Here is a 288358-nt window from a genome sequence, read left to right as displayed (position 1 = left end):
ATCGTGCTTTAATTTACTTTCTGTGTTAATGAGCGATTTGGATATAATCGCGTGTATTGGCTTTTGGTTTGAAATGTATTTTTGTGAAACCATGTGGAAGACCATTTAATTGTGAGTCCGAGCCTTGTTCTAGTTGTACATCGTATAAAATATTGTGCAATTTTATAATGGAATTATTCTAAAGTACTTTAAACTGTCATTAGTTTATTTGAGCTTTAATTATGTGTGATAAGGTGGGAATTAAAGTACCTTTAGGCCGACATTCGTTATTAGAAAATAAGATTGTAGTTTTTGTTTTAAAACGTACATATATATATATAATATCTGTAGTAAAATTAAATTACGATTGATCTAACCCCATATCTATATATTTAGATTGTAACTCGGATAAATTACACCTATTTGCCTTATTTCCTGTGGTACATGCATTTTGAAGGGAACTGCTTTTTCTATGTTACACTATCTGTCCATTTCTGGCCCTGCAACTGTTTTAATGGTCAGAAGTATTAATATAAATGAACTATATTGATATATTAAACCTCCACGAGAATTGTACACCATTATGGTGAAATATGTGTTTGGCATTACAGTTGTTTCCCGACACAATAATTTATGTTTTCCAGTCGCTGTGGACATGTTTAATGGCCTAAAAATATGCTGAATATTTTTCTATAATGGGCTTTTATATTGTTACTATCGTCAACAATATTACCAAAACAAATCTAGTAAGAGCTGGTCAACTTGTAACAGTACTGGAAGTAAAATAATGTGGAGCATTTCTACCATTGCAAAAATTATTGTCCACTGTAAACGGTTGAAGAGAGAGGGAAAGAAGTCCCAGTTAAAAGTTAGCCTTTTTCACTAAAGAAGACCATTATGCACAAATTAAATTACATAAGTATCCTTATTATGTTGTAGTTTGTTCCCTGATACATGAACCAGGTATGAAACAAATAGCAAAAATGTATCAAACTATTACATTCTGATGCGCAAAATAACTAATCTGAAGAATACATTTCCCATTGATCTTAATTTATATTTGAAGAAATGGGGTTTTTTTTGTAGCAGTATAATTTATTAATAAGCCTGAAAATGCTTAACTTTTGGTTTTCTACTATTAAAACATTTATTCATGCATTTTGTTCCCTGCTGTTGAAGTTTCACTGATTTCAGATCCATTCTCAGATCAAAATTCCAGAATTAATTTTATTGATGCCAGGGATATTTTTGCCACAGACATGGGTTCATAATAGTAGTTGTGCAGAATTTTTGAATATGTCTGGATTCACAAGGGACACCTTAAGCAGAGCTGAGGGATTGTTTTTGTAAAACTCATGGACTACTAAGGAACACTGCTTTTTGTACCAAGTGCATTTTTAAAAATAAATTCTTGTTAGAGACTTGTAAAAGACAATATTACTGTTTTGTCTTTCTGGACCAGTATCATGCAATCTAGGCTAAACTCGGCTTGGTTCTTTTATATTATACATCTGAGTCATGTCAGCACCATTACTTTTTCTTCCGAGGAAGGAAATAATCAGGGCCATGACCTTTCAGATAACGGCCTCTGTCAACTCTTGAAATGTAAGGAAGAGTCATAGAATGTGGAAACATGTCATTTAGCCCAACTTGTCCACACCGACCAACATGTCCCATCTACATTATTCCCACTTGCCTGCTTTTGACCCATACCCCTCTAAATCTATCCTATCCATGTACTTTCTAATTGATTCTTAATCGTTGTGATCGTCCTCGCCTCCACTTCCTCCTTCGTCAGCTTGCTCCATACACTATGTTGAAACAGTTACCTCTCAGATTCCTATATAATCTTTTCTCCTTCACCTTAAACCTATGCCCTCTGGTTCTCGATTCCCCTACTCTGAGCAAGAGACTCGGTAAGTCCTGTGCCTCTTGTATGTAGCTGCCAGTCAACCACTGAAATTTCAGGCCCAACTCACAAAATCAAGGTAAGGATATTTGTTACAGCATAAACTGAAGGTTGAACTCCTGTTTGTAAAATGAGGTAATTCATTGACCAATGTAGTTGAAGCAGTCACATAGATTACATTTTCATTGGATAATGTTGCATCTGATATCTTGTCAGAGTGGCTATTCATGATAATACTATATTTTAAAGCTGGCCCTGATTCTGTCTTCATTGGCATCCAGAAGTGTTTCTAGAAAATGCATTCAGGAGTAGGAAGCTTGGCCGGGTTTTGCATATTTTATTGCTTAATTCACCCATGGAAACCAGCTGATTGTTGTGCTTTGTTATTGTCTTTGCTGAGCTCGACATAAGCTAGCAAAATGGACCAGATGTAACTATTTCCTTACATTAGGTGAGATGTCAAAGATATCAGTGACTGAAGCAATGGATTCTGCCCATGGTGTAGGAAAGAACTGCAGATGCAGGTTTAAATCAAATATAGACACAAAATGCTGGAGTAACTCAGCGGGACAGGCAGCATCTCTGGAGAGAAGATGCTCTCTTCTCTGGAGTGACTGAGTCTGAAGAGGGTCTCAAAGTCACCCATTCCTTCCCTCCACTGATTCCGCCCAGGGTGTTCTGCTCCCTAGTCCATTGGGAGGGTTCTAACATAAGCAGTTGTGTTCTTATTTTGTAGTACATTAAATCAACCTTCAATCTAGTTCACCGAGCCCCTGCTTAGCTGGCTTTGCATTCCAACTAACGGCAAGCTGAATAGTCTCTTTCGTTTTTGGTTCTGTTATTTTCTGTATGATGTAGTCACAGGATTGAAACTGATGGTGGCATTCAGACTACCCAGTAATTTGAGAAAGCTACAACCAGCAGCGGAGTGAGAAAGGAAATTAAAAATAAACTTTTACATTGGATTACTGAAAAGTTACTTTTGCCACACAGTGACCTCCTGCATTTGAAAGAGAACACCGTTTATGCGGTAAGGATCACTGGGAAATCAGTTATTTTTATGTCGCCATTATTAAGTGTTGGTGAAGTGCACATAAGGTGGTGTGATTACTGTCTAGGTACTGAATAGTTCCTACAGAGCACTACATGGTTCAGACTATACTTGATTCAATCATTGGGGTTTATTTTTCTTAGACCACTATTTATGGAAGACTATTAAAGTTTTTCTATGCGTTAGGTTTTGTAATAAAGGTAACAAGACTTGAGAATAAATTGGGGGAAGGAGGGAAAACATTACCAACTGCAATTCCATGCATCTCTAAATTTAGATCTAACAAATATAAATTTGTTCTGCATTATTCAAATCAAAAATAAATAATCGGATGAAAAATTAGCTGCTGATAGCAGAGGGATGTCAGATTATAAAATCCAGGTAAAGAGCTGTATATATTTAAGAAGGAACTGCAGATGCTGATTTAAACCGAAGATAGACACAAAAAGCTGAAGTAATTCTACGGGTCAGGCAGATTCTCTGGGGGAAAAAGGGAATATTGTGTATTGTCCATTGAATAGGTGACGTTTCGGGTCGAGAAGAGTCATATGACTATGACTTGGATCATGTTTTCCCTTTCAAGGCAACCACTTTGTTACAAATTACTCAGAAGAGTAAACTAAAGAGTCAAAAGGAAACATTTCCCGGTTTACATGGTTGGCCTTTGTACAATGTAGCCATAAAAAAGTCAACGTAAATTAAAATACAGTGATAGTTGTTGTCTTCAGCAAACATAGATACATAGAAACATAGAAAATAGGTGCAGGAGTAGGCCATTTGGCCCTTCGAGCCTGCACCGCCATTCAATATGATCATGGCTGATCATCCAACTCAGTATCCCGTACCTGCCTTCTCTCCATACCCCCTGATCCCTTTAGCCCTTTAGCCACAAGGGCAATAATGTCCGTCCTCGGATTGAACTTACTCGGGTAGATCAATGACACCATAATTTTAGTAGTGATGATGGGGATCGGAGGCGGGGGACATAAATGTCTTTAACATGGACTGGAAAAATAACGCTCAAGTTTGAAGAAAAGAAGAAATTCTTGAAATATATCAATATGTCATCAGTCCAATAAATAGGTATTGCTGGATCCCATTCCAGTGAGTGCACTCTAAAATGATTGAATGCTGCTGCCCAGACGGATGAGGGCCGTACACACAGCAACGTTACAACTTCTGAATGCTTCAAGTCTTTTCCTTCATCAGGATGCTCCATAAATCCATCCAGTGATTCAAAAGGGAAGATAGATACTGCTGAACTAGGGTTGACTTGCCCATCTTCTCCAGAGGATTGCTGACTGCCAGCATCATCTGCGGGTATGTCATTTAAAAGGATGTTTTAAAAATGCTGTTGACTTGCACAATGAGAAACTTTCCACCACATTCCAGATCCTGTGATGTGAGGGGAAAAGGGGGCACAAAGTGTTGGAGTAACTCAGCAGGTCAAGCAGCATCTTTGAATAGCATGGATAGGTGACGTTTTGGGCCTGAAAAAGGGTCCATGTTCTCCAGAAATCCTGCCTGACCTCCTGACTACAGCACTTTGTGTCCTCCCATTTTATGAACTAGTTTGTTGACGAAGGCTTATTTGGTTTGTGTTTAGAAAGGACAGTTGCATCCTGAAGTAACCAGTTAATTTGGGGGGTCTGCGTACCAGTAATGCTGTAGCCTAGCACACTGATAAGGATGACAGATAAAACATTTCATAAGTGATAGGAGCAGAATTAGGCCGTTCAGCCCATCAAGTCTACTCCACCATTCAATCACGGCTGATCTATCTCTCCCTCCTAACCCCATTCTCCTGCCTTCTCCCCATAACCCCTGACACCCGTACTAATCAAGAATCTGTCAATCTCTGACTTAAAAATATCGATTGACTTGGCCTCCACAGCCTTCTGTGGCAAAGTATTCCACTAAAGAAATTCTTCCTCTCCTTTATAAAGGTAAGTCTTTTATTCTGAGGCTATGGTTTTAGTCATTAGAGGAAGCTAATACCCCTGTCCCACGGTACGAGTTCATTCCAAGAGCTCTCCCGAGTTTGCCCTGATTCAAACTCGGAGATTTACGGTATTGGCCACTCGTCGGTACTCGGGGCTCTCGTGGACATTTTTCAACAAGTTGAAAAATCTTCACGAATCTTCCTGTGCTTACCTGCTGTTAGCGAGCCTTCCCTAGTACCTGCCGTTAGTGGTACGAGCCACTAAGTGACGTCCCCGAGCTCCGACGTACCCGCTACGTTCATTCTCCGTGCTTACCACGAGTTTGGGTTTTTTTTAAACTCTGGAGAGCTCTTGGAATGAACTCGTACCGTGGGACAGGGCTATAAGTAGCCTCATAATTATTGTGCATCTAGATATTCCTGGGGACAGAATGCTCATCCAGCAGATGTTTACAGATGTGGTGGCTCCTTACACATGGCTTTCCTCCATCAATGCCCGTGTGTAATTCCACTAGAGGGGTTTTATGCTCCTTGCACCAACATATTTCATTGCGGTTATACAGTGGGACGTGATTCAGTTTCAGTATAATGCTATAATTTAGTTCATAAAAATCTTAAGGAAATACAGTGGGATAGCACCTATGAATAAAAAATAAGCAAGACCAACATTTTTGACCATACAAGAAACTGCAGAAGCAATTCCTTGTATTTCTAAATAACACTGTCTAAATTAAACTACAGTGCAATATAAAAATTAAAAGGCAAAATATCAAATGTCCTTTATCTATTAGTATTGATCAGTCTATCAGAAATTCCTATGGAACTGATAAATGTGATAAACTCATAAAAACAGGTTGTATGCATAATAGTATTATTGGATGTACTAGGTACTAGGTATGCGGCTAAAATCAGGTATTTTCAATGTTGAAAGTGTGGACTGATTCCTGGTCAAAAATGTGGCGAGTTGCACGACTGGAGCTGAGGTCTGGGAACATGGTCAGTTGAGTGGCCTGAGCTGACACAATGACATACAATCCATAACACAATGGGTCAACGCAACCCCCTTGTGGGTCCACACAAAGCCAATCTCATAAAGAACAGTAAATAAAGACATACACTGCTGGAGTAATTCAATGGGTCAGGCAGCATCAATGGAGAACATGGATGGGCAACATTTCAGGTCAGGACCTTTCTTCAAGCTGCATCTGCAGTTCCTTGTGTTTTCATAAAGATATGTGTCAGACAAGACCATGGTCATTGTCTCAACACTTTCCCCAATCTTTCTCACTGCAGTGTGGAATCTCCCTGTTAACAAAGCTGACGTTTGAATACAAATGGGACACAGTTTAACCGATCTTGACTATAGTCCAGAAGCAAGGTAATCCCTATCCATGGTCGAGTAGCCAAATGCTGATAACTCCTGTATTTGCACAAGCTCAAAGGACAAGCTCTAAGCCATCGTCGGCTTCTTCACTAAAGCATACATGAGTGTGCACCATGCATTCAACACCCGCAAAATATGGGCATCTTTCCATATATCAGGAGCAACCTCTTGGCAAAGACAGTTATCAATGATGAAATTCATCATTACTTTCAATGCATGGGGAGGTCCTTTGGTTGATTGAGCATAAGGGCATTTGAGGATCAACACCTCGGGCCTGATCAAAACTCATAGTCCACTGGGCAGCAATAATCCCTGCTCACCTCTACGCTTTAAAACTAGACCTGGACTAGTTGCTTCAGCCAACCCAAGATGCCAATGCCGTCTCCGCAAAAATCACTGGAAGGGTAAGCAAGTTAATATCAGTGACCACTTCCAGGTCAGCTTCCATTACCCTTAGTTATTTATGTTTGCATGCCAAATGTCAGAGACATGAAGCTGATCGTTTACTCCAAATTCTAATGTGGGAAGAGATGAAAAGAGGATGTGGTCACCACTTCCATGAAGAAATGCAAGATTACCACTGATTCCTGAGATTCTATGGCCTTTGACTCTAAAAATTGAGAATCAGGATTCAGGATGGTATTAAAAATCACAAATGTCATCCCAGGAATACTGATAAGAGTGATGCCACTTCACGAAAAGTATCCATCCGCAGTTCTAAAAGATTAGATGTCTCTGTGCTTTTCTGTGGCCTGCACTTTGCTTTGAAAATCATGCTTGCAAACGCATCTTTGCAAATATCTTACAAAGCTACTGCTTTGTGGGAGATGCAAACACACTGGATATCACCAAAACTTTACGAATGCCTTCCCAGAGAATGTTTGATAATTATATTTGGGAATATCATATGAAAGTTGAGAGGGGAAGATCGATCAGCCATGATTGAATGGCTGATTTGTCCGCGTGTCACCATTATGTCCTGATCTTTGCAAAACACTCGGGTTGGAGAAAATTGGAGCTTCACCTGTGTATACCATCACGGCATAACTCTCTTTCAAGCCTGGGTACTTCGGCAATTAAATCATCGTATGAATCAGAACCGAAAATGCCGCTTGGCCCATCACACCAGCACCAGCCGTTTTGTTGAGCCATCAAATGTTATGGATTTCTGTGTAGAGTTGGTCTTGGCATCATCATCGACAGGGACATTGTGGGCTGAAGGGCCTATTCTTGTACTGTACTATTCTATGTTTTAATCTCTCTCCCATCTACTTTTTACTTACACTCCTGATTTTAGTTTTTATCCAAATTTATTTCTGAACTCTGCCAGTGCCTTATCCTTCTGCCACACTTTTCTGTCACTGCACTTCAGACTGCAACAAGTTGCTATGTGGTTTTAAACTAAAAGCTTAAAGTTCATACATACATACATACATACATACATACACATAATGGAGTTAGAATTCTAAGTTGAAGTGTACAAATGTGCAGTCACAAACCCCACACTAGAATGTGAAAATAAAATGTAATTCGTATTGTAGCCGTCATAATCTCAAAGTTCCAAAGGATTTCATAGCCAATAAACTCATTTTAAAATGTCATCACTGAAGCCTTTTTTTAGTCTAGAGATGCAGTGCAAAAACAGGCTTTTCAGTGCACCTAGTCTATTCAGACCAGCGTTCCCCATACACTTGCACTATCCTACACACACTAGGGACAATTTACACCAAAGGCAATTAACCTACAAACCTGTACGTCTTTGGAGTGTGAGAGGAAACCGGAGCACCTGGAGAAAACCCACGCAGTCATAGAATTGGAAAAGATTAGACATTTAATGGGTTTTAAACAAGTAGGAGTAAGTAAAGGAAAGCAGGAGGAACAAATGGAACATTTGTGATGAGATAAGTGATTCAGTGAGAAGAGGACTAGTAACAAGGTTAACAGCGAGTGCTGTTCCTTTCCTGTTTGCTCCTATATATAAATAATCCAACTAACATTTTAGGATAGAGCTGTGTTTAAGTTCAATACAATTTTACTTGCTCCACTGTTAGATTTTTGCCACCACAGGGCAGCTTATTGGCCATTTAATAATGTTGTAGTTCAGGTAAACGACACCATATTCTGTGCGCTGGTATTTTTCTCATTGCTCTACCCATTATACTTGTTTGTGGATGGCTTGACCTTAGTTTAGTTTATTGTCATGTGTACCGAGATACAATGAGAAAATGTTTTTGTTGCGTACCATCCAGTCAGTGGAAAGATTGTAACATGATTACAACAAAGCCGTCCACAGCGTAGATACAGGATCAAGGGAGTAATGTGTTGTGCAAGATAAAGTCCAGTAAAATCCGATTAATTATATTTTGAAGGCTTCCAATGAGGTGGATGGGAGGTCAGGACCACTCACTCTAGTTAGTGAGAGGACGGTTCAGTTGCCTGGCAACAGCTGGGAGGAAAATGTCCCTGAATCTGGAGGTGTGCGTTTTGACACATCTGCCCCTCTTGTCTGATGGGAGACGGGAGAAGCGGGAATTACCAGTTTGAAACTGCACTTTTATAATGCTGGTGGCTTTGCTGAGGCAGCATGTAGATGGAGTCAGTAGAAGGGAGGTTGGTTTGTGTGACCAATTGTACTTGTGTATGGTTTGATGGAACTTATTCATAGTATGATTAAATTTATTTGGACAGCACACAAAAGCTTTTCACAGTATATCGGCATGTAAAACAAAACAATACTATACCGTACCATAATCTTGGGATAGCCAGGTGTGGGACTTTGATACCAGCATAGGCATTCGCATTCAGCCATCTGAAATCTATGGCAATACATTCAGTGGCAAAAATTGATAGATAGGAAAGTGGAGACAAATGTAATACTAATATCAGTTACATTAAGATTCAGAGAAAGCATGAGTACTGGTCTGTCTTAGCAGTTTATTCTGGAAATGAAGCCATTGGCATGTAACACAACAGATGGACAGTGCATTCCAACTTGGAAAAATTGCTGCACATGATCATAGTCACTATCACCTAGCAGCATGCTTTATTGATCCAATACCCTGACCTTTGGTTATCACCGAGTATAAGAAAGGAGAAAGATTTGGTCTAGTTCACGTTCAGTGCTTTCTCTCTAAATCAAATTGCAACATGTAGATACATTGTAAGGTGTAAGGTGCAACTAAATTCCACATTCCATCTCTTTGTTTACTTGGCTCCAAGTAACTGAGGAACCTTGGACACTAAAGGGCCTGTCCCACGAGCATGCGACCTGCATGCGGCAAGCGCGACCTAAAGGGCCGGTCCCACCAGCATGCGCCTGCATGCGGCAAGCGTGACCAAACCAGAAGCGGGAGCGGCGCGGAGGTCAAGTGAGTGACACGGCGTCGAGGCAGCTGCGGGCCTGCAGGCTGTTGCCGCTCAGAATTTTTAAACACGGTCAGTTTTTCGGAGCCCCGCGCGATGTTGGGACCAGCTCCGCACAACTCCATATGGCTCCGGCGATCGAAGTGGGACCGACCCCGTGAGGCCGTACGGCTCAAGAGACCATGTTAGGTCGCGCATGCTGGTGTGACCGGCCCTTTAGGTCGCGCTTGCCGCATGGAGTCGCATGCTCGTGGGACAGGCCCTTAAGACTTTTCCACCATTCTATTAGATTATAGATGATCAATGGTCGTGGGGCTGATTGCTCGGCGGCGCAGTGGGCTGAAGGGCCCGTTTCCACGCTGTATGTCTAAAATCTAAAAAGTCTAAAAGATCAGTACTGCAACTCCTGTAGTCTGGTTCAACAGCCTGATGGTTACTGGGAAGTAACGCATCTTGGAGGTCATAGATCTCAGGCTCCTGTACCTTATTTCCGATGGTGGCAGTGAGGTGAGAGTGTGACCTGGGTCGTATGCTCCACCAACCACGTTTCTGGGCCTGGTGGAGGTCTCACCAGTGCTTCCAGATATTTTTGTAAGCCATGGGGTTGGGACCTCCGCTGCCATTGGGGTCTCCATTGGTGTCAGGAGATCACAACATGACAAGTTATTTGAAAAGGTCAACAGATGATTGTTACAGTCCTGATGTGCGCTGTTTTACTTAACATAATTAGTTTATAACAGTATCTAATACTGTATTTAGTTGGCAAAATGTCCTTGTTCATCAGTCACTGAAAGTAAGCATGCAGGTGCAACAGGCAGTGAAGAAAGCTAATGGCATATTGGCCTTAATAACAAGAGGAGTTGAGTATAGGAGCAAATCTGCCCTTCTGCAGTTGAACAGGGCCTTAGTGAGACCACACCTGGGGTATTGTGTGCAGTTTTGGTCTCCAAATTTGAGGAAGGACATTCTTGCTATTGAGGGAGTGCAGCGTTGGTTCACAAGGTTAATTCTCGGGATGGCGGGACTGTCATATGATGAGAGAATGGAGTGACTGAGCTTGTATACACTGGAATTTAGAAGGATGAAAGGAGATCTTATTGAAACATATCAGATTATTGAATGGTTGGGCGGCATGCTGGAGGCAGGAAATATATTCCCGATGTTGGGGGAGTCCAGAAACAGGGGCCACAGTTTAAGAATAAGGGGTAGGCCATTTAGAATGGAGATGAGGAAAAACGTTTTCACCCAGAGAGTTGTGAATCTCTGAAGGCAGTGAATGCCAATTCTTTGGATGCTTTCAAGAGAGAATTAGATAGAGCTCTTAAAGATAGGGAGTCAAGGGATATGAGGAAAAGGCAGGAACGAGTTACTGATTGTGGATGATCAGCCGTGATCACAGTGAATGGCGGTGCTGGCTAGAAGGGCCGAATGGCCTACTTCAACACCTATTGCCTATTGTGACCATACTCCAACAGCAAATTTAAAAAATATATAGTTTTTGTAAACTTAGATGGATTTCCTCATTGTCACGTACCAGCCTCTGAATCTTCACAGGTTGGTTTGAGAACAGCTCTATCTGAGACAGCAAAACATTGCAGAGAGTTGAGGACGCAGCCCAGATCATCACACAAACCAACTTCCCTTCCATTTGACTCCATCTACATTTCATGCAGCCTCAGCAAGGCCACCAGCATAATCAAGGACCAGTCTCACCCTGGTCACTCCCTCTTCTCCCATCAGACAAAAGGTATAGAAGTGTGAAAACACACACCTCCAGATTCAGGGACAGTTTCTTCCCAGCTGTCATCAGGCAACTGAACCATCCTATCACTAACTAGAGAGCAGTCCCGACCCCCCATTGCCTGTCCCCCTGAGTTACTCCAGCTTTTTGTGTCTATCTCCCATTTACCTTATTGGAGATCTTTAAACCATCTTTAATCGGACTTTATCTTGCTCAAAATGTCGTGCCCTTTATCCTGGATCTGTACACTGAGATGAGCTTGACTGTAATCATGTATAGTCTTTTTGATGACTGGCTAGCATGCAACAAAAAACTTTTCACTGAACCTCGGTACGTGTGACAATAATAAATTAAACTATCCCGTCTCTCACCTGCCTCCATCCACCCATCCTTGCCCCACCCCCCTCCCCCAGCCCACTCCATTAAAAAAATAACTGACTCAACCTATTGCATACCAGGTTGTGTCTCACCCTTCCCTCACTTTGTACACTGGCTGGCTATCTTCCTTCTCCACTCTCTCCTACACAGGGTCTCAACCTGAAACTTCTGCCATTCCTTTGCCTCCATGGCTGCTGGTTGACCAATTTAGGTCTAGCAGTTTTTTTTTTTTTGCTTCAGATCCAATGTTTCCATATGACCTTTAATAATTTTTGTTTTTGTAGAGTCCAAGATTTTGTCCAAAACCTTGTGAGCATCAGTGTTGACTGTTTCAACGGCATTGCCTTCATTGGCCATCATTATCCCCCATAAGATTCATTTGCTAGTTCGACACGGATGTCCCTTAAAAAATTGTGCTGATTGTCTTTGATTAATGGTTGCCTTGATAATGCTGACCCTTAGATTGGATTCCAATAATTTTCTCACCATTCCAATGTCCTTTTATTACAGTTTTTTCCATCTTTTAAACAAAATAATGTTAACAGTCCTCCAATTCTCTGCCACTATTTCTGAAGAGAGTGTTAAAAAAAAAATCTAGTCAGAGCCGTTCTATTTCCTCCATTGTTCTTTTACGAGCCTGGGATCAATTTTATACAAACCTGGCAATTTATTCATTTTCAAAGTCGATAATCCCTCCATACATCCCTCCTTTTAATTATCCTTATCTCATCCAATATTTCATGCACATTCCCGAACTACAAAATGAGGACAAGTTAGCACCCATCCCCAATCCCCTTTTATGAAGACGCTCCCAAAATATTAAAAAGAACATTACCCACATCCTCGTCTTCCAATCATTGTTTTCTTTAGTGCCATCTTCCTGCTACCAAGATCCAGGCGGCTATTTGCATGCTAGCCACAGAAGCAGATCTACAAGCACAGAGTACAATTGCACCACACTCTTAAATCACTACTCCTACTGCAATATCTCTTACTTTACATATGATACGTTATTACCTTGTGTATCAATAGGTTGTAATTGTTCTATTGCAATTATGTATTGTCTTTGCTGAATGGTTAGCATACAACATAAGCTTTTAAACGTACCTTGGTACATGTCGCAATAAACTAAATGTAGCTGATCTGATCTACATGTTTGCAGATGACACCACTGTGTTGGGCCAAATCATGAACAATGCACAGGAAGGAGATCGACAACATGGTGTCAGGACAATAACCTCTCCCTTAATATCAAAAGATGAATGTTACCACCGGGTGACACTTCGATGGCAGAGTCGCCCACAGTCTGTCCTTTTTGGGGGGTTTTTGTTATTTTTAGTGTGTTTAAAAAGTTTGTGTTCATGTTCTCTGGTTTGTTTTATGTGGGTGGACGGGGCAGTCGGGGTAAACGTTTTTTTCAATCTCTCACCTTGCCGGAGATGAGATTGTTTTCCGGGTCGTATCTCGGGTCGCTCGGAGGCCTAACATCGTGGAGCTGGAGGCCTTGCTCGGGACTGACTTTGAATTACGGGCATGGAATTACCATCGGAGCTGATTCCTTGCCTGGGAACGATACTCCAATCGCGACCTGCGGACTTTAACATCAAGGAGCTCACAGTCTCGGGGGAGACCCGAGTCGGGAAGCTCCAAAACCGCACAACGTTCAACTAGCCTCGACCCGAGGTAGATCGCCCGGCGTGGGGGAGCTGAGATTCCCCACGGATGCAGGAGCTTGATCGCCCCGTTCAGTCGTGCCGCCGGCTACGGGAGTAAGGTCGTCCCATCAACGGAAGGTTAGAGCTCCCCTGCCACTGAAGGACAAAGAAGGGACGAGATTGAACTTTATTTCATCTTCCATCACAGTGAGGAATGTGAAGGAGTCACTGTGGTGGATGTTTATGTTAAAATGTATGTTGTATCTCCTGTTGCTTTTTATTAGCGTGGCTGTATGGCAAATCAAATTCCTCATATGTTGCTAACATACTTGGCTAGATGGAGCTAGTTATCAACTTCAGGAAATATGCTGGAAAATGGTTGATAGCTTCAAGTTTGTTGACATGAAAAATACCAACAGTCTTTCATGGATAAACTTGAGGGGACATTTCTTCACACACTTAACAATAATAATTGTACATAGAGATGCTTGCTTATGAAACATTTTTGGATTTTCTTTGACCTTGCATGCTAATATATTTTTCATTTCCTCTCTTTATATTCCTGATTTCATTTTTACTTTTATTCTTTCACTTTCTATACTCTTTGGGGCTTTTGTTTGTAGCCTTTACGTATTACCATCTGATACAAGCATACCTCTGTGTGTTATGGTATCTTCAATTCACTTTGTCATCGAGGAACTCTAGGTTTGGCCTCATCAGCCTTCTTCGCTATGTTCTGCATTTTGATAGGTACCATTAAACATATCCAGACAACTTTCTTGTCTATTTATAACCTTCATCTTTCTCCGTCTTTCAAAATCCGTCATTAATTTTCTGCCTTCCATTTCCAGTTCAGTTCTGCGACTTTGAATTTTTGATCAGCTTCCTTTGTCATTGCTAAGGTAGTTTAAACATCTTCAAACTTTGAGTAGATCGCAAGGATATTGTCCTCATCCTGCTAAAATGCAAACTTTCTGGGCTGTGCAGATCCTATTTCCCAGAACTGGTTGCAATGTCTGCAGAATCTAAAACCTTGCCTCATGTACCAAACATGCATACATTTGCCCTAACCTACTTTTTTTTCCCTCACTGGCACACATCATCACCGCCAAAGATCCTATATGATCCTATATGGGCAAGATGGTCCACTCGACGAAAAAGACGTAGTACGGTCATGGGCAGATTCATGGGTAATTTAAGGCCCCATTTCCGTCTCCGCACCAAAGATCCCATAGGATACTAGTGCGGAGACGGAAGCCAGTTAGGGAAACATCCTCGTAAAAATAAAAGTTATTTGGTAAAAATCTTCTCCTCATTTTCAGAATTTTAATTTATTAACACAAACTGTTCCCCCGCAACGTTGGTGACACTGCGAGTCGGGTCAGGTTGGATCGGGTCCGGTTACGGAAATGGATGAAAAAAAGGCCCACGTTCCGTTCCGTTGTGTACTAAACGTGAGCCCATTGCATTTAGCAATGAGTGGTCTATCTTGCTCCGCTATAGGATCTTTGATCGCCGCATCAGACAATTATCAGCTTTACGAATCTGCTCAGCCTCCTTGCAAACTGTTTCCAAGATGGCGCCCAACCCAGGTGACTATTTGCGTGCTAGCCACAGAAGCGGATCGACAATTTCACATTACGATCACTCCACAATCTTAAATCTCTACACCTATAGCACCATTTCTTACTTGAACTATGATTTTCTTAAACTCCTCTCTTTATCTTGCACTAAACGTTATTCCCTTATCATGTATCATCTATATACTGTAAATGGCTCATTTGTAATCATGTATTGTCTTTCTGCTGACTGGTTAGCACGCAACAAAAGCTTTTCACTGTACCTCGGTACACGTGACAATAAACTAAACTGAACTGCTTACTCTGCCTACAGGACCATGTTTTTTTTTTCACTTACAGTGTGTTGATGATACTAATATGAAACATGGACTTTGGCCTTTTGCTCTTCCCCCTCCAGAATTTCCTGCAGCTGTTCTATTTATCATTATTCGTTGGTTGCTCTTAAAGATAGCAGTCAGGGGATATGGGAAGAAGACAGGAACGGGGTACTGATTGTAGATGACCAGCCATGATCACATTGAATGGCGGTGCTGGCTCGAAGGGTCGAATGGCCTACTCCTGCACCTATTGTCTAACACTATTTTACACAGCCCAAGAACAATTCTGGTGAAGGACTTGCTGACCTATATACAAACCCAAAAGATTTCCCTCGTGATTCAATACCTTAATTACATCTCAATTTAACATATTCTCTATCAATCTTCTCCTTGTCAAATCTCACATCCTTATTTTGCATATTAAATTGCTTTTGTTGTTTTTCCACCTACTGAGCTTGCCAAAGGTCCCGTTCATTTTTGACTTGTACATATTCATAATTTGCCACTGCTCTATATTTGTCACGATTTGCACCCGCCAAGGACCAACCCTGCAACACCATCAGGACAACAGATCTTCACAGTCAGATCAAGATCTCTGCACTTATAACAACTGGGACTTGAAAATGGAGCCATACTGGCAACTCTGTACACTGTCTCAATGTACTACTGCTATACACTTATACTGTTTCTAAGATTCTTATCTAATATGTATCGAAGGGCTTATGTATAGTGATACTTGTACTGAATTGTACACAAAAATGAATTTCACTGTTACTTGTGACATCAAGTTCAAGTGAGTTTATTGTCATGTGTCCCTGATAGGACAATGAAATTCTTGCTTTGCTTCAGCACAACAGAACATAGTAGTCATTGACTACAAAACAGATCAGTGTGTCCATATACCAATATATAAATATATACACGCATGAATAAATAAACTGATAAAGTGCAAATAACAGATAATGGGCTATTATTGTTCATAGTTTTGTCCGAGCCAAGTTTAATAGCCTGATGGCTGTGGGGAAGTAGCTATTCCTGAACCTGGTCGTTGCAGTCTTCAGGCTCCTGTATCTTCTACCTGAAGGTAGCAGGGAGATGAGTGTGTGGCCAGGATGGTGTGGGTCCTTGATGATACTGCCAGCCTTTTTGAGGCAGCGACTGCGATAGATCCCCTCGATGGAAGGGAGGTCAGAGCCTGCAGCAGCAGTTAATGGTTCAATGGGATATAATGCCTTTGTATTATAATTTCATGTAAGCATGGTTCATGTAAGCATGAAGGGCCGAGACAGTGTTTTGTAAAATTGTAACATGACATCCCAAATCTTATATTCTGTGCCCCAACCCATGAAGGCAAGCATAGCAATTCCTTCTTTTCCATCCCATTCATTTGTTTTGCCACATTCAGGGAACTATGGATTTGTAGACACAGAAAACTGCAGATGCTGGGATCTGTTGAGCAAAAAACATTAAAATGCTGGTGGAACTGAACATGCACACACCATCTGTGGAGGGAAATGGACAGATGACATTTCAGGTATTACTCGGAGTGAAACAGGGACCTGATCGCAAACTTTGTCTGTCTATTTCACTTCATGCTTGCCATCTGACCTGTTGAGTTCCTCCAGTACAGTACTTTGTTTTAAACTATGGAATTGTACCCGAGTTCTTGTTCTTCAACATTCCTTCAGGCAGTACTGTTGGGGATTATTCAGTTGTTTCAGAATAATATGCTGGGCAATAATTCAAATGAAAACTGGTCTTCAGAATACCTGTTCTAATGTAATTGTGAGCAGTAACCTGTTTGAAATGAATTGGACAGCTTTGTAAAAGTGTTGTTTAACGACCTGACCGTGAGTCATTCTCGTATGCATTTGCCAAAGGTAAAACAATGGAAGAAAAACAAGGAACTGCAGATGCTGGATTACACAAAAGGACACAAAGTGATAAGGTAACTCAACAGGCCAGGCAACATCTCTGAAGAACATGGATAGGTGATGTTTTGTGTCAGGACTCTTCTTCAGACAATGGAACCATGCTTACATGAAATTAGATAACTTCACTTTAAGTTATTTTGCATCTTCCTTCACAGACTTTTTTTGTCACTTGGCACTTCAAACATGGTCACAGGCATATTTGTCAGTTAATAATTGAGTTACTTGCATGCTCAAGGTGAGGTTGCTCTTATAAAACTTTACCTAATATGTTTAGTTTTTAGTTCAACTTAGAGATACAGCGTGGAAACAGGCCCTTTGAGTCCATGCAGACCAACGATCCCCGTACATGTGACAATTTTACAATTTTTTACCAAAGCCAATTAACCTACAAGCCTGCACATCATTGGAATGTGAGAGAAAACTGGAGCACCCGGAGAAACCCATGCAGTCATGGAGGCAACGTGCGAACTCCTTAAGGTAGACAACAGACTGCAGTCTTCGTCAGGATTGAACCCGGGTCTTTGCCGCTGTAAGGCAGTAAATCTACCGTGTCGGTACAGTTTTCATTCAAATCTCCTCAGAATTAAGATGGGGGTTAAAGGGGAAATATAATAATATTGTCAATCTGAACTAAAGCAGAACATTTTTCAAAGCACAGGAAATCATCAATTTATGAAAAATTGTGATGAGTGGTGTTAAGACTTTGAATCGATTTCCCAACCCCCTTCATGTAGATTTGATTCAATATCACAGCATTCAAATGAAGACCCAATTCACCTCTGCCCACCATCAGTCTATTTTAATACGTTTTTTTTCCTCAGGTTCCACTCAAATATTCTATGCAATAAAATGTTATCATCTTCACCAAGGTCCATTAAATATTTTTATCCTCTTAAATGACACCTTTTCAGTACCATTTTGCTCCATTTCAGTAACTCTGTTTCCATTTCCTTCTGATTATTATTTGTTCATCTATTGTCCAGTGCTTGTATTGTCCTATTTCCTTACGGCTCATCACTTTCTCTGCCTGCCTAACAATAAACATCCAATATGAAGTGGGGTTTTTTCACTCTGGGTTTTTATTTTGCAGGCCTCTCACTTAACTTTTTTTCCCCCTGTTTCCAGCCCAATCTCGGCAGCATTTTAAGTTGCCAAATGACAGTTTAGGTGGTCATTTAAGACGGCTTGCATGACGCGTGTGATAATGTGCTCGGACGAAGTGCGTAGTTACCAGTCGGAATTATGCTCAATGAAGCATTCACATATTATCTCTGCTTCGATTAAAGTCACAAACTAAACACATTCACCAATCAAGACATGATATATACCACAATGACATGCAGCAAAATTACAATACAGTATCTCAACTCTTTTTACACGTTGCAATGAATGCAATTTCTATTATTTCTTTCCACTTCCAAACAAAAATGTGGTTGGATTGTTAGGCGTATGATCAACCTTGGTGAGACCAAGCGCAGGCTTGGCGATCGCTTTGCACAACACCTCCCGATCCACGCAATAACCAACCTGACCTCCCGGTGGCTCAACACTTCAACTCTCCCTCCCATTGCGAATCCGACCTTTCTGTCCTGGGCCTCCTCCATGGCCAGAATGAGGCCCACTGCAAATTGGAGGAGTAGCACCTCACATTCGCTTGGGTAGTTTACACCCCAGCGGTATGAACATTGGCTTCTCCAATTTCAGGTAGTCCCTGCTTTCTCATTCCTTCCCCTCCCATTCCCAGCTCTCCCACAGCTTACTGTCTCCGCCTCTTCCTTTCTTCCCCCCCCCCCCGACATCAGTCTGAAGAAAGGCCTCGACCCGAAACGTCGACTGTTCCTTCGCTCCATAGATGCTGCCTCAACCTCTGAGTTTCTCCAGCTATTTTGTCTACCATCCATTCGCACAAGTTTCGTTATCCCACTTTCCTCACCCACTCCCTACACATTAGGGGCAATTTTACAGAGAAAAGTTAACCTACAAGGCCAATGCGTCTTTGGGATGAGGGAGTAAAACCCACATGCTTGCAGGGAGAATGTGCAAATTCAATACAGACAGTGCCCGAGGACAGGATCGAACACAGATCTCTGGCATGTGAGGCAGCAAGTGCCACTATATTTTGTTTTCCAAAATTATACGTTGATAACTTTGGTTACTAAAAAAATGAAAATATCCATTTTCAGTCTTAAATCTCCAAGTGACGCTATGTCCCAGTTCCTTTACAGCTACTGTATGTTTTAATTCAGTTCAAGACTATGGGGCAGTACATTAGACATAAAGTTGCTGCCTAAAATTGCCAGAGACCCAGAATTGATCCTGAATAAGGGTGCTGTCTGTATGGAGTTTGCTCCTTTTCCCTTTGATCGCATGGGTTATCTCCGGGTGCTCTTGTTTCCTTCCACATTCCAAAGGTGTGCAGGAACCTTTTTCAGACCCAACCCAAAACATAATATTTTCTTTTTGTCCAGCAATTCTGTCTGACCTGTTGAGTTACTCCAGCTTTTTGTGTCTATCTTCAGCATCTGCAGTTCCTTCCTACACACACGATACTATACGATAGAACTTTATTAATCGCAGGATCGTGAGAGAATAAAACACTCTTGATAGCAATGTTACAAAATTTTGAGATTTAAAAAATCAAGTCTGCAATTTATCCCATCAGATAAAGCATAACAATAAGTTTAATTTGACACCAAATTCACTTTCATATCTCAAGTATTAAAAAAGTTATGACAATTTTCATACTCGGAAATTAGCATCTTGTTCCCTATTGATTTTCAATGGACATTACAAAAAAGCTGTGATCTTGGATAATCAAAAGCCCATTTCTTAAGGAAAGATTAACATTTTTAAATAGCCTAAGTGTCCAAAGATTATTCACAAATAATTCACAATATAACATGATTTTTATATCTAATTTACATTAATTTATAGGCCAAATGGAAGGAATTTAGTGTTCAATTGCTGTAAATAAATGCCCATTTAAATCGGCTTTCTAGTGGGTTCATGTGGAACGCGCTGGTTTAGAACGTTGACATAGCGCTGGATTAGTGCCCTCAAATGCCGAGAAAAATACTGCGGGATATAAAAAGCCCAAAATGAACTATTCGTTATAGATAACTTGATATTCAGGGTTATATATATGCCCCATTTAATGTAAAAATAAGGTACATACCTTTAATTGTTTGCTTTATAAAACCCTGGAGCTGCGAGAGGTTGTGGAATGAAACAGTAATTTTAAACTATTAGAACTATATTATCGAGGCCTATAAAACTAATAATACCTTTTGCGACCGGGTCTTGCAGCGATTTTTCGTTAATGATTTACTAGGCTGAACATGTGCGATTAGTACAGCCTAGTAAAAATCGCGTTTTAAACCCGCCCCCTCCAAACAGCGCCAAAATCGCCGACATGGCTGAGGGCAGATTCCCAATGACGATTCAGGTAGGTTTTGTAACATACCTACTCTTGACTTGCGTCGCTAATGTGTGGGATAGAACTAGTGTACGGGTGATCGGTGGTCGGCGTGGACTCGGTGGGCTGAAGGGCCTGTTTCCACGCTGTATCTTTCAATTAAACTAAAAACACTAAAACCAGAGGGAGTCTAAAGTAGGCTCTCTACCCGAAATGTCACCCAATTTTTTCTATCCAGAGATGCTGGCTGCTCCATGGAGCTCCCCCACACAATTAAAGCATGGAATAGTCTTCACCCTACCATAGTTACCCAACCAGACGCAACTAAATTTAAGGTAGCTCTTTTTTCCCCAAGAACCCTTTTTTGTTTAAGTCCAAGTAAAGAGTCAAGAGTTTTATTGTCATGTGTCCCAGACAGGACAATGAAATTATTGCTTGCTGCAGCACAACATAATATGTAAACATAATACAAAACAGGAGATAAAGGTTTACTGTGTCTATATACTATAGACCATATATATATATATATATACAATAAATAAACAGATAAAGTGCAATAGGCTGTTATTGTTCAGAGTTTGGAGTTTGGTGGTGGACCATCCACCACCTCCAGTTTAAATTCCATTTGGAATATTTCTGGAGGACCATGAAACCAAGAAGCAAGAATTACTCCAGGGAGTTACTCCAGCTCCAGGGAGTGATGCTGCGTTGCGGAAAGGCAGCAACCGGACAGCAATGGCGGCCAGTTCTCCCACAAAGCAAAGGGAGGGAGACAGTGCCCGGCGCCGACCAGTTGCCGTGGCAGTGCGCATGTGCAAGGGGGGCCAGATGAGGAGCGGCTAGAGAGCAGAGGCACGGACACGGATGGCGGGCGTAAACGGAGAGTGACAGAGAGGGGAGCCCGCTCAGAGTTGAACGGCAGGTGTCCCAGGTGCTTGCCAAGCCGTGCAAAATTTCACGTCTTTTAGGTTGCCCGGCGGGACTTTAGGTGGCCATTGGCACTCGGGCAACCGTTAATTTCGAGTCCTGTTTTGACTCAGCTTTTTTTTAAACCTAAGGAATTCTCTGTCACATAATGTAGTTGAGGCCAGTTCATTGGCTATATTTAAGAGGGAGTTAGATGTGGCCCTTGTGGCTAAAGGGATCAGGGGGTATGGAGAGAAGGCAGGTACAGGATACTGAGTTGGATAATCAGCCATGATCATATTGAATGGCGGTGCAGGCTCGAAGGGCCGAATGGCCTACTCCTGCACCTATTTTCTATGTTTCTAAGGATCTGTGTATCATTGTAAAGGCCAGCAGTTGTTGCCTATCCTAATTGCCCTTGAGAAGATTTGATTTAGTTTAGTTTTAGCTTTGTATAGTTTATTATTGTCATGTATACTGAGGTCAAAAGCACTTTTGTTGCATGCTATCCAGTCAACGTAAAGACTATACATGATTACAATCAAGCCATCCGCAGTGTATAGATACAGGAATAAAAGATATAACATTTAGTGCAAGATAAAATCCGATTAAAGATTCAAAGATCTCCAATGAGATAGGTGTAATGTTAAGACCGCACTCTAGTTGGTATTAGGACGGTTCAGTTGCCTGATAACAGCTGGGAAGAAACAGTCCTTGAATCGGGACGTATGCGCTTTCAAACTTCTGTACCTTTTGCCTGATGGGAGAGGGGAGAAGAGGGAGTGACTGGGGCGAAATTGATCCTTGATTATGCTGGTGGCCTTGCCAAGGCAGCTTGAAGTGTAGATGAAGTCCATAGAAGGGAGTGTGGTTTGTGTGATGGTCTGGGCTACATCCACAACTCTCTGCAATTTATTCTGGTCTTGGATGGAGCTGTTCCCAAACCAAGCTGTGATGCATCCCAATAAAATGCTTTCTATGGTGCATCTGTAGAGGTTGGTGAGGGTTGTTGCGGACATGCCAAACTTCCTCGGCCTTCTAAAGAAGAAGAGGCATTTGGAGTGCTTTCTTGGCCATTGCTTCAATCGGGGTAGCCCAGGACAAATTACGGGCAATTTCTATTTTTTAGACCTTGAAACGTTTGACCATCCGCTTCTCTTCCTGAAGTTGATCACACCTCCTTTATCTTGCTGACATTGAGGGTGAAGTTCTTGTGGCACCAGGATACGAGGTTCTCAAGCAATTTCCTGCATTCGGCCTCATCATTATTTGATATCCAGCCCATAGCGGTGGTATCATCGGCAAACTTGGAAATTGAGCTGCATTGATATTTGGCTACACAGTCATAAGTTGTTGGGGACCGGTGGGACAGAGGGTCGAGGACCAAAGGCCATACATGGCCTCAGAATAAAAGGACGTACTTTAGAAAGGAGATGAGAAGGAAGTTCTTTAGTCAGTGCGTGGTGAATCTGTGGAATTCATCGACAGAGAGGGCTGTGGAAGCCAAGTCAATGGATATTTTTAAGGGGGAGATTGACATTCCTGATTAGTAAGCGGCGTTGGGGATTATAGGGAGAAGGCAGTAGAATGGGGTTGAGAAGGAAAAATAGATCTGCCATGATTGAATGGCGGAGTAGACTTAATGGTCCAAATGGCCTAATTCTGCTCCTAGAACTTCCAAACATAAGTTAAACTTTCTAAGTCTTCCTAAGGAAGTAGAGGTGTGGTGTGCTTTCTTAGCCATTTCATAGCTCCGTAGTACATCTCCATTAAACTTTATCCCTATCACCTTGATTCTGGTTCTCTACCGTATCTATGCCTCTCATCATTTTATATGCCTATCAAATCTCCCCTTTAACTTCTGACATTCCAGAGCAAACAATACGATACGATAGAACTTTATTCATCCCCAGGGGGAAATTGGTCTGCCAACAGTCACAACAACGTACACGAAAACTTGACATTAAATTTAAAAGTGAAAAAAATAAAGACAAGCGGCTGTTGTCTGGCTGCCATGTGCCCAGTGCCTTCACCGTAACGAAAAGGTTATCAAAGATTGCGTTAGGATCTAGACAGTCTGTGATAGTGGGCAAAGAAATGGTAGATGGAGTTTAAAGTGTGGGGGAGGGGAGGGGTTGCATTTTGGAAATTTAAACCAGGGCAGAACGTTGAAGTTTTGTTCCCTCATAAAAGGGGAACCTAAAAGTAAAGGGCCTACATTTAAGGTGAGGGAGGAAAAATTTAAAAGGGACCACGTCCCTTTTCACATGGTGTGTATATGGAACGAGTTGTCAGAGGAAGCTGTAGAGGCTGGTCCAATTACAATGTTTAAAAGATATTTGCACAGGTTTGAGGATAGAAACGTTTAGAGTGATATTAGCCAAACACAGGCCAATGGGAACAGACTAGATAGACATCTTGGTCAGCATGAACACATTGGGCCTCCTTTCTGTGTTGTGTACCTCTGTAGCTCTGTGATTAATCCCAGCCTTCCCAAGTGTAGATTAATCCGGTCTCTCAGATTGTTTTTCAAGTGACTTCCCTTCCACTGATGTTGGATTCTCAGGCCTGTAATTTATTGGCTACTTCCTGGTGCCTTTCTTGAAAGTGTATCCAATTTGATGATGACTCGCTAGTGGAAGGCAAAGATTAAAAAATCTCTTTCACGTCCCCAACAAACTCCCTTGCCTCCCATTGAGACCATGATACATCTCACCCTTCAAGATTCAAGAGAGTATATTGTCATGTTTCCCAGATAGGACAATGATATTCTTGCTTTGCTTCAACAAAACAGAATATAGTAGACCATATACCAATAAATATATATATAGACACACATAAATAAACAGATAAAGTGCAATGGGCTATTAATGATCAGAGTTTTGTTTGAGTTGAGTTTAATAGCCTGATGGCTGTGGGGAAGCAGCTTTTCCTAAACCTGGGTGTTGCAGATTTCAGGCTCCTGTACCCTTCTACCTGAAGGCAGCGGGGAGATGAGTGAGTGGCCAGGATGGTGTGGATCCTTGATGATGCTGCCAGCCTTTTTGAGGCAGTGACTGTGATAGATCCCCTTGATGGTAGAGAGGTCAGAGCCGATGATGGACTGGGCAGTGTTGACAACTTTTTGCAGTCTTTTTCGCACCTGGGCGCTCATGTTGCTGAACCTAGCTCTGTGTGTCGTGCATTGTAAATGATGGAAAGGCTTTGAGTTACCAGGAAGTGAGTGACTCACCACAGGATGCCCAACTTTTGGTGTGCCCTTGTAGCCATGGTATTTGTTGCCTCGTCAGGGCTCGCCTAAAGGCTTGTTAGTCGGAGGGATTGGGATCCAGCCCGAAGGCCCATCGGTCAGCGGAGTTGGAGGCATCAGACACAAGGAGCATGGGCCGGCGGGAGGGTGAACAGGGTAATACCTCCAGCGCCTTCAAAGTCGGCTGCAGGAGGCGACCCCGGAACACATATATGGCTGGGGAAGGAGAGGAGAGGGACATCGGTTCACGGGAACTGCTCCAGTGCACCAAACCTGCGGGCCAAATTTGTACTTTGGATTATGGCACCAAAAATGGCGAAACCTACATGTTCAATATATGCAAAAGGGATTTCACTGCGCAGTTGCATATGTGACAAATACATCAATATTGAACTATTGCTGGTCCAGTTGAGCTTCTCCTCAGTTGTGTGAATATAACCGTGTTGAACTATTAATTGAGCCGTCTGTGGAACGGCATTTATAATTTTGATGCAATTTGATTAGCGTGAAGTACTTTGGTGGGTTTGACGAGGTTGAGTATGCATGTCCAATCTAATGCCTAAACGGACATCAAGTGATGCATTTTATCCTGATATCATTGCGTAGTGGTTTGTTACAACGGAGTCACTTCAAAACATGTCCCTAGATCTTTAGTGTAGGCCTTTAGATTCCTGGTCCAGTGACAATATCACTATGTCAAATACTTCATGTTCTTGAAGGTCACTGTATCGTGTAGCTGATTGATTTTCTTTGAGATGAACACAAGCTAACTGTTGTAGCCCAATACTAAGGTAATTATAAATCTGCTTAGTTAATGTATTTTAACATTTTAAACTCCTTCATCAAAATGACAGCTCTTTTTCTATCATCAATACTGGTAACACGAAAAAATTAGCCAAGCACAACTCAGATGAAATGAAGCTCCTTTAACATTTTGCATTGATCTGAATTGGCGCGTAATCTCTATTGATGTTTTTTTAGTCGGTTGCAGGGTATAACAATGACTCTGATATTGCTGAAATTACACAACTATGATCTGAATGTGCATGTATATTTTTCTTGAGTTTTCCAAAAAAATGGCTTCTGATTGCCATTAAGAATTGCCAGTACATCCTCAGCAGCTTTCGATTTTCAATTGGGCCATGCTCTAAGACCAGGGAGTTCCTATGACCATTTGTGTCAGAAGGAACTGCAGATGCTGGTTTAAACCAAAGATAGGCACAAAAAGCTGGGGTAACTCAGCGGGACAGGCAGCATCTCTGGAGTGAAGGAATGGGTGATGTTCCCAACCAGTCTGAAGAAGGGTCTCGACCCAAAACGTCACCCAGAGCTCCAGAGATGCTGCTTGAGTTACTTCAGCTTTTTGTGTCTACCTTCTGACCAATTGACCGTTCAGCAAAATTATGGTAGATCTAGGACTTTGACTAGATACTATCTTTCTCACATCCCTTACTACCTTTAATGAACAAAAAAGCTCTATTTTAAAATCAGCAATTAACCTAGCATTTAAAATGACACAAAGTGCTGAAGTAACACAGCATGTCGGACAGTATCTCTGGATGACATGAATGGGAGATCCTGCAAGCCTTGGTTGATCAAGCACAAGTATTTGGCCCCATTGAGAACACCGAACACAATAGATGAGGTTAGAGGAAGTACGTGTGAACCTCTCTCTCACCTGGAAGGGAAAACACCTGGGGAGGGGGTGGTTTGGGTGAGAAGAGATGAACAAAGCAAGGAGTTGCAGAGGGAGTGGACTCTGCAAAAAAAAAAAAAAGAAATGTGTAGGGATGGGAAGATGTGACTAGCGATGGCATCACATTGGACGTGGCGGAACTGTCGGAGAATGATGTGTTAGACTTAAAGGCTGGAGGGTAAAAGGTAAGAACCATTAGAAACATAGAAAATAGGTGCAGGAGTAGGCCATTCGGCCCTTCAAGCTAGCACCACCATTCAATATGATCATGGCTGATCATCCTAAATCAGTACCCCATTCCTGCTTTCTCCCCATATCCCTTGATTCCATTAGCTCTAAGATTTAAACCTAACTCTCTCTTGAGAAGACGGGGGGGGAGTTGTCTGCTCAGCTTAGAAACATAGAAAATAGGTGCAGGATTAGGCCATTCGGCCCTTCGAGCCTGCACCGCCATTCGATATGATCATGGCTGATCATCCAACTCAGTATCCCATCCCTTTAGCCACAAGGGCCACATCTAACTCCCTCTTAAATATAGCCAATGAACTGGCCTCAACTACCTTCTGTGGCAGAGAATTCCACAGATTCACAACTCTCTGGGTGAAAATGTTTTTCCTCAACTCAGTCCGAAATGGCCTACCCCTTATTCTTAAACTGTGACCCCTGGTCTAGACTCCCCCAACATCGAGAACATTTTTCCTGCATATAGCCTGTCAATCCCTTAAGAATTTTACATGATTCTATAAGATTCCCTCTCTTCCTTCTAAATTCCAGTGAATACAAGCCCAGTCGACCCATTCTTTCAGCTTTCCTTTATGGAAAGTAAGTCCCAAGCAACGTCCATCCTCCTTTGCAACTGGCCTTATTTCTTAATTTCATGACTAAACGTTGACACTAAATATTGTTAGATTCCCCTAATGAAGGAGTTATTTGTTCTTTATCTACTCTGATGGCTTTCCTCGATATTCAGAAAATTTTGACCACTATTTTGCTCATTCACGTAACTATTACTTTGTAAAAATAAATCCTATCTATGCAGCTTAAAGTGCATTTTTTATTGTTGTCAGATACATAGACATGTGGCTCTTTATACCATCATTGAAATCATTTCAACATGGGTTCCTGCCGAACATCACAAGTCGCTCCCTGAACTTAAAATATTTGCTTTTCTTCCACCTGAGGCTCAATTTCTTTAACCATGCTAATTTTCTACTCTCTGTTTCATCTTGAGATTGAGAATCTTACTGTTGAATTAATTGTACGCAATATTTGAAAAGGCCACAGTACAGAGGTTCTCTTCCACTCGGATAGGATTTGTTTTACTTTTGCATTATTTTTTAGGTACAGCGCACCACAGGTCACGATGGCGCAGCGGTAGAGTTGCTGCCTTACAGCGAATGTAGCGCCGGAGACCCGGGTTTGATCCCGACTACGGGTGCTGTCTGTACAGAGTTTGTACGTTCTCCCCGTGACCTGCGTGCGTTTTCTCCGAGATCTTCGGTTTCCTCCCACACTCCAAAGACGTACAGGTTTGTAGAGGTTATTTGGCTTGGTAAATGTAAAAGAAAATTGTCCCTATTGGGTGCAGGATATTGTTAATGTGCAGAGATCCACTCTGTATCTCTAAACTAAACTGGCCATTTGGCCCAATGAGTCCACAACCAACCAGCGATCACCCCATACACTAACTTTACCCGACACACTAGGGACAATTTACAATTGTTACTGAAGCCAATTAACCTACAAACCTGTACATCTTTGGAGTGTGGGCGGAAACCAGAGCATCTAGGGAAAACCCACACGGTCACGGGGCGAATGGACAAACTCCCCATAGACAGTACCCATAGTCAGGATCGAACCTGAGTCCCTGGCACTGTAAGGCAGCAGCTCTACCGCTGCACCACTGTGCCATCTGTCTATATTTCTTTAATTCACCCTCAGCAATTTATTGTTTCCCTTCTTGACTTCATTTGGTGTTGACCAAAAGTTGCTTGCAAATCCACATCTTTTTTTACTGCCTGACCTACTGGGCATGTGCTAAAGTCCTGCATTTCCCATCATTTCATTTCGTTTTTTGGTATTCTCTTTCCATAACTGCCCTCAACTCGTAGCTTTTATTCATTTACAGTCCCTCCAAATGCCCCCATCAACCCGTGGACTGGATGACCTCTGTAATTCTATCCCCTCAGCACCCCCTGGCTTCACTTAATCACTTGGTCCTATCCTATCCTATCCATCCTTCCCGAATTCCTTCCCGACATGCAATGTTAAATCTGCTTTCCTTTCCACTGCAGTGTGTTTCCAGCCTTTTAATATTGTCACATATACCGAAGTATAGTGAAATTTATTTTTTCCATTCAGTACAGTAAAAGTTTTACTATATGGAAACACAATCACACTTAAGAACAAGAGTGTGGGAATAGTAGATTAAGCTGAGACAGACACAAGAGTTGCACGTTTCCAGCGCTACTTGTGTCCTTGATAAATAAATGCTGTAGGATATTTCCTCTCATGGACAGTTTTCCAATTTTAATGTGAGCTAACAGTTTCTTATGAAGGAATTTACCAAATGCCTTTACGAATACCTTCCTCTTATTGCATATGGCGTGCACGGCCTAAAGTTGTAGGGCAACTTGTTCTATTTGATTGTGCACGCCGGGTTGATTGCATTCGTCGAAACAGGGAGGACCACGTGAAGGTTGCAATCTTCCACCCCTATGAATGCCTGAACTAATCGTTATTTCCTTATCGTGTATCTACACCGCGAATGGCTCAATTGTAATCATCTATTGTCTTCTGCTGACTGGTTAGAATGCAACAAAATCACTTCACTGTACCTCGGAACACATGACAATAAACTAAACTAACCTTATTTGTGTACAATATCAATTGCCAAATGAATCAATCAGGGCAACATACTGCTTTCCCATTTCAGACTAGCCATTGTCTCCCCCTTTATAGACACTCAACTCTTGCTATGCTGGCTTGTATCTACATTAAATATGTAACTTATATGGTTCTTTTCTAGCAAATATCGCTATATATCTGAAATTCGCTGTCACTGATATATAATGGGGTCCTAGTGTTACTGATGTTTACACATATATTTAAACCAATTGAGAGAGGTATTTATTCTCTAGGACCATGTGCAAGTAATTTCATCTTCCACTTACTTTAGTATAATTATAGAAAATCTTATCTAGTACTAGATATTTGTTCTGGCTTCTCAAACCCTTTAGAGTGTTAAGTTGAAGTTCTATGCATTTGTCTTATGGAGGAAGAAATAGGTTTTACATTTAATTTCAGTGACTTTAAAACATCAGGACTTTTAAGGGCCTGTCCCACTTGGCTGTCATATGTGCGCCATTTACGCGACCTCCAAAAATGTGGTAGTCGCGTTGTGACGCACGGGTAGCGTGTGGGTAGCGCGGAACGGGCGCATGGAGAGGTGTGGAGGAGTGTGGAGTTGCGCGCGGACTCGCGCGGCGCTCCAGGATATCGCGTACACGTGCTGACGCATTGGGTACACACGCTGACGCATTGTCATCGCACGCTGGCGTCCCGACATATGGTTATGTCACCGTGCGTAACCATGCGTCGCCACGTGCTGCAGGGTCTTCTAATGACGTCACGCGCACCAGACGGCTTGATGACGAGTAATTTGCACATAACGACGCGTCCACCTATTTTACATATGACACGTAAATGAGGCGCAAATGACGGCCAAGTGAGATAGGTCCTTTACGCTCAAGAATAGTGATTCTGGCATGGTGAGCTAGAGTTTAAGGATGCTGTTAAGATAAAGAAAGTGACATAAAGCTGCCAAAGTGTGTGGTAGTCCTGATGATTTTATTGTTTTTTAGGCAGCCATAAAATATGGCTTTTAGGAAGCCACAGAAATTGGTCAAGTGACAGAAGATCAATTGTGAGTGTCAATTAGCACTCATTAAAAATCGTAAGAGGCAGTTTAGATTAGTTTATTGTCACATGTACCGAGGTACAGTGAAAAGCTTTTTTGTTGTGTGTTATCCAGTCAGCAGAAAGACTATACATGATTACAATCAACCCGTCCACATTGGACAGATGCAGGATAAAGGGAATAACGTTTAGCACAAGATAAAGTCCAGTGAAGTCCAATTAAAGATAGACCGAGGGTCACCAATGAGGTAGATAGTAGTTCAGCACTGCTCTCTGGTTGGCTATACAATGGTTCTGTTGCCTGATAACAGCTGGGAAGAAACTGTCCCTGAATCTAGAGGTGTGCGTTTTCACACTTCTGTACCAGTTGCCGGGTGGGAGAGGGGAGAAGAAGGAGTGACCAGGGTGCGACTCATCCTTGATTATGCTGCTGTTCTTGCTGAGGCAGCGTGAAGTGTAGATGGAGTCAATGGAATGGAGGTTGGTTTGTGTGATGGTCTGGGCCATGTCCACAACTCTCTGCAATTTCTTCTGGTCTTGGATGGCGCTGTTCCCAAACCATGCTCTGGTGCATTCTGATAAAGTGCTTTCTACGGCGCATCTGTAGAAGTTGGTGAGAGTTGTTGGGGACATGCCGAACTTCTTAAGCTTTCTAATGAAGTAGAAGCGATGGTGTGCTTTCATGGCCATTGCTTCAATATGTCTGGTGCAGGACAAGTTGCTGGTGAGATTTATTCATAGGAGCTTGTCAACAGTACAGGTACAACTATGTAAGAAATAGAAGTGACTTTTTTAATGGTTCCAATAGAGAGAAAAACTAGAAAAATTAGTAAGGAAATAACCGAAGTATTCAGCAAATATTTTATATCTATATTTACTGATGATGACTGAATTCTCATGACAGAAATAGGAGAAAATGGTAATTCAGAACATTGTTTAATGGCAATTCAGAACATGTTTTGGATAGTATGCAAATCAAAGCTTTTCACTTACCTCTGTTCATTTGACAATAATGTGAGGGGAATTGATAGGGTAGATGCATCAAGTCTTTTACCCAGGATTGACAAGAACCAGAGGACATTGGTTTAAGGTGAGAGGGAGAAGATTTAATTGGAACCGAAGGGGCAACTAATTCATTCAGAAAGTATATTGAACGAGCTGTCATTGGAGGTAATTGAAGCAGATACATAGATACATAGAAAATAGGTGCAGGAGCAGGCCATTCGGCCCTTCGAGCCTGCACCGCCATTCAATATGATCATGGCTGATCATCCAACTCAGTATCCCGTACCTGCCTTCTCTCCATACCCCCTGATCCCTTTAGCCACAAGGGCCACATCTAACTCCCTCTTAAATATAGCCAATGAACTGGCCTCAACTACCCTCTGTGGCGGAGAGTTCCAGAGATTCACCACTCTCTGTGTGAAAAGGTAGGATAACAACATTTAAGGAACACTTAGACAGGTGCATGGATAGGAAAGATCCAGAGGGATATGGACCAAATGTGGGCAAATGGAATTAGCTTAGATGGGGCATCTTGGTCGGCATGGACGAGTTGGTCCAAAGAGCCAGTTTCCATGCTGTGTGATTCTATGACTCTAATAATAAACCTAAACCTAAATATAAATTAATTAATATCACTAGGGAATATACTGGAGTAGTGAACTAAGTGAACTAGATCTGGAGGGATATGGACCAAATGTGAGCAAATGGGACTAGCTTAGATGGGTCGCGTTGGTCGGTGTGGGCAAGTCGGGGGCCGATGGGCCCGTTTCCAAGCAGTATGATTCTATGACTATACTCTCGCACCTATTCCTCATGTCTTCAGCATTTTCTGCTTTTTTGTTTAAAATTTCTAGCAGATGTATTTGTCTGTTATGTTTTGATGCAGAGGACTGTATTTCTTACATGTACTCGTGGGATTTGTCAGCTGCTTAGTTCAAGTGATGAAGTTTCTCTTTGCAATATCCCCCTGGCATTCTGATCATGAGTGGAGGCAACCTTCAGACAGATTTGGTGAAGCTTTGATTTTGTGTCTGACGAAATGGGGGGTTTTTTTAACTGGCAGGACGTACTCCTAGGTAGAAAGCAACTGCAGATGCTGGCTTATACTGAAGATAGACACAAAGTGCGTGAGTAACTCAGCTGATCAGGCAGCATCTTGGGAGAAAAAGGATGGGTGACGTTTTGGTACAGGACCACTCTTCAGACTGAAAGTAGAGGGGAAGGAACTGGCGGAAGGAAAAAGCTGGTAAAAATAAAGTGGCCTGGTGCTCATCTGTGGGGTCATGGTCCAGGGGTATGTAGGACAAGGTGTCTGAGAGCTGGTGTCTGACCTCATCTTGGAAGAGACTTCCTAGCTTCTTGCTACCTCTTGTTTCCTCCCCTCTACTTTCAGTCTGAAGAAGGGACTCGACCCAAAACGTCACCCACCCTTTTTCTCCAGAGATGCTGCCTGACCCGCTGAGTTACTCCAGCACTTTGTGTCCATCTTAGGACTAGTGCTCCTGTTCCTTTTCTCTATTTACACTTGTGAAATGAGTGAAAAATATTCTCCATGAAACTTCACATTTGTCTATTCATGATGAGTGCTTGTGCAGAAAGCAAAGAGAATCAGGGACTCCGTTAAATTTGCTTTCTCCTTGGCTGATTCAGGATAGCTAATTATTTTTTTAATGGTTAATTGTTGAAGCCTGATCTAGAAAGTGAGAAAATCGCATTTTTGGACAGTCCAATCCTGGCCATTATGAACAAAGCATCTTCAGCATATTTCCATCTCAGACCAGTTTGCTTGTCCAGTTTTACGAATATTGCTGATTATTCAATCTGAAGGAAAATGAAAAATCTGCAGACACCATATATCTGAAATAAAATCAGAAAATTGCTGGAAAGGCTCGGTGTATAGGCAGCATCTGTGGAAGAAACAAAAATGTAAAATTTTATTAGAAGTGTATTGTTCAATCTGCAATAGCCGGTCCTCTGGAGAAAAGTGTTTCTTTTTACTATACCTAATAAACTGTTGTATAAAAGATATTTCTTTCCGAGTTTATTTATTTATATATCCATGAACTTAATGTTTATAACAATCTATTAAATGAAATACTTTATGGATTATGGATTATTTTATGTGGCTCTTACCTTTCATTTATATTTAAGTTTGCTAAAGTCTTCTGCACTATGCATTTACTTGATTGTCCACTAGCTTCTTCATAATAGAATACCCCCTCACGAGAACTACTGCTTTAACATAGGTTAACTCAAGGTCTAACTGTAATCTGTTGCAAAGTCTTGCAGTCCCATTGCAATAAAGCTGGAAATTGTTTTGCAAAACATAGTTCACTTTACATTGTACTTGAGTGTGACCTCATTGTATTTATGTAAAGTATATCCGATCTGTTTTGATAGCATGCAAAACAAAACTTTTCACTATACCTCGATACACATGACAGTAATAAACCTAAACCTAAGTAGTCATTCTTTTGCCAAAATAATTCATGGTGTCAAGAAAGTGACCTCTAATTCTGCATCTATGTTTCTTTAATTAAATTTAGCAAGTCCAAAATTGAAGTTGTCCAGGTCTATAAAATATTGTCTGCACGAGATTCATTTTACTTTATTCATAAAAAAATGTCAGCAATTAAACAAAGACCAAAACACTAATCTTGCCCATCTACTGAATGAGTTTGTCAGGCTGCTTTAATGTTAAATCTGGCAAATCGCTCACCCAATCTTGGCTCTTCTGCTGGAGCATCACTTTACAGATATAGAGCAAAAACAAGCCCTTTTCCATAGGTTTGAGTTTAGTTTACTTTCACGTGATATCATTCAAAAATAAATCTGATAAACTATCATTCCTCAGCATCTCTAGGGAAAAGGAATAGGTAACATTTCGGTTTGAAACCCATCTTCAGACTCCATTTTACCCTATTTGTTTTGCAGCATCATCTATTCCATTTCCCCAGAAATGGTGCCTGACCCGCTGAGGAATGATAGTTTTATAGATTCATTTCATTTCATGAATAATAACACAAGCTAGTGGCCATTTTGATTCTGTGGCGGGGCAGAAACCTAATTGCAGTAATTCAATCATCGAATGAAGGAAAAGATGGAAATAGATCTTCTTCTTGCGTATGGCGTGCACAGTTGTAGATCAAGGGTAGACATCCAGGCCAGATTGCAACCTTCACGTGGTCCACCCTGTTTCGACTAATGCAATCAACCCCACGTGCACAAACAAATGAAAATAGATTTTGGGGTGTGCCAACACATTCAATGAATCTGGGAAGGCAAGATCATTTAGCTGTGATATAGTTGCAGATGGGTCAAGAGAGAGCTTTTTGGAAAGAGAATGGATTATAATAACATGAGGTGGGAGACGCAGGGCCTGAGGAGAAGGAATCAACAATACCAGCTGCTGAGCAGACTGGGAAAGCAATTGGAATGACCAACAGTTCCTTCTGATTGCTCATCCGAAGTCTGGGGGAAATGTAGCTCGAACCCGAGCTACCCCACGGGTGGTTGTATTGGAAGAGACAAGCTAGTTCCAAATTATTCGGAAACCTCCCAGCATGAAAACCACTACCATCAGTCTTCATTACCTTGAAACTGCACTCTCGGTAAGTAGTAATGCAGTATGAATTTTCTTTGTCCATTCTATTAAATGAATTAATGACTGTTAAAATAATGGACAGGGAATATTTTTCTGAAACTGCATACATGCATTCATTAGTATCATGGAGAGGGATTTTAAAAGCAATGTGTCCATGAAATAGTATGATATGATTTATGATTTTAAGTGTGCCTATTATACCCTGATCCCACTTGTCAGCACATTTTTTGTAATGGTTGATTGCATGACATTGCATGAATGGAAAAGGCACAGCATTCTCTCAAGGTGTCGGCTACTCTTCCAGCGGAGAGTATATCTTGGGTTTATCTTGGCAAGCAATGCATCTGTCTTATGCTTTATGCATCAATGCACCACAACTTGCAATATCTGGCACACATCCTATGCAGTTTATTGAAAGGATTCAGTGAAGTACAATTTCAAACCCAAGGTCAATTCCTCCCAGAAATATTATTGGGGCTTCAGGAGAAACAATTATTCCATGATTGGGATAATCAGACCAGTTAATGTTTGAAAGGCAGTTACCTCAGAAGTATGCACAAGGTAGTTTTCTGCAATAATATGTATAAGAACCAACAAGGGAGCAAGTCACATTACATTTGTCTAATGAGCCATAATTAATTAGTGGCCCAATGATGCATGAGTATTCATGTAGTACAGATAATAATGTGCTCAAGTTCAAAATAGAGAAACACAAAATGGCTCACAGGCAGCACGGTGGCGCAGCAGTAGAGTTGCTGCCTCACAGCGCCAGAGACCTGGGTTTGATCCTGACTAAGGGGTGCTGTCTGTACGGAGTTTATACGTTTTCCCTGTGACCATGTGGGTTTTCCCCGGGTGCTCTGGTTTTCTCCCACACTTCAAAGATGTACAGGTTTGTAGGTTAATTGACTTGGTAAAATTGGAAATTGTCCCTAGTGTGTGTAGGATTGTGTTAGTTACGGGGTGATCGCTGGTTGGTGCAGACTCGGTGGGCCGAAGGTCCTGTTTCTGCGCTGTTTCTCTAAACTAAACTAAACCAACCTAAAAATGGCTACTAAGTTTGTAAATTTGTGTGAGGCTGACCACCAGAACGCAGAACATCTGCAGATGAGTAAAATTACATTGGAGCTTTGAGAGGCCTCCCATCAAAGTAAAGCCTAATTTTAAAAAATGCACATGCACTAAATCTGAATTAAAAATTCAGAAAATGTTGGACATATTTAGAAAGTCAGATAACATCACTGAAGAGGGAAACATGTTACTGTTTCAGGTCATAGAAACAAAGAACTGCAGATGCTGGTTAATACACAAAAGGACACAAAGTGTTGGAATAATGCAGCAGGTTAGGCAGTATCTCTCGAGATCATGGATAGGTGATGTTTCAGGTCAGGACCCTTCTTCAAACCATAGGTGATGTTTCGGATTGATAGTTACTCCAGCACATTGTATCCTAAATTATCAGGTCATATAACCATATAGCCATATAACCATATAACAATTACAGCACGGAAACAGGCCATCTCGGCCCTTCTAGTCCGTGCCGAACACGTATTCTCCCCTAGTCCCATCTACCTGCACTCAGACCATAACCCTCCATTCCTTTCCCGTCCATATAACTTCCAGTCCATATCCAATTTATTTTTAAATTATAAAATCAAACCTGCCTCCACCACCTTCACTGGAAGCTCATTCCACACATCTACCACTCTCTGAGTAAAGAAGTTCCCCCTCATGTTACCCCTAAACTTCTGTTCCTTAATTCTCAAGTCATATCCTCTTGTTTGAATTTTCCCTACTCTCAGTGGGAAAAGCTTATCCATGTCAACTCTGTCTATCCCTCTCATCATTTTAAGTCCCCCCCTTAACCTTCTGCGCTCCAAAGAATAAAGACCTAACTTGTTCAACCTTTCTCTGTAACTTAGTTGCTGAAACCCAGGCAACATTCTAGTAAATCTCCTCTGTACTCTCTCTATTTTGTTGACATCCTTCCTATAATTAGGCGAGCAAAATTGTACACCATACTCCAGAATTGGCCTCACCAATGCCTTGTACAATTTTAACATTAAATCCCAACTTCTATACTCAATGCTCTGATTTATAAAGGCCAGCACACCAAAAGCTTTCTTTACCACCCTATCTACATGAGATTCCACCTTCAGGGAACTGTGCACAGTTATTCCTAGATCCCTCTGTTCACCTGTATTCCTCAATTCCCTACCATTTACCATGTACGTCAATGACCTTTCATCAGAACTGGAAAAATACAGAGAAAAGAAGGGTTGGAAAGAGAGTCATAGTCATGAAGAACATGATCTCAACCCAAAACGTCACCTATTCCTTTTCTCCAGAGATGCTGTTTTAACCCGCTGAGTTACTCCAGCTTTTTTTGTCTATCTTCTGCTGGGGTGTAAGCTGCCCAAGTGAAATATGAGGTGCTGTTCCTCCAATTTGCGCTGGGCCTTACTCTTACAGTGGAGGAGGCCCAGGACAGAAAGGTCAGAATGGGAATGGGAGGGGAAGTTAAAGTGTTTAGCAACCGGGAGATCAAGTAGGTTTAGTCGGACTGAGCATAGGTGTGGTCCTTCTTAGTGGTAGAGGCCACAGATTTGAGAGGTACTGTCAGAAATGCCTGGGTAGATAACTGCAGTGCATTTTGTACATTTTGGACACTGTAGCCAAATGTGCTGGTATTGGACAGAATAAATGTTGGATCAGAATGAAGTAACGAGCAATCAAGCAAGCTGTGTTTCATGAACAGGAAGGTTCTGGGCAATTCTCCATATGATCAGATAACTTCCAGTGTCATAACTTTGCTGTTCAGCTGGACGAAAGGCATAGATAATGATGGCGACAGCAGATGGGGAAAAGGTTGGTGCCTATGAATTTGCCTCCCACACCCTCGGAAGCGCTCCAAGGGTTCTGAGGTGGACTACGGGAGGGATCTTGGCGCACAGAAGTGGAACGATGGCTGTGCGAGGCAAGAGGGAGGCGTGTTCGCGGATCAGGGTGTCGGTGTAGTGGGCCGCTGGAGCCCTGCAACAACCGGGAGATCACATGGGTCAGGCTCCACTGGAGGGAGGCCACACTGTGTTTGGAAGAGTCCGCAGATGGGACACGGCCTGCAGCTGCACGGGGCGGCGGAGTAGCAATGGAGGACATCGACAGCATCCCCTGGCCAAGCCAACCTCTATATCACCAACCTAGTGCCATCGCCAGGCCAACAAGCCTTTAAGGCCGAAATAAGTCTCAATCTTTTTAAAACTTGAAAAGTACAAGATGGTGGCAAGAGCTGCTGTCCCTTTGTGTACTACCTCCAAAGAACTCTATTATTTTTACACAACATTCATTGCACACTTGTACTTATGTATGATATGATTTTATTGAACTGTATACAAAACAAAACATTTCACTGTATCTAGGTACATGTGACAATGAAGTACTATTGACTATTGTGATAGTAATTCTTGAACGTAAATCTTCGGTACTACAGCTGAGAAGTCGTCTGGTTCTATAACCTTTGCCGTGTCAAATATTCTCAGCCATTTACCAATATCACTTGGAGTGAATAGAATTGACTGGAGACTGGCTTTCTGTGATTGCGGGTGTTTCAAGGGGAAGCTAAGACTACTTGTCTGTAATTGTGGATTCCACATTATAGGAAGAATATACTGATTCTGCGCTGTATACAGTGTAGATTTTCCTCAACGTTACCTGGGTTAAATAATGAAAAGAGGTTGTACAAACCAAGGGTTGGGTTTCTCAGAATTTGAAAGACGAGGTAGTAATTTGGTTGCAGTTTTCAAGATATTAAGGCGATTTCATAGGATACTCTGGGCTGTTGGCAGGTGCTATAGACCTGCACGGGAAGTTAGACGATCCCACCCCCATGAGTCTCGGGCAGATGGGGCTCGTCAGCCTGGGAAGGCAGTCCATCTAGGAGAGGGAAATCTCTGAGTTAAAACCGCCACTGCCTTGTGGCCATATCCAGTCATGGAAAAGGCTCCAGGAGTAAACCTAAAAAAAATCTAGAGTCGGAGCCCCTAAGGCAGTTTGTCGTTGTCTACAACCTCGCTCTGGCAGCTCCTGCGACGGTGCTGGTGCCAAACTGTAACGGCCCTGCTGTTCCTTTGGATCGATCAGCGACGTGGAGAGGGGGGACGTGCTGCATGGGCAGCAGCCTGTCGTCCATATGACGTCGCCCAGGCTTGCATCCGACCAGGATGCATCACCCATGGTCAGTCATGACCGAGGGGGACCTACTACATAGGATACTTAGAAACATGCTATTTCTGTTGGTTGTGGCGCTACATTTAGGAGATGTGACTCGGCCCGACTCGGGGCTGAGGTGGCGGCGGCCCGACTTCGGAGGTTGGGCCGTGGGCCAGTGGACGACATCGTCGGGAGCTCGCAGGTCACAGGTTGGTGACCTATTTTTCCGGGAGCTCCCGCAACAACAGCTTCGTCCGCTGGACTGGAGGGTGGCAGCTTCGGCAGCTTCGACCACGGCCCGCTCGCGGAACACGGTTGAGCTGCGGCACTTACCATCACCCGGCGGGGTCACAACATCGGAGGCCTGGATCGCCTCAGCGCAGAGGGAGAGCAAGAAGGGAAGAGACAAAGACTTTAAAACTTTCGCCTTCCATCACAGTGAGGAGGTGTCTGGTGAACTCACTGTGGTGGATGTTAAATTTGTGTTTATTGTGTGTTTTGTTATTTTATTATATGTATGACTGCAAGGCAACAAAATTTCGTTCAGACCGAAAGGTCTGAATGACAATAAAGGACACTTTGATTTTGACTTTGATCTTAAAGATTAGAGTCAGGTCTTTCAAGAGCGATAAAGGAAATATTTTACCCTCAGATGTTGATAGAAATTTGAGACTCTCCCCAAATCATGATTGGTGTTCAGCCAGTTTTATATTAGAGAATGTTAGGTTTTGCTAGCAAAGGATATGAATGGATATAACCTTAAACTGGGTAGATGTTGGGCGACAGATAGCACAATGGGCTAAGAGTTCGGCTGGCAACCGGAAGGTAGCCGGTTCAAATCCCGCTTGGAGTGCATACTGTTGTTGTGTCCTTGGGCAAGACACTTCACCCACCTTTGCCTGTAATGGAATGGCGGCAGGCGCGGGCACACCGCGACGCCCTGTGTCTCCCTTTCAAGGGAGATGCTAAAAATGCATTTCGTTGTCTCTGTACTGTACACTGACAATGACAATAAATTGAATCATTTCATGTTATTAGATCACAGATCAGTCATAAAAAGTTGAACAAGCTTGAGGATTTTAGTCTGCATACCTTCTCACGTTTAGAAGGTAAATTGATAAATACTTGACATAAATACTTTGGGACTTCAAAAACGTTTCCTTGACTACGGCCTAATAACTGCGAAAAAACTCATACTCAAATTCTGGTAAAAAGACAACAGTTCCCACAGTGAAGATGTGGATTACGGGAATGTCCGAGACACTACACTTAGAAAAAATTAGGCTTGGTTTGGCTGAGAAAGTAGACCAATTCTCCAAAACATGTTCTCCTTTCACTGAATTTCTTCAACAACAGAATGGTTGAACACAAATTTAGAACCGATGCTTGGGATGGGGGGGGGGACAGTGAGGCATATCTCTGGGTTTTTTTCTCTCCTTTCTCTTTTTTCTTCTCGCACTTCTTTGGTCGTTCAGGGGTCTTTTCTTCTCTCTCTTTTGCATCTTTCTTCTTTTTCTTCATTCTTTCCTTTTTTCTCTTTTTTCGATTTATGTATCAATTTATAAAATGTTAAAAATGAATGTACGAAAATTGTATAACTCTCATGCTGATTGCTTTATTCTTGTACAATTGCTTCTAATAAAATAAACATTTACATTTATTTTTTTTAACTTTGGGGCATTGGGATGAGAGGCATCGTTATTTTTTAAAATCGCACAAAGTCTAAAATTGTGCAAATTAAAAAATTAAATTGATAGAAAAAAATCCTGGATAACGTTTTTAAGAATTATAGTATCCCGAAGACATTTAGCGTAGATGGTAAAATCGATGCTCTGCGGAAATCTTGTCTCATTTAAGCTTTGTTAAGGAGTGGTTGTGAAAGCAGGTGAGAAGATCAGACAGAAAAAAATCCTGAGAAGTTTCGTGTAAATCTTCCAACATGATGCTAAAAGGTTATGTTATAATGCTAACCTAGGTTTGCATTAACTTGTAAATAAACTTTAAAAATAAAACATATGTCTTTGAAATATTAAGAATGTTTACTAGATTGACTGCTTCTTCTTCTTATCGAGTCCACACACAAGATTAGAAGTTGTTCAGCCAGAGCTGAACTAACTTCTCGGCATCTGCACAATGGTGTCTGTCTTGCGCTTCTTGTGCGTCTTGTGCGTGGTGGTGGAAAGATTGGTTGAAACAGGGCCGCGACGTGAACGCTCTTTCCTTGACCCCGATTGACTGCTAAGTGGCTGAAATAAACATACATGTTTAATTGTTGCATGAACATTATGACCTATAGAGGGAGATATTGAGCTCCTATGATTAAAATAATGGCTACCTCTTACTCTCAAACACATTTTCAACAACATGGAGTCATACAGCCCAAAAATAGCCCCTTCGGCCGGACTCGTTCAAGCCTTCCAAAAAGCCACATCAAAGCGAGTCCCATTTGTCCACGTTTGGCCCATATCCCTCTCAACCTTTCCAATCCATGCTCCTGTCCAAGTGTCTTTTAAGTGCTGTTATAGTACCTGCCTCAACTACCTCCTTTGGCAGCTCGTTACGTATACTCACCACCCTCTGGCTGAAAAAGGTGCCTCTCAGATTCCTATTAAATCTTTACTCTAAACCTAAGTCCTCTGGTTCCTGATTCCCCGATCCTGGATAAAAGACTGTGCATTCACACTATGTATTCCCCTCATAATTTTATGCACCTCTATACAAAGTCTCCAAGGAATAAAGTCCTAGCCTGTCCAGAGTTTCCCTGAAGCTCAGGCTCCTGAATATCCTTGAAAATCTTCTCTGCAGTCTTCCTAGCTTAATTACATCCTTCCTAAGGCAAGGTGACTAAAGCATTTTTAATTTTTGTTATATTTTTAAAACTTTTCCAGCGCTAGGACTTATTGAATTAAATAGTAATTTTGGAAACTACTGTAATGAATCTAGATTTCATGTACTAATTTTTAACATTCTCAATGACAACTAATTGAACCGATTGTTATTTTACCAAGAATGCTGCTTAGTTTAGTTTACCATTGTCACATGTACCGAGGTACACCCCCATCCACATTAACGGGACGAAGGTGGAACGTGTTTCTAGCTTCAGGTTCCTGGGAGTCAACATCTCCGATGACCTCTCTTGGACCCACAATACCTCTACTCTGATCAAGAAGGCTCATCAGTGTCTCTTCTTCCTGAGGAGACTGAAGAAGGTCCATCTGTCTCCTCAGATCCTGGTAAACATCTACCGCTGCACCATCGAGAGCATCCTTACCAACTGCATCACAGTATGGTATGGCAACTGCTCTGTCTCCGACCGGAAGGCATTGCAGAGGGTGGTGAAAATTGCCCAACGCATCACCGGTTCCACGCTCCCCTCCATTGAGTCTGTCCAAAGCAAGCGCTGTCTGCGGAGGGCGCTCAACATCGCCAAGGACTGCTCTCACCCCAACCATGGACTGTTTACCCTCCTACCATCCGGGAGGCGCTACAGGTCTCTCCGTTGCCGAACCAGCAGCAGGTCGAGGAACAGCTTCTTTCCGGCGGCTGTCACTCTACTCAACAACGTACCCCGGTGACTGCCAATCACCACCCCCCCCCCGGACACTTATTTTTGTTTATTCAAATCGTTTGCTATGTCGCTCTTCAAGGGAGATGCTAAATGCATTTCGTTGTCTCTGTACTGTACACTGACAATGACAATTAAAATTGAATCTGAATCTGAATCTGTACTGTGAAAAGCCTTTGTTTGCATGTCAACCAGTCAACGGGAAGACCATACATGATGCCTTCTATATTGCACAGGTAAAGGGTACAACATATAGAACAAGATAAAGTGATTAGATACTGTAGTTCAAAGGTCTCTAATGAGGTAGATCAGTATACCACTCTAGCTGATGAGAGGACCGTTCAGTTGTCTGATAACAGTTGGAAGAAACTGTTCCTGAAACTGGAGATATGCGTCTTCAAACTTTTGTATCTCTTGCCTCAAGGAGGGCCCCATTATCACCAGCAAAGACACCTGTCTTCAATTTGTAGCCGATATGGCTTTCAGGCTTGCCACAGACGACAGGTGTCCGAATGGTTGTACTGGGACTCGGGTTTGTCCCATTATTGCTCCTTGGCATTCCTGATGGCCTTGTGAAGATCGTAATGGGATTTCTTGTACCTCTCGGGATTGTTTGACTTGTGCACAGTGGTCTTGGCTTTCACCTGGGAATGGTGTCCAGTTGGGGACCACCAGGCAGGATTGCTGTCTTCAGCACACATTGCACTATGCACTTACTGATGGTCAATCACTGCAGTGGCGTACTCAATCTCGTTGGTCACAGATTCCCTGAATATGGACCAGTCCACTGACTCAAAGCAGTCACGTAGGATGTCATCTGTTTCCATAGCCCAACACTGAACATCTCACAGTACTGGATATTCCTGCTTCAGTTTTTGTTTGTAGGCAGGTTGTAGAAGCATAGCTAGATAATCAGATTTCCCCAAATGAGGCTGGGGAATGGCACAGTAGGCATATTTTATGGATGTGTAGCAGTGGTCAAGGGTGTTTGGTTTAGTTTAGTTTAGAGATCCAGCGCGGAAACAGGCCCTTCGGCCCAACGAGTCCACGCCGATCAGAGATCGTCGCACATTAACACTATCCTACACACACTTGGGGCAATTTACAATTTTACCCAACCCAATTAACCGCCAAACTACGTCTTTAGATTGTAGCACCCAGAGAAAACCACGGAGGTCACCTCAGTTTAGTTTCTTGTCACATGTATCGAGGTACAGTGAAAAGCTTTTGTTGCATGCTATCCAGTCAGCAGAAAGACAATACATGTTTACAATCAAGCTATTTACAGTGTATAGATACATGATAAGGAAATAACTTTTAGTGCAAGGTAAAGGCAGTAAGCTTCGAACAAAGGTACTCCGAGGGTCACCCATGAGGTAGATGGTAGTTCAGCACTGCTCTCTGGTTATGATAGGATGATTCTGTTGCCAGGTAACAGCTGGGAAGAAACTATCCCTGAATATGGAGTTGTGCGTTTTCACACTTCTATACCTTTTGCCTGATGGGAGAGGAGGGAAGAGGGAGTGGCCAGGGTGCAACTCATCCTTGATTGTGCTGCTGGCCTTGCCGAGGCAGAATGAGGTATAAATGGAGTCAATGGAAGGGAGGTTGGTTTGTGTGATGGTCTGGGCTGCGTCTACAATTCGCAGCAATTTCACGCTCACGGAGAGAACGTGCAAACTCCATACAGACAGCACCCGTGGTCAGGATCAAATCCGGGTCTCTGGTGCTGTAAGGCAGCAATTCTACCGCTGTGCCGCCGTGCTGTCCATGTTCGTGTTCTGGCCCCTGGTGGAACAAGACACATCCTGATCTATTTTGCAAGTATGCTCTTGAGGTTGGCTTGATTGAAGTCCCCTGCTACAATGACCAGTGCTTCGGATGCTTTGCCTGTTGCAGAGTCCAGTTCATTCAGAGCAAGCTTGACATCAGTGTGGGGAGGAATGTAGACTCAAGACAGTCAAGGTGGAATTCCCACAGCAAGAGGTGGGAATGGCACTTCTTGGTTAGATATTCCAGGCCCGGGGAGCATGGGCTTGCCAGGACCGCCACATCTGAACACTATGAGGTATTTTAAAATTTAGTTTAGTTTAGAGATTCAGCGCAGAAACCAACCCTTCGTTCCATCGAGTCCACGCCGACCAGCGATCCCCACTCACTAACACTATCCTACACACACTAGGGACAATTTACATTTATACCAAACCAATTAACCTACAAATCTGTACGTCTTTGGAGCGTGTGAGGAATATGCTCTCTACCATACACCTGTAGAATATCAAGGGAGTATTCGTCGAATATTACAAATCTCTTTAATTTTCGACGGAAGTAGAGATATTGTTGGGCTTTCTTTATGATTTCATTATCATTAATGATGGCGCAGCGGTAGAGTTGCTGCCTTACTGCACTTGCAGCGCCGGAGACCCGGGTTCGATCCCGACTACGGGTGCTGTCTGGACGGAGTTTGTACGTTCTCCCCGTGACCACGTGGGTTTTCTCCGAAATCTTCAGTTTCCTCCACACTCCAAAGACGTACAGGTTTGTAGGTTAATTGGCTTGGTGTATGTGCAAAATTGTCCTTACTGTGTGTAGGATAGTGTTAATGTGTTGAGGTCGCTGGTTGGCGCAGACTTAGTGGGCCGAGGAGCCAGTTTCCGCGCTGTTTCTCTAAACTAAACTAAAGGGCCTGTCCCACGAGCATGCGACTCCATGCGGCAAGCGCGACCTAACGTGGTCGCTTGAGCCGTACGGCCTCGCGGGGCCGGTCCCACTTCGATTGCCGGAGCCGTATGGAGTTGTGCGGAGCTGGTCCCGACATCGCGCGGGGCTCCGAAAAACTGACCATGTTCAAAAATTCTGCGCGGCACGTCCTGCCGGCCCGCAGCTGCCTCGACGCCATACGTCACGTGCGAATTTCCCGCGGACTTCGCTTGAACTTCATGTCACTCACTCGACCTCCGCGCGGCCCCCGCTTCTGGTGTGGTGGCGCTCACCGCATGCTGGTAGCATGCTGGTGGGACAGGCCCTTTACTCAGTGTGCTGGGTCAAGGACAGATCTTCAGAGAAAGGCACTGCCAGAAACCTGAAGAAATTGACTACCTTCACGATCTTCCCATCCATAAAGACAGGTTTGTGGATTCTCGGCCATCCTTTTCTAAAGTCAACAATCCTGCCCCTTGGTTTTACTGACATTGAGAGCAAGGTTGTTGTTCTGGCCCCATTCAATCAAACAATTGATCTCCCACCTAAACTCTGGCGCATCACTACCCCTTGATTCATTCAACAACAGTTGTGTCGTCGGTGAAATTAAAGATGTTGTTGGAACTGTGTCTGGCTACGCGGTCATGGGTATAAAGTGAGTAGAGCAGGGGCCTGAGTACACAGACTTGAGGTCCCCCTCCGCTGATGGTTAGCAAGGGGGAAGTGTTGTTGCCAATTCATACTAATTGTGTTCTGTTGAATGAGGAAATTAAGGATTCAGTTGCAAAGGGAAGCGCAGATGTGATCTGTAATTCAATTCATCAAGTTGGGAATTGTGTTGAAAAATTAATGCCACTGAATGCTTGAATTTTTCACAACCAATTTTTAATACATGGACTGTAGAATCAACTTTCAAATCCCAGTGTGTCTAAAACAATGAGAACAAAGATGGTCATTGTTTGATTAGGTAAATTACCTTTGGTTTTCTCCAAGGTTTGGTCTTTCTGCTGATGCTTTCCTACACATGCATCAACTATACTGGGCCAGATATGACGTAGAGGTGCCCAATTGTTAGACCCTGGACCTGACAAGCTATATATTCCCATGGTCAGAGAAAGCTCTTCAAAGTCAAGCTATCAGCCTTTTGATAAGGTGCCACACGGGATGCTGCTGAGGAAGGTGAGAGCCCACGATAGTGGAGTTCCACATGGGTCAGTGCTGTGGAGTTCCACATGGGTCAGTACTCTTCACAGTGTACATTAATGATTTGGATGAGGGGATACAACATATAATCCCACAACATTTTCGCCACCTCCAACGGGATCCTACCACTGGCCACATCCTTCCCATCTCCTCCCCTCTCTGCTTTCCGCAGAGACCGTTCCCTCTGTATTTCCCTGGTCAATTCGTCCCTTCCCACCCAAACCATCCCCTCCCCTGGTATGTTCCCTTGCAACCGCAGGAAATGCTACACTTGTCGCTTTACCTCCCCCCTCGACTCCATCCAAGGACCCAAGCAGTCTTTCCAGGTGAGGCAGACCTGCACCTCCTCCAACCTCATCTATTGCATCCGCTGCTCTAGGTGTCAACTGCTCTACATCGGTGAGACCAAGCGCAGGCTCAGCGATCGCTTCGCCAAACACCTCCGCACAGTTCGCACTAACCAGCCTGATTTCCCGGTGGCTCAGCACTTTAACTCCCCCTCCCATTCCGAATCCAACCTTTCTGTCCTGGGCCTCCTCCATGGCCAGAGTGAGGCCCAGTGCAAATTAGAGGAACAGCACCTCATATTTCGCTTGGGTAGTTTACACCCCAATGGTATGAACATTGATCTATAATTTCAGATAGTCCTTGCTTTCTCCCTCCTTCCCCTCCCCCTTCCCATCTCTCCCACAAGCCACTGTCTCCGCCTCTTCCTTTATTTTTCTCCGCACCCCCCCGACATCAGTCTGAAGAAGGGCCTTGACCCGAAACGTCGCCTATTTCTTCTCCCCAAGGAGAAAGGAGAGAGAAGGAAGAAACAAAGATGCTTTCTCATTCTTCCAGCTTTCTTTCCCACCCGCCCCTCCCGCCACAATCAGTCTGAAGAAAGGTCCTGACCCGAAATGTCACCTATCCATGTTCTCCAGAGATGCTGCCTGATCCACTGAGTTACTCCAGCATTTTGTATCTTTGTTTGTAAACCAGCATCTGCAGTTCCTTGTATCAACATTCTAAGCTTAATAGGACTTTGGTTGGGAGTATTGTTTACAATTCTGATCACCCCATTACAGGAAGGATATGGAGACTCTGAGAAGGATGCTGTGGTGGTTTATCAGAATGATGCCTGGATTATGGGGTATTAGTCAGGTAGAACAGCAGGTACAGCAAGTACAGTACCTGGAAACAAAGGGAAAGCCTCCATTGTGTCCGGAAACATGGCCGTCGGGCAGGACTCCAGGTCAGAATGAAGCACAGGGGCCTTCGGCCCCCTCTCCCTACTATCCTACTGGCTAATGTACAGTCCCTTGAAAACAAAGTGGAGGAGTGAAGGGCAAGACTGCTTTATCAAATGCTCTGTGTTGTGTTTCACAGAGACATGGCTCACCCCCAGCTCCCCAGACTCAGCGGTCCAGCCTGAAGGGTTCTCCATCCACCATATAGACCGTACCCTGGCATCTGGGAAAGGGAGAGGAGGGGGCGTCTGCCTCATGGTCAACTCTGCCTGGTGTTCAGACGTGGCAGTCCTGTCCAACTCCTGCTCTCCGCACCTGGAACATCTGGCGGTGAAGTGCCGTCCCTTCTACCTCCCAAGAGAATTCACCTCCGTTATCCTGACCGCGGTCTACATCCCACCCCAGGCAGACGTCCGTCTGGCACTGGAGGAGCTGCATGCCGTGGTCAACAAACACCAGACGTCTTACCCCGAGGCATTTACCACCATTGCTGGGGACTTCAATAAGGCGAACCTTAAGAAATCACTCCCCAACTTCCACCAACATGTCACCTGCTGCACCAGAGGACCTAACACCCTCGACCACTGCTACACCACAATCAAGAATGTCTATCGTTCTATCCCTCGCCCTTTGGTAAGTCCAACCATACCGCAGTGCTGCTTCTTCCTGCCTCCGGGCAGCAATTGAAGAGCGCACCCCCAGAAGTGAGGACAGTACAGAGCTGGTTGGGGGGGGGCAGAGGAACAACTACAGGACTGTTTGGAGTCTGTAGACTGGGCAATGTTCAAGGACTCGGCAACGGACTTGAACGAATACGCCACAGTCGTTACAGACTTCATAAAGAAATGTGTGGAGGACTGCATCCCAACAAAAACCTTCCGAGTGTTTCCCAATCAGAAACCTTGGATGAACTTTGAGATCCGCACTCTCCTGAAGTCCAGACACAGGGCATTCACCTCCAATGATACAGTGGCTACATGAAGACCAGATACAACCTTGGTAAGGCCATCAAAAAGGCTAAAAGGGACTTCTGCTCCAAACTGGAGGACGAGACAGATGTTCGGCAGCTGTGGCGGGGTCTGAATGCAATCACCTCCTACAAGGCAAAACCAGGAGGCAGCTCGAATGCTGGTGTAACATCACTCCCTGACGAGCTCAATGCGTTTTACGCACGCTTTGACAGGGAGAACACTGATGTGCCTTCCCGATCCCCCATTCCCTGTGATGGTATTTCAGTTTCAGTCACAGAGGCCGATGTCAGGAAATCCTGCAGAGGGGTGAACCCCCGAAAAGCACCTGGTCCTAATGGTATACCCGGTGCGGACCAACTGGCTGGAGTTTTTACAGACATTTTCAACCTCTCACTTCTGAGGTCTGAGGTTCCCACCTGCTTTAAAAGGGCATCAATTATACCGGTGCCCAAGAAGAGTAAGGTGACGTGCCTCAATGACTATCGACCAGTGGAACTAATGTATGTGGTGATGAAGTGCTTTGAGAGGTTGATCATGGAGCAAATCAACTCCTACCTCGACAAAAACCTGGACCCACTGCAGTTCGCTTACCGCCACAACAGATCAACGGTGGATGCGATCTCGCTGGCCCTCCACTCCGCTCTGGACCACTTGGACAACAAAAACTCATATGTCAGACTGTTATTCATTGATTACAGCTCGTCATTTAACACAATCATCCCCTCCAAGCTGGTTACCAAACTCGCAGAACTGGGTCTCTGCGCATCCCTCTGCAATTGGATCCTCGACTTCCTCATTCACAGACCACAGCCTGTTCGTATTGGTGGAAATGTGTCAGCCTCAATAACAATCAGCACGGGAGCACCTCAAGGCTGCATGCTCCATCATCAAGTTCGCTGACGACACCACTATTGTGGGGCGTATCACTGAAGGGGATGAGTCAGAATACAGAAGAGAGATCGAGCAACTGTCCATATGGTGCCAGCGCAATAACCTGGCTCTCAACACCAGCAAAACCAAGGAACTGATTGTGGACTTTGGAAGGAGTAGGAGGGGGACCCACAGCCCCGTTTATATCAACGGGTCGATGGTTGAAAGGGTCAAATTCCTGGGCGTGCACATCTCTGAAGATCTTTCCTAGTCCGAGAACACTAACGCAATTATCAAAAAAGCACATCAGCGCCTCTACTTCCTGAGAAGATTACGGAGAGTCGGATTGTCAAGGAAGACTCTCTCTAACTTCTACAGGTGCACAGTAGAGAGCATACTGACCGGTTGAATCGTGGCTTGGTTCGGCAATTTGAGCGCCCTGGAGAGGAAAAGACTACAAAACGTAGTAAACACTGCCCAGTCCATCATCGGCTCTGACCTTCCTTCCATCGAGGGGATCTATCGCAGTCGCTGCCTCAAAAAGGCTGGCAGTATCATCAAAGACCCACACCATCCTGGCCACACACTCATCTCCCTGCTACCTTCAGGTAGAAGGTACAGGAGCCTGAAGACTGCAACAACCAGGTTCAGGAATAGCTACTTCCCCACAGCCATCAGGCTATTAAACCTGGCTCGGACAAAACTCTGATTATTAACAACCACTTTCTGTTATTTGCACTTTACCAGTTTATTTATTCATGTGGGTATATATTTATATCATGGTATATGGACACACTGATCTGTTTTTTAGTAAATGCCTACTATGTTTCTGTGTGCTTAAGTAAAGCAAGAATTTCATTGTCCTATACAGGGACACATGACAATAAACTCACTTGAACACTTGAACACTTAATTTAAGGACATTTTCCCTTTTTAAGGACCAGACACGCATACAGCACTCTAACTGTGGCCTCACCAACAACTTATACAGCTGCAGCATAACGTACTAACATTTGCACTCAATACACGTCCCAATGATGGCCTGGTATGACAGACCAAAATGCAACATCTCACACTAGTCAGAGTGAAATTCCATTTGCCATTCCTTGGCCCACCTTCCCCACTGATCTAGATCCTGTTGTAAACTGAGATGTCCTTCCTCACTGTCCACCATCCCAGCAGTTGTGGTGTTAGTGATCACTACATTGTCATCCAAGTCATTATGTAGATAACAAACAACAGTGGACCCAGCACTTGACCCGTGTGGCACACCGCTGGTCACAAGACTGCAGTCAGAAAAGCAAACCTCCACAACTACTCTTTGTCTCCTTACTCCGTGCCAATTTTTAACCTTGGAGGTATTGCCTCCAGCACCATCGGGATCAGCTGCAGGAGGCGAGACTCGGGACACAGAGGCAGTCGGGCGAGGAGAGGAACATCGGGTCGGGGGATCTGCAGCAGCCTGGGGCCTACCTGGAACAGGGGGCACTCTAGTACTTCCAGCATGTGGAAAGACTTTGGACTCGTTATTTTTATTTATAAACAGCATCAAAATATGGTGACTGTGCATTTGTGGGTTGTGCAGAAGAATTTCACTCTGTTGTACACACGTGACAATAAAAAAACATTGAATCATTGATGGAAACATCCAGACTACCCAAGCGGGACCCAGGTGAAGGCCTAGACTGCTGCGCACAAACCCTCTCAAAAACCTCTTACCGATTCGTGAGATTCATTTCCCACAAACACAGACTTTAAAACTTGGACTCCACACAGGCTTTTAGATCACACTTATGACATTTGTGCAGGACTTAAATGGCACCTGTTACTCTCCATAGCAGTTGCAGGTTTGGTCTACCGTTTCAAAAATGACTGAGTTTGCTTAGACACGACCCTGGTGGCTTGTTCCCAACATCACCCCACCACCCCACCACCCCCCACCCCCCCCCCCAGCCCCCCCCCCCACCCCTCCCCCCCCCCCCCCCATCCCACCCCCCCCCCCCCCTCCCCCCCCCCTCCACCCCCCCCCCCACCCCCCCCACCCCCCTCCCCCCCCCTCTACCCCTTCCCCACCCACTCCCAAATCCCCCTACCTCCCACTCCAAAATCCCCCTTCCGCCTCCCCTCCAAATCCCCACCCCCCACATCCTGTTATGAGGAACTGACATTCCCACTTGCAAGTTCTGCATGTTTTCACGTGGCGAGTCCATTGCTTGGGCAGTCTGTGTAAGAAAGAACTGCAGATGCTGGTTTAAATCGAAGAGAGCCACAAAATGCTGGAGTAACTCAGCGTGTGAGGCAGCATCTGTGGAGAGAAGGAATGGGCGAGGTTTCGGGCCGAGACTTCAATGCATTCTTCAGTCTTCAGTGCATTCTCAACAGTCAAATTCTCCTCTGAAAACACTGACTCTGAATCAGCTTATTCTGCACAGCAACTGTTATGTCCTCAGTACCCAGGAAACTGTATTGCCTAACTACCCTCTTGAGATAACTTCCTTCATTTGGCTGCATGCTCAGCCACTGCTTCATTAGGTTTGCCTACCTGTGAACCAACCATAAACCTTTACACCATTTCACTTCAAGTGATTCAACAAATCCATCAATACCTTAATTCATTTTAGTACCAGTTTCCTCCAAGCTCAGCAAATTTCTCATTAAATTATATGCAGCCCCCACTGCATTAATTAGGAAAGACTTTTGTTTATTTAAATCATCAATATTGTTTGCAGCATAGTATCGCAGTGCCGTCTTACAACATCTTTTTCCCCAAGGTGAAAATGTTCAACACTCAAGGACATAGCAGCTGTAAGGTGAGAGGGGGGAAAGTTTAATGGAGATGTGTTGGGCAGGTTTGTTTACACAGTGTGGTGGAGGCCTGGAACGCATTGCCAGAGGTTGTGGTGGAGGCAGGTATGATAGTGACATCACGTGGAAGTGCAGGGAATAGAGGGATATGGATCATGTACAGGCAGATGAGATCAGTTCAGCAAGGCATCATGTTCAGCACAAACATTGTGGGCCGAAGGGCCCGTTCCTGTGCTGTACTGTTCTATGTTGTAAATCCTCCTATCTTTGACTTTCAGAATCAAATCCTGGAAGTGAACCCATTACTGAGACTCCTCTCCTTTCTTTGTTATTTTCTTAATTTTGGGAAAAGGTTTTTTTTTTTTTTTTGTTCTTACCTGCCTGGGCATAATTTTCCTTCTCGTCAATATCTCAACATATGTAAAATGTGGATGCTCTAAGTTTAACCATAGAGGAAGATTATTTACAAGCCTGCTGTGTGCACATGTTTCGAAACACAACCTTTACAGAGATCAACCAAAATTGATGTACACCAAAAAATAAAACCATGAGCCCTGTTGACTTTATGAAGAACAAATATAGATAGGGTAATCTACACCACTATTAACATGTCACCGATGAAAACATTACTACAGGTTCAACACAGCCCAATATAGGGAAGACATCTAATGTGTCCCACCCTGGTGTACACATTTCTCCCACTATCTTACTCTCTCTTTCCCCATTACTCCTATCACCTGCGTCCCTCAGCTAACTTTACATGTCACTTTTCCCCTTGACTGACACCCTTTGTCTACATTAGTTCAGCCCACCGAGTCCGCTCAACCCAACAATCACCCATACAGTAGTTCTATCCTACACGCTAGGGACAATGTACAGAAGCCAATTAACTACAGACCTTCACGTCTTTGGAGTGTGGGAGGAATCCAGAGCACCCGGAGAAAACCAAGCAGTCACAGGGAGAACGTACAAACTGACAGACAGCACCAGTTAGGGTTGCCAACTTTCTCACACCCAAATAAGGGCCAAAATGTCAAAAATAAGGGACAAATTCCCAACGGCAATTAATTGCACGACTCGGCCATCACTGGGTGAAGGATGAGTTGGCCTGGGTGCTGGACTGCACACAAAGCCCTGCCGGCGGGGCAGCTGAGGACTTTTGGCCCGAGCACCAGACACTGTGCGCAAAGTCCAGGGCCCCATCCAACTCATGAATTGATGATCCTGCATGAGAAGGAGGGGTGGTGGTAGTGTCAGCGGTAAGCGAAAGTCCGAAGGTCAGACAACTGGCCGGGCTGCCGACCGCGGGGCCACGGGTGAGATGCTGCTGCTGCACTCCAGAGGCAGCACCACATCAGGACGGGTGAGGCGGGGCTTGACGAGGAGCTCCGACCCGACAGTCCCCTCGACCCGAATAGTAGCAGTCAAATACGGGGCAAAGGCAGTCCCGTGCAGGACAAACCAATTTAGCCCAATATACGGGATGCCCCGGCTAATACGGGGCAGTTGGCAACCCTAGCACCAGTAGTCAAGATCGAACCCGGGTCTCTGACGCTGTGAGGCAGCAACTCCACCATTCCTTTTCATCTTTAACCTTTGCACCCGTCTATCAGGTAAACCTCCCTTGACTGTATCAACCTATCACTTGCCAGGCTTTGTCATATCCCACCCTTTATCTAGCTTTCCGCCCCCTCCCAATCAGTCTGAAGAAGGTTCTTGACCTGAAACATCGCCTGTCCATGTTCTCCAGCAACCCTGCCCTTCCACCCCATCCGCTGAGTTACTTCAGCAGTTTGTGTGGTTTTTTTTTGCTAAATCAGCATCTGCAGAACGCTGTGTCTCCAAAACATTGATACGATAGATATTCAAAATTTAGGGACATAGATAGGAAAAGTTTAGAGGAATATTGGTCAAGTGCAAGCAAATGGGACTAGCCCAGTTATAAAATTTGGCCGAAGATAGACACAAAATGCTGGAGCCACTTAGCGGGATAGGCAGCATCTCTGGAGAGAAGGAATGGGTGATGTTTTGGGTCGAGACCCTTCAGACTGATGTCAGGGGAGTGGGCGGTACAGAAATAGAATGTAGTCGGAGACAGTAAGACTGGTGGGAGAACTGGGAAGGGGAAGGGATGGAGAGAGAGGGAAAGCAAGGGTTACTTGAAGTTAGAGAAGTCAATGTTCACACCGCTGGGGTGTAAACTGCCCAAGTGAAATATGAGGTGCTGTTCGTCCAATTTGCACTGGACCTCACTCTGACGGTGGAGGAGGCCCTGGACAGAAAGGTCGGTGTGGGAATGGGAGGCGGAGTTAAAGTGTTTAGCATCCGGGAGATCAGGAAGGTATAGGCGGAACGATCACTGAACCTGCGCTTGGTCTCGCCCATATACAGCAGTCCACTCTTGGAACAGCGGGTACAGTAGATGAGGTTGGGGGAGGTGCAAGTGAACCTCTGCCTCACCTGAAAAGATTGTTGGGGTCCTTGGACAGAGTCGAGGGGGGAGATATAGGGACAGGAGTTACATCTCCTGTGGTTGCAGGGGAAGGTACCTGGGGAGGGGGTGGTTTGGGTGGGAAGGACGAGTTAGCCAGGGAGTTGCGGAGGGAACAGCCTCTGCAGAAAGCAGAAAGGGGTGGAGATTGGATGTTGTGGCTAGATGTGGCTAGTATGGGATCTCTTTAGAGGTAGCCAAAATGTTGGAGGATTTTGCTTTCCTACATATAATTTGGCTGGAATGGAACGGTTTGTGAAAAGGACCTGTTTCCATAACCCACAGAGAACCCAACAGAAAAGAAATACCAAGAGAGTATTTCACACTGCTCAGACGCTGTAAGATAAAATACAAACCTTTTAAACCACTCTGGAGAGATTTTGAATGGTTTTCCTCGATGTACAACGATGTTGAAGTCGGCGCCGCCCGCTCCACAGACCCGCATCAATGCTAAATTCTGATCTTTGAGAAGGAAGACAATCAGATACAAAAATCTTATTGGCTTATGAATATCTAAGATAAGCAAAAATTGAATGTGAGATTTAAGAGTACTGAAGGAAACTTTTGGAGAACTATTTTCATGAAAACAAACCCCTTTTAATTGTCAGAAAATGTGAAGCCCAAATAATATCCTCAGTCAGACACAAAATGCTGCCGTAACTCTGCCGGACAGGCAGCATCACTTGATAGAAGGAATCTTTTTTCAGAAGAAGTGTCTCGACCCGAAACGTCACCCATTCATAGATACATAGACAATAAGTGCAGGTGTAGGCCATTCAGCCCTTCGAGTCAGCACCGCCATTCAATGTGATCATGGCTGATCATCCACAATCAGTACCCCGTTCCTGCCTTCTCCTCATATCCCTTGATTCCGCTATTCCTAAGAGCTCTATCTAACTCTCTTTTAAATGCATCCAGTGAATCGGCCACCACCTGTGGCAGAGAAATCCACAATTTCACAACTTTCCGTGTGAAAATGTTTTTCTCATCTCAGTTCTAAATGGCCTACCCATTATCCTTAAAATGTCACCCCTAGTTCTGGGCTCCAACATGGGGAACATGTTTCCTGCATCTAGCGTGCCCAATTCCTTCTCTCCAGAGACGCTGTCTGTCCCGCTGAGCTACTCCAATATTTTAATAATAATAATAAAACATTTTATTTATGGGCGCCTTTCAAAAGTCTCAAGGACACCTTACAGAATTTAACAAGAGTAAAAAACATATAATCGGAGTAAAATAAATAATAAAGACATCACCAATACACAAATTAAAGACAGAATTCGATCCAAAGACAAAAAAATCAAAAACACAATGTGAAGAGAGAGCAGCGGCAGCTAAAGCGCGCCAGCGTCCACTCTCCCTTCCGACAACCATCTTGGACACAAACTAAAATAATCACTTACACACAAAAAATCATCCCCCCACAATGGTTACCACTGTGGGGGAAGGCACAATGTCCAGTCCCCATCCCCAGTTCTCTCAAAGTCAGGCCTATTGAGGCCTCCGCTATTGCCTCTACGGAGGCCCGATGTTCCTGGCCGTTCTCGCCGGGTGCTGTTGCCCCGGCGTCGGGAGAGTCCTCTCAACGGCTGGGCCACCTGGAACGGCCGCTTCCTTACCGGAGACCACGGCTTCCGAAGCCGACAAGGCCGCGCCGGTTTGGAGCTCCCAGGCTCCCGATGTTGAAGTCGGCGCCGCCCGCTCCACAGACCCGCAGCCCAGAGGTGTTGAACTCGGCGGTCACAGCTCACCAGAGCTCCAGCGCGTCGATCCAGCGTGGCGACCCAGGCAAGGCACCGCCCGCTCCGCGATAGCGCTCCAGCGCTGTGCCGCTACCGAAGCCGAGGTGCTGGGCGGTCCCCGCCAGGAAACGGCGCTCCACGCCCGCTGGTAGGCCACGAGGACGGGTCGACGGGGCAGCCCGGAGAAAAAGCTGCCTCACTGACCAGGTAGGGACCTAGAAATATAGTTACCCCATTCCCCCCACATTAAAAAGTCTATTTCTCCCACAAACAAAACACAGGACTCACTAGAACTACAAAAAAAAGTGAATTAAACGGACGGCTGCTGGTTAGCAGCCGTTCCCCAAGATGGCTCCTCCTCCTGACATTTTGTGTCTATCTTCGGTGTAAACCAGCATCTGCAGTTCCTTCTTATATGTAGGCTCTTGATTCGAAACATCGCCCATTCCTTCTCTCCAGAGATGCTGCCTGTCCCGTTGAATTACTCCAGCTTTTTGTGTCTATAAACCAGCATCTATAGTTCCTTCTTACATGTAATATCCTCACGCACTGTTCTCGATAATAAATAATCAAAACAGAGAGATATATGTTAGTATAAGTAAATGAATGATTACTTACTGAGTTTTCATTACAAAGTGGCTCCAAGAGCTTGTCCTGTGAAATTGACTGATCAGACTGAAATATTCTAGGTGCTGGAAATGGTCAGATTATCACTACATGCTTTTCCGACCCACCTACTCACACTCGCCATTAATAACCGATGGTGCAGAGCAACATAGCCATGAACATGGCAAAAATAGGAAAATCCCTGCAACACCATGGAAATGGCTGCAAGCAATTAAAAGCTGAATTGTTGCAGGAATAAAGCCTTGTTGCAGGAATTCAAATTTCAATCCAGGTGGTGTTTGCGAGGCCCCACAAAAGGGCAAATCAAACAATTTATTTACAAGCAGTTACACAATGAAGTGTCTTTGATAATCTGTTAATAATTACAGACAGCAGAAAGAATCTAGTTGCTGCTCAGATTGTAATATTCATGATTTTTGCTACTTGAGGCCAAGCGTGCAGAGATCTCCAAGGGAGCAGGCAGTTCAATCACCGTGAGGTTAGAGAGTGCTATCACCAGGGACATCCCTTCTCTATGCCATCATGCTGCCACCTCACATAGAGTGATAGAGTCATAGAGCGATACAGTGTGGAAACAAGTCCTTGGGCCCAACTTGCCCACACTGGCCAACATGTCCCAGCTACACTAGTCCCACCTGCCTGCGCTTGGTCCATGGTGATATTCGCAATTTTCCAATCTTCAGGGACCACCAAGATGACACTATGATCCTCTCTCACTTACATATAACACAGAACAATACAGCACAATAACAGGCCCTTCGGTCCACAAAGCCAGTGCCGAACATGATACAATCACATAATCACAATTACAATCACGATAAGACTGTATTAGCCAAGTATGTTTTGCAACATACAAGGAATTTCACTTGCCAAGTCAGTCGTACAAATAAAAAGTGACAGATCACAGAAAACACATTTAAACATAAACATCCACCACAGTGACTTCACATTCCTCACTGTGATGGAAGGCGAAAAAAAAGTTCAAGTCTCTTCCCTTAGCTCTCCTACGATAGGGGGCCTCGAGCCCTCCGTTGACGGGACGATCTTGACTCAAAGTCAAACTCATCTCCTCTGTGTGCTGTGGGCCCAAGGCTGACCCATACAGTAACCCCCTGGTCAAATCCTCCCAAACTTACCGTTTCCTGCCCACTAACCAATCTAAATCCATGCCAGTTGATTACCCACAGTATCACATGCTCTTATTTGTTTGAACGAATTGGTCAAACATTATGTACCTTTCATGGATCCATGTTGTCTCTGTCCAAATTTATTATTATTTTCCAAGCGTTCTCAAACCATTTTTATTAATAATAGATTCCTGAGTTTCCCCTATATTGATGCCAGGCCAATTGGTCCATTGTCCCCTATCTCAACTGGAGGTGTTACATGTATTCCACCATGTTTGATACAGGTGTCAGGTGGTCCATCATGGTATCAACATATAGATAGACACAAAAAGCTGGAGTAACTCCGTGGGCCAGACAGCATCTCTGGAGAAAAGGAATAGGCAACGTTTTGAGTCGAGACACTTCTTCAGACTACAAGGCAGAAAATATGTCGAAATCCTTGCTTTGGTAACCACACTTCAAGGGTATTGTAACAATCGACATCAAAAGCACATAAGACCGATAAGAAAGAGAAATCACTAAAAGTGGAGAGAGAGTGAAAACTATTGCATGAATGCATGTGTACGAACTTCAGACCCTTGACTTTAATAATATTATGGGAGCTTTCTCGTTTGTATGGGTGTCCATAAGTCGGACGTTTGTAAGCCCTTATATGCCAAACCGACAGACTTCATTACCTGGAAGAATAAAAGTGGAATTTAGGACGAGAGAGGATCTTACAGAAACATATAAAAATCTTAAAGGATTGGACAGACCAGATACAGGAAAAATGTTCCTCATTTTGGAAGAGTCCAGAACCAGGGGTCACAGTTTAAGAATAAGGGGTAGGCCATTTAGGACTGAGATGAGGAAAAACGTTTTCACTCAGAATGTTGTGAATTCTCTGCCACAGAAGCCACAAAAGAAAGCAGAGGCCAATTCACTAGAAGTTTTCAAGAGAGAGTTAGATTTAGCCCCTAGTGCTAACGGAATCAAGGGATATGGGGAGAAAGCAAGAACGGGGTACTGATTTTGGATAATCATATTGAATGTCCGAATAGCCTACTCCTGCACCAGAGAGTGGTGAGGACAGCGGAGAAGATCACCAGATCACCCCAACCTGCAATCCAGGACTTATACCCATCTCGCTGTCGCAAGAGAGCAACCAACATCATCAAAGACACCACCCACCCAGCACACAAACTGTTCACTCTCCTACCATCTGGCAAGCGCTACCGCAGCATGCGGAACAAAACCACCAGATTCAAAAACAGCTTTTTTTCCTCAGGCCATCAGATTACTCAACACACTCAAGAAAATTCCATGAACGTTTAACTTTAACTCAATGTCTGCAGTATGCTATTTGCACCTTTCTATATTGCACCTTTATTATTGCATCTTAATAACATACCTCAAAAATTTACTACAGTCAGGCACACTGTGAATATTTTAAATAATGTATATTGTCTATCTTATTGGTATATTGTCTGTCTGTGTTATAAATATTGCTTGCACATTTGGAGTATGGGGAAACACAATTTCAATCCAATTTATTTGAATTGACAATAAAGTTTACTTTGAACTTTGAACTTTATTTTCTATGTTTCTAAGTGAACTTTTAAAAAATGAAAATCTAGCACGTTTTTTTTCATTTATTTGTGGTAAACGAACACCAACGGCTTGAATTTCTTGCTGATCACAAAATAGCATTGGGGAAATGAGTCATCTTCCTGCACTAGAGCAGCTCCTCTGATGGTGGCCCCAACACCACAATGCTGTTGGAGAGAGAGATCCAGGACTTCAACTCAGCAAAGATAAAGAAATGGCAAGATCATTCCAAGTCAAGATACTGTGTGGGACCTTCAGATGATGGGCTAAAAAAGGAACTGCAGATGCTGGTTTATACCGTTAGATAGACACAAAATGCTGGAGTAACTCAGTGGGTCAGGCACCATATTTGGAAAAAATGTCACCTATTGGAAGGGTCTCGATCCGAAACGTCACCTATCAGTTTTCTCCAGAGACACTGCCTGACCCGCTGAGTCACCTCAGCATTTTGTGTCTTTCTTCAGATGAATGGTTTCTTACAGTATATGCCTGCTGCCCTCTAACCTTCATGGTGATGGTGGTGACTGTTTTCAAGTGTGCTGTTAGTATTGGCACATGTCAGTGGTAGCAGCATTCTGCTGTTATGCCAGGTTTGAGGCTAGATTACAGCATCACGTATGTCTGTGTGAACGTTGGCCTTGCACCCTTTAACAGATTGACGACGGGACCAATATTTGACAACGTGTTCTACTATTGGAAAGACATTGCCGGATGAATGGACTGATGCCACATCAAGGCACTGCATTGCAACGAAACAGCCATGCATTCCACTACCAGAGCACTGAAGTTGACAGCTGTTCACTGCATCCCAACAATGCCAAACTGATTCAATGATTCATTGAATCTTAGAACCATTGAATCAAACTAGCTATTGGAGAGGCAGCTGAACTAAAAAACAAAAAATCCTGAAAGTGCTCAGCAGGCCAAGCAACCATTTGTGGACTGCTAGACAGAGTCAACATTTCGAGCCAATGATCACAGATGCTCCCTGGCCTGCTGCGTTTCTCCAACATTTTCTGGTTATGTTTTGGATTTCCAGCATCTCCCAGCTTTTTAATTTTTTTACTCCAGAAGCGGAGCCTCTGAAGAAGGGTTTACAAACCTTGACGCTGATCCCCTGCAGGATGGAAGTCAGACCAAGATCGCAGTGCAATTCAAGCAAAATGACAAAATCCTGAACAAAAACCTCAATGGTGACCTTGCAGAATGAATTACGTGGATTCCACCTTGAACATTACCAGGAAGATTTGGCAGACAAAGAGAAAATGATGGAAGCCCATCCATGGGTCTGGCAGCGTTAGCTGTGGGAGAAACAGTTCCAGTATGTCGGGTCAAGGGCCATTCCTGATGGAGAGTTCTTGATTTACAATGCTAACTGTTTCTCTCCATAAGGTAGACACTTGAACTGCTGAGTACTTCCAGTATATTTTGCTTTTGTTTCAGACCACCAGGATCAGCTGTTTTTCATTTCAATTAGCAATTCAACTAGCAATTGCTGTAGCTGCATCGCAGAAAGCATTATATCGGGCTGCATCACAGTTTCACATAGGATCAGCTCTGCTCAAGACCTAAAGACATGCAGGCATGTAGATTAATTGGACTGTAAATTGCCCCTCGTGTGTAACAAGTTGATATGACAGCGGAATTACATAGAACTAGTATGAAGTTGATCGATGGTCAGTGTAGATTTGGTGGGCCAAAGGAAATGTATCCATACTGGATCTTTCAATCAATCATATTGCAGAGAGTTGTCGATGTAACCCAGTCCATGGCACAGAATAGCTTCTTCACCATTGATTCCATCTACACCACGCTGCCTCACGAATGGTCTGAAGAAGGGTTCTGACCCAAAACGTCACCTATTCCTTTTCTCCAGAAATGCTGCTTGACCCGCTGAGTTACTAGTATTTTGCGTCTATCTTCAATATAATCGAGAACTTTTTCCACTCCAATCATTCCCTCTTCTCTCCCCTCTCATTAGGTAGAAGATACAAAAGCTTAAAAGCACATAGCGACAGATTCAGGAACAGATTCTTCATCTCTGTTATCGGAATATTGAACATAAGATAGCGGAGTCAAGGGATATGGGGTGAAGGCAGGAAAGGGGTACTGATTGTAGATGATCAGCCATGATCACAGTGAATGGCGGTGCTGGCTCGAAGGGCCGAAATAGGCCACTCCTGCACCTATTGTCTATTGTCTGTTGTCCATTGTCTATAAGATGGAGTATATATAGACCTAATCTTCCAACCTACCTCATTGTGCAGGGTGGACTTTTTATCTGTAAATATTATGCTACTGTGCTGTAACACTATATTCTGAACACTTTTATTTATCTCTTTCCACTACATGTCCTGCTTGGCTTGATTGCACTTCTGTACAGTATGCTTTGCATAACATAGGCCACTCGGCCCATCAGGTCTACTCCACCATTCAATCATGGCTGATCTATATTTCCCCTCTCAATCCCATTCTCCTGTCTTCTCCCCATAACCCATGACTCTCGTACTAATCAAGAATCACTCAATCTTTACCTTAAAAATATCCATTGACTTGGCCTCCACAGCTGTCTGTGGCCATGAATTCCATAGATTCACCACCCTCTGACTAAATAAATTCCTCCTCATCTCCTTTCAAAGGTCCTTTTATTCTGAGGCTAAGCCAACCAAACTTGACTCGGAATTGTCTTAAAAAATATATTCTTATCTGAACCAGATGATAACTATTGCCCTGATTTGAAAATACAACCGACATGCACATACTTTTTTTTTTAATCCAGTCCGATAGTTGATAAAATTATGTGGACGCATTATGTCGTTTTGATTGTTATAAGTGAATTTTTGTCGGCTTCTTGGAGAATGCTTTCTTCTCAAAATTGTTATTTTAAGAAAAATAAATGATGGTATCCTTGTATCTTTGGTACCCAGGCATCAAATTCAGCTGCAAGTATTAGATACAAGGCTAAAGCTATTATTTTGGTTATTGTGCCACACTGTTTTACTTGCATTTTATTTGGCACTTTTGGAATCAAAGAGGAGGCCCTGGCATGGTAGTAGAAATGCAAGGCACCATAAAATAACAAACTATTACTTGGCAAATGTTTGGAGCAGAAAAGCCTTATTAGCTCCTTCCCTGCCAATATTGTCGCTGATATTATGCTACTTTTTGGCCCGATGGTGTGCAGAGGATATACGATACGGAACGATATGCTGTGATATAACTTTATTTATCCCAGGCGGGAAATTGATCTGCCAACAGTCATCAAACACAAAATACGTGAAACGTGAAATTAAAGTGAAATTAAAGGATGGGGATGTGCAAAGGTGGAGGTGGGGGGGAAGGGGGGGGGGGGAGGATTGTACAGTTTGATAGTTGGGGAAGAGAAGGACCTCTGTGGCGTTCTGTACTGCATCTTGGTGGGACCAGTCTGTTGCTGAAGGTTGACCAATGTGTCATGGAGGGGGTGAGCTGTATATTGTCCAAGATGCTCTGCAGTTTGAGGAGCATCCTTCCCTCCAAGGCCACCTCCCAATGAAGCCCAAATCGCCGCATTAGGAGGTAGTGACCATAATATGATGTTTTAATCTACAATTTGAGAGGGAAAGGGGAAAATTGAACGTGCCAGTATTACAGTGGGCATGAGGGAGGAACTGGCCAAAGGTGACTGGAAAGGGACCCTAGTAGGATGACGGTGGTACAACAATGCCAGGTATTTCTGGGAATAATACAGAAGGTGCAGGATCAATTCATTCCAAAGAGGAAGAAAGATTCTAAAGGGAGTAAGAGGCGACCGTGGCTGACAAGGAAAGTCAAGGACAGTATAAAAATAAAAGAGAAGAAGTATAACATAGCAATGATGAGCAGGAAGCCAGCGGATTGGGAAACTTTTAAAGAGCAACAGAAGATAACTAAAAAGACAATACGAGAAAAGATGAGGTACAAAGGACGACACAAGGCTGGGTGGCAGTGTGAACTGTGTGGAGGATGCTATGAGGATGCAGGGTGACTTGGACAGGTTGGGTGAGTGGGCAGATGTATGGCAGATGCAGTTTAATGCGGATAAATGTGAGGTTATCCACTTTGGTTGCAAGGACAGGAAGGCAGATTATTATCTAAATGGTGTCAAGTTAGGAAAAGGGGAAGTACAACAAGATCTGGGTGGCTTTGTACATCAGTGACTGAAAGTAAGCATGCAGGTACAGCAGGCAGTGAAGAAAGCTAATGGCATGTTGGCCTTCATAACACGAGGAGTTGAGTGTAGGAGCAACGAGGTCCTTCTGCAGTTATACAGGGCCCTGGCGAGACCACACCTGGAGTATTGTGTGCAGTTTTGATCTCCAAATTTGGGGAAGGACATTCTTGCTTTTGAGGGAGTGCAGCGGAGGTTCACGAGGTTAATTCCCGGGATGGCGGGACCGTCATATGTTGAAAGAATGGAGCAACTGGGCTTGTATACACTGGAATTTAGAAGGATGAAAGGAGTTCTTATTGAAACATCTAAGATTATTAAGGGATTGGACACGCTAGAGGCAGGAAACAAGTTCCCGATGTTGGGGGAGTCCAGGACCAGGGTCCACAGTTTAAGAATAAGGGATAGGCCATTTAGAACGGAGATGAGGAAAATCTTTTTCACCCTGAGAGTTGTGAATCTGTGGAATTCTCTGCGTCAGAAGGCAGTGAGGCCGATTCTCTGGATGCTTTCAAGAGTGAGTTAGATAGGACTCTTAAAGATAGCAGAGTCAAGAGATATGGGGAAAAGGCAGGAACGGGGTACTGATTGTGGATGATCAACCATGATCACAGTGAATGTCGGTAGTGGCTCGAATGGCCTACTCCTGCAGCTATTGTCTATTGTATATTGCCCATTGCCACCAAGACGGAGCCAGCCTTTCTGATGAGTTTGTTAATTCTATTGGTGTTCGCGACTTTGCCCCAGCACAAGGCAGCGAAGAAGCTGTCACTGGCCACCACCGATTGGTAGAACACCTTCAGCATCTTACTTACTGCAGATGTTAAAAGAGCGGAACCTTGTCAAAAAGTACAGCCGGCTTTATCCCTTCTTGTACAGGGCCTCAGTGTTCCTGGACCAGTCCAGTTTACTGTCCAGGTACACTCCAAGGTACCCCCTGGTAAACTGCACCTCCACACCATTGATGGAGACAGGAGACAGGGGACAGGGGTTATCCACTCCTTCTAAACTGCTACAGGGGCCCAGTCAATTTTAACCGATATTAATCAAATCAAAAGGCAAATCATGAAAGGCCAAGAATAAGCAGGCCCAATATTATAGGAAAGGAACTAGCATTACATCCTAAGAGGTAGAACCGGCAGTTAAAATATGAGAAAAATAGAGGAAAAGACTGATGCTAACCCTGTACATCCAAGGCACCCAACTTGTGATAATCATGCTTCATCACACTGCAGAAGGGTGGACAAGATTTGGTTTATCAAGCTTCAGTGCACGTGATTAAGTGCTCAGACAGAAGGCAGCATGATTTCTTCCAGGTTACCCGCCAAGGTTTGAGGTCCTGTTGGCTATTAAGTGACTGAAATCCATTCTGAAGGTAGACAAAATTGCTGGAGAAACTCAGTGAGTGAGGCAGCATCCATGGAGTGAAGAAATAGGCTACGTTTCGGGTTGAGACCTTTCTTCGACCAGAAACGTCACCTATTCCTTCGCTCCGTAGGTGTTGCCTCACCCGCTGAGATTCTCCAGCAATTTTGCCTACTTTCGATTTTTTCCAGCATCGGCAGTTCTTTCTCAAAAAATACAAAATCTTTTCTGTGTTAGTATAAGGTAATGGTATTCATAAAGTGATGCTATATTCAGCACCTCATCATCCACAGTTATCTAAGAAATAAAATTCCAAAAATTCGAAAATTCTTTAGTCTGAATGCTAAAGTCTGAAATATCTGGCTCTTTATTCTGAAGATATACCCCTTATTTTTTTAGGATTATAACCCAGGAGAAATAGCATCAACATCTATCCTGATCGCTCAGGTTCAGGTTGTTTCTAGGAAGTTGCTTCTGTTTCTAGTAAACAGTGAACATTTCTGGCAGCAAATCTGTGTGGTAATAAGTAAGCAAATGTATGGCCGTGTATGTCCTGGTCTGCATGCCCACAGCTGTTAGTAGCTGCCCACAGACTATCAGTCTCAGCAATAGAACATCCAGCACAACACATGCCACAGAATATTCACTGTTCACAATAAAACAGTGAAATCTATTCTGGAAGTCAAATAATAACCAGCAGAACATAAAAGTGCCAAATATGGAACCGAATTTTCCATAATTTAAGCAAAACACAAAAGTGCTGGAGTGAGAGGAATAGAAACATAGAAAATAGGTGCAGGAGTAGGCCATTCGGCCCTTCGAGCCAGCACCACCATTCAATATGATCTTGGCTGATCATCCAAAATTAGTACCCCTTTCCTGCTTTCTCCCCATATCCCTTGATTTTGTTAGCCCTAAGAGTTAAATCTAACTCTCTCTCGAATACATCCAGTGAATTGGCCTCCACTGCCTCTGTGGCAGAGAATTCCACAGATTCACAACTCTCTGGGTGAAAAGGTTTTACCTCATCTCAGTCCTAAATGGCCTACCCCTTATTCTTAAACTGTGACCCCTTAAGAATTTTATATGTACCTATAAGATCCCCTCGCATCCTTCTAAATACCAGTAAATATAAACCCAGTCGATCCATTCTTTCATCATATGTCAATCCCGCCATCCCGGGAATTAACCTGGTGAACCTACGCTGCACTCCCTCAATAGCAATAATGTCCTTCCTCAAATTAGGTGACCAAAATCGCACACAATACTCCAGGTACGGTCTTACCAGGGCCTTGTACAACTGCAGTAGGATCTCCTTCGCCCTATAATCAAATCCTCTCGTTATGAAGGCCAACATGCCATTTGTTTTATTCACTGCCTGCTGTACCTGCATGCTTACTTTCAGTGACTGATGTACAAGGACACCCAGATCTCGTTGCACCTCCCCTTTTCCTAATCTGACACCATTCAGATAATAATCTGCCTTCTTCAATAGATTAGATAGAGGCACAAGGTCTCTTACCCAGAGTATGCAAAATCGAGAACCAGAGGACATAGGTGTAAGGAGAGGTGAGAAAGATTTAGAAAGCATCTGAGGGGTGTTTTTTTCATGCAGGGGGTGGTAGGTGTAAGGAACAAGCTGCCAGAGGAGGTAGTTGAGGCAGGGACTATTGCAACGTTTAAGAAACATTCGTTCAGGTACATGGATAGGACAGATTTAGAGGGATAGGGGCCAAATACAGGTAGGTGGGACTAGTGTAGATGGGATATGTTGGCCACTGTGGGCAAGTTGGGCTAAAGGGCCTGTTTCCACACTATAGGACCCTATGCCTCTATGCTGTAACTCAATGGTTAAATGGGTGAGTCAGAAGAAAGGTCGTAGTCTGAAGAAGGTCTAAACGTCGCCTATGTTCTCCAGGAATGCTGTCTGACCCATTGTGTTACTCCAGCACTTTGTGTGGACTGGCTTAGATCTTGGTCAACATGGATGAGTTCAGCCAAAGGGCCTGTTTCTATGCTCCACAACTCCATGGATATTTGCTCTATATTTAATTAATTCTGTGCCTGCAGGATGCAGAGAAAAAGCAAAACAAAGAATTTGAAAGGAACATGGCAGGAGCAGTATTTCCAGTGAACACCTTCTGATGTAATCCAATATTTACCTATTCAAAAGCAGGGCAAAGGAAGTTAAGGAAGTGAAGTACAGTTAGCTGGTTTGAAAGACTGGATCAAAATTTATTTTGGTTTTCAGTTCATCTATTTATAAATCAGTTCCTGGAACAGTACACAGAATGTTTCTTGTTGGCGTCACTCAGATAGACTCTTACATGTGCAGGGATACTTTTCACGTCCTTGCGAATCTGTTGACACCTTTTCCCCAGATCGGAACTCAAAAAGCTCCATGTAACAAAATCAGAAGATATCTTTGGAATTGTAGTTGAAATGTCTTTATATTTAATGACTAGAACGATCCTCACTCTGATTGGAGTCATAGAGTCATGCAGCATGGGAACAGGCCCTTCGGCCCAACCTGCCCATTCTACACACGTCGCACTTGCCCACGTTTCGCCTATATCTGTCTAAACCTTTCCAATCCATGTGTCTGGCCAAATGTCTTATAATATCTGCTTCAACTACCTCCTCCTTCCATGTTGCATGTATCCACCATCCTCTGTGTGAAATTCGGGAAAAACAGAATAGCAGGACCCTACTTGGTCTCTCAAGTGACCAGCTATCACTAGCCACATAAACATTTGCTAACAAGGCTATAAATCACAAGATGTAATTTGTATCTTTACTGTCAATTTGAAAGTCTCTGAACTCTTTGGATAATTCACACAATTTTTGGCCAACACGTGCTCAGTACTAATTTTGGTCATGTTTGTCCATTTTAAATTCCCAACCTGTGATCACCCTGCTTCCATTTCTTCTTGCCGGTCTTATTTTTCTACTTATTGTTGTTGTCGTTGAAGGTGCAAGTCTGCTAAAAGTGCACCCAATATCTATTGTGGACATAGCCCAGACCATCATGCGTCCCTTCCATGGACTCATCTACACTTCACGCTGCCTTGGCAAGGCCACAAGCATAACCAAGGACCAGTCTCGCTCCCTTTCCCCCCCCTCATCCATCAGGCAAGAGGTACAGAAGTTTGAAAATGCATTATTCCAGATGCAGGGATAGGTTCTACCCAGCTGCTATCAGGCAAGCGGACCATCAACAACAAGACTGAAGTCCTGACCTCCAATCTCCATCAGTGGAGACATATAAACTATCTTCAATTGGACTTTTTCAGACTTTATCTTGCACTAAATGTTATAACCTTAACCCTGTATCTGTACACTGTGGACGACATTATTGTAATCGTGTATAGTCTTCTTTGACTGGATAGCACGCAACAAAACACTTTTGTAGTACACATCACAATAATTAACTAAACTTAACTAAAACTAAATTAAACAGATATACTAGACAATCAAATCAAACACCAATACAATAGATAAGGGGAAGATGGGCTGGAGGAGATATAGAGTGCAGAATATAGTTATCACAACATCACTTTGTCATTCCAGGTGGACAGAATCAAGACATTTGTAATTACTGTATAATTACGCCACCATGTGCTACTTGCCAAATTGAGTTCATAAATTCATAAGTGATAGGAGCACAATGAGGGCATTCGGTCCATCAGTACTTTACCATTCAATCATCTCCGTCAAGGGAAGAGATTTTTAAAAGTTTCCCCCAACCCCCACCCCCATACAATACAAAACTAAAAATACCGTAAAACGTACAAATAAAACAGACTAAAAACAACAAAAGAAGCAAGGGATGAGGCAGGCTGTTGGCGGAGCTGCCACATTTACAGCACCACTGTGGTGGGCACCTGGATATGCAAGGATATGGATTATGTGCAGGCCGAATGGAATTGTTTCATTTAGCATTAAGTTCAGCTTGGACACAGTGGACCAAAGGACTTGATCCAGTGATCGACTGTTTTATGAAATGGGAATTCAATGCCTTTCTCATGAACTGCCTGGCTGCCAAATATTCCCAGCACTTTTCTATATTTAGTTTAGATTTTCAGTATCTGCAGTTATTTGTTAATTCCAGTGACTCCATTACACCTTTCAATACCTTGAGATGACAATTTTCAGATCTTGATGAGTGGTCTATGTTCTATTTCATCTATTTTCCTTTCAGCTTTTTTTAAACGTCACATTTTGTGAATCATCGTCAAAGTTAAATTTTCTTCATATTGCTACTTCATCTTCTGACTGATGATTATATCATTTCCAAAGGGGAATGAAAGTGTTTGGCAACCGGGAGATCAGGTAGGTCCAGGCGGACTGAACGAAGGGGTCTGATAAACATCGTTTATGAAGAGAACTCCAAATGCTCGGCCTGGATCATGCGTTTTAAAGTTATTTTTAAAAGGCGTAAATGTTTAATTCACTTAAAGGAGCTGATTACGTGCAAGTCACAGTGTTGGACAGTCACGGTGGCGCAGCGGTAGAGTTGTTGCCTTACAGCGAATGCAGCGCCGGAGACCCGGGTTTGATCACGATTACGAGTGCTGTCTGTACGGAGTTTGTACGTTCTCCCCATGACCTGCGTGGGTTTTCTCTGAGATCTTCGGTTTCCTCCCACATTCCAAGGACATACAGATTTGTAGGTTAATTGGCTTGGTAAATGTAAAAATAATTTGCCCTAGTGGGTGTAGGAAAGTGTTAATGTGTGGGGATCGCTGGTCGGCATAGCCCCAGTGGGGCCGAAGGGCCAGTTTCCGTGCCGTATCTCTAAAACTAAAAAAACTAAAAAATACTAAACTTAAAGTGAGCAGCTGAGAGGAGAAGCAGCGTGGGAGATTTAAAAGGCAGTCAATAGAAACATTGGCCTTTATCAGTCTGAGTATAGGGAGGAACTACAGACGCTGGTTTAAACCGAAGACAGTTGTACGTGGAAATATATTTCAGTAGAGCAGGAGCAGGCAAGGCAGAAACAATGGGTCCACCAGGGCATTTGTGTTTATGGATTTTGGGGAGAAGGTAAAACCGGGCCGTGTGGGGATGGGGAACGATTTCAGTGGGGTAGGAGCAGACAGAAACAATGGCTATTTCTCTTGTTCCCCTTTCCCTTTCTCCTGATTCTCACAGTCTGAAGAAGGGTTTCAACCCGAAACGTCGTTGATTCCTTTTCTCCAAAGATACTGAGTTGCTCCGGCGTTTTGCATCTGTCACCAGTCAAGAGTATTGAGTATAGAAGTTTAGAGGTCATGTTACAGTTATATCAGACTTTTGGTGAGGCCACAATCAGAGTATCGTGTTCAGTTTTTGGTCATCATGTTATAGGAAATATGTTGTCAAGCTTGAAAGGGTTCAGAGAAGATTTACCAGGGTGTTGCCAGGACTTGAAGGCTTGAGCTATAGGGAGAGGTTGAGTAGGCTGGGATTTTATTTCTTGGAGCACAGGAGGATGAGGGGTGATCTTATGGAGGTGTACAAAATTATGAGAGGAATAGATCGGGTAAATGCACAGGGCCTTTTGCCCAGAGAAGGGGAATCGAGAACCAGAGGACATAGGTTTAGGGTGAGTGGGGATAGATTTAATGGGAACATTTTCACACAAAGGTTTATGGGTGTATGGAACGAGCTACCGGAGGAGGTAGTTGAGGAAGGTCGTAACTTTTAACAAACAATTAGACAGGTACATGGATAGGACAGGTTTAGAGGATTTTATTGAATGGGAAATAAGCGCAGAGATGCCAAATGGCCCAATCATGCCTATATCTGTAATGTTCTTGTTGCATTCATATATTCTGTCAGATGATGGAGTCTCCTTTACCAAACTCTAAATTTCTTATTGACTTCACTGCTATCAAATTGCCCAAGCAGCTTTACTTTGCTTGTTTAATATATTCACTGTCATGATTGTTAACTCAGATCATGCATTTTTCAATTCAATGGCAATAATGTCAAAATGATGATGATACGGAAGTGTTTGCAGAGAGTGAAGATGGTTGTGATCGATTACAGCGGGATCTGGATCGATTGGCCAGGTGGGCGGAGTAAAGGTTGATGGAATTTAATACAGAGAAGTGTGAGGTGTTGCATTTTGTGACGTCGAACAAGGGCAGGACCTACACAGTAAATGGTAGCCTCTGGGTGGTGTTGTAGTGCAGAGGGATCTTGGACTACAGGTGCAGGGTTCCTTGAAGGTTAAGTCGCAGGTAGATAAAGTGGTCAAAAAGGCTTTTGGCACTTAGGCCATCATCAGTCAGAGTATTGAGTATAGAAGTTGGGAGGTCATGTTGCAGTTGTAAAAGACGTTGGTGAGACCGCATTTAGAATATTGTGTTCAGTTCTGGGCACCGTGTTATAGGAAAGATATTGCCAAGCTTGAAAGGGTTTAGAAAAGATTTACGAGGATGTTGCCAGGATTAGAGGGTGTGAGCTATAGGGAGAGGTTGAGTAGGCTGGGTCACTATTCCATGGAGCGCAGGAGGATGAGGGGAGATCTTATAGAGGTGTACAAAATCATGAGAGGAATAGATTGGGTAGATGCAGAGTCTTTTATCCAGAGTAGGGGAATCATGGACCAGAGGACATAGGTTCAAGGTGAAAGGGTAATGATTTAATAGGAACTCGAGGGGTAACTTTTTCACACAAAGGGCAGTGAGTGTATGGAACAAGCTGCCAGAGGAGGTAGTTGAGACTGGGACTATCCCATCGTTTAAGAGACAGTTAGACAGGTACATGATGGATAGGACAGGTTTGGAGGGATATGGACCAAACACAGGCAAGTGAAACTAGTGTAGCTGGGACATTGTTGGCTGGTGTGGGCAAGTTGGGCCGAAGTTGGCTCTATGACTCTAGTGTTCATTGGCTGGAAGTCGTAAAAATAAGATGCACTTAGGAATTGCTGTATTAAAAAAAAAAAAATCAATATTTATTCACATGCATTTTATGAAACTTCTTTTTCACTTCCTCTTATAAATATGTGAAAGACAGGTCAAGTTTATTGGTTTTAGCAGTTTCATGCTAGTTAGGACACAGAATTGCACAGCCTTAGTGGAAAATGTTTTTTAATAATTAATTTATGGATTCAAGGCAATAGAAATACAAGATCCTTAAAACAGATTCATGTCGCACTGGGTCTAATCTTAACACTGCAATGTGAAGATTGCAATGGGTGGACATTGATATTCATTCATGATTCAGTTCACTGCAGTTCAGTTGAGTTTATTGTCACGTGTACTGAGGTACAGTGAAAAGCTTTTGTTGTGTGGTAACCAGTCAGCAGAAAGACAATACATGATTACAATCGATCCATGTAGTGTATAGATACATGATAAGGGCATAACGCAAAGAAAAGCAAACATGTCAAGAACTGGTTGCTCTGGGGTGGCACAGTGGTGTAGTTGCTGCCTTACAACCAATGCCAGAAACCCGAGTTCGATCCGGAGTATGGGTGCTGTCTATACGGAGTTTATACGTTCTTCCTGTGACCTGAGTGGGTGTACCCCAGAAGTTCCGGTTTCCTCCCACACTCCAAAGACGTACAGGTTTGTAGGTTAATTAGCTTGGTAAAATGGTATATTGACCCTAGTGTGTGTAGGATAGTGTTAATGTGCGGGGATCGCTTGTCGGCGCGGACACGCTGGACCAAAGGGCCTGTTTCCGCGCTGTATCTCTAAACTAAACTGCAGCAAAGCCTGAATCTTTAAACAAGAAATTGTCTTGAATATTTCATTAAAAATTAAAATGATTAGAGCTTTTAAGTTAACTTGAAAACGTGCAACCCTAAGAGATTTAAATGGATGTGCGTCTGGGAAACAAGGCAATGCGAAGCACACACCTGCTGAAACCTGCAGGATCATTTGAACAATAGAATTTTCTGAAGAAGGGTCTCGACCCAGAATGTTACCTAATACTTTTCTCCAGAGATGCTGTCTGACCCGCTGAGTTACTACAACTTTTTGTGTCTATCTTCAAATTTTCTTTTTGTTTTTCTTTACTTGCCTGAATTCTGGCATTCCTGATTCCCACTGCACCCGCGGCATGGTTTGTGCAGAGGTGCAACACATCTTTATTTTTTCTTACCTGTTAAATGTAAAAGTATTAGATTTCCTTACTTATACAGCTAAAGGCTAATTTCTGACAAAATGCTCTTGTTCAGTACAAACAGAGTTAAATGTCTCCAGCAAACATCCATTATAGTCCGTGCATGTGACAGAAAGAAGCCCAGCAAAGTTTAATTTCAATGGCTCGATCCAGAACAACCTAATACTGGAGCTGGAGTGACTCAGCAGGGTCAAGCAGTATTTCTGGAGAGAAGGAATGGGTGACGTTTCGGGTCAAAATGTTTCTTCTACCCGAAACGTCACCTATTCCTTTTCTTCAGAGATGCTGCCTGAACCGCTGAGTTACTCCAGCACTTTGTGTATATATCTTCGGTGTAAACCAGCATCTGTAGATCCTTCTTACACATTACATGTCATTATCTTTCTATTGAGGTACAGTTACAGAATCACATCTCGGATCAAAGGTGGAGCCTCTTTCTGTCACTCGGCACTAATACAGGAGCTATTGCTTGTCCTATTCTAAGCCTTTGGCTTTCACCACTTGGTTTGGAGGTCCATTTCATGTATTATCCATTCTGTGTGAAGAAAGCTCCTAAAGTTGATCTTCAAGTTAAGCTTTTACCGTGTTGAACCCACGCTCCTCTTGATCGAATGTTCAGATTCTGTAAATTGCCGCAGTGATACAGTGAGCTTGACAAAACCGCCTACCCCGAATGTTCCTTTTCCTGATATTATTCTTTTAAATAATGCCCACTCTTGCATGCCATTGAGCTAATTTCCTAGTCACACCCAATTTCAAACTGTTCCCCTTAGCTTTAGAAACATAGAAAATAGTTGCAGTAGTAGGCCAGTTGCAGTACTAGGCCATTTGGCCCTTCGAGTCAGCACCGCCATTCAACATGATCCAATATCAGTACCGCTCCTGCTTTCTCCACATATCCATTGTTTCTGTTAGCCCCTAGAGCTATGTCTAACTCTCTCTTGAATGCCTCCACTGTCTTCTGTGGCAGAGAATTCCACAGATTCACAATTCTCTGGTTGAAAAAGATTTTCCTCATCTCAGTGTTTCCTCATCTCTTCCTCATCAAGTTTTTCCCCATCTCATCCTACCCCTTATCCTTAAACTGTGACCCCTGGTTCTGGACTCCCCCAATATCGGGAACATTGAGCTTAAACAGTAAATATTTTGTCTGAATTTTATTAGGAGGCTTTTTGGACATTAAAAGCATAAATATTTTTAGAGGCCAAGAGACCTAATGATGCCAACATGTGCCCTCATCAACGGAATGGTTATTGACAGTCAAAATCTTCACATTCCTGGGCATGCACATCTCTGAAGATCTGTTCTGGACCCAGCAGATGAAAGAAAGCCCATTGGCACCTCTACTTCCTTAGAAGATTGAGGAAATCTGGTCTGCCAATGAATACTCTCTGGAACTTCTACTGTTATACAGTAGTACGCTAGAGGGTATAGTTTTGCACAGTTGAGAGTATATCGGTTGGTTCGGCAACTTGGAACGCCCAGCGATGAAGATTATTGCAAAATGTGGTGAACACTGCCCAATCCATCACAGGTACTGAGTGACACTGTACAGGGATAAATACTGAGTGTACAGATACTGAGTGTATCACTGTACAGATACCGAGTGATACAGTACAGGTACTGACCTCCCCATATTGAAGGAATCTACAGGAGTCGCTACCTCAAAAATGCAGCCAGCTCTTGCCATTGGGGAAAGAAAAGGTGTAGGAGCCTGAAAACTGTAACAGCCAGGTTCAGGGGCAGCTTCTTCCCTATAAATTCCCACTTGGCCAATTTGCCGGCATCCTATCAGTGTCGCCAAAAGATTTTGAACATTTCAAAATCCAGCGGCGACAATAAAATGGTTGTGACCAAAGATCTCCGCTCTATGATATTTGGTTGCAACATTTCAGATTCAATTTTAATAGTCATTGTCAGTGTCAGTGTACAGTACAGAGACAACGAAATGCATTTAGCATCTCCCTGGAAGAGCGACATAGCAAATGATTTAAATAAATAATAATAAGTGTCCGGGGGGGGGGGGGGGTGATTGGCAGTCACCGAGGTACGTTGTTGAGTAGAGTGACAGCCGCCTCCCGGATGGTAGGAGGGCAAACAGTCCATGGTTGGGGTGAGAGCAGTCCTTGGCGATGCTGAGCACCCTCCACAGACAACGCTTGCTTTGGACAGACTCAATGGAGGGGAGCGAGGAACCGGTGATGCGTTGGGCAATTTTCACCACCCTCTGCAATGCCTTCCGGTCGGAGACAGAGCAGTTGCCATACCATACTGTGATGCAGTTGGTAAGGATGCTCTCGATGGTTTAGAAGTTTATCATTTGAACTTTATTTTGAAAGTTTTGAATATTTGAAAAAACACAGCCGTGTCATGCGTCATTACGCCACGTATTCTTTGGTGACATGATGTCAGTCAATGATGCCTCAGTCGCCGAAAAAATCGCCAAGTGGGACAGGCCCGTTAGGCTATTAAACACAACAAACTCCAAATAACGTCCAAACAATATAGACAGAGGCATTGTGTTTGCGCTATTATTGGTTTTTTTAAAAATATACATATAGACACACCTAACTTTTTTTGTTGTTTCTTACAGTGTTTACCGGGTACCGTTTACATATCTGTTGTAATGCTGCAAGTACGAATGTCATTGTTCTGTCTGGGACGTATGACCTTAAAACACTCCAGACTTGCCTTCTGCCATTTGCATCCACTAGATGGAGAAAGAGTGAGCAATGGAAGTCACAACAGAAGTGGTGGCCAAGGGAGGGATGTCCCAGTCTGAGCGAGCGGTGAGGGTGACGTCAAGTGTTCATTCCATGCATTTTCCAACATCATGTTAGATGTGATTAGCAGCTACTTTGCATAGCATTTTATAAAGACTGCACGGTAGCTACAGAATGACCATTAACCTGTTCAGTGCCACCCCTGAGTATACTGGGATCATGGTCAATAGTGAAAGCAAACTTGGCAGTGAACAGGTTAAGGGTTAGAAGTTAGATAAAGAATTGTAAACAATATTATTACTATAAAAATATCAACCATGGGCAAGACAATAAACAGTGAAATATATATAAAATTAATATTAGAACATTCTTCTTTAATTCAATGTGCATAGAAGCTTAGAAGAGATTGGAGATTGAAGTGAAAATGAATTGATTTATTAAAATAGGTGAATGACCTAGCTCAATCATATCAGTACTGATTTTGGATGATCAGCGATGATCATTTTGGATGGCTCGATGGCTGAACGGTCTAATCTTGCATCTATTTTCTATGTTTCTATCATAAATAAATTAACATGTGGATATTAATACAAATCTCACATTTAGATTTATTTTGAAGTATACTGGGTAAATAAATCAATTCCAAATGAGTCTAGCAGCACATCTTAACTGTGCCTAGCAAACAGAATTCTCATTCTAAGATACTTTCAATTAATTAATTACATTCCCCAAATGAATCTTGTAAAAATTGTTTTTTTAGTTTGTTATTCCTTTGACAGATTAAACAACCGTCATGGATCGAGCAACAAGCTGAGAAATTGTCTTTTAACACTACGCATCTGATAAATTGGTCAGAAGTTAAAGCTTTATTAACCATTTTGTTCGCTTCATGCTACTTTGTTGGCTGTGAAATGCTTTTGGAACCTCCAAGATTGTGAAAAATATAAAATAATCGATCAATGGTAAGATATTGTCAGAAACTGTGTGCTCCGATTGTTCCTGACCTCTCACATGCTGTTTTTGGTCTGGGGTAAAAATGTGTTTCTGGATCCAATACCCTATGGCATGGCATGGCATTTGTCACATGTAATGAGGTACAATGAGATTCATTATTGTATACAGTTCAGTACAAGTATCACCGTACCATAGCACTTAGATACATATTAGATAAGCATCTCAGAGTACAAGTGTACAGCAGTAGTACACTGAGACAGTATAGAGTCGCCAGTTTGGTGCCATTTTCAAGTACAGTTGTTGTAAGTGCAGGGATTTTGATTTGATCATGAAGGTCTGTTGTCATGGCAGCATTTCAGGGTCGGCCTGGACTTGCTAAGCGTAGCTGTGGTGTCCTCCACTGCTGTAGGCCGCGTGCGGTCCATGTGCTTGGAGCATCATCAAATCCAGCCAAGCCCCAGGCTGTTGCGGGGACCCCCAGCGGCCCACTCCAATGTAATGAATTCCCGATACAAAATTCAACAATTTGATAAAATCTGAATCGGGTGCAATTCAAGTTTGCAGACTGGAAAGGATAAACAAAAGGCTAGTTATTGGCTACTTGCACACTCCATTCGAAGGGTCTCGACCCAAAATGTCCCTCATTCCTTCTCTCCAGCAATGCTGCCCGTCCCGCTGAGTTACTCCAGCATTTTGTGTCTCTACATCAAATGGCAGATGACAAAAGGTTATCAGATGCCTCGAGTTAGTTTGTGCCCCTGGGATGAAGCAGGGGGGAAATTTTAATGGAAAACAATTCTGAACAGGACTCTTAAAAACAAATAAAGAATAAATTTAAATATCCTCTTTAAACAAAAAAAGCAGCACCCACTACAAAATAATTTGCAGGCTGGTGTGGATTTGTCATCACATGAAACCTGTACCTGACACAATTGAACTGCAGCGAATGCTGACCTTTTAGTTTCTGACATCAGCAGTTGTATTCTGTCAAAACTTTTCACTTTGCGTTAATGTTGGACAATCAGTTGGATGAATAGACTGTATATGTTCCCGCAGTCTTCATCTGACCTGATCTTTCTCCTCATCACCCGCCCCCCTCACCCTGTAGTCAGTGATAAGTTAACCAAACCATTCTGTTGTTATCTTTGATTTTAACTTTTTAATCAGGCATATACGTGTTCTTGTAGCCTGATTGTTGCAAAAGTGTTTGTGAAAATACAAAACCTGATCAAAAAAAAAAGGAAAGTATTTCCTCAATACAAGTCAATGCACTAAACCACAAAGTCCCCCAATTTCATAACATGACCAAAGTAATTAGAGTTACTAAATTGACTGATTATTTAGAAGGAAGCATGTCTGGGGCATGATCAGTATTCTTATGATTAGAGTCAGAGTCATACACAGTGGAAACAGGCCCTTCAACCCAACTTGCCCACACCCTCCAACGTGCCCCATCGACACTAGTCCCACCTACCTGTGGTTGGCCCATATCACTCCAAACCCGTCCTATCCATGTGCCTGTCTAAATGTTTCTTAAACGTTACAATAGCCCCTGCCTCAACTATCTCCACCGGCAGCTTGTTCCATACACCCACCGCCCTTTGTGTGAAAAAGTTATCCCTCGGGTTCCTTTTAAATCATTCCCCTCTCACTGTAAACTTGGCTCTAGTCATGGCTGTGCAGGGACTAGCAGGGGACTGAGCACACAACACCAAGGGACACTAGGTTGTGGTTCAATGTGGAGGAAATGTTATTACCAATCCCAACTGATTAAGATCTGCAGTCCAGAAGCCAGATGGAAGCCACAAGGACAAAGTCCAGAGATTTATGAATACACCTATTGTGTATTGTTGAGTTGAAGGCTGGACTGTAGTCAGTCAATACCATCCTGACCAAGGTGTTCCTATTGTCAAGATGGTTCAGAAGTAAACATTGTGAGGAAGATGGTGTTCGCAACAGAAATATTTTTACTGTACACCCCTTGTAATGGGTTGGCTGGAGGAACAGTTTAGATGTGGAAGGTAGATTCATGTAGCATAGGCCCCATTCTATCATGCCGACCAAGATGCCTCATTTGGCCCATTTCCCTCTGTATCTTTCGCATCCATGCACTTGTCCAAATGTCATCTTAAATGTCATTGTACCTGCCTCAACTACTTCCCCTAGTAACTCGCTCTCAGTAAATGTTGCTCCTCAAGTTAGTGTTACATCTTTCCACTCTCACTAAACCTTGAATTCAAGCCTTGGTATTTCAGCTTACTAGTACCTGTATCAACATTCTTTTAAAACAATGTTTCAGAAATGATTTTAACATTGACATCATTAAGTGATACCTATTGCTTAGATTTTACAACATCTCTGATCATTTTCCGCCAAATCAGCAAATCTTATGTTCAATTTACAGCAATCTGAACACATTTAGAGTCAGAGCTGTTATCAGACAACTGAACCATCCTACTGCAACTACTGAGGTCATAAGGGATAGGAGTAGAATTAGGCCATTCATCCCCATCAAGTTTACTCTGCCATTCAATCATGGCTGATCTCTCTCTCTCTCTTGTAACCCCATTCTCCTGCCTTCACCCCATAACCTCGGACACCTGTATTAATCAAGAATTGATTATCTACCTGATTGGTGGCCCTCGGACTATCTTTGATCGGACTTCACTGGCTTTATCTTGTACTAAACGTTATTCCCATATCATGTATCTGTACACTATGAATGGCTCGATTGTAATCATGTAATGTCTTTCTGCCGACTGGTTAGCACACAAGAGCTTTTCATTGTATCTCAGTACACTTGACAACTAAACCGAAACAGCCCCTTACACTCGCCAAGTTCGCATAGCAGGCCACTCCCATTTGGCCCATATGCCTCAAAACCCATCCCTATCCAATACGTGTCCAAATGGCTTTCAAAATTCATAATTGCGTCAGAAAGCTCATTTCATTACCAATATAATAACCACAAATCATTCAAATCGGTCGTACAAGTAATGGTCAAGGTTAACAAGTTGCCTGAACACCACTAATTTGTCCAACAAGAAGAATTCTATAGTAAACAGGAGATGGTTTATTGCAAATTAGACAAGCAGGTGATCACATCAAGTTTTAATACATGTCACCATTCATTTATTGCTTTATATAAAAAAATTCAAAAACTGCAACCAAGATTACAACTCCACCTTTTAAATCATTTTGAAGCACTAAACACCACTGAAGAATTAAAGCCCATTAAACACCCCATCCAAAAGTATTCCAGGAGAATGCTAGTCAAAAACCTTTCCAATTATAAAACTGTACCTTTAAGCAGTGTATGAAGTTACAAATTTCCCTATTTTCTCAATATGTTTCAGCATACATACACTAAAGTTACAACTAACCCTAAAAATAATTGTATTTACAAAATAGTTGATAAAAATATTTTCAATTCTACAAGGTGGTACACAAAAATCGACTGAAGTCGTTGATGGGGTTCTCAGTCAGTCTGATCATTTGTAGATTCAGTTTTCTGCTCCTAGAAAAAGCAATAGTTTTATTAAACACAATTATAAATTGTTATAATCCAGCATTTCCAGAATTAGCTAAACCAACTAATAAGCATTTGAAACGTAGAGCAAATGTATACAGTGTAACAGACAGCAAACCCATCCATTTAACTTATTTTGGTTTTTTTCTTTCATATACCTGTATACTGCCTTTTGAGTTGAGGAAATGTTCCCTTTCACAATTTACAAATACTTACCCTAAAATTTGAGATTAGGAATACAATTAATTGGCACTGAATTAAAAAGACAAATAAATCGACAAAATGTTTTTTTTTTCCTGTGCACATGTGGTGAATTCATTGCCACTCAGGAGGCCAACAGTGGATATTGTTAAAGGTGGAGATTGACAAATTAATAAGGGTGGCAGGGGTTATGGGGGAAAAGGCAGGAGAATGGGGTTGAGAGGGAAAGATAGATCAGCCATGATTGAATGGCCAGGTAGACTTGATGGGCCAAATGACCCAATTCCGCTCCTAGAACTTATGATACAGCTTTGTTACGGAAAAACATGATCTGGAATGTTTTAAGAACATGTTTTACCCCCCACCTCATAATGTGGGGATGGACAGCAATTGATTTCATGGAGGTCCGCACGATATCTACAGTGCTAAATAGCACATTTATTTTAAAGCAGACTGCATATTGGCATAGATTGTTCAGGCTGCTCTCACAATGAATTATATAATTTGTTTGAATCAGGAGCTGAACAGAGCAGCACTGAAAATGAATTCTGCCCTACCCCTCAGGACTTAAAAACAGCTTAAAAATTGTTTTAATACCATATAAAAATACTTTGAAATAAAAGAGATCACCAAGATTAAAGATTCCTCTCAAAACAAGATGCATATTATAAACAGTAGGAACAAATATCATAAGGTCATAAGTGATAGGGAGTAGAATTCGGCCATTCGGTCAAAGCCATTCAATTGTGGCTGATCTATCTCTCCCTCTTAACCCCATTCTACTGCCTTAAGCCAATCTTAAACCAAAAGTCTACAATTCTGCTGCATCATCCATTTTATGGAATCATATTGAGTGGTGATTGCATGCAAGATTTAAGATTAGGTTTTCGTTTCGCCATCTTAGTGTTTTAGTCACATTTTGGTATCTACGTGTATGCAAGATTCAACATAGTTACGTATTTCATATATTATGCATTCAGATGCTGAAACCAACAATGGTGATGTGATATAACAAAGCTATAGTTAATTTGAACCACATGTGCCTTTACTGTTATAGGTACTACTCAATATTATTTTGTCCAGAAGATGGAAGAGTTGAGCATGAATATCTCCAGAAGACTTGTGTTTATCATCATTCTACTTTCAGGACTGTTGTCTCTGTAGTCTAGTTTAGAGATACAGCGCGGAAACAGGCCCTTCGGCTCACTGAGTCTGCGCAGGCCAGTGATTCCCTTTACACTAGGTCTATCCTTCACACCAGGGACAATTTACAATTTCCCCAAAGTCAATCAATTTACAAACCTGTACGTCTTTGGAGGAAACCAGAGCACCTGGGGAAAACCCACACAGGTCACAGGGAGAATGTACAAACTCTGTACAATCGGACAGCACCCGTAGTCAGTATCGAACCCGGGTCTCTGGCGCTAGTTAGGCAGCAACTCTACCACTGCGCCATCGTATACACCAATTCTATACACCAATTGCTACAATTGATTTTATGTGCACATGACCAGTAAGAAACTCTTAAGATGGTAAAAACACTGCATTAAAACCTTTAACTGCAGCATGAGGAATCTCGTAAGTTTTAGTCATAACCAAGCAATCACAGCACACCATTATATACGCACTGCACACTTTTTACTATCGTACCCTTCACTGCCACATGCTCAACCTGTCCTTTCACTGACAGTGAGCTGGGAGGGATACTTCTAGCTGATGTCACACTAACAGAGGATCGTGAAACATGGATCTGCAACGAGTGTTGAGCAAAAACAAAACTGAACATGCAATCAAAATTCTCACACTTTGCATTAAAAAGTACATTGTTTTTAAAAAACAAAAAAGCGTACGAGATGCTAATCTTACCTTATCAGGTTTTGTTTCTCCATTTTGAGCAGGTGCAGCCTCTTCCTTAGTTATCTTTACTTTGGGCTGTTTCTTGGCCTTTTGGGGGATCTACGTAGAAAGAAAATACGTTTAGAAACCACAATATATGAAAAAACTGAACATTCAGTTGACACTGCAGGAAATATTGAACTCAAAACATATTGCATCACCTTCAGCTTTATAATTTTCAAAACTGGAGTCAATATTTCCATAGGTTGTAGATTTAGTTCAGGTGTCAGGGATTATGGGGAGAAGGCAGGAGAATGGGGGTTAGGAGGGAGAGATAGATCAGCCATGATGGTGGAGTAGACATGGTCCTATCACTTATGATCTTATTTATGCAATACAAGCAACTCAAGATGAAGTAGTTGTAGTTGCTTTAACAGTCCTGGAGCAGCAGGGCGGCACAGTGGTAGAGTTGCTGCCTTACAGCACCAGAGACCCGGGTTCAATCCTGACTACGGGTGCTGTCTGTATGGAGTTTGTACGTTCTCCCCGTGACCTGTAATTCCCACCACTCCCTTCTGACGAATCCATTAAAGATAGGCTTGGTTTACCCTTTACCAGTTTGTTGTTGTCTGCCTTTAAGAAACTAACTTTGACACTTTCATGTTGAGACCAATCTCATTTGTATCAAATCTTCTCTGAAATAGCCCACCCATGCGTGATTATTATCTTGGTTCATCTCTTGTCACAGAACTTCCACCTGTTTAAGAGTTTGTCAGAGATGGAAATCAAGATTGTAACTGTGAACCAAAATATTGATGAGAAAACATTTAATTTTACCACTCATTTTACTTTCCAACGCTCCATGTGTAAATAAAAGATCCCCTAATTCACAAACCTGCGCATAAACCATTAACCTACTGGATCTCCCACTGCAAAAGGTTCCTGTACCTCAACTTTCATAATGGGACTTCAATTCCTTTTTTTATGGTTAGTGTAAAATGTAGAGACATTTTTAAGACAGGAAGCATCACCCTATCATACATTGCAAATTTATACTTTCCTTTGCCTTCACCCAACCTCATGACTGAGTTAAATGATTTCAGTCTGATGCTTGCTTGTCAAAATAAACAAAAATCCTCAATCATTAGGAACCACCATTGCAGGTTGATTTTGTATCAGGTTTTCATTGAAAAGCAATTGAAGTCTGAAGGCAGCAGATAACATTCACTTTGAATTACAATTTAATGAGTTTGAAACGTTGGGGCTATTTTGACTTATTCTGCACTGAAAGTACTCTTTCAGAGAAAAACAAAATCAGAACCATCCCACTACATTCCTAGAAAGGTAGGTACATGGTGACGGATTGAATTGGCTCCTTGGCATTTTCCAAGCTGCATACTAACGATAAGGTGGAAATTATCCTCCAAAAGGAATTTGACCAATGAGACAACCCTAAAAGCCAGCACTTAAAGTTGTGTGACCAGCTTCACAAGAGCAGCACAGTGGCACACCAATAGAGTTGCTGTCTTACAGCGCCATAGACCTGGGTCCGACTTTGACTACGGGTGCTGTCTGTATGGAGTTTGTACGTTCTCACCGTGACCTGCGTAAGTGTTCCCTCAGAGCTCCAATTTCCTCCCACACTCCGAAGACGTGCAGGCTTGTAGGTTAATTGGCTTGGTAAAATTGTAAATTGTCCCTAGTGTGTGTCGGATAGTGTTAGTGTGCGGGGATCGCTGGTCAGCACAGACTCGGAGGGCTGAAGGGCCTGTTTCCGTGCTGCATCTCTAAACGAAACATTGATAAATGCACTTATTACTGTTTGCTGCTTGCACATGCAAACCAGGAAAATCAGCTTCAAATATTCAGTCTGTGTTGGACATCTAGTCACAGATCAGGCTGCTCAAACTAGACCTGGGGCAGAAGAATACTCTTGGGATGCTTTCCACCCCAGCATCAGCATGTGGAGATCTGAGGCAGTCATGTCATTAGACTCAGCTGCACCATCCTCCACAGCAGTATAAACCCACCATACATAGTGTTTCAGCTCTGCACTGCACAACTGTACAGACAAACCACCAGGGGCTGCCAGATATTGCTAGAAGCAAGCAGCTGCACAAGTCAGGATAGGATTTACTTCAACAAAAAATATAATCCAGTTTATGAATTAATGCGATCATTAAATTTCAAATAGTGAAAGTCACGGTGGCGCAGCAGTAGAGTTGCTGCCTTACAGCGAATGCAGAGTCGGAGACCCAGGTTCGATCCCGACTATGGGTGCTGTCTGTACGGAGTTTGTACGTTCTCCCTGTGACCTGCACGGGGTTTCTCCGAGATCTTCGGTTTCCTCCCACACTCCAAAGACATACAGGTTTGTAGGTTAATTGGCTTGGTAAACGTACAAATTGTCTCTAGTGGGTGTAGGATAGTGTTAGTGTGCGGGGATCGCTGGTCGGCACGGACCCAGTGGGCCTCTTTCCGTGCTGTATCTCTGAAGTAAACTAAGCTTGGATAGAATGGATACGGAGAGGATGTTTCCATTAGTGGGAGAGTCTAGGACTAGAGATCATAGCCTCAGATTTAAAGGACATTCCTCTCGGAAAGTGATGAGAAGGAATTTCTTAGACAGAGGGTGGTGAATCTGTGGAATTCTTTGCCACAAAAGGCTGTGGAGGCCAAGTCAGTGAATATTTTTTAAGGCAGAGGTAGATAGGTTCTTGATTATTATGGGTGTTAGGGGTTATGGGGAGAAGGCAGGAGAATGTGATTAGGAGGGAGAGATAGATCAGCCATGATTGAATGGCGGAATAGACTTGATGGGCCTAATTCGGCTGCTCTCACTTGTGACCTTAGGACGGCAACGTTTTGACAATGCAATTTCTTACCTTGCTACGTTTCTGTGGTTTGGAGTCTTCCTTTGGGCCAGTGGCGGGGGCAGTAGCAGCATTCTATGATGGAAGTGTTAAACAATTAACAGCAAAACAATCCTTAAATTAAATTAATATAAAGCAAACATTTAACCCCCGCATTGTTTTTGCACTAGGCTGCTGTAATTTTGGAGAGGGGTGTCGGAGGGAAATCATGAATAAGTTATTGATTAGTATGGGTGGCAGGGGTTACGGGGAGATTGGGGCCCAGAGGGATAGATAGATCAGCCATGATTGAATGGCGGAGTAGATTTGACGGGCTGTATGGCCAAATTCTCCTCCTATTACTTGTGAACGAAAAAAGATGCCGGTCTAATTTTCCAATGGTTCAACAGTGCTTTATTGTCACGTGTGCGGTGCAAACGCAGTGAAATTCTTTTCTAACAAACAGTCCAGTAGCGTATCACCATACCACCTTCTGATTAGCAGTTGTACAGAAATAGTCTATTGAGCCCGTATGCAAGAAGCGCCATGTTTGGCTCAATTTTCCAAGGCCAGTCCATGGTCTGGCTGTTGCAAGTGGTGCCAGTTCCAGGCTAGCCCCATGGCTGCTGCGGTCCTCCAGCCTTCACCTTCCCCATGTCAACCAGCAACCGATATAGTAACAAAATACTCTGATGCAAGCTGGCCGGTGGAGTTTAAAAATTAAAAACAATTCATAGAAACATAGAAAATAGATGCAGGAGTAGGCCATTCGGCCCTTTGAGCCTGCACCGCCATTCAATATGATCATGGCTGATCATCCAACTCAGTATCCCATACCTGCCTTCTCTCCATACCCCCTGATCCTTTTAGCCACATCTAACTCCCTCTTAAATATAGCCAATGAACTGGCCTCAACTACCTTCGGTGCAGAGAATTCCACAGATTCACCACTCTCTGTGTAAAAATTTTAAATTCCAGATAGATGCTTGGAATAACAGGAAGAGGAAGGGAACAGGGACTTGGAGCTGGAGGGAACGATGGATGGACTTTAACGAGATATGGAATACCATACAGACAGGAGTCACAAATGCAGCGTGGTGTACAGTATGCTTGCCTTTATTGCTCGGGGCATTGAGTACAAGAGTCAGGAAGTCATGATGCAGCTTTATCGGACTTTGGTTATGCTGCATTTAGAGTATTGCGTGCAGTTCTGGGCGCCTCATTACAGGAAGGATGTGGATGCTTTGGAAAGGGTGCAAAACAGGTTTAGCAGAATGATGGCTGGGTCAGAAGGTATTAGTTACAAGGAGAGATTGGACAAACTTGGATTGTTTTCTCTGGAACGCGGAAGTTTGAGGGGAGACCTGATAGAAGTACACACACCTCGCGTTTTACACGTGCTTGATATGTGTGATTTTAGAATAAAGCGCATGGTTAATTACTACCAACGTTTAATTTTTTTTTTGGAATAATGCACTCAAATTTATACCTGGCAAACAGCTTTCGAGGTTTTCTTGCAAGTTCAGTTTTTCTTAACAGAAAGAAAACTAAAGTGATTGCCTGCAGCGATTAGGTTATATGTTTAAATGTATCTTTCTTTGGGATATATTATACCAATTACAGAGCAAAAATGGGCAATTTATTCTTGTCATTTATTCTCTGACAAAATTAGCATCTTGAGGAGGCTCAGTGCACAGCGGTAGAGTTGCTGCTTTACAGCACCAGACCCAGGGTCGATCCCGACTACGGGTGCTGTACTTGCGAAGTGTATACGTTCTCCCCGTGAACACGTGGGTTTTCTCCAGGTGCTGCGGTTTCCTCCCACACTCCTAAGACGTACAGGTTTGTATGTTAACTTGGCTTCTCTAAACTGTAAATTGTCCCCTGTGTATAGGATAGTACTAGTATATGGGTTGATTGCTGGTCGGTGCTGATTTGGTGGGCCGAAGGGCCCGTTTCCGTGCTGTTATTTGCAAAACTAAAACATGCATTTCAGGTAAAGTGTTGTACAAGTGAAAGGGAAAGCTTTACGGCGCTGTACGATGTGATTTACCCTCATTTATATCAATTGGCTGTGTAATCGCGTGCAGTCCCTGGCTTGTTTGATTTACGCATTTTTTCCCAGGATGCAAATATCAAATACATAGCTTTATGTAACTAATACAGGCCATGGTTTTAAGGTGAGAGACATAAAGGAGAGGTACCGACCGGGCAAGTTTATTTTATAAACAGTGCTGGGTGCCTGGAATGCACCTGGATGGTGGTGGTGGAGGCAGTAACGATAGCAGCATTTAAGAATTTTTTATATAGGTAGATGGAGATGCCGGATAAGAGTTGGTCTTGGTATTATGTTCAGCACAGACATTGTGGGCCGAAGGGCCTGGTCCTATGCTGTACTCTTCTCTGTTCTATAATTAGGGTTTGTTGGATTGAGGCAAAAGCGATCAGGCGCTAAATGACAAACAAGATGCTACACTAACAGATATGACCAAGAATATAGAAGATAGGTCACAATGAAAGGCCAACAAAATCTAATTTGAAAAAGCAACAGTTGATCTGAAATAGTGGGGGTGGCCAATTCCCATGTGCACACAGCTTTGACATACCAGTCGGTGACAAAATGCACCTTCTATTAATAACTATTTGCAGTTACACATGGACTGAGAAGGGCTAAAGTTTTCCCAGAATCTAATTAGGGACGTACATTGTGATAGCAGGAGAGAGGTATTTGACCAAATCTCTAAGCACGTTAGATTGGGCAAGGATCTTCTATCAGCATGTTCTCATTATTTTTAAACTCAACACTGGATTGTTCCGCTGGCTGCTTCATTTATATCAGGTTGAACATTTATATGAACTGGTTCATGAAAAGCTGTCCAACATAAACTCAAAATGCTAACCGTGTAAGGGGGGGTGCTCATTGAAACGTACGGAATAATGAAAGGCTTGAATAGAGTGGATGTGGAGAGGATGTTTCCACTAGCGGGAGAGTCTAGGACTAGAGGTCATAGCCTCAGAATTAAAGGAAGTTCTTTTAGGAAGGAGATGGGGAGGCATTCTTTAGTCAGAGGGTGGTGAATCTGTAGAATTCATTACCACAGAAGGCTGTGGGTGCAAAGTCAGTGGATATATTTAAGGCAGAGGTAGATTCTTGATTAGTACAGGTGTCAGAGGTTATGGGGAGAAGGCTGAAGAATGGGGTTAGGAGGGGGAGATAGATCACCCATGATCAGCCTAATTCTACTCCTATCACATGAATTCTTAATAACACAACAAACTTTCATTTTTTAAATTCTATATCTCTCTACATATCTGTCCATATCTCTCGTTTCCCCTTTCCCTGACTCTCAGTCTGAAGAAGGGCCTCGACCCGAAACATCACCCATTCATTCCATCACCCATGCAGCAAGTCCTGGGTGTCATGGTACACCAGTCATTGAAAGTAGGCATGCAGGTGCAACAGGCAGTGAAGAAAGCGAATGGTATGTTAGCTTTCATAGCAAAAGGATTTGAGTATAGGAGCAGGGAGGTTCTACTGCAGTTGTACAGGGTCTTGGTGAGACCACACCTGGAATATTGCATACGGTTTTGGTCTCCAAATCTGAGGAAGGACATTATTGCCATAGAGGGAGTGCAGAGAAGGTTCACCAGACTGATTCCTGGGATGTCAGGACTGTCTTATGAAGAAAGACTTGGACTTGGTTTATACTCTCTAGAATTTAGGAGATTGAGAGGGGATCTTATAGAAACTTACAAAATTCTTAAGGGGTTGGACAGGCTAGATGCAGGAAGATTGTTCCCGATGTTGGGGAAGTCCAGGACAAGGGGTCACAGCTTAAGGATAAGGGGAAAATCGTTTAAAACCGAGATGAGAAAAACTTTTTTCACACAGAGAGTGGTGAATCTCTGGAACTCTCTGCCAGAGGGTAGTTGAGGCCAGTTCATTGGCTATATTTAAGAGGGAGTTAGATGTGCCCCTTGTGGCTAAGGGGATCAGAGGGTATGGAGAGAAGGCAGGTACGGGATACTGAGTTGGATGATCAGCCATGATCATATTGAATGGCGGTGCACGCTCGAAGGGCCGAATGGCCTACTCCTGCACCTAATTTCTATGTTTCTATTCTATCCAGAGCCACCGTCTGTCCCGCTGAGTTACTCCAGCATTTTGTGTCCATCTTTGGGTTATCTGCAGTTCCTTCCTACACACAGGACACACTTGTGCTGGACAAGTATTAAAGCGAGCACATCAATTTACTTTGTTTTTTAGCAGCATAGTTGTAAACTACTTACTTTCTGCAATCTCACAGATCTTCTGAGCTGCAAAATAAAGAATTTTTGTTTAAGTGCATTGAAACAATACAGAAGATAAGACGTCACTATCATTAATCTTTTGTTGCATGGCAATGTAACTACAATTCAGCCATGAACGTACAGTTGTGATAATAGAGTATCACGAAATACTAAAAACTTAATTTGAAAACATCCAAACTTACCTGCTTTGCTCCTTTTGCATTTTGTTCACCTTCACTTGTTACCTGAAAAGACAAAATCCCATTAAATGTCAATCTGAAATCTGACCCATTGTGCAAGGGTAAATTTAGGTTTTAAAGTTGCTGACTACTTTAACTTTCCACCGAGAGAGAGCAGGAAACACAGCATTCTAGCTTTCTACCGGGCATGTGCCGTCAGGGTAGGCAGTGCCTACCCCGACTAAAATGATAAAATGGTCATTATTTTATATATATAAAATATTTATAAAACATATATAAAATGGTCATAAATAGTAAAGGCACGGGGGAATTATGCTTCCCTAAGAGATCGATCTCTTCGGGAGGCATAATTCTCCCGTGCCTTTCATCCGCAGTACATTTAAAACGCGGAAGTATGTGCTACTCATGTGCCATCGACGATGCTTCAAGCCATCAGTGGGGACAGTCCGTAAAGGCAACTGAAACTCTGCCTTTACACCGTGGACTATGCGCTGCGCGGCGCACTGTGCATGCGCACCAGCCTACTGCGCACGCGCAAGTTTTTGGGCGGGTTTTTCAAAGATGGGGATAGTGATTACCTGAAGAGTTTCTCGATGTAAACTTACGAGGAAAAAACCAAAATAATTAAAAATGGAACTTAAAGAACTTCAACAGCGCAAAGGAACAAAAATAATGAGAACATTTAAAACAGTTTGGTACAACAGGAAAGAAAGAGAGAAAAATGGATTTCATGTACGAATAATATGGTAAATAAATTTCTTTGAGCTATATGTTTTTAAATACTTTCCTGAAGAGATAGGACCTATTGAAGACAAATTATTTGATAAAAGTCAAGAGAATAATCTGCGCATGCGTGGATTTCAAGATTTTTAAAAGCCACTGCCTACCCTGACTAATTACTCACAGCACGTGCCTGCTTTCTACTTATTAAAAAGGAACCCGTGTGCACCTGAACACATCGCCATCTGACAACACACAATTTGACACATCACGACGCAGACCTAGTAGTGCCAATGCCTCATAGCGCCAGTAACCCAGGTTCAATCCACATCTCCGGTGTTATCCAAGAGGGGTTTGCACGTTCTCCCGGTCATTGCATTTTCTCCGGGTGCTCTGGTTTTCTCCCACATACCAAAGACATCAAAGGTTCAATTGTGCTTTATTGTCACATATGCACTGCAGTGACTTTTTTTGCATAGATTACACACACACACACACACACACACACACTCACATTTTGGCAGCGTTCACAAAAGGTCCAAAGTCCGGTCCACGCGCTCGATGTACTGGAATGGCTTCTGAACCAGGCAAGCCCTAGGCTGCTGCAGGGCCTCCTCCGTCACCCTCGACTGACTAGGCCCGCGAATCAATGTCCCTCTCCGCGCCCCCCCCCCCCACCGCCTTTGTGTCCAGGGGGCGCCTCCTTGCAGCTGACTTTGAAGTTTTTTGAGACACTCTCCTAACGGCCCACACCTCGAGTCCGTCAACGCCAGCAGCTCCCTCCTCCTCGGCTCTCCGGTCTTCGGGGTCGAGCTCGGCGGCTTCTGGGCTTCTCCCATGCAGGTCGGTAGATTAAATGGCCACTGTAAATTGTCCTAGTGTATAAGCGAGTTTCAGAATCGGGGAGCAAGGGGGCTGAGATGGAGTTGATGGGAATGCGAGGAGAATGGCAGGAAGAGCTCCATACAATTCCATATCCACCATTCTGAATTACTTCACTACTCAATCCCACTTTTGCCACAACTCCACTACTTCCTCAACAACTTTGCTGTTTTGATCAAACAGTATTTGGAATAAAAGACTCAAGAGTCAGAATCCAGCTGCTCTGTAGTGACAATGCTAAACTAATCTAAACTAAACAAAATCTAAACTAACTTGGTGTTGAATTCAGATTTGCACACAAAACAATGACATTTCAGCATTTCTATTTTTTAAATGTCATCATTAGGGTACAGAGGATTTATTAGATTATCATGGCTAAAAACTCCAAGCATCAATTAATGAGCGGAGAAACACTATCCCTCCTTACACCATGAAGATGTAGACCAAGTTCAAGTTATAGGAACAGAATGAGGCCATTCAACCCATCAAGCCTACTCTGGCAATCAATCACTGCTGATCTATCTTCCCCTCACAACCCCACTCTCCTGCCTTCTCCCCATAACCGTGACACCCATAATAATCAAGAATCTGCCAATCTCTGTCTTAAAAATGTCAATTGACTTGGCCTCCAAAGCCTTCTGTGGCAATACATTCTTAGATGCACCACCCTCTGACTAAAGAAATTCCTCCTCATCTCCTTTCTAAAGCTAAGGTACACAAATATGCTGGAGACACTCAGCGGCTGCAGCAGCATCTATGGAGCGAAGGAGATAGGCAACGTTTCGAGCCAAAACCCTTCTTCAGACTTTCTAAAGTTATGTCCTTTTATTCTGAAGCTATGGCCTTTGGCCTTAAGATTGCAAGGGAGCAGGCAAAACATATAGGTGGTATCATCATATGTCACACAAAGTTTGCCACCTTCCATTTTAGATCGTGGAAGGACTTAAAGTCAGATGATTTTCCTAATGGAAAAAACACAAGAAGATATGGCGGAGCAAGATGACACGAGTGCACAAATCACTAAAAGCAAACACTGAGAGAAAAAAATAGAGGCAATGGGAACACTAATCTGTACCTCCAGAAAATCAAAACGCAAGAGGAAAAGAGGCTTCAGACATACTGGTATTGAGAAAGACGAGGTTAGAATCACAGCAAAGCTTGAAGGGTTAAAATATGGAGATGATGCTGTAAAATTGGCTTGAATTCCCAGCTGCGCCACAGGGTGATCTAAATGGTGTTTAAAATAATAAAAGGATTTGATGTTTAGACACGGGTGCACCCACCACGGTGTGTCTGCAAAAATAATCTAGAACAAAGGCATGAGATTCTAAAATTAGAGCTGAGCCATGTTGGAATGAAGGCATGCGGTACTTTCTCCAAGCCCAGCATTGATAATGTAGAAGTTCTCTCGTTCTTGAGGCTGTGAACATTGGATGGATGATATGGGGACTTCTTGAAACCAGTTCAAATACCTTTCAGTAGAGCGCAAATAGGGAGGAAAGACAAGAACAAGGAACTATTATGGAGACCAGCTTGAACCAAATAAGCAGTGTCCTTTGGGCTGAAGAAACTTCTCTCATTTTTGATGTTCATATCCTGCCAATGACAGACACAACCTTCTCCAACATTAATACACTCCTTTATATTGGTATTGATATAGACACTGCATCCACCTTCATCAAGGCTGTCAATAAAAGGGAGATATAACATAGGAGCAGCACATCCACCCATTGAGTTTCTGCCAATCATCAACCACCCAGATATATTAAACACGTTATATTCTCCCGCCATGCCCCTATCAGGTTGCATGCCCCTCCCAATTCCACAACTCCTTGTACATCATGGAGGTGGAGGGAGGGAAGATAGGGAAAGAACGGAAACCCACGTGGTCACAGGGAGAAAGTGCAAACCAGAGATACCAATAAGCTCTGATCTGGAATGGTGAGGCAGCACCAAGCTGCCCTTTTCTAAGAATAAGAGATCAGCAGTGGGAAGAAGGCCTTGTGTGGATAGGGGTTTGCCCAGTTTTACCCATGTTTCCTTCAGCCTGATATTCCACAGGCCACTGGAACTGATCTTGGGCACTGTCAGTACATGCTGTCTTTTGGAATGTAATAGTATCTGGATGACTATAGATGCCCAGCAAAGGCTATGCACCAATTCTCTTAACTTGGTTGGCCAGGGATCTAACTGTGTGACTGACCTTTCCAGAGAACTGAACAAGATTGTGAAATCTCCCAACCCTTTTGTAACTGGAAGGCCTCCACTACAGATGACCCTGGCCGCAACAATTCTGCGGAACGGCAAGAAATGTATTGGTGTACCGCGCAGTGTAAGTGAAGCTGTAGCAACCACCGCTGTCCTAGTATTTTTTCCAAACCTCTCCAGGCTTGACCCTCCAAACCACATGCAATACAGACATCGGGAGATCAACTAAACGGTCAACTAGAGATGGGAAAACATTCGAGCAAGGGAATTAAGGTTTTCAGCCAAGCAAGCATCCCATTGACTGTGGAGGAAGGAACTGTGCAGATGTTGCTTTAATGGGGCATGTGTGGGAACAAGCCACGGCTAGTTGTTGACTCTTGAAATGTGTGAGCTTTTTGAGTCCTGAGGTTTGTCAGAAGCAACTGCAGATGCTGATTTATACCGAAGATTGACACAAAACGCTGGAGTAACTCAGCAGGACAGGCAGCATCTCAGGAGAGACGGAATGATGACGTTTCAGGTCGAGACCCTTCTTCAGACTTCCCATTGATTGTCTGAAGAAGGGTCTCGACCCAAAAGGTCACCCATTCCATTTCCCCAGAGATGCTACTTGACCCGCTGAGTTAATCCAGCATTTTGTGTCAATCCCGTTGACTGGGTTGTAACAAAAAATAAATGATAATGAAGGAAACCATGTGGACCTCTATCTGGTCTGCAGCCTTAGTCTCATGCCACTAACACCGGTCACCATATGGCATAGGGCTTCCATGTTCATTCTAATCTGCAGACTTGCATCGCACCATGTTCCTCATATGATTCAATGGTACTTTATTTGGCACATGTACACAGGTAGTGAGATTCATTTTTGTATAAGGTCGTAAGCAATAGGAGTAGAATTAGGCCATTTGGCCCATCAAGTCTACTCTGCCATTCAATCATGGCTGATCCATCTCTCCCTCCTCCTAACCCCATTCTCCTGCCTTCTCCCCATAACCTCTGACACCTGTACTAATGTACTACCTGTACAAATCTAAACAGTTCAGTACAAGCATGTTTAGGCAGCCCAATTATGCATTTTAATCTCTCCTCTCACTTACCACTTGAAGGTCCTCTCCCACGCTGTTGCCACCCCCCCCCCCCCTCCTCCCATACACCATCAATCCAATGGCTCACCCCAAGTGCTAACTGATACCCTCAGCTCAGTTACATGAAGGTATAATTTATTTCTGCCGATCCCAAGTGATCCCTTCCCTCCTCCACCACCATCCCCTCTTCCATAGAAAGCCAATGCACTGTTTTTGCTCCAGTTCTGAAAGCGAGAATTAGATTCCCAACTATATAATAAAATTACACTCTGTGACAAGGATTGCCAAATGAGATACCGAACCCAATTCTGCTTTTAAAAGTAAATTCCAAAATTTTGGGCCATTGGCCAAAGTAAATATTTGCACATTAAACCCTCCCGAAATGTCAGTATCTGTTCTCAATCCCCTGCTCCAGTTCTGTGGGCCTCTTCACATGGATCTACAAAACTCCACAAGTTGCTTGTTCTTTTAAATAACCATTCCCTTTCCTACTTAGATCTCTCTTTATTCCCTACACAAGCCACGTCCCTACCCCACCAGTTCACCACTGCCTTGATGATTTACTTGGTATGTTAAATATTTCTCCACAGGTGCTGCCTAGCTTACTCAGCATTTTCAGCTTTCTGTCACATAGAAAATCAGGTGCAGGAGTAGGCCATTCGGCCCTTCGAGCCAGCACCGCCATTCAATATGATCATGGCTGATCGTCTAAAATCAGTAACCTGTTCCTAATTTTCTCCCCCATATCCCTTGATTCCTTTCGTCCTAAGAGATAAATCTAACTCTCTCTTGAAAACATCCAGTGAATTGGCTTCCACTACCTTCTGTGGCAGAGAATTCCACAGATTCACAACTCTCTGAGTGAACAAGTTTTTCCTCATCTCAGTCCTAAATGGCCTACCTCTTAATCTTAAACTGTGGCCCCTGGTTCTGGACTCCCCCAACATTGGGAACATTTTTTCCTGCATATAGCCTGTCCAATCCTTTAAGAATTTACATGTTTCTAAAATATCTCCTCAAATCGTTCTAAATGCCAGTGAATACTAGCCTAGTCGACCCATTCTTTCTTCAGATTTCCATTTGCAGTTTCATTTTTTCCTCACACCTCTCCCCCATCCCCACCCCAACTGTAGGGTATCATGCATTACTCCAATACATACCATCCATTAACAGCCTCCAACAACAGCCCCCAAAATACTAAAATCCTTCATCAATACATCGTTTCTTTGCTCTTCCATCAAGCAATCTCTTCAATTGGTTACCCAAAACTCCCATGAGAATTACTGTCTCTTTGCCCTCACTGAAATTCCACTCCCTCCCCACACCCTCCGACCCAATGCTTTTGGCTCCCTCAGTTCAGCAGCCACTGTGGACTTCTACTAAGAGTTTTTTCCTGAAACAGGGACCCGGCTATTTCTCGCCCGGCTGGCAAGCTTGTTCTCACTTTAAACTGCAACTCCTTTGGTTATCTCAACTCCAGTTCTGGGAAGCCATGCGAGTCTATGCTATGACTTGTACTTTTTGGAACTCTGGTCCCTTTCATCACCATTGCTTTGAAGCTATATTGCTGTCTTTGAAGCTATATTGTATACAAAACACAAAGTGCTGGAGGAACTCAGCGGGTCAGGCAGAATCTGTGAATGGAATGGAAGGCAATATTTCAGGTCTGCACCCTTCTTCAGAAATCATCCATCTACTCTCTTCACAGATGCTGCCTGATCCGCTGCGATCCTCCACAGGTGCTGTCTAACCCGCCAAGTTCCTCCTGCACTGCGTTTTGATCAACTTTTACATCACCTGCAATTTCTCTTGCCCCTTGTTGACTATATTGCTGATAATTCACAATCTATCAGTGCATCAATGGTACTTCACTGTCACGTGTACCCAAGTACAGTGACATTTAAAAAAAAATATATACAGTTCAATGCCAGACCTACTATAGATTAAACACAATTATAGTAAGTATAAAAGTGCAAGATAGTAGATCACACGGAGTCAGTACACCGGAATTACGTTTTAGACACCATCCTGTACCTTGCAAGTCCCAATCATTTAAAAAAAAATGTTAGATTAACCTGCCCGTAAAGGCCCATTGTCCTGGCAACAGCATTGGGTTAGAATGCAAAGGATTGCATCATCTTTGCTCCAAATTTCCACCTTTTCTTCTTCCCTTCAATGATACATCTACATCAACTCCAAATTCATTTTAGGGTCTAGGATACAAGTCCATGGTGGTGCAGCAGTAGACTTGCCACCTTACTGTGCCAGAGACCTGGGTTCGATCCTGGCTATGTGTGCTCGTCTGTATAGAGTTTGTACATTTTCCCCGTGACCTGCGTGGGTTTTCTACGGGCGCAATGGTTTCCTCCCACACTCCAAAGACATACAGGTTTGTAGGTTAATTGGCTTTGGTAAAGATTGCGAATTGTCCCTAGTGTGTAGGATAGTGTTAGTCATGGAGATCGCTGGTCAGCTCAGACTCAGTGGGCTGCTAGTAGGAATGAGTGACGTTTCCGGTCGAGTGTCTGAAGAAGGGTCTCGGCCCGAAACGTCACCCATTGCTTCCCTCCAGAGATATCGCCTGTCCCGCTGAGTTACTCCAGCATTTTGTGTCTATCTTCGGTGTAAACCAGCATCTGCAGTTCCTTCTGACAAACCTCAGGACTCAAAGTTCTCACACATTTTAAGAGTCACCAACTAGCACTTGGCTGCTTCCCGCACATGCCCCATTATTGCATCCCGTCACAACGCTTCCCAGAGATATAGACACAAAAAGCTGGGAGTAACACAGCGGGACAGGCAGCATCTCTGGAGAGAAGTAATGGGTGAAGTTTCGGGTTCGAGACCCTTCTTCAGACCCGAAACATCACCCATTCCTTCTCTCAAGAGATGCTGCCTGTCCCGCTGAGTTACTCCAGCATTTTGTGCCATCTTCTGTTTGAACCAGCATCTGCAGTTCCTTCTTGCACAACCTTTCCCAGCACCTGTTTAAATCCCTGCAACTCATGGACCTGAGACGCGTGGACGCGCAGCGGTGCTCGTGCTCGTGCCCGCGCGGGGGGCAGGTGCGCGCCGGGCAGGAGGGCGTCGGCGGCGCGCACGGCTGAGTGGCAGGTACATACGGGTTCCGCTGGGAGCCCAGAGACGGAGATTAGTTTTAAACATGGCTTTAGCTTGCAAAGAGAAGGAGGTGGTTTAAAAAAAAAACTCCGCACATTTACCCTCTTTGCAAACATGCATCAACTGCTAAACACACGGAATCTTTCGATCGTTCCACTTAGTTACACTACGTGCAAAGAATAAAAATGCATGAAGCCGCCCCCAAGAATGCAAGGTATGAGGTTCAGCATTTACAAAAGTGAAGACAGACCCATTTGCTTCAAACATCATGGAGGGGCGAAAGACGCCAGACGATTCGAAATCATTTCCAATGTAATTACTGCGCCATTTTTTAAATTATTTTTTAAAAAGTTTCTCAAATTAGAAACTCCAAAATGAAACACAATTTAAAACTGTGCACTTGATAAACGCATTAATTTTTTTTTTTTTTTTTTTTTTTTTAAATGTGCCATAAATTATATATACACGTTGCAAAAAAAAAAAAACACCCCCACATTAGTACGTTTGAAATTACGGGGGAAATAATCATGCAGCCAAACTTACCGTCCTTTTAGGGGGCATGATTACAAAACCGGGCAGAGTTACGTTAGTGGGGTGCACTACCAGAGCTAGCGTTGCGACCGCTGTTGTAAGTTTCACGTCCCGACCAGCGCAGATCAATTTCTAAACACCTTGCTAATCGGATGATAATGTCATTCTGAACAGATGCAAATCGAGTGCAGGAGTCAGCTCTGGAGTGGTGGGGATTTGAACGTGGTCCCGCCTGCCTGCCCCGGACCGATGTCTCTATTGGTGAAAGGACAATCCCTGACGCCTGCCACCCCGACTACAGTTACACTCCTGTTTAGGGATTGGTTCTCCAATTTGCCATATTGACTTATTCCACCCCCCTCTCCCCTTTTGAAATTACTGTGAATTATTTGAAATGAAATCGCAGGCAGGGGGTTGGTGGTCGGGGGTCGGAAGAGGCACCTCGTCTCAGCGCTGGGGTTGTTATACACAGAATGCCCACTCGCTGCAATTACATTTTCACAATCCAATTACAACGGTGGAAAAGATGCAATTGCCTGGGTTGGACATTTTGAATTTTTGAAAAACAAAATCAACATGTTATGCAAAATAGCAAGCAAAACCTGCAATGCTGAAATTGCAAATGAAAAAAATAACATGCATTCGGGGCAGGGCAACTCTTTTTCACTAAAAGCTCGTAATAATTAGCGGTACTTTTCGTTTGAACAAGTTGGGCAGCCGCCCCTCTCTTTACATAAATGCAAAGTTAAGGCGGCAACTGACATTCACAGCACATTATTTTACCCTGGCCACATATTCTTTACACCGGAGTATAGCAGCCGTCGTCCATTTATGGTAACGCTGCGATACAAGAAGTAACACTATTTTTTTACACGACAATGTAACTCAATCGCAAAGGTTCACGCAAAGAAACATTTCAAAGCGTTGTGGATATGGAGCAGAAAAAAAGGCGGGATTGGAGGTGGGGGGAAGAAGTTGCAATTCTTACAGATGAAAAGATGAATCTTTTAAGAGCTCTTGGAAAGTATGGAGGCAGTTAGCAATGCAAAGTATTTTTGTGGTAGAATTACAGAGAACTGCAGAAAACCGCAGACACTTGAATTTTGAACAAAAACAAATTGCTGGAGGAACTCAGCGGGTCATGCAGCATCTGTGACAGTTAGGTTTTTTTTCTTGCCGAATAGTCCTGGACTTTGGAAACGCCAGGATTCATTGTCCTTTCCTAATTTCCCCCCAGAATCTGCTGGTGACCTCTCTATTGAAGAAGGTCTTCGGTCTCGACCCGAAACGTCACCTATTCCTTTTCTCCAGAGATGCTGCCTGAGCTACAGAGTCACTTCAGCATTTTGTGTCTATCTTTTCTTGAACTTCTCCAGTATTCCTGATGACAGTGTAGCCAGGATGCTATAGTTGGAGGAAGCAATTCCAGTGCCCACTGCCGATGAAGTCACAATAGTATGTGACTTGGGTGGCGACCTACTGCTGCTGATGTTTCTTATTGCCTTCCTGGTGGTCGAGTCAACGTTCGGGAGGTGTTAGAAATAGAAACATAGAAATTAGGTGCAGGAGTAGGCCATTCGGCCCTTCGAGCCTGCACCGCCATTCAATATGATCATGGCTGATCATCCAACTCAGTATCCCGTACCTGCCTTCTCTCCATACCCCCTGATCCCCTTAGCCACAAGGTCCCCATCTAACTCCCTCTTAAATATTTTTGCAATCCTTAAGCTGTGACCCCTTGTCCTGGGACTTCCCGAACATTGGGAACAATCTTCCTGCATCTAGCCTGTCCAACCCCTTAAGAATTCTGTAAGTTTCTATAAGATCCCCTCTCAATCTCCTAAATTCTAGAGAGCACAAACCAAGTCTATCCAGTCTTTCTTCATAAGGCAGTCCTGACATCCCAGGAATCAAGTCTGGTGAACCGTCTCTGCACTCCCTCTATGGCAATATGTCCTTCCTCAGATTGGACGCAATATGGGTACAATTGCAGTTCTATGACAGTCTTTCGTCAAAGACCTCTCTGCTCCCTCTATGGCAAATCCTTTTTTGAGAGACCAATGAATGCTCTATATGGTGGATGGGTGCCAATCAAGAGGCTACTTCTATCTGGATGGTGTCAAGTTTCCTCAATGTTGTTGGAATTTAACTCGTCGAGGCACGTGGCTTGTTGGTGAAAGTCCTTGAAGTGTCAGGAAGGTGGGAAGTTTGGCAATAGTAGTGTAATTAATATAATAGTCAAAGGGCGGTGCATCTGTTGAATTCATTGCTACAGAATGCTTTGGAGGCCAAGTCAATGGATATTTGGAGACCAAGTAATGGATTTTTTTAAGGCAGAGATTCTTGATTAGTAAGGGTGTCAAGGGTTATGGGGAGGAGGCAGGAGAATGGGGTTAAGATGGGGAAGATAGATCAGACATGATTGAATGGTGGAGTAAACTTGAAGGGCCGTATGGCCTAATTCTTCTAATATCACTTATGAACTATGAGTGTAAGGACAAGTGGTTAGATTTCATCTTGTTTTTAGATGATTACCAGACTAAGTTGGACCCGTCAGGTCCCATGTTCACACGGGAGGGCTGGTCCTCCAGAGCAATATTCCACCTTAACATTCGCAAGAAATGCAATACCTGTCCCTTCACCTCCCCCCCCCCCTCGACTCCATTCGCCATTTCCGCCACCTCCAACGTGACCCCGCCACTCGCTACATCTTCCCATCTCCCCCCATGTCTGCCTTCCGCAAAGACCGCTCCCTCTGCAACTCCCTTGTCAATTTTTCCCTTCCGTCCCGTACCACCCCCTCCCCGGGCACTTTCCGTTGCAGCCGCAAGAAATGCAACACCTGTCCCTTCACCTCCCCCCTCGACTCCATTCCACTGCAATATTCCACCTCTCCACCAGTTCCAATATTGGTGGCCAGTGGGGGTTGGGGGGATTTCTGGAGAGCTAGTATGGGTGTTGTAGGCCAAATGGACTGGTTTCAAGAGGGCTAATATGGACATTGGGCCAAATGGATTTTTGGGCTGGCAGCTCAGTCACTCAGGCCTGGTGGGCTGGCAGCTCAATCACTCATGCCTGGTGGGCTGGCAGCTCAGAAACTGCCAGAAATTCTGCCCAAAACAGATGAGACAGAAGGAAGAGAGGGTGTAGAATCAATTTAAAACATTTTTCATCTTTTTCTGCAGATCACACCAATGAAAGAGGAAAGTCTATCCTGGACTGGATCTCACAGGGAGCCAATGAAGAGAGGGAGAAAAATACTGAGGTGAGGTTTAATACTTGCAGGGGAATACTTACTGATGGGCCGAAGGGACTCCTCCTGGGCTAGTACAGGCCTGATGGGCCAAAGGGAAGCTTTAAAAATAAAGTAAAAATCTGAGAAATCTCAGTGAAAGGCACCTTTTCTGGACCTTTCCTGGCCTTTTGGGCCAAAATGCTCCTCCTGGGCTAATACGGGCATTTTGGGCAAATGGGACTGGTTACTCGGCTAATATGGGCATTGTAGGCCGAAATTAGTCGTTTGAGGCAGGCCAAACAACTCATTTCATTTCAATTCCACTTCAAACACAGGGCAGGCCAAACAACTCATTTCATTTCCATTTCCATTTTGCATTGCCATTTCAAGCACAGGACAGGCCAAACAACTCATGTCATTGTCATTTCCATTTCCATTTTGCATTGCAGTCTCAAGCACCGGGCAGGTCAAACAACTCAAGGCATTGTCATTTCATTTCCATTTTGCATTGCAGTCTCAAGCACAGGATAGGCCAAACAACTCATGGCATTGTCATTTCATTTCCATTTTGCATTGCAGTCTCAAGCACAGGGCAGACCAAACATCTCATTGCATTGTCATTAAGGGCTAACAAATCATTTATTGCAAGTACATTGCAGACTCACAGTTCAGTTGATTCACAGCTTAGAATCACAGTTGTGGCCTCTCCCTCGAGATCTTCCAGAGTGACTGACTGACGTCCAGGCATCCGGGGTTTTATCGTCCTGAGAAGGTGGGCCAAGGAACGGTTTACTTTAGTTTAGAGATACAGCGCGGAAACAAGCCCTTCGGCCCAATGAGTCAACACCGACCAGCGATCCCCGCACATTAACACAAGCCTACACATACCAGGGACAATTTACACTTATACCAAGTATACAAACCCAAGCCAATTAACCTACAAACCTGTACAACTTTGAAGTGTGGGAGGAAATAGAAGATATTGGAGAAAACCCAGGCAGGTCACGGGGAGAACGTACAAACTCCGTACAGACAGCACCCATAGTCAAGATCGAACCCGGGTCTCCGGCGCTGTAAGGCAGCAACTCTACCGCTGCGCCACTGTGCCAACCTGGTCCGCTCCAATGTTAAATGGAATTAAGTCTGATAAGTGAGGTTTTGCACTTTGGTCTGTCAAACCAGGGCAGGACCTGCACAGTAAATTGTATGACCAGGGAGATTGTTGCAGCTTAGAGAGATCTGGGACCATAGGTGTATGGTTCCCTTAATGTGACGGAGTCAGGTGGGCACGCCTGCCATAATTGGAAGGACTACGGAGTACAAAAATTGAGACATCACGATGCAGCTGTACAAGTCATTGGTTAGACCACACTCAGAGTACTGCGTGCAGTTAACAGCACCTAGCAACAGGAAGGATGTCATTAAGTTTCTTCCCAGTCGTTATCAGGCAACTGAACAGTCCTCTCACCAGCTAGAGAGAGGTCCTGTCTTCTACCACAGAAGAGGCCTTCGACCTATCTTTAAACGGACTATCTTGCACTAAATGTTATATCCTTTATCCTGCGTCTGTACACTGTGGATGACTTGATTGTAATCATATATAGTACTTTTGCTGACTGGATAGCATATAACAAAAACCTTTTCCTGTGTCTCGGTACACGTGACGATAATAAACTAAATTAAGTTGGAAATGGTGCAGAAGAGATTCACCAGGATGTAACCAGGACTTATGGGCTTGTGTAAAAGGGAGGTTGAACAGCCTGGGACTTTTTATCTTTGGAGCCCAGGAGGCAGAGGGGTGACCTTATTGAGGTGTACAAGCTCATTAGGGGCATGGATAAAGTGAACATAAACTTTTTTGAAGGATAGAGGATTTAAAAATCTGCAGAGAAATGGCAGATGGAGGTTAATCCGAGCAAGTATGAGGTGTTGCACTTTGGGAGGTGGAATATAAGAGGAAAATATACAATTAATGGGAAACCCTTAACAGCATTGATGTACAGACGGATCTTGGGTTCCAAGTCCAGAACTCTCCGAAAGTGGGTATATGCAATGCCCTGCTTGCCTTCATTGGTTGTGGCATTGATTATAAGAGTCAGAAAGTTATGATAATGCTTTATAGGACTTTGGTTTGGCCACATTTGGAGTATTGGATGTGGTTCTGGTTGTTCCAATACAGGAAGGATGTAGAGGCTTTCGAAAGGGTTCAGAAGAAGCTTACCAGAATGATGTGTAGGAAGGAACTGCAGATGTTGGTTTAAACCGAAGATAGCAACAAAATGCTGGAGTATCTCAGCAGGACAGGCAGCATCTCTGGAGAGAAGGAATAGGTGACTTTTCGGGTCAAGACCCTTCTTCAGACTGATGCCAGAATGTACCAGAATGATGTCTGGATTAGCGTGTATTAGCTATATGGGGAAGTTAGACAGACTTGGATTGTTTCCTCTGGAATGTCAGAGGTTGAGGGGAGACCTGATAGAATGAGGGTTGAGGATTGAGGGTTGGTTAATGGATAGAAAGGAAAGAGTTCTGACTGTCTCTATTTCTGCCTCTTATATATATTCTGCCTTTTATAAATTAGGTCTCCCCTCAACCTCTGACATTCCAGAGAAAACAATCCAAGCCTGTCTAACTTGTTATACCAACACAATCCTCTAATTTTCTTGTTTAAGAGGGAACTGCAGATGCTGGAGAATCGAAGGTTACACAAAAAAGCTGGAGAAACTCAGCAGGTGCAGCAGCATCTATGGAGCGAAGGAAATAGGCAACGTTTCGGGCCAAAACCCTTCTTCAGACTCGTCTGAAGAAGGGTTTCGGCCCGAAACGTTGCCTATTTCCTTCGCTCCATAGATGCTGCTGCACCCGCTGAGTTTCTCCAGCTTTTTTGTGTAACCTCTAATTTTCTTTACTGATCTCTTGAACGCACCTTAATGATCTCTTGAGCGCATCTTATCAAAAGTGAGAGGATCCAGCCCTCAGGATCTATGGGGCAGGTTTTTCACAAAGAGGGCGGCAAGTATCCAGAACGAGCTTCCGGAGGCAGTGATACAGGTAAATACAAATATAATATTTTAAAAGCATTTGGACTGGTACACGGGGAGACAATGTACGTAGAGGGATATAGGACAAATACAGGCTAATGAGACTGGCATAGGTAATCATCTTGGTTGGCATGGACACGTTAGGTCGCAGGGCCTGTTTCCATGCTGTATAATTCTATGAATTTATAAATCCGGAGTCAGATAAAATATAACACGTTGAGATATATGACTGAGGCACGGGAAATATTTTAGGTAAAAGAACACGATTTAATGAATTAATTAGAGCACAGGAAGATTGTGGATGATGGATATTAGCAGGAGAGAGCACAAACGATATAACATTTTTGGTTTTCTCTCTGCACATTCAGTCTCTCTGCCAAATTCATTTTTTAAAGTGATTTGAGATATTTCTGTATATTAAAGACTCCTAATTAATATAAATTAACAGAAGGCCAAATAATATATTCTGCAGGAAGGAACTGCAGATGCTAGGATTATACCATAGATAAAAACAAAATCCTGGAGTAACTCAGCGGGTCAGGCAGCTTCTCTGGAGGCAAGGAATGGGCGACGTTTCATGTCGAGAGCCTTCTTCAGACTGAAGATCCATTCCTTCTATCATCAATAGTATGAGTGTCAGTCAATGCAACATTAACACAAGGAGAAAGAAAAGAAGGATTATAGTCAAGAATAGGAGAACTGGCTAACTTTAACACTGGGAAAATGTGAAAGACTCCAGAAAATTTGTTTTTTAAATAAATTTAATTGGGAGAGAATCCAGAAATCGGAGGTACAAAGGGATTTTGGAGCGCTTGTGCAGGATTCCCAAAAAGTTAATCTGCAAGTCGAATCAGTAATAAAGAAAGCAAACACAATTCTAGCATTTATTTAGTAAGTAAGCAAGTAAGTAAGTTTTATTTATATAGCACGTTTTAAGTCAACTCGCATTGACACCAAAGTGCTTTACATAAAATAGATAATAAGTTTCCATACAAACCATAGAAAAAGGTTAAAAAATAAATAAAATGGACACAACACATTATAGAGTTCAACACAAACGTCCCCCCACAGCAGAATCAAAAATTTCCACTGTGGGGAAAGGCACCAGAAAGTTAAGTCCTCTTCCTCTGAAACACCCGAGGTCGGGGCCCATTTGTGGCCTTGCAGCCAGTCCGATGATTTTCAGGGCCCTCTTGCCGTGAAGATGGAACATCCGGCGTTGGGTGAAACATTCCTCAAGCGGCTTGGAAAGTCTGGAGCGGCTGCCTCCTCCCCGGAGCCCTCAGGCTGCGCTGGTTTGAGCTCCAACCCCGGCAACTCGATCCCAGGCTCCGCGGCGCTCCAAATCCAGCGCTGCCCGCGGCCGGAGCTTACCGCACGACCTGGTAAGGCATCGCCCGCTCCCTGTTGGTATCCCAGCGCTGCACCGCCGCCGAAGCTGTAGTCCCGGCCGGTCCCGACAGGAAACGCCGCTCCATTCACGATGGTAGGCTGCGAGGACGGGGCGAAGAAGCAGCTCGGAGGGATGCTGCCTCTCCGACCAGGTAGGGGACTAAGAACTAAAGTTTCTCCCCCCACCCCCCACATAAAAGACCTCCAACTAACTAACTAACATTTTTTAACAGGACAAAATAAAAAAAGGTGAAGAGACGGACTGCGGGCAGGCTGCCATACACAGACGGCGCCCACTCCTGCACATCCGCCATCTTTAGAGGGCTTGAATGCAACAATAGGGATGTAATGCTGAGGCTCTATAAGGCACTGGTCAGGTCACATTTGGAATATTGTGAGCAATTTTGGGCCCCATATCTGAGGAAGGATGTGCTGGCTCTGGAGAGGGTCCAGAGGAGCCTTACCCGAGGAGAATGATCCCAGTAATGAGTAGGTTAACCTATGATGAGTGTTTGACAGCACTGGGCCTGCACTCGCTGGAGGTTAGAAGAATGAGGGGGGACCTCATTGAAACGTACAGAATAGTGAAAGGCTTGGATCGAGTGGATGTGGAGAGGATGTTTCCACTAGTGGGAGATTTTAGGACACGAGGCCATAGCCTCAGAATTAAAGGACATTCATTTAGGAAGGAGATGAGTAGGAATTTATTGAGTCAGACGGTAGTGAAACTGGAATTTGTTGCTGTGGAGGCAAAGTTAGCGGATATATTTAAGGCAGAGATAAATAGATTCTTGATTAGAAGGGGCGTCAGAGTTTATGGGGAAAAGGCAAGAGAATGGGGTTAGGAGGAAGAGATAGATCAGCTATAATTGAATGACATAGACTTGATGGGCCGAATGGTCTAATTCTACTCCTATCATTTATGAATTTACGATGCAACCACAAAGAAAGTTCATCAATGATTCTACATCCTTGGAAGATTGAGCAGGTTTAGTATGTTGACGAATACTCAACTGAACTTATAGAAGTGCTCACAATATTCCAAACGCAGTCTGACCAGCACCATATAAAGCCTCAGCATTACATCCTTGTTTTTGTATTCAAGTCCTCTCGAAATAAATGCTAGCATTGCGTTTGCCATCTTTACTACTGATTCGACGTAGATTAACTTTTTGGGAATCCTGCACCAGCATTCCAAGTCCCTTTGTCCCTCCGATTTCTGGATTCTCTCCCCATTTAGAAAATAACAATCTATGCCTTTATTCCTACTACCGTAATGCATGACTCCACACTTTACTCCACTATATTCCATCTGCCACTTCTCTGCCCACTCTCCCAATATATCCAAGTCCTTCTGCAGAGTCCTGCTTTCTCTACACTACCTGCCCCTCCACCTATTTTAGTATCAGCCCCAAACTTGGCCACAAAGCTTTCAATCCCCGCATCCAAATCATCAATATTCTAAGTGAAGAGCAGTGACCCCAGCACCGAGCCCTGCAGAACTCCACTAGTCATTAGATCATGTGGTGGATCACGTTCTGGGCCCAGACCAAATATCCAGCCATATGCTTGCCTAGGAACTTGAAGCTCTTGAATCTAATAAATCTGTTCTGTACCCAGTCTGAAACCTTCTTGACTTTGCTGAAATTTGTTTTCTAGATTTGAGATCAATCCAAATTGTTCCATTTAAAAATAAATATAGGTAAAGTATAACTTCTTGGCTACTGCAGTCATAAGCCGTGGAATTTCTAACAAATTACAAGAGTGCACCAGATGGGTATTGCTACTAAGGTACTAATCAATGTGTCGGAAGGAACTGCAGGTGCTGGTTTATACAGAAGATAGACAAAAAATGCTGGAGTAACTCAGCAGGTCAGCCAGCATCTCTGGAGAAAAGGAATAGGTGACGTTTTGGGTCATGTCATAAGTGATAGGAGCAGAATTAGGCCATTCGGCCCATCATGTCTACATCATTCAATCATAGCGGATCTATCCATCCCTCTCAACTCCATTCTCCTACCTTCTCCCCATAACCAGTGACGCCCGTACTAATCAAGATTTTATCCATCGGCCTTAAAATTTTCAATTGACGCCTCCACAGCCTCTGATTCTATGAATCAAATATAGATTCACCACTGTCTGACTAAAGAAATTCCTCCTTCCAAAGGAACATCTTTTAATTCTGAGGCTATAACCTCTGGTCCTAGACTCTACCATTAGTGGAAATATCCTCTCCACAACCACTCTATCCAAGCCTTTCACTATTCGGTAGGTTTCAATGAGGTCACCCTCTCATCCTTCTAAACTCCAGCGAGTGCCGTCAAACGCTCATCATATGTCAACCCACTCATTCCTGAGATCATTCTCGTAAACCTCCCTTGGACCTTCTCCAGAGCCAGTATATCAACCCTCAGATACAGTGCCCAAAATTGCTCTCAGTACTCCAAAAGCAGCCTAGCCAGCTCCTTGTAGAGCCTCAGCATTACATCCCTGTTTTTGTATTCTAGCCCTCTTGAAATAAATGCTGGAATAAATTCAGAGTCTGGAGAAGGGTTCTGACCTGGAACATCATCTATCTCTTTACTCCAGCATTTTGTGTCTATCTAAGGTTCCAATCAACATTAAGATTACAGTTCTGACCTTTCCACTGTTTCATTTCTGCCACCTGATAGTCCACTCTGAGTGTGGCTGAGACAGTCCGGTGAGTCAGTGGCTGTGGGCCTTGGCTATAGGGCATGGGAACATTTTGGTAAAATGGGCAGATTGGAGGTGGGGAAGAGAGGAAGAGGGATCACACTGAAAGCGAGTTAGGTGGTGTGCAGTGGAGGACAAGTTCTTCCATGAGCGCAGTAAGGAACCACAGAGTTGGGGGGTGGGGAATTGGAGTATCAAGAGGTGGGTGGGTGGAGATATGGAGCAAGGATAGCCAAAAGACCAAGCTGATAATGGTCCTAGACCAGCCTCACCGGGGAAGTGTTCAATGACAGACTGTCTTAAGGCAGCATGATGGAAGTTTCCCCATGAATTCTTGATTAGTACGGTTGTCAGAGGTTATGGGGAGAAGGCAGGAGAATGGGGTTTGGACGGAGAGATAGATCAGCCACGGTTGAATGGCGGAGTGGCCTCGATGGGCCGAATGGCCTAATTCTCCTATCTCTTATGATCTTATGAATGAATACTTTATTGTCACATGTGACGAGTCACAATGGCATTCTTTGCTGAGTCGCCACATAAACGGCACCAACAAAGTTCCAAGTATCCCACGCGAGATCCTCCTTTGAAAGGGCCCGTTTCCACGCTAGGACTCTATGACTTTATCTGGAAACAGTGATCACTGGGTTTCAATAGGGAGGGGAAAATTATGATTTTCTGCCACATAACAGTAATTAAAAAAGAATTGTATGATTTATTTTCTAGGATTGATTTGTTAACAAGTTTTTCACATACCTTCCTTATGTTTTTCTCTTCTTGGCCCTTTTCAATCTTGCACCATCAGGCATAGATGTTCTTTCTTCATTCTTACCAAAAGTTGCCACTTTTCATTTCACTGCACATCTCGTATATGTGTATGTGACGAATAAACTTGACTTGACTGCTAGTAACTCCAAAGAGTCTTGTTAGATCCTGACCTCGGGTGCAGTCTGTCTGGAGTTTGCACATTCTCTCTGTTACCGCATAAGTTTCAGAGTGACAGATTCATACAGCGTGGAAACAGGCCCATCGACCCAGCTTTCCCATGTCGACCAATATGGCCCATCCACATTAGTCCCACCTGCCTGCATTTGGCCCATATCCCTCTGAACCTGTCCTATCCATGTAGCTGTCTAAATGTTTCTTGAATATTGTAACAGTACTTGCCCGCTTCTTCTCGGTGCTCTGGTTTCCTCCCACATGCTAAAGACGTGCTGGTTTATAGGTTAATCGACATCTATAAATTGCCCTAGTATGCAGGGAGTGGATGCGAAAGTGGAATAACACAGAACTGGTGTGAACGGGTGATCGATGTCCGGCAAGAGCTCTGCGGACCTAAGCGCCTGTTTCCATGCTGTATCTTTAAACCAAAACATGTCACCTCTTTGTTCCAATGTTAGATTTCAACTACATTGTGTCAGCATATTCCATTGGCCTTTCCCTTATCTAAGTCCATTTCTATCATTTTCTCTGCATCTGCATATTACCAATTTGTGCCCTGCACCTCCATAGCTATGTAATGTAATCAAATAACGATTTAAAAAGACAGCACTGCTCCCAGTACTAAACCAGAGAATACCACTATGTAAAAGCCATTCAACACACCCATTGTCACCAAAGTCAATTGACCTGAACTGCTGAACAGTTCCAGCATTTTCCGTTTTTATTTTAAATTTCCAGTATCTGGACTATTTTGGTTTTGCAGTCAGTGCAAATCTTTTGTGTTATTCTTCCCAGCCTATCTAACATACATGTTTTCACTTCCTATTTCATCAGCTTTGTTGTCTATGTCTAAAATGTGCTTGTTACTTTATCAAATGTCATTTGAAATAGACATCAACATTACCTCTGGGGAAATAAGGAACTGCAGATGCTCGTTTACAAAAAAGACTGACGAAGGGTCCCAACTCAAAACGCCACTCATCCATGTTCTCCAAAGATGCTGCCTGTCCCGCTGAGTTACTCCAGCACTTTTTTTGTAAACGAGCACTGTGTCTTTTTTTGTAAACGAGCATCTGCAGTTCCTTTTTTCCTCCAGGTAGTGTTGATGTTTATTTCAAATGACATTTGATAAAGTAACAAACACAAGAAACAAATCCAACAAGTGGCCGAGATTTGTCTCAACAACTAGATTCCCTGAAAAATGTTCCATGTTAAATCGGTTTCTGATTTCTAGATTTTTCCTTCACCCTTTTATTAAAATATAACCCAATATTGCAAGCTTTCTCTCCTCTAATACCACCCCTGTATTTAAAAAGGATTGAATGAATGTGCACAACACTTGGTGATTTTGACCCTTGCTTCCCTCAGCAATCATCGAGCTTAGTTTAGTTTAGTTCAGAGATACAGCGCAGCACAGTGGTGTCATGGTAGAGCTACTGCTTTACAGGGTCAGGGTTCGATCCTGATTTTACTTTGGAGTCACGCGAGTGACTGCGTGAAGAACCCCGCCAGGACGCATGCGTGTCATATCGCTACATGCATTGCAACGAGTCACAGCAGGGGGAATGTTCTCCTTAGCGGCAGAATTTGAAAGCCGGGAACAGCAGGTAAGGAGACTCTGCTTTCCTTCCACTTACCTTACAGGTGGAGACATGGACCAGATCCACGAAGGCTGCGGAAAAGCTGGCGGGGGAGAACCGCGGAGTTGCGGGCAGCCAGCAGCAGCAGCCAACGGCACGCCAATCTCCCGAAATGGGAACAGCTGTGCCCGACTTCGCTCCCGCATCGGCCACGGCCGGGCAGTAGAGCGAAGCAAAAAACTAACAGAGTCGTTGACTCCGATGAGTCCGACTCTGAATAGCCGCGAGTGGCCAGTACCCGAGAGCATTGGAGCCAGTTGGAGCGGCTGTTGGAGCAAGTACTCCAAAGTGACAGGCTCCGGGAGATGGAGACTAGTCACAGTGGGCAGCTAGTAAGTCCTACAGCAGTACCTCTTGTAGGGCTGCACAGTGTTTCTCCCTCATCAGAGGGGAGTACAGGGGGTCAATTCTGGGCTGACCCTGAAGAGGGGTGCAGAACATACCCCTAGTGCACATGGGGTGCAAGAAAACCTATTGGATATGGTGTCCCAGTTTATTCAACCCGACCAAACTGGCCAAAACCTGGAACCTAAAATAGCTGCAAGTATCGACTACTTGTCATTCAACCAGCTATAAGGACAGGCATTATTGGACACCACAGCAAGACACTTACCACCAGGGAACTGCAAAACACTGAATGTTCCCAGTGTCAACCAGTGTTTTGAAAACATGTCGGAGCTTCAATCAGAGCCAGGGACTTGAAACTACTGAAAGTCCTAACAGCGGGAATTACGGTTTTTGCCCGCACAGTAAACAAAAAAGACATGACACAAGATCACCAGGGTGCACTGGCTTTATTTTGCAACTACCAATACGAGGAAACAGCATTAGGAAAAAGTGCCATCCAACCGGCTTTAGACCCTAATTTGCAGGCCTATGCAAACCTGGAACCTCCAAACCACCAATTTTCAATTCTCACTGTTGTTCAGGTGGCCATTGTCATTGCTGCTTTAGATATTTGTTCCACTTGCTTCGTTGGCAAAACATCACAAATGATGCAGAATACTGGGGGGGACCCATAAAGGTACATGAAAACATTTATGTACATTTAGATACCGACCAGCTTGTTGTCAGGCCACACCCCACAACCAACAAGAAAAGCAAATGCATTTTTTATCCAGATGTTCCATGAAACATTTCCATTAAAAACTCATAGTCAGATGACGAGATCAAGTACAGTTGCAGAAGAAGCAAGCACATTTATTGCTTGGAGTTCTCATCAGGTCATAAGGAATAAGAGTAGAATTAGGCCATTCGGCCCATCAAGTCCACTCTGCCATTCAATCATGGCTGATCTATGTCTCCCTCCTAACCCCATTCTCCTGCCTTCTCCCTATAACCTCTGACACCTGTGCTTCTTGTATAACGTCCGGTCAATAAGAGTTGGTCAGCACAGACAATGTAGGAAAAAGGGGCTTTTCATATAATGTACTGTTTATGTTCTATGTTTTATGTGGCATCCAACAGATGCCATGAGTATTGCCCCATCTGTAACTTCTGGGGTCAAACCTGTTAATCTGAGCACTGGGGATTATAATTGTTTGTGAAGTCATTACCATCATCAGCACTGAGCACGTACTCTAAATGCGTTCAAGAGAGTTCGAGCTTTTAAAGATAGTGGAGTCAGGGGATTATGGTGAGAAGGCAGGAACGGGGTACTGATTGTGGATGATCAGCCATGATCACAGTGAATAGCGATGCTGGCCCGAATGGCCTACTCCTGCACCTATTGTCTATTGGAAGACGTTTTTTGACGAGGACATTGCCTGGACTCGAGGGTCTGAGCAATGGGGGGAGGTTGAGGAGGCTAAGCCTCTATTCCTTGGAGTGCTGGAGGATGTGGGGTGATTGTTTGGTGTACAAAACCTCATCATGTAATCGAGGTATACAAAATCTCGAGAGGAATAGATTGGGGTCTCTTGCCTGGATCAGGGGAATTGAGAACCAGAGGACATATTTTTAAGGTGAAGGGAGAAAGATTTAATTTGAACCCGAGGGGTACCTTGTTTACACAAAGGGTGCCGGGTGCATGGAATGAGCTGCAGGAGGAGGTAGTTGAGGCAGGTATTATTGCAATGTTTAAGATACATTTAGAGGGATATAGGCCAAACGCAGGCAGGTGGGACTAGTGAAGATAGGACATGTTGGTCAGTGTGGGCAAATTAGGCCGAAGAGCCTGTTTCCACGCTGTTTGACACTGACTTCAACTGCTTCACTACTTGTATCTTTGGTTAAGGGGAATGGAAGATCTGAAAGGACAAGCATTGCATCTCCTGTGGCTGATTCTGAAGACGGCTCGAGAAAGGGAGTGGGTATTGGTGTAGGTAGGCAAATGGATCAGGGATTCAGGTGGCCAGGTTTTCTAGTTTGTGTGAGAACCTTGTCGGTTCTGCTGTAAGCAGGAATACTGGTGGTGCTCAGCAGGTCGGGTGGCATCTGTAGGGGGTAGGGGAGGTAGCATTGACCCGAGGTTGCCTGGTCTGCTGGGCTCTCCCAGCCTTCTCCTTTACACCACAGCTGCTATGTTCTGCATCTCACCAATCCAGTCTCACCATTCCTTGTTTCCCTCTCATCTGTTCTCCCCATATTTACACCTCCTCCAAGCAGATTAGTTACCACTAACTTTGCCCTCTCCCAGTCAATGCTATTCTGTATAGGCCATAGGTTCATAAGTCATCCTAGCAAAATTAGGCCACTCAGTCATCCAGTCAACTCCGCCATTCGATCAATCTTTCCCCCTCAATCCCATTCTCCTGCCTTCTCTCCATAACCCCCGACACACATATGAACCAAGAATCTATCTCTCTCTGCCTTAAAAATATCTATTGACTCGGCCTCCACAGCCGTCTGTGGCAATGAATTCCACAGATTTACCACCCTCTGACCACAGAAATTCACTCTTGGTCTCTGTCCCATCACAGACACTCCCCAACCGTCCCCACTTCTTCTCTGCATCTCAAAACACTTCTTGTATCTAAATATGTTCTGTTCTGACGAAGGGAATTCACCCAGAAAAGTTGACTATGTCTCTGTCCAGGGATGCCATCTGACCAGCTGAGCATTTTCAGGATAGAATCATAGAGTGATACAGTGTGGAAAGAGGTCCTTCGGCCCAACCCGTCCACACCGGCCAACAATGTTCCAGCTACACTAGTCCCACCTGCCTGCGCTTGGTCCATATCCATGTACCTGTCTAACTGTTTCTTAAACGATGGGATAGTCCCAGACTCAACTACTTTCTCTGGCAGCCCGTTCTATACACCCACCACCCTTTGTGTGAAAAGGTTGCCCCTCGGATTCCTATTAAATCTTTTCCCCTTCACCTTAAACCCATGTCCTCTGGTCCTCGATTTACCTACTCTGGACAAAAGACTCTGTGCAAATACCCAATCTATTCCTCTCATGATTTTGTACACCTCCACAACATCACCCCTCATCCTCCTGCGCTCCATGGAATAGAGACCCAGCCTACTCAACCTCTCCCTATAGCTCACACCCTCTAGTTCTGGCAACTTCCTCGTAAATCTTTTCGGAACACTTTCAAGCTTGACAATATCTTTCCTATAACATAGTGCCCAGTACTGAACATAATATTCTAAATGCGGTCTCACCAACGTCTTATACAACTGCAACATAACCTCCCAACTTCTATACTCAGTAATCTGACTGATGAATGCCAGTGCCAAAAGCCTTTTTGACCATCTTATCTACCTGCGACTCACCTTCAAGGAACCTTGCACCTGTACTCCTAGATCCCTCTAATCTACAACACCACCAAGAGGCCTACCATTTATTGTGTAGGTCCTGCCCTTGTTCGACTTCCCAAATGCAACACCTCACACTTTTCTATTAAATTTCATCAACCATTTCTCTGCCCCCCTGGCCAATCGATCCAGATGCTTCTGCAATCTTTCACAACCATCTTCACTATCTGCCAATCCACTAACTTTTAAAGTTAGTAAACTTGCTAATCTTGCCCTGTATGTTCTCATCCAAATCATTGATGTAGATAACAAACAGTAACTGGTCTAACACCGAACCCTGAGGCACACCACTAGTCACAGGCCTCCAGTCCGAGAAGCAACCTTCCACCATCACCTTCCTTCCATGGAGCCAATTTGCTATCCAGTCAGCTATCTCTCCTTGGATCCCATGCGATCTACCCATCCAGAGCAGCCTACCATGCGGAACCTTGTCGAATGCCTTACTGAAGTCCATGTTCACAACATCTACAGCTCTGCTCCTCATCAGATGCATGGCAGATGCAGTTTAATGTGGATAAATGTGAGGTTATCCACTTTCGTAGCAAATACACAAAGGCAGGTTATTACCTAAATGGTGTCAAGTTGGGAAAAGGGGAAGTACAACAGGATCTGGGGGTCCTTGTTCATCGGTCAATGATAGTAAGCATGCAGGTACAGCAGGCAGTGAAGAAAGCGAATGGCATGTTGGCCTTCATAACAAGAGGAGTTGAGTATAGGAGCAAAGACGTCCTTCTGCAGTTGTATAGGGCCCTAGTGAGACCACACCTGGAGTATTGTGTGCAGTTTTGGAACCCCTAATTTGAGGAAGGACATTCTTGCTATTGAGGGAGTGCAGCGTAGGTTTACAAGGTTAAATCCCGGGATGGCGGGACTGTCATATGCTAAGAGAATGGGGCGGCAGGGCTTGTATACTCAGGAGTTTAGAAGGATGAGAGGACATCTCATTGAAACGTATAAGATTATTAAGGGTTTGGACACGCTAGAGGCAGGAAACATATTCCCGATGTTGGGGGAATCCAGAACCAGTTTAAGAATAAGGGGTAAGCCATTTAGAACGGAGACGAGGAAACACTTTTTCTCACAGAGAGTTGGGAGTGGGGAATTCTCTGCCTCAGAGGGCGATGGAGGCCTGTTCTCTGGATACTTTCAAGAGAGAGCTAGATAGGGCACTTAAAGATAGCGGAGTCAGGGGATATGGGGAGAAGGCAGGAACGGGGTAATGATTGGGGATGGTCAGCCATGATCACATTGCATGGCGGTGCTAGCTCGAAGGGCCGAATGGCCTATTCCTGTACCTTTTGTCTATTGGTCACGTCTTAAAAAAAAATCAATCAGATTTGTGAGACACGACCTCCTACGTACAAAACCATGCTGACTATCCTGATTTGCGGGCTTCGGTGAGACTGTTTGTACCATCGCCCGGTGGGGTATCGCCTCAGCGCAGAGGGAGAAGAGGAGGGAAGAGACTGCAGCCCTAAGATTTTTGCCTCCACCACAGTGAGGAGGTGCTTGGAGGACTCACTGTGGTGGATGTTAATTTGTGTTTATTGTTGTTTATTATTGTATTATTGTATGTATGACTGCAGGCACAAAATTTCGTTCAGACCGTAAGGTCTGAATGACAATAAAGGAAATTCTAATTCTAATTCTAATCAGCCCTTGCCCATCCAACTGCCTGTATAACCTATCCCTCAGAATATCTCCAGTAACTTACTAACTACAGATGTTAAGCTCACTGGTTTATAGCTCTCAGCATTTTCCCTGCAACCCTTCTTGAAAAGAGGCACAACATTTGCCACCCACCAGTCTTCCTGTATTTAAGGACGACTCGTAAATTTCAACCAGTGCTCCTGCAATTTCCACTCTAGTTTCCACAATGTCCTCGGATATATCTGATCAGGCCCTGGAGATGTGTCTACCTTCAAACACGATAGTACCTTCAGTACTTCTTCGACAGTAACCCGGACTGCTCTCATGACACTTCCAGTGACTGCTCCAATTTCCTCCGTCCTACTCTCCTCTTCGGTAAATACAGAGGAGAAATACTCATTTAGTACCTTGCCCATCTCCTGTGGCTCCACATAGAGGTGGTCGCTTTGAATCCTGAGAAGTCTCTCTAGTTACCCTTTTCCCCCATGTATTTATAAAATCTTTTGGGATTCTCCTTAATGCTACCCGCCAGAGCTAACTCCTCGTGCTTTTTGCCCTTTTGATTTCCTTTTTTAGTTTACTCCTTAGTTCCCGAAACTCCTCCAGGGATGCACTTGATCCCAGCCTACCTATACCTGTCCCATGCATCCTTCTTGTTTTTGACTCACGTCTCAATTTCCCTCGTCAGCCAGGCTTCCTTACATTTGCCTGCTTTGCCCTTCACTCTAACGGGGACGTACACATCCTGAGCTTTCTTCAGTACACTTTAAAAAACATCCCACTTGGCCGATGTTCTGTTTTTGTTTCATATTTACACCATCAGCTTCGTTGAGTTTCAAAATTAAATTTAAAAGGTGCAATAACCCCAGGAATACAGTTTGGAATGCTCTGAAGTTACGAAAAGTGCGAGAAAATGGCACTTCTTTTGTGCCAACATGCAATGAATCCCTTCTGTACCACATGTCCTGCAGCCAATTTCTACGCATAATTTCAGCATTCAGTGGTCCTATATTAAGTGACACTTTCTGAGCTTCACTGAATTGTCATGTATTATTTACAGGACTGACCTTTCACTCATTCATAGAACTGAAACATGTTCAAATGTCTTGCCGTGCCATGCCCTCTGCTTACAGGGATCAAATAATAGGAATATATGGTACCATTTTCAAAAGCAGTAAACGATTCCTTTACAAATATGCCCTCTATATATCTGCAACATGATTTTAAATGTACCTTGTATCCAACATTTACAGGCTACTGCCATTAAACACTTACACCCACAAACAATTTAGTCACCCGTGCAGGTTGATAAAATTACAGGATATTCCTATTACATAAAGATATCTTAAGCACCTTAACCATAATGAAAGGTCCTGACCTGAAACACTGTCTGCGCATTTTCTTGAGCAGATGCTGCCTGATCCGTTGAGTTCTTCCAGCAATTTGTTTTCTATTTCAAACAGGGATGAAAGGGAATTTTGTACTCATGGCTGTGATTCCTTGCAACACATGAATATCTAAATCCTCTAATTTCCTTAAGGGTCCAGTTACTTTTCAATTAGATAATCTTCCTTTCTATTGCCAAAGTGACCACACTTACCCTCACTAAACTTCCATTGCCAAGTTTCATTCTCACACTCCCATTACAGGGTCACAATATCCTCATCGCAATTTGCTCTTCCACATATTTATGTGTCAATGTCAAACTTGAGTACCATTTAATTCTGCCCCCTCATCCATGTCTTTTGTATAAATAGTAAGTAACTGATGGCTAAAAATTGATCTCTGGGGCACTCCATTAGTTGCAGCAAATATATTCAAATATTAATGATCATTATAGATACAAAGCACATTAGCCATTAATTACTAATCATCTAATGCAGAGTTTAGTTTAGTCTATTAACATGTGTATCGAGGTACAGTGAAAAGCTTTTGTTGTGTGTTAACCAGTCAGCGGAAAGACTACATGATTACAATCGAGCCATCCATAGTGCAGAGTTCTGCTGTTGGAGTTGAGATTTAAGAATTGTAGATTGGTTATTGCATCAGAGTAATGTACTATACTAACTCCACCTTATTGAACACTTCATATTAACACTCACTTCCTATATTACGTAGTCGCACTAGTGGTAGAGTGGAACTAACATGTATTGTACTGTGACACTATGACTGATGATTAAAGCCGACTTAAACACCATACAGTGTCTGTATACTTGTTTACTAGAGTGGAACGATTGCAACGCATGATTGCAGATCGACTTCTGTGACCACCACACTAAGAACCGCTTGGCTTTGGTGCCATCTTGCACCAAGTTCCATGTGCAGTAAAGAGAGCCACTGATTCCATTAGCAGGTAGAAAAAATGGGTTGGAGAAACTCAGTGGGTGCAGCAGCATCTATGGAGCGAAGGAAATCGGCAACGTTTTGGTCCCCATTAGCAGCTTTGCTTGTGTGATAGCATGCTGAGCACAGTGTGCAGTGTCATTGGGCAACTTGGTCGGCGTGTGCTCTACAGCTCTATGATTTAATACCGAGATCGTTTGGGGTGCCGTGGCTCTGAGTTACTGACAGTCCCCAGGTTTGCCCGAGGCCTCTGGGATAATGACCAGAGAGCCTGCATTAAATCTGAAATCGTTGCAGATATCCGTGACGTTCAGAAGATTTTAATTCTCAGTCCTCAATTACACAGAAGCCAAGAGAACCTTGTCACTTAGAATGTGTTCTTTGATGACCAATATCCTTGCTCTTGCCAGCTATTGATGGCAGGTTGGTAACGAAATGAGTCATTGTTGGTTTAAAATACTGTGCTTATCTTGTGATATCATCTGAATGCATGTGTAAATTAAATTAGGCCCCAACTCCTACCCGTACTTAAAGTTACTAAAGGTAAAATTGGTGATGGTATAGAGAACCATGTCTGAAATGTAATGTAGCTACTGCCCTAACATGGCCCAAGGATCAATGTACTGGGGCTGAGCAGGTAATATGATCAATGATCTTCTCTGCTCCACCTTGAACAGGCTTGGAAAATGAATGGTGCCCTAAACCCCATGCAAATGAACCACACACTAGTGACAGGGATCGTTGCAATATGAACTCCTGGCTCCGCTGGACAAGGACTTTCCTCAAGCCCTGACTATTGAATGGTTCAGTTGTCAAGTATTGGTTTACAACAGGAGTTAAAATTCTCACTTGTCAGGTAATAGCTTTCATCTCTTAACAACCAGGCTCTCCCTCAAACTCTGGCTGTTGAAGAGGGAGGGGTAGGGATAGGTCATGTTTAAGCAGGTAATACAACTCTGATAATCTCGCTGGAGAAACACACTTTTATTAAGTACGTAGCTTGCCAGAAGTGAATTGCCTGGAGGATTTCATGAAAGAAGGTGTACATTGCCAGAACCTGCTTAACAGTTCAAAATGAGATACAAGAAACGTCAGATGCTGATTTATACACAAAAGACACAACATGCTGGAGTAACTCGACGGGTCAGGCAACATCTCTGGAGAATATGGACAGATGACGTTTTAGGTCGAGACTCTTATTCGCAGTCTGAGGGAGGGGTCCTGACCCGAAACATCACTTATTCATGTTCTCCAGAGATGATGCCTGACCTGCTGAGTTACTCTAGCATTTGTGTCTTTTTAAGGTTCAAAATGCTCTATAATAAATTGGGGTGCATATATCGTGAAAATAGGGTAAATATGTAATGAGAAGTATAATTAAATACAATTAATCAGCAACTGACTGCTTGGTGTGAATGGATGGAAAATAGATGTTGCCCTGTCAAAGTATTTGCAGCAGACATTTGCAGTTAAAGTACCTGTATGTTCCAATAACATTGGCCTCCTGCCCAAGAAACAAGTATTGTATCTGTCCATTTTAGGACATGTATACGTCAATGACCAGTATTTTTTCCAGGCCCTTTGAGACCAATTTGTCACAAGGTTAATTCCCGGGATGGAGGGACTGTAATATGCTGAGAGAATGGAGCGGCTGGGCTTGTATATTGTGGAATTTAGGATGAGAGGATATCTTATTGAAACATATAAGATTATTAAGGGTTTGGACACGCTAGAGGCAGGAAACATGTTCCCGATGTTGGGGGAGTCCAGAACCAGGGGCCACAGTTTAAGAATAAGGGGTAAGCCATTTAGAACGGAGATGAGGAAACACTTTTTCACAGAGAGAGTTGTGAGTCTGTGGAATTCTCTGCTTCAGAGGGTGGTGGAGGCAGGTTCTCTGGACACTTTCAAGAGAGAGCTAGATAGGGCTCTTAAAGATAGCGGAGTCAGGGGATATTGGAAGAAGGCAGGAACATGGTACTGATTGTGGATGATCAGCCATGATCATATTGAATGGCGGTGCTGGTTTGAAGGGCCGAATGGCCTACTCCTGCACCTATTGTCTATCGTCTAATTTAAATCAGAACAAGTTACAAATGAGCAAAATACCAAGTGCTGGAGCAACTCAGCGGGTCAGCTATTCCTTTTCTCCAGAGATGTGGCCTGACCAGCTGAATTACTCCAGGTTTTTTTTGATTTCTTCGGTAGAATGAACATCTTGTATTTTTACATCAGCTGACCAGTTTTTCCACAGAGGGGAAAGAAAAAGCACTAGTTATTAAAGTGGTTAAAAGTAGTCACTTTGTAGCACATTAATAAAAAGATGATAATTTTGTTGAAGAATTTTAATATCTAGATGTCATCACCTGATATGCACAACATTTTCAACTGGCAATTACTCATTTGGTCTCCAACCTGGCAGCAAATCTGGCAATAGCAGGTTATTGGCCTTCAAAGCACACCCACTTAGCTACAAGCTTCTCTTAGTTTGTGTGTAATTGAGGACACAGAATGAAAATCTGCTGAACGTCACACGTACTTGCAAACTATCCAGATTTATCCTGGGTCTCTGGCCACATCCCAGAGGTCTTAGACAAACGTGATGATTACCAATAGCCCCAATCCCCAAAATCACCATTAAATGTACCCGGGGAGTCATTGAGATATACATCATCAAACTGGCTCTAACGTGCAGGAGAGGATGGTGCACAATCTGTGTCAGTACCACCAGATTGGTGGGTGACCAGATGATGTTCTCCAAATTACTGATCCAGGGGACTCCTGGTTAATTTTTAGTATTGCTTCCATTAAGTCGACCTGCTCTATCTGCCTTCTCACATCCAAATTCCCCTCAACCTGCAATCACTTTAGTTTAGTTTAGAGATAGTGCGGAAACAGGTCCTTCGGCTGCCGAGTCTGTACCGACCAACGATCACCATCGTACACACTAGGGACAATTTTTACAATTTTACCAAAGCCAATTAACCCACGTCATTGGAATGTGAGAGGAAACTGGAGCAATCCCACAGTCATGGGGAGAACGCAGTCGTGGGCAGAGGCCAATTAACCTACTAACCCACACGTCTTTGGGATATGGGAAGAATCTGCAGCACCCGAAGGAGACCCACAGGATCAAACCAGGGCGTCTGGCGCTGTGAGGCCAGCGGCTCTACATGGGTTGTATACATGAAGATAGACACAAAAAGCTGGAGTAACTCAGCGGGACAGGCAGCATCTCTGGAACGAAGGGACGAGTGACGTTTTGGGTCGAGACCCTTGTTCAGACTATATATGAATGCTAGGTCAGTGTCCTGATGGGTGGCAATCCTAGCTGTGGAGTGTATAGTGTGGAGCAGTAGATTCCGTGATGCAATTGCCGAGAAGTGCAGGGGCAGCACAGAGGTGCAGCCGGTAGAGCCGCAGCCTCACAGCACCAGAAACCCTGGTTTGATCCTGATCTCGGGTGCTGTCTGCGTGAAGTTTGCATGTCCTCCCTGTGACCATGTTTCGTCCTGGTGCTGCAGTTTCCTCCCAATTCCTAAAGACGTGTGTGGGTTAGTAGGTTAATTGGCGTCTGCAAATTTCCCCGAGTTTGTAGGGAGTGGATACAAAAGTGGAATTACACAGAACTAGTGCGACTGGATGAATGATGGTCGGCATGGACCCAGTGGGCTGAAGGGCCCGTTTCCATGCTGTATCTCTTTAAAAAAAAGAGAAACGGTGTTACTTGGTTTTGCCACTCGTACGAGATAGACATAGACATAGAAAATAGGTGCAGGAGTAGGCCATTCGGCCCGTCGAGCCTGCACCGCCATTCAATATGATCATGGCTGATCATCCAACTCAGTGTCCTGTACCTGCCTTCTCTCCATACCCCCTGATCCCTTTAGCCACAAAGGCCACATCTAACTCCCTCTTAAATATAGCCAATGAACTGGCCTCAACTTCCTTCTGTGGCACAGAATTCCAGAGATTCACCACTCTCATTGTAAAAAAATGTTTTCCTCATCCTAAAAGATTTCCCCCTTATCCTTAAACTGCAGCACCCGGAGGAAACTGTGAATGGTGGAGTAATCATGTAATCACTCCACCATTGCCATTAGGCCCTAGCACTGATCTTGGGTGGATCACTCTCACACTGCCAGTAGATCAGACACCATCCACCTCTAGGTATGGGATCTCTGTCATTATTCCTCACTCATCGATCAAGGCATTCAAAGCTGTGGCAGAAAACAGACCAATTCTCTCTCTTTTGTGTAGTAAGGAACTGCAGATGATGGTTTACACCGAAGATAGACACAAAATGGTGGAGTAACGGGCAGTATCTCTGGCGAAAAGAAATGGGTGACGTTTCGGGTCGAGACCCTTCTTCAGAGTTAGATTTGGGTTTCTGGGTTCAAGCCATAGAATTGAGCATTTAATTCCACCATTCTCTCTCCTCTGTACCTGTTCCACCTTTCCAAACCTGTGGAATGACTTCTGCCAGCACTTTTCTGACCGTGCACATCTCTCGTTTCAGAGGTACAGACATACCTGAAGAAGGCAGGCCTTCAGTCATCAAAAGTGACTTCAACAGTTCAACCACTCAATATTATCCTTGTGGATGTTCGCTACAGTGGTTTGATGCTGAAATAATGATCAGATGGGAGCACATATTTTTCGGCATCATGGATCAGATCCAAAGGGTGCATGGTTGGGTTATTTACATTTCGCATTTGTTTTGCTTCCGGCACACATTTTCTAGCAGTCTAAATTAAACCCCATTTTAAAATGTCCTCCACATTTCACTGAATATATACTGCAGCATCACCGTCTAGTGGTCGACTAACATATGACATGGAAGGATTTCTGAAAGATCTTTTCAATTTATAGATTTAAGCAATATATCTGCCCAGACTGCTTTGGGTCAATAATTACTAATTAAATTAATTTGATATGGAAAGGAAAATTAAATTACTTTAAATATGTATGTTTGATTTATAGTAATTGTAATTTTCCCTTTCGTCTGCAGGTGATTAACAAGAACATAACTCTCAATATAAAATGATATTTTAAAGCCCAATCAATCACACCAAGTGGCATGCAAACATTTTTTGGTTAGCCTCACACTTAAAAAAGCAAAGCAATTTCACAATATATTGGAACATAACAACATTAAAGATGCGCTTACAAACCGGTATTTGACGATTATTATTTTGCAGAATTCAAAGCAGTCCATCAATTCCAACGGCCAATGTATCATGAGTATAAAATCTGAGCTATAACAGTCATGGCGAGAAAAACGGCAGTACATTTGTCATTGCTGGATTGTAGAAGTGAATGTGCAGGTATCTGGGTCGCTTCCCCTCTTGATGAAAAGTCAGGTCTTAAAAATGTCAAAGGTTTTGAGGAAAAAGACACATTTATGCTTGGGACACAGGTGGAAAACAGCTGTGAACAGGACACAAAGACTCTGCAAAAGGCATATAAATAGGTTGTGAGTGGACATAGGTCTGAAAAAATGGTACATAATGTGGAAAATATAAAATCATCCATTTTCGCACAAAAAATATCTAAAATGGTGAGAGATTGCAGAGGGACTTAAATGTCCTAGTACGTTTCTCAAAAGGTCAGTGAGCAAGTAGCATGGAAAGCTAATTGAATTTCACTATTTATTGTTCATGAATTGAACATAAAAGTTGGGAGTTACGCTTCGCCTACAAAACACATTGTGGCGCACGAACATGCAGCAAGTTGATCTGCTACCTCTTGGCTTCTGCAGTCCAAGTTTAATTCCAACCTTTATACTTCCTAATCCAGGCATCATTCTGATAAACTTCTTCTGCACCTTTTCCAAAGTCTCCACATCCCTCCTACATTGGGGTGACCAGAACTGCACACAATACTCCGATCAAAGTCTAATCAAAGTCCTATGAAGCTGCATCATGACTTCCTGACTCCTATACTCAATGCTCTGACCAATGAAGGCAACGGTGTTTGTGCAGATCAATTCCCACATTGCAGGAGCTACCATTGAAAGAGTCATTGATGACAAAATCCTTTCTACTGTGCATGCCTTCAGCTGGTTGAGTAAGAGAATGTTTGTAGAACCAGATGTTCAAACCCAGCACAGGCAAAGTGATCCTTGTCCACTTCAGAGACTTAGGCAACATCAATCAATCAATCAATCAGTTTTATTCATCACTTGCACATAAAGTGCAAGTGAAATGAATTTGCCAGCAGCGGTACAATGAAAAAAGAACACACAAAAACACAATAAAAATTTAGCATAAACATCCACCACAGCATTCATCACTGTGGTGGAAGACACAAAATTTGGCCAATCCAAATTTATGAATTTATGAATCCAAATCATGATAGTACTACCGACATAATTTCTACAAAATCCTACAAATATATTGGCAGGAGAGGTAAATCAACATCAGTTTCCTTTCCCAGCATCTCTGCACCAAGCTCCAAACATACTCTGCCAGCTCTCAGAGGAGGCCACAAGAGAAAACCAAACGTGGTGGATAAAGTAGGAGGAGATACACATGAATCTTTGCCTCATCGGGAAGGGCTGATTAGGCCCCTGGACGATGGTGGTATAGGAATAAGTGTGGCACCTCCTGTGGTTGCAGGGGAATGTGTCGGGTGTCAAGGAGGGATGGGTCCTTGTGGAATACAGAAAGTATCGAGGAGGGGAATATAAGGCTAGTGATGAAATCCTATTGCGGTCAGTGAAAATGACGAAGGATGACGTGTTCTTTGTGGAGGCTAGTTGTGTGATAGAAGACTTAAATAACTCTTACTCTGCTTAGCTTGGAGGGAGAAGAGTAGAAGTAATTAATAATGGAAAGAGACAAAAATGTTACAGGAGCAATACAATTACCTGGATTTTGGATTACTTTTATTTAGGCTGACAGCTTCTCTGGAAGATGAACACCAACTTGAAATAGGTGGGCTGGATGACTCATTTCAGTGTTGCGATTTCTATATCTTTTTTTTCATTTAAAATTACTATCTAAGTCTGGTTAAACATCAGTGCAAAACTCTTAAAAAGGTGAATTCCACCTTTTTTTCCTTCGTAAGTGGCATCAAACCGCAAGTTGCTTTAGTGTGCTTCCCAATCTCGGCATGGGTTCCTGATCTAATGGGTAATCAGTTACACCATCTTTTTGCAGTCAGACAATAAGCAGACGTGAACCTTACAAGACTTATGTGTTTGGTTTCTTTGGTTGCAATCCCCTTAGGGGAATTGTAACAATAGTAACGGAGAGGCAATATAGACAGCAACATAATTAAATTGTCACTCTTGGTCAAAAGCGAATCACAAGATAGGTTAAACTGTTCAATGCCATACACGAACCTGTAGTAACTACCACAATGTGGAACAAGTAAATGCATTCAAGGATTGTCTACATTTTCTTAGAGCAATAAATTAGACAAAGAAATGATCGAGTACATTTAACAATTAAAATTTATTTTTAAGATCATATATGTAGCATTATAATGAAGTAAGCAGAAATTAACAAATGATTTAAAATACCTGTAGTATAAAAATACAATGTGGCAATAAATAGGCATTTAAAACTACTTGATATATTCTCTGGAAATTGCACAACCAATAAGGTACTGGAATTAACAGGCAAACGGTTTCTGAAATGGAATCATTATTCGGAACTAATCAATGAGTGCCCCAAGACAAATAAAGATTTTGCAGTCAACTAGACTGGTCTGAACTGTATTTTTTCCCATGGTTGAAAAAGAGAATAAACGGAACATTTTACCCAGCAGACCTTCACATTTGCCAATAATCATTCTTAGAAAATACCACATTAAAATAATAAAATTACTCACGCTCCTAGCAATTATGGCTTGCTATGCCGTTGGCCACGCTGATGGCAAGTGCTACAATAGCATGATTTAGAAAAAGGTCAAATTATTTTCTCGAAACATAAAATCTTTACCCAAAGGATGGTATCTTGCACAACAAATATATATTAATTAATTTAGAAGACAGACACTTTAGGAAATGTAATAAGTCAACCAAGGAGGTCAATGCATTTAAATTGCAAATTGCTGTGCTCTTATTCTTCACCGGATATTCCCATTTAGTTCAAATAACAATATAGTACAAAACAAGAAGGCAATTAAGTACCCCTAATGTGCATTCATTTCATAAGAATTATTTTCCCCCAGGAGAGTCTGAGCACACTAAATATTGAAAATAATCGTCAACAGGAGCACAAACTTTAATTGGCTTCTAAAATAAATTAATGGCGTCATCCTTTTTCACCCAATTATAGACCCAGAAAACTTTCCCTTTTTATATTACTCTAAATCACATGGTATAATTATCAGTGAACATCAATATGTTATATTAGGAACAAAATAACAAAAACAAGTTAATTCCACCTTGAGAACACATTGCCATTTTTTTCTGGGTGCAACAACTGATACACAGATCGTTAGAAAAGAAATGAGAAACAGATGATCAAATTATCTTCAATCATTCATTTAGATGAAAACTTATAATTACAATATCCACCCACTCCTTACATGACGCCTGGATTTTCCTGCTACTGTGTTATAATCGATCAATTCACAGCTAACCAGTGTTTACTTGAATTTATTGACAAGGTGATTACCAATATTTAATATGGCAACCCTCTTCCTACTGAAATGGTGCTCGATATTGAGTGAGAATATTATGGCAAATGAGCAATCTTTTTGGTCTATCAAATTATTGCTCCAGATTTGTCATTTCTATCACTTCTTATTGTATAAACCTCTCTTAAAGGTTTTCAGAGTTATATCTTCTAGACATGAAGAGCTAAAGTGTCTTCAATAATTCAATCACTCGACACTATTTATGGAGCTTCTCTACATAACCTTCAATTACACGTTGCCAAGGTGATCAGACATGAACCTATGATACTGACCACAGAGATTTAAAAAAAATCTAAGATTCCAATGACACCCTCTGATTCACATCACAACCATTTAGTGGTGCTTCACATTTGATCTGTTCTACATTAACTGACCTTTTTGGACAACAAATTCTTTCCCTTTGTATTGTTGAATTCAGTTTCAGGTATCGTCCTATTCCATCCTTTTTCTACCTGCACAATGTTGGTTTGGACATTGTTGATTTCCACGGTTATACAACTGAACTTGCACAAAGAGCAGGCATGAATAGTAAAAGTAAGAGGAGGATTTACCTATTTAATCTTACTGTTGCTCTCAAATTTGTCAACTGTTAGTGTATGTGATGGAACCTTTCTTCAGAGATTTGTAAGGGACTCCCTGAACTTAATGAAAAACACATCATGGTGAATATAATCACAACATTGCTTCAGATATCTTTGAGCCTCTAACTTTCAGAAAAGGAGCGCAGGTGAAACTCTAAGAGGGTGACGTGAACCTTACAATATGCAGTCAGATGTAGTTAAAATAGGGAATAAAAATTAATAATTGTCTAACAGATGCTAAAAAACGTTTAGAACCTAATATCTCACAAACATAAAAACAGGGGGGAAAATAGCGAGTTAATATATTTTCCAAAGGATGGAAAACAAGAGCATTAGGCCAGATCGTAATACTGATGATTAGTCAGTGATTTCAGATAACTACTGGCTTGTTGTGATCTACATATTAACTTCTGTGCCAGCTTTCTAACTCTCACTGTCCTTGGATTCACTACTGAGTCCAAGGGCATTCCATAAAATCCTGGGCTGAGAGGCCTGGTTCATTTCATATCTAGCTCCTCAGCTCTGCAATTGCCTTTGTTGTTGTAAGTTGTGGCTCTATTCATTTCAATATGATTGTTGGTCCTCAGTAGTTTGTTTTCTCATGAACAGTTGACAAACATTTAAGTACGTCATTGATCATCAGAGACATTTAGAAATGTTGGAAAACATGAGTAGATGCCGAGCCACAAAAGTGTGGAGTCTTTGCAGGACAATTTAGAAAAAATAGTGCAATCACTCAAAATTGATAAATATGCCTTCAAATAGAAGACGTGTATAAATAATTAATTTGGGGGCTTTGGAAATAACAAAAGATAAACATTTTATATAAATGCATCACTTTCATACTTTTAACAAGCAAAGCTAAATAAACTACTAAGTTAGTACCTATTTGGGGAAATTTGTAAATGAAATATTGCAAAGTGGAATATGTTAAAAATCTTCTTGGGAAGGCTCCATATTGTAAATCACAATACTAACTCTTCTATTTCATCCTCATGAGAAGCAATTGCTGTAATGGCTGGCTTGACTGAGGTATACTTGGAGCGGTGACGATTGGGACTGATGAATAGATCGGCCATCTCGTTTTTAATTGTGTGCAAGTTTGTTTTTTCCCAGGGGAAAGAGCTGCTATTCCAATTAGGTTTTTGCATAGGATTTATGAGTAAATCATCTTCGTTCGAGATTAAACCACTTCCAGAACCAAACAATTGATCCATTAAATTAGACTTTTTGTCTTTAACAGGAATGTCAAAATAGTAATCAGTTTGTTCCTCTTTGTTGCCGCCCTTCTGCGTAACTAGTCCAGATCTCCCACTTCCTTTCCCAAAGGAGGGTGCATACGTACCAAAGCTCAGCTCATCACCCATAACTGTGGTCTTATTGCTCCTGCGACCATAAGTCTCTGTTGCTGTTTTTCCCGATTCTGGAATGTTCTTGTTTTGTTGTGATTTTTCCGGAGACTCATTGCCAATGGGAAATGAGTATAAAGTGTTTTCTCGTGGAGAAAACAAGGAACTTCCATTGGCCTCTTCATCAATCTCTCGCATCTTTGCTAACAGAATTTCTTTCTTACGCCTCTCATCTATGTTTTCTGAATTTTCATGTTCATCTTCCCTTAATTTGGTTCCTTTCTCTCTCCTTTCTATCTCTTCCTCTTCACTTTTTCTTTCCTGTTCTTCCTGCTCCCATTCTGCAAATCCAAAAGAAAGATAATGATAATCAGTTTCTTCATCTCTATTTCAGAGCAGAATAATGTGCACACATTTCATTTGTACAATTCGGAAATCAAGTCCAAGTTATAATCACAAAAAAATAAATTAAAATATAGCTACATCATGGCATTCACATTGTGAGAATATACCAAAGTGCCAAAAATAGGCAAGGACATACATGTCTCATAGTTAGGCAAAAACATTTGCCAAGTTCCCAGTCTGCAAACATTTTGTGCTTAGAATAGTAAATATCAAAATAAAATTGTGTCACTTCACACAAACTGGAAGTGGTTATCTACAATTTAATATCAAGTGTTATTTAATTGATACAATTCATGATGTCTTTTCAAGTGAAAGAATTTCATTTGATGTAAGCAAGTGACAACTCGCTGGCTATCATATGTTATAATATATCTATGGTCTTCATTTATTCATTTGATTTAAGCTTCCAAAAGCCACACAAATTAAAATCAGCTCACGTCTAAAAGTAAAAGTAAAACATATTTCTTTCAGGTTCTGCTATTAATAACGTCGAAACATGGCAAAAGTTGCTTGAGCAGTTTCTCCTGGGAGCATTGCCAGTTTCTCAATATATAATTATAAATTTTGGTTGCATAACTTTGTGGGCAGCAATGAAAGCTTGAACTATTTTATTTTTGGAAAGGTTTAAAATTAAAGTCTGACTTATCAAATGTACTTTGTTCATTATGTAGGAGGAATTTTAATGGGATATGTGAAATCATGCACATCAGCATATTTCTTGACATGGGCAGTTTGTAACCTACTCCGTTTTAAAACTGTTTTATTAAAAATGCAGAGTGCAACATTTGTGAAGAAAATATAAATGGAATTGATGTTTTGGTCAGATTCAGTCCTTAGGCAAGTGGATGTTCACTATGAAAACATGAACAATCTTGAGATGACAGAAATGTATATGTTGAATTGGAGGTTGGAAAATATACTTCATATGCTAACAATGTTCTGAACTTTTTTTTTAAAATAAAAGGACATCATTATCTCCTGTTTCTAATGAACAAACACTATATAAAATATTCTAAACAGGAATAATATAGAGTTCAGATTCTCAGCAAGATTTTTGATTGAAACACAGCACATTAACTATTAGAAATTGGCATGACTATATGGTTGAATTAAATATCCCACATTCTGATCATATTGTGAGGAGCTGACAAGTTGAGAAGGTTGAGCAAGTTTTTCACTTTTATGTCCCAGAGTTGTCTGCTCAGCTTAGAAACATAGAAAATAGGTGCAGGAGTAGGCCATTCGGCCCTTCGAGCCTGCACCACCATTCGATATGATCATGCTTGATCATCCAACTCAGTATCCCATCCCTGCCTTCTCTCCATACCCCCTGATCCCCTTTAGCCACAAGGGCCTCATCTAACTCCCTCTTAAATATAGCCAATGAACTGGCCTCAACTACCCTCTGTGGCAGAGAATTCCACAGATTCACCACTCTCTGTGTAAAAAATGATTTTCTCATCTCGGTCCTAAAAGACTTCCCTCTTATCCTTAAACTGTGACCACTAGTTCTGGACTTCCCCAACATCGGGAATAATCTTCCTGCATCTAGCCTGTCCAACCCCTTAAGAATTTTGTACGTTTCTATAAGATCCATAAAGCTTGCCATAAACCAGAACCTAGCCACTTATCGTGCTCTACAATGATGAAGTAGTAAACAAAACTGAAGATATTGTACAAAAGGCAGATTTAATGGATGCTAGCATTATTTTTTTAATCTTTTAAAGCCACTAGGTTGTCAAGCATTGTCAACATGTCCCCCCCCCCCCCCCCCCCCCCATGTTTTTTGATAGCAATTTCCACCCGATTGTCAGAGCCTAATTAATAACCAAATTAATACATTAAACAAGAGTGGCATAGCTAGAAGTGCTGCCAGCGCAGTTCCAGTGAACCAGGTTCAATCCTGATCTCCAGTGATGTCTCCATGGATTTTTCATGTTTTCCAGGTACTCTGATATCCTCCCGGATGTGCAAGTTGATAGGTTAATTAGCCACCACACATAGTCCCTGGCATGCAAGTGAGCAGTAGAAACTGGTTGGATTTGAAAGGAATGTGGAGAGAATAAAATAAAGTATCAAGTAGGTTAGTTAAATAGCTGCAGAACTCAGTAAAGGGCTAGTTTTCATGTTGTATGCTTCTAAATAAGATAATGCCAGCATGTGGGAGCTTCAACTGCAATGAATGGATAACTCATTGTAAATATTTATGAGAATTACACATTGATCAAGAAGGCTATGATTTTAAGACAAGAACAATTTGTTACAGATCTGCAAGTTAAAACATTAATGGCTAATTAGTTGAAAAGGGTCTCCCTCAGATCCCCCTGAATCTCTTATCCCTTACTGTAGATTGATGTCCTCTCATTGTATCTATTTCTCTTATGGGGAAAGGTTTCCTGAAGTTACCCTACCTATATTTTTATATACCTCAACCATATCCCCACTTAATCGCCTCTGCCTGTCAGCTCTTCACAGTAAGACTGTGATCACTTCATAACTGAAATATTCAATCAAGCAATATCCTGGTGAACCACCTCAAGCACTATCGCATCTTTGTTATAGTGTGGCGACCAGAACTGCAAGCAGTTCTCTAGCTGAGGTATGATCAAAGATAAGACACAAAGTGCTGGAGTAACTCAGCGGGTCAGGCAGCATCTCTGGAGAAAAAGGGTAGGTGACGTTTTGGGTTGGGATCTTTCCTTGGACTGTGGGTCCGACCCGAAATGTCACATCCTTTTTCTCCATTGATGCTGCCTGACCCGCCAGGCTACTCCAGCACTTTGTGTGTATCTTTGGTATAAACCAACATCTGCAGTTCTTTGTTTCTACAGTACGAGGTGTGATTAATGTTTTATAAAATTGGAGCAGTACCACCCAACCATTATACTCAATGATCTAACTGATGAAGGTTTGAATTGCATATGCTTTCATCCATGTTTTCTAATTGCACTGGTACCTTTTGTCTTGCACACCAAGGTCCCTCAGTTCCTCAATTGGCAGCGGAGGCCAATTCTCTGGATGCTTTCAAGAAAGAGTTAGATAGAGCTCTTAAAGATGGCGGAGTCAAGGGATATGAGGAGAAGGCAGGAACGGGGTGCTGATTGTGGATCAGCCATGATCACAGTGAATGGCGGTCACTCCTGCACCTATTTTTAATTGTTAATACTCTGTAGGACTCTACTACTCATGGTGTATGTCATAGCCTCATTAATATTCTCAAAATGCGTCACCTCACATTTATCTAACTAATCACCACCTGCCATTTCTCAGCTCATCTCTATCACCCTGCAGCATAAGACTGTCCCTCCCACTATCATCAATCCATGAGGTATGATGGAATGGTGGAGTAGACTTGATGAACCAAATGGTCTCATTCTGCTCCTACAACTTATCAATCCCCATGTCATCTGCAAACTTACTGCTCATGACTCCTACATCCACACCCATATCATTCATATCTACCACAAAAGTCAGGCTCTCTGCACCAATCCATGGAAAACCACTAGTCACAGTCATCCAATCACAAAAACAGCTCTACTTTGTTCTCTGTCTCCTATTACTAGGCAATTTTTGGATCCCCCTTTGGATTAGTCTCCAATTTGAATCAAGTTCTGGAAGTAACTTGTAAAGTACTTGGTATGGCCAAATAAGAATGGTTCAATTATTTTATTTCAAGCAAACAAAAATCCAGAGAAATGCAAGTGATGTGTCAAGTGAGTTGGTGCATTTGGGGACTATTAATGAGGCTAGGACATACATCACAAGTGGTCAGGTCGGGGGGAGCTTCCCCCCGCCCCGCCACGGGTACCATGTAATCCCGTGCTACCTGCTCCATGGTCGGATAGTCGGCGACTAAATTGTCTCCCCACCTGGTTTGCCAGGTGAGGTGGAGACTGTGGACCCCCAGCAGGAACAAAAACAAGACTTGTCAAAGGTCGGATGTGCTCCTAGCGAGCCCACGGCCATTTACACTTCAGTAGAAGTTGCGATCACTGTCGTACATAGCATTGTAAGGCACCGTGCCCGTTGATGTTTTCAATGATGATAATAATGATGATGAGGTTGAAGGGAGTATTGAATAACAAAGAGACCTTGGTGTTACCAATGCAGGTAGAAAATCGATCTTAATTTAAATTAGTATAATCTCATTTTGCTCAACATTGTACAAAAATATACTTCCCATGTGGGTTCATAAGTTGTAGGAGCAGAATGAGACCATTCGGTTCATTAAGTCTACTCCTCCATTCCATCATGGCTGATCTATCATTCCCTCTCAACCCCCATTCTCCTCCCCATAACCCTCGACACCCTTACTAATCAAGAACCTATCAATCTCCACCTTTATAATATCCATTGACTTGACCCCCACAGGCTCTGTGGCAGGGTTATTCATAAAAGTCAGACCTGAAACTACTCTGGACAATGTGACACCACTGTCATCATTTTTTTTTTTTAAAAAGCTCCCAATACCTTCCTGAAAAGTAATAGGAAATCCATACAAGACTATATCCTCAAGCAGAAGCAGCCTGCTGTTCACCATACCATCTTTCCAGTTGAATTTGGTCAGCAGCCTTCAAAATCACTTTCTCAGACGGGACCTTAACAGTGAACCAATCCTTTCCAATAATGATTTGAAAAACAAAAATATCTTATTTAGAAATGCAACTGCTTCAGTATGACTCATGTTTTTACTGCACCATGAATAAAGATAGGGATTACATTTGATTGGTGTGCGAAGCAAAGGCATTCAGCCCTTGTTATAGGCAACAAGTTTAAAAATAAACTGCAGCTAAATAGTTACATGGTATAATTGTAGTGAGGCAACATAACAATTGTAATGTAAATCAGGAAGACAAGCATCAATGTGCATTCCCTGAGGAAATGCCAAGTCAATTTAAAGGGACTAGCTGATCTAATAATTTTAATCTAGAAGAAAAATCCATGTTTTTTGTTGCTATAAAAAGCAATTGAGAGCTGCTCCTATAAAATGTTACAAGGACAGGGAGGAGAGACACAGATTAAAGGCTTAGGGTGAAAAATACAGTAGGTGATGACTTTTTTTAATAATGCATCTAGCTGTAATAAACTGGAACTTGTTGTTCATGGTGATGGTAGAAGCATAGCTAATGATTTCAAAGGGAAAAAGAATACGAGGCAACACAGGAAAATGGGCGCCGATGTGGGGAATGGACAGACTAGATGGCTCAAAATAGATCTGGCAGGGGCTTGGTGGACCAAATGGCCTCCTATTGTGCCATATTGACACTATGATCTTGGGTAGCAATTTCTATCTTATCTCCAGTGGCTCGAGAAGAGTAGCCTCAACTCCAAAAGAATTAGGAAGAAAATGTTATGTGCTTCCCCCATCCCCTCTCCCCACCTAGAAAAATAGCTGCACCTACCCTGGGCAATTTCCCCCCCTTCAGTATCCAGCTTGACCTTTATCGCAGCAGCGATCCAGCCACTTAGCTAGGTTGTCAGCCACTCCTTTTTTTTAAGATAAATTTCAATTTACAAAGAGTATCACAAATACTTGCACATGCACGCTGTGTATTTTGCAACATGGTCATGCAAGCAGATTTTGTTTTATATGTTATTTTTGTATTTAGAATAACAGCAAAAGTGACAACTCAGATAAACAGCTGGTGCAGAGTAGCGGCATCCTGTAAAAGAATATCAATAAATGACATTTTTATAATGGGGCAATATTTAAAAAGATGTTAGCAATTAGATGGGACACCAAGGCTTTAAGAAAAATCGAAAGGAAACTAACAAGGCTTATTTTTGTGGGGTTGTTTTGTCACATATAAATGAAAATACGTACTTTGACATTAATAACCAAACAATCACAAACTAAATTGGACGTAAGTTTTATGATTGTCTTGAAGTAAAAGTGCTTGTAACATTGAACAAGAATAAAAACAATCCAGGAAGCTCTCTCTTAAGTCCAGAACCACAAAGTTCAAAGTGGCTGAAAATAGACAGTAGACAAAAGGTGCAGGGGTAGGCCATTCGGCCCTATGAGCCGGCACCGCCATTCAATGTGATCATGGCTGATCATCCCCAATCAGTACCCCATTTCTGCTTTCTCCCCATATCCCCTGACTCCGCTATCTTTAAGAGCTTATCTAGCTCCGACTTGAAAGTATCCAGAGAACCAGCCTCCACTGCCCTCTGAGGCAGAGAATTACCTTATAATCACATTAATTGCCTTTGGTTCTAGTCTTGTGAAAATAATGATTTAATTTAAGCACCATAGACAGTACAATGTTCATTGTCATTGTAACAAGCCAGAAAGAATAAAGGAATAATAGAGGTGTATATACAAGTTACAACAGGGCTGCCAACATTGGGTGTGTGGGAGTGAGAATTTGCGAGACCAAGCCTGAGGGAGCATACCGACCCGGGGGGGGGGGGGGGGGGGGGGGGGGGGGGTGTCCCCCTCCCATTGGTACAGAACATTTGCATTTTTCAGCTTGAAATTGTGTAATCTGGTGCATACTGTAGCGAGTCTTTTAACTTACACTTGAATGCAATATATATGCTTTAAATTGGTTTGGAGCGTTTTTGAAAGGGGGGGAGGCTGTGCGATCAGCGATCACTGATCACTGGCCTTGGGGGTACCCGGTGAGGGAGTGGAGCAGCCGAGTGAGGAGAGGGTGTGGAAGAAGGGTATCTCCCCTCCCAGGGTAGGAACTTTTTGAAATTTGATGTATTAAAATCATGTTTTAGTGCCCTGTAGAAGTATGATTTCAATGTTTTTTGTATGAAGTATTTTTAAGAGGTAACTTTTTAAGAGGTAACTTTTTAAGAGGTAACTTTTTAAGGGGTAACTTTATCACACAAAGGGTGATGGGTGTATGGAACAAGCTGCCAGAGGAGGTAGTTGAGGCAGGGACCATCCCAACATTTAAGAAAAAGTTAGACTGATACATGGATAGGACAGGTTTGGAGGTATGGACCAAAAGCAGGTAGTGTAGCTGGGACATGTTGGCGGGTGTGGGGAAGTTGCGCCGAAGGGCCTGTTTTCACACTGTATCACTCTTTGACTACATTATGCCTCCACCATGCATGAATGCTTCAAAATCAAGTGATCGAGTTTTGTTGCCATATACTCAAGCATAGAAACATAGAAAATAGGTGCAGCAATAGGCCATCGGCCCTTCGAGCCAGCACTGCCATTCAATATGATCATGGCTATTTATCTAAAATCAGTAACTCTTTCCTGTTTTTTCCCCATATCCCTTGATGTCGTTAGCCCCAAAAACTAAATGTAACTCTCTCTTGAAAACATCCAGTGAGTTGGCCTGCACTGCCTTCTATGGCAGGGAATTCCACAGATTCACAACTCTCTGCTTGAAGAAAGTTTGTTCTCATCTCAGTCCAAACTGCCCCCCCCTTTATTCTTAAACTGTGACCCATGGTTCTGAACGCCCCCAACATCGGGAACATTTTTCCTGCAGTTACAGTAAGTGAAAATCTAGCAGGCAAGCAGGATGCTTTCACCAACCACCCCCATTTGAAGTCCACTATCTTCCACCGTTTCTACCCAGTGCTTGGTACTTACTTCCAGCAGCCACTGGTTGTCCTCCAGGATGCACCGAGCCGCAGCCTGATCCATGCCGGTCACCTGGGCAAATTCGACACAGAGACTCTCACGGCAGCGGTGCAACGCTTCGACGCCTGCGATGGCCCGGGACTCTTGCACTGCGGCTGCTCCATGGCTGGAGCTGCAGTGAGCGACTCGCCAGCCCAGCAAACACTCGCCAGCCTCGCTCCCTGTCCGCGTCTGTCCCCGCCGCTGCTTCTGCTTCCAGCACCCGCGGCCCATGCAGTTGATATGAGTCTTGAAATTTTCGTTGATCACAGAATTTCTCACAACAGAGCGAGAGAAATTTGTGATCAGCGTGAGAATTTGGTGAAATGCGTGATTCTCACGTTCAATGCATGGGAGTTGGCAGCCGTGCCTCTATCCCCCTCTCCCTCTCTCTCTCTCTCTCTCTCTCTCTCTCTCCCCCCCCCCCTCCTCTCTCTCTCTCTCTCCCCCTCTCTCTCCCCCCCTCTCTCTCTCTCTCCCCCCCCTCTATCTCTCTCTCTCCCCCCCCTCCCCCTCTCTCTCTCTTCTCATCTCTCTCTCTCTCCTCTCTCTCTCTCTCTCTCCCACCTCTCTCTCCCCCCTCTCTCTCTCCCTCTCTCCACCTCCTCTCTCTCTCCTCTCTCTCTCTCTCTCTCTCCCCCATTTCTCTCTCCCACCTCACTTTCCCCCTTGCTCTCTTTCTCCTCTGTCTCTCTCCTCTTTCTCTTTGCCCCCCATCTCTCTCTCTTTCCCCCGTTTCTCACTTCCCCCCTCTCTCCCTCTTCCCCCTCTCTTTTACCACCCCCCTCTCTCTCTCTTTCTCTCCTACCCTCTCCACCCCCTCTCCACCCCTCTCTCCCCCCTACTCTCTCCACCCCTCACTCTCCCCCCCTCTCCCTCTTCTCTCTCTCCATTCACTCCCCCTCTGTCTCTCCGCTCTCTCCTCTCTCTCCCCCTCTCACCTCCCTCTCGCTCTCCCCCCCGTCTCCCTCTCTCTCTCTCTCTATCCCCTCTCTCTCTCTCTCTCTCCACCTCCCTTTGAGAGTCTGTCCCTTCGGCACAGAGACTCTCACGGCAGCGGCGCAACGCTTCCAACGGCTCCGCGGCCCGGGACTCTTGCACTGTCCGGAGTGCTCCATGGCCGGAGCTGCAGCGAGCAACTCGTCAGCCCCGCAAAAACTCGCAGCCAGGCAAACACCCGCCAGCCCCGCATCTGTATCCGGTTCTGCTTCCATCCCTCCCTCAGCCCCGGCTCTCCAACACCCGTGGACCATGCAGTTTATCCGAGTTTTGAAATTTTCGTTGATCACAGAATTTCTCACCGTGAGAAATTTCTGATCAGCGTGAGGGCGTGAGAGTTTGCTTGAGGGCGTGATTCTCACGCTCAAAGCGTGAGAGTTGGCAGCCCTGGATACAAGAATCAAAAAATAAAAAGTAACCAGAAAAGCAAAGTGCAGCCTTCGTTCATATCATTACAGTCTATCCAATTGGGAGTTTCTGCAAGAATACTTTGTGACGTTTTCCAGCATAAATGCAAATTGTTGAAAAAGGGAAGAACACTGTTGCCAATATTCCTCCCTCAAACAAGCGAGTTCGGTATTCCAAAAAAACACAAGGAATCATGGGATTTGTCAAAGGTCATTTGTGATTAAGAAAAAGCGAACGAAGCACTAGCTGTATAAACTGTGTATAAATTGTTAAGTATTCTACCAATTAATTAATCTAGACTTCTGTCAACTCAATAGCGGACAGGCTTCGCTCTTTTATGAACATTAATTAGATCTTATTTCTATCACACTTCACAAACCCACCCTCTGGAATTCCGCAGAACCTCTCCCGGCAGCAATGGAGGACATTCTCTCTCTCTCTCTCTCTCTCTCCGAGGGGGTTAACCGACAGCCACTGGATAAGGCGAGAGGTGCAGCTGATGGTTTCCAGCCCGTCGGGGAACGGGTTGCTCACGAGTTAGAGCAGAGTTGAGCTGGAGTCAGCGTTTCTTCTCTGAGCTGGCTGTAAGCCTGAGGCCGCCACTGCTCCGGGCCGGTGTCCTGTCAGCCCAGACATCTCCAGCTGCCCCCGGACAGGGATGGGACACTCTGGAGGGAACGGGGATGGTAGTGAGACTCCGCTCACAAATCTGTCTCCTGGGGTTATGAAGGGGAAGGGTTTGCCCCTGTATAATAACCCTGTATAACCCGGAAGGGCAGCCCGACTGAGAATGTGGCGTGCCCTTTAGGCAGCAAGACTATCCACTGCCAATGCAATTGTGGTCACTCTATTTATTCCACTCGAACTTCATTCCACCTGAAATATCATCGTTTGTCTACTGCAATTGGAGCCGAGCACCTTGATATCATCCTGCAAGTCTTACGCTGGTGTCGATGTAGGGTGCACCTCTGTTCAGACAGTAGCTTTCAATCAGTCCTAATGCTATCTGTGGAGTTATGAAGTCATAGACTTATAAAGCACTGCAACGGGCGAGTCGGCGCACCAGTCTTTGACGACCAAGGTTGCATTCTGCGCCAGTCCCTTTTTCCTGGATTTGGCATACAACCCTCTAGATTCTTCCCCTGTGTGCATCTGTCCAAATGTCGTTCTAACGTCGTAAATTTATCAGACCCCATCTATTCCGCTAGCAGCCCATTCCAGATATGTTCTACGGTCTCAGTGAAATTATTATCCTTGAACCCCTTCCTAAATCTCCCCCCTCTCACTTAAATCCAATATTCTCCAGTTTTTAAATCCTCTACTCTGGGATAAGAACAGAGTGCGTTCACTTTATCCAGGATCCCCGTAATATTTTTACAGAGGTGCCGGAGTGGCCCTCTGGTGAGCTCCAACAGCGCTGCACAACTGGATATAAGACCTTCTAACTGTGGATTTGTGTAGCCTGCAGTACGCTGTGGCCTGCTGCTGACATATTTAACGGATACATTTATTTATCTATGAAATTAATACGCAGGTCCGTACACACGCAGCAGCTCAGCTGGCAAGAATGTTTTTCTCGCGTGACCTGGGCATGCGCAGTTGAAATACCGAACTTGCTTATTGGCTACTGAATTTCTTTTCCTGGCAAAAATAACTACATTTCTACAGTAAACCACTCACTGACTGAAGCGTTACTGGACGGATCATGAAATAAATGTAAGTTTTTTCCCTTCAAAATGAGAACAAATTAATGATTCATTATAGTAAAGAGACACTCATTGTTGGTTACTTGTACCATTGAAGCAATGAAATAAACTACATACACTGCCCCAAAGGTAACAAGATCAAGCTGCAGAGTAAAGTATCATATGCTATATTTTAATTTTGGAAAAGTTGATATGGCCTATTCCAGCTTTATCAAAAATTGTTCAAGAATCCTATAGCACCATCCAATTATATTTCAAATGAATCTGAAATTCATCTCCTGCACAGTACCTGGAAAATATTCCATCACCCTTTGTGTGAAAAATCACTCATTATCAGTCATATTTTCGTCCCCTTTTTAACTAATTCATGTTCCATTTTTAATTCATCTGTTTACCTATCTGTACTGTTTTCCAACCTATTTATCGGTTATCCCCTTCCAAGTTTGGAAAATGGAAGTTCTAAAAATGTTAATTACGCCTTTGTGCCTTAAAACTACAATGTCTGGGCACTGTACCCGTTTTGAGTGAGGCCGTAATATCTCATATTCTACCATGCACAATGTCCAAAGCATTGTTGCAACATAAACAGCATAGACATTTGGACAGGTACAGCATGGGCAGCATGGTGGCGCAGCAGTAGAGTTGCTGCCTCCGCTAAAGATAGCGGAGTGAAGGGATATGGGGAGAAGGCAAGAACGGGGTACTGATTGTAGATGATCAGCCATGATCACAGTGCATGGTGGTGCTGGCGCCTACTCCTGCACCTATTGTCTATTACAGCACCTGGGTTCTGGTACTGACTGTACGGAGTTTGTATGTTCTTCTCTTGACCTGTGTGGGTTTTCTCGGGAAGCTTCGGTTTCCTCCCACACTCCAAAGACGTAGATGTTTGTAGGTTAATTGGCTTGGTAAATTTTTTAAATTGTCCCTACTGTGTGTAGGATAGTGTTAATGTGCGGGGGTCGCTGGTTGGTGCGGACTCGGTGGGCAGAAGGGCGTGTTTCCACGCTGTATCTCTAAATTAAACTAAAAGTACATGGAAAGAAAACATTTAGAGGGACATGGATCATATGCAGACAAATGGAACTAGCTCACCATCTTGGTCACCATGGACAAGTTGGCCCAAAAGGCCTGCTTCCGTTGTATAACTCCGTGACTCATATCATAGCTCTGCATTTAAAACCAGTCACTAAATTTGTTGTCTAATCTACCACATTGGAATAAGAATGGCAGAAGATTTTGGAGAGGGGAGGGAAAAAATATCACCAGGCAAGTGGGTTATTGTTGGAGATATGGAGTGGTGAAGGAGTGTACTGGTGTGTGCCAGAGATTTATACATAAATCCTGGAGGCACTTTGGAGAAAGAAGTTTGGAGCATGGGTGAGAAGAAGAATGTGAAAAGATCATGAGATGGAGAAAATATCATTTGTACTGGGCAGAAAATCACAGGATGAAGGGTAGCCCAGGTGTATTCACTCAAATTGTGAACAGAAAGCAGGAATTCATAAAGAGCAAGCATCCTCAGAGGTTCATCACCAGCAGAGTCTCTGTTGGTGGCATGGGTGAGGTGATGTCCTCTCATTAATGCAGCAAGTATTCGGTTGCTGTAGCTTCTCTTGCAAATATGTGGTTAAAAAATGCACATGTAATGGACTGCATTATATGTCGACAGCAGCCGCTTCATATGATGTCACAAATGTGGGGAAAATCATAAGACAACATACAGGTGTATTCAAAAGTTTGAGCATGTAAAAAATACTCAGTTGCCAAAATCTTTTAACAAATTATATTGCATAGTACATCTGATATTGTGCTACATTGGTGAAGTTCCAAGCCAAAGCTTCTTTTGTTTTACCTTGCAGTTCAATCTTCAATAATAGGCACTCGTTTGTACTATCTCTAAAATCGGAGTATCTCCCTTCCTTGTTCACAACCAGGACTTTTTGCGCTATCCAAGGTTTGATTTAATCTGCTTCATACATGTTGATTGTGGTAATCTCTGATTTTTACTGTTGGTCTACATAATGAAGTGACGACACTATATCCAAAGCACTGTGTACAGTTCTGGTCACCCCGATATAGGAAGGGTGTCATTAAACTGGAAAGTGTGCAAAATAAATGTATGAAGATGTTATGGGTTTGTGAAGGGTTTGAATTAAAGGGGAGGTTGGATATGCTATGCCTTGTTTTCTGGAGTGTAGGAGGTTGAGGAGTGGCCTTAGAGAGGTTAATAAAATCATGAGGGGCATAAATCAGTTCAGTTTAGTTTATTGTCATGTGTACCAAGCCTTTTTTGTGTGCTAACCAGTCAGCAAAAAGACTGGTTATTTATTTATTTATTTTTTAAATTTTATTTTTATTAGAAGTACGGTAAATTACAATCCTACACAACACATATATCTTAATACATTTTTTGTACCGCTTCATTTTTTTTGAGCTTTAAGAAAAAGGTAGAAGTAAGGAAAGTAAAGAAAGTGCAAGAGAATCGTGAAGTGCAAGAGTGTTGGGAAAAGAAAGCCCCTTAGAAAAGAAGTTAGAGAAGGAAGTAAAGTGAGAAAATAGACCCTAGAAAAGAAAGAAAGAGAAAATAGAAACAATCGCTCTATTATAACATTAAACTCCGCAGAAAGGGGACTACCAACCAAGTCTGTTTTTGTTGTTTTACCTCCCGTTACCAGGTCCTGATACCACTTATTTATATATTTGTTTTTTTTAAATTACTATTGCACCTCATACTTGTAATAGGTCCAGAAACATAGACCACGTCTTTTGGAATTGGTCTGCTTTACCTTAGGAGGAATCTCATCTTTTCCAAATGTAATGTTTCAAACATATTTGATATCCACATTTTTATTGTTGGTGTCGGCGCATTTTTCCAGAATTTAAGTATAAGCTTTTTTCCCATTATTAGCCCGTAATTAAATAAATTCTTCTGAAACACGTTTAATTCAGGGTTCCCTTCCGATATTCCGAAGATAATCCATTCTGGTTTTGGTACCAGTTTTATTTTGATCAATTTTGAAAAAATATCAAATATTTCATACCAGAATTTTTGGATTTTTGTACAAAAAACAAAAGAGTGCGCTATGGTAGCTTCTTGACACAGGCATTTATCACAGATTGGTGAAACATTAGGGAAGATTTTATTTAATTTAGTTTTTGAATAATATAATCTATGTAATGTTTTAAATTGGATGAGCGTATGTCGTACGTTGATCGAACATTTATGCACCTGTAGTAAATGATTATCCCAGGTCTCTTTTGAGATTTTTATAGCTAATTCTTGTTCCCAATCTTTTCTAATTCCATCTGTTGTGGGTATTTCTATGTTTAAAATGATATTATATAGGTACGATATTAAATTAGCTGATTCCGCCTTGGTCTTCATTGCTTCATCCAATAAGTCGGAAGGCATATTATGATAGTCTTTTGTGTGTTTTTTCAGATAATCACAAATTTGAAGATATTTAAAATATTGGTTATTTTTCAAATTATATTTCAGTTGTAGTTGTTGAAATGATAGTAAATTCCCCAATTCATACAGATCTTCGAGCGTTTTAATTCCCATTCTTTCCCATTGTATAAATGATTTGTCTATGATTGATGGTTTAAACGATGGATTATTGACTATTGGTATTAAAAGAGATAGGTTTAAAAGACTGGTTATTACAATCGATCCATCTACAGTATATTATATATGATTACAATCGAGTCATACAGTGTATGGATACATGTTAAGGGAATAATATTTTGTGCAATGTAAAGCCAGCAAAGTCCGATTAAGGATGGTCCGAGGGTCACCAAAGAGGTAAATAGTAGTTCAGCACTGCTCTCTGGTTGTAGTAGGATGATTCAGTTGGCTGATAACAGTTGGGAAGAAACTGTCCGTAAATCTGGTGGTGTGAGTTTTCACACTTCTATACTTTTTGCCTGATGGAGAAGGGAGAAGAGGGAGTGGCCCGGGTGCGACTTGTCTTTGATTATGCTGCTGGACTTGCTGGGGCAGCGCGAGGTATAAATTGAGTCAATAGATGGGAGGTTGGTTTGTGTGACGGTCTGGGCTGTGTCCACAATTCACTGCAATTTCTTGCGGTCTTGGATGGAGCTGTTCCCAAACCAAGATCATAAGATCAAAAGTGATAGGAGTAGAATTAGGCCATTCGGCTCATCAAGTCTACTCCTCCATTCAATCATGGCTGATCTATCTCTCCCTCCTAACCCCATTCTCCTGCCTTCTCCCCAGAACCTCCTTCGTGGAGGGAGGAGCCATTTTGGGGAACGGCTGCTAACCAGCAGCCGTCCGTTTAATTCACTTTTTTTTTGTTGCAGTTTTAGTTAGTCCTGTGCCCTGTTTGTGGGAGAGATAGTCTTTTTAATGTGGGAGGGTAGGGGGTATATTTCTAGGTCCCTACCTGGTCGGTGAGGCAACTTTTTCTCCGGTCTGCCCCGTCGACCCGTCCTCGTGGCCTACCAGCGGGCGTGGAGCGCCGTTTCCTGGCGGGGACCGACCAGCACCTCGGCTTCGGTGGCGGCACAGCGCTGGAGCGCTATCGTGGAGCGGAGCGGGCGATGCCTTGCCTGGGTCGCCGCGCTGCTGGATCGACGCGCTGGAGCTCCGGTGAGCTGTGACCGCCGAGATCAACACCTCCGGGCTGCGAGTCTGCGGAGCTGGCGGACTTTAACATCAGGAGCCTGGGAGCTCCAAACCGGCACGGCCTTGTCGGCTTCGGAAGCCGCGGTCCCCTGTTAGGAAGCGGCCGTTCCAGGTGGCTGAAAGGACTCTCCCGACGCCAGGGCAACAGCACCTGGCCAGAATGGCCAGGTATATCGGGCCTCCGTAGAGGCAATAGCGGAGGCCTCAATAGGCCTGACTTTGGGAGAACTGGGGATGGGGACTGGACATTGTGCCTTCCCCCACAGTGGCATCCATTGTGGGGGGATGATTTTTGTGTGTAATGTGAATATGTTAGTTTGTGTCCAAGATGGTTGTCGGAAGGGAGAGTGGACGCTGGCGCGCTTTAGCTGCCGCTGCCGCTCTCTCTTCACATTGTGTTTTTGATTTTTTTTGTCTTTGGAGCGAATTCCGTCTTTAATTTGTGTATTGTTATTATTTATTTTACTCCGACTATATGTTTTTTCTCTCTTGTTAATTTCTGTAAGGTGTCCTTGAGACTTTGAAAGGCGCCCGCAAATAAAATTTATTATTTATTATTATTATTAAAGCTGTTATGCATCCTGATAAAATGTTATATATGCCAAATATGGTGAAAAGCCACAGAAGACACGCTTCTCCCCAGGGTGGGGAAGGTACCCGAGGAGTAACTTTTTCCACAGAGGGTGGTGCATACGTAAAGAAAGCTGGCAGAGGAAGTGACTGAGGCAGGTAAGGCATAGCAACTTTATCGACGTGGGCAAGTTGGGCCGAAAGTAGTTTCCACGCAGTATAGCTCGATGACATAATTCTAAAATAAATTTATACTTACTTTCCCTCAGCTTCTCCGCTTTTAACTCCAACCTGCGTTGTTCATGTTCTCTTTTAAGCTTTTCTTCATTTTCTTGGTCACGTTCATGTAGTTCCTTCTCTCGTCTTAGGTATTCTGCCCGTTCCAGTGTCTCCCTCTCATGGCGTTCTTGTATCTAAGAGATTTATTATAAAATGTTTGCAGTGTTAAAATTCTAGTGAATGGTACAGTGTATCATTTTTCTGATAGAAAGAATGAGTCTATAAAGGTTTATGCTTATCCCTTCATTTAACCTTCGAGCCTGGGTTAAGTACTGTTCAATGAGTTCCTTGCAAATTGCAAGAAAAGTTATAAAGAGACTATTACGAACCAGACCACTGTTATGATTGATATTGCACAAACTGAAAAACAGAAGCACCCTGGACAAAATAAAATTTAAAATACATAAATAAGTAATTGTCTTCAGTTTAGAATTATTGAAACATGGGCCTCTGTTAGAAGTTCCCAAGTTATACAGTAATTCAAGAATAAGGGTAGGCCATTTAGGACTGAGATGAGGAAACATTTCTTCACCCAGAGAGTTGTGAATCTGTGGAATTTTCTGCCACAGAAGGCAGTGGAGGCCAATTCACTGGATTTTTTCTAGAGAGAGTTAGATTTAACTCTTAGAGCTAAAGGAATCCAGGGATATGGGGAAAAAGCAGGAACAGGGTGCTGATTTTAGATGATCAGATTCAGATTCAGATTCAGATTCAGATTCAATTTTAATTGTCATTGTCAGTGTACAGTACAGAGACAACGAAATGCATTTAGCATCTCCCTTGAAGAGCGACATAGCAAACGATTTGAATAAAAAAAATAATAAGTGTCCGGGGGGGGTGGTGATTGGCAGTCATCGAGGTACGTTGTTTAGTAGAGTGACAGCCGCCGGAAAGAAGCTGTTCCTCGACCTGCTGGTTCGGCAACGGAGAGACCTGTAGCGCCTCCCGGATGGTAGGAGGGTAAACAGTCCATGGTTGGGGTGAGAGCAGTCCTTGGCGATGCTGAGCGCCCTCCGCAGACAGCGCTTGCTTTGGACAGACTCAATGGAGGGGAGCGTGGAACCGGTGATGCGTTGGGCAATTTTCACCACCCTCTGCAATGCCTTCCGGTCGGAGACAGAGCAGTTGCCATACCATACTGTGATGCAGTTGGTAAGGATGCTCTCGATGGTGCAGCGGTAGAAGTTCACCAGGATCTGAGGAGACAGATGGACCTTCTTCAGTCTCCTCAGGAAGAAGAGACGCTGATGAGCCTTCTTGATCAGAGTAGAGGTATTGTGGGTCCAAGAGAGGTCATCGGAGATGTTGACTCCCAGGAACCTGAAGCTAGAAACACGTTCCACCTCCGTCCCGTTAATGTGGATGGGGGTGTGCGTGCCGCCTCTGGACTTCCTGAAGTCTACAATGAGCTCCTTGGTCTTCTTGGAGTTAAGGGCCAGATCAGCCATGATCATATTGAATGGTGTGCTGGCTCGAAGGGCCGAATGGCCCGCTGCACCTATTTTTCTATGTTTTCTATAATGCTGGAGCATGATGCAGATCAGAAAGGCTTTGAGTTGCATGAAACTAAGTTGGTCCAAAGCAGAATTTGTTGTTTATTATGTAGGAAGGAACTGCAGATGCTGGTTTGAACCAAAGATAGACAAAAAAAGCTGGAGAAACACAGCGGGTCAGACAGCATCTCTGGAGGAAAGGATAGGTGACATTTTGGGGCAAGACCCTTCTTTAGACTGTTTATTATGGAGTTTACAGAATAATATGTTCACATATCTGTTGTGCTGCTGCAAGTAAGAATTTAATTATTCCGTTCCATTCCAAATGAAAATAAAGCACACTTTTCAGATTCTGTGCTCTGACTTCAAAACTGGCATCATCGTCCCTTTTCACAAAGGACAACCTGCGACTCGCCTTTGTTGATGAAAGTGTAACTCCATCTTCAATCTCTCTTTTCTGTCTAATATTCTTGAACATATATCATAACCTAAATTCTTGACTCTCACACCAGGGGGGCGCCGTACGATGGCAACTCCGCGGGCAGTCTGTTAGTTTTTTCATCTCTTTTAAAATTTTTAGTGTTTGTTAAAAGTTTGTTTTAATGTTCTCCAGTTTGTCTTATGTGGAGGAAGGGGGAGGGGATCAGGGGAAACTTTATTTCAGGTTCCTACCTTGCCGGAGATGCAATTGATTTTTGCATCGCATTCTCCGGCCGCTCTGTGGCCTTCCATCGATGGAGCTGGAGGCCTCCTTGGACTGTAGTGAGCCCCACTGAGGGGCACAAACTTAACATCGGAGCTGATCGCTCCAACCGCGGCCTGCGGACTTACCATCCAGAGCTCGAATTCTCGGGAGAGGCCGAGTCAGGAGCTCCAACGGTGCGGAAGGTTCGACCAGCCCCGACGCGAGGTTCGACGGTCCAGCGCGGGGGAGCTGACATCCCCCCCGATGCAGGAGCTGATCGCCTCGACACGGAGGGCCAAAACGCCGCCAGCTATGGGAGTCAAGATCGTCCTGTCAACGGAGGGCACGAGGCCCCCGACCGCGGGATAGCAAAGGGAAGAGACTAGAACTTTATTTCGCCTTCCATCACAGTGAAGAATGTGTAGGAGTCACTGTGGTGGATATTCATGTTAAAATGTGTTTTGGGTGATCTGTTGCTTTTTATTTGTATGACTGACTTGGCAAATGAAATTCCTCGTATGTTGCAAAACATACTGGGCAAATAAAGTACTATTCTGATTCTCAAATACATGCCAATCTGATCCCTTTCTTAATTATATTAAGTTCTGTCTTTGCCACTGAACTGAAACGGTTTTTGACACTCCATCTGAAAGTGGCAAAGGTAAATTTTCTATCGTGTCATTCTTAACTTGCATGTAACTCTTGCCTTGTCATCTTCAGCATCTATAAATTTCCCACTTTCCTGGGACCACATCTATTTGGCTCTATTCTTATTTTTCTGATTTTACTAAGGTAATCTCACCAACTTTCCCAGACTTTTATTGTTACCTCATGTTTCTCAAAGATCATTCTTGATGTCCTCCTATTTGTCACCCAAATGCGTCTTTCAGCAACGTCATCCAAAAAAAATATTTTACATCTTCACAGTCAACACCCACCATTATATAGCTCTTCCTCTGACAACCAGCATTGAAGGAACTGAAATTTCTGCTGGTTAAATAATAGGACAGCCAAATCCACAACATTCTTTCTTTCTCATTAATTCTGTTTCCGAGCCAATGACTCCATTCCTTTCCTTGGTTAATATACTGTATATTCGTAGTTATTAGTAAAGGCAAGACTAAGTTGGTCCAAAGTAGAATTTCTTCATATTTTCTACTTAGATTTATATTGTATAACAGTATATGTACTTGCAAAATTATACCTTCTTAGTTAGATTGCATGCTTCAATCTAGACTTTGGTGGCAGGGTGGCCAGAACGGTACACCGTACTCCAAATCTGACCTAAACCAACATCTTGTTCAGCTGTTACAGGACGTCCCAAGCCCGATACACTACACCCCGACTGATGAAGGCATGTGTGTCAAACGCCACCTTCAACACCCTATCAAAATATGTGGCCACTTTCATGGAAAGTGATCTTTCTTACTCTTGTGCTAGGGATGTGTTTGACATACATGAGTTCATTGTTCAGGGTGTAGAATATAGGATTTCCAATGACCTGTAACAGCTGTATAAAATGTTGGTGAGGCCACATTTGGGGTAGCATCTACAGTTCTGGTCGCTCTTCCAATATTATTGTTTGCTTTTTATTTATATACATTGAAGACGTATAGGCCAGAAAAGGAGTAGGATGGAGAATTAAGGTGACAGACAACTGGAAGACAACTATTGTCTGAATGAATGGAGGTGCTCAATAAAGTGCTGACCCAATCTCAATTTGTTTTCTCCAATGTAGAGGGGATCTCGTTGTGAGCAGTTTGCAAACACTATAATGGAAGAAGTGTAAGCGAATTGCTGCTTTTTCTGAAGATACCATTTGGGTCGACAGGTGATGGGAAGGGATGATGTGTTTTATCTCTGTTGGTGGAAAGAGTATAGTTTGTGGGAATGGAAGGGCAGATCAGAGAGCTGTGGAGTCATAAGGTCTTACAGCATGAAAACAGCCCTTCGGCCCAACTTACACACGCAGACCAAGATCAATCTCAGCCAGCGTGCCCACAATTTCTTCTCTAGCTTCCCACGGTGTCCTCGGATATATCTGATCAGGTCTGGGAGATTTTTCCATTTTCATATGCCTTAAGACAATCAGCATCTCCTCGACTGCAATATTGACTGTCAAGACATACTTAAAATAATAAAAACAGAGAAGGGACGTGACAGACTGCTGGTGAGGCGGCCATTACGGGCGCCACCCGGTGGTGATAATCGCTATGGTTTCTAAGGGGTATATTCTCTCTCTAGTCACTCTCTTTCCCTTAATATATTTGTAAAATCTCTTTAAAATTTCCTTAATATTATCTACCAGAGCTAACTCCTGCCAACTTTCTCCTTATTTCCTTCTTACGTATGCTCCTCAGTTCCCAAAATTCCCCCAGGGATACACTTGATCCCATTTTCCTGTACCTGCCCGTGTCTCCTTTTTTTCTGACCAGAGCCTCAATTTCCCTCGTCATCCAAGCCTCCCGCTCCCACCTGTTTTGTCCATTACTATCCTTAATCTATCATTATTAGGACATGGTGTTAGGTAAAATGTTGGGACTGAAGGCAGTTAAATCCCCAAGGCCTGATGGTCTGCAACCCAGAGTACTCAAGGAGGAGGCCCTAGAAAAACGTGGGCGCATTGATGATCATTTTTCAAAGTTCTATAGAGGCTGGATCAGTTCTTGTGGACTGGAGGATAGCTAATGAAACCCCACTATAAGAAAGGAGGGAGAGAGAAAATGGTATTATGGGGTTGATCATGGGAACAAGGATATGGCGGACCAATTGAATAACTACTTTGGTTCCGTCTTCACTAAGGAAGACATAAATAATCTGCCGGAAATAGCAGGGGACCGCGGGTCAAAGGAGTTGGAGGAATTGAGTGAAATCCAGGTTAGTCGGGAAGTGGTGTTGGGTAAATTGAATGGATTAAAGGCCGATAAATTCCCAGGGCCAGATAGGCTGCATCCCAGAGTACTTAAGGAAGTAGCTCCAGAAATAGTGGATGCATTAGTAATAATCTTTCAAAACTCTTTAGATTCTGGAGTAGTTCCTGAGGATTGGCGGGTAGCAAATGTAACCCCACTTTTTAAGAAGGGAGGGAGAGAGAAAATGGGGAATTACAGACCAGTTAGTCTAACATCGGTAGTGGGGAAACTGCTAGAGTCAGTTATTAAAGATGGGATAGCAGCACATTTGGAAAGTGGTGAAATCATTGGACAAAGTCAGCATGGATTTACGAAAGGTAAATCATGTCTGACGAATCATATAGAATTTTTCGAGGATGTAACTAGTAGCATGGATAGGGGAGAACCAGTGGATGTAGTGTATCTAGACTTCCAGAAGGCTTTCGACAAGGTCCCACATAAGAGATTAGTATACAAACTTAAAGCACACGACATTGGGGGTTCAGTATTGATGTGGATAGAGAACTGGCTGGCGAACAGAAAGCAAAGAGTAGGAGTAAACGGGTCCTTTTCACAATGGCCGGCAGTGACTAGTGGGGTACAGCAAGGCTCAGTGCTGGGACCCCAGCTATTTACAATATATATTAATGATCTGGATGAGGGAATTGACGGCAATATCTCCAAGTTTGCGGATGACACTAAGCTGGGGGGCAGTGTTAGCTGTGAGGAGGATGCTAGGAGACTGCAAGGTGACTTGGATAGGCTGGGTGAGTGGGCAAATGTTTGGCAGATGCAGTATAATATGGATAAATGTGAGGTTATCCATTTTGGTGGCAAAAACAGGAAAGCAGACTATTATCTAAATGGTGGCCGATTAGGAAAAGGGGAGATGCAGCGAGACCTGGGTGTCATGGTACACCAGTCATTGAAAGTAGGCATGCAAGTGCAGCAGGCAGTGAAGAAAGCGAATGGTATGTTAGCTTTCATAGCAAAAGGATTTGAGTATAGGAGCAGGGAGGTTCCACTGCAGTTGTACAGGGTCTTGGCGAGACCACACCTGGAGTATTGCGTACAGTTTTGGTCTCCAAATCTGAGGAAGGACATTATTGCCATAGAGGGAATGCAGAGAAGGTTCACCAGACTGATTCCTGGGATGTCAGGACTGTCTTATGAAGAAAGACTGGATAGACTTGGTTTATACTCTCTAGAATTTAGGAGATTGAGAGGGGATCTTATAGAAACTTACAAAATTTTTAAGGGGTTGGACAGGCTAGATGCAGGAAGATTGTTCCCGATGTTGGGGAAGTCCAGGACAAGGGGTCACAGCTTAAGGATAAGGGGCAAATCCTTTAAAACCGAGATGAGAAAAACCTTTTTCACACAGAGAGTGGTGAATCTCTGGAACTCTCTGCCACAGAGGGTAGTTGAGGCCAGTTCATTGGCTATATTTAAGAGGGAGTTAGATGGGCCCTTGTGGCTAAGAGGGTCAGAGGGTATGGAGAGAAGGCAGGTACGGGATACTGAGTTGGATGATCAGCCATGATCATATTGAATGGCGGTGCAGGCTCGAAGGGCCGAATGGCCTACTCCTGCACCTAATTTCTATGTTTCTATAAACCAGTTAGTCTGACATTGGTGGTGGAGAAGATGCTCAAGTTGAGTATTGAAGATGTAATAGCAGCACATTTAGAAAGCAGCGACAGGATCAGTCAAAGTCAGCATGGATTTATGAAGGAGAAATCATGCCCGACTAATCTTCTGGAATTTTGAAGCTTTAACAAGAATGGATAAGGGAGAGCCAATGGATGTGTGTATCTGGACTTTCAAAAGCCTTTGACTAGGTCCCACATGAGAGAATAGTGTGCAAATTTATGGTATGGGGTATTGACATGGATAGAGAACTGGTTGGCAGACAGGAAGCAAAGAGTATGAATTAATGGGTCCTTTTCAGAATGGCAGGCTGTGACTAGTGGGGTGCCGCTAGGCTCAGTGCTGGGACCCCAGTTATTTACAATATATGTTAACGATTTAAACAAGGGAATTAAATGTAACATCTCCAAGTTTGTGGATGTTGGGTGGCAGGGCGAGCTGTAAGGAGGATTCTATGAGGCTGCAGGGTGACTTGGATAGTTGGGTGAGTGGGCAGATGCATGGCAGATTCAGTATATTGTGGATAAATGTGAGATTATCCACTTTGGTGGCAAGAACAAGAAGAGAGATTATTATCTGAATGGTGTCAGATTAGGAAAAGGGGAAGTGCAACAAGACCTGGGTGTCCTTGTACATCATTCACTGAAAATAAGCATGCAGGTACAGCAGGCAATGAAGAAAGCAAATGGCATGTTGGCCTTCGTAGCGAGAGGATTTGAGTATAGGAGCAAGGGGGTCCTACTGCAGTTGTGCAGGGCCCTGGTGAGACCACACCTGGAGTACTGTGTGCAGTTTTGGACTCCTAATTTCAGGAAAGACATTCTTGCTATTGAAGGAGTGCAGCGTAGGTTCATGAGGTTAATCCCTTGGATGGGGGTATAGATATATGATGAAAGAATGGATCGACTGGGCTTATATTCACTGGAATTTAGAAGGATGAGAGGATATCTTATAGAAACATATAAAATTCTTAAGGGATTTGACAAGCTAAATGCAAGAAAAATGTTCCAGTTGTTGGGGGAGTCCAGACCCAAGGGCCAATTCACTGGATGTTTTCAAGAGAGAGTTAAATATAGCACTTTGGCCAAAGAATCAAGGGATATGGGGAGAAAGCAGGAATGGGGTACTGATTTTGGATGATCAGCCATCATCATATTGAATGGTGGTGCTGGCTTGAAGGGCTGAATGGCCTACTCCTGCACCTATTTTATATGTTTCTATGTTTCCAGGAACATGCATATCCTGAAGGCGTATCCTTCATATCCTTACATGAATTGAAGGAAATGTTACCTTCACCCCTCAGGTCGCACTGACACAGGAAGGATGTGGTGGCTTTGGAAACAGTACAGAGATGGTTTACTAGAATAATTGCCAGATTAAGGGGCATTAGTTGCAGGCAGAGGCTGGACAGAATGTGATTGTTTTCCCTGGAACGCCAGAGGTTGAGGGAAGGCCTGATAGTAGAAATATATAAAATTATGAGATGCATGGATAATATTTTCAACATTGTATTTTGTGGTGAAATGATTCAGTACTAAAGGCGACTCACCTAAGGAAATTGATTTTATCCCAAACTACACAGTTTAGTTATGGATATGCAACAGAAACCAAAGGAATGAAAAACAATTATCCTTTGGTTCTACAGTTTGATTTTACTTTTTGATTTCAGCATGTACTGTAGAATGCCATGTCTATCCAGAAAAAGACAGAATACTTTGCAGTGGTATAAATAAATCATCTCAAATAAATAAATTAGAAGTGGAATATCGCATGACAATTCAGTTCTGATTTTTTTCTCTGCAACAAATCAAAATCAATCAGAAAAGGGAAGATTAGAAACAAAAAAAAAACAAATTTGAAGGAAGCAATTTGAAAATTACTTTTGCAAGATAAATTATTTAAAAAAACATTGAATGACCTATAAAAAATGATTCAAATAAAATTAATTAACTCACACTGCTACAAAACCTTTTATTCCAAAATATATTTACCTGAACCAAATGGCATCACATTTAATGCAATTTGCTTAAAAAAAATGATTACCCTATTAACACAAATTCAAATATGGCCTTGATTGCAAAATGAGATGAAACCAGTTGCTGAATTTATTTCATCCCTGATTTGTGATCAGGATATCTGCAAGTAGGTGAGGGAATTTTTTGTTGCTAAAGTATCTTGCATTATGATGAGAGTATGATTAAATTAACCCAGAGTTTTTCATGATGGTTAAAAAGGCCTCAGCAAAGTGCTAAAATGTGAAATCTGCCAAAAGTTCAAATTGAACAACTGTGGCCATACTGAATTTTACGTGCTGTATCAACCCAAACATTTGTTTCTCTTATTATTCACTGGGTTGACTGTCACTTGCAAAGCTGATTATCCATTAGGCAATTTTGATGAGTTATTCTTCATAGTACTCTGGATTTATGCATAGTTCTTGATACAATTGGCAGATTGCTTTCCTTAAAGGACATTAATCAGTTGGATTATTAACAACAATTCTGCAGTTTACTGACTACCATTATTGATACCAAGTTTTTATTCCGCCCCACTTCATTTAATTTTACCTACTCCCTGAATTAAAATTCACAAGCTACCATGATGGGATTCAAAGTGTATTTTCAGATGAGCCATCCTGGCTGGATGGTCATCCAGTAATTAAACTTTCATTTTCATGCTAACCTAGCCACACAATCTGAGTTAAGGTTGGAATTTTCCAAGTATAATCATAATTCACATTCTGCTTTACTTCACTTCAATTAGAGGGCCAGAGTCTTTGAAAACTTAGTCCCATAATCTTTTGGAGATGATGTATAATTCTTCAGGGGTGATACAGAAAAACAGAATTGACATTTCAGCTTAAAGATCGTTCTTCAGAGCACCCTAGCCTGTTGAGTCCAGGCTGTTGTTCAGAGCACCCTAGCCTGTTGAGTCCAGGCTGCATTTTCCATTTTTATTTCAAATTTTCAGTTTCTATAGTTGTTTTGATTTTCATTAGATTATTTCAAAATCAATGGTATCAATGAAATGATACCATTCCCTTCAATTATATTTCTTCAAATGGTCAAAGAGGCTTTTGGCACATTGGCCTTCATCAGTCAGAGTATAGAGAATAGAAGTTGGGAGGTCTTGTTGCAGTTGTATAAGATGTTGGTGAGACCGCATTTAGAATATTGTGTCAATTCTGGGCACCATGTTATTGTCAAGATTGAAAGGGTTCAGAGAAGATTTACAAGGATTGTGCCAGGATTTGAGGGTGTGAGCAATCGGGAGAGGTTGAATAGGCTGGGACTCTATTCCTTGGAGCGCAAGGGGATGACGGGTGATCTTATAGAGGTGTATGAAATCATGAGAGGAATAGATTGGGTAGATGCACAGAGTCTCTTGCCCAGAGTAGGGGAATTGAGGACCAGAGGACATAGGTTCAAGGTGAAGGAGAAAAGATTTAATAGGAATCTGAAGGGTAACTTTTTCCATACAAAGGGTGGTGGGTGTATGGAACAAGCTGCCAGAGGAGGTAGTTGAGGCTGGGACTATCCCAACGTTTAAGAAACAGTTAGACAGGTACATGGATAGGACAGGTTTGGAAGGATATGGACCAAGTGCAAGTAGGAGGGACTAGTGTAGCTGGGACATGTTGGCCGGTGTGGGCAAGTTGAGCCAAAGGGCCTGTTTCCCACACTGTATCATTCTAGGACTCAAAATAGCATTAAAAACATACCACTTGGGAATAGTCGCCTTTCACCATCATTTCTTCCTCACCACCAATTATTAGGGATGGAGTTGGGAGTTCTAACGCTGAGAAATACTCTTCGGTCTGTACTCCTTTTACTTTACTGGCTGATCTTGCTGAAACACACAGAAAACAATAGTCATATTTTTAAAAACAGATTTGTGCTTGTCAAAACTTCTGAGTCATTGTAGATGGGAATTTTAATTGCACCTTATTTAAAACACTCACTGTAGACAATTCTGGGTCAGCTCACAGGAAATAGTTCATTCAAAACTAATAACATGAGTTTTTACTCAAAAAATCTATTTGAAGAATGGTAACAACCTTAAGGGATCGGACAGGCTAGGTACAGGAAAAATGTTCCCGATGTTGAGGGAGAAGAGAACCAGGGGTCACAGTTTAAGAATAAGGGCCATTTATGACTGAGATGAGGAAAAACATTTTCACTCACAGATTTGTGAATCTGTGGAATTCTCTGTCCATAGTAGGCAGTGGAGGCCATTTCACTGGATTTATTCAAGAGATAGTTAGATATAGCTTGTAGGGGCCATTTATGTTTAGAGTAGCTACTGTTGGCATATTATATTATTTTGCCTAGATATATCTTGCAGTATTATTTTTGACACTTGGGGCAGTCATTAGATGCATAGGGTGGTGTGTATACAAGGGCATAGGGGAAAGGAAGTCGCAGGCACAGGGAGGGAGAGCATACATTTCACACCAGACTAGGGACAGGGCAGCCAGCTACAACATGCATGCAAAATAATGAAATCTTGGTACGTTCATCTCTTTGTTTGTACAACTGCTTCAATAAACAGCAACAACAAACTGGAAATAACAACTGGAAGATCTGTTCTATTAGGTCTGCGTAAGATCACTCCTACTTACCTGCGAGGTAATGGCATCTGGAAAAGAGGTACTGGAAAGGTCGGAAATTTGCCATTACAATTAAGTGAGAGCTTGCTCCATGAGTGAAACTGGAGCTTGTGAGTCATTCAAGCGGAACAGGGATTACTTTATTTCACAAGCCTGACGCCACCATCCCCAATTAACTGGACAAGGTGTCCACCTGTGCTAATCTGACTGATGGAGATTGGAAACCCTTAAAGCCAACGCGCAGGGAGAGTAGATACGTACAGCATTAAGCTTTATTGGAGAAGCTATATATCTGTATTGGAAAATGGCTACTATAATGGAGAATTAACCTTGAGAATCACAACAATATCAGTTGTTTGAAACATTGTGCCGTCGGCATACGGCTTGCGCGTCAATGAATCTTAGTGAACGATGTTGGATAGGATTCTGAAAACGAAAGTACGGGTATTAAATGCACTGCCAAAGGCTTGGAATTGTTCATTGAAAAGTGTCAGAAAACAAGAAGCTCAATATGTAAACAAACTAACAAGTTAATTGAAATGCTGAGAGAGCTCATGAAATCAAATGAAAATGCAAATGAAGTACAATCTAACCTGGTTCAATTAATCAAGCTCTGTGATGAAGTCAGAGAAAACCATGAGTCATTGGTGGTTACCACTGCCTGAAAATGAGCTTGAAAGGCAAAATCAGTGGTTTCAACAAAGAATAGAAACTTTATGGTTTTATACAAGATGTAAAGGTGCGGTTATCTGATGTTGGACAGCAAACTACACACTCCATAGCTGAAAGTGCCAAACAACAGAGTATTATAAACTGAGATGACATTGGTGACAGTGTTTCAAATGTCTCAAAACTTAAATTAAGCCAGAAATCTAGTTCCTCATTATGTGCATCTTCAACGTCCTCTGCTCGCATTAAAGCTCAAGCAGAAAGGGCTGCTCTTTTGGAATGGGTTGCCGCCCTGAACAAAAGGCATAAGCTTGAGGCACAAGAAGAACAATTGAAAAGAGAAAAACAGCTGGAACTAGAGACTGAGCTGGCAGCAACCAATGCAAAGATCAATGTATTTGAGGCCATGGGATCAATAAGCAGCTCCAGAGTGTCTGATGGGATGAGCTCTAATTTGAGAAAAGGAACTGCTCAAGAGGAAATATCAGCTAAATTAGATCCACATGCAGATGAATACTTACCTGATCAAGTGCAACAAAGACAGAATGTGTTGATGGGAACTGAATCTTCCTCCCAGCAACAGGTTGTTAGACCAAAACAAACAACATGGACCAGACCATGATATGACCCATCCAATTCAATACTCTCTTCAAAGGCAAAATGTAAACTCATATGCAAAAGGGTGTGCATCGGCATGTTCACACTACCCCCCCCCCTGAAATTATGGAAATCAAGGTGGTATCTGTAACCTAATTCAGAGGCAAAATTACATCACTGCTCTTCTGGCTCAACAAAATCTCTCTTCTATTTTACCACCAAGAGACATTCCTGTTTATGATGGGTGATCTTTTGCAGTATGAAGTTTTCATCACGGCATTTGAAAGAGGAGTGCAAAGAAAGACTAATGATGACAGTAATGGCTTGCATTTTCTCGAGCAACACACAAGAGGGCATCCAAAAGACCTAGTCCGCAGCTGCCTACATTTGCCTCCAGCCCAGGGCTATCAAAGAGCAAAAAATCTGCTTAAAGAACATTTTGGTAATGAACATAAGATTGCTACTGCATATATGGTCAAGGCATCTGCCTGGTCAGTGGTCAGATCAGAGGATGTGAAAGCATTGCAAGTGTTCTCACTGTTCCTTAGAGGTTGTTGCAATGCAATGGAACATCTCACCTATATGGAGGAAATGAATGTTGCTTCCAATATGAAGACCATCCTTCTAAAATTGCCTTAAAAGCTCAGAGATAAGTGGAGGGATAGGGCATGTCAGCTACAGGAAATTTGTGAGCATCGAGCTAGATTTTCTGACCTGGTCGACTTCATGGAGAGACAAGTGAAGATACTGTCAGATCCACTTTTTGGAAACAGCCAGGATGCTAGGCCAATTGCAAGTCAAAAGCTCTACTTTTGCTGAGACAACAAAAAGGTCAAGACCAAGAGGAAGCAGTTTTGCAACAATTGTAATACCTGTAGAAGCACCAGTACAAGAAAATCTGACATCAAATGGAATGAAAATAAATGTATCTACTGCCAATTCTCAAGGTTTTTGTTTGTTCTGTAATGAAAGTGGTCACACAAAGGATAGACTTCTTAAAGGAGAAGGGAACTGCTTTGGATGTTTGAAAAGAGGACACATGAGCAAAGACTGCAAGAGTCGTTTGACTTGTGATGTGAGCAGCCAAAATCATCCTGAAATACTCCACTTTGAACAAAAGGACAAAAAGTAGCCAGAATGTACAGAACAGAATGAGAAGCCAATTGTGAGTAATGCTGGTCTCTCACCTCGTATGTGTGGGCATTTTGGGGCCGGTGATGAAGCCTGTATCTTCCCCCATTGTACCAGTACAGATAAAGAGCCACAAGGGGGACACAGTGTTGCAAACATACGCATTTTATGGATCATGGAAATTCATCAACCTTTTGCACAGAAAGCTTGATGAGAAGGCTGAACATTACCGGACAAGAGACAAATATTCTCTTGCGTACCATGAACCAAGTGAAGCCTGTGATCAGTTATCATATCTCAGGTTTGGAAATATCTAGTCTGGCCAAAGATGATTCTATTCAACTATCTGATGTATTCACACATAAGACCATGCCTGTTTCTCAGCTAAGCATTCTCAGACAGGAAGACCTGATACAATAGACCAGGGACAGAGCAGCCAGCTACAACTTGCATGCAAAATAAGGAAAGCCTGGTACATTCATTTTTTTGTTTGTACAACTACTTCAATAAACAACCAATTAAACTGGAAATAACACTGGAAGATCTGTTCTATTAGGTCTGCGTAAGATCACTCCTACTTACTTGTGTAGTAATGGCAAGGTACTGGAAAGGTCGGAATTTTACCATTACATAGCTCTTAGGGCTAACAGAATCGAGGGATATGGGGGGAAAGCAGGAACTGATTTTGGATGATCAGCCATGATCATATTGAATGGCAGTGCTGGCTCGAAGGGCCAAATGGCCTACTCTTGCACCCATTGTCTATGCTTCTATGTCTATGTTTCTGTCTGTACCTTTTGATTTTCAATTAATTGTACGCTCCAACTCAATTTTTGTCACAAATTATAGTGACAGTGAAATTACCCAATTATGTTTTTTTAATCTTGGGATAGTATTGTGCCTATTTAAAATCCAATAGAGTGCAAAAATTCAGCATTTTGCTTTTTGCTTTCTACACAGTGGCTTTGAACAATGGGGATAACATCGTGAAACAATACATGCACAAAAGTATGACCAGGAGTAGATTATTCAAACCTCTTCACCAGGTACCTCCCTCTCTCACCTCTTATTTAGTTTTAAACCCAATCCACCCCACCAGTTATTTGACTTTAAATAAATGTACCAAACATCACATGAAATTAAAAAAAATCAAGAAAATTATTATTTTGTAATTTTCAGAGACTGGGATAGGCTGAACCCATCAGAGAGTGTAAATGATACATAACAGAATTTCTAGGCTGTTTTTGCAAAATGCAAACATTTTTAAAAATATTAGCCTTGACAGAACCTACAATACTTTTAGCAATCAGAGATACCTTTTCTCTTAGGTGTGTTTTCAATTTCTTTCTTTGGTGATGATTTCAGTATGCGATTGGCATAAATATTCCTCACGTCAAGCTCTTTTTCCTTCTCCTTTGAAAAATACAAAATAATTTTATCATTTTTAAAGAAACACCAACAATTCAGCCTATTTCTTCCCACCCCGAGTATCCTGAGACTAAATATTATGAACCTAATACCATCTTGGCTAGGTGCAACTAAATCCAGATCAAACATAGAATTTCTCGAACTGGAGAGCAAATTTACTAATTGAGTTATTATGGAGTTCTGGTTTCATGTTAAAGAAGCACAAGGACAAATCCACTGCTTTTCTGTCATCTTTTTCAATTTTTTTTTTCGCTCATTTATGTTACCTTGCCGATGAATAATTGATTATTAAACCATTCAGTGCAAAATCATAACAGAAATCATTATAGAGAAGTAAAGGAGGACATCTTGTTTCTATTAATTTCATTACTTTGTTTGTGTTGGAAAAACAGATCTTATTTCTTATTTAAAAGATTAGAGATTGAAGATAAGAGCTTCTTGAGGATTTTAATTTTCTGAGATAAAATTTCCTTTTCTGATGGATATTTGACAATAGGCCTTTTAACAATTCCAGAAACATCTTTATTTCTACCCGGCCTGATTAATCAGGAATGTTTTCAAAGCCTTATGGTAAATCTTGGTGTGATAAATGGTAACAAAGAACAAAACAAAATTCAATTATGGGCCATAATCTGTATTGTGACTTTGAAAATTAAATGATGCAGTGATGCTTATCAATGCAAAAATAGTTGTAACTTTGTTAGCAATATATATAGTACCCTGTAGTTATATTAAATCTATTCTAAATTGACGATTAACTTTGCAGAAGTAATTTAATTTTTTTTATATCTAAAAAATAACCTGTATATTGCTGCTTTTTGGCTGAAAGATCTATTACTTATTTGTCAAAACTATAAAGTGGTGAAATACTTTTAATTTTTGACCAAGGCGTTGAATTTCCTCCTGGAGATTGCGAACATCTTCCTGTGCCTCTTGTGTCTTTTTGCGCTCAGAAGTAACTTGTCTCAGGAAGCTGTTGTTGGTCAGCTCCAAATTTCTCTCCAGATCCTTATTTTGAGAAATAAGAACATTAAAATTATCCGATTATTCCATTATGTCTACAAATTTATAAACATCCTTTGAAATAAATTTATAAACATGCTTCTTCTGGACCACTAAAAGCATGGGTTAAATCTGTGACAGGATATGTATTTAATCGTAATCTACTATCTCACAAAACTGACTTTGGGTCAATTGCTACGTCTTTTCTGGGTGGCCCACATCCTTCATGTGCTCTATAAATAAAAATATTTCATCCATGGATTCAGCTGTTTATTGACATCCATTATCAAAGAAATTTGAAATAACAGGCCATTCATGGCTTCTGGTTCAGCAAAAAAGGAGAAATGAAATCAGAAAACAATCCAATCCTGAATTAAGAGTTTTAAAATTATATTCAGTTAACACTGAATTGAATTTCAGAATGTAGAAATTCACTGATTGTAAAGATTTTTGTCTGAAATTTCAACAGGATCAAGAGGCCAATGTATATGCATGTATGATACATGACAGGGCAGGAAAGAATTTCAGTCAGATTGAAATTATATTGCAAAGAAAGGATCCAGTTGTTGCGATCTATTCTGGGAAGAACAACACTGGAAACAGTGAGAAAGTGATCGTTCTGAAAAAATATCAGGAGCCTGGAGCAAAATTATACAGGAGCATAAGGCTTATAATATCTGGATCATTGGCTGGCTATAAGAAAATTGATGTGGGAGTAGGCCAAGTAGGAATATGAATGCATGACTAAATGTGAGAAAGCAGGATTCTTTTCCTTGGGACAATATCACCAACATTTCAGCAGAAAGAACTACACTATTTGGTTGGACTCCATCAGAATTAGAATATTTTTAGTAATTAATTTACAGGGTATAGATCACATAGGCTGGAATTTAGTTAATGGATCCATGAATTAAAAGACAACCACAGATACTGACAATTTGAAATAAAAAACAGAAAATATTGGAAACAACAGATTAGACCGGATCTACAGAAAGAGTCAATATTTCATGACTGAGACCCTTTGTTGGTCTCATTGTAACAGTTTAAAAGATCACAGAACTGAAGATCAGAACAGAATCGGGACAATTAGCGTATTTCCCGACAATGAAGAAGCACCTGCGTCGAAAGACCCCCATTTTGAGTTGCTAAATTTTGAAAAAAGGCTGGCGGGACAGGACCATGGGTTTGGTTTAGTCAGTAGAAAGGAAGATATGAAACTCCTTCAAGGAGGTAATGTGGACCGGGGAGCCTCCATCTTCGCCTGTCCACAATGCACTGTGTGGTTCAGATCTGAGGGACTTCCTGGCAGAGAGAGACACAGAGACAGAGAGAGGCAGGCAGAGAGGCAGAGACAGAGACAGAGAGACCCGCCCCGTAGCGACCCGCCATCCACCACCTCCACCGGTTGCGCTTGTGCTGAGCACAGGCTTGGCGATCGCTTCGCCTAACACCTCCGCTTAGTTCGCAATAACCAACCTGATCTCCGAGTGGATCAGCACTTCAACTCCCCCATCCATTCTGAATTTGACCTTTCTGGCCTAGGCCTCCTACATTGCCAGAGTAAGGCCCAGTGCAAATTGGAGGAACAGAACCTCATATTTCACTTGGGTAGTTTACACCCCAGCGGTCAGGGCCGGATTTAGAAGACGACAGATCCTAGGCTTTTCAACTTGTGAGGCCCCTCCCAATCCCCCACCACCACGACGAGAGGAGATGGAAGAGTCCACCAGATTGACACCGATGTGCAGCCGAGCATGGCCAATGAGATAAGGGCTGGAAAGCTGCGCCTTTTATTTATTGCCAGTGCTAGTGTCGAGTTATCGGCTTAAAATACTATTATTCTGAAATTCAGATTCAGATTCAACTTTAATTGTCACTGTCAGTGTGCAGTACAGAGACAACGAAATGGAGGGCAAGGAAAATTACTGAAGTGTTGTTTAGAGACTACAGTGCGTTGTGACAACATATGTAAGAAAGGCCTATGACAGTGTCAAAAATATTATACACCAGGCACGTGCGAAGCTTTTCAAAAAGGGGGGAGGCATGGCAGGATTACAAAAAATGTATGTGAAATAAGTGCACGCAGTGCATATCACATATCAAAGACCCTTGCAGCCGGGATCCAGGGCCTGCTTATGGGCCTAGGAAGCTCTGGGGTTTTAGATGTTCTCTGGTCCATTCTGAGCCTTATTTTGGAGCATTTTTGCATGACATTTATGACCAATATTTCAGAAATAATTTTAGTTGAGAGTGGTTGGAATGGGATGATTAAGGTCATTGTTGTATACATTTTTTTTAAATCAAGAATTGAAGCAGTCCTTGTTTTAATAATCAAGTAGTACTGTTAAATGTTATGTAAAATGTTATAAAGGAGCATGCAAACACTGCAAATAAAATACTGTAAGTTTTTGCAGTAAATAAAACTTTTTTTTAGAAAATGTTTTGTGTGTTGATTTGATTGCCTGTTACTGTTCGACTGTGTTAGTGTGTGCACATTAAAAATATGATGCAAAATGAAAGTCGCAAACTATGGAATACATATTTTTCAGTATTATTATCAAGGAAAAGAAAGCAGTTCCAATTGTTTGATATTATTCATATGGAGGAGAAAATATAATTGCTCCAAAACCTACCTTAATTTTGCAATCTCACTAAAGTTAATCCCCTTTCCCTCCCCCCCCCTCCTCCTCCCCCCCCTCTGCCTCAACCCCCCCTTTCCCCCTCTCACATCCCCCCCCCCTCCCTCCCCCTCCCCCTCCCATGCAGCGAGGCTCCGACTCCGCGCCGCAGATACCGCAGCCCCCCCCCTCCACCCCAGCCCGGAGAAACGGGCACACCCGCAACGCAATATTCCACTACTTATCTGGAGTAGACACCCAGGATCTTTGGTAGACATCGAGGTGATTGCGTGGAGTGCAAATGAAGATCTGAACCCGCCAGGGCCCACTGCGCACTTGCGGAGAGACAGCGTCATTTTGCGACGCTACTGCGTCACTAGCTTCCCCCAACTGCGATGGTCGCAATTTTCCCCCCAAAACTTCCAGCGGGCTGGAACCAGAATTTCGGGTAATTTCCAGCTGATAGCGCTCCATTTTTTTTCTTCTCAGGATTTTTTTTACTCTGGGAAAAAAACACCTTGGCCAGAGGTCCCCTAGATTTTGAGGCCCTAGGCTTCAGCCTATGAAGCCTATAGGTAAATCCAGCCCTGCCGAGGACCCCTTAGATCTCGAGGCCCTAAGCTTAAGCTTGTGAAGCTTATACGTAAATCCGGCCCTACCAGCGGTATGAACATTGACTTCAGTCTAAAGAAGGGTCTCGACCCGAAACGTCACCTTTTCCTTCTCTCCATAGATGCTGCCTCACCCGCTGAGTTTCGCCAGCAATTTTGTCTACCAGTCACTTAACAATATCTTTCCTATAACATGGTGCCCAGAACTGAACACGATATTCGAAATGCGGTCTCACCAACGTCTTATGCAACTGCAACATGACCTCCCAACTTCTATACTCAATACTCTGACTGATGAAGGCCAAAGTGCCAAAAGCCTTTTTGACCACCTTATCTACCCGCGACTCGACCTTCAAGGAACCATGCACCTGTACTCCTAAATCCCTCTGCTCTACACTACCCAGAGGCCCGTCATTTCCAGTGTAGGTCCTGCCCTTGTTTGACGTCCCAAAATGCAACACCTCACACTGCTCTGTATTAAATTCCATCAACCATTCCTCTGCCCACCTGGCCAATCGATCCAGATCCTGCTGAAATCTTTCACAACCATCTTCATTATCTGTAAAAACCACTAACTTTTGTCTCATCAGCAAACTTGCCCATCTCCTGTGGCTGCACACAGAGGTGACCGCTTTGATTCCTGAGAGGTCCCACTCTCTCCACAAACATGTCATTAACTTTCCCCTCCCAATTTCCCAATACTAGATCCAGCGATGCCCTCTCACGTGTGGGGGCCTCATCTAAACCCTTCACACTATGATTTCCCCAGTCTATATTGGGAAAGTTAAAAACCCTTACTACAACAACCTTATTTGACCTGCAGCTGTCTGCAATCTCCTGGCACATTTGTCCTTCTAATTCCCATTTATTCAGGGGTCTGTAGTACACCCCCAACAAGGTGATCATCCCTTTCTTGTTCCTCAGTTCCACCCATATAGCCTCACTAGACGAACCATCCGTAATGCCACCTCTGAACACAGCTGTGACATCCTCCTTAATAATGCAACTCCTGAAGCTCCTGTACCCCGGAACATTGAGCTGCCAGTCTTGCCCCCCATTAAGCAGGTTTCAGTCATCGCTACTGTATCCCAGTCGCTCATACCTATCCATGCCCTAAGCTCATCTTCCTTACCCGCCAGGCCCCTTGCATTAAAATACGTGCAGTTGAAACCAACCCTCCTTCCTCGCTCTCCAACTTTCACCTGCCGATTCTGTCCACTAACCTATCCCACACCACCCTCCATTCCAACTTCTAGCCTCTCCAGTACCTCTGTCCTGCACGAGATCCCAACCCCCGACAATCTAGTTTAAACCTTCCTGTGTAGCATTAGCAAACCTTCCCGCTAGGATGTTGGTCCCCCTCCAGTTTAAGTTAATTCCAACTTGGGTTTTCTCCAGGTGCTCCGTTTTCCTCCCACATTTGAAAGACTTGCTCACTTGTAGGTTAATTGGTTCCGTAAATTACGCCTAGTATGTTGGATAGAACTTGTGCATGGGTGATCACTGGTCGATGTGGTTTTGGTGGGCCAAAGGGCCTGTATCCATGTTGTGTCTCTAAATTAGACTAATGATTGAAACTATAAATATAATATCTTTTAGATTAACAGTATTTCTTGTCAAAACAGTATTCTAGACTCAACATACGGTAGATAGTCCACAGATGATTAGGATTGTGGCTTCCTATGATCACTTTAGACTTAACTAGTTCATTCGAAAATATATTATAATATGATGCAACATTTAAAATAAAAGTTAATTAAATGTGTGTTGGTCTAGTAATAGAAACAATCGTCCAACAGTCCAGAAAATATGCCAGATTTGCACAACCAAACTCCCGGGCACGCTGAATTACAGGAGTTTTACTGTACATGGCATTGAAGAATTTTGAATGACAATAAGTTATATTACAGCTGTATCACAATATTCATGTTTTGGATAATCTTTAGAAAGGTTTCTGATGAGGCTAACTCACTTAACAAGTCTAAATTAAAACTGCTTGAACAAATTAATAACGCAGTATTATTGTGATAAATTAATTAATTACAGGGAAATTATAGGAAATTAAATTGAGAATGTGTAAAAAGAGTAGACAAAGCTAGGGGATTTTCTCATACAAGCATTACCTTAATTCTTTTTTCACTGCCTTCCATTTTGATTTCAGCTTTAGCAAGTTTCTGAGCCAGTTCATCTCGCTCTATCAAATGTTTGTCCTCTGAAAGTTTCTTTAATTTCAGCAGAGAGCTTTTTGTTCGATGAAGTTCATCCTCAGTGTCTTTCAATTGTTTCTCCATTGTTCTCTCTTTCTCCTGCGATTTTCGAAGTCTTTCTCGAAGTAGACGAATTTCATTATTGTGTCGAGATAAGAGCAATGAGATCTCATTCTCTGTATCATCAAACTTACTAAGAGCTTTCTCTTGCCTGTACTGAAGACACTTTAGTATTTTATTTTCCTTCTGCAAATCCTCCAGTTTAACCTGTAATTCTGTAACCTCATTTCGGAGCTCATTAATTTTCAGCAGCCTGGCAGATAACATGCGTTTAGTCACCAAGTCTATGTCTTTATAAACAGGCTCTTTGTTTAATTTCCGAGTCCGGGATTGACGACTCCCATGGTTTACTGGTTGCCTGGCACCAGGTTTCCCAATAGCTTAAAAGGACAATAAAATATATTGTTAAATTGATATTGCTTAAAGATCAAGACAAAAACCTAATTAAAACAGACAATAAATACTGAAACATCCACGTCAGTTACCACAAATAAACATGCAAGAGAACTATCCAGAGACCGAAACATCACCATAACCTTAAAGCTAACACAAGGAAGCAAAAATCTTGCAGCAAATTGAAAAAAAAAAAATCAGATAGGAGCAGGTGATCTTATTAGAATTGTTAAATATTTTCAGCTAAAAATAGGTAAAAATTAGCACAGTACTATTTGACATTTAGTCAATATTTTTACAAAAAGTATGTGACTTAATCGAGGCTACATTGCATTCCCATATTGAAAAATTATGCACATACACAATAAACAAATCAGATTAAATTGATACTGTAATGACAAGAAAGAAATCTTCAAGATTATTTATCAGTCTTATTCTTATTGCAGAGGAATGGATGTATCACAAGTAAAAGGAAATGACAGAGCTCTTATCAAAAATGCTGAAGGTCCTGCAGCTCAATGCTGATGTGATGTTTACTACGTATTGACTGCAATTATTCAGCCATGTAAAAGACTTGAATAATTAACATCGCTAATTTTTACAAGGAAATGTGCTCAAATGTAAACAATATATGTCATGGTTTCAGTAAGACGAAACGTACTTACGTCACCTAAAGCAAATCTCCACTAATCATTGTTCCATTACATTGCATTTTTGCTCAGGAAGGTCTAACAGTTCTACCACAGTAATCCGGTGATTCAGCCTTTCTAACATATTATGCCGACAAGGAGCCCACAAATGATATCAAATGCAAAATGAAGAAATTGTTACTAAAAATATTTCTCAAGTTTGCTAAACCGGAAGATAAAAAAATAAATCTAGACAGTAAACATATGGAACTCGAAAAACTGATAAATGAAGTCATTTAAGATCAGAGGCAATGGAAGTGCTGTAATTAACCCCAGCATTACCAGACTGGGTGGGAATAAATTAAATAGAATTGAGAAAATAAAAAAGGACAAAAAATCAATTTAACCTCTTGTTATCTATTAGTCTTTCTGATAAATTGGATGTATCAATGCTGTTCACAGACATAAAACCTTTTGGTATGCAGAAACAGCTGGCAAAGGACTACTATAAAGCCAATCAATGGAAATGGGAGAATAATCCAAAATGACCATATAAACTGACCGCTCCACTGGGAAAGATAATTACAAACAAAATAAACTTACATATAAATATCTGCAGCCTTCATTACAATCCAAATGCTGTAACATTCCTAGAATTCATACAAATTAACTGGGAAACTATTTCCAGGAAAATACTTCAACAGTCCATTTTCCAAACCTATCCTGCGCAAGATTATTACTTTGTTAATTAAGTATTTAAAATACAATCCACAATTTAAACAGCTCTTTTGTTTTGAGTTCATCATGTATGCCTTCTCTGGTACTGTTTTTTTATGTCCTCTTCCTGTGTCTCCTAACACATTAATGACATGGAGAAAAGACACATCTCCGACCAGGAAGTGACTGAGAAACGGTCCCCCCCCACACACATAAAGAACTTAGAAACCTTTAAGAACATACATTTAGACACACTAAAAATAACAAAAAGGGTGAAAGGACGGACTGCTGCTGGCGAGGCTGCCACAGTCGATGGAACATTGGACTAAGAGAGAATAACTTGGGGCAATGTCTGTTGTAACACTAATGGCTCACCTCTAAAAAAAGCAGGTAAAGAGGAAAATAAAGCCGAGGACTTAGTCATAACAAACTCTGTCAATCAGAAAAAAAAACTAAACAGTAAAATGATCATTCACAAAGGATCTTCATGACACAATGATTACTGAACACAATTTAAAGCAGTTGAAATACTTTTGAAATGCAGTTACTCTTTTTGCTCTAACATGCACTGTCAACGTTTCTGGTCGAGCAGGTCTGAAAAAGGGTCTCAACCCGAAACGTTGCCTATTTCCTTCGCTCCATAGATGCTGCCTCACCCGCAGTTTCTCCAGCATTTTTGTCAACCTTCCACTGAGAACATTGTAGTTCACTGTGTAGATTTTGTTATGCGTAGCAGAAACTGCCAGAATGAGCAGAAACATAAGGGTTAAAATGTGTGCGCATACAGAATTTTTAATGAATTATGCCTCTCAAGCAAATGTCTGAGAACCTGCATTTAATTGAGTTAACATATGACGAGCATTTGAAGGCACTGGGCCTGTACTCGCTGGAGTTTAGAAGGATGAGGTGGGGGAACCTCATAGAACATTACCGAATAATGAGAGGCCTGGATAGAGTGAATATGGGAGAGTCCAGGACCAGAGACCATAGCCTCAGAATAAAAGGACGTATCTTTAGAAAGGAGTTGAAGAGGAATTTCTTTAGTCAGAGGATAGTGAATCTGTGGAATTCATTGTCACAGACGGCTGTGGAGGCCATCAGTTGATATTTTTAAGGTGGAGATCAAGGGATTCTTGATTAGTAAGGGTGTCAGTGGGGGAGAAGGCAGGAGAATGCGGATGAGAGGAAGAGATAATTCAGCTGAATGGCGGAGTAGAGTTGATGGGCCGAATGGCCTAACTCTTCCCTTAGGACATGAACTTGTAAACCAGATTATTTTGCTATTTTTAGGACCTATAGAATACCTGACAAATATTATTTGGAGCATATACATAAGTAGACCTATCTACTTCACATTACCCCACATTTATTTTCAACAACTTATCATCAAGTACTTTATTTATGCGAATTGGAGCGAGTATACAATACATGAACAGACACAATATGCTGGAAGAGTTCAGTGAGTCATACAGCATCAGTGGCGGCAAATAGACAGACAATCTTTCGGGTTGGGACCCTTCTTAGGATTCAAGTTACACAGCATGAAAACTGCGGAGTTCCTTAAGCACATTACTTTTGCTCAAAACTCCAGCATCTGCAGTCTCTTGTATCTGTATAATCATAAAGAGTGCAATGAATAAGGTCACTTGGTTGATTGCTATTTGGTTCCTACTGATCTTTCCATGGAATTAATTATCACGTTACAATTGCTTTTTTTTTTAAATTACCCATCTCAATGGATCTTGAGAAAATAGCTTTGAGCTTCCCCCCTCTCCTGCTATTTAGAAACTTTTGAGTTTGATATAAAAAAAAACTAATGTAGACAAATATAGGTATCCATTTACGGGAACTGGCAAATTTATAATGGTGAATAAGAATGTGAGAGAATAATTATGTATACTGTATAATTATATAAAATTTACTGTATGCAGAAAACAAAAAACTTCCCAGTAAAATAAATTGATTTTGATAAATAAAGCTTTTAAATTGATACATAAATACAATCAAGTCAAACTTTGAAAGATATAGCAATGGGGGTAGCGGATTCTAGAATAGTTCAGGTTTAAATTTATTATTGTCACGTATACTGAGATACAATAAAAAGCTTTGTTTTTGCATACTATCCAATCAGAGCAGATAATATTTTACATAAACACAATCAAGTCAAACTCAAGTACAATACATAGAGCAAAGGAGAAGATGCAATGTGTAGAATATAGTTCTCAGCATTGTAACGCATCAGTTCCATTTACAAAGTCCAATGCCTGCAATGGGGTAGAGGTGAATCGAACAGTACCTGAGCTTATGGAAGGACTGTTGAAAAGCCTCAAAACCGAGAGCAAAAACATGACACCATGTAGATAGACATTCAGGTCAAAACCTCCCTGTACTCTGGACGATGTCGCCGTCTTCTGCTCAGGTCCAGGGTCGGTCCGTAGATTGATTAGCGTCTGTCGGATCCAGTTTGAGTCGGCCACGGGAGCCAGGGTGAACCGCAGGAAGAGCGAGGCCATGCTCTTTGGCAACTGGCCCGACCGATCTTCTGTCCCCTTCACCATCAAGCCTCACATCTTGTGGGTGCTGGGGAACTGCTTCGGGGGGGCTGAAGTGCGTGACAAGAATTGGCTGGAGCGGATAGCCAAGATGGGGAAGAAACTGGAGCTGTGGAAGCAACTCCATAACGGGAAAAAATTTGATCATCAGATGTGAGGTGCTCTCAGGGCTGCTGTACTTGGCACAAGTGTGGCATGTCCCTCCCTCCTACGCCACAAGGATCACCTGGGCCGTCTTCCAGCTCATCTGGGGGTTGAGGATGGACTGGGTGCGACGGTCGCAATGTACAAGTCGGCAGACAATGGGGGTGAAAGTGTGCCCAATGTCGCCCTCACCCTGATGGTCACCTTCGTGTGTGGCTGCATCAGGTGGAGCGTAGAGCCAATGCACGTGGGCACCAAGTGTCACTACCTGCTGAGGTTCTACCTGTCCCCAGGTGAGTGGCAATGGTGTGCAGGGAAATTACTCCATGGATCATGTGGCATGGTTCCCAGAGCAGACTGCCCAGCTTGTCTGGCAAAATTACTGCTTTCCCCCCCCATATCCCTTAATTCCTTTAGCCCTAAGAGCTAAATCTAACTCTCTTGAGAGGTTATGATGTAATAATCCTGAAAATGGCCTGCTTTTGTTATTTCAGCAGAGTGAAGGAAAAGTTATCTTGTTACACTTCCTGACACAAATCCAATTAACAGTGAAACCTGTGAATTATTCAAACAGTCCAGAGAGAAGAATGAAATATTCGCATTGCTCCTGCTATCCTGTTTGCAAAATGAAATATGCTTTAATGTTTTTTTTAAATTGATGATGCATTACAACTGATGAACTGTTTCAGCTTACACAGTAAACAATGGCTCCCAGTAACAATTTTGCAAATATTGAGAAAAAATATATATATAATACATTAAGATTATCAACATATAAATAACATATTTGAATAAATTTTATAAACAGAATTCTTCTGGAACTCATAGACAATTGTTTTGTTAACTAAAGTGAAAGAATTTAGAGGAATTTAGAGGTATTACTCGGACTCAATCAAAACGATAGCAGGCAGACTTGAAAGCCTTACCCCATTACTCAAACCTCACGTCAAAAGCCTTGGCGTGATATTTGATTCTGCGTTGAAATTTGACAAACAAATCAATGCCGTGGTAAAAACAGCTTCTTCCAGCTTCGGACGATAGCTAAAATAAAACAATTCCTCCAATTTGATGACCTCGAAAAGATCATCCACTCATTTATGTCCTCCTGCCTTGATTACTGCAACTCCCTTTACACTGGGATCAGCCAATCATCCCTGTCCTGCCTGCAATTGGTCCACAACGCCGCAGCTAGACTCCTGACGGGCACCCGAAAATGGGACCACATCACCCTGATTCTGGTCTCTCTCCACTGGCTCCCTGTGCAGTTCCAAATCAATTTCAAGCTCCTTCTTTATGTATACGAAGTATGTATGCCCCAACCTACATAAAAAATCTGCTTACCCACCATACCACCTCCAGGTCCCTCAGATCTGCCGACTTGGGGTTACTGACCATCCTGCAGTCTAGGCATAAGCTCAGGGGCGACCGCTTGAAGCTCCTAGACTATGGAACAGCATCCCTCTTCCCATCAGAACTGCCCCCTCCATCGACTCTTTTAAGTCTAGACTTAAAACTTATTTCTACTCTCAAGCCTTTCTTGAGGTCCTCTGAGGGAGCGTTGCATGTTTGTATCTATGAATGTATGGTTGATCTATGTACCACTGTTTGTAGCACGTTAGTACCTGCACCAATGTAAAGCACTTTGGTCAACAAGAGTTGTTTTTAAATGTGCTATAGAAATAAAATTGACTTGACTTATTACGCACGTGATATTTTTAGACAACGACATGGCAATTAATTATTCATTTTTTGATGGACAGGGCCAGTGTAATGTCGAAGCATTGGAATAAACGTGTGTTACACCTAAGTACCACAAACAACATTGAGTCAAATAATCAGAAAACTTGGTTTCAAAACTGTGGTTAAAGTATGAATATTGGACAAATTTTCATAAAGACTCTAAACTTATTTTACATCCAAGTGCCTTGACCTAACATTTTGGCATCCAGATAACATTTACAATTGTGCGGCATTAGTACACTGGGGAAATAGCCTATCTGTTTGAGCTCTACCTTAGAGTGGAGCTTGAATGCACAACATACTTATTCAGACAAGAGTGTGGCCAATAGCTGGGTCTTTGGTTTAATGACCCATCCAAGAGGCAGCAATTTGGACAATACAGCAAACACTCGATTCAGTACTAGTGCTCCTAGATTATACAGGTGCACAACCTTTTATCCGAAGTTCCAAATAACGAAAACCTCCGAATAGCGGACATTTTTTCAGTCCTTGAAGAAAGGTCCTTGAAAACGTTCACTGAGGGCGGCCCGCAGAGGTGACAGCGGAATCTCCGGTCGGTCCTCGAAGAAAGGGGAACTAAATCCCCATTCATAAAAGAGAAGGTGAGGGTATATTGCGCGGGAGGGTTAATAATTGACAATCTGCTGCTGCCTGCCTGCTGAGTTAAAAAGTTCCCACGGTAGACTCACGATACACAGTGTATCGTGAGTCTTGCATGAGAACTTTTTAACTCAGCGGGCAGGCAGCAGCAAATTGTCGCTCCCTTAAGTTTCACCCCACCTACACCCCTCTGCTTCCCAGCCATGTGTGTGACCCCTTCCCTCCCCTCTCCAGCTCCCCGCCCATTGCACCGGTGCGGGGGTTTTGCACTGTCTTCACGTCGGAGCTAGTGCCAGTCACTGGAGACGTCAGGACCAACGGGACACCGGCCCCCAGGCCCACTGCAAGCACGGAGATCCCAGAGACCCACAGCCAGCAGCAGCCCAGCCCCATTCCAATTCCAGAGGAACACGCTCCCCGTAGGGACCGAAGCTGATGGTGTGAAAGGTACGTCTTGGTCTTGAGGTTGCGGATGAGGGGGCGCAGCTCGGGCTGTGACGTCTCCGGCTACCCCCCTGTACAGGAGCTGAGACTGGGAACTGTGGGGTTGTTTGCAGTTGCAGAGGGAGGGGGCAAGGGCGGTACAGTTCCCAGTCTCAGCTCCAGTCCAGAGGGGTGACCGGAGACGTCAGGACCAACTGGACACCGACTGCAAGCACGGAGATCCGAGAGACTCACAGCCAGCAGCAACTCTAGCCCAGCCCCGCTCCAACTCCAGAGGAACCCGGGTTGCGGATGAGGGGGCGCAGCTCGGGCTGTGGGCGAACTGCCACGTCGCCGTAGCGGCCCATCGGGCAGCGGATTCCTCTGGAGTTGGAGGGACAGGGAGACACAGCGGCTTTTGAGAATGGTGGGCAAACACTTCCAAAGTTCTGCCCACACAGTCAGTACACCTCTCCTACACTTGTCTCCCGCACTAAGATTATCTCGCAGAGAATGATCCCAGCCTAACCCTCCCTATTCTCTCCTATTCTGCAAGAAAAAACTACATTGAAGACTCAAACTCGCAATCGAGTAACTGCCGGGATCTAGGCGCAAACTCGCGACCTTGCGGATATGAGCCGAGCACTCTACCACTGAGCCAGCCGTTAAAATCTACGCTAAAAATCTTCCATTCCGAAAGCCGAAAAATTCTGAATTACGAAAAGTGTCTGGTCCCAAGGCTTTCGGATAAAAGGTTGTGCACCTGTATAGTGAAAGAGGCAAGAATGGGGTCTGAGCCAACACCAAACTACTGATGCAATTGTGAGTGTTACCCATTATCCAAAAATGTCATGTCCAATTGGAATTTAATTAATCTTGTGCTTTTATCTCAAGTAAATGCTGGTTTGATGCAAACAGAAATATCTCACAGTACGGAAATTAGCCATGAATTTAAAATGTGTGTTTTGGATTGCAGTGTCATATGTTCTTCAGGGTGAATTATCTGCTGAGATTTTTGGTTTCCTTCTCAAAAACGATTTCAAGTCAACAGTTACAAATAAAATAAACACACTTACCTCGATCATATATAGAACTGCAAACCTTTTGTTTTACTTGACCCTTTCCTCTTGGACTGGGTGTTCTAGATCTGGAGTTTTCCGAGCAATGAGGATCAGATATGTATGACAAATTATCATAGTCATCGGAATAATAGGAGTCACTATTCTTGTCATAGTCTATGTTTTTATTAGTCTTCTCTTGATCTCCCATAGCACGGCCACTACGCTGAGCTTGTTTGCTTTTGTTTTCTTTATTGCCATTTCTTTGTGTGCTTGCTCCAGAGCGTAGACTTCTTTCAGCTTCTGAATCTACTGCATTGCCTTCATCACAGTATCCATTTTGGGAATCCATGCTAGTCCGAGACAGTTTTTGCCTTGATTCTATAGTTAAATAATAAAAATAAAATAGGAAATAGAACATATAACCTCTTAATAAATCTCAGGACACTTCAATAATAATAATATAATAATCTTATTTATATAGCACATTTTTAGTCAACTTGCATTGACCCCAAAGTGCTTCACATAATTACATTACATTTACACACAGGCAAAGGTGGGTGAAGTGTCTTGCCCCAAGGACACAACGACAGTATGCACTCCAAGCGGGATTCGAACCGGCTACCTTCCGGGCGCCAGCCGAACACTTAGCCCATTGTGCCATCTGTCATCAATAGAGTATAGACCCCATCCCCTGCTTCCAAAGAAAAAATATCAAGCAAATTGAAAAACTGTTGTGTGAAATCAACTTACCATCTAAATAAGTGATATCATAAATTAAATTATAACCACTTTTCAAGTCTATAATATTTATTTAGGTCACAGAAAGCAAACAATCAGCAAAATTTTAAACTATCTGGTTTGTTGGGTCTGTTGGGGCATATGGTGCTCCTGTTGATGTCCAGGTTCAGGAGCAGCTTCTCGCCAACAACCATGACGCTATTAAACACTACAAGCTACAAATAAGGTCTGGACTACAAACTTGGTGACTTTGTACTTACAGAGTACAATGTCTACATATCTGTTGTGCTGCTCCAAGGAAGAATTTTATTTCACTGTTCTGGGATATAAAACATTCTTGACCCCAGGGATCAAGGTTGATCTGACTCCTGTGCTTATAAGCAGTTAGTATATTATTTCTGTGACTGCATGTTTCCTCTCGGGTTCCATCGCAATGACATGCAGATTGGCTAATTGTTTACAGTAAATTATTCCTTAATGAATGTTAAATGAGAAAAAAAATCCTAGGGAGTTGATGGACATGTGTGAAAGAGATGAATTTGCAGGAAAATTATGAAATGGGTACTGGGATGGAATACTGTCTTTACGGACGGCATGGATCCCAGGAAGCTCATCGGGGAGTCATTTTCTCGCGAGCATTTCCCTCATGCTCCAACGACAAATTCAAATGAAGACACATTCATGACTTGACAGGAAACCGTGATGCTTTTGACATATTTCTCCTTCTTTTCTCCGAGCTGTCTAGAATGAACGGATCGTTGCCCTCGAACCCAACTGAAATACTGACAACCGTCACAACAGCTACATCATGTTCCCTCTTAAAGACAACATTGGTCTTCCAACAACAACCGTCATGGAAATGCTCGTAAAAGATTAGAGGGAAAGCTTCATTGATATCAAAGATCTTATAGTATAAGATCTTTGATTGATATAGCTCATCTCATTCAGTACTTCACAACCAATCAAGCAGCACAGTGAAGTATGTAGTCACTTCTGCAACATGGTAAATTCAACAACCAATTTACACCCTGCTACCCAGATTGTTTAAAGGCGTCTTATTTTGGAAGAGGCCTTTAATCAAAATCTAACTTGTTCTCAAAGGTCAAGGTGAATAATACCTTGCCATAGTTTCAAAGCAGGGTATCGATGTTATCTACCAGTGTTTTCCCAATATCAATCCCTCACTCAACTTCACTGCAATAGATTTACTGCTCAACACCTTGCTGTTTCTGGGAGATAGAGCCAGGCAAAGCTCACAATATATTTTATTTCCTGCACTGCATTATATTCTAATTAGAACTTAAGTGAACCACTGATATTTTTTGATAATCTTCCTGCCCCTCAGACTGCCAAACTATGTTTCTCTAGTTTAAACCTCTAGAAACTCTACTCACTATCCTGGCTGGCAATTAGCATAACATTAACAGTTTACAATTGAAGTACCATATTTTCTTGCAAAAATATTATTATAGAAAAGGAAGGTGACTTCTTACAGTGCAGGAAATTACACCAGTTCATAGGGTCATAAGGGATAGGAACAGAATTAGGCCATTCAGTCCATCAAATCTGCTCCGCCATTCAATCATGGCTGATCTATCTCTCCCTCCTAACCCAATTCCGCTGCCTTCTCCCCATAACCCCTGACACCTGTACTGATCAAGAATCTATCTATGCTTTAAAAATAATACTTCTGTTTAAAATACTTTTTTTTTCCAAAACATCTATCTTGTTGCTTTAAAGCTTAGAACTGCTACTGTTACTTTTCATTATGAACTAACCATTGAAATGCTATTTTAGGCCTTTCTAACCTTCCTTATCTTGAGAAATATTTAGATTGGTAACTGGTTGGTTTTCTGTATATTGTGTCTCCTGTCATTAGCAGCTGGAAAGCACCTATTCATCAAAACACCACAGGGCATTATCATATGAATGAGAGATCTTGTGAAGGTCCTGAAATTAGCAAATACAACTGTTAGGCTGTCAAAAAAGGGCACAAAATGAGATTATTCAATTATTTTGCCTTCACTTTGCAGATTGCATTGGTAATCAGTGACAATTCCAGCAAACCTACAACAAAGTGGTCCGTAGGTGTTGCTTAGAACAAATCTGCAGCCTTAGTTTGTTTTCCTGGTAATACGGTTAGACGAACAATAATTTGAACATTTTAGACCGTGGGCCGAGGTGCTTTTTCGTTTCATTTTGTGACCCAAATCATGTATCTACATGTATTTATAACATATTGTGTAAAAATATTATAGAAATCATACCTGAAACTCGTCAAGAGAGTTAGGTAGAGCTCTAGGGGCTAGTGGAATCAAGGGATATGGGGAGAAGGCAAGCACGGGTTATTGATTGGGGACGATCAGCCATGATCGCAATGTATGCGGTGCTGGCTTGAAGGGCTGAATGACCTCCTCCTGCACCTATTTTCTATGTCATTTTGAGAATCATTTTTATTATGCTGGCCGTCAAACAATGCTGGATTAAGTATCTTGAAATGACAGAACAGTAGGTTTGTGCCTTGTATCTGCCTTTCCAGCTTCCAGATTCAGATTTTGAAGCATCAACTTTTATCAGCAGAAAACAAATGCTAATATTCCATTAACTGAAAGCAGTTTGGCAGTATAACAACTGTTAGACAAAGTAAAATTATTTTTGGACTCGTGTGTTATGGATGTTATAATGGACTAAATATTCGTTATAAAAATTCGCTGCTCATATTTAGGTTTAAATAATATGTATTTTTCTTGCAACCTAAAATATGCATAAGTTCTTAGAAATAGTTTTATAGTACCCAGCAACAAATTAAAATCTTTTTGATTCTTTTGTCAGGGTGTACAGAGGAGGAATGTTGGTTTTACAGCTGTGACATAGTTGAATAAACCAAATATAAAAGTAAACAAAAGTCAGCAAGTAAATAGTTAAATATTAATAATCTAACACAATGCCTGTAGATGGCTGGCATAGTTATGATTGATCAGAAAATGCCATATTTTATTAAATAATGTTAAGCAATTTGTGATTTGATCCCAAAATTGTTTTTTAATTGGACAGAAAACTATAACGATGCATAGTTGTCATGTCTTCATTTAATGTCTTTAGTGTATTAATTATTGCACCAAGGAAAAATATATTGTTGACTGGGTAACAAGCCCATTAATTATCTAAACAAATCAAAAATTACTCATACAAAATTGTTCATGCATAACCCCCCCCAAAATAAAATTGCACTTTTGCAGGTTCTAATTTCATGTGCTCCACTTTTGCTTTGAAATGTCATTAATACAAATTAGTAATATTGAAATTCCAATTCTTCTGAAGATTTCAGCCCATTCATGAATATGCTTTAATAATCAGCCTCTCTGCTGTACATTAGTAAAATATTAAAAGGGTTAACTTGATGTCATACCTCATGAACAAAAGAAAGCTTTAATTCACTTTCCTTTTAAAATTTGTACAAACGAAAACACACCATTTAACGCCCCTAATACATTAATTTCATGTGATCTGCTAACACTGCGGTCAATTGATAACATAGCGCGACAAATCCAAACTCGCCGTGGAGTTGATCGGCTGTAGATTTGCGAACACTTTTAACTCCGACAAGAACATATCAAAGTATTCGTTCCTAGGGCCATGGGAAACAAACTTAAGTCTTCTCACCCAAAGGAAAGTGTTCTGGGACTGCTGATGCAGCAGGGAATCGGGAATATAAATTTAATAGGAACCCGAGAGGTAACTTTTTCACACAAAGGGCGGTGGGTGTATGGAACAAGCTGCCAGGGGAGGTAGTTGAGGCTGAGACTATCACAACGTTTTAGAGACATTTAGACGGGTATATGGCCAGGACAGATTTAGAGAGATATGGGCCAAATGTGGGCAGGTGGGACTAGTGTAGATGTGGAATGATGGTCGGTGTGGGTAAATTGGGCCGAAGGGCCGGTTCCACGCTGTGTTACTCCAAATAGCACCGTTAGTCACCCCTGCCTTGAGCAATCTCAGCCACAGGTTGGTTGGGCAGTTCCTTTTCAGAAGAGCAAGGGGCAGGGGCTTGTCTGACCCACTTCATCACGTCCGACAAGGCCCCAACAACAATAACAACCCGCCGCTTCGGGGCCTTTCGCCCGTCAACTCGACCTAAATCACCTCACCTCCGTCCCTGGCCGCCGCCAACCCCCAGGTGGACCGGGGCCGCGGCTGAAAGTTCCGAGCAGGCGGAGATGGTCTGATGGGGTGGGGGGGCGAGTGGAGTCCCTGCTGTCCGTTGCCTTTGCTCTCGGATGGAGCTGCTCCTGGATCAACCTGCAAACAACCACCGCCCGGCCCTGGCCCTGGCCCTGGCTGACCCCTCGCCTCCTCTCCTTGGTTGTCCCGGGCAACCGGCTCGCGCGCGCGCGTTCCGACTCCACCCCTTCCTCCACCTCGAGTTGTCCGGGACAACCGGCTCGTGCACGCTCCGACCACCTCTGGTTGTCCCGGGTAACCGGCCCGTTCGCGCGCGCGTACGTTTATACTCGTCCCCCTCATCCCACGCTGCCAACGGACCCCCTCGCGCTTCGCCCGTTGGCATCAAAGATCTTTGGTGGCAATGGGCGACACCAGCCCCCACCGCCTCGCCGCCGGCCCTCTACCGCCTCGCCGGCAATAATATTTACAGCGGATTTACACCCGAGCACGGCTCAGCAAACTAACGCAGAAAGTGCTGGAATACCACGCTTCAGGTTAGCCAGCGTCTGGCGTCGAGGGCTGCTCGTTTGGTGTCTCTTTTTTAATGGATTCATAGAGCGTGGAAATTGTCCCTTTGGCCCATCGTGGCCATGCACCAAGTCAGTGCGCACCGACTGTCACCTAGTCACCAAGAGCCTATTTTGGTCATCGAGTGCCCATTGTCTGTCACAGAGTCATAGAATGCCCTTTACCATCCACCGAGTGCCCCTTACCATCCACCGAGTGCCCCTTGCATTCACATTGTGCCCCTTGCATTCACTTGTGCCCCTTGCATTCACTTTGTGCTCCTTTGCCATTCACCTAGCGCTCCTTGCATTCACCTTGTGCCCTTTGCCATTCACCTAGCGCTCCTTGCATTCACCTAGTGCCCCTTGCCCCTTGCATTCACCTTGTGTGCCCCTTGCATTCACCTAATGCTCCTTTGCCATTCACCTTGTGCCCTTTGCCATTCACCTAGCGCTCCTTGCATTCACCTTGTGCCCCTTGCCACCTTTGCCCTCACCTTGTGCTCCTTTGCCATTCACCTTGTGCCCCTTGCATTCACCTAATGCTCCTTTGCCATTCACCTTGTGCCCTTTGCCATTCACCTAGCGCTCCTTGCATTCACCTTGTGCCCCTTGCACTCACCTTGTGCCCCTTGCATTCCCCTAGTGCTCCTTTGCCATTCACCTTGTGCCCTTTGCCACTCACCTAGTGTCCCTTGCCACTCACCTAGTGCCCTTTGCATTCACCTAGTGCCCCTTGCCATTCACCTCATGTCTTTTTGCCCTTTGTGCCCCATGCCATTCACCTAGTGTCCACACCTGTCACCAAGTGCACATTGCCAGTAATCAAGTGCCCATTGCCAATCACCACTGACTAGCTTTTAAGAATATGATAAAAAGTCATGACTACTTACTATGCTGTTGGTTGAATTAGAGTTAAAATAAAAAGACCCACTGCTTTAATGCAAACTGACTGAAGCAAAAGAAGAATACAATGAAATTAGTCAGGATTGTGAGTTGCAAAATCTGTACGATAGTCCACTAGATTCAAGGATGCTTGAACAAACTCTTCTCGATCAATCTCCCAGGACTGGGGATGAGTTACCTCCACTTTGACTTTGTGATTCTAGAACAGTGCAGTACAGGAACAAGCCATTTAGCCCACAATGTCAATGTAGACGATTATGGTAATTTAAGAAATCCCATCTGCCTGCACATGGTCTATGTCCCTCCATTCCCTGCCGAGACTCAAAATGCTGGAGTAACTCAGCGGGACAGGCAGAATCTCTGGAGCGAAGGAATGGGTGACCTTTCGGGTCGAGACCTTTCTTCATTCCCAGCCTGTTCATGTGCCGTCTAAATGCCTCTTAAAAGTTGCTATTGTATCTGCTTCCATGACCTCCCCTGACAGCACATTCTAGGCACCTACACATATGTAAAAAAAAATTTGGCTCATAAATCCCCTTAAACTTTACCCCTCTGTCCTTAAATCTATCCCTTCTCCTGTTTGTCATTTCCACTCTGGGGAAAAAAACTCTAACTATTGACCCTATCTATGCCTCTCATACTTTCATAAACATTTCTCAGGTGACACTTCAGAGAAACGTCTTTGACACTTCAGAGAAACAAACTCTCTCCTTACTGCTAATACTCTAACATCCTGGTGAACATCTTTCGCACACTCTACAAAGCCACTGCAGCCTCCTTGTAACACGGTGACTAGAACTGTACCCAATTTTCCTAAAATGTGGCCTAATTAAAATTTTATATGGCTTTAACTTGACTTTCTGACTTTTATACTCAATGCGACCCATAAAGGCAAGTATGGCATACACCTTCTTTACTGCCCTATCTATTTTTGTTGCCACTTTTGGACTGTGGGTTTTCACCCCTAGACACTTCTGTACATCAATTCCTTCCATTTACTATATAGTTTCCTCCTACACTGCTCAAAGTGCAACACCTTACACATGTCAGAATTAAATTTCTTCTTCCATCTATCTGTCTATATATCTAATTTATATTCTGCTATACTCCTTGACAACCTCACTATCAGCAAATCCACCAATTTCCAGCTCATAGGAACAGAATTAGGCCATTCGGCCCATCAAGTCTACTCCGCCATTCAATCATGGCTGATCTATTTTTCCTTCTCAGCCCCATTCTACTGTCTTCTCCCCATAACCCCATGACACCAGTACTAATCAAGCATCTGTCAATCTCAAATTTAAAAATAGACATGATGTTGTGGGAATTACGGAGACATGGCTGCGAGGATTGGAGCTGGGAGCTGAATATTTAAGGTTATACGTCTAATCGGAAAGACAGACAGGTGGGCAGAAGGGGTAGGGTAGCTCTGTTGTTAAGGAATGAAATTCGGTCCTTAGTGAGGGGTGACATTGGATCAGAAGATGTAGGGTCATTGAGGGTAGAGCTGAGAAGTTGTAAGGGTAAAAATACCCTAATGGGAGTTATTTACAGGCCCCCAAACAGTGGCCAGGATATGGGATATAAGTTGCATCAGGAGATACAAATGGAATGTAGGAAAGGCAATGCTGCAGTGGTCATGCGAGATTTCAATATGCAGGTAGACTGGGAAAATCAGGTTGGTACTGGACCCCAAGAAAGGGAATTTGTAGAGTGCCTCCGAGTTGGTTTCTTAGAGCAGCTTGTAGTGGAGACTACCAGGGATAGGGCAATTCTGGATTTAGTATTGTGTAATAAACCAGATTTGATAAGGGAACTCAAGGTAAAGGAACCACTAGGAGGTAGCGACCACTATATAAGATTTAACCTGAAATTTGAGAGAGAGAAGGTGAAATCGGATGTGTCGGTATTACAGTTGAGCAAAGGGGGCATGAGGGAGGAGCTGGCCAAAGTTGACTGGAAAGGGACCCCAGCAGGAATGACAGTGGAACAGCAATGGCAAAAATTTCTGGGAATAATTCGGAAGATGCAAGATCCTTTCATTCCGAACAGGAAGAAGTTCAAGTTCAAGTTACATTTATTATCACATGCACCAATTGGTACAGTGAGATTTGAGTTACCTTACAGCCATACGAATAAAAAAGAACACAATACACGATAGAGTTTAACATAAACATCCCCCCCACAGTGGAATGAACGTTTCCCACTGTGAGGGAAGGCAATAAAGTTCAGTCAACTTCCTCATTGTTCACCCGTGATCAGGGCCTTTGATCCCTCCGCAGTTGCCGCTACGACGGCCCGATGTTCAGGTCCTCTTGCCGGGATGATCGGAACTCCGACGTCGGAATGGAAGAACACACTCTGTGGCTTGGAGTTTCCGAATCGGCCACTTCCTACCGGAGTCCGCGGCTCCCGAAGTCCACAGGGCCGAAGGGCTGAAGGTGGATAAGTCACCTGGACTGGATGGACCGCACCCTAGGGTTCTGAAAGAGGTTGCTTTAGAGATTGTGGAGGCATTAATAGTGATATTTCAAGAATCACGAGAGTCAGGAGTGGTGCCTGTCGATTGGAACATTGCCAATATTACCCCGCTGTACAAGTAGGGAGCTAAGCAGAACAGTGGGAACTGTAGGCCGTTTAGATGTCAGTTTAGACGTAAGATTTTAGAGTCCATTATAAAGGACGAGGTTACGGAGTACCTAGAAGTTCATGATAAAATAGGCCGAAGGTAGCATGGTTTTGTGAAGGTGAGATCTTGCCTGACGAATATGCTGGAATTCTTTGAAGAAGTAAATAGTGGGACAAACAAAGGAGATTCAGTGGATATTGTTTACCTAGATTTTCAGAAAGCCTTTGATAATGTGCCACACGTGAGGCTGCTAAGGAAGATGAGAGCCCATGGTATCAAAGGGCAGATGTTAGCATGGATAGTAGGATGGCTGGCAGAATGCGAAGAGTGGCGATAAAGGAAGCTTTTCAGGTTGGCTGCCAGTGAGTAACGGAGTTCTGAAAGGTTTGGTGCTGGAACCGCTACTCTTCACATTGTATATTAATGATTTGGACGAGGGGATTGAAGGCTTTGTGGCCAAGTTTGCGATTAAACAAAAATAGGTGGTGGGGCAGGTAATGCAGAGAAAGTAGGGACTCTGCAGAAGGACTTGGACAGATTGGGAGAGGCGGCAGAGAAGTGGTAGATAGAATATAGTGTAAAGTGTGGAGTCATGCATTTTAGTAGTAGGATTACGGTGCAGACTATTTTCTAAATGGGGAGATACTCCAGAAATCAGAGGTGCAAAGGGACTTGAGAGTGCTGGTGCAAGATTCCCCAAAAGTTAATCTGCAAGTTGAATTGGTAGTCAAGAAGGCAAACACAGTGCTAACATTTATTTCAAGAGGGCTAGAATACAAAAACAGGGATATAATGTTGAGGCTCTAAGGCACTGATCAAGACCGCATTTGGTGAGCAATTTTGGGCACCATATCTGAGGAAGGATGTGCTAGCCCTGGAGAGGGTCCAGATGAGGTTTATGAGATTGATCCCAGGAATGAGTGGGTTAACTTATGATGAGCGTTTGACAGCACTGGGCCTGTACTTGCTGGAGTTTGGAAGAATGAGGGGAGATCATTACTAGGGAGAGAGTCTACGACTAGAGGTCATAGCCTCAGAGTTAAAGGACGTTCCTTTAGAAGGAGATGAGAAGGAATTTCTTTGGTCAGAGGATGGTGAATCTGTAGAATTCTTTACCACAGAAGGCTGTGGAGGCCGTCAATGGATATTTTTAAAGCGGAGATAGATTCTTGATTAGTTTAAGAAAAAACTGCAGGTGCTGGAAAAATTGAAGGTAGACAAAAAAGCCGGAGAAACTCAGCGGGTGAGGCAGCATCTATGGCTCCATAGATGCTGCCTTACCCGCTGAGTTTCTTCAGCTTTTTTGTCTACCTTCTTGATTAGTTCGGATGTTTGGGGTTATGAGAGAAGGCAGGAGAAGGAGAGATAAATCAGCCATGATTGAATGGCGGAATAGACTTGATCGACGAATGGCCTAATTCTCTTATCACTTCTGATCTAAATATCCATTGATGGCCTCCACAGCCGTCTGTGGCAATGAATTCCACAGATTAATCACCCTCTGACTAAAGACATTCCTCCTCATGTAAAGATACGTCCTTATATTCTGAGGCTGTGGCCTCTGGACCTGGACTCTCCCACTAATGGAAAAATCTCTCCACATTCACTCTATCCAGGCCCTTCACTATTTGTCATCTGCAAACTTATTAATCAACCCAACTACAATTTTGTGCAAATCACAAACAGGTCCCAGCACTGACAGAGGTCCAGCAGTTTTCCTCTTTTGTTCATCTTTTCCAAACCCTTCCCCTTCCCCTTCCTTACCTGGTTCCATTTGCCCATCATCCCCTCCCCATTATGGCCACCTATCGCCTACCAGCCTTTGTCCCAATTGCCCCTCATACACTGTCATACACTGACTCTCTTTCCTTTACTGACTCTCTTTTGTCTTTACCCTTTCAGGTCCAAACGAAATCCGTTTCTGCAGCCATGCTAGATCTTGATCAGAAACAACATACCATAAACATCCATCACATAGCTGTGATGGAAGGCCAAAAAAAACTTATCTCTCCACTGCAAATGTCAGAGTCAAAGTCAAAGCCCCCGGCTGGCTGGCGATTGTCTGCGTTTGAAGCCACGCCGGGTTGCGAGGTCAACACCGGGTTTGGTGTTTTTGTGCGCTCGCAAAGTCCCCGCGGCCATTCCAGCCGCGCGGGGCAGTGATGTAGGCCCCGCTCCAGGAGCTTTTCGACCCCGCAACACGGGCGGGAGAATGCATTGCTTTTCCAGGGATTCCTGGTGCTCCACAGATAGTAGCAGCCTCAATCAGCCTAAAAAGCAGTACTGAGTGACAGGGTTAAAAAAATAAGTAAAATAAGTTGTGAGATAAATCACCGACCTGACGTTAGAAAAGGTTTGATGATTATCATGAGAGGCCTAAAAATGTACTGAGTGACAATGGGTTCAAAAAATAGGTAAACTAAGTTGTGAGATAAATCACCGACCTGACGTTAGAAAAGGTTTGATGGTTATGGAATGGTTCGGGTAGATGTACAGACTCGCTTGCCCAGAGTAGGGGAATGGAGGACCAGAGTACATAGGTTTAAGGTGAAGGGGAAAAGATTTAGTAGGGATCTGAGGGGTAACCTTTTCACACAAAGGGTGGTGGGCATATGGAACGAGCTGCCAGAGGAGGTAGTGGAGGCAGGGACTATTGCAACGTTTAAGAAACAGTTAGATGGGACAGTTTGGGGGGATATGGACCAAATGTGGGCAGGTGGAACATATTGGCTGGTGTAAGCAAGTTAAGCTGAGGGGGCCTGTTTCCACACTCTAGCTTTGATAGGGAGAGCCTATCAAGCCTACCATCCTGAGCCCTCATATGGTATTACAGTCACTATCACAGAGGCCGACATCCTTCAGGGGGGTGAAACCTCGACAAGCGGCTGGACCTGATGGTATACCCAGTCATGTTCTCTAAACCCGTGCAGACCAACTTGCTGGAGTTTTTGCGGACATTTTCAACCTCTCATTACTGAGATCCGAGTTTGCTACCTGCTTTAAGAGGGCACCAATAATACCGATGCCCAAGAAGAGTAAGATGACATGCCTCAATGACTATCGACCGGTGGCACTAACGTCCGTGGTGATGAAATGCTTTGAGAAGTTGGTTATGGCGTATATCAACTCCTACCTCAACAAGAACTTCGACCCATTACAGTTTGCCTACTGCCACAACAGGTCAATGGAGGATGTGATCTCACTGGCTCTCCACTCTGCACTTGACCACTTGGACAATAAAAACACATACGTCAGGCTTTTGTTTATAGACTACAGCTCGTCGTTCAATATCATTATCCCCTCCTGGTTGGATTGCTCCTGGGACTGGCCAAGCTGGCCATCTGCGTGTCACGGCACCAGGCGGAAGAGGGCTCCACCCGATTCAGCTGCCTGCCCCTTTTCCAGGGTCTTGGAGAGAGACTATGCACTGGCCACAGGCACCCGGGGAGGATTTTCAGTACCGCTGGACACTACGGGGGGTTGAATGCATCCTTGACAAGGACTGTAAGACAGTTGTATAATAGTTTATTGTTTGTCTTATATTATGGTGGTGGGCTCTGTTTTGTTTTATGGTCGTAAATATTATTTTAATATTTGATTAAATATTTTTGATTTAAAAAAAATTAAAAAGTTGGTTACCAAGCTCACGGAACTGAGTCTTTGCGCATTTCTCTGCAACTGGATCCTCGACTTCCTCATCAACTGTTCGAATTGGCAAAAACACTTTTTCCTCAATAACAATCAGTTCCAGAGTACCTCAAGGCTGTGTGCTCAGCCCCCTGCTCTACTCGTTCTAGACTCATGATTGTGTAGCCGGACACAGTGCGAACTCCACCCTCAATTCTGCCTATGACACCACCTTTGTTGGATGAATTACAGATGGTGCCGAGTCAGTGTATAGAAGTGGATCGATAGACTGACCAAATGGTGCCAGCACAACAACCTGGCTCTCAATGTTAGTAAGACCAAGGAACTGATTGTGGACTTTGGAAGAGAAAGAGTGAGGACCCATAAACCTGGTTATAGCGACGGGATGATGGTTGAGAGAGTCAAAAGCTTCAAATTCCTGGGCATGCATATTTCTGAAGATCTTTCCTGGACCCAGCACACTGATGCAATTATAAAGAACGCACATCAACGCCTCTACTTCCTAAGAAGATTACGGAGATTCGATGTGTCAGAGAGGATTCTCTTGAACTTCTACAGGTGTATAGTGGAGAGAATATTGACTGGTTGCATCACGGCTTGGTTCGCAACTTGTATGTCCAGGAGCAAAGAAGACTGCAAAACGCTGTGAACACTGTCCAGTCCATCACGGGTTCTGATCTCCCTATCTTCAAAAGGATTTGCCAGAGTTGCTGCCTCAAAAAGGCAGCCAACATAATCAGCGACCCGCACCACCCTGGCCACACACTCATTTCACCCCTGCCATTGGGAAGAAGGTACAGGAGCCTAAAAACTGCAACGTCCAGGTACAGGAACAACTTCTTCTCCACAGCCATTAGGCTATTAAACACTTCAACCTCAAATAAGTTCTGAACCACATAGCCTATTATTGTTTTTTTTGCATTATTATTGTTTGTTTTTTATGTGTACCTATGTGTGTACACAAATTGAACTTGTTTTCTCATATTATTTACACTACTATGTTTACATATTCTGTTGTGCTGCTGCAAGTAAGAACTTCATTGGTCTATCTGAGACATGACAATAAAACACTCTTGACTCTATGAAGGGCTGAAGATCTTCTGCTCCAATAATCTACTCGTTAGGTTGAATTATGAAAACCCAAAAGTTAGGCAATAATTCTTAAATCCAAACTGTCTTCCCTATTTATCTCCAATAATATGTCCATAATGGATTTATGAACGGTTGGCATTAAATTTTTAATTCGTAACGTGATTTTCCGTGATGAAATGCAATGTTCTTGACAACAGGTGGCTCCTATCCTGCATTTCAGAATGAATGCTGAAAGGGGCCATCCCCTTGGGGAGACAGAATCTATGAATGAGGTCCGCGATCTTGTAACAGCGAAAACGTTAATTGTAGTTTGTCTCTCCACAAATGTTGCTCGACCCGCCAAATATTTCCAGCATTTTCTGTTGTTCTAGGCGCAGTAAGCCCTCTCGGCGACTGTCATTGCTTGCTGCAGAAGAGCGCTGTGCGCAGCGAGTTGCAGGCTGGGAGATGTAGTCCACTCGCCAGCGTTCTATTCGAAAAGAGGACGAAATAAGACTGCATTATCCAGCATCCAACGATCGGCCGAGATGTTTTGGACCAGGCATAGCAGTGAAATGGGCAAAGCGCTGCAATCCTTTGGAGGGTGGCGGAGGTGCGAGCTGCAATGAGATTGGAAAAGTGCATTTATATATTTGTTGGTTTCTCACTTCGTGTCATTCATTGGTAGGCAGCAGCTGCATAGTATAGTCGGCCGATTAGATTCCAGATATAAAACCTATTTAGGGACGGATTTTTCTTTTCTTAATCTGCGGATTGTCTTTCTGGAATTAAGAAGATGGTTATTCGTGTGTTCACCGCCTCCTCTTCAGCCTCTATTGCGGTGAGTAGGAAACCAGCAACGGTAGCGGCTTGTTTCTGTTGTGGAAGGTTACCACTGTGTGAAGATACTGCCGCTCTGCGATCCTCCAGCAGTCAGTGTAAACAAAATAATGCCTGGGTTTCGGACATCTATTTCAGTGGATTAGATGCTCAAACTTCAACCAATATAACGTATTTTTACCCCTTGCGTTCCACTGATTTAAGTAAACCGTCAGTATATATAACATTCCAGAATTTGACCTATTTTCAATAAATGTAATTGAATTCTGTAAGTTTGTATGTTGGCGCAAGCCCAGTTAGTTTTCATCCGTGAAAAAACTTTGGAAATACATTGTCACATATGGTAATTTATGTTGCGAGGAGTCTGATCGTTTTATAGATTTGTCCAGAATATATTTTAAGCTTTCCACTGAAATTAGTTATTGGGTTTTGCTTCTTCAAAGTATGTATACTCCCACCGCCTCGTCCCCCCACCTCCTGAATTTAGTAGTATCCTTGAAAGAGATAAGGGAGAGTGGATCTGATTTCCTCTAAAATTACATCCTCAAGAAAGCATGCAGTGCTTGGACTGTACAGAGGTAACATTTCCAACAGTTATACAAAGAACATTTCCAACCTGCAAACACCTGCTCACCTGTTCTGCAAAAAAACGTGTCTCTCTATTGGCATTAAAGTATTTATCATGGTTTTTTTTTAAGCGGGAGAGACGTGCTCTGTTGATATTCCCAATGGAATTGAGACCCGCCTCAGATCAACGGTGGAAATTGTTACTGACTCACGATAATAAACCTAGTTTTATTACAGTGAACCAAGATCAAGGATTTAAATGTTATCACTGGGAATGAGCTGTTCTATATTTATTTTCACGATTGTGTGGATTTTATTGTAGTATTTCGTTTGGTAACGTCTTGTTGCTTTGTGTTAACGTCATTTTGTTAATTATCTTCTGGTTAATAATTTCTCATTGAAGCGAGTTACAGGATTTTGTTCGCATGGTACACGTAAGATTTGTGTCAATAAGTTTCTCATTTCAAATCTCAGTACTAGAAAAGTAAAAAACCATAACATACATTATAAATTTCGTTATCACAAATAACATCGGCAGAACTGGAGTCACATTGAAAACATTCCAAATTAGTTTAAAAAAAAGTTGCAATCACTGACCACGTCGATTAAGCACATTTTAGTGCGCCTATAAATGCCCTTTAGCCTTTTGTGCGGATTGGGAAATTGTGTTTTTTTGGAGACAAATTCTGAAATGTTTTGCAGATTTATCAGTTTGCTCATAATCCATTTTAACTGCTACGTTTTGTACAGGGAATTAAAATTGAACACTTTTGGAGGGGCATAACAAGATACCTACATTTAAAAAAGGACAAAATGCTGGAACTCAGCTGGTCAGGCAGCACCTCTAGAGAACATGACATTTGTATGTATCGTTGCACATCTTTAATGTGCTTAGTGATTATTGAAATTAGTCTATTTTCCTGATGGCTATTCCCTTTTCTATTTCTGTATTTACGTTGGCAATTGGTTTTTGACTAAATTGGAAATGGATTTTAAAAAGTAAATGAAATGAACTCAGAATTATTGATTTCATAGGACCAAAGTGGACAATTTGACCCATCATGTCCATTACAAGTATTATGCCTCAGCTTTCAGTTTATAGCCTGAGGTTATGGCATATTTGATGATCCCTCTAATTCTTCTTAAATGTATTACAGTTCTCAACCTTTACTGCCATTTCTGGCACACATTTCGAGATGATAACTACCCCTAGTAATACTTCCACCAGTTACTTTAATTTTTCGGGAAGGTGTGGGGCAAGAGCTGGCAAGTAAGGGGTGGATCTAAGTGAGAGGCATTGGTTGACAGATGGAGAAGGGATGAGTGGAGATAGTGACTCTCATTCCTTCCCTCCCTCACTTCCTTCCTGCACTTGATTCCATCTACCAGATCTCTGGATTAATCTATTGCTTGTAAACTCAAGCCACACTTCTCCACATCACCACTTTATACTGTGTACGAAAGAACTGCAGATGCTGGTTTAAAAATTGAAGGTAGACTCAAAATGCTGGAGTAACTCAGCAGGACAGGCAGCATCTCTAGAGAGAAGGAATGGATGACGTTTTGGGTCTGAAGAAGGGTTTTGACCCGAAACCTCACCCATTCCTTCTCTCCCGCTGAGTTACTCCAGCATTTTGTGTCTACCACTTTATACTGCCTCTCTCCCCTCTACTCTTTCAGTCCAGATGAGGGGTCTCGAATCAAAACGTCGACTGTACCCCTCCATAGATGCTGCTTGGCTTGCTGAGTTCTTCCAGCAACTGTTTTTTATTCCAGATTCCAGCATCTATGGTCTCATGTGCCTCCACCTTAATTCTGTACTCTCAATAATGATCTACTCTGCTCAGTGAACTGGGTCCTTTCCGTTGTCTGGAAATTTATGGTACTAAAAGGAGGCCTTTAAGTCTACGATGGCTAAAAAATACAGAGGTTAGGGTAATCCTACTTCCCAGTCTCAGTCCATAATCTTGCACATCTTTGCTCTACCATCTGCAATACTGTCATATTCCTTTCCAATGTGCTATGCAGAACCACACAAACAACCCTGTAGTTGTAATTCAACTAGTGTTTAGAACATTTGAGCATGACTTCCCCTTCATATGCTTCAACTCTTAAAGCAAAATGATCATCTAGACACTTTTTAAATGTATTGAGGGTGTCTGCCTCCACCGTTCTTTCTGACAATAAGTTTCAAATCCCCATTGCTCTTTGATTAAAATTCTCCCTCAATTTCCCTCTAATACTTTTACTTTTATTTAGTTAAATCAAGATCCTCTAGTTATGACTCTTTCTGCTAAAGATAATGCATTCTTTCTTTCACTCTGTATGGGCCTCCCATAATTGTATGTATCTGAAATAAATCTCTGCTTCAGTAACTTTGTTTCAAAGAGAATAGTCATTTTTCTCCTTTTCCAGTCCTTAGCCAGTTTCTCCTTTTAATGAAAATCTTCCAGCCCTGGCAACATCCTTGCAAATAAGAATTGGTCTGTTCCAATGACCTTGGAATTCTCAGTGGTTACATGATCAGCTGATTGTAATGTGGTACCCGGAACTGTATTCTAACTGTGGCCTAACCAATATATTCAGGCATGGCTTATCTGCTCTTGTATTCTGACCCTCAGCCACAAAAGCAAGTATGCTGTGTTTACCATCTCGCATACCTGTTTTGAAAACTGGGAATTTGTGACCATACATTTTCCTCTTCTGCACATCCAATAAATACTGTAGCTCACCAGAACTATGGTATATACAGTACATACTCTGATCTAACTAGAGTTTTAAACAATTTGAATATGAGCTCCAGCTCTTAAAGGAATATATCTAGTTTAGAGGGTTAACCCGGTTATCTTCAGGGATCAATGAATATGTTCTCCCAGGCTCTTTATGATCCTATATACTCCTCTATATTTTATATATCAAAGCATAGAGGATCATAATAAGCTTGCACTCATTGTATATATTTTTTGTTTTATCAGCTCTCCTGAAATGCATTATTTAATTTAAATAATACTACTTTCATATAGAATACATTTCACTGTATAATATAACAATGGAACTGTATAATTATAACATAATATATTCCAATGTTGTCAGTGGTGCAAGCAAGTAAACTAATGCTTTTATCGGCATTTGTGTATCTTAATAAACACAGTACTTCCATTTTTGTGAAAATGTATGTGTTGATCCTTTCGTACTTATTATAAACTAAGTATCTGGTGATTTTTCAGGTCTCTCTATTACAATTTATTGTAGATACATGATCTAATTTTTACTGATATGAGGAGAATTCAAACCTCTATATCAGGAAAAATATATTTTGTCCTTACCCCTAGTCCTTACCTTTCACCTCATCAACCATCGCATACAACACATAATCCTCCGACAATTTGCCACCTCAACAGGATCCCATCACTAGTCACATCCTCCAACCTCCACCCCTTTCCACGTTCCGCAGAGACCCTTCCGCAACTCCCTGTTAACTCATCCTTTTCCACCCAAACCACCCCCTCCTCAGGTACAGGAGATGCAAAACCTGTCCCTATACCTCCTCCCTCGACTCTGTCAGGGACCCCCAACATTCCTTTCAGGTTAGGCAGAGGTTCACTTGCACCTCCTCCAACCTCATCTGCTGTATCCGTTGTTCAAAGTGTGGACTCTTATACATCGCCAAGACCAAACGTAGACTGGGCTATCGTTTCGCTGAACACCTTTGCTCAGTCTGCTTGCGCCTACCTGATCTCCCAGTTGCCAAAAAAAAAATTTTGCTTCCCATTCCCACACTGACCTTTCTGGCCTGGGCCTCCTCCATTGTCAGAGTGAGGCCAAAAGTAAATTGGAGGAACAGCAACTCATATTTTCCTTGGGCAGCTTACAACCCAGCGGTATGAATATTGATTACTCTAACTTCAAGTAACCGTTGTATCCCCTCTTTCTCCATCTCTCCCCCACCCGTCATTGTACTAGTTTCAAAGACATCTTGTTAAGTCTCATTGCCTTAACTTGTTTTCACCTAGCCCACAACTAACAAATGCCTGTTTCCTTTATCAATGTTACTTTCATGCATATCGTTCATTCATTTGTTCTACACTTCTCTATATCATCGTCTATAAAAATCTCTTGTTTCCCTTTCACAAGATCATGAGATCATAAGTGATAGGAGCAGAATTCGGCCATTCAGCCCATCAAGTTTACTCCACCATTCCATCATGGCTGATCTATCTCTCCCTCCTAGCCCCATCCTCTTGTCTTCTCCCCATAACCCCTGACACCCGTACTAATCAAGAATCTATTTCTGTCTTAAATATATCCACTGATTTTGTTTCCACAGCCTTCTGTGGCAGAGAATTCCACAGATTCACCACCCACTGACTAAATAAATTCCTCCTCATTTTCTTGCTTGAAGAACATCCTTTAATTCTGAGACTATGACCTCTAGTCCTAATCTATCTCACTAGTGGAAACATCCTCTCCACATCCACTCTATCCTAGCCGTTCACTATTCTGTACGTTCTGAGGTCCACCTTCATTCTTCTAAATTCCAGTGAGTATAAGCCCAGTGCCATCCAACGCTCAACATATGCAAACCTACTCATTCCTGAGACCATTCTTGTAAACCTTACATACTTGATTTTGTATACAAGCCCTCTCAAAATAAATGCTTTCCCCTGACTCTCAGTCTGAAGAAGGGTCTCGACCCGAAATGTCACCTATTCCTTTTCTCCAGAGATGCTGACTGACCTGCTGAGTTACTCCAGCTTTTTGTGTCTATCTTTGGTTTAAACCAGCATCTGCAGTTCCTTCCTCCAAATGTATTTCAACGTGTCTCAGCAAGTTTCATTCTGAGTACAGTGGAATTTAGAAACAATAAGGATACATAGGACTGTGTTAGTGCAAAGTTGAGTTCAGAAGAGAAAGCAATGCAAATATCAAGTTTAGATATGAATGTGTAAGTGAAGAGTTTAGCCTTAGCGAGGGTACGGAAGTAAGGTAGGTTAATTTATAGAATCAGCATGCTAACCTTTCACCTTTGTAACATGAGCTATAATAAAAGAGATATGCATTGCATTCCCTGGTAGTTAAATATTTTATGTTTGGATATTGATATCACGGTCTCAAAGCACAGAATAGGACCTTAGTTTGACATTCATTGTAAATCCTGAAGCATACTCAATCTGGATGAATTATGATGAGTGCTGCTGCAGGTTCAGAAAGACAATGTTTCAGACTGTTTGATTCTGGCAGTATGGAATAGTAAAGGTATATGATCTCATTTCATACAGGTAAGAAGAATGGTTAATTACTCATCCAGGTTTACTGTTTGAGCACAAATTTAGACCTACCTATAAATATGTAAAAATATACAATAGGAATATTACAAATTTGTAATTTATCACCTCTGGGCAAATGATGGATGTGACCTTTGCTGCAGTTACACTGTGATGCATGCCAGCATATTTAGTAGAGTAAAGCAGTCCTTTGATTAAACAGCATGAATCCGAAGGGAAATCGTTTTCTGGACCACCATTCTTTTAATTCAGATCTGGCATTTTCATTGTTATGATCTAAGCTATGAAATTATTTGGAACCCAAATTACAGTGTAATATATTACTCATATAATAGCAGCCTGCATTAAAATACCACCTATTAGGTAGTAAAATATCCCTATGCACTTCACAAGACTCGTCAAGAGACTACATGAAGAACCCGCCAGCCCGCATGCGCATCAATATGTCGACGCATGGCGCGCGACTCGGATGGGGAAATGGACGTCGGGATTGCTCTGTGATACATCATTAAAGTCGGAAGGTAAGTTTCACAGGAACTGTTGCTTTTGACGCTGGTTTAGGTCCCAAGAATGGAGGAGCCTAAAACCAAGGGAAAACGTGCAGCTGAAAAGTCAGCGGCAGATAATTGCAACAGGAGAGGTCGGTGGCCATCGGTATCAAACTCGGAGACTGGCAGGCACAGCCTGCACAGCAACCTCTGCAAAAGCTCCGAAAGGGAGTAGTTTGTCGACCCTGAGTTCAGGGAAGGCCCAGGCCAAAACGGCAAAATATGTCCAAAAGTACATTACTCAGCAGGAAGGAACTGCCTCAACATCTATTGAGGATGTCATCTGTCAGCTCTCAAAACTGGAAAATCTGATTGAGAGGCTGGTCAAAGGGAATGTTCTCTGCACACATGTGACTGATACAGGTAGTTCCAGTCAGATGTCTGCGACGGCAATACCTGGTCCAGGGTTGCATTATGATATCTCTCGCTCAGAGGTGGGGAGTTTTGAGGATTATTATGCGGTAGACTCTGTGGGGGAGTCGATAATGAACTCGAATTCCCTCAACAAGTGGATAATATGCTTCAACTCAAGTCTACCAAGGAGCTGCCAGCACTTGTGACAAAGTTTGCCATCCCCTCGGGGATAGGAGAACCGTTACAGGAAGAACTGGCAAGTAGCATTGGTTACTTGACTTCCCATCAGTTGAATGAGAAGAACACGCTGGCTATCCAAGTTGAGATAGAGAAATTACACAAAAAGAGTGTGATTGAGTAGTCTCTCCATGAACAAGAGGAGTATATTTCTAATATCTTCTCAAGGTTGAAGAAAAGTGGAGGATACCGAATCATTCTTGATTTCGCTAGTCTGAACACATGCTTGGAATATAACCATTTTAAGATGGATCATTTTTATTCAGCAAAACAGCTGATTACAGAGGATTGCTTTATGGCCTCAATTGATCTCATAGATGCATACTATTCGGTACCAATACACGAGAGTCACAGGAAATATCTGAAGTTTATCTGGCAAGGCCAGTTGTGGCAATTTTACGCTCTACTTAATGGGTTGAGTTCAGCCCCAAGACTATTTACAAAGATTCCAAATCCAGTGTTTGCCCTACACAGATCTAAAGGGCATATTGTCATGGGGTTTATAGATGACACGCTTATTGTAGGGAAGACATCATGTGTCACAGAGTTAGCTGTTTCAGCACACCAAGGCACTCCTAGAAAATCTAGGGTTTGTTATTCATCCAGGAAAGTCCATGTTGGAGCTGACAAAATCGATTACATATCTAGGTTTTATCATAAACTCTGCAGATATGTCTGTGACCCTACCCACAGATAAGAAACAGAATATTGTAGAGGCATGCATGGGTTTACTTAAAAATTAGAAGCCTACTATACAGCAGGTTGCAAGGGTGATAGGCAAGATGGTAGTTGCCTTCCCAGTCACACAATATGGGGCCATGCATTATAGAAATCTGGATCATGAGAATATTCTGGCCCTAAGATTGAATAAAGGGCATTTTGATAGATGTATGAGGTTGACGACAGAGTCGATATCAGAGTTACTGTGGTGGATTGAGCACAGGTTTCATTGTACCTAGCAAACCCACAAAAACAGTACAAAGTGATACTAGTGGACACGGTTGGGGTGCAACTGACACCAACTCTAGTTGTGGTGGTAGGTGGAATGAGGATGAGTTGGGGCTTGGCCAAAAGTATGGCATCAACTATTTGGAAATGTTAGCAGCATTCCATGCATTAAGAACGTATTGTGGGAATGACCATGATATGCATGTCAGGCTACAATTGGACAACACAACAGCAGTAAAGTATCTGAATCATTTGGGTGGCTGTAGGTCTCCATCATGTGGTGTGCTGGTAAAGTCCATTTGGGCATGGTGTATAGATAGGAGAATATGGGTCAGCTGCTCACCTGCCAGGTAGATACAATGTAGAAGCAGTCCTCCGGTCTAGAAAATTCAATGAACGAACAGAATGGATGTAAAATAAGTCAGTGACAAGAAGATAATATCTCGATCTGGAACACCTGAGATTGACCTGTTTGCTTCAAGACTTAATAACCAAGTACCAAGTTATGTAGCTTGGCAACCAGATCCAGGGGCAGAAGCAGCAGATGTGTTTTCTTTGTACTGGAGTGGATTATCATTTTATGCTTTTCCCCCATGCTGGCTTATCGGAAGATGCTTGCAAAAGATAATTTAAGACTAGGCATCAGGAATTATAGTAATACCAAATTGGCCTACTCAACCATGGTTTCAATTGTTAAAAGGAGTACTGAAAGAAGCTCCTTTGATTGATCACAGACACGAACAATTGTTATTTCAGCCTGTCTCTCGGGCACCTCACCCACTGCATGATCGCATTGATTTATTAATTTGCAGGATTTAAGGAGACCTTTCAAGCGAATAGGACTACCCAGCAGAACAGTTGAAGTGATCACTGCAGCTTGGCAGATGGCACAAGAAGGCAGTATTCAACCTACATAAAACAATGGATAAAGTTTTGTGAGGATGCACATGTGAACTACTTTAAGGCAGAAATAGCAGATGTTTTGGAATTTCTTTCAGTTTTGTTTTGAGAAGCGTCTAAGTTATAGTGCAATTAACACTGCGCCTAACACTGCTTGCAGTGCCTTATCATCGTATCTAGTGCTTGGGGTAGGACAACAAACAATTGGCACTCCCCATTGGCGTCAAAGTTTATGAGGCAAACATGTGGCAAAAACAGGAAAGTAGACTATTATCTAAATGGTGGCCGATTAGGACAAGGGGAGATGCAACGAGACCTGGGTGTCGAGACCTGAGAGGAAGATGGCCAAATATGAAGAACTGGTCATAGACTGCCGCAAGTAGGGCTGGAAGGCAAGGTGTATGCCCATCGAGGTTGGCTGCAGAGGTTTTGCAGGGCAATCGCTCTACAAAGCCTTGAGTGCACTGGGTATCAACGGAGTGGCAAGGAGAAGGGCCATCAAGAACACCACAGAGGCAACGGAGAAGGCCTCGAGATGGCTCTGGATCAGGATAGGAGGTCCATGGGGAGGAGCGAATGCCACCTGAACACAAGTCGTGGTCTGATCAACCACGGCTGGGTCGCCTGGGTGAGGGTGTCTGATGTTGAAAGACCCGAAACACCCAATGACCCCAGGCTCTGAGGAAGGGTTTCGGCCCGAAACGTCGCCTATTTTCTTCGCTCCATAGATGCTGCTGCACCCGCTGAGTTTCTCCAGCAATTTTGTGTACCTTCGATCTTCCAGCATCTGCAGTTCCTTCTTGAACACTACATCACTGATGATGTGTTCAGGAGCATCTATCGATGTATTTGTATCAATCTGCCTTCTAAATGCTGCTTGTATTACCGTTGCTGCCTTCTGTTTGTTCCGGATTTCTCTCTGTACCTTCATACCCCTGAATGCAGCTTGAATAGCTAGGGTTGCTCTTTGGATGGCAATTTCTCTTTGCCTTTGACTTCTGCCACTTTGCATTTGCCCTTCGTCCCTTAGCACTTGACCTGTGTCATTTTGCACTTGACTTGTGTCCCTTAGCACTTGACTTGTGTCCTTTTGCACTTGACTTGTGTCCTTTTGCACTTGACTTGTGTCCCTTTGCACTTGACCTTTGTCCTTTTGCACTTGACCTTTGTCCTTTTGCACTTGACCTTTGTCCTTTTGCACTTGACCTTTGTCCTTTTGCATTTGACCATTGTCCTTTTGCATTTGACCATTGTCCTTTTGCACTTAACCTTTGTCCTTTTGCATTTGACCTTTGTCCTTTTGCACTTTTTTAAAAATATAACTTTAATTGTCATTCAGGTATACACATAGACACAGTGCACATTGAACGAAATTTTGTTGCATTGACTCTTCAAAGTAGCAGCAGAATATAACATTTATATCAGACGATCAGTAAAAGTGCTTAGTGTGCCCAAAAAAAGTGCTTCATGTGCATAGTTCTGTAAAATAGATATATAGGAAAGTTTTTAAAAGTGGCAATGTATAAGAAAGTTCTAGCATCGGTTTGATTGTGAGTTCAATAGTCTTATGGCCTGGGGGATGAAGCTGTTGCAGAACCTGGTTGTCCCGCTCTTCATGCTGCGGTACCTCCTCCCAGAGTTCAGCAGTGTAAACAGTCCATATTGTGGGTGTGTGGGGGCTCTGGTAATGCCCTTAGCTCTTGTCAGACAGCGTTTGTAACCAATGTCCATGATGGAAGGAAGAGAAGTCCCAATGATTTTTTCCGCTGTCCTCACCACTCTCTGAAGGCACTTCCAGTCCGCAGCTGTACAGCCGCCGCACCACATAGAGATGCAGCTGGTCATGACTGATTCAATGGTGCTTCTGTAGAATGTGGTGAGGATGGGAGGGTGGAGGTGTGATCTTCTCATCCTGCGGAGGAAGAACAACCGCTGCTGTGCCCGTTTTACCAGAGATGTGATGTTTGTAGTCCAAGTTAAGGTATCCGTTATATGCACTCCCAGGAACTTGATGCTTTTCACCTGCTCCACTGCTAAGTTGTTGATGCACAGCGGAGTGTGACTGGGCTGATTTTTCTTTCTGAAGTCGACGACAATCTCCTTGGTTTTGTCCACATTTAGGAGAAGGTTGTTCCTGCTGCACCAGCTCACCAGCTGCTCCACCTCCTCTCTGTATGCCTGGTCGTCATTGTTGCGGATGAGGCCCACTACTGTTGTGTCATCCGCATATTTGATGATATGGTTAGTAGTGGACCTGGGGACACAGTCATGTGTCATCAATGTGAAGTGCAGCGGACTCAGGACACAGGCCACAGCACTTGACCTTTGTCCTTTTGCATTTGACCTTTGTCCTTTTGCACTTGACCTTGGTCCTTTGAGAGACTCTCTGCCCTCTTTAGTTCAGGCTCCTTGCCTCCGGATACCCTTGGAAGTTTTGGCGAGAAATGAGCCATTAAAGCCTCCTTACACTCCTCATACATTTTATCTGTGGGCTTTGCTGGCAGCAGTAACATACGTAAGGTTTGATAACCCTCTCTTCCTAAGCCTAATATGAACCATGCTCTCTTCTTCTCCTCTGCAGCGATATCATTGGAAATGAAACAAGTCTCCAAGACTTTGGTCCATTTCTCAAAATTACAGGTGCACAACCTTTTATCCGGTGTTCCGGAAACCGAAAAACTCCGAAAACCGGCCATTTTTCCCCAGGATGTCATCTGCACACCAAAGTTCGCGTTTGGCGCCAAACTTGACCCGAAACGACCCACGGTCAACCCAGTCTGTACTACTGTCGCGGCTGCCTCCTCCCCGGAGACCGGGGAGACACTTAAACATCTGTAAATCATTGCTTAAATGTTAGTCAGTTAGTTTGGAGGGCTTTTATGTGAAGGGGGGGGGGGGGGGTGAAGGGGTAAACTTTAATTCTTAGTCCTCTACCTGGTCGGAGAGGCGGGGAGCGGTCAATGCCTTACCGGGTCGCCGTGCAGTAAGCTCCGCAGCGCTGTGGCCGCCAACTCCCAGCTGGGGCTGCGGGCCGCGGGCGGCGCCGGTTGTAGCTCCAACCCCGGCAACTCTACCCCTGGCTGCGAGGCGCTCCAAATCCACCGGACGCTCGCAGCCCCAGCTCCGCGAATGTTGGGAGTCGGCAGCGTCGCAGCGCTGGGATACCAGCGGGGAGCGGGCTATGCCTTACCGGGTCGCCGTGCGGTAAGCTCCGGAGCGCTGTGGCGCCGACTCCCAACATTCGCGGAGCTGGGACTGCGGGCGTCCGGCCGCGGGCGGCGCTGGATTTGGAGCGCCTCGCAGCCAGGGGTAGAGTTGCCGGGGTCGGAGCTCCAACCGGCGCAGCCCGCGGCCGGACGGAGCCCTCAGCTTGGGAGTCGCCGACCAGGTAGGGGACTAAGAATTAAAGTTTCCCCCTTCACACCCCACCACCACCCCATAAAATCCCTCCAAAATAACTGACTAACATTTATGCAATGATTTACAATGATTCCCCGGTCTCCGGAGAGGAGGCAGCTGCTCCAGACTTTTCAAGCCGCCCGCGCTACCTACCTAATCTACGCTAAAAATCTTCCATTCGGAAATCCGAAAATGTCCGAAATCCGACAAGTGTCTGGTCCCAAGGCTTTCGGATAAAAGGTTGTGCACCTGTACTCCCATAATCTAATTGGGGCATGTTTCCTACAATTTGAAAATCCATGCTACCTGTTGCTATTCAGGTGCACTATCTTCTTTTCTCTCACTGTGTATTTTGCACTAGATTTAATCCTTCTACACACTAAGAAGTGATCCAGCCCACTGACTATTACTAATTCTTATAATAATAGATTTATACTATTAACCAACATTTCATGTTAATAGACATTTAGAACATTTTAACCATATTCCTGCTATGCACACAGATTTACTATTAATAACAGTGACCAATGCATTACATCCAAACAGTCCCGCTTTTACTGTGAAGGAATAGTGAACAACGCATTACATTCTACAGTCCTGCTTTTACTTTGATGGATTTCACTTGTCCAGCTTGTCGGCCTATGGACTTCAGTGCCTTCTCGACCTCTCGAGCTGTCCCCACCGGTACTTTTGCTGCTGGCCTCGCCAGACCTCCACTTTTGCTGGCTCCTCCGGGCTTCACCGTTACTTTTGCTGCCGCTGGCTCGCTGCGAAGTCGACCACTGCTGCTCTGCTGACTTGCCTGCCCGCTGTCTCCACAGCCCTCACGACCGGGCCGACTCTACTCCCGACCGGGCTGAAGTGCTTGAGTGCTGTCCTGCTTCTCTCGTGCGGACCCACTCTTTGCTCGGGGCTGGACTTCCTCTCACGTCCGGGCTTTCCCCCTCGGCCAGTCCGCTTCTCTTGCGCGGCCAGACCCTCTCTTCTGCTCACGGTCGGGCTGACTCTGCTCCCGACCAGGCTTTCTCTGCTCACGGCCGTCTCTTGCGACCGGGCTTTCTCTCACGACCGGTCCGCTTTTTACGCGTGGCCGGGCTTTTTTTTCTCGCTGCTGGTCCGCTTCTCACGCGGCCGGCTTTCTCCCTCAACTGGGCTGACTCATGTGTCCCCTCGTACTAAACATAACATATGCTAATTACATTATATACATTATAGCAAGGATAGGTGGGTTAGCAACTTCTGAAGAGGATACAAAGAACCTTCAAAGGGATATATGTGAGTTGGAAAGAAGTTGGCAGACAGGGTAAATATGGGAAAACCTGGGAATGGAAGTAAGAATGGAAAAGTAAACAATTATTTAAAGAGGATGCGAGTACAAAATGTTACGGTAGAAAGGGGTCTGGTGTTCTAATGCATGAAATGCAAAGTGTCAATATGAAGTTACAGCAAGTAATCAGGAAGGTTGAAGGAATGTAGCTTTTGTTTCAAAAGGCACAGAGTATAAAAAGAGGGAGGTTCTTTTGCAACTTTGCAGAGTTCTGGAGAGTTTGCACCCGTCATTCTGCTTAAAGTTTTGGCCTCTATTTAACAAAGGAAAGATTTGCATTTGTTGCAGTGCGTGCAAGGTTCACCAGGTTTATTCCTGGCATGTAGGGTTTGATCTCTAAAGAAATCAAGCCACTTTTGTATGGATTCTGAGAAAAATAATGTAATTAATGCTGAGAATGCTTCTTTTGATAGGGATATCTAAAAATGAGGGAGAGGGTGGTGTTTCAGAATAAAGAGTTTTCTATTCCAAACAGGGATGAAAGGGAATGTTTACGCAGGGCTATGATTCCTTGCCACACAAGAATATCTAAATGCTCTAATATCCTTAAGTTCAAGTTACTTTCCAATTAGATAATCTTCCTTTCTATTGCCAAAGTGACCACACTTTCCCTCACTAAACTTCCATTGCCAAGTTTTATTCTCACACTCCCATTACAGGGTCACAATATCCTCATCGCAATTTGCTCTTCCACATATTTATGTGTCAATGTCAAACTTGAGTACCATTTAATTCTGCCCCCTCATCCATGTCTTTAGTATTGGTTGAATCCACTGAAGTGATTTAGGGAGATGTTCTATTCAGCTGCAACTGGGATTAACAAAAAAAAAATGCTGGTATTGCATGATGCCCTGACCCTGAAAAATGAGCAAAAAAAAGCTTTATTGATTACAAACAATCTTTATTTGTTGCTTTTGTTGTGTAGTCCTGCAGCCCACAGGCCAAATTATCCCTGGTTTTTGTATTGATTTCAACGAGAGAATATAAGTGAGAATCTTTTGTTTAACAGTCTTGAAATGGAAAGGAAACAGTCAGAGAGTGTCCTTCCCAATGTCTACTCATTGTTGACGTTTTCATTTGTGGATACCTAAGATGCTATCAACCATGGTGCTCTCAGCATCTGAATAGCTTTTGAAAACCTATTGTTAACCTTTAACATGAAGAATACTGCCTTGATCGTGGGTTTGGAAGGTCGATAATGTCAATGCAGCATTTATTTTAACTCCTTTACACATTCTCTGTTTCCCGAGAACTTAATGGTAAAAAGGAAGCACTTGCTCAATATTACATGGAAGTGCATTATTTGCCAGTTTAAGAAAGTAGTTTAAATAACATAAGTCCTGAGCCTCCAAATGAGGGGTATGAACAGATGCGGGGACCAGTCTGCAAAATTAAATTAACTGCAACCGACAAATTAGGTTTTAAACTAAAAGGTGATTCTTGCATCCTCCAATTACCATTGCCATCTCAGTGCCCAATCTTGCCCTCTCCATGCGATACAGACTACGAATGAATTAAGGGCACCAGTTAGCCCATGAAGTCTGCTATTTTATAAGATCACGACTGTTAGGAATATGGAATTGAGATTAAAATTCTGTCTTTCCACGGTGACCTTTTACCTCATTACTTATCAAGTATCAATCAACCTCAAATTTAAGAATATTCAAATACCCTAGGTCATATTGTTTCAAGTCCTGGCTACATCTCTTGTAATCTTCTATGCACTATTTCCAGCATAATGACATCCTTCTGATGGTGGGGAGATTAAAACTACCCACAGTATTGCAAATGTGGCCTCGCCAATATCTTGAACAAATGTAACAAAAGGTCCCAATTTCTATACTCAATACCTTGACTGATGAAGGTCAATGGACCAAAATAATCACATTGAATGGTGGTGCTGGCTCGAAGGGCCGAATGGCCTACTCCTGCACCTATTGTCTATTGTCTAAAATCCTTCTTGACCACCCTATCTACCTGTGATGCCACTTTCAGGGAACTTTGTACCTGTACTCCAAGATCCCTCTGCTCTCCAGGAACATACATTCCCCAGGAACATACCATTTACTGTGAAGATTCTGCCCTGGTATGACTTCCTAAAACACAACACCTTGTACTTAAGATAGATACAAAAAACTAGAGTAACTCAGCGGATCAGGTAGCATCTCTGGAGATAAGGAATAGATGACGTTTCGGGTCGAGACCCTTCTTCAGACCAGAGAAGTGTTGCTTCCTACACCTTCCTACACCTTCCTACACTCCGCAACATCGCCAAACTCAGACCCTCTCTCACACCTCCCGCTGCTGAAAGACTCACCCATGACTTCATCTCCTCCCGACTGGACTACTGCAACTCACTTCTCCTTGGCATCAGCTCCACCTACATCAACCGACTCCATCTGGTCCAGAACGCAGCCGCCCGACTCATCACCCACACCAAATCCTGGCATCACATCACTCCAGTCCTCAAACAACTTCACTGGCTTCCCATCTCCCACCGGATCAACTACAAAATCCTGATCCTCACCTACAAAGCCCTCCACCATCTGGCCCCCTCATATCTCACTGACCTCCTCTCCCCCTACCAGCCCTCACGGTCCCTCAGATCCACATCAGCCGGTCTCCTCTCCATCCACAAGACCACCTCCGCAGTTTTGGGGACAGAGCCTTCTCCAGGGCAGCTCCCAGGCTCTGGAACTCCCTCCCCCAACTGATCCGCAATTCCGTGTCCCTCACCATCTTCCAGTCCCGCCTCAAGACCCATCTCTTCACCTCTGCCTATCCTTAGCCCCTCGTCCCCCTCCCTTTTCATCTGTGCATTAATTGCCTCGTATTGTGTTTTGTATTGAATTCTGTCTTTACTTTGTGTACTAGTCATGTCTCTACTATTTATTTCATTCCCCTTACATGTTTTTCCTCTACCTGCTAAATTTTTGTAAGGTGTCCTTGAGACTCTTGAAAGGCGCCCATAAATAAAATGTATTATTATTATTATTACCTTGCACTTATCTGCATTAAACTCAATTAGCTATTCCTCAGCCCACTTGCCCACCTGATCAAGAACATGTTGTAACTTTTGATAACCATCTTCACCACCCACTTTAGTGTAATCTGCAAACTTACTAATTATTGCCTTGTACATTCTCATCCAAATTGTTGGAAATGAACCACAAACAACAATCGCTCAGCACCAATCCCTAAGGCACATCACTTGTCATAGGCCTCTGGTCCAAATAAACACCCTTCCACCACTACCCTCTGCTTCCTTCTATGAAGCCAATTCAGTATCCAGTTAGCTATCTCTTCCTGGATCCCATGCGATCTAAACTTCCAGAGCAGCCTATCATGCAAAACCTTATCAAATGTCGTCCAAACAGACATTGTTTAGGGATTTGCACTTGTTGACCTTTTTGATTACTTCAAAAAACTTGATCAGATTCATAAGACACTATCTCTCACATTCAAAACCATGCTGACTATCCATAATCTACCCCATCTCTATCCAAACATATATATATTTTATTCCTCAGAATCATGTACAGTAACTTACCTACCACAGAATGTCACCCATTCCAGAGATGCTGCCTGTCCCGCTGAGTTACTCCAGCATTTTGTGTCTAATAGTTCCTCAGCTCTTCATTACAGCTCTTCTTAAATAGATACACTATATTAGCCACCCTCCAGTCTTCCGGCACCCATGCCTGTGTCTAAATCTCTAGGTCTGTCTTCAGAGTGGATAAATTAAGTAGAAAAAGCATATAGATAAAAAGATTGTTAAAGATAAATATATATTTTTAATTCTAATCTGGCTACATTTCAGTCTTCTAATATGGAAAATATGATTCATTGTGCATCTGATTACTTCATTGTTTTGCAATGTGCAGAGAGGTCAGCAGTAAGCTTCAAAATGTGGACTGATGGAAAATGAATTGAACTGATGACTAACATTTTAGTTATTTGCATGTTTGGATAATTTGTGTAGTTTAGCAAGATTGAGATCATGATGATTAGTTTAATCATTCAGCGATCAGCTTGCTCTTGAGCAGTTACATTTGTGTATGCAAAACTCTTAGTTTTATTTGACTGCCCTTTTGGTTAATGGTGCAAATAAAATGTGTTCCTCTGGAATTGAAAGTATCTTTCATTAGCTCTTGTGCCATTAATCCTGTATCGTTAAACAGAACTGCAATTGCTGGTAAATTAAATTATTATTTTTTCAATAAACCTAAAGAATGGCCACTGTTACAGAATGGTGCATGTATTTTACTATGTAGAATAGAAAATGTTCATATATAAACAATAGACAATAGGTGCAGGAGTGGGCCATTTGGCCATTCAATGTGATCATGGCTGAGTACTACGTTCCTGTAGAAGACTCTCTCTAACTTCTACAGGTGCACAGTAGAGAGCATGCTGACCAGTTGCATCGTGGCTTGGTTCGGCAATTTGAGCGCCCTGGAGAGGAAAAGACTACAAAAAGTAGTAAACACTGTCCAGTCCATCATCGGCTCTGTCCATCTTCCATCGAGGGGATTTATCGCAGTCGCTGCCTCAAAAAAGGCTGGCAGTATCATCAAAGACCTAAACCATCCTGGCCACACACTCATCTCCCTGCTACCTTCAGGTAGAAGGTACAGGAGCCTGAAGACTGCAACAACCAGGTTCAGGAATAGCTACTTCCCCACAGCCATCAGGCTATTAAACCTGGCTCGGACAAAACTCTGATTATTAATAACCACTTTCTGCTATTTGCACTTTATCAGTTTATTTATTCATGTGTGTATATATTTATATCATGGTATATGGACACATTTATCTGTTTTGTAGTAAATGCCTACTATTTTCTGTGTGCTTAAGCAAAGCAAGAATTTCATTGTCCTATACAGGGACACATGACAATAAACTCACTTGAACTCACTTGAACTTGAACTTGAACTTGCCTTCTCTCCATATCCCCTGACTCCGCTATCTTTAAGAGCCCTATCTAGCTCTCTCTTGAAAGTATCCAGAGAACTGGCCTCCACCACCCTCTGAGGCAGAGAATTCCACAAACTCACAAAGTGGAAAAAGTGTTTCCTCATCTTCGTTCTAAATGGCTTACCCCTTATTCTTAAACTGTGGCCCCTGGTTCTGGACTCCCCAACATCAGAAACGTGTTTCCTGCCTCTAGCGTGTCCAAACCCTAAATAATCTTATATGTTCCAATAAGATTCCTTCTCATCCTTCTAAATTCCAGAGTATACAAGCCCAGCCGCTCCATTCTCTCAACATATGACAGTCCCGCCATCCCGGGAATTAACCTTGTGAACCTACGCTGCACTCCCTTAATAGCAAGAAATTGACGCAAGAAATTACTTTTAATGGAAGCCTAGAAGTACTGATCTACATCATCACCACCAAACAATTTTGATTGCGGCTTGATTTATTTTAATATTAATGTTTGATTCAGTTAAAGGGTGGCATTTCTTTCAGTAATAATCCGTTTGGTAACCTTTCCAGTCATTAAAAAAAAATTACACAAATTTAGATTTCTTGAAGTCGCTCGTCACGTTAATTTTGTTTTGCATCTTCCATCAGTTTCCTTGACAGTAGTTTACTGCTGTGACTGACTTGCTTATCTTGCAACTTACCTACAAGCAAAGGTAAATTGATCAGTTGTCCATGCGCACTTTCTGCATTTTGAAATTTCATTCTCAAAGTTAATTGGGTGATTGCTACTATACAATTTATTGTCAACACGGCTCCATTATTGTGTAAATTTAAATAATTACTCAGGAGATTTACAAGGAAGTTTCTTCATTTGTTACTGATTTAAAATTAATACATTAGGACTTTAATTGGAATGAAGCAATATTAAAAAATTATTTTTGAAGTTGTATGCAAGAAATTGTCATGTGCCATTTCAAGTGCACAACCTCATGCATATAACTTTCCTGTGTCTCGAATAACTCAATGGAAGAAGGCCTCAGCTTTCCCTTTTCTGAGAGGGAACAGGGAACAGGGAATAAAAACTCTGTGTTTATTCCATCCCAATGGACACCGCATCCATTGCACTGTTTTCATTCACCGAGCCTGTAGGTTTCAACCCATGTTATGCTGTTGCCATGTGTAAGGCCAATAGTGTTTGTTTAATATTTTTGTAGCATTATTGGTATATATCCATTCTTTTGTCCAGCAGTACTTATCTTTGTCAAAGGTGAGGCTGAGCTTTTGAGTGCTGATTTAAACTTAAATTGGAAAATTGCAACCTATTTTACCTGACATGTATTTTTAACAAATACCACTGCAAGCTCAGACTCATTTACTGACTAATGGCCACTCATCAATACGGAACCAAGTCATGTTAAACTTAATGGCTTAATTTCCCTTCTACTAATTAGATTTTCAGCTGTGGAGTTAAACCAGCTGGAAGCATTGTCCTCTTTTGGGAATGCTTAATTGCTTTGCTTTCCTTATAGGCCACATTTGTTTTTATTTTGAAATATACTTATATTAGTATTTTAATCCATCACTGCTTTAGGATTTGCAAGAGATTCCAATTTCATTTCCTTCCAGGAACTTTTTGCACAAGTACATTCATCATAGACAGTTTTTATAACTGATTTATGAGGGATCTTGAAACCCTATAGGAATCTTTGGGGGATGGGATATGGAACTATAAAAGCTCGTAAATTACCATAAATCAATTTCATTTGAAATAGTGCACAAAATATAGTGAGTTGCTGAAGGCAATGTTATGCTGAATCATTTTCTATTATTATGGCAGAGCAACAAATCAGACCTTGGGTGAATTTCTGCATTGGTTCTTCTGGGATTTCCATCAGAATTTTGGTGGAAAAACCACAAAAAACTGCAAAATGCCATTTACAGTATTTTCCCGTGGCTTCTATGGCCTTCGCAACAAAGTAATGGAAGAAATGCAAGAGTTGAACATTTAGCTGCAGCTTGAAAACAGTGTGACGGTCAAGACGGGGTAATCTTTCCCGTCAGAGCTTGAGTGTTGAGAGGGAAACCTATATCAGTGAGGGGTGGGACAACAGCTGGACTCAGGTGGGGCAGATGGACTCAGGTGGGGGAGAAAATAGATGGAGAGAGCGACAGAGGGTGGGAGCGGATATGTGTTAATAAGTAAAGAGCCTTCTCAAATACAAATTTGATCTGCACCTACATCTAGTATTGTGGCCATTATTTGGGTCTAATCATGAAACAGTCTAACTATAATGGCGAAACGACAAGTGCAACTAATCTGGATATAGATCGTCCACATTTCCTTGTACAGCTCAATCAATTGTTCTGATGCGTTATCAAGAGAAATCTAACTAACTGTTGTTTTTGGCAAAAAAATACTGGACTAGAATGCATCAGTGCAATTGTTGCTGAAATAGATTAGATGATTTTAGCAAGGAAAATAATGGGGATTTTGAGGTTTTTCAAAACAATTGTTCCAAAGAACTGCTGATTGACTAGCCCTCCCTTAATATATTAGACAATACATTGAAAAATGATCCATAAAAATGTCTGCATGGGTTAAGTGCATTAGCTGCCTGGACTCCGCATAATGGATGTCGGTGACTGTGTAATTTAATTCCGTAAACTTAATATTTTGCCTTTTGACTTTCTATACCAGATGTAACAATTATATAAATTATATTTGATCAAATTTTTATTATTGAATGTGGTCAGGTTACAGATATGCTTTCAAGTATGCCTAATAGCTTGATAAATGTAACATAAGATTACATGGTTTAGTAATAAAATGCGCGTGTACACTCATTTGTTTGCTGGCATCATTTTAATGCTGATTTCCAAAGCACTAAAAATAGAGATTTTCAATGAAAATCAAGATTTTAAAATCTGCATGTCTACTGTTTATAAATATCCCAAAAGAACACATTTAATGGAAATAAAAATAAATGAATAAATTATATTATGCTCCTGGATACACTGGTTTGCAGAAGATTCTTTGATAACACAAATTAAGTTTAGTGGAAACCTGAAGCTGACTCAGTACAGAGGATGCAGTTACTCAAACATGTACGTGGTGGAGAACTGCCTCTCAGTTCCAGAGGTACTGGCTGAGGCCCGGAGCAGATACTGCTATACTGACAGCTGAATGCCTTGCTTGTATACCAATCCAGGCAACTAACATCAATAAAAACCACGTCCTATCTGTTTTAATGTTATGTTTCCTTACTGTAAACTACCCCATTACAGCTTCAAAACTAACCAACAGACGCTTTACAATCGTGACTTGGGTTCAGCCATCTTTATTCAGGATCCATCTTGAGTACACAGATGGCGCTATTCCCATAACACTATCCTTCGCACATTTAAAAGGGAAGGATTCTAAGGGGAAATAATTGGATGTGTGACATCTTGTAATAAAGGTGAGTTTACCCGCCAAAGATTTAAAAAAGCAAATGTTACCAAATGAATAAATTAACAAATAAATTGCTAACATTTGTTGTAATTTGGTATAAGTATATTTTCTTGGCATCACTTCCCCCAGCTTGCTTTTCTGTATTAAGTATCGGAGGGATGTAATTAAAACATTTGGTTGCTTAATCAACGGGAATCTTGAAAGTAACAAGAGACAGGTGAAAATAGAGGGTTGATAATGTCAGTTAATATGTCTATTGGCCTCTGCAGTCCATCTGTTTTTTTTTTTTTATGTACTGTTAAGTGCATGTTTTGGGTGCAGTTTATATATTATTTTTAGCTGTGTATATGTGGGGGGGTGGGGGAAACTTTTAAATCTCTTCCCTGTACGGGGACCCGATCTTTCCCTGTCGGGTCTCCATTGTTATTGGGGCCTAGCACCGTGGAGCGGCCTCCAACTGGAATTGACCTGGTGCTCCAGTCGCAGAGCCAGTGGACTCACCATCTGGTGGCCGACTTCGGAGCGTGGAGAGCTGTGATGGCGCTTGGATGCGACCCGACTTCGGAGCATTGGAGGCTCCAGCCGCAGGCCTTGTGGATGGTGACATCAGGAGCTCACGGGTCCCTGATGGGAGACCGCTTTTCGGAGCTCCCGCAATGGCAACTTCTCCCGCCCGAATCGCGGTGTTAAAAACGACCTGGAGAGGGGCCTTACATAGCCCGGCGCGGCTTCAATGGCCACGGGACTTACCATCGCTTGCTGGGGGCTTTAATATCGGAAGAATAGAGAACAAGGGAGGGACAAGATTTTGCCGTCCATCACAGTGAGGAGGTGTTTGGAGATTCACTATGATGGATGTTTATGTAAATTGTGTTAATTGTGTGTCTTGGTTTTTTTTTCCTTCTTGTTTGTATGACTGCAGAAACGTAATTTTGTTTCAATTTAGGTTCAAATGACAATAAATGTTATTCTATTCTATTCTATGGGAGCTGTAAGATGAGGTTAAGTGGACAGAAAATTAGAATGAATTAAGGGAAATGGCCTCCTGAACAAGATAGTGAATAAATCAGAAAGAAAGAAGATGGAATACAAAGCGAAAATGACAGTAAGATGCATTGGTGTAGTTGGAAGACTGCAGACAGAAGGGGACCGTGTAGGCACAGATGATCTTGTAATTAGAGTTTAAGATTAGTCTGGAGGGGTTCACGAGAGATTAGCTTAAGGAGTGTTGAAAAATCTACCAAGTCAGGGTTTACACACTGACCTTTGTACTTATCGTTGTAAGAGGAATCCCTAGTAAAATGTAACTAAACACTGTTAAAGCTAATTTTATGTCCTAATGGCCTATTTCTTCTATATTAATGATGAAAGTAACCATTTATTTTATAATCTGTATGTTTCTGGTGTCTGCACTGGTTTAGCAATTGTATTTTCACATGTGGCTCAGAAGGTCTTGGGTTCAAACTCCATTTTAAGGCTTTAACATGTAATCTTCTATAAATACATCGGCGTAGTACCAGTGGACTGTTATCTTTAACAAAATATATTAAATTATTTTTGTTTTCTTACTGAGTCACGGAGTCATACTGCATGGAAACAGGATCTTCGGCCCAACCCGTCCATGCCGACCAGTATGCCCCATCTAAGTTAGTCCCATTTGCCCGTGTTTGGCCCATAGCCCTCTAAACCATGGGTCGGCAACCTTGTTCTGCATAGGGGCCAGGACGCATGTCTGTGAGCGGATGGCGGGCCACATCTATCACATGTACACATGGATCCCGCCCCTTCGAGGACGCCACTCATACTCGCTAGTCCCCAGCCTATTGACAACCCCGATCCCGACCAAAGATCATCGCGCGGATCTTTAATCCCGACAGTGAAGCCCAGACGCAGAAGGTGCGTGGTCATGCCGGCGGCTTTGCGCAGGATGCGGTACACCTAGAGCTCGATGCTCGGCCGCCAGAGCAGGCCTCCTTGCATCACCGCGCCTGGGCGCTGCGGCCTCGGGCCCGGGAGGTACCGGAGCTGATGGTCGGATAATTACGGGGAAAAAAACATGCCTGCGGGCCGGATGATTTTGGCTTATGGGCCGCATTCAGCCCGGGGGGCTGTAGGTTGCCAACACTTGCTCTAAACCTTTCCTATCCATATCTTTCAAGTATCTTTCAAATGTTGTTTTAGAATCTAGCTAAACTACCCCTCTGCACCTCATTCCATATACCCACCACCCTGAGTGAAAAAGTTGCCCCTCAGGTTCCTAATATATCTTGCCCCTCTCACCTTAAACCTATGTGCTCTGGTTCTTGATTCCTTTATCCTGGGTAAAAGATTCTGTGCATTCACCCAATCTATTTTCCTCATTATTTTATACACCCACATAAGATCAACCCTCAGCCTCCTGCATTCCAAGGAATAAAGTCCTAACCTGTCCAACCTATCTATAGCCCAGGCCATCAAGTCCTGGCAACATCCTCGTAAATCTTCTCTGCACTCCTTCCAGCTCTGTGAAGTGAAATTATGTTATGGCACCCATCAGAGTTAGTGTTCTGGCAGGTAATTTTCCCACAAAACTGTTATCTAAAAATGTAATTGTTAATTTATCTACATTGATTGCTGCGATGTTTTGTACCTCGACAGTAATTATACCTAAGGCACATTTCTGGAAAACTGACTGTGATTTTTTTTTTTGTTATGTGAAACTATGTCAACTGCATGTGTCAGGAAACATAAGTTGGCAGCAAATGTTGATTTATTTACTTTTTACACAAATTCCATGAGATCAAATTTCATTCCATATCTCACTTTTTTTTAATGGTGATTTATGAATTCTCTAAAAGCAAATTTCTGTAACCCAAATCGTCATAACACAGGGGTTGCCTACTCTAATGCACTACTTTTTTATGTGATGGTAAGTGCTGGTTTGGTGTACTAGCACCTCGAAAATGCATTCATTCAATGCAAACACATTCGAAAATTGATTAATTTTGAAAAAGTAATTAATCATGAATCACTTTGCTCTGATTAAAATTATTAATTTTCAAAGTAGAATTTTTGTCATTTTCAAATTAATGCTCATTCTTTCTTTGCGTGTACCTTTATTTCACAAATGTCAACCTACTTTAGACTATCATTAGGTAAAATGTTAAAAAAACAAAATTAGAAATAGAAAACAAAATACTTGTGCTATAACTCCAGGATAAGCTCTCAACTAAGAAAGCCAAGCCCAAAGCCCAAGAAAGCCAAGCCCAAAGTATTATCTAACTATCTAACTAAATATACCAACTTACAATAAATAACTGTGTATGCAAATAAAAGCTACCCACATAAACATCTTTCAGATTCAACTGAGCCAGGAGGAATTGTCATGAGTGCTTTCTACACTTTTTCACATGTACTCTGGTGTTTTGATGTGCTTTCCAGGACAGCCATTTTGTGCTTCACTACCTTCAAAATGTCTTGTGGGTTTGAATATGACACCACTGGTTTTGGCATTCTTGATGTCGACACTTTTGGCCAAAGTTGCAACCGGAATTCTGTCTAAATCTGCAATAATAAATTTGGGTTTTTTCTGTTGACTTCTTGAAATGCAAAATAATTGTTCCCTGATTTGTGCAGGATGGAATGCCAACTGACTTATTTGAAGACACTAGGTCAAATTTGAAGGCATGTTTGTGTTCCAGATGATATTTGAATGATGATGGGCTGATATTTGAAATATTTCACAATACTTGGACTTGCTATCGTTTTTGATCACAAGGAAGTTGTGTCAAACGTCCGACTTCTTCCCCTGAAAATCAATCCACTTATTCGACATTTTACTGTTCAAAATTTTCTGAAACATTTAACTGATTATGTTTATGTTTTTGCTCAGTTTTACTGGATAAACTGCCTGAAAAGTTGTCAAACATTTATTGACGAAGCAAGGAATTCTCATACCCTTCTATTCTAGTACTAGCTCTAGAAAAGAGAGAGTTTAGGAATTTAGTCATTTTATCAATTAATCATGGGTGATTAATCATTAATCACTTCTTTCGAAAAATTGATTAATTAGAGCAGCCTTATCTGTGGTCATGCAGAGTCCTATATAAATGTATGTCCTTTTGATGATATGTGTATTTGGATGGTAATTTAGTGCCAAGAACCTTTACTTTTTTGTAAGATCACAGTCATCTGATTAAGACACAGTCATCATAAATTGAACAAGAGTCACATAAGCAGGAATACTAGAATAATGATGCAAAAGCAATTGTATTGGCTTGGGTATTCCTGTAAATGTGTTCCGACTAAAGGTCATCAACTTGAAATGTTATTTATGTTTTTCTGTCCACAGTAAATGCCTGGGCCTGTTGATTAATTCAATGATTTTCTGTTTATTTCACATAAACATAACTTTCTACAGTAGTAGACACCGAATGAACATACAGTAGAAAACCACAGATATATACAAAATTCTGGAGTAACTCAGCGGGACAGGCAGCATCTCTGAAGAGATGGAATGGGTGACGTTTCAGGTTGAGACCCTTTTTCAGACTGATGTCAGGGGAGTGTGCGGTACACAGATAAAATGTAGTCTGAGACAGTAAGACTGGTAGGAGGACTGGAAAGGGGGAGGGGATGGACAGAGAGGGAAAGCAAGGGCTATTTGAAGTTAGAAAAGTCATTCTGAAGAAGGGTCTCCCATTCCTTCTCTCCATAAATGCTTCCAGCATTTTGTGTCTATCTTCGATTTAAACCAGCAACTGCAGTTATTTCCTGCACATCGAAAACCACAGCATTAGACCAGGCCTTTCGGACCACAATGTCTACGCCAAACATGAGCCAAATTAAGCTATTATCCTCTGCTTGTATGTGATCCATATTCCTCCATTCCCTGCATATCTATGTGCCTATTCTAAACCCTCTTAAATGCCTCATTAAATATTATCTGGCTCATTACTCCGATAATTTCTGCTAAGTTACTTTTTTATCATTAGTCGGTCATTGTGGTTTCAAATTATCGTATTGATTTTTCTCTATTGTGCATCTTTTATTCTTGAAAGAAGCTTATAACATTGGTGTAGGATTTTAAGTTGAAAGCTTCCATATATTATTCAGGAGAAAGGATCAATCTGAATCGGGGTCATCATACAGCTTTGTTGAAAACAGATTCTAGAGAATATTTTCAAATCAACGTAACAAACATTTAAAAACATTTCAGTAATGAAGTTAAGTGGCAGCAGCTTCATTGCGCTGATGTATAAAATTTGAAATAATTTAATTTTTCATCTCCATTGTGAGAATTGATAAACATTCTTATAGAGCCTTGATTTGATAGGAACATTAAAAAAAAACCCTGCAAAAACTGGAATAAAAGCACACAATGCGGGAAATGCATGGCAGATCAGGCAGCAACTTCAGAGAGAACAATAGTTAACATTTAAGGTTGATGATCTTCAATTTGTTCACAACTGAGAGATTCCTAGATTTGATAGGATTGCGCAGTGTGACATTTAAACTAATTGGCCATTTTTTTAATTAACATACTTTCACAAAACACAATGCAAATTATCAATTTCAGCCTTGATAAAGTGTTTACCTATTTTTTCTCATTGGACTATGGCCGTTATTGTCATAGTCATAATTTATTGGCCATCCCTGATTAATATAGAGATGGTGATAAAGAGCTGCTTACTTGAAGATTATGGTGCCCAGAAATAGGGGGACTATGTATAAACACAGTTGTAATTTTCTACATGATGAAAACAAAATGTATAAAAATTGTCTTTAATAAAATCTGACAATGTGCACTTTAACCACAAGTGATTTTTTTCTGTTACAAATCTCAAATTGTGGAGTACAGAGGCGATTAATAAATGATGGGTCTTTGTCCCAAACATGGAGGGCAATGTATGACCTTGCACAGTCCTTGCATGTACTGGGGAATGAGCACCTTGCAGAACAGATCTTCTGCCTCAAGATCCCTTGTCTCTTGCACTTAAGGTACAGTTGTTCTTGCTATATGGCCCAGATGTAGTCATCAATCAGGTACCTGGCTCTTGTCAACTGTGGGACTCTGAATTCGTATAGTATTTAAATGTTCCAAGGCATGGGTTATGTTTATATGACATTAAAATTTGTGGTACAGTGGAAGGTGAAGTACCTTGTCCATGGGTGCAATGCACTCATGAAATGAAATGAAATGAAATGAAATGATTCAATTTATTGTCATTGTCAGTGTACAGTATGAGATAGTCTCGATGAAAGGAGCGGGCAACAACTACAGAATGACTTTCACAGTCACTGAAACCCGAACAAGACTCACCAGCTGTCAAATGAAAAGTTCTATTTTATCTTAACAATCAATTTCTCCCATTCATTTTTATGAGGGAACTATACATAGAACATAAATCAGAACAGCCCAGGAACAGACCCTTTAGCCGCAATATCTGTGCTGAACGTGATGCCAAGTTAAACTATCTGCTCTGCCTACACAAGATCCAACATATCATCCCAACTCTTATACTCAATGCTCCGACCGATTAATGCATCGGGAAATTACCTCTAAATCGTTAAGACAGGAAACTACCTCTGCCTGCGTGACCTGCATAAACACTTGTACACTTGAACTCAATTAAAACAAAAATGCTGGAGAAACTCATTAATTCAGGCAACTTTGGTGGAGAATGGAAGAGTTATTGTTTAATTCTTGGGTTTAAATTTACATGTACAGTGAATTGTCACAGGTACAGTGAAAAGCTTTGTTATGCATGCTATCTAAACAGATCAGGTTTACCGTACATAAATACAATCAAGTGCAATCAAGTCGAACTCAAATACAATTGATAAGTGGGAGGTTATGTTAAAGTTGTACAGGACATTGGGGAGGCCACATCTGGAGAATTATATTCAGTTTTAGTCACCCTGTTATAGGTAATATGTTGTTCAGCTGGAAAACGTGCAGAAAAGATTCACTAGGATGTTAACATAGAAAATAGGTGCAGGAGGAGGCCATTTGGCCCTTGGAGCCAGCACCATCATTCATTGTGATCATGGCTGATCATCCACAATCAGTAATATCCCTTGATTCCGCTAGTCCCTAGAGCTCTATCTAACTCTCTTTTAAATTCATCCAGTAAATTGGCCTCTACTGCTTTCCGTGGCAGAGAGCTCCATAAATTCACAATTCTGGGTGAAAAAGTTTTTTCTCATCTCAGTTTTAAATGGCCTCCCCTTTATTCTTAGACTGGAGACCCTGGTTCCCCCAACATTGGGAACATTTTTCCTGCATCTAGCTTGTCCAGTCCTTTTATAATTGTATACGTTTCTATAAAAATCCCTCTCATCCTTCTGAATTCCAGTGAATACAAGCCCAATCTTTCCAATCTATCCTCATATGACGGTCCCGCCATCCCGGGGATTAACCTCGTGAACCTACGCTGCACTGCCTCAATAGTAAGGATGTCTTGCCTCAAATTAGGAGACCAAAACTGCACTCAATACTCCAAATGTGGTCTCACCAGGGCCCTGTACAACTGCAGAAGGGCCTCTTTACTCCTATACTCAAATCCTCCTATACTCAAGGGCCTGAGTTATAGGGAGAGGTTGAGTACGCTGGGACTTTATTCCTTGGAGCGCAGGAGAATGAGGGGTGATCTTATAGAGGTGTTTAAGATGATGAGAAGATTAGATAGGGTAAACACCAGACTTGGGGAATCAAGAACCAGAGGACATAGGGTTCAGGTGAGTGGGGGAAGTTTTAATAATACAATGAGGGGCAACTATTTTACACAAATGGTGGTGGGTGGAAGGAGCTACCAGAGGAGGTAGTTGAGGCATTTAGATAGGTAAATGGATTGGATAGGTTTGGAGGAACATGGACCAAACGCAGGCAGGTGGGACTAGTGTAGATGGTTCATGCAGGTCAGTGTGGAAAAGTTGGGCTGAAGGGCATGTTTCTACACTGTGGGACTCTGACTATTCCTTATATTCATGATTTAAATGTGAATCCAAGTGGCATGGTTAATAAGTTTATTAATGACATTAAAATTTGTGGTACAGTGGAAGGTGAAGTAGCTTATGCATGATTACAATGGGGTCCTGATCAATTGGGCTAATGGCCAAGGAATGGTTGATGGAGATTAAATCATTTTAATTAAATGCGAGGTGTAGCATGGACGATGGGGCCGAAGGGCTTGTTGCTGTGCTTTGAGGTTTGCGGCTCTATAACCAAAATGATAAAAGTCAGAGTAGTTTTGTAAAATCAAAATTTCATCCATTCTTACTGATTAACGTACTTTCTTGTTCAAAAGATTGTTTTACTGCGTTGCTCTTGTTGTTTAGTTTATTGTCACATGTACCGAGTTACAGTGATAAGCTTTTGTTGCATGCTAACCAGTCAGCGGAAAGACAATATATGATTCGAGGGTCACCAATGAGGTAGATAGTAGTTCAGGATTGCTCTCTAGTTGTGGTAGGATGATTCAGGTATCCAATAACAGCTGGGAAGAAGCTGTCCCTGAATCTGGAGGTGTACATTTTCACACTTATATACCTTTTGCCTGATGGGAGATGGGAGAAGAGGGAGTGGCCAGGGTGCAACTCGACCTTGATTATGCTGCTGGCCTTGCTGAGGCAGCGTGAGGTATAAATTGAGTCAATAGAAGGGAGGTTGGATTGTGTGATGGTCTGGTCTGTGTCCACAAATCACTGCATTTTCTTGAGTCTTGGATGGAGCTGTTCTGAAACCAAGCTGTGAGGCATCCTGGTAAATTGCTTTCTATGACCCTTTGACTGACCCAACGATTCTATTTCCAGCGTGCATTTTTCATGCTTTTCACTTGAGCTTCAACTTTTTAAAATAAGATAGAGAGAGCTGCATAATTGTGCTTTATTTCCATTTCATGACATCACCCCTAAAGGGCAGGGTTACATCATGTCTGGAGAATTTGAAAAATCCTGAGACTATCTATGACTGTTGCTGCCCCGGTACTGGATGTTAGCTGCAGGTCACTCATTGCCTCAATCACAGTTTGCATCACAACAGATGTTCGACTGACTAAAACATCCAGATGGTTGTATTTTTTTTTAGTCTAGCTCATAGTTTTTTTGCCAAATGGATGGAGTCAAACATAGCTGCCATCATTTTGTTGCTCTTTTTTTAGTAAAAACAGATAAGCAAAAAAGATTCCTATTAATTAACATAGAAAGTACACAGGAGCAGGCCCTGCAGCCCACCATGTCTGCACTAAACCATGATGCCAATCTGCCAGCACAAGGTCCATATCCCCCTATTCCATGCTTGTTCATGTGTCTGTCTAAATGCTGCTTAAACATTGATCACAGATAAGAATTAGTCGTGGCATCTTGTTCAGCACAGACATTGTGGCCAGACGGGCTTGTTTCGGTGCCGTACTATTTTATGTTCTGTATTGCTTTCATATCTGTTTCAACTACTTCCCCAATCATGCATTTTGGGCATCTACCACCGTGTGTGAAAAAAAACCTTGCTTTAAATTTTCTTTTAAACTTTCACTCTCTCACCATTAAATCTGTGCCCTCACATAGAATCAGAGAGTCGTACAGCCAGGAAACAAGGCTTTCGAACCAACCTGTCCATGCAAACTGAGAAGCCCGATCGACGCTAGTCCCATTTGCTGCTCTATGTGCCATATCCCTTTAAACATTGCCTTTCCAAGTACCTGTCTACGTGTCTTTTAACTGATGCTATAGAATCTGTCTCAACTACCTTCTCTGGCATCTTGTTTCATATACTCACCATTTTCAGTGAAAAAAGTTGCCCGTCAGGTTTGTTTTACATCTTGTCCCTCTCATATTTTTGATGTTTCTATCCTGGCAAAAAGATTCTGACCATTTACCCTATCGATGTCTCTCATAATTTCACACATTTATATCAGGTCGTCCCCTCAATCTAATACAAGCCAGCAAAACAATCTAACTTTTTCTAGCTAATCCTCTTCATTTCAGATACCAACTTCTACTGCATCTTCTCCAAACCTCCACACTCTTCCTGTAAAACAGCAGACAGAACTGCACTGAATATCGCACAGTCAAAGTTGTATACAGCTGCAGCATGACTTGACAATTTTTAAGTTAATTGCTGTATGCCTTCTCTATCACCCTATCCACTTATCGTGCCACTTCCAAGGTACTATGGACTGGCACTCCAGTATCTTGCCAAATACTCCACCTCACACTTGCCTGGATTAAATTCTATCTGCTATTTCACCACCAAATTTTCACTTGATCTATATCCTGCTGTCTCCTTTGGAAGAAACATTCTTCCTGCATCTAGCCTGTCCAATCCTTTAAGAATTTTACATCAGTGGGTATGAGTCACACACAGGGCCTGACTGGGTAAGGGCAGCAGATTTATTGAAAGATATTAATGATCTAAGTAGTTTTTTATAATAATCCACCAGCTTTGTGGTTATGAAGTCTCACTTTTGATATTTACTTAATTGCTTGATTTGTGTAAATACCCCATAGTGGGATTCAAATGTGTCTTTGTTTCAATAGCCTTGGTCTTCAGATCAATAGTCTTGACTTCTGGCAGTTAGTCCAATGACACACAATCAAGGTATCACACCACATGCTGAAAACCGATGTGCACAGGTTCATATTTCTCATATTTATCTGATATTTCCTTAAGAAATTGAAGGAGGCCAGTCATTGTGACTGACTTGAATTTCTGTTCCTCATTTAAGTAAATGCCAGAGATCCTTCATCAGTGATCTCAGTGTATATTTCCAACAGTTTATCAGATAATAGCAGAAAATCCATATAAGTTTGTCAACTTTATTATCTCTTGTCTATTCTTGGGCCATCCTGCTGTGTTGCGAATTTGATGATCTAATCTGTTTTATGAGCATCACGTAAATACATTCTTATGTGGATAAAACAAATGTCTGAGACATGGTAGCAAGACTTCATGCGATTTGTTTCTTTTGGATAACTGTCAATTATAAATCTTTCAAAGTTAGCTAAAGAAACTTAAGATATTGGAGCATTTATTATTTTAAAACAGAGTCTGTACTGGGCAAGGCATTTCAGAAGGGTGATGTTGAGAATCCACTTACTTGGTGGGTCGGCGGTGGAGAGAATTAAGGGCCTGTCCCATGGTACGAGGTAATTCAAGAGCTCTCCCGAGTTTAAAAAAAAAACAAACTCTTGGTAAGCACGTAGAATGTACGTAGCGGGTACGTCGGAGCTCGGGACGTCTCTTAGCGGCTCGTAGGGCAGGTACTCGGGAAACGCAGTAAGCTCGTGAAAACTCGTAAAGATTTTTCAACATGTTGAAAAATATCCACGAGAGCCCGAGTACCTATGAGCGGCTATTACCATAATTCTCCGAGTTCGAATCAGGGGAAACTCGGGAGAACTCTTGAATTAGCTCGTACTGTGTGACAGGCCCTTTAGCAGCTTCAAATTCCTGGGTGTTAACATCTCTGATGATCGTACTGGCGCAGCACAGGATATATTCACAAAGAAGGCACCTATACTTTCTTAGAAGTGTTTAGGGATTTAACATGCTGAGGTAGGATTGTGATTGCGCAGTCAGTTCAAGGACCAGAGACCTTTAGCTGTTCCTGAACCTGGTGGTGTGCAACTTTGCTCTCCTGTTCCTCCTGACTGATGGTAGGCACAGCCCAGATGATGGGGATCCTTCATGATAGATGCCGCCACATGATGCAGTGCCTCATGCAGATGCTTTCAATGGTAGAGAGGGCTGCGCCTGTGATGGGCCAGATTCTTGCGTCCTCTGCATTGGAGTTGCCATATTAGGCTATGGTGCAACCAGAAAATAGTTTCTGAAGAAGTTTCTTTGCGTATTCAGTGACATGCCTCTTGCACTTGCATTGACGTTTTCTATTTGTGTCTTTATACTATTGTCTTGTTTTAGCACACTTTCTTTTCAATGTCTTGTAGAATTTGTGTAATTTATGTATAATTTTTTTTGTGTGTTGTTTGAGTCTACATGCCTGTGCTAGCAAGATTTTCATTATACCTATACCTCACTTCTACATACGAAAATAAACTTGACATGATTTGAAGTTTATTTAAATCTGTTGCTCTTCAATTTATACAAAAAAGTTTTAGATAATTTATTGATGTGCTGCTCATTGTCATTTGTAGAGATCTACATTATCTGGTATAATCTTATTCCGTTACCCAAGTAATAAAATATTACTCTTGCAGAAATCTACCATCCATTGGTAATAGTCCACCATGTCAGATTTTGTTTTATAAAGTTATGCTAGTCTGTGAAAGCTGATGCTTCCAGTCTGCATGTGTGAAATATTGCATTTTAAAACGTTCTAACGTTGAAATGAAAATAATTTCCTTCTTCAGCTATCTTTCCTGTTTATATTCTGCACTGATAATTTGTTGCACTTAAGTTTCTGCATAAGAAGGCTGTCAGTAAAAAAGTTAACTTTTTGAAATTATTGCCTGAATTTTGATTAGAAAAGAGACCTTTACTAAAGATGAATGATTCAAGGTATTCATCTTTATAAATGACTGCCAGTAGTGAAATTCCCAATTTCAAACCAAAAATGAACAAAGATTTTAAAACATTTTCCACCATTATCTTTCTGCATTAAAATACCATCTATTAAATAGGTAGATGCTGATGACCATTATAATGATGACCACCTTTGAGAAAACAGAATTTATGATGGATTTGTGGTTTTTTGAGACATGAAAAACAGTTTACCCTGTTCTTAATGGTACAGCTGCATAGATACACATTGGTAATCCTTCCTTGACCTTTCCTTGAACACCCAATATACCCTGTGAGAAAGTAGAGAACTAGGACACTCATTTATTTGCATTATAATAAAAAAATCTGGTTATGCTCTCGACCTTTAGATGAACTAACTTCAAGCAAATAATAAAAGCAAAAACATTTTTTCAGTATTTGACATATAAAATGAGATCAATGATAAACTTAAAGGAGTTCTGCTTTCATTGCAGATCAAGAAGCGACAACACGATGTGGTGGGATTCTTAGAGTCTAACAAGATTGAATTTGAAGAGATTGATATAACAATGTTGGAAGACCAGAGATTGTGGATGTACCACAACATCCCTCAGGAGAACCAGCCTGCTCAAGGAAACCCACTCCCGCCTCAGATATTCAACAATGATGCCTATTGTGGAGTAAGTAGCAAGTCGTGCTCCTAGCGTCTAGACACTGTTAAATAAAATTACAGTCACTGTTTTGAATCTGTAGATTCAGGTTCAAAGTGATGGTCGACTTCAAGATACTAGCTTTGCTTTGCTTTTACTTTTAAACATTTTTTTTGTTATAATTTCTTTCCAATTTACAGTAATGCTTGAGGGTTTTGCCATATGTTGAAGTTGCATTCGCAAAATGGGGAAGACCACTAAAAAAAAATAATATTTGTATTTTAACAAAAGAGACATTCAATCATTATTTTCTGTAAGGAAGGACCACACATTGCAAAAGATGGTCATTTAGGATCTTTCTGAAAGAATTATTCAATTAGCTTACCTCCTCTGCTTTTTCCTGTCAGTTCTGCAGCTTCTTTATCAGGGACACTTTATTCCTCCTGTTTACCATTTAGCGACCTCATGGTCTGTCACCTTTCTGCTGCAACTATAAATGTTTTTTCAGTGAAATGGTATTGGAAGGTTACCGACCTAAAAATATGATTGGACTAATGTTAATGTCAACTCGTTGGCCTCAACATTCATATTCATCCATCAGGCACTGAGCTTTGTGTCAATTGAGCTTGCACCATCCTTGATTATTCCATCTTTTCCAAGCTATGGATTGTTGTAGTATCCTTTTAGTTGTTACTATTACTTTACTGGCAGCTTTTATGGTCAAAAGTTAAAAAAAACTGCAAATGTTGCATATCTAAATTAAGCCAGTCAATACTCATCAGGTCTGGGAGCATCTGTGGAGAGCGACACAAAGGTAACTTTAAATATCCCCAAAGGATCAGAGAGAGGTGAGCTCCAATGGGGTAGACAAATTCATCTCATACACAGTTGTGTAGAGGCAGCAAAAAGCATTACACAAATGCAAATGTTTTCTTTATTTTTCTTTCGTTCTGTCACTATTACAGGACACAAATAATGAACCAAATCACCTTGGGCGAGGCTGCAAATATCTATTGGTTATTCCTAAAGAATACTCTAGGAAGGTTGTAATAGTGCTCCACACTATAACAAAAATGCAATTGTACTGGAGAAAAGTTCAGAGGAGATTCACTAGGATGTTGCCTTGGATAGAGCTTTCTAGTTATGAGAAGAGGCTCGATCCCTGGAATGAAGAAGAGAGTGGTGTGGCAGAATCACAAACAGCATTTAAGAAATGTCTGGATGAGCATTTGAATGACTTAAGGATTGAAGGCCACAGGTCAAGGGCTGGAAGATATAATTAATATGGATGGTTGCCCAGTAATGTGATGGGACGTGTGGCCTGTTTCCATGCTGCATGACTTTATGACTCCACGAGAAGCCATATTTTAAAAAAATAAAAAAATTATTGTATAAAAAATTCCATATGTAGATCATCACCTTCTTTATTATATAAATATGATATAGCTAAGAATTTTGCTGACCTATGGCATTAGAATTGAATTCTTACAAACATCACTCGCACACACCAATATATCATTGGTCTCTTAAGATTCATGATTGGAAAGCTCTGTGCAACGTATGACTATTTTAAATAACAATTACCAGAAAAGAGATCCCACCAAAATTTGTAAAATGACTCCAACCATGCCAATTGTGTTTCGATCCTATTGAATTCAACATTAGATTTGCAATGAGCATTTGGATTTGTTATTCAAATGCATGCAGCTTTTCTGTAGGGGTATAGGAGTGACATGGCAACAGATAATTCTGGAAACAGAAGAGACTTGATCATTTTTCTTGCTTGGTGATAAGTGTGGCATGTGACCTCCTGGGAGACTATTTGGTGGTGAGATCTGACCTCACTAAAAACATAATTGAAAGTTTGTTAAAAACAAGGCTCCAAAACTGATCTAGGAAAATTAGGCACTTCTTTCCCTGTTTTTATTTTGCAGTTTCATCAAGTTTACTCAAACCTTGGAAGGGAAAGTATACATTACGGAATTGTATCCTAATCGTAATATACAATTAAGCAGAGCATTTAAGAGCTAATCAATGTACATCAGTCATCTCTTGGGACTGTTTTTTAATATGTTTCCAAAAATAAAATGTTGGGTCGATACAGTTCAAGAGCTTTGGCATCATGAACAAGGAGTATATCAATTCTTTCCTTTCTGGCTTGGCAAGCAATACATATATCCATCTCTGAAACACATTAGAATTAAAAAAAAAAACCCATTAAGAGCACTGTATGTTTGGAAATTATTGTACATAACTCTTGTTTAGGGCAGCACATCAGTCAGATTTCAGCACAAAACATCTGTGCTAAACTCTGCCAGTTTCAAAGAACAAGAAGTAAATCATAGTAAAGAGAGACCCATAACATGTGAACTCCAACAAAATTGAAAATTCAGGAAAAACTCAACATCAGGCAGTTTTTGTGGAGAGAGAAGCAGAGTTAACATTTCAGATTTATGATCTATGATCTTTCACCAGAATATTTCCAGTTCTGTAGAATATACTGACTGATATGACATACTGATTGAGAAAACCAGCTATTACATCCCAAGTATTTATGCTCCACACAATGCACTACGTTTCGCCGGTCTATTTGTTGTAGTCATTGAGTCATACAGCATGGAAACAGGCCCTTCAACCCAACTCGTCCATGCCATTCAAGATGCTCCATCCAAGTTAGTCTAATTTGCCTGCATTTGGCCCATATACTTCGAAACATTTCCTATTGTCTATTTAATCCTCCATGATTATTATATTAGTTTTGTTCCATGCATCTCGAATCGCTGATTTATACCTTGTCTTGCACTAGGTAGACACCCAACTCAGCGGGAAAGGCAGCATCTCTGGAGAGAAGGAATGGGTGACGTTTCGGGTCGAGACCTTTCTTCAGACTGATGTCAGGGGAGTGGGCGGGACAGAGATAGAATGTAGTCGGAGACAGTAAAATTGGTGGGAGAAGGGGGAGGGGATGGAGAGAGAGAGAAAGCAAGGGCTATCTGAAGTTAGATAAGTCAATGTTCATACCACTGGAGTGTAAACTACCCAAGCAAAATATGAGGTGCTGTTCCTCCAATTTAAGCTGGGCCTCACTCTGACCCAGGACAGAAAGGTCAGATTGGGTATGGAAGGGGGAATTATGAGCAACCGGGAGATCAGGTAGGTTAAGGCACTGAGCGGAGGTGTTCAGCGAAACGATTGCCGAGCCTGCGCTTGGTCTTGCCGATGTACAGGAGTTGGCACCTGGAACAGCAGATACAGTAGATGAGGTTGCAGGAGGTGCCAGTGAACCTCTGCCTCACCTGAAAAGACTGTTGGGGTCCTTTATGGAGTCGAGAGGGAGGTAAAGGAACAGGTGTTGCATCTCCTGCAGTTGCAGGGGAAAGTACCTGGGAGGGGATGGTTTGGGTGGGAAGGGACGAGTTGACCAGGGAGTTGCAGAGGGAATGGTCTCTGCGGAAAACATAAAGGGTGGAGATGGGAAGATGTGGCCAGTACCATTCCTTCTCTCCAGAGAAGCTGCCTGTCCCACACTCCAGCATTTTGTGTCTATCCTTGATTTAAACCAGCATCTGCAGTTCTTTCCTACACATGTCTTGCACTACTACTGTTTACCAGCCCATAGACAATTCCTACCAATGTTTGCTGTTTCTTGGCAACACCAAACTGATTCTACTTCTGAATGAAGATCCTTTCAACCTACTGTCTTATCCCATTCTTTATTATCAGGTCTAATTTGCCTTTGTCATCTGAGAGTTCAGTATCTGAGAATATTTAATTCTGAGCCTTGGGTATTTTGCAACCATGTATCTGTCAGAAAAAGTTGGAAATATTTAGCAGAGCTGACAGCATCAGTGGGAAGATAAGCAGTTAACATTTTGGATCTGGGACACCTCGTAAGAACCTTTTATCCTGGACCAAAGATGAAGGGTTTTTATTTCGGGTTTTCAGCATCTGCAGATTTAAATTTTATTTCTCATTCTTCATAATAGATATTAGTTTCGATCTATTTGTTCCTACCTTTACACAAATTTTGCATGCAGAACCTTCAGTTTTCTGCTTGTACTTTTTTTCCTGTTTTGGGTCTACTTGGAGGGGAATGTTATTTTTGAATGGATTGTACTTTCCTGGCAATCTAGTTGCATTTTGTCATCCCCATTGCTATTTTGGCCTTTCTATTTAACTTTCTAAGCTTCCCCTCCCCAGCACACTCACCCGCCCCCACTATTTAATTGCAAACATTTGCTGCTGTCCTAGTTATTGAATTTGCACGAGCACTGGTTCCAGACTAACTAAAGTAAATCCTGACCCAATGGACCAGCTTCCTCCTTCTCCAAAGTTGGCACCAGTTCCCCATGATTTTGAAACTGTTTCTTTCATGCTGAACTTTGAGCCACACATTTAGTTCTCCGAACTTATTCACCCGATGCTAATTTGAATTCAGGTAGTAATCCAAAGATTGTTTCCTCTGTGGTTCTGTTTTTTTCATTTGCACCTTGAGGCCTCTTAATCCTCCAGAAAAGAAACCTATTTTGCCTTATTTACTGTATGTCGATGGTGCGCACAAGGGCAACAACATCTGGACCTTGGCCCTGTCATTCAAAGCTCCCCACTCTTCCCAAGAGGATGTTTTCTACCTGGTTACTGGGCAGGCAGTCCAACCTTGAGGATATGCTCATGGCTACAGAGAACAATATCTATCTCCCAGGTTTTGCAAACCCTTGAACTAGACTGCATTCTATTATCTTTCTCACTCCCTCAGTCAAGTGGCCTTTTGTATCCAGGAAATGCAATTGGTTGCTCATCCACTCAGCAGTATTCTTCACATAGACAGCAAGAAGAACATACCTAAGTGTTGGATCTAAGACACTTTCAGTTCCGTCTTTTGAATCCTCATGCAGCCTCACTCACAATCATATCCAACTATACCTTTTCATTGACCAATTCTACAGTCCTTAATCTAAGGGGTGTGCCTGACCCCAGAACAAAGCATTCAGGTACTTCCTAATGCATCATGGTGCCCAAATATTAGGTTCCAGCTTTGATCCAAAATTCCTTGAGCTGTGGTCATGGTTGCCATGGATCTCAGTGGTTATAATCAATTGTGATAAAATACACATGCAGCTCATCATTAGCTCTGTGATGCTTATTTTAATTCCATTGCTGTCCTTATAGGTTCTGAATGCCCTATAAGGCCTTTGAAATGCCTTATAGATCCAGCAACAGGGTACCAAATTAATGCATCTTCCCAGCAGTCATATTGTCAAATCTGCCCACCAAATTTTCATTGAGTAGAATAGTAAGATTAAACGAGAACTTACCAGTTTGAAGTTTGATCTGTATTTTATGAGGAGGAACGTTGAGGGAATACATGAAAGAAACCCGCTTACGACGCATGCGTGTCATCCTTCAAAGCAGCGGTGTGAGGTCACAGATACCCTATATTGACCTAAAATAGCAAGATTATCAAAGAGATACCAGCTCAAGATTTGACCCTATGAGGGTGGGAGCGGAGGGCATGTATTCCCTCAACGTTCCTCCTCATAAAATACAGATCAAACTTCAAACTGGTAAGTTCTCGTTTAATCTTACTATTTTACTTCGGAGTCACGTGAGGGACTCCATGAAAGATTTCAAAGCTCTGTGACCTCATGCCGTGGAAACGAGTCCATGCTTCACAACTGCCTTGGTAGTTAGAGAGAAATTGTTAATTATATTCAAAGCATTCATACCAATTATTTAATGGAAATGATAAATAATATCGAATTAATTGAAATCATAACCCTGTATTCTTCAGGGATAAATTATCATACAGAACTTAAAATTGGTCCCCGAAAACACGTTCCCATACTGCTAACTGGTTTGTTAACATTTCTGAAACGTATTCTCCAACAACCATCCTGCAATCCTGATGATTTGGTCCATGTATACATCAAGGCGTTTTGCTGCAGATGTAGCTGCAGCCCTGGTGGGGTGAAAATTAAATATGTTATTGTCCACTCCCGCCTATCAGACCATTTCGCGGTGGCAGAAATATGGGATATGAGTTACACTCTATGGTACAGTATCTTAAAGCTGATTAAACGCCAATTCCTTGCCTCTGATAGCCTTTTTTCTTACTGTATAACAAAACCGTACTTTACTATACAGAGGCATTGTCCTCCGGGTAGGCCATCAATTCTATGACCTGCCCCGCTAATCCTGGCCTATTTTGTTTAATAATACGGTCCTGGATCACAAACCTCAATCTTCGTGCCGCAATAGTGAAGCCATCCAGTCTTACTTTTAGCAATAACTGGAGCTTATACACTATGACTAGCGCTATCAGCATACCATTTCTAGTTAGTTATCCAGATTTAATGCTGTAGCCGGCGACCAATTCCTTAGCAAGATCAAAGCCACACTTACATTCCAAATATAGTTATGTTACTGTTTCTTGCCATTAATAACTTGACAATGCACTTTCGGCATTATTCACAGTGCTGAAACACAGTCCTCGATATTGCAGGCTGGTAAGCAACTGTAGCACCCCCGGAACATCCTTATTTCTGTGGTCCAGAAAGTTATCATGGCAGTAATTAGTCCATTTTAATAGGACCTAAATACTGTTATAGAGTAGACCTTCTTCGTGCTGCTGTGATCATGTCCACAGTTCTATCGATAGCCCCATGTCCCATAGCGGTGTTATAGAGTCTACAACCTACTAAATCAATATTTACTATGACATGGATAGCTATCCTCAGTTACTGGATGCACCAGCAACTTAGGACTACGGCTATCGTTATACATAGTTCCAGCACCATGTCCTGTACCCCGGGAAAACCATAGTTGGGTAAGCCAATCAGGTACTAAGACATCCCCAATGCCGATTCCTGTTGAATGTCCCTTCGTACCCCAAATTTATAACTAGACAAGGAGGTAATACATAAATGGAAACCCCTCCCGTAGTGCAGTGAAAAACAGCATCTGTAGCTTCTGCCTCAGGATCTGGTATCAATGATACATACCTCGGTAACTGGTGATTTAACCCCGGATGCAATTCTAATATCCGGCCTTACCTACTTTACTGATTTTAGCAAATACCATCTATCCAACATCCATTTAGTACTTCCAATAATTTTTCGTGGCCTGGTGTCTGCCACTGATTTAGTATCCCTGGTAGATATGTAGCCCATAACCAAATATTCCTTTGGACACACCATTCCCAACTTTAATTTGCCAATTCATCACAAGCTGGTGATATCTTTCCACCCATATGACTTAAATATGCCATCACCGAGGTATTATCTATCTACCATCTAGCATGCTGCATTTTCATTCTTGAGCAATAAGCTTTTTGCCCATGAAATGCACTTAACATTTCTAACCCTTAGTGTTATGTAGGTTAGCTTCTTATATATTCCATCTCCCCCATAGCTCGAGATGGTATCAGTTGTACCATAACCAATTGCACTGGCGTCTGTTTGTAATAGCACAGACGGGTTGTGAATAACTATTGGGTTTGGAGCAATACTTAACATTGTGTTCCCCACATTGTAATTCTTTTATAGCTTCTATCATTTTTCCCATTGGCCAAAATAAATGACCTCTATAATATATGCACCCATAAAACTCTGTGGCTTTCCATATTAGTAAAGTCATTAACATATTAAATGTGTTAATGGTGTCAATTTTGACTTAAGTGGATGGATAATGAATCCCAGCTGTTCAAACAATTGTTTAGTGGCAACCACTGGCTAACATGCCGATTCATAAGTTATTCCCACAATAAGGATATCATCCAACTATACCATTACTCTATGATTTTGGTGTTGCAGCAGTCCCAACGCTGGTTTAAAATATTTCCCCCTGTTGGATATTGAGTAGCAAGGATCTTAAAGATTAATACTTGCCATACAGTAGCCTGCTGAACACTAAGTCTTTAGCACTGCTAAAAATATCCATTTTTAAAATGAATATATTGCACAACATTGTGAAGTATTGATAATCCATAATAATACGGCAACCCCCATCTTTCTTATTTCTAATAAAGATATTTTAGACAAATCCTGTTGTTCAGGTTTGGTTTATTCCATTACCAGCATGTATATCTGTCCGGTATATGTTGTACTGGAGGGTTTGTTTGTGTAGAAACTCTATCAGATATCCCTTAAAACTGCTAAGGATATATCTGTCCATAGATATATTACACCACGCTTCAACATGAAGTTGCAATATCCCTCCAACTTCCGTGCTCCCTATTAATGCTGGAGCCCCAAATTCACCTACCTCCATGGTATTGGTGGTAACCAAGTTATTTTTCTTGGTTTCATATGCGGTTGTGGAGAGCCTAATGGTTAATGTTACTTATGCATCTTCCACAGTGGTCGTCCCGGCCCAAACCCTAAACAGGACGCTGCTGCTGGGTACCTCTGCCCAATTCTTTGTAGTATAATACAAAAACACTACCTCTCTTAGGATGCACATGAGGTTAATGTCTTCCCCAGATAACCTTTGGATGCTTTAATCAGCCCCAAAGTGAAGCCTCCTCGCCAATTCTTTACCTGTTTAGACAGGTCTCCCCCCCCCAAATAACGGGGTGTATAGCCCTTTGCTTACATAGTATAGCGAACTAGGGTCTAGAGCTGGCTTAATGGCCCTTCAAACTGCACATTCCAAAAAAAAATAGTGCTAATGGCATCCTTGTGGTCACTAATATTGTACACCTTATTTAACATGCGGGCCAAAGCTGTTATGCCCGCCATGAGACCTTTCAGAGTATTACGGATTTTCCCAACTCCTAACGGCCTTCCCAACATGTCTGCAAATGCACCTGTGACAATGGCTACATTAAGAGCACCACAATATTCCGGGGTATAGAAGCCTTGCCAATACTTCAGCAAAATATTAGCTTGAAGTTGATGGGTGGACACACAGTCCTTCAATACTCACAGCCATCCTCTCGCAATCATTCTCCGTGAGTTCTGCTGGCAGTACTGCTCATCATGTTCGGCAGGTTGTTTTCCCCCCCTTCAATAGGGGACAGTGGCTCCATCACCTGCTCAGGCTTTACCCCGTCAGACCTTCCATACCCTCCTAAGAGGCGTCCGACATTTCATGCAGCCCATATGGGAAACTGCTGTGGGACTTATATTATTATTTGCCCACTGTGGCTACCTCCAATCCCGGAGCCTGCCAATATGGAGAATTTTACTCCAGCAAACCGCTCCAGCCGACTTACATGCTCTCGGGCACTAGTCGTCGCGGGTGCTTAATATATGGGACCGCTCCTGCCGACCTTGGTGCTCTCGGGCACTAGTCGCACGCGGTATATCCCACAGCCCGTCCCCATGCCTACGGGCACTGGACCGTTCCCCATGGTCCTGGTCCTCACGGGCACCTCTACCCATTTAGGGTGAAGTTTGGCACTCGCTCCCATCTGGGAGATGCTGGTGCCGACATTTATAGCTGGCTGCTGCTGGTCATTAAACAACAGCCCTTCAGCTCTATACTGACATCAGTAGCTGGCTCCCTGCTGTTCAGCATCCCACCAGTAACGACCTGTGGCTGTGGCCTGCCTTCCTTAGGTGGCTCCCTGCTGTTCAGCAACACACCAGTCTCTTCAGAAATACAGCAAGCACTCTGGAAAAAGCACCAAAAAAGGTAAGGGAAATTTGTTCTTACCTGTACTGGTTTTCAGCCTGCCGTTTTCGGAGGAACGTCCTTCCTCCCGCAGCCCCACGGACCCCGTAGCACAGGTCCATGGGCTGCTGTTCCCGATGTCAGCTCTCTCTCTCTCCCCGGGTGGTGCAGCTGCTTTAATCAGCTGCGGAGCGCCGAACGACTGCGTCTAAAAATAGACCCGACTTGGTCTAGAAACTCCCCGGGCCGTGTAGCTTAGTTTCCCGCCCGGCAGCAGTGTCTTGCCGGTGCGGGGAGCAACGTCGGGCACAGCTGTTCTGTGCTAAAAATAGCCGTTTGGGAATCCTCTCAGGAGGGTTCGCGCTAACGGCTGCTGCTGGCTGGTTCTGGCTGCAACCTTTCTACAGTCTCCCTCCAGCTCCTGCAGCTTCTTGTATTTCCTACCTGCAAGGTAAGTGCTAAAATTTTGCAGTCTCTTACCTGCTTCTTTGCCTTTCTCTCTAGGGAGACGTCGTCTCCCACTTCTGACTCCTTCAATGCGTGTATGCGATATGACACGCATGCGTCGTAAGCGGGTTTCTTTCATGGAGTCCCTCACGTGACTCCGAAGTAAAATCTGGAACAGATTCATCAATTCCATTTGGCTCAGATTGAGATGGAGAAATGTCAGGTCATGGATATTTGTTAGTTTTTTCCAGCTTAATTAAACACTTTTAATCATTTTGTAGATTTATGTTATTTATTTCAAGTTATTTTTTTAATGTTTAATACTATTGTTATTTTTTAGTGGTTTTGATTATTTTCAATGTCTTCAATTGTCAGTTGTCAGATTTTTTAACAGATTTTAAATCTCAGCAGGAACCAAGCTCATTTCCTCACCCAGCAAGCAATTGGACTCCCCACTGTTGGAATTTCTCTTTCCCAGAAACCTGATCTATCCCAACCTTGGCACTCTCAGTCCACCTTATTTCCAATCTGTCCATATCTCTTTACCCCAATCTCTCAGCAAAGCAACAACAAACCAACCTACCTTAAGGCACTCTCTACTCCCTCCCAAAAAGCAATTGGGTCTAAGCAATGAATTGCACACTATTTGAATACAGTATTGGTGAAACCCTTATATGCCTTTTTGCTGTCCAGGCACAGCAATTATCATGGTGATCAGTAGGTGGTAGTCAAGCCCAGTTTTCATGATATGGTTTTTGTATATGTACTGAGTAGATATGGGTAACAGCAAACATGGTGGTGGAATTATTGAAGATAAGGAGTGGCTGCACTTGGACAATGCAATAGGTGAAACTGCACTTGTTTCTAAGCTAGAAAAGGTAGAAAAGCTGAGGAAGAGGCTGACCTTGACCACTACTGGTTGTACTATTTCTATCATTCAAGTTGGCAATCAGTGTATTTTAAGCAGATGGCAAATTTAACTGACTCCCTCCTGATCTGGAATCTGTGAAGGCTTTTGGTGTTTATCTTTGCCAGCGAGGTTTAATTTAACTTGCCAGCATCCATAGCACTTGATAACTTTTTGTGCTGTGCTGGTGTCAGTAAGTTCTTGTGAAGCTTTTTGTGCAATAGCTCAGATTTTCACTTATTTTTTCTCATATATGCTGAAATTATTTTGGTAGATTAACAAAAATATTTGGTAATTTTGTTTGCGACTTCTATCATATAAATAAATTAATGCAAGTAAAAGAAAATGCCAGATAGCACTATGTTAAAAACAGACTTTATAACCATACCTTTTTTTAAAAAAACACATGAGAATGCAGGGTGACTTGGACAGGTTGGGTGAGTGAGCAGATGCATGCCAGATGCAATTTAATGTGAATAAAGTTGAGGTTATCCACTTTGGTAGCAAAAACAGGAAGGCAGATTATTATCTAAATGGTGCCAAGATGGGAAAAGGGGAAGTACAATAGGATCTGGGGGTCCTTGTTCATCAGCCAATGAAAGTAAGCATGCAGGTGCAGCAGGCAGTGAATAAATCAAATGGCATGTTGGCCTTCATAACAAGAGGAGCTGAACATAGGAGCAAAGAGGTCCTTCTGCAGTTGTACAGGGCCCTAGTGAGACCACACCTGGAGTATTGTGTGCAGTTTTGGTCCTCTAATTTGAGGAAGGACATTCTTGCTATTGAGGGAGTGCAGAGTAGGGTTTACAAGGTTAATTCCAGGGACTGTCATATGCTGAGAGAATGGAGTGGCTGGGCTTGTATCCTCTGGAATTTAGAAGGATGAGAGGGAATCTTATTGAAGCATATAAGATTATTAAGGGTTTGGATACACTAGAGGCAGGAAACACGTTCCGGATGTTGGAAGAGTCCAGAACCGGGAGCCACAGTTTAAGGATAAGTGGTAAGTCATTTAGAACGAAGATGAGGAAACACTTTTTCACACAGAGAGTTGTGAGTCTATGGAGGCCGGTTCTCTGGATACTTTCAAGAGAGAGCTAGATAGGGCTCTTAAAGATAACAGAATCAGGGGATATGGGGAGAAGGCAGGAACGGGGTACTGATTGAGGATGATCAGCCATGATCATATTGAATGGCAGTGCTGGCTCGAAGGGCCAAATGGCCTACTCCTGCACCTATTGTCTATTGTCTATTGTCTATTCATTATTGCAACAGGAACTCCATCACAAGTGGAGATAGCCTTTGGGCTATTCTAGACTAGAGCCATTCTGAATGAATGGAAAGCGTGCCATGACAAATCAGTCTCAAGAAGGGTTCCAACCTGAAACGTTATCTGTCCAAACCCTCCATAGATGCTGCCTATACTGTGTTCTGGAGGAACCTGAATACTGATGTTCAATGAGAGCAACAACTTGGTCTTAGAGTTTCATTTTTTTAAATATGTTCTTAAAGTAGAAATAAAGAGCGTCAGATAATTTAGGGAAGTAGTACCAGTACTGAAGGCATAACCAATGTTGTTGAGAAAATGAATTCAGTGTTGTCTAAGGAGTAGTGCATATATTTCAGGAGGCACAGATGGTGATGTCAGTTTTAATACTGAAGGAGATTAGAAAAAAATGCAGGGGTTAGACCATGATGGGATTTGCAAACAAGAATAAGTACTTAAAAACTGAGAATAGTATAAATCAAAAGGCTAGGGTGATGGGATGAACAGTTGGTGTGAGATAAGGATCTAGAAGTACAGGTGCCTGGTTCCTTGAAGGTCGAGTCACAAGTCAAGTCCAAGTCAAGTTAAGTTTATTTGTCACATACACATACGAGATGTGCAGTGAAATGAAAGTGGCAATGCTCGCGGAACAACAAAACAACCAAACAAATTATAAACACAATCATAACACACATATTATATATCACAGGTAGATAAGGTGGTCAAAAAGACTTTTGCCATCAGTCAGAGTATTGAGTATAGAAGATGTGATGTCATGTTGCAGTTGTATAAGATGTTGGTGTGACCGCATTTAGAATATTGAGTTCAGTTATGGGCACCATGTTATAGGAAAGATATTGTCAAGCTTGAAAGGGTTCAGAAAAGAATTATGAGGATGTTGCCAGGACTAGTGGGTGTGAACTATAAGGAGAGGTTGAATAGGCTGGGTCTTTATTCCATGGAGCGCAGGAGGGTGAGGGGGGATCTTATAGAGGTGTACAAAATCATGAGAGGAATAGATTGGGTAGTTGCACAGAGTCTCTTGCCTAGAGTAGGGGAATTGAGGACCAGAGGACATAGGTTCAAGTTGAAGGGGATAAGATTTAATAGGAATCCAAGGGGTAACTTTTTCACACAAAGGGTGGTGGGTGTATGGAACAAGCTGCCAGAAGAGGTAGTTGAGGCTGGGACAATCCCATCATTTAAGAGACAGTTAGACAGGTATATGGATAAGACAGGTTTGGAGGGATATGGACCAAGCACAGGCAAGTGGGACTAGTGTAGCTGGGACATTGTTGGTCGGTGTGGGCAAGTTTCCACACTGTATCACACTATGACTCTATGAAGACACTAGACTAAGTGGGACCCATTGGGTCCCAGCTTTACATGGGAGGACTGGTCCCCCGATGCAATATTCCATTTCTCCATCAATTCCAATATTGCTGGCCAGTGAGGGGGGGGGGGGGGTGACTTTCTGGAGCGATAGTATGGGTGTTGTGGGCCAAAGGGACTGGTTTCCAGAGGGCTAGTATGGACATTGTGGGCCAAATGGATTCTTGGTCTGGCAGCTCAGTCACTCAGGCATGGCAGCTCAGTCACTGAGGCCAGGCCAGCTCAGTCACTCAGGGTTGGAAGCTCAGTCACTCAGGGTTGGCAGCTTAGTCACTCAGGCCTGGCAGGCTGGCAGCTCAGAGGTTGTGGCTCGCTCACGACCTCTGCACTCAAGTGAAATGATGCAATCAGCGTGACCTGTCCACTAAGCGGAAATCACGAAATGAGCAGAACTTTTGCAATAAACATGGTTAGATCTAATAAAGCGTTTATTCCTTCCAAACACAGTTGCTCAAAAAGCACAAAGCCACATTTTAAAAGCCACATTTTAAAAGTCAAATTTTAAAAACCACATTTTACAAGCCACATTTTACAAGCCACATTTTAAAAGCCACATTTTAAAAACACATTTAAAACCACATAAAGGGCACTCACAGGTCAGTAGACACTAAGTGTTGTGTAGATTTCCAGCTCAGATTGAGAGTCGTGACCTCTCCCTCGCCATCTTGCAGACAGACTGAGCCATGTCCAGACTTCCGGGTTTTATAGCCCCTCTCCCCACCCCCCGGAAAGGATGTGGCCTTCATGGCGTTGATTGACAGGAGAGAGAATCTCAACATTTTTAAAACTCTTATTTTTCATCGATGGGAAAAATCCTCGGCACCTCATGAGCGGAGGGGGACTCTGAATAAGATGGCCAAAAATCACAGCCGTAAGTGGTAGCGTTTTTTCTAAAATCAAAGCACAGTGCAAACAGGAAGTGGTCAAGATGAGACTTTTAATTATATAGATGATTCAATGCATTCTGTTCACAAATAACATAAATGTGACTATATAACCAACTGCAAATAGGTAAGCACCACCAACTCTGCTGACTGTAAAATATATTTTTAGGGCTTTTGACAGTTTCCAATCAAAGTTTATCTCTGTTACGGTTAACAAGTCAACAAAAATATTCCCAGTTACAAGTGTTACACAGAATTGGGACATTTTACATTCAGGGAAAATATTTTTTTGTGAAGATATTTTGTTTTAATTCAGCTTTCAAGACTGTAATAAAAATGAAATAAGTAACTAATTTTGATTCGAGAAAACCACAGTCCTAATTGCAGAAATAATTAAAATTTGAAGAGTGAGGTTTAATAAGGACCCTTTCAAGCTTGACATTATCTTTCCTATAACACGGTACCCAGAATGGAACACAATATTCTAAATAAATAATAAACTGTTTGCAATTGTAATTTTATTTTCAATATAGAAGCTATTATGCAAGTCATTTTCATGAAAACAATATACTTTTAACCGGCAAAGGTTTGAAGAATATAGTGCAGCTCCAGTTTCCTTCCACATCGCCAAGATATGCTGACTGGTAGTTTACTCGTCCACTGTATATTCCCTCCAGTTTTTAGTGGGCGATAGAAGGATCAAAGTGAAGTTAGTGGGCATGAGATAGAGAATAGGTCACAGGGAAATAACTGGCTGGAATGGGATTGCTCTGAGAGTCAGCACAGACTTTATTGGCCAAACGGCCTCCTATCTCACAATTTAATATGAGAAATATATTATCACATCTGCCTTTATATTTTTCATCCTTCTTAAATGCTGTAACTCATTAAAAATGCCAAACGATAGGTACTAATGCCCTTTTGGTTTGGTTCCAGGATTACGATGCATTCTTCGAATCAAAAGAAAACAATACGGTTGCAATTTTTTTTGGTTTGAAACCAAAATCTACATCACAGGTAAGTATTTCCTTTAATTTAAAGTTAATTTGCTTTGTTTTTATTTTTGCCTTCAGTAAGTGCTCAATATAGCAAAGGAGTAGTTACAGCTGTTTTGCAAACTTCTGCACATTGCAATAACATCAAATTAAATTTATATGCAGGAAAAAGCCTTGTCTCTCCCTCAAGCCTCAATCCATGGTGGCCTGAACATCAAGACCCAACTATCTGCATACCTGAATTCAATGTTCATACACAGTGGTATACAAATGTCTAGAGTGCTTTACATTGACTCCGGGTTCTTGAAGGTTTTATTATGTCAGGCCAAGTATGGACAAAGAAACCGTTCCCCCAGTTGTCAAGGAACAACACCCCATTCCCCAACGGTACGAAAATTGAAACACAAACTGGAGAAACAACACCTCATTTTCCATTTGGGTAGCTTACAACCCAACGGTGTGAACATTGAATTCTGCAATATTAGGTTATCTCTTCCTTCCCTATGCCCCACCTGGACACACCTACTTCTCACCCCCCTCCCCCCACTTTCACCACCCCTCCCTCACCACCTCACCTCATCTTCTGGCTTCACAATTCACAACTCTTCAATCTTTTTGTTTCCCACCTCTGTTTTTTGCACCTGTCCAGACGTCTTTTAAATGTTGTTATTATACCTGACTTAACCACTTCATCTGGCAGCTCGTTCCATAAACCCAACACCCTCCTTGTGAAAAGATTTGCCTCTTAGGTTCCTATTAAATCTTTTCTCCCTCACCTTAAAACTCTGCCTGGTAGTTCTTGATTTCCCCAACCTCAGGTTAAAGACTGTGTATTCATCCTATCTATGCCCCTCATGATTTTATACACCTCTGCACAATCGCCCTTCATTCTCCAAGGAATATTAAGTTCCAGCCTGACCAACCTCCCCACAGTTTGTTCCTTTGAATCCCTTCATTGTCACTTGGTCTAAATCTTGAAACTCTGTGACCAACACTATGAGAGTGTCTTTACCGGAACTGCCATAGTTAAGCCTGCTCACCACAATCTTTGCAAGAGCAATTAAGGATGGGCAATAAATGTTGGTGTTGCCAGCAATGCCCAGATCCTGAAAAGCAATTAAATAAAAACATTTACAGTTCTCTGAGAAAGGAGTGATAGAAGCAAGTGTGCGGAATAGGATTCATTTGCAAGCAAAACCACAGGCATAACGGTCATTCATAGCAAAAGGATTTGAGTATAGGAGCAGGGAGGTTCTGCTGCAGTTGTACAAGGTCTTGGTGAGACCACACCTGGAGTATTGCGTACAGTTTTGGTCTCCAAATTTGAGGAAGGACGTTATTGCCATAGAGGGAGTGCAGAGAAGGTTCACCAGACTGATTCCTGGGATGTCAGGACTTTCTTATGAAGAAAGACTGGATGGACTCGAATTGTACTCGCTAGAATTTAGGAGATTGAGGGGGGATCTTATAGAAACTTACAAAATTTGTAAGGGATTGGACAGGCTAGATGCAGGGAGATTGTTCCCGATGTTGGGGAAGTCCAGGACAAGGGGTCACAGCTTAAGGATAGAGGGGAAATCCTTTAGAACCGAGATGAGAAAAACATTTTTCACGCAGAGTGGTGAATCTCTGGAACTCTCTGCCACAGAAGGTAGTTGAGGCCAGTTCATTGGCTATATTTAAGAGGGAGTTAGATGTGGCCCTTGTGGCTAGAGGGATCAGGGGGTATGGAGAGAAGGCAGGTACAGGATACTGAGTTGGATGATCAGCCATGATCATATTGAATGGCCGAATAGCCTACTCCTGCACCTATTTTCTATGTTTCTATGTCTGGAAGGCTAACTGTTGTATTTTATACTTCTGTAGTTAAATATTTCATTCCGGGTCTTGTGTTGTTTAAATCTTCTCTCTTCACAAGGATGTTAAAATGAAATTTATCGATTTTCATTTAATTATTTTATGAACATCATATGTCAACTCCAAAGCTAGGTATTTTCTAATGTAAATCCAAATAAATACTATTCACCAGCAGAGTTCTTGTCGCTGACAGCATTGGAGGAGCTCTGATGTAATAGCGCCAATCTCAATCTTCAACATTATAGTTTGACTATCAAATGATCACAAATATTAGCCTGGATTAATTTGTGGAATTATATAAAAACTCATTAGTTAATCATGTTTTGAAACCCACAGTAAAATAATGAAATGTTAACACTTTTTAACATAACAAAAAGGAAATTGCAGCAGTTGTGAGGGATTTGGAGAGATATGGGGAGCTTTGTAGAAGGAACGTTGCTGCATGTCAGTGACTGGAAAACATGCACATGCAAACTGAGCCTTGCTTTCATTCAAAGGAGCAGAATCTGGACTCTCGTGCCTAGGAGGGAAGAGGCCTTCATAGCAACTTCATCTCTATCTAGTCAACTCTCACTCTTGTCCTTTCCCCTCACCCTCGCACACACTATCCATTCCCTCACAGGAGCTTGAACCAAGAACCCATATCTGCTATTTTGGACCTCAACAATTCAGTCTCTGGGTACTTCTTCCCTTACTTGCTTGGATGATCTTGGATGGAGCTGTTCCCAAACAATCTGTGATGCAACCCGATAAAATCCTTTCGACACCACCTCTGTAGAAGTTTTTAGTAAAGTTTGCTTTTACTCACATTTAGTAACGTTCAATCGTTACCCGGTAACTTTTAGGGTCAACATTTTGCACTGAGATGAAAAATGTATTTAATCGTTGGTTGATAACTTTTTAGAATTCTTTGCCTTGGAAAGGTGCTTATGCACAATCCTAGAGTTTATTCAAAGCTGAGACCAATAGGTTTATTTTGGAACGTGAAGGGAATCGAGGAGTATGGTGGTTTAAAAAAACTGCAAGCTACTAGCATGGAAATTCTATCTCACTGACAGATTTTCAGATTGTCATGGCTTCTGGATCATCATATTATTGACTAGATTTAAAGTAAATGTGATTTTATGTGGTAAGAAGTAATCTAAAGGATTCAACATCTCGCAGCGTACTCAGAAGTATTATAAAACCTGCAAGGAAGCGCAGTTCAGTCCTTGCCTGTTGGGTAGATACACCACCTACTGGCTGATTCCTCAATCTGCATGAGATATGAGGTTGACCCAGAGACAGTAAAACGGCGGGATTTTACAAAGGACAAAGGACAAATGACATTTATTATCACATAAACCAATTGGTGTAGTGAAATTTGACTTGCCATTGCACACTGTGGGGGAAGGCAGCAAAAGGCCAGTCCCGTCCCCTGTTCACCCATAGTCGGGCCTATTGAGGCCTCTGCAGTCGCCGATACGGCAGCCCAATGCTTCAGGCCCTCTCGCCGGATGATGGAGTTCTGGCGTCGGGTGAACACTCTCAGTGGCGCGGAGTGTCTGGAGCGGCCGCTTCCTCCCCGGAGACCGCGGCTCCTGAAGTCCACGGGCTGCGCTGATCGGAGCTCCGACCCTGGCGATCTCGTCGAGAGATCCCAGGCTCCACGGTGTTTAAAGCTCAGCGCCGCCTGTGGCTGGACGCTCCATAGACCGCAGCTCCGCGATGTTGAAGTCGGTGGTCACAGCACAGCCCACCGCACGGCGACCCGGGTAAGGCATCACCCGCTCCACGATGTTGCCTCAGCGCTGAGCCGCCACCGAAGCTGAAGTCTTGGCCGGTCCCGGCAGGAAAACACCGCTCCAGTCTGCCCATAGGCCGCGAGGAAGGGGCGAAGATACGGCTCGGAGAAAAGCCGCATCTCCAGCCAGGTAGGGACTGAGAAAAATAGTTCCCCCCCCAGCCCCCACATAAAAAGACTAAAAGACCTCCAACACAAACACTTTTAACTAACTAAAAAAAAAAAAAAAAAGGTGAAAAGACTAACAGCTGCTGGCAGGGCAGCCATACTCGACGGCGCCCCCTTAACTTTAAGAGTTAAGAGTCAAGAGTGTTTTATTGTCATATGTTCTGACCACCATAATGAATAACAAAGTTCAATATATATAGTGAATATAACTATTAAACTAGTAATGAATACAACAAATACCCAACTGGCTCACTTGCTGGTATCCTTAAGAGAGGTGATATTTGGCATTCTTACATAATCTGATACCAGTCCCACACAAATATAGCAGACTATGATGTCTGAACAAGCATAGCGAGATAATTTATTGAAGGGAAATATTTTTAAACATGTTTAAATATTTTTTCTTTTTTTTTGTGAGAGATTGCTGAGTACAAATTAATTCCTGTGTTTCCAAATGGCAACTGATTTATTCAGTTGTATGATGTATGTATTCAGATGCATGTATTCATCAGCTGTAAAATGCTATGGGACATCCTGAGGTGGTGAAAGACTGTTGAAATGCTGGTCATTTTCTGCCTTAGCAAAGGCTAACAATTGATCATCTAAGATTTCCTACATACCATGGACTAGATGCACATGACGTGTAAATTTCCGTTTCACTCTTTCTAGACATTCATCAGTCGTTCAGATGATAATCACAGCAAAGGTAAAAATGTATAACCTGGAGTCTGTTGGCACCAAAGTAGAATGAAAGGTTCATCTTATTGTAGATCATCATAATGAATTGGAGCCAAGGTCATGAGCAATGAACTGGTCTTTTCATGTTGACAGTTGTTTGGCATTTTTATTGAAATTGTCTTCTAATCCAGCACTGCTCATTGGATACCATGACACAGATGTGTTCAGATGGGTAGCTGTGTGAGGACATAAAAACAGAAAATGCAGGCAGTATCTGAAACCACGGATGAAAGGCCATCGATCTGAAACATTAGATGCTGCCTGACCTGCTGTGCACACCAAAAATCTGGGCAGCACAGTGGTGCAGCGGTACACTTGCTGCCTTACAGCGCCAGAGTCCCGGATATGATCCTAAATACGGGTGCAGTCTGCCAAATCCTCTCAATCAATGACCACCATATCCTTCTTCTGGAGTTTTTTTTTTTTTTTTTAATTTTTTTTAATTAGAAGCAATTGTAAGGCAATTATAAGGCAATCGACATAACCGTTATACAATTATTGTACAGCTTCATTTTTAACATTGAAACCTAAATTTAAAAAAAAATTAAAAAAAAGAAAAAAGAGAGAAAAAATAAGGGAATGAAGAAAGAGAAGTAAAATAAAAGAAAGCAAGAAAAAGACCCCTAAGCTACCAAAGAAGTGCAAGAGGAAATAAAAGAAATAAGAAAAGAAAAGATGGAGATATACCTTCCCTCCCCCCCACCCATCCCTGGCATTGGATTTAAATTTGTGTTTAACCATTCTGTTGTTGCAGAAATTCAGTGAAAGGCAACCATGTCTTGAGAAATTGATCTGCTTTTTCAGCCAAGACAAGCCTGATGTTTTCTAAATGTAGTATCTCAGACATATCAGTAACCCACATCTTCACTGTGGGAACTGTTGTCTTTTTCCAAAATTTGAGTATAATTTTTTTTGCCGTTATTAGGCCGTAATTGAGGAAACGTCTTTGAAATATCGTCAGCTTAGAACAGGCCTCTGACATACCTAATGTGAGCAGTTTTATATCTGGTTCCAATTTAATTTTAAGCATTGTAGAGAAGATATCACATAATCCCCTCCAGAAGTTTTGTAACTTTATACAGGAAGCGAAGGAATGGGTTATAGTCGCTTCTTGGAGGTGACATTTATCACAAATAGGAGAGACGTTTGGGAAGATCTTGGGTCTTTGAATAGCAGTCTATGCAGTATTTGCAGTATCAGGGAGTGCCTGAGAAAGCAGTAGTGTATGTATAGTAGGCTTTCCTCCCAGCTATCCGTTGAAATTAATGAACCCAATTCTTCTTCCCATGCTCACCTATACATCTCAGAAGATGGGATATATGCAATTAAAAGAGTGTTGTAAATGTAGGATATTAACTTGCTTGTATCGACATGTCTATTCATACATTCATCTATTATATCTGGACACATAAAATGAGTCTTGTGTATATGATTTCACATAGTCTCGGATTTGAAGATATCTAAAAAGATTGCTTGCTTTCAAATGATATTTCGCCTGTAGTTCTTGAAACGCGAGGAAAATCCCCTTCTCGTAAAGATCTCCCATCGTTTTAATTCCTGAGTTTTCTATTGTGCAAACGCCTTATCTAAAGTAGACGGTTTAAACGAGGGATTGTTAGCAATTGGTAAAAGGAGAGAGAAATTTCTCAGTTTGAGACTTAATTTCAACAGTTTTCAAATGCGTAGGGTACTGTGTATTATCAGATTTTGCTCATACGTTGATTTATTCAGATGTGTTGGAGAAAGAAGAATCGTGCCTATATTAAAAGGCAGACAATCTTCCCTCTCCATTTTTAACCAATTTATCTGTTGACATGTATCATCCATCCAGTAGATTAAGTTTTTAATATTAGTCGCCCAGTACAGGTGCACAACCTTTTATCCGAAAGCCTTGGGACCAGACACTTTTCGGAATTCGGAATTTTTCGCCTTTCGGAATGGAAGATTTTTAGCGTAGATTTTAACGGCGGCTCAGTGGTAGAGTGCTCGGCTCATATCCGCAAGGTCGCGAGTTTGCGCCTCGATCCCGGCAGTTACTCGATCGTGAGTTTGAGTCTTCAATGTAGTTTTTTCTTGCAGAATAGGAGAGAATAGGGAGGGTTAGGCTGGGATCATTCTCTGCGAGATGATCTTAGTGCGGGAGACAAGTGTAGGAGAGGTGTACTGACTGTGTGGGCAGAACTTTGGAAGTGATTGCCCACCATTCTCAAAAGTCGCTGTGTCTCCCTGTCCCTGGGATAGCAGGGGGCGATCAAACAGCACAATACCCCCCTCCCCCTCCAACTCCAGAGGAATCCGCTCCCCGATGGGCCGCTACGGCGACAAGTGGCAGTTCGCCCACAGCCCAAGCTGCGCCACCCCAAGAACAAGACGTACCTTGCACACCATCAGCTTCTGCCCCTACTCTGTGTTCCTCTGGAGTTGGAGCGGGGCTGGGCTGGAGTTGCTGATCTGGGATCTCCGTGCTTGCAGTGGGCCTGGGGGTCGGTGTCCCGATGAGGGGGCGCAGCTCGGGCTGTGGGCGAACTGCTACTTGTCGCCGTAGCGGCCCATCGGGAGCGGCTTCTGGTGGTCCTGACGCCTCCGGCCAGTTTGCAGTTTTCCTCTGGAGTTGGAACGGGGCTGGGCTGCTGCTGGCTGTGGGTCTCTGGGATCTCCGTGCTTGCAGTGGGCCTGGAGGTCGGTGTCCCGTTGGTCCTGACATCTCCGGTGACTGGCACTGACCTGCTGGCATCGCCGACGTGAAGACAGTGCAAAGCCCCCGCGTCGGTGCAATGGGCGGGGAGCTGGAGAGGGGAGGGAAGGGGTCACACACATGGCCGGGAAGCAGAGGGGTGTAGGTGGGGTGAAACTGAAGGGAGCGACAATCTGCTGCTACCTGCCCGCTGAGTTAAAAAGTTCCCACGCAAGACTCATGATACACTGTGTATCGTGAGTCTACCGTGGGAACTTTTTAACTCAGCGGGCAGGCAGCAGCAGATTGTCAATTATTAACCCTCCCGCGCAATATACCCTCACCTTCTCTTTTATGAATGGGGATTTAGTTCCCCTTTCTTCGAGGACCAACGGGAGGTTCCGCTGTCACCTCTGCGGGCCGCCCTCGGTGAACGTCTTCAAGGACCTTTCTTCAAGAACCGAAAAAATGTCCGCTATTCGGAGCTTTTCGTTATTTGGAATTTCGAATAAAAGGTTGTGCACCTGTAGTAGCAAAGGAAATTAGGGAGTACTAATCCTCCATTTTCTTTAGATTCACATATATGTCTTTTATGTATTCTATAGGTTTTATAGTCCCAAATGAAATTTGTGATAACAGTCAACTTTTTTTTTTAAACTTTTGGGAAGATATATCGGTATTGATTGAAATAGGTATAGGAGTTGTGGAAGGAAACTCATCTTTATGGCATTTACTCTCCCTATAAGGGAAATAGGGAGTGTTTCCCAAAATTGAATGAGAGCATTTAATTTAGTAATTAATGGTGGGACATTTGTTTGAAATAGAGAGGTGTATTTTCTAGTCACATAGACTCCAAGGTATCTACATTTTTCAGTAACAATTCTAAAAGGAAATGTTTGGAGTTGTGAAGGGTCTTGAGTTTTATTGGCATAATTTCACTTTTATTCCAGTTCAATCTATACCCTGAGAAGGAACCAAATTGTTCTATAAGGTTTAATTCTTCTGGAGTTTGATCGGGAGTAGTCCAGATGTAACCCAGTGAGCTGGTTGCTAAACCCACTGGCTCTCACTTGTTTAGTTTAGAGATACAGCATGGAAAACAGGCCCTTCGGTCCACCTAATTCACACCAACCATCAACTACACATTCACTCTAAGTTCCATGTTATCCCACTTCCCCATCCGCACTCTCCCATCACACTTGGGGAAATTTCCAGAGGCCAATTAACCTACAAACCTACACGTCTTTAAGATGTGGGAGGAAAGTAGAGAACTCGGAGAAACCTATGTGGTCGCAGAGACAACGTGCAAACTCCACACAGCCGGCACTTGAGGTCAGGATTTAACCTGTGTCTCTAGTTCTGTGAGGCAGCAGCTCCACCAGCTGTGGCACTGTGCCACCCATATTATTTCATCCCAAAGTAAAGTCTATGCTTATTGTTATGTGTGACAATCATGTGTAGGTCACAGGCATTCAATATATTATTAATACAAATATTTCAAGTTATTCTCTAAGTTACAGGGTTTATGAGAAGGAAAATATATAAACACTTGAGCTTACTGTGGCTAATTAGGTGGAGATGCTGCTATTTTTCTTAAACATAAAAGTATAAAGATAAATTTGATTACATTCAGGTTTGTGCTGGTAATCATAACTTGGGTAAACTTAGTCCACAGTAGTGCCGCACCCATATCATTGGTGTATGAACATGTGATGGTTTTGCCTGCCCAGGCAAGTTCGTAAAATCATCATTATACGTCTCTATATTCAAGCCTCAACAATGCACATGGAATGTAAATGTGAGAGCAAAATTGCCCACTCTGCTGTGATTCATAGTTTGCAGTTTGTAATACAACAGTGATTAAAATAACCCCTTTGCCTAGCAGTGTTCACCAATAAAACAAGATTAAATGTAAAGATACAAAGGAGGGATATCTTGCGCAAGGCGCTGCCCTAGAAGTAAACAGAGAAAACTTATCTTTCTGGCATTCCTTTGCTTACAAAAAAGGCAGTCGTGAGATTAACCTTATCGAGTGGCGGGAGAGTGATAAATGGTTTTTAATTGAGATATATAATGATGCAATTGGGGAGGTGCAATAAAGCAAAGACACATAGACCTGGAAGTAAAGATTCAGAAATTCTTAATGTTAGGAGTTAGGAATGTCAGTAAGGTGTTTAAAGTGACATTGGTCGAGGCACAGAATATAAGAGTGGTGTGTGGAAATATGCAGTTACCTTGCAGTTTGAGTACTGTATACAATGCAGTCAACACGTTACAGGAAAGATGTGATTGCAAGGGAGAGGGGTGTTGAAATCTCTTCAACGTATGTCTACTTTGAAGTTCGCCTCTCTCTGGCAGGAATTCTGTGAGACCCTCTCTCACTGCTCCCCCTCTGTCATTATTATCTCTAGCCTTTGTTTCAACCATCTGTCTATCAAAAAACCCTCACCATGTCGATCTATCATCTGCAATGCTTTGGTCTGCCTCCCCCCTTTTCCAGCTCTGGTTCTTCTCCCTGCCTACAATCAGTCTGAAGAAGGGTCCCGACCCGAGACATCGCCTATCCATCTTCATCAGAGATGTTACCTAACCCTCTGAGTTACTTCAGCAATTTGTGTCTTTTTGAACCCATTTTTAGGCAAGGTTCTTTCCTTTAGACAGGGGAGCTTGAAGGAAAACTTGAATTAAAGTATATAAAATTAAGGTGTCACGATGAAAAAAGAAGGATCTATTTTTCTTAGCAGTGGAGTAGAAAAGCATGAGTCATAGATTTTAAAGTAATTGGTGGGGGTATTAGAAGGGAACGAAAATTCAAATTAACCCAGAGGGTGGTGGCGATCTCAGTGCCTGAAGCGTGTCAGAGGCAGAATTCTCATCACATTTAACAGTACATCACATTTAACTGTTTAATGTGCACTTGAAGAGACATGACCCGCAGGGCTGTAGATCTGGTACTGAATAGTTGAATTAGGCTGAATAGCATTTTTTCACAGACACAATGAGCCAAATGACCCCCTCTGTATCGTTAATTTTGTTTGATTCTGTGTTCTAATAATTTTAAGGTGAGAAGTGTAAAGTTTAAAGGAAATGTGCAGGACGTTTTTTAAACAGAGAGAGGTGGGTGCGTGAAACTGCCAGGGGTAGTGGTGGAGACAGATATGATAGTGGCATTCAAGAGGCCTTTGGATAGATACATGGATATACAAAGAATGGTGGACAGGCAGAGGAGATTAACTTATCTTGTCATCTCGTCCAGTCTGGACATTGTGGGCCAAAGAGCATGTTTCCTATGCTGTACTGATCTATGTTCTACATTCTTAATCTTTTGTTCTGTTTTCTTCTTCATAGGATTCTGAACCATAGTTCCTTGAAAGCTCACCTGTAACCCAAATGGTTTGTCTTGTGTAGAGCTGGCTCTAAGCTTGGCTATTCATTATTGGAACACCTCAGCACAATAAATGCCTTGTGTTATGTCGTCGACCATTGCTTTCTATCCCAGCTTACCACAATGAAACCTTTTAGCTATAACGGTATTAGAAGAAAAGTATAACTGGTCATGTCAACTACACATGAAACAGTCAAGTTCTTTGCTAAACTGGATGGATCCTGTTTGCTGCTTGCCACCTTGCCTTATTAAACCTTGGTTTATTTGAACAGTGTTGTACCTGCATTGTACCTGTGTTCTGCCTTCACCAACCCCAAAATTTGTGCTCAAATATTAAAGAGACATTCTTCAGGTTCAGATCATTAATCTAAGGACAATCCCCTATGTATGCCACTATATACTATAGGTGGTGAGCAACAGAAGAATGGACAGAGTTGTACGGATGAATCTCAACTAAAGGGGTCTGGAGTTGTACATGTCTTCTTTATGAAAATACTTTACACTGAAGGCTGAAATGTTTTGAGGAACTGCTGCTGTTATTTCCATCTCTACTCTGCAGAAAACATGCTGAGATCATTGCTGGAGCAATGCCAGTAAATGCCTACTGCAGTATTTAATGCAAGCAAAGGCACAATACTAAATCACATGACGGGTGTAAAAGTATTAAAGGCTTTTTGTTTTTGCTGAGACACTGATTTGCCAAGCATTTGTTATTGTATTTTGTATTTATTATCAATTTTGTCCAGAATCTTTGCAATAGCAAGACATATTTAATGCAGACAGTGAGTATAATGCATCTTGGAACAGTAGGCCCATTATTTTAGTCATTAGGTATTCTTAATGTTAAATTATGACCTCAAGTGCAGAAAGCAGAGGAAGGGATACTTGGCTAAGTGGCATCATGTGGTAAAATGTAATTAAAAAATCACATGCCAAGCACTGTCCTCCATGAAACGTGTTCTTTACAGGACCATAAAGCTGTAATCTTAAACATCAAGAACCATATTGAGGGAAAAATATATTGGAGAAATACACAGAGCACAAAGTGCAAAATCCAGATTGGGTTAAGATTATTCTGCCCAGTCACCAATCTGCATGGGCTGACCACGAAGCCAATAATGTCATCTGCACAAGAATCATAAATACAATTGATGTGTCTAATGTAGACCAAGTAAATATTCAGCTGAAAAATGGGATGATCCCATGGAAAATCTGCGCCCCAAGGGTTATTATATCAACGTACATAAGATTATTAAACTCACAGTTAACCTCCGCTTGATGTTGTGTAATGTATGATGTGAGGTTTTCTCCCAACTGATTAATTGGGAGACCAAAGTTATTGTTCTCTATTCCAACCATGAACTCCATTCCTTTGGTGACATTTTTGACCCACAAATTCAGACCAAATACATATGCATTTAAGTGTGTCTGGAGGAACTGCAGATGTTGGTTTGCACCAAACATAGTCACAAAATCCTGGAGTAACTCAGCGGGCCAGGCAGCATCTCTGGAGATAAGGAATAGGCAACATTTCAGGTCAAGACCCTTCATCAGTGAACAGGAGGGAGGGGAGGGGAGAGGAGGAGAAATTCAAACCAGAGGTATTTTGAGGAGATTTTGCAGTGGGGCAGACAAAATGTGTAGGAAGGAACTGCAGATGCTGGTTTACACCAAGGATAAACACAAAATGCTGGAGTAACTCAGCGGGTCTGGCAGCATCTCTGGAGTAAAGGAATAGGTGTGTTTCAGGTTGAGATGCTTCTTCAGACTGGGAGATGCACCTAGGACTACATTGCTACTTGAACTTGCCCCTGCCTCAGCTCATTAAAACTTAAATCCTCATCCATGGATCCTTTTAGCCATCAAAAATGTATCCATTGCATCTTTCAATATTAAGACTTGGTGTCCACAGTTTTCAGAATAGCGAATAATATAGATTCACAATCCTCTGATCTCATCTCATTCCGTACCCCAAGCCAAAGCTTACGGTTTGGAACTCTTCACGCAGGGAAAACAGAGGTTTGGCATCTAGACAGTCATCACTAATGCTTCAATTAAATTTTTGCGCATTTCAAAACTCAGGTGATCCCAAGAAGCAATCTAGTGAAGATGTAAAAGACTACAGGTGCTGGTATCTTGAGCAAAACACAAAGTGCTGGAGGAACTCAGCAGGTCAGACAGCATGTATGGAGGGAATAGACAGGCAACGTTTTAGGTTGGGACATTCTTCAGACTGTTTGGAGTAGTGCGGAGAAAGCTGGAAAAGAGAGCTGGGGGTGAAACAAAGTCTGGCAAATGATGGTTGGATACAGGTGAGGAGGGTTTGATTGGCTGATGGGTGGAGAAGTGATAAAGGCTAAAGATGGGTGGAATGGTGGTGTAGTAGTAGAGTTGCTGCCTTATACCGCCAGAGACCTGGGTTCCATCTGACTATGGGTGTTTTCTCCAGGTGCTCCAGTTTCCTCCCACATTTCAGAGACGTACGGGTATATAGGTTACGAACTTGGCTTTGGTAAAAATTGTAAATTGTCCATGGTGTGTCGGATAGCGCTAGTGTACAGGATGATCGCTGGTCGGTGCGGACTTGGTGGATTGAAGGGTCTGTTTCCACACTATATCTCTAATCTATAGTAAAGTCCAAAGTGAAAAGGAGTCTGATTAGGAGAGGAGTGAGTATCTACATTGTATTATCTGCAAGGCAAGTGGTTCTGTCCCATGGTGTGGCGACCAAAACTAAACTGCAAGTGCACAAATACACTGACTCCTTTTATCTTACACTCCAACCCATTTCCATTAAAAGCCAATGCGCCATTTACCACCTTAATTGTTGGCAGTACAAACATTCCTAGATTTATTTGTACCTCAATATTTCTTCAATCCCCAAGTTTAAAAATATTCTGCTTTATATTCTTCCAATCAAAGTGACCAAATGTTTATTTTCTTTATACTATCTGCCACCTTCCAACTAACTCACTTAACCTGTCTTTATCCATTCAGTTTTGATCTACTTGTATTGCTTAAAGACATTGTGTCATTGTAAATTATGTAATCAATTGAAGAAAACAGCAGTTAGCTTTATTTTTTCATATTTCCAGCTTGATAAACAGTTTCCAATTAGTTTGGGATACTAGTATACAAATGTTACCCCTCTTTGTAAAATAAGAACAAGTAGCACTCTTTAAAAACTAAACACGTTGACACGTTTGTGCTCATGGCCATGAATGCTCAAGTGGTGATTATTATACATAATAAATGATGTCATTTAAATCATTTAAACTAGAAGCATTGATGATAATTTAGTAAATATTCAAGGGGAAATTGTACCAACTAGCAGCATGTTATGTGCATTTATATACACCTGTATCTTGCTCTATCCATCATCCCACACTCTTCATGCAGACAAGTTCTTGACTGGTTTTGATGGACAATGTGTGATTTAATTTTTAAAATCCCTGTTACGTTTCGTCAAATCAAATTTATAATCTTAATGTGTATGCTTCAATTTCACTGTAAAAATGTGAGGATTATCTAAATAAATTACCAGCGGTGCATCTTTCTTTATATGGCCATCCTGAGTCGAGCTCACAAATTACTCTGTTGCCTATGTTAAGTGTGCTTAAGATATTTTAAGCAAGTCCATTCACCAGAGGGGCTATTTAAACATTGGTAAAACCTGATGAATGCCTTGTGTTGAAAATTGCCATACACTGCTATGAATCAAAAGGCCACGCTTTGATACTATTTTCGTTCGGATATGATGACAGGCACCTTGATTCTGGGATGGTTGGAATAGAACATCCTTCTACTTTATAACGGGTGACCAATACAAAATCTCAGCAGAGAAGTTGATGGTAAATATGATTTTCAAGCCATGATGTGCAACCAATGTGAAAATTGTAATGTAATTAGCCATTACTTTTGCTAGTAGCATTACTGCTTCATAGCTTGAGTGATCTGAGTCTGATCCGGATCTTAGGTGCTCTCTGTGTAAAGTTGGCACTTTCTCCCATTGACCTCAGTGCTTCAGTTTCTACCTGTGTCCCAAAGATGTGCTGGCAATTTAATTGGCTCTTATATGATCCCTCGCATAGGAATGCGGAAGGAAGGAGTGGGTGGGTACATGAGAAGGTCCAGGTTGCAGAGAGATAAGGGGGGCATGAGACAGCTTGATATCCTTTGAGAAATATGCTAAATGGACTCCTGTTGGGAAATATGAGGAACATTTCTAGAACATTGTATTGAGATTTTACTTGCTGTTCCTTGAGTTAGGTTTATTTAGACTTTTACATTACAGGGCACCGCAGAAATCCTGGGGGGGGGGGGGGGGGGGGGGGGGATGAGGGGGTCCACGTCCCTCCCATGTTTTGAAAAGTGGGGACAATCCCCCCCCCATGTTTTGTAATCTGGATTTTGAAATTTAGTGAAAAAAAATCTATTAAAATCTCCGCTTTCCACGAGACAGTGGGGGTGTCATTGTGAAGCGCTTGTTAAATGTTTCTATTAACATCATATTAACATGATGTGTCACCAATTGTGTTTTGACTTTCAAGTATTCTTGAAGGTATTCACGGAGAATTTCTTAAAGCTGTCTGATGCGGGTACAATTACCATCTGAACTAATTGGATGTATTGGTGGATGGGAAAGATTTAATTTGGTATTGGATTTAAACGGGTCAGGTCATTAAGGGCTCAGGTCGAAGGGGTTTCCTGGCTGGCTTTGCAAATAAGTCCCTCATTCATGGCCACTCACGATATTTAGTATTTTTTCCCATCTCTCTCTCCCTCCCTTCCAAGGTTGGTTCTTCTGTTTGCCTTTATTTGCTTCAGTTTTATTTGTTTAAGTGTTATTTATCACATTGTAGCTTTTGAAAGATTCAAGCGGGTATCAGACGCTTTCTAAGGCCTGAATCGGCCCATTTGTGGGGCCTTTCATCGCCCGGCGCTGCTTAAAATCAAACTGCTGCGTTGAGGCGATCGAGGCTCCTGATGTTGAAGCCCCTGCCGGCCGATTTTAAGCCGCGCCGTGCGATGAAAGGTCCCGCGAACGGGCTAATTCAAACACCATGATTCGGGGCGGATCATGCTACTGTTGCTGGAGTTCAGAGTCGGTCACCAACCAGGTCAGCTCCCGATGTTACCATCCACAGGGCCTATGGCCGACGCCTCTGAAGCTTTGCGCGCGTGTGTGTGTGTGTGTGCACGCGGCCACCAAGAAACTGCAACCCCCCACCCAAATTGTTTCACCCCCCATGTTTTGATAGCGATTTCCACCCCTGCATGGTAGCACGGAAGATGTTGTGTGTGACTGCATTGGCTTTCCTCCGGGTGCTCCGGTTTCCCCCCACACCCCAAAGACATGCAGGTTTGTAGGTTGATTGGCCTCTGCAAATTGGCCTTAATGTGGAGACAGTGGCTGAGAAAGTGGGATAACAGAACTACTATGAACATGCAATTAATGGTCGGTGTGGAATCAGTGAGCCGAAGGGCCAGTTTCAATGCTATATCTATCTATCTATTATCGTCTGTCCGTTCGGCTGCCTTTCTGCCTTTTGATTCATTCCATCGTGTGATGTCACAATGCCCAATGCTCGCAGGTGTCCAATTGGAATGGATCCATTTACATATGCCTTTGCACCAGCCCCAGCCCCATCCCCTGGTGAACGTTCCATCGTGTGATGTCACAATGCCCAATGCTCAAATACATTCTTGCCATAGAGAGAGTACAGAGAAGGTTAACCAGACTGATTCCTGGGATGTCAGGACTTTCATATGGAGAAAGACTGGATAGACTGGGCTTGTACTTGCTAGAATTTAGAAGATTGAGGGGGATCTTATAGAATCTTATGTTTCTATGTTTCCCTCTCCTCACCCCTCTCCCTCTCCCACCCATCCCTCTTTCCCCCACCCCCCTTCAACTCTCTACCCCACCCCCCTTCAACTCTCTACCCCACCCCCTTCCCTCTCCCCCCCCCCCCTTCCCCCTACCCCCTCCCCCTCTTTTCTCTTCCGCCACTCCCCCTACCCCTCCATCCCCATTCTTCCACTTCTCTCCCCCCTTCCCCCTCCACTCTCCCTCCCCCCACTCTTTCCCCTCTCCCCCCCCCCCCCTCTCCCCCCTCCCTCCCCCCCTCCCTCCCCCCCGCCCCCACATCTCTCTCCCCATCCCCCTCACTCACCCCCTACCCCGCTCTCCTTTCCCTCCCAAATCTGTCCCGTTTCCTCCTCCTCCTCTTCCCTCCCTCCCCTCTTCTCACCCCCTCCCCCCACCTGTGTGTTTGGGGCGTGGTTAATGGGAGTGTGATCCCGTAGCCCCCACCCCCTCCCCCCGCAAATGCCGTTGGGGAAACAGACCCAATGGGTCTGCACTTGGTCTAGTCTCTATTAAAACTAGTCAATATTGGTTTATCTAACTTAAGGTAACCAGTGCATCCCTTCTCTCCACTATAGCCATTGTACTAGTTTTACTGTCGTTCTGTTGAGTTCCTGTGTTTACTCTTTGCCACTTATCCCACACCCAACAATGGCCTATCGTGTGCCCTACATTTCCTTGACTATTGGTGCTTTTTGCATTTCTTCCTTCATTTCTCTGAAGTCCAATCTATATCTCTCGTTCCCCTTTCCCCTGAGTCTCAGTCTGAAGAATGGCCTCGACCCAGAAACGTCACCTATCCCTTTTCTTCAGAGATGCTGCCTGTCCCGCTGAGTTACTCCAGCATTTTGTGCCTTTCTTCTGAATCAATCAGGACACTGGTAAAGCAGGTTACTTCATCAGAAAGACCTTTTTTTAAATGTTACAAAAATAAAACATCCCCCCAATGAATGGAGAGCATGGGCACCTGACAAATCAGCTGCTTGAAATGCTTCCAAGATACATATGCATATTTCAGCACACTGCAAATAATACCTGCTGAGCAAGCAGTGGAAAAAATCCTCAAGGCTGTTGATTATTTAGGCCCCTAGCCAATTTGATCATGAGTTTCTGTCAATATTCGCAGGTCTTACCTTGGTGTAGTCCAGTAAAAAGTAGCCTCTGGATTCACAGTTGAAAAATGCCGTTTTGCCAAAGGCATATAGTATATAAGTGGAAGACACCAGCAATCTACCTGAAATTCAAGAGAGTCAGGGGATGGAAGTTAGTGGAGTGGCTATTATTATGGAGAAGATGCTTGGGATGAAGGGCTGAAGCTGGACCAGATGGACTGCACCCTCGGGGTCTGAAAGAGGTGGTTTTAGAGATTGTGGAGACATTAATAGTGATATTTCAGGAATCATTAGGGTCAGAAGTGGTTCTAGATGATTGGAAAATTGCTAATATTACCAGCTGCACAAGAAGAGAGTAAAGCAGAATATTGGAATCTATAGGCCGGTTAATCTGACTTTGGTGGTTGGTAAGATGTTAGAGTACATTATAAAGGATGAGGTTACAGAGTACTTAGAAGTTCATGATAAAATAGGCCCAAGTCAGCATAGCTTTATGCAGGGGAGGTCTTGCCTCACAAATTTGCTGGAATTCTTTGAAGAAGTAAATAGCAGGACAGATAAAGGAGAAATGGTAGATGTTGTTTACCTAGATTTTCAGAAAGCCTTTGATAAGGTGCCACACGAGAGGCTGCCAAGGAAGATGAGAGCCCATGGTATCAAAGGGCAGATATTAGCATGGATAGCAGGTTGGCTGGATGGCAGAAGAGAAGGAGTGACGATAAAGGGGGCTTTTTGTGGTTGGCTGCCAGTGACTAGCGGAGTTCCACAGGGCACGGTGCTGGATCCGCTGCTCTTCACAGTGAATATTAATGATGTGGATGAGGAGATTGAAGGCTTTGTGGCCAGGTTTGCGGATGATATGAAAATAAGTAGAGGGGCAGGTAGTGTAGAGAAAGCAGTGACTCTGCAGATTCTGTAGAGAGACTGTAGAGAAATCAGTGACTTGGACAGGTTGGGAGAGTGGACAGAGAAGTGGCAAATGGAATGTAATGTAGCAAAGTGTGGAGTCATGCATTTAGGTAGTAGGAATAAAGCCATAGATTATTTTCTAAATGGGGAGAGAATCCAGAAATCTAAATGGACTTGGGAGTGCTGGTGCAGGATGTACAAAAAGTTAATCTGCAAGTCAAATCTGTAGTAAAGAAAGCCATCACAATGCTAGCATTTATTTCGAGAGGGCTTGTATACAAAAACAAGGAGGTGATGTTGAGGCTCTATAAGCCGATGGTCAGGCCACATTTGGAATATTGTGAGCAATTTTGGGCACCATATCTGAGGATGTGTTGGCTCGGGAGAGGGTCCAGAGGAGATTTACAAGAATGATCCCAGGAATGAGTAGGTTAACATATGATGAGTGTTTGACAGAACTGGGCCTGTACTTGTTGGAGTTTAGAAGGATGAGAGGGGACCTCATTGAAGCATACAGAATAGTGAAAGGCTTGGATAGAGTGGATGTGAAGAGGATGTTTCCACTAGTGGGAGAGCCTAGGACTAGAGGTCATAGCCTCAGAATTAATGGATGTTCTTTTAGGAAGTAGATGAGGAGGAATTTCTTTAGTCAGAGGGTTGTCAATCTGTAGAATTTTTTGCCACAGAAGGCTGTGGAGCCCAAGTCAGTGGATATATTTAAGGCAGAGATAGATAGATTCTTGATTAGTAGAGGTGTCAGACGTTATGGGGAGCAGAAGGAGAATGGAATTAGGAGGGAGTGATAGATCAGCCATGATTGAATGGTGGAGTAGAGTTAATGGGCCGAATGGCCTAATTCTGACCCAATCATTTATGATCTTATGATAGAGGATAGAACAGTAAAGCACAGGAACGGGCACTTTGGCCCACAGAATGTTTATGTCGAACTTGATGCCAAGTTAAACTGATTTAATCTGCCTGCATATATTCCATATCCCTCTGTGTAGGAAGGAACTGCAGATGCTGGTTTAAGCCAAAGATAGACACAAAAAGGTGCAGTAACACAGCGGGACAGGCAGCATCTTTGGAGGGAAGGAATGGGTGACGTTTCAGGTCAAGACCCTTCAAGTTCAGACTAAAAGTCATGGGAAAGGGAAATGAGAGATATAGACAATGATGTAGAGATAAGGAACAATGAATGAAAAGTGTGCAAAAATGGAAACAGGCCATTGTTCGCTGTTTGTTGGGTGAAAACGAGAAGTTGGTGCAACTTCGGTGGGGGAGGGATGGAGAGAGAGGGAATGCCGGGGTTACGAAATTAGAGAAATCAATATTCATACCACTGGGCTGTATGCTGTTCAAGCGAAATATTGGATGCTGTTCCTCTAATTTGCAGTTAACCTCACTCTGACAATGGAGGAGACCTAGGACAGAAAGGTCAGTGTGGGAATGGGACGGAGAATTAAGTGTTTAGCAGCATATTAATGTATAGATAAACACAAAATGCTGGAGTAACTCAGCTGTTCAGACAGCATCTTTGGAGAAAAGGAATAGGTAATGTTTCAGGTCGAGACTCTTCTTCAGGCGGGTCTCCAGACGGATAGCTTACATTTTATTTTGCAATCTGCATAAGTTCTGTTTAGCCACTCCAAGAATGGGAAAGCTTTGTTCCTTCTCATACCTCCGCAGACTCTTTAAAATAACTCAATAAATCCACAGGATCTCTGGAGAGAAGGAATGGGTGACGTCGCCCATTCTTTCTCTCCAGAGATGCTGCCTCTCCCGCTGAGTAACTCCATCATTTTGTGTCTACCTTCGATTTAAACCAGCATCTGCAGTTCTTTCCTACACACACTTAATAAATAGAGCACCAGAATAAAAATGATAAGATTAAAACAAGTTGTAATTAGGTGTGGAACAAGATTGTTCTTGTGCTGCTGGGTGTGGATGAGTCACTTGTGGTATGCAGCACATTGGAATTGTAAGGGAATGTTGAGGCCTGTCATTTGCAGGAGTCTCACTTTTTTCCAGCTTTAAATTTACACCATCTGACTTCATGAATGATTTTATCCCATAGAATATTTGATTGCACATGTATTGAAGATTGACAGCCTTCAGATTGTACGTATAAATTTGTTTTCCACATTTTTCGCCTTTAGGAATGGCAAGGCAAGAGCGTTTTATTGTCATGTGTCCCAGACAGAACTATGAAATTCCTACTTGCAGCAACGTAACAAAATATATAAACATAGTACTCAGTAAACAATGATAAATGAGAAGAGAAGAAAAATGAAGCTCAGTATACTTATATATCCTTTTGCAATGAAAGCTAACATACCATTACATATACCTGTACATACATGCATACATACTGTACATACAAACCTAAAAACAAACAATAATAATGCAAAAAGCCAAAACCAATGCCCCGTCTATGTAGTTCAGAACTTATTTGGAGGTTTTAGTGTTTAACAGCTTGATGGCTGTAGGGAAGTACTTTGTCATTATTTGAAAAGTTTGTATATTTGAACACTCAGGTATTTATACAAAACCATTGCACAGCTGTTTGATTGAGATATTGACAGATAAAAGATTTGGTCATTTGAATGTATAATCACAGGTATTTTTAGGAGTCACAGGGAACTGCAGATGGTGGTTTACAAAATCTCCAGAGATACTGGAGAACTCTGGAGCATCTGAGTCTCAAGAAGGATCTGAAGAAGGGTCCTGACCCAAAACGTCATCTATCCATGTTCTTCAGAGTTGCTGCCTGATCCACTGAGTTACTCCAATACTTTGTATCACAAGTATTTATGCTGTTCTAGTATGTGAGTTGAACAATAACTGCTGGTTGTTCATTGCTGAGGGAACATTCTTCACTGCCCTGAGAATTTAACATAAAACATAAAAACATCCCCCTACAATGGTTCCCACTGTGAGGGAAGGCAGCAAAGTCCAGTCCTCATCCTCTTGTTCACCCATGGTCGGGCCTATTGAAGCCTCCGCAGTCGCCGGAACGGCGGCCCGATGTTTCATGCCCTCTCGCCGGATGATGGAGCTCCGGCGTCGGAAGAACACTCTCAGCGGCTTGGAGTGTCTGGAACGGCTCCATCATCCCCGGAGACCACGGCTCCCGAAGTCCACAGGCCGCGCTGGTTGGAGCTCCAACACCTGCGATCTCGGCAAAAGATCCCAGGCTCCGCAGTGTTTAGAGTCAGCGCTGCCCGCGGCTGGACGTTCCACAACCACAGCTCCGCGATGTTGGAGTCGGCGGTTTCAGCACTCCGGAGCTTACCACACGGCAACCTGGGTAAGGCATTGCACGCTCCGCGATGGTGCTTTAGCGCTGTGCCGCCGCAGAAGCTGAAGTTCTGGCCGGTCCCGGCATGAAACGCCGCTCCAGTCCCGTTGGTAGGCCGCAGGGATGGGGCGAAGATGCAGCTCGGAGGAAAGCCGCATCTCTGATCAGGTAGGGACTGAGAAATAGTTTCCTCCTCCGTTGACCATCCTGCTGTCTTGAGGATTTGGACCATAGGAACATCCAACTTCATAGCTGCCGATGTAGCTGCAGCCCTGGTGGAGTGAGATTTAAAAATGCTAGTGTCTACCCCAGCCTTTAGTAGGACCTGTTTTAGCCATCTAGAGATGGTCTGGACTGTCACTGTTTTGAGTGGCTGTTTGTAGCTGATTAAAAGTGACAATTCTTTCCCTCTGATGATCTTAGTATACTCCATATATAATAGGAAGTGTGTTACAACACTGAGCCTCTCATCGTAAACTCAGGACAAAATAGTGTCCACAAGTGCTGCGAGTGAAGCCGGCTGGGGAGGACCGCGAATCCCCCAAGACCACAGACAGTCCGTAGAAACGCTAGGGCTGGTTTCAACTGGGACTGACGGACCGAACAGTGAACTTGATCTCGGTGGCCCCAAGACAGTCAACCAAAAAACAGTATCTGGTCTATATCAGGAAGTGGGAGATGTACTGCCATAAAAACAACATCACCTACAGAGATAAGAACATCCCGTCTGTTCTGGAATATCTGGCAGGCCTCCACTATGACGAGGGGCTCAGTTACAGTGCCATCAACTGTGCCAGAAGTGCCCTATCGACTTACCTATGGCAGGGGACAGAGCGTTACACTGTTGGACTCACCCACTGGTAACAAAACTTATGAGGGGAATTTTAATACTAATCCCCCAAGAACCAGGTACTCCCAAATATGGGATGTAAGTATTGTCCTGAAGATGCTCAGGAATTGGTCTCCAGCAACAGCTCTGTCCCTACACAAACTGGCATTAAAAACAGTCATGCTACTGGCATTGGTCACGGCACAGAGGGTACGTTTCATATCTATGAGTTAGTAAAGCAGAACAGACAGGGATCAGCAGGCCTCAATATACAATTTAGGTCATACCCAACAGATGACCGTCTGTGTATAGTAAGACATCTGTCGTTATACATGGAGAAAACAAAAATCCTAAGAGGCAATGAGAAGGCACTTTTTGGTCAGCCACAAGCAACCACACAAATGAGTGACGGTCCAGACCATCTCAAGATGGCTGAAACAGGTGCTAACACAGGCTGGGGTGGATACTAATATTTTTTAATCTCATTCCACCAGGGCTGCAGCTACATCGGCAGCGATACAGTTGGATGTACCAATGGACCAAATCCTCAAGGCAGCAGGATAGTCTGGGGGAAAAAACATTCCAATTATTTTACAACAAACCAGTAATGAAACCTGGAACGTTTGCAGAAACTATTTTAAGTTCTGTAAATTAATTTAAACCCATAAAAAGGGGTTATAATTTTGTGTTAATAATTTTATGATTTCAATGTCGAATTCATGTCCAAATTATGTTAACACAATTCCTCCTACAGTCATCAAGGCAGACGTGATGCATGGACTCGTTTCCACAGCATGAAATCACAGAGCTTTAAAATCTTCACGTAGTCACTCACGTGACTCCGAAGTAAAATAGTAAGATTAAACGAGAACTTACCAGTTTGAAGTTTGATCTGTATTTTATGAGGAGTTACGATGAGGGATTACGTGCCATCCGCACCCACCCTTGATCATATACTTAACTGGTATCTCTCCTCTAATCTTACTATGTTTAGTCATTACAATTATCTGTGATTTCACACTGCTGCTTTGAAGAATGACATGCATGTGTCGTGGCGGGCTTCTTCACGTAATCCCTCATCGTAACTCCTCATAAAATACAGATCAAACTTCAAACTGGTAAGTTCTCGTTTAATCTTACTATTATTCTTGCTACCAGTCTGATGGATGGTTTTGTGATGTCAATGATTTTGCTGCAAGCCTCCATGAAGGCTGTAACCCTTTTCTTTCGGCAAAGTCACTGACATGCGAACTGAGTTAAGGGTGAACCCCAGATGATCCATTGTGTTAAATAACATCTGTGGTCACCTCTAATGGGTTCTGTATAGTAAGCATCTTTTAAAACGATGCTTGCCATGTAGTAACCTAGGAAATCAATTGCTTAGAAGTAACAAAGGTTTCCATCTAGTAATGAATATATGGTACGAAAGTATTCAAATTAGTCAAATCTATGATGATGCGGCAACCACCATCTTGTTTATGATAAAGATTTTGGACTCGAATTCCTGTGATTCGTGTTGGGTTTCCTCCATGACTCCGTTTTTATGTGGCCACTGTAGTTCAGCATGCGCTTTTGATTTTTCTTTGCCTGTAAGCACGAACATTCGGTTTGGTACATGCTGATCTGGAGGATTATGTTTTTGTATAAATTCTATGGTATAACCCTATACTTCTGAAAATATAAGTGTCGGTAGTTAATTTATTCCATGCATCCAGATAGAATTGTAATCTCCCACCAACCTCGTAAGGAACCAGACCCACCTACCTCCATGGTTACTATTGGTAGGTTTGTTACTTTTTCGGCATCCTCCATGGACGTTGAGGCGCCGGTGCCTGGATCTGTAGTTGGGTCGGTGTTGACGGTTAGCGCATTCCCCAGGAAGGCCGGTCTGGGCCATGGCCTAAAAAGACCGATGTTGAGTGTTCCTGGCCTTTGAACTTTCACCAGTTTGTCTTGGCCGACTGGGGTGCTTTTTCCTGGCCGAAGTAGTTTTTAGACGTTGCTTTAATGAGCCCCAGGGTTTTACCCTCTTCGTCAAGTTCTTTTACCTGTTTTGATAAGTTGCCTCCAAATAGTAATATTGGTGGTTTGGAGGTTCCAGGTTTGCATAGGCCTGCAAATTAGGGTCTAAAGCCGGTTGGATGGCACTTTTTCCTAATGCTGTTTACTCGTATTGGTAGTTGCAAAATAAAGCCAGTGCATCCTGGTGATCTTGTGTCATGTCTTTTTTGTTTACTGTGCGGGCGAAAACCGTAATTCCCGCTGTTAGGACTTTCAGTAGTTTCAAGTCCCTGGCTCTGATTGAGGCTCCGACATGTTTTCAAATACACTGGTTGACACTGGGAACATTCAGTGTTTTGCAGTTCCCTAGTGGTAAGTGTCTTGCTGTGGTGTCCAATAATGCCTGTCCTTATAGCTGGTTGAATGACAAGTAGTCGATACTTGCAGCTATTTTAGGTTCCAGGTTTTGGCCAGTTTGTTCGGGTTGAATAAACTGGGACACCATATCCAATAGGTTTTCTTGCACCCCATGTGCACTAGGGGTATGTTCTGCACCCCTCTTCAGGGTCAGCCCAGAATTGACCCCCTGTACTCCCCTCTGATGAGGGAGAAACACTGTGCAGCCCTACAAGAGGTACTGCTGTAGGACTTACTAGCTGCCCACTGTGACTAGTCTCCATCTCCCGGAGCCTGCCACTTTGGAGTACTTGCTCCAACAGCCGCTCCAACTGGCTCCAATGCTCTCGGGCACTGGCCACTCGCGGCTGCTCCAGTTCCTGCAGCCGCTCCAACCGGCTCCAATGCTCACGGGCACTGGCTGTCGCGGCTGCTCTTGTTCCCCGCTCCCAGCCGCTCCAACCGGCTCCAATGCGCACGGGCACTGGCCGCTTGCGGCTGCTCCTGAAGCCGCTCCAACCGGCCCCTATGCTCACGGGCACTGGCCACTCGCGGCTATTCAGAGTCGGACTCATCGATGTCAACGACTCTGTTAGTTTTTTGCTTCGCTCTACCGAGGGAGCGGGAGCGAAGTCGGGCACAGCTGTTCCCATTTCGGGAGATTGGCGTTTCTTACAGCAGCCTTCGTTCTTGAGCATTTGAATCACCAAACCAGGCCACCATGCAACCAATCAGCGTGTTTTGCACCATATACTTGCAGAGGTTTGATAGAGTATTCAGCAACATGCCGTATGTCCTCAGACATCTGCTTCCTTTGTGATTGCATCAATGTGCCGGGCCCAGAACAATCATCAGAGATGTGTACGCCCACAAACTGGAAGCTGATGTCTTTCACCACCACCGTGCAGTGGAGAGTGCCTAGTTGTAGAAGGCACACCTAGAGCATGACAAATTAGTTCATCTTTATTTAGGTCTTGGCCCATCAGTTCATTGGAGGTAACTGCAGATGTTGGAATCTGGAAGTGCTGGAAGAACTCTACAGGTCAGGCAACATCTGTGGAGCAAATGGGCAGGTTGGTGCTTCAGGTCGGTACCCTTCTTCAGACCGGTCTGTCCTTACCTTCCACGAATGCTGTCTGACCTGCTCAGTTCCTCCAGCATTTTGTGCATTGTCCAACAGCTCATTGGTGGTTTTGACGTTCTTGTGTATTTCCTCTGACCGACACAAATTACAATAGACAATAGGTGTAGGAGTAGGCCATTCGGCCCTTCAAGCCAGCACCACCATTCAATATGATCATGGCTGATCATCCCCAATCAGTACCTCGTTCCTGCCTTCTCCCCATATCCCCTGATTCTGCTATCTTTAAGAGCTCTATCTAGCTCTCTTTTGAAATTATCCAGAGAACCGGCCTCCACCGCCCTCTGAGGAGAGAATTTCACAGACACACAACTCTCTGTGTTGTTTCCTCATCTCCGTTCTAAATGGCTTACCCCTTATTCTTAAACTGTGGCCCCTGGTTCTGCACTCCCCAAACATCGGGAACATGTTTCCTGCCTCTAACGTGTCCAAACCCTTAATAATCTTATATGTTTCAATAAAATCCCCTCTCATCCTTCTAAATTCCAGAGTATACAAGCCCAGCCGCTCCATTCTCTCAGCATATGACAGTCCTGCCATCCAAGGAATGAACCTTACTTTGTTGGCACAAAGTTACTTTGGGCATGAGATACAAACACAGTACATCAATGTGGCTTAAACATTTTCTTTAAATTCTCTGATCAATTATCCTCATAAATCTCAAATGCATCTCTAACTCTAATAATGACCAAACTACACAGCCATGTAGGTGAATTTTGTGTAATTGTGAGCATTTAGAGGAAGTGGTATTTCTGATGCAGTAGAAGCCCATTTTTCTTTTGTGTTTTCAAATCTTGAGTTTCTTAAATCAGTCCTCATTGTGCTGAATTTTCTGTTTCATTCCATTTTCCCATTGTATCATATGAACATAAAACATGTGAAAACATTCCATTGCCTGCAGTAAATGGCACCAAGTTTCAGAAACACAGCACAACAACATAGAAACGTAGAAAATATGTGCAGGAGTAGGTCATTCTGCCCTTCGAGCCCGCACAGCCATTCAATATGATCATGGCTGATCATCCAAAATCGGTACCCCGTTCCTGATTTCTCCTCATATCCCTTGATTCCGTTAGCCCTAAGAGCTATATCGGACTCCCTCTTGAAAACATCCAGTGAATTGGCCTCCATTGCCTTCTGTGGCAGAGAATTCCATAGATTCACAACTCTCTAGGTGGAAAAAGTGAACAATCGTGCAGGGGGCGGCACAGTAACGCAGTGGTAGAGTTGCTGCCTTACAGCGCCAGAGACTCGCGTTCGATCCTGACTATGGATGCTGTCTGTATGGAGTTTGTACTTTCTCCCCATGACCACGTGGGTTTTCTCCTGGTGCTGAGGCTTCCTTTCACATGCCAAAGACATATAAGTTTGTAGGTTATTTGGCTTCAGTAAACATTGTAAATTGTCCCCAGTGTGTAAGATAGTACTGGTGTGTGATGATCGCTGATCAGTGCAGACTCAGTAGGCCGAAGGATCAACTAAACTAAAGGCATCAGCTTTATATTGTGTGTTCAACACAACACCTGCTGTCGAATAAGGACGGATAATGATTAGTATTTCTTATTTATCATTACTTACTGAAAGAAGAAATATTTATTTAGTTCAGTATTTATATGTATTTCTATTTTGCAGATTTACATTGATATCTCTCTGCTTGTTGTCATTTTTTTTAATGTTGGATATAAATTTGTAAGTTTGGCATGAAATTGCAATGTAATTGATCTTAGGCTAAACATGTATGCACCAAGACATGATTTTGTTGTTCTCCAACTGGAGTTTTCCTGGCTTGTCCACCCTCTGTTACCATTTCAAAAAATAATTTACAGGTTATCCACTAATTGCAGGTGTTCTTCATTGCAGATGGTTCTATTCCATTGAAATTCATCTCAATGATAAGAAAAAATTGGGTGCTAAAATTATGATGAATTACTTCACGTCCTTTGTCACTGAAGCTCTGGTAAAGTCGACGAGGTTGTCAGAAATAGTTTATTAATGCATTAAATAATAAACTATTTTTATTTGTGCTGCTGGTGATTATGTGGTTCTTTGTTATAAACGTTGAATTCAAGAACTTAAATTGCTTTTTGCAAATTATGTAATGTGATTATGAAACTATTGCCACAGTTCTTGTGTAATATACTGTTGAAATAAAGATGGATTGCTCCATATAATACAAATGATTTAAATGGCATTGCCTTTACGTGTGTGAGGACAATTATTGAGTTGTAAAATGGTACTGCTGAGGACTGAACTGTTTGATGTTAGATACCTAGTTTCCTGATCCTAAGAATGATTAGGATAACATATGATGAGCATTAGACAGCACTGCGCCTGTAACTCACTGGATTTTCGAAAAGAATGAGGGGGGACCTCATTGAAACTTACCAAATAGAGAAACTTCATGGATATGGAGAGAATGTTTCCACTGTTGGGAGAGTTTAGTTCCAGAAGTCATAGCCTCAGAATAAAAGGATGGTCCTTTAGAAAGGAGATGAGGAGGATTTTTTTTAGTCAGAGGGTGGTGAACTAGAGGAATGAATTGCCACAGAAGGCTGCGGAGGTCGTCAATGGATATTTTTCAGGCGAAGATTGATCAATACTTGATTAGTACTAGTGTCAGAGGTTATGGGGAGAATACAGGAAAATTGGGTTGAGAAGGAAAGATAGGTCAGCCATGATTGAATGGTAGAGAATACGAAGGGACGAATATTTTATTCTGCTCCTAGAACCTATGAACTAATGAACTTTCGAGCACAGGTAATCGGAGACTGAGACCTGACACATAAGAGGCTTAATATCTGTTAAAGAAAACCTGTCAATCTGAAGAAGGGTCCTGACCCGAAACGTCTTCTGCACCTTTCTTTCCACATGTGCTGCCCAGCCTGCTAATGTCCTCCAGCACTTTGTTTCTTTTGGTCAAGATTCTCGCATCTCATGTCTCAGAGAAAAAATATGCGTTGAATACAATTATTTTATTATCCATCATCTAATCATTGCAGAGGAATGGAATCGCCATCTCATGAATGCCAGGTGAAATTATGCAGGTTCAGACATATAGGAGCCTCACCCTCTTCATTGTTCACTCCTGTGGGACTTAGACTTAGTGGAACAAACATTCAGATACAATTACTATGTTTAGGAGGCATTTAGACAGCCAAATAAGCAAGGCATAGATACTGTCCTACTGTGGGCAAACATAGGCAGGCACAGACCACAACGCCCAATGCATACAGTCAGCAGGTGAGCACCAATCTGTTTGTGAATATTAAACACAGTGTGCAGATACAACTATTCTTCTTCTTGCGTATGGCGTGCACAGCCTAAAGTTGTAGGACAACGTGTTCTAATTGATCTTATTTGATATGTAACTATTGATGCCACATCTTCATCATTGCTGTGCCAGAATAGAATCATAGAATCATGGAAAAATCCAGAGGACTTAGGTTTAAGGTGAAGTGGGAAAGATTTAATAGGAATCTGAGGGGTAAACTTTTCACACAAAGTGTGGTGGGTGTATGGAACAAGCTGCCGGAGGATGAGGTTGAGGCTGGTACTATCACGACATTTAAGAAACAATTAGATAAGAACATGGATAGGACGGATTTAGAGGGATATGGACCAAACGCAGACAGGTGGGACTAGCTTAGATGGGACATGTTAGTCGGTGTGGGCAAGTTGGGTTGAAGGGCCTGTTTCCACGCTGCTTGACTATGATTTTATTACACTAATTGACTATGCAGAAGGTGATCTTTCTGCCGTCATATCCATGCCAGTTGAAAAAAGACAGACCAAGGTAGTCTCATCTCTCACCATTTAGTCTGTACCCCAGCAGGTCATGGCTTTTCAAATATGCACCTAAGTCGTTCCCAGCTATGCTGCCCTTGCAAACCCCATATCATCAATCTGCACCTAACTTGGGAGAGCTATCTTAAAATCAGTAAAGCAACAGTCCACCATACATTTTAGCCATTACATGGCCACATTTATCACAATCTCCGGGTATATTCTGTCCCTCTACTGGACGGAGCCACCAAAGATGACAGCGCAGAGATTTACGAACTGCAAGAATCAGCCCTGGGTGTCCTTAACACTGACCAGCGATCAGCAAACGGCGCTAGCACTCATGCACTGCCACTATCCTACACACTAGGGACAATTTACAATTTCACTGAAGCCAATTCACCTACAAACCTGTATGTCTTTGCAGTGTAGCAGGAAACCGGAGCACCCAGACAAAATCCATGTGGTCACAGGGAGAACTCCATACAGACAGCACCCATAATCAGGATCAAACCTGGGTCTCTGGCACTGGAAGGCAGCAACTCTACCGCTGCGCCACCGTGCCACCCTGTAACGCTGTCGTCCTGATCTGCAGTTTACATTCACCATTATCTCATGTGGGAACTCTCTTCCTCTGTCCCTAAACCGGTTCCTCCAGCAGGCATTATCGGAAAGAGATCATCTGCTTTGGAAGGAAGGCTGAAAATAACGGTGACTACAAATTTTCATTTTGCCCAGGAATCAGCAAGGAATCACAACAAGTAATTATCAAGGCTAATGAAACATGTTCATTCCCCAGAGGATCGCTGCTTAAAGATTGAATTCATACTGCGATTATAAAGGAATAAGGGAAACACATGAGATACTGGAGGGGAATTAATAGGGTGGAGAGAGTTCAAGTCATACCACACAGAAACATGCCCTTTGGCCCAACTCATCCATGCTAACCAAGATGCCATGTCTAAGCTAGTCCCATTTGCCCAGTCGCATTTGACCCAAGTCCCCCACTAAACCTTGGATTGATGGTGGATGGCGAGAGGAAATGTCTGGAACTCAGGGCCATAGTTTCAGGATATGGTTGCAGTATATACATTTCAGACAGCACGATGAATTGATTCTCTCAGAGGTTCTCAAGTCTTTGGAACTTTCCACAACCAGGAGCTTTGAAGGCAAAGTCATTGAGGGGAGTCAAGTCACCGATTGACAGATATTTAAACTACGAGGGAATGAAGGGATACTGAAGAAAGCAGGAAAATAGTGCCATGGGCAAGTCTACCTATTGTTTTGATGGAATGGCTGAACTACTCCCACTTCTCATGTTCTGCGGCAACGAGAGTTCAGTTTCGTTTATTGACACGTTAGTGGTAGTGAAAAGGTTTTTTGTTGTGTGTTTATATGCTTGATTTGTTGGGTGGAACAGTGGCGCAACGGTAGAGTTGCTGCCTTACAGTGCCAGAGACCAGGGTTCAATCCTGAATACGGGTGCTGTCTGTACGGAGTTTGTACGTTCTCTCCGTGACCAGCGTGGGTTTTCTCCGAGACCTTTGGTTTCCTCGCACACGTCAAAGACTTTCAGGTTTGTATGTTAATTGGCTTGGTACGAATGTAAATTGTCCCGAGTGTGTATAGGATAGTGTTAGTGTGCGGGGTGATTGTTGGTCGGCACAGACTCAGTGGGCCAAAGGGCCGGCTTCTGCACTGTATCTCTAAGCTAAACTAAACTATCCTCTCAGTGGAATGAGGGCTAATCTGACAGTGATGAGATAGAAGGTAAATGGGTGATACCTCTGAGATGGATGGTGCCAGCTTTGGGAATAGATGTGACATTTGAAAGAAAGATCAGATAAGCTTGCATTGCTTTGGCAGAAGGCAATTGAAATGTCTCCGTCTCCAATAAAGTTGTATAGTCTGCTGAGCATTTATAGAAGGAAAAAAAAAATCAGTCTGGAGAAAAGTACCTAACACAAAATGTTTCTGGGTACTATCTCAGTGTACCACTGCTATACACTTGTACTGTATCTGAGATGCTTATCTAATATGTATCTAAGTGCTTCTGTGTAGTGATACTTGTAGTGAACTCTATACAAAATTAATTTCACTGTACCTCAGTACATGTGACAAATAAAGTACCATATCACAATATCCATGTCCTCCAGCAATGCTGCCTGACCTGCTGAGGTACTCCAGCACTCATTGTCTTTATTGGTAAATCAGCATCTGCAGTTCCAGGTATCTAGATTAAACCACAGTATTGGACCAGATCTCTAAGAGACAGCACAGGAAGGAGATAGAGAGCTTAGTGAGATGGTGTTAAGACAACAACTTCTCCCTCAATGTCAGCAAGATGACGGAGCTAGTTGTTGACCGCAGGAAGGCGAGGTGAAGTATATGCCCCAACAGCATCAAAGTGTTGAAGTGGACATTTTGATTTTGTTCCAATTTCAGATGATTGAGCTTTTACAGTATAGTGTCTTTGTGATGACATAAGTAACAATGAACTGGGTGATCATCATTGAGAAGGCTCCCACAGGGCGAGGCGCCGTGTGGAAAAGCCGGCACTCTGCGAGGTCGGAGTCCTCGATGTCAGAGTACCTCGAGGTCGGGCTGAAGCCCTGAGGTCGGGTCGAGGTGGACAGGCTGCGTCGCTGAGAACAAAGGGAGTCGCAGCGTTGAGGGGCCGCCAATAACAAAGGGGGATCCGGCCAGCGGGGGCCATCGCAGAGGGGATGGGTACTGCTTGTACCTTTGTCAGTACCTTTGTAGCGACTCATTTGTGAACTTTGTATGCTAAAAACAACGAATCTCACTCCATCTAGCTAGTACGAGTGACAATAAAATGTCATCTTCACCGCCACCACCATTTTTATTCCAATTCAAGAGAAGCATGTGCTTGGAAATACCATAACTGAGTAAATTGGCAATCAACACATCACAAGAAAATGCATGTTAAATAGATAATGTAAAGGTCAGAAGACACTTGTGAACTTGAAAATATTTTAAAGAAATCATAATTTGCCTTTGCATCCTTAAAGACATTGTTTATTAATGCATGCCTTGCATGAAATAAACTTCAAAAAGAACTAGAACTCAAAGTGCTGGATTAACTCAGCAGGCCAGTCAGCACCAGGGAGGGCATGGATAGGTGACGTTATGTGTTGAACTGAAACATCACCAATCCATGTCTGTCAGAGATGCTGCCTGACCTGCTGAGCTACTCCAGCACTGTGTGTCCTGCACAAGATCCCAGCATCTGCAGTTCCTTGCGTCTTCAAAAGGTATAAGTACAAGAGGGGAGAAGTAAAAATAATCAATATGTCATAACCCCACCCAGAAAAATACCTTGTGAACCACTGGTTCAATGTTACTTTTATTGTCACATGTGCAAATGCACAGTGAAATTATTTTCTTACATACAGTCCAGTGTTGCCATACCCAATCACATCCTCGATTAGCAAGTGTACAGAAAAAGTCTACTGATCCCACATGCAAGGGGTGCCATATTTTGGTGAAAGTCCAGTCTAATGCGTGAGGGGTGCTCATTGCCCGAGTGTCATAGAGTGATACAGTGTGGAAACAGGCCCTTTGGCCCAACTTGCAAACACGCCAACATGTCCCAACTGCCAGCATTTGGTCCATATCCCTCCAAACCTGTCCTATCCATGTACCTGTATAACTGATTTGTTTTTAATGTTGGGATAGTCCCTGCCTCAACTACCTCCTCTGGTAGGTTGTTCCATACACCCACCACCCATTGTGTGGAAAAGATTACTCCTCAGATTCCTATTAAATCTTTTCCCCTTCACCTTAAACTTATGTCTTCTGGTCCTCAATTCACCTACTCTGGGCAAGAGACTGTGCATCCAACCGATCTATCATTTTCATGATCTTATACACCTCCATAAGATCTCCCCTCATCCTCCTGCCCTCCATGGAATGGAGACCCAGCCTACTTAACCTCTCCCTGTAGCTCACGCCCTCCAGTCCTGGCAACATCCTCGTAAATTTTCTCTGTAACCTTTCTGGCTTGACAACATTTTTCCTATAACACGGTGCTCAGAACTGAACACAATATTCTAATTGTGGCCTCATCAACATCTTATACAATTGCAACATGACCTCACACCTTCTATACTCAATACTCTGTTTGATGAAGGCCATTTTAACTATGGTGTGAACTGTTTTGCTTAAACAAATACAGGTTGTCCTCAGCCTCTGTAAAAATAAGCAATCATTAAAAAGGAAAGATTTAAGTAATTTATTTGTTTGCATGTTTCACAATTTAATATCGAGTATCAATACTTTCAACTGTTAATTTTCAAATAAGGAAGAACTGCAGGATTGCCCAAAATTTTAGTTTAAAAAAAAGCTTGCCTCTGGTAGACTTGGGCAGATAGACTCTCAGAACAAAAATACTTGGCAAGGAAATCTGCAAATTATTATTTGTTGGTGTATCATTTCTGTTGTTGGGCAGACTCCAACTTTAAAAATTTTTCTATCATCTCGCATTCCACAGCCTGTTCAAAGGCCGCATAATCCTGGAAAGAAAAAAAAGAATATGCAGTTTAATTTTCACTCACCCTTTTCTTCCCTAATGTATCATTCTTTGCAACATTCACGACTTCCATTTATCACAGAAATCTACAAGATGGATAGGTACCGAATGAGAGAGCCAACATACAGCTAACTCACCCAAATAAATTCCAAGGTGCTGGAAAACCGACTTGAAGGGAAATGGTAACATGGTTAATTAATTATGAGACGCAGAGATTGGGTGGATAGTCAGAACATTTTCCCCCTGGGTGGAAACAAAAGGTATTAGAGGGCATAGCTTTAACGTAAGAGAAGCAGAGTTAAAAGGAGGAGTGTGTGGCAAGTTTTTTTTAATACAGAGTGTTTGGATTGAGGCAGATCTGATAGTGTCACTTAAGAGACTTTTGGATATGCAGGGATTGGAGAGATTTGGATTATGTGCAGGCAGACAAGAGTTGGTCTTGGCATTATATTTGGCACAGACACTGTGGGCTGAAGGTAGGGTTGCCAACTGTCCCATATTAGCCGGGACATCCCTTTTTTTGGGCTAAATTGGTTTGTCCCGTATGGGACCGCCCTTGTCCCGTATTTGACTGCTACACTCGGGTCGAGGGGACTGTCGGGTCGGAGTGCCGCATCCGGCCTCCGCCTCACCCGTCCTGACTTAGTGCAACCCACGCAGTGCAGCAGCAGCGCCTCGCCCGTGGCCTCTTTGGTCGGCAGCCCGGCCAGCTTCGGAGCTTTGTTTACCGCCGACACCACCAACACCCTCCTTTCTCATGGCCGACCATTGGTTCACGAGTTGGATGGGGTGCCAGACTTTGCGCGCGACGTTGCGCGGGCCAAAACTCCTCAGCTGCCCCGCCGGCTGGGCTTTGTGTGCAGTCCAGCACCCAGGCCAACTCATCATTCAGCCAGCCATGGCCGAGTCGGTCAACTAATTGCCATTGGGAATGTGTCCTGTATTTTGACCCCATGTCACTTATTTGGGAGTGAGAAAGTTGACAACCCTAGTTGAAGGGCCTTTTCTTGTGCTGCACTGTTTTATGTTCTATGGTAAATCACAATGCTCCCCTTGTTCAACACATTCAGTGGTATTTCCAGTCAGCAGTACAAATACTGGCTACATTTGTCCCCTCATTAAAAAAAAAGGTGCTCTCAATTCTCACATGTAGCCTTGTAGATTACAGCTCATCTAGTTACTTTTCTTTGTAAAAGCCCCAGGCTCACCAGTACTCTATTAGTGAAGAGAAATTCTCCACTCGCTAATCTTCAAATCCAAATCCCCATGTTATTGAGATTTCCTCCAAGAACCAACTCCTCTCAAGTTAACAGTTGCGGCACAGCGGTTGGGTTGGTGTCTTACAGCGCCCGAGACCCAGGTTTGATCCTGATTATGGGGTCTGTCTGTACGAGGTTTGTACATTCTTCCCGTGTCTGCGTGAGTTTTCCCCAGGTGCTCCGGTTTCTTCCCACAATGTCGTACAGTTTGTCGGTTAATTGGCTTCAGTAAAAAATTGTAAATTGTCCCTAGCGTGTAGGATAGTGCTAATATACGGAGATCGCTGGTCAGTGTGGACTCGGTGGTCCGAAGGACCTGCTTCTCTAAACTAAACCAGTTGTGATCACATCTCCACAGCTGATTATCATTTGTAATTACTTGGTCTAGATGGTTTAGGAACTTACTGAACACAGGTGCTGTCTGTGTGGAGTTTGCAAGTTCTCTCTGCAACCACTGAGCGTTCTGGTTTCCTCCCACATCCAAAAAATGAGTGAGTTTGTAGGTTAATAGGTCTCTATAAATTGCACCTCGTGTGCAGGAAGAGGGTGCAAAAAGTGGAATAACATAGAACTAGTGTGAACAGGCGTGATAGTCGGCATGGACTCAGTGGATCGAGGTGCCTGTTTCTATACTGCATCTCCAAACTAAAATAGTGAAAGACATTGTGTGAATAACGAAATTGTGATCATGTTTTTATTATTATGATAACAAGGTAATTCAAGGGAGGTGCCTTAGTTTAGTTTCGAAATACAGCGCGGAAACAGGCCCTTCCGCCCACCGAGTCCGCGCCTACCAGCGATCCCCGCACACTAACACTACCCTGCACACACTCAGGACAATTTTAATATTTACCAAGCCAATTTACCTACATAACTGTACGTCTGTGGAGTGTGGGAGGAAACCGAAGATCTCAGGGAAAACCCACGCAGGGCACGGGGAGAACGTACAAACTCCGTACAGACAGCACCCGAAGTCTGGATCCAACCTGGGTCTCTGGCACTGCAAGTGCTGTAAGGCAGCAACTCTACCGCTGCGCCACCATACCTTAGGTTTATTCATCATGTATACTAAGGTACAGTGAAAAGCGTTTGCATTCTATCAACTTACCCCACAGTAGTGGTCGCCGTTAAATATTTGAGGAATCTGTGCATCGGGGTTGCCTATTTTGCTTCGCATTTCATCTTTCAGTTTGGAATCTTGTGCTAGATCCAACAAACGGTATTTTATCTTCATTCCATCCAGTCTATTAAAAATGTATAACTGGTGTTTATCCAACTGCAAAAATGTCCATGAAAATAAATTTGATTAACAATTATGATTATTATCAATGTAATCAATATACTTAGAAATACAAAAGATCATTTAAAAAAAAAGTCACGGTTTATTAACACGTCATTTTTGACATGATTAGTTTAGTTTATTGTCACATGTACCGAGGTACAGTGAAGAGCTTATGTTGTCTGCTAATCCGTCAGCGGAAAGACAATACATGATTACAATCACGCCATTCAAGTTAAACCAAGCCAGTGCAAGTTAATGTTCGATAACATCCAATTAAAGATAGTTCTCGCTGATGAGAGTATAGTTCAGTTGCCTGATAGCAGCTAGGAAAGAACTGTGCCCGAATCTGGAGGTTTGCATTGTGAAACCTTTGTACCTCCTGCTTGATGGGAGAGGGAAGAAGAGGGAGTGAGATGGGTGAGACTGGTATATACACATGCAACGAATAATCATCTCCCCAATTATTCAGAAATCCCAGTGATTGGGTTTCTACCTCACTGGGTGGGTGCTGATCTCTCCCGTCTGAGTTCTCCAGAGGTTCTGCCTGACCCATTGATTTAACCCAGCACTTTGTGTCGTTTTTTGTAAATCAGAATGTGCAGTTCCTGTTTTCTTCTTTCACTTGGCAAGACTTCATGGGCTAGTGCCCAAAGGGTCCTGATGAATCCAGCTCTGCCCATTCTCTCAATCCCACCACTGTTTCTATATTCCCAGCCTGCATCCCCAAATTCCATCGCTGGAAATAATAATCGAATGCTCAACAGGACAGGCAGCATCTGTGGAGAAAGAAGCAGAGTCAAATGTTTCACCTTGCAGCTGAACCAGGACGAGTTGTAAATCAAATATGGTGGCACAGTGGTGCAGTTCATAGAACTGCTGACTCACAGCAACAGAGATCAGGTTCGATCCTGACCTCAGGTGCTCTGTGTGCACATTCTCCCTGGTAACGTGTTGGTTATCTCCAGGACTTAAGCCACGGAAACAGACCCTTTGGCCCAACTTGCTCGTGCCGATCAACATGCCTCATCTACACTGGTCCCACCGACCTGCATTTGGCCCTTATGCCTCAATACCAAGTCAAGTACCTGTCCAAATGTTTTTTTAAATGTTGTACTCCAGTTTCCTCCCACACCCTAGAGACGTGTGGGTTTGTAGGTCAATTGGCACTCTGTAAATTTCTCCTTGGCCAAAACCATCTCCTCCATAATCAAGCATCTCTGCGAAATTGCAAGGGGGTGGTGAGGGAAAACAGCAAAGAGATTAATTTCTTCCATCCAGCCGGTGGCACAGCAGTAGAGTTGCTGTCTTACAGCGCCAGAGACCCAGGTTCAATCCTGACTATGGGTGCTGTCTGTACTGAGTTTGTACGTTCTCCCTGTGACTGCGTGGGTTTTCTCCAAGAACTTCAATTTCCACCCACATTCCAAAGACGTACAGGTTTGTAAATTAATTGGCTTGGTAGAAATGTAAAAAAATGTCCCTAGTGTGGGATGGTGTTAATGTGCTGGATTGCTGGTCGGTGGGCCGAAGGGCCTGTGTCCATGCTGTATCTCTAAACTAAACTTCTCCTCACCCCAGTACTAGAACTTTGGGTCAGCAACCAGGTGAGATCACCAAACAGCCTCTCATATTTCGCTTGGCCACCTTACATCCCAGCGGTATGTATGATGATTTCTGTAAATTCAAGTACCCCCGCATTCCCTCCCTCTCCGTCCCTCCCCTATCGTAGTCATCCTGCTAGCTACCCTGTTTTCATCCCTCCGAATCCCTCTTCCACAGCCAACATTGGACCCTTGTGGGCTCCACCTTTCCTTGGCCATCCTGAATTATTCTGTACCTTTTCATACCTCGAGTTTCCCTCTCCACTTTTGTTTATTGTCACGTGTACCGAGGTACAGTGAAATCGTTAGTTGCGTGCCATCCAGTCAGCGGAAAGACAATACATGATTACAATCCAGCCATATCTAGGTACAGATACTGTACAGATACAAATGTCTAGGTACAGATACAGGGGAGTTCTCCCGTCTCTCAGCCTGAATGTTCTCGACCGAAAACGCCACCTATTCCTTTTCTCCAGAGATACTGCCTGGCCTTCTCTCTCGTTTATTTATATTGTTTACAGTGTACTATATTTACATATTCTGTTGTGCTGCTGCAAGTAAGAATGTAATTGTTCTATCTGGGATACATGACAATAAAACACTCTTGACCGGCTGAGTTACTCCAGCATTTTGTGACCAGCTTCCATTTCTTCCACCCAGATCTCTCCAGTACTGGAACCGTCTGCAACCAGGTGAACTCGCCGCTCCCTAGTCCCTGGCAAAGAGGTCCCTACCTATCACATGATAGACATGGTGCAGTTTGGCGAGTCCCACAGACAGGTTTTACTTCCCACCTCAAAACCTCGCCCTGTGACCAAGCGTCGCTGTGAACGGTCCCCCCGCCCCCAAAGTTACCTCGCAATAATCTGGCTCGTTAAATCGCAGCAACTGATCCACCCAAACCCTCTTAGAAACTCATTTTTATTTCCCAAAAAAATTCAGCCGATTTCCCGAAGTGATTAAAGATTCAACAGCAGACTTTAAACAAAAAAAGTGCAGAGGGAAATCTAAGTTTATATTTTGTGTTCATTTGAAAAAAAAGTTAACTTGAGTTACTCATTCTAAACACTCCACATTGCAACTTCTCACCAAAGCGCCCCAGCCAAAAATAAGGAAGGCACAATACATGGTAAATCTCGATTCAGGTCATCGCAGCGGCCTCAAAATCACGGGTTAACATTATATGATGTCAATGCATAACTAAACCATATTTCACTGAGGCTCCTGGTCGCTTATCTTTCATTGAGTTCTAACTGACTGCCTTTTGTTTAGCAGATGTTAACGTTGGATGCAACTTCGCTGCTACATTTCCCCAATTCTAACATTTTACACAACGTTCAACATTTCACCGGACACTTATCCGCCACACTCACACTCACTCTCACAGAGAATATTCCAGGTATGTAGGTCTCAATGCGAGTGAAATCGCACTGTTTGCAGTCATTCAGAGTCGACACTGAATTTAAATTCCAATACCTGGCAATCGGGGGAAATACCGATAGAAAGTGTTGTTTTGTTGTTTAAATAATGCGGTACATACCGAGGTCGTTGCAGTAATGCTGCTGTAGTAAATGACGATACACATGGTGCAGTTTGGCGAGTCCCACAGACAGATTAACCAAGACTTTAACACTGAAGGCAGCCTCGCCCTTCTTCCTGTTTCCAAATCGCAGAGTACAACGTAAGCAAGTCATTTGCATTGTTGAATATGGCAAAGAGGTGGTAAGGCAATTGTCGGCGCATTCTCAACTTTAAAACACCAAACTCGCTTTTACCGAACCATATGATCTCAGCGCTACAAACACAGGGGGCTTTAAAAACTTATGTTTTGCTTCAATCCAACATTCTCCAAATATCTGAGGCTTCACGTTCGGAAGGGTGAGTGGGTCTTTAATGTAGTTAGTGCTATCTGCAACTGACCTTTCATTGAAGGTCCCAATGCAAAATGAATCATTGGCTGAAGGATAGAATATGTGTACACACTCAGCCTGAATCAGTCATTGTGGTGCTATCTCCATTAGAATAATCCCAGCTTGTTTAGTTTACTTTTGACTTTAGACTTTAGAGATACAGGGTGGAAACAGGTCCTCCGCCCACCGAGTGTGCTACGACCAGCAAACACCCCATACACTAGCACTATCCTACACACTAGGAACAGTTTATAATTTGCAGAGATGGATTAACCTACAAACCTGCAGGTCTTTGGAATGTGAAAGGAAACCAGAGCACCTGGAGAAAACCCACAAAGTCTCGAGGAGAACGTACAAACTTTGTACAGACAGCACCTGTAGTCAGGATTGAACCCGGGTCTCTGGTGCTCCAAGGCAGCAACTGTGCCATCCAAATGTCTTTTTAAACATAGAACAGCACAGGAGCAGGTCATTCGACCCACAATGTCCTGGATGCTGAACATAATGACTGCATGAAATTGCAGGGAGTTGTAGATGCAGCCCAGTCTATCACGGACCAGACTTCCCACCATTGACTCCATCTACACTTCACGCAGTCTTGGAAAAGCAGCCAGCATAAGCAAGGACTTGTCCCAGCCTGGTCCTTCCTTCTCCTTGCTCCCATCCAGCAGAAGGTACAGAAGCTAGAAATCATGCATCACTAGACTCAGGAACTGCTTCTTCCCCTCTGTTATCAGGCTTCTGAAGCTAGGGTACTGTCTGATTCACCTCTACCCCATTGTGGACAGTGGACCATGTCCATGGAACTACGTATATTCGAAACTCGATATATTCCCCATGGCTCTATCATACCTGAGTTTGACGATTGTATGTGTGCATTTAATCTGTTCAGATAGCATGCCACTGCAGTCTTCTTTATTAGTAAGTAAGTAAGTAAATAAATTGTATTTATATAGCACGTTGAAACCAAAGTGCTTTACATAGAAGAAATAATTAGGTTTCCGTACATCCATAGAAAAATTAAAAAAATAAAAATGACACAACACATTATAGAATTTAACATGAACGTCCCCCCACAGCAGAATCAGAATTTTCTACTGTGGGGAAAGGCACTAGAAAGTTCAGTCCTCTTCCTCTGTGATCACCCGAGGTCGGGGCCTATTTGTGGCCTCCGCAGTCGGTCCGATGTTTTCAGGCCCTCTTGCCGGATGATGGAGCTCCGGCATCGGGAGAAACACTCCTCAGCGGATTGGAGTGCCTGGAACGGCTGCTCCCTCCCCGGAGGTCGCGGCTCCCGATGTCCACATGCGGGCTGGTAGAAGCTCCGACTCTTTGTCTTAGAGTCTTAAAGCCCCACCAATGCCTTGTACAATTTTAACATTACATCCCAACTTCTATACTCAATGCTCTGATTCATAAAGGCCAGCACACCAAAAGCTTTCTTTACCACCCTATCTACATGAGATTCCACCTTCAGGGAACTATGCACAGTTATTCCTAGATCCCTCTGTTCAACTGCATTCCTCAATTCGCTACCATTTACCATGTACATCCTATTTTGATTTGTCCTGCCAAGATGTAGCACCTCACACTTATCAGCATTAAACTCCATCTGCCATCTTTCAGCTCACTCTTCCAAATGGCCTCAATCTCTCTGTAGACTTTGAAAATCGACTTCATTATCCACAACACCACCTATCTTAGTGTCATCTGCATACTTACTAATCCAATTTACCACACCATTATCCAGATCATTGATGTATATGACAAACAACAATGGACCCAACACTGAGGCACCCCACTAGTCACCGGCCTCCAACCTGACAAACAGTTATCCACCATTACTCTCTGGTATCTCCCATTCAGCCACTGTTGAATCCATCTTGGTACTCCACTATTAATACCCAACAATTGAACCTTCTTAACCAACCTTCCATGAGGAACCTTGTCAAAGGCCTTACTGAAGTCCGTATAGACAACATCCACCGCTTTACCCTCATAAATTTCCCTAGTAACCTATTCAAAAAATTCAAGAAGATTAGTCAAACATGACCTTCCAGGCACAAATCCATGTTGACTGTTCCTAATCAAACCCTGTTTATCCAGATGATTATATATATTATCTCTCTATCCTTTCCATTAATGTTCCCACCACTGATGTCAAACTAACAGGTCTATAATTGCTAGGTTTATTCTTAGAACCATTTTTAAACAATGGAACAACATGCACAGTACGCCAATCCTCCGGCACCATTCCTGTTTCTAATGACATTTGAAATATTTCTGTCATAGCCCCTGCTATTTCTACACTAACTTCCCTCATTGTCCTAGGGAATATCTTGTCAGGACCTGGAGATTTATCCACTTTTATATTTTTCAAAAGTGTCAGCACTTCACCATTCCCACAGGAGTGTACCGATATTCCTTAAGGGAGAGCATATACCCATGGATTCAGGAACAGCTGATTCCCCATTGTTATTAGATTAATGAACAAACCTCTCTTAAGCTAAGGGTGTGGACCTGATCTCCCAGCCTACCTCATTGCAGCCCTTGCACTTTTTCTTTATCTACATTTTCTCTGTAGCTTAGTTTAGTTTAATTTAGTTTAGTTCAGCTTAGTTCAGTTTAAGGATATAGCATGGATGGAAACAGGCCCTTTGGCCCACCAAGTTCACCCCAGCGACTGATCACCTGTTCACACTAGTTCTATGTTATCCCACTTTCTCATCCATTCCTTTGCGGTCACAGGGAGAATGTACAAATGTACAGACATCACCCGCAGTCTGGATCAAACCCAGGCCTCTGGCGTTCTAAGGCAGCAACTCTACCACTGTGCCACTGTGCTGCCCTAAATGTGTGTGTGTCTGGGGATGAGGGAGGTAGCATGCCTATAATAGGCGGAAGTTCCTGCTTGGGGTATTATAGTAATATTATAGTAAAAGTATAATCTATTCACTAGAGATATTAAAGCATTGAATTTACCATAAAGGTGAACGGTAACATTTGGCATCTACCTGCTTTAGGCCTTTTCATTTTAAACTGCCGGCGGGACATCAACCACTCCCCTTCCTCACTCTAACCTCTTCCCCCCTGAACGTACAGCCCTCCGCTCACTCTGCAACACTCTGCTCCCTCCCCACCTATGTCCAAGACACCTCACACGCTCTTCATCTCCTTCATGACTTCCGTTTTCCAGGCCCCCACTCCCTCATCTTAACTATGGATGTCCAGTCATTCTACACCTCCATCCCCCACCAGGAGAGTGTTAAAGCCCTCCGTTTCTTCCTCGACGGCAGAACCAACCAATCCCCGTCTACTACTAATATTCTCCTCTGCTGAGGCGGCGTTCTGGCGGCGGCGACCTGAATCCGGGGTTCGGCCGCGGGTCAGTGGACGACATCGTCGGGAGCTCACAGGTCACAGGCTGGTGCCTGTTTTCCGGAGCTCCCGCGGCAACAGCTGCGTCCGCTGGACTGGAGGGCGGCAGCTTCGACCACCCCGGGCCGCGGAGCTTAAACCGGCCCGTTCGTGGAGCTCGGTGAGCCGCGGGACGGACTTGCCATCGCCCGGTGGGGTATCGCCTCAGCGCAGAGGGAGAAGAGGAGGGAAGAGACAGTAACCCTAAGATTTTTGCCTCCATCACAGATGAGGTGGTGCCTGGTGAACTCACTGTGGTGGATGTTAATTTGTGTTTATTGTGTGTTTTGCTGTTTATTATTACATGTATGGCTGCAGGCAACGACATTTAGTTCAGACTGAAAGGTCTGAATGACAAATAAAGGGTCTAAGTCTAGCAGAGCTGGTCCTTACCCTCAACAACATTTCCTTTGACTCCTCCCATGTAACTCATCAAGGTAAAGTTTCTCTGCACTCTTTCCAGTTTAATTGAGAGGGTGTAAATGAATGAAGTTCAGAGGGATCCGGTGTATAAATCACAAAACAAGTTAGCAAGCTGGTCCAACAAATGGTTAAAAATGCAAACTGCAGTTTAGAATTGAAGAACAGGGAAGCTTTGTCAAATGTGAATGCGGTGCACAGCTTTCTCTGAAAAAAAAGGATGTAGTAGCTTGGAGGCAGACCAGCAGAAACGCACCAGGCAAACCACTGGGATGAAAGGGTTGTTTGATCAAATGACTGGACAGTTTGGGTCTGTAGGTTGGGTTCCAGATTCAGGAACAGTTTCTAGAGAGCGACCCTCAACTACTATCTACCTCATTGGTGACCCTCGAACTATCTTCGATCGCACTTTACTGGCTTTACCTTGCACTAAACCCATATTCCCTTATCATGTATCTGTACACTGCGGATGGCTCGATTGTAAACATGTATTGTCTTTCCACTGGCTGGTCAGCACGCAACAAAAGATTTTCACTGTACCTTGGTACAAGTGACAATAAACTAAACTAAACTGTATTTCCCGAAGTTTATAACATGGAAAGGATGACTTTATTCAAACATATAAGATTCCAAGGGGGTTGGACAAGGTAGGTATTGTGATGTTCTCATGTGTGGGAGTATCACAAACAAGGGAACTTTGCTGCAAAATAAGAGGCCTCTCGCTAAAACTGAGGTGATCAAATGTTCTCCTCTCAGAGGATAGTGGAGCTCTGGAATTCTCTGTACACAAAGATGATGGAGTCCAGGTCATCAGATATATTGAAGGAGGGGAAGGGATCACATCGGGGAGAATGTACAAACTCCGTATATACAGCACCCAAGGTCAGAATCAAACCTGGGTCTCTGGCGCTGTATGGCAGCAACACTACCACTGAGCCACCGTGCCACCATGCCACTCCACGTTGTTGAGGCCAGCATAGATCAGCCATGATCATATTAAATGGCTGGTGGCCTGATCCTGTGCTTGTTTCCATGCAGTCTGGCAAAAGTTCACTTTTAAACTTTGAGAATGAGGAAGTGACTAAAATGCAGTTCCCTAATAGCCCCAGAAACAGGCTTCAGGAAATGTGTCTGTTTACTCAGATTGAAAAAGCTAATCATTAAATTGTATTTTATACGTCCCAAACACAATGTTTTTTTATTCCCATATGGAGCTTAAGTAAACGCTGTTGTTAGTTTTAATGTATATGACCTCTGAATGGAAGAAGTGATTGAAGGTATGGGATCAATTGTTCACTGTGTATTTTACCGTAAGTAATCTGTCCTACATAAATGCTGCAAAGAGTGGGTCTCATACTGCATCTGCTGATGGAGAAGTAGGTTCACTGACAGAAACTGCAGTAAAAATGAAACGAACATTATATATTTTGGGAATGTAAATGGTGCAATATTTAAAGGGTTATATTCTCCAAATATATACTATCCATTGCTAATTCATCTATTATTTTTGGAGAAAAAATATTTTGAAATAAGTAAAGAAATCATAGTGAAAACATTCCATTAAATAAGTGTGTAGAAATTTGAGAATAATGTAGACCAAATACCCGTAATATCATTTGTGAATATTCTCAAAATAAGTTATTATTTTTAAATCTATTTTTTCTTAGAAGTAAAATACTTTTGAAACTTTCAAAAATAAAATGATCTTTAGTAAAAAATCAATTGAAAATAGCAAACTTTCTGTTAGAATGATTGTCTGAAGAATGGAATGGTTTCAAACAAATTTGACTCAATTTTGAATTTAATTATTTGTTGTGGCTAATTCCAATCTGCATGAAATGAATCTATTTGGTTCACAATTAAACCAGTAGAGGGCGCATCCAGTCACTTAATCTCACAAGTTAACTACTGAATTTATTTAGATGAGTCAGGTAATTCAAAATATATTATGTTCTCTCTTTATATTTTTCCCCTCCCCACCTAGAATTAGGAGTAGCAAATTGGACACGCAAGAGACTGCAAATGCTGGAATGTAGGCAAAAAGCAAACTGCTGGAGAA

The 288358-nt window shown here is 42.7% G+C and overlaps 3 protein-coding genes and 1 long non-coding RNA gene across 6 annotated transcripts; 2 read left to right on the top strand and 2 right to left on the bottom strand.

Annotated features, from left to right (window-relative positions):
- Window positions 1–97807: 97807 nt before the first annotated feature.
- LOC129697477 (uncharacterized) lies at window positions 97808–124315 on the top strand. 2 transcript variants are annotated; one of them, XR_008723530.1, is made up of 3 exons: window positions 97808–98645; window positions 102148–102227; window positions 124180–124315. It is a non-coding gene; the product is annotated as an uncharacterized LOC129697477 (long non-coding RNA). The 2 variants fall into 2 exon arrangements; XR_008723529.1 differs by having other exon boundaries at window positions 97808–98743.
- A 3627-nt stretch (window positions 124316–127942) lies between these two features.
- lca5 (lebercilin LCA5) lies at window positions 127943–182050 on the bottom strand. Its single transcript, XM_055636080.1, has 8 exons — window positions 181660–182050; window positions 176786–177148; window positions 168368–168891; window positions 162884–163021; window positions 161902–161998; window positions 157301–157428; window positions 146841–146994; window positions 127943–130583 (listed from the first exon to the last, which is right to left on the bottom strand). The coding sequence occupies exons 1-8, from the start codon at window positions 182033–182035 to the stop codon at window positions 129859–129861; spliced, it is 2505 nt and encodes an 834-aa protein (XP_055492055.1). The 5' UTR covers window positions 182036–182050; the 3' UTR covers window positions 127943–129858.
- An 11-nt stretch (window positions 182051–182061) lies between these two features.
- sh3bgrl2 (SH3 domain binding glutamate-rich protein like 2) lies at window positions 182062–272704 on the top strand. Of its 2 annotated transcripts, none has more exons than XM_055636082.1 (5): window positions 182062–182229; window positions 190888–191336; window positions 226253–226438; window positions 241857–241937; window positions 269939–272704. In XM_055636082.1, the coding sequence occupies exons 2-5, from the start codon at window positions 191292–191294 to the stop codon at window positions 269954–269956; spliced, it is 330 nt and encodes a 109-aa protein (XP_055492057.1). In that variant the 5' UTR covers window positions 182062–182229; window positions 190888–191291; the 3' UTR covers window positions 269957–272704. The 2 variants fall into 2 exon arrangements, with proteins under 2 accessions (XP_055492057.1, XP_055492058.1); XM_055636083.1 differs by lacking the exon at window positions 269939–272704 and adding an exon at window positions 252484–256738.
- Window positions 272705–276099: 3395 nt separating this feature from the next.
- Window positions 276100–282252, bottom strand: zgc:153284 (uncharacterized protein LOC751696 homolog). Its single transcript, XM_055636084.1, has 3 exons — window positions 282093–282252; window positions 278778–278945; window positions 276100–276393 (listed from the first exon to the last, which is right to left on the bottom strand). The coding sequence occupies exons 1-3, from the start codon at window positions 282135–282137 to the stop codon at window positions 276310–276312; spliced, it is 297 nt and encodes a 98-aa protein (XP_055492059.1). The 5' UTR covers window positions 282138–282252; the 3' UTR covers window positions 276100–276309.
- Between the last annotated feature and the right edge of the window lie 6106 nt (window positions 282253–288358).

The sequence above is a fragment of the Leucoraja erinacea genome, chromosome 5, assembly GCF_028641065.1.
Source record: "Leucoraja erinacea ecotype New England chromosome 5, Leri_hhj_1, whole genome shotgun sequence".
Taxonomy (NCBI): domain Eukaryota; kingdom Metazoa; phylum Chordata; class Chondrichthyes; order Rajiformes; family Rajidae; genus Leucoraja; species Leucoraja erinaceus.
The sequence above is the reverse complement of the archived record's forward strand: the minus strand, read 5'-3'. Positions and strand labels throughout refer to the sequence as shown.

Coding starts and splice junctions, on each gene's coding strand:
- lca5 (XM_055636080.1), bottom strand. CDS start 182,035: ATGAGGGGGACGAGTATAAACGTACGCGCGCGCGAACGGGCCGGTTAC. Junction 157,429..161,901: donor AAACACACCTAAGAGAAAAG/GTATCTCTGATT, acceptor TGTGTGTTTCAG/CAAGATCAGCCAGTAAAGTA. Junction 130,584..146,840: donor AGCGGAGAAGCTGAGGGAAA/GTAAGTATAAAT, acceptor TTGGATTTGCAG/AATGGGAGCAGGAAGAACAG.
- sh3bgrl2 (XM_055636082.1), top strand. CDS start 191,292: ATGGTTATTCGTGTGTTCACCGCCTCCTCTTCAGCCTCTATTGCG. Junction 191,337..226,252: donor CCTCTTCAGCCTCTATTGCG/GTGAGTAGGAAA, acceptor CTTTCATTGCAG/ATCAAGAAGCGACAACACGA. Junction 226,439..241,856: donor ACAATGATGCCTATTGTGGA/GTAAGTAGCAAG, acceptor GTTTGGTTCCAG/GATTACGATGCATTCTTCGA.
- zgc:153284 (XM_055636084.1), bottom strand. CDS start 282,137: ATGTGTATCGTCATTTACTACAGCAGCATTACTGCAACGACCTCG. Junction 278,946..282,092: donor GCATTACTGCAACGACCTCG/GTATGTACCGCA, acceptor ACATTTTTGCAG/TTGGATAAACACCAGTTATA. Junction 276,394..278,777: donor ACGGCGACCACTACTGTGGG/GTAAGTTGATAG, acceptor TTTTCTTTCCAG/GATTATGCGGCCTTTGAACA.